At 39.1% G+C, this 242,023-nt stretch overlaps 2 long non-coding RNA genes across 2 annotated transcripts; both read right to left on the bottom strand.

Moving 5' to 3' along the window:
• Nucleotides 1-12,992: 12,992 nt before the first annotated feature.
• Nucleotides 12,993-158,903, bottom strand: LOC129468155 (uncharacterized). The gene is made up of 3 exons (XR_008652546.2): nucleotides 158,663-158,903; nucleotides 147,918-148,018; nucleotides 12,993-17,252 (listed from the first exon to the last, which is right to left on the bottom strand). It is a non-coding gene; the product is annotated as an uncharacterized lncRNA (long non-coding RNA).
• A 40,993-nt stretch (nucleotides 158,904-199,896) lies between these two features.
• Nucleotides 199,897-240,848, bottom strand: LOC129467844 (uncharacterized). The gene is made up of 6 exons (XR_008652491.2): nucleotides 240,706-240,848; nucleotides 237,650-237,777; nucleotides 236,249-236,433; nucleotides 235,413-235,566; nucleotides 214,202-214,283; nucleotides 199,897-201,164 (listed from the first exon to the last, which is right to left on the bottom strand). It is a non-coding gene; the product is annotated as an uncharacterized lncRNA (long non-coding RNA).
• Nucleotides 240,849-242,023: the final 1,175 nt, after the last annotated feature.

The raw sequence follows: 242,023 nt of genomic DNA, 5'->3' as shown, positions 1-242,023 counted from the left end.
TGGACCTATGTTTCATACCCTGCCTTCTCCTCTTTGCCCCCCTCTCCACTTTCTTGAAGAGAAGAACCCCTGAAATTCATCTCCAGGACAAGGCAAGATGATGGTTGCTCTCATTGGCCCAGCACTGAGATTTTATATGGCTTCAATCCACTGGAATTTGTAGGCAAATATTACCCTTTTGTCTTTGGCAAACCCAACCGCACATTGCATATTCACAAAGCCAGACTGAGACACGGAGAATTGGGAACTCCTCCTCCTCCTACCACCTCCATCTTCCTCAGCTCCTTCTCTGCCTATCCTGTTCTTTCTCCTGAGCGCACCCCGGCAGTGCCAGCAGTGCGGCGTCTTCAGCATGCCAGGAGCATGTCTGGCTCCTTGGTGCTCCTTCCGGAGTCCTGTGGAAGCTTATGCAGGGTTTGAATATTATCTGGGAAGTCATTTGTTTAGCTTCGCCCCCACTCTGTGTAGAATGGAAAGAAAAGAAGGTCAGAGAAAGGACCTCAGAAGCCCTTTGAGTACATTTATAGACATGAATGAAAGGAGAAAAATATAGATCTATAAATCTAACCGAAGTTGGAAAAATCCCAGGCAAAAAAACACTGAGTGCTGATAGCTCACTTTAATCTGAGGAGAAAAAAGGAAAGGAGAGCAAAAGGAGGGAGGAAGGGGAAAATGAATGAAGAAACCAGCATTTACTGACTTCTGTGTCTCTCACCCAATGGTTGGTGTTTTGAGACCGGAACAAGAGACAGACTTTGTTTTCAGTTTAGATTCATCACTAAATGATGTGTGACTTTTGGCAAGTCATTTTCCTCTCTAGGCTTTGTTTTACATTCCAAAAATGTTGGGGTAGATATCTCTAAACTCCCATCTAGGCTGATGCATGTAGAGATACAGAATCTTTAGAGACCAATGCTTCCTCCTGCAATAACTCAGTGAAAAAGAGCAGTCCCCAATACCTCGTGATTGCACACAAAGGCAGCTGGAGTCCCATGATGAATGCTTGCTCTGGGGCTCAGTGCTGGCTGATGGGGTTGCCTCTTGTGTTTTCATTCTAGCATGATATTCTTTCTTCTTATTCAGGACAAAGATCTGGCTAGGTGTTGATGACCAGTAGACTAGGAAGGCCACCATATGTTATTGGCAGATCTGAGCCATCAGCTAGGATAAGGAAGGACTAAGTCAGTGAAGAGGAGATCAGGTAGGAGAAGAGGCAGAGAGGGAGAATAAGGAGACACGAGTGTGAGGTGGCAGAGGAGGATAGTTGCGGAGTTGTGTTTGTGTGGAAGGTCTTCAGCCAAGTATTTTGGTAAGACCAGCTTGCTTTATTTCGGGAGATGAATATTTAGCTGAGTGCAATGGACTAAGGTAATAATAACTATTAAGGGGCTTGAATTCTTGTCTTGGTTCTTGCACTAACTGACACATACCTTTCCCTTTCTCTGCTCATCTACAAAATAAAGACAGTGCATGGGCTTTTCAATGATCTTCCTCCACAATAGCATCTCGCTTACTTGCCCTGGCACCCTGGAGAAAACCTAGGACCACTTAATTTGCCCAGGTCACTTTGCCGCGCCAATTTTAAAGCCTGTCAGCTTTTCTACAGATCCAAGTGATTGTCGAGAAAGAGTGTTCAGCTGCCTTCTCTAGGGCCTCCACTCTTCAGGGGGATGTGGGTGCTATGCTGAGCTGCCTGGCACCCCCTCATCTCTCCTCCTTGGACTCTCCTCTGCCACATCTGCATCCATTTGACCACTATCTGGAGAATACCTGTTGAGGTTGTTGTCAAGGTGATTCCTGAACCAGCTGGTAATTTAACTAGGTGTTCTTTGGAGCTCCCCTTAATTCTGAGAACAAGACTTAAATCATTTCTAGAATCAGAAGGAAGAGATATAGAAGAGAGAGCACGACATGGCTTCTGAATTTTTTTTAAATTATGCTTGTCTTCTCTTTCTTTTCTTCTTTTTTGTTTTTTTGTAAAACTGGGCAATGTGTTGTGCAGAACATTTTAGTTGTGGGGCTTCAGAAAGCAAGCAAGCAAAAAGATAGAAAAAGAGAAAGAAAAGAAAGAGAAGGAGGGAGAAAAGGAAGAAAAGTTAAAGGAAGAAAGAAATGAAAGAAGGCAAGAAAGAAAGGAAGAAGGAAGGGAGAAAGGGAGGGAGGAAGAAAGGGAGAAAAAAGGAACAGTAAATTGTAGCAAAGGATGTAGGGAGGCTGAACAGAAGAGGCATAAAGGGGAGAAAGGGGACAAAAGAGAGGAGAGAAAGAGAAAAAAGAAGAGAAGAGAGTGAAAAAAGGAAATCAAAGAGACAAATGTGGACGGGTTTCCAGGCAGCTGCAGTCCTGCCCGCCCCCGTACGAGGCGATGACTTCCTCCAAGGAAGAACTTGTGCAACTGTGGAGCTGATCAGGCCGCCCGGGCTGCCTTTCAGCTCACAGTCACTGCTGTCTCTGAAGGATGCTGGAAGTGGAAAACTTCACACTTGCTCCCTTGCCAGTGCTGTATCAGGAGAAATAGGCAGTTGGAGAACACTGTTGGGTTGATGGTTTTCTGACCTCTTGTGCTGCCCCATGGCTTGTCTGTGCATCCAAACTTCTCAGCAAGCATGGAGATACTGCAGGGGCAGAAGGATGCAAGTGGGCACTCCAAACCCACACTTCACATTTCTGTAAAGAGTCCAAAAAGACTAAGCAAGGCAATGAAATGAAGTAGAGAAAATTTTGAGAAGAAAGATAGCAAAGCTCTGTGCAAACTTCTTTCAGAATCATCTTGATTAATTCTGTTAAAATTACTTTAAGGGGCCTTTAAAAAAAAAATTAAAGGAGTTTTCTTCAGCACCACAAAATCCCAGATGCAAATCCTACTATATTTTATTCTGAGCAGGTCATTTAATCTTTCAGAGTCTCAGTCTTCTTACTTCAACTGTGGGATAACACTACCAGTCTTGTAGAAATTGTTGCAAGAATGAGAGACTTAGGTTTTCTTGACTAAAACAGATCTGTTTCTGGAGGGTCTGGTTGCTTCTTGGTGTGCTGTTTGGCATTTGGCTGGTGCTCAGCGACTGTCGGTTCTAAGCTTTTTAAGCTTCTGATTCCACTTCTTTCTTCATTTTACCATTCAATGAAGTTCACCAAAGCATATGCATTACTAGAAAATAATAATTTATTTTGAAAAGCAAACAAAAAAAGGTTTTATGTGGCAAATACATTCAGAAGGAAGTAGAGATAATTAGCCACCACAGAGGCTCCATGACATTCATTCACTTGCAAAGAAGTTGGTGACATCTCAATGGCATCTATTTTCTGCCGACTCTCTGTGTACTTAGCTTTGGTGTTAGCTCCACTGAAGTGCATTGCTTTCACCTGGAGGGATGCTTTTCATCCACATCCAGACTACCTACAGCATTGCCATTTATAGCCTTCTATGTATTAATACTTTTCCTCATCAAGTTGAACCCCTAGAACTAGTTTCCTTAGTGTGTCGTTTTTATTCTCGTCTGCACAATTTTTGTTTTCTCCCCTGAAACTTTGGAAAGTATTTTTGTATTCTTCTATTTCCTGTCGTTTCTTACTAATTTTTCTAAGGAGAATCAGCTGTTCATGCCATCTGGCCACAGGATTCTCAAGAATTAGAGAAGAGTTTTTAGTGATAAGAAATGTCATCATTACTTGCTTCAGGTATGCAGGCAGGAGTCAGGAGATTTAGAGAGGTCTCATGCTTCATCCTGTTGGATTAAGCTGTGGTTTAATACAGGAGCATTGTTTGGAGGTGGTGTTGTACAATCACCCACAGAGATGTAGACACGCTCACACACAAATATACATACGCATACGGGCAGAGAATATACAGCAGAATAGGAATGTGGGAGGTCAGCCCTCTAATTCCACTTCTGTCACTAACTTGCAGTGTGACACTAGAATGATGACATCATCCTATAAAGCAGATCATGTGTTCCAATTTTATAGATGAGAGTACCGAGGTGCAGGGTTGTTATTTTTTGCTCTGAATACCACATTTCTATTATATAGACCAGCAAATATTCAAGTTTAGTTTTCCTAGTTCCTGAACTAAATGTTCAAAGTTTAGATCTGAAGGGAGAATCATCACATGGCTCTGTCTTTAACTCAGTGCCTATACTCTTGTGACTCCTTTGGGCCATACTCTCTGGTCCTTCTGCTAAGTACGTGGTCCTCAAGAAAGAGAAGCCTGACGTACCTATTCCACTTATAACTCCATCTGTAGGTACTCAACTCACCTTTTACATTTATTTAGGGCCAACTCCATGCCAGACATAATTGAGACACTTGAGATAAAGAAGAAAAAGAGACACAATTATCTCATATTATGAATGTACACTGTAGTGGGAGTTTGGGGAAAACAGAATATAAACAAATCATTAAAGGAGATAAATTCAGATGATAATATCAAGAATATAAATGGAGAGATGTGATTCACAATAATATTGGGGACGCTATCTTAGATGGCCTGCTTAAGAAAAACCTCTCAAAAAGATAGCAACAGCTGGATGCTGTGGCTCACACCTGTAATCCCAGCATTTGGGGAGGCTGAGGCAGGTGTATCATTTGAGGTCAGGAGTTCGAGACCAGCCTGGCCAACAGGATGAAACCCCGTCTTTACTAAAAATACAAAAATTGGCTGGGCATGGTGGTGCATGCCTGTAACCCCAGCTACTAGGGAAGCTGAGGCAGGAGAATTGCTTGAACCCAGGAGGGGGAGGTTGCAGTGAGCCAGGATAGTACCATTGCACTCTGTCTTAAAAAAAAAAAAAAAAAGATATAGCAACTAAGCTGTGAGCTGGAGGATGAGAAGCAATGACTATGAGAAGAATCTGGGAACTCCGGTCCAGGAAGTGAGAACAGCAGGAGCCAAGGCTCTGAGGTGGGAATAAACTTTGCCTGTTCAGAGAAAGAGTATCCAAGGTTGCTGGACCTTCACAAGTAAGAGAGAGGTGATAAAATGAGGCTTGGGGAGGTCACACTGGCCTTTAGAGATAGTATAGGGGAAGGCTTAGATTTTTATTTTAGATTTAGTCAGATGATAGAAGATTATTGAACCTGGGAAATGAATAATTTGATTTTTGTTTTTGAGATAACACTCTGAAACAGAAGGATAGGCTGGGCGCGGTGGCTCACATCTGTAATCCCAGCACTTTGGGAGGCCGAAGTGGACAGATCACTTGAGGTCAAGAGTTTGAGACCAGCCTGGGCAACATGGTGAAAACCCATCTCTAGTAAAAATACAAAAATTAGCTGGGCGTAGTGGCATGCGCCTATAATCCCAGCTACTCCGGAGGCTGAGGAAGGAGAATTTCTTGAACCTGGGAGGTGGAGGTTTCAGCGAGCCAAGATCATGCCATTGCACTCCAGCCCAGGCAACAGATTGAGACTCCATCTCATAAATAAATAAATAAATAAAATGAAACAGAAGGATAATTTAGGAGGTCATTGCAATGGAATAGATGAGAAATGCTGGCAGCTCTGGCTGAGGGGTGGCAGGGGACACTGGAAAGGCTGCAGGGTGGAGCTCAGACACACTGTATGAGGTATTCCAGTGGACTGGACGTGGGAGACGGCCTGTCCTTCTTGTAACAATTGCAATGAACTAGTTTACAAAAATATAGTAAAGATATAAGGAGTAAGTTCTAGTATTTAATAGTGTAGTAGGAAAATTATAGTTCACAATGATTTATTGTATATTTCAAAATAGTTAGAAGAGAAGGACTGTGATGTTTCCAACACAAAGGAATAATACATGTTTGAGGTGATGTATATCCTAATTACCCTGGTTTGGCCATTACACATGGTATACAGGTATCAAAATACCACATGTACCCCCAAATATGTATAAGTATTATGTATCAATAAAAAATCAAAAAATAAAATGATCAGAAGAAAATGGGCAACTAAAAGATGGCCTGAAGGAGGAGAAGGCTGAAGAAAAGTGCAAAAGAGACTGAGAGAGAGCAGATCTAGAGGTGGAGGACACCAGGAGAGGCTGTGGTCAAGGAAGAAAAGAGGATAAAGAGAATGGCCAACAGGATGGAAGGGCACTGGATGACCCAGTAAGGAAGTCAAAATGAGAAAGAATAAGTGGAATGAAGTAGTAGGGATGAAGATAGAATTACCATGCCCTGTTGAGTGAATGTGTGGTGAAGAAGTGTCCCCAGAGAATATGGAAACCTTGAGAAGTGTGGCTAGAAAAAGGAAGGGGGCAGTGTATGGTAACCAGAGGAGAACACGAAAGCCTGCCAGAAGGACCCAGTGCAATGTTTGAGCAAAGTTCCTGGGGAGGTGGCAGAGTGGAGATTCCAGCTGAGAGCAATGGCAGAAGGACTGCCTTCTGACACTGAGAAAGACCTACGCCCTGTCGACCCTGGAGTCTTTTGACCCTGTTCCTCTCAGGAAACTTTGTTCTCTTTCTGACATCTTAGCTCCTCTTCACTCCCTTCCTCCTGCTCACCTCCTTTGTCATCAAACTCTGTTGTTTGAAGTGATTGCTCAGGGCTAGGTGTGAGAAAGGAAGCACATGGATTGAATAAGTTTGCACTGGAGTGTCATTGAATAGAGGCCTCCTCATACTTCCTGGGGTGTTCAAATTTTAAGAGAGCATAAGTAAACCCAGGCTACATTCTAATAAGTAAAGGGTTCTTTAGACAATAAAAAATCTGGGGGTGGTAGACTGATTTTGAGTGATTTATAACCTGAGGCTATCTAGCGATCTATCTTAAAATCACCCCCAAGGGACATCCACTTTGCTTAACTGTGTCTGAGCCCAGGCCTATCCTTTTCAAAGCTGCTTTTAAAGATTTCTTAATTATAAATTGTGAGTGTCTTTAACACTGGAAAAACCCCACCTAATATAATATGTATTTTATCAAGTGCTCTAGAGGTTTTAGACATTGTTGGGGGTGGGAGTAGGGAGGGAGGGTCCGAAAGCAGTACTGGGAGGCTGAACTTGAAAAACAGGAGGATTCAATTAGGAAAAAAGCCTCCCTATAACCCCCCTGGGACTATGCTGCCTCATTCCTGCAGGAGATTCCATCTTTGAAATGTCTTCTCTACAAAACTCCCTCCCCAACCCCCCTTGAAATTTCACAGCTGTGATACAGAGGGACTTTGAAGGGCAGAAAGACAAGGGGGATTTTTTTCTTGCTTCATGGTTATATTTAACAGCTAGTTTCCAAATGGTATTAATAAACATTTAAACTTCAAAAACTTAACCTGACATTTCTACATCCTTTTTATTGTTGCTATGTTTTTGTCTTATGAAATGTCTTACACAAATGATTTCTTATAGAACACATACTACAAAAGGGTTCACATGCTTCTGGATTCAGAAAGATGTCTGTTTGTTTTTTGTTAAAGTCTCTATAGGTGCCCCAGAAATATTGGGGTGGTGATTATTATTCTAGGGACAGGCATCTAAGGATATGAGTCCAAAGACTGGATTGAAACTCCAAGAACAGTACATGGGAGCACAAGAAGTGAAAATCCATATATTCTATTGGCAAAAGAGCCAAAGAGGGCAGTGGTACAGTGAGCACTAGCTTACAACCTTTCATTTGAATCCCAGTTATACTACAGGCCACCTGTGTGATCTTGAGTAAGCCACTTAATCATTCTGCCTCAGTTTTCTCATCTATACGATGAGCATAATTATGCTTTTCTTCAGAGAGCATTGAGATTTAAATTAAATGATAATGTATTTAAATAACTTGCACATAGGTGTTGTTCAATAATAATAATTGTGAATGATTTAGCAAGAGTATTCACAGTTACAGGAAGAGAAAGCAGAAGAGCAAGGAGTTGGTGGGTAAAGGGCAGTTGAGTGACAGGTGGAGGCACATGGGTCAGTGTCTAGGCAATTCAGCAGCCCCAGAAGTTATCTAGGAAGTGTGGGATTTAATACCAGCAAACTTAAGCATAGGGGATGGAGTGGAGAAAGAAACCAGCAGTGAAGACTGAGAGCACCTCAGATTTCTGGAAAGCCCCTGTCTGGAAACCTCTGTCCTGCCTGAAAGGCTATGGGAGGACAGATCCAGGGGTGAGTAGCTTTAGTCTTGTGGCTGGGCAGAAGCTGGACATGCTGGCTCTGCTGCTTGCCTGATCTGGGGTGCCAGACTCTCTACCAGGAACTCCTTTGTGGATAATGTCATCTAAATGAAATTGTGGATCATGGTGACCTCCACTCCATGTGACAATGGGAGCTGGCCTGGGGACGAAGGATAACATTGCATTGAGTAGCGTGGGTCCATTCCTTATCTTCCTGAGGACAAGCAGAGCGAGGGAGCCACTTTGGAAACACTCACGTGTCTAGATGATCATCCTAAGGAACACGACCATCACCTTCTACTGGGGGTAAAGGAAGTGAGGTTTTCGTTTTCAGGATGCCATTCCTCAGAAATCTTCATATCTGCTCTTTTGTTCCATAGCAGTGGGTGATTTAGTTCTGAGAGACAGGTGCAAAGAAGGAGCACAGAGAGTGTGGGCTAGAATTTGGCCTCTGCCACCTACTACCTGTGTGATTAGAGGGAGTTTTCTCCTTTCTGGATCTCTGCTTCCTTATATGTTAGAATAGACCTGCTAATCTCCAACTTATAGGATTGGCAAAGGGGTTGCACTGGAAATCATACACACACACTATTACACGTATGATATTATATAATAGTGTATGTACATTATGACAAGTTTAAGACAATAACTAGCAAGTAGTAATAGGATAGGGCTTTGCTTTGGTAGCTCTTAAGGTTATTGTGGTTGACCAGTGTAGATCCATAAGCTCGTGGGCCTGACTGTCCCTCTGCCTGGGTAAGAGATCCTCTAAGTAAGTGGCTCTGTTCTATTAAGGACCTCAGTGTTCAGGGACACAGACAGGTGAAGGGACATGAGGAGGTCACAGACACTTCATTTTTCTAAAACTGAGCTTTAATCATTCTATTGTCCTGATAAAAACCTTTCACTTGCTCCTGATCACGTTCTGAATAAATTTCCACCTTCTCCTCAGAGTCTACAATGATAAGTCGGATGGGTTCTTGCTCAGTTCTAGCCTAGACCACAGGGAAGCCAGCCTTGATGGGTTAAGCACTCTTTCAAATGTAAACTTTTTATTGCCCTTGGCCCAGCACTATGCTTGTTTGTTTCAGGGCTGTTAGCTCAGTAGATTGTGAACCTTCCAGGATAGAGAGGTCATTGCATTTCATCTCTGCATGTCCCAAACCTAATAGCTAGCCTGGAAAATATTTGTCCAATAGATAAATGATGGAATAACTTGGTTTTCAGCCCATAGCATACTTCTCATAGTGTGATCCTCAGACCACCTGCAGCAACACATCCTTGGGGAGCTTGTTAAAACTGGGAAGTTCTGAGCCTCACCCCAGACTTACAGCTTCTCTTAGGTAGGGCTCTGATACCTGCATTGCTAACAGACTCCTTGTTTCATTATAGTCACACTGATGGTGAGAATCATGACTGTAGCAGATAGAAGCAGACAAAGGCTGCAGAGGCAAACACTTGCAAGGAGCTGCAAACCTGATGGGTGAATGCGAGGAGAGTGGGCAGAGTCAGAACCATCTCACTGCAGAAGTTTTGAACTGATGGTCATAATAGTCTAATAGATAGTCATAATAACAACACCACATCATCAAGAAAAGTTTAAACCTGCAGTCAATAATCTCTCTCTAGGGAAAAAGTAGTTACGTATAAATCCTTTTAGGAAGATTTCCACCCAAACCTGGAAAAGCTAGAATTGTAAAAGCTGAAAAATGAAAAATGAATTATTTGGAACATTAACTTCCACCAAAAAAAAAGCTTACAGGTGAATTTAATAGGTAATAACTAAAATACAGCATAGATACTAAGTTTATTTTAAAGATTTTGTTTTTTGCCATTGTCACTTTCACAAATTGACCTCATCAATGGAGCTGATATGGTTTGGCTGTGTCCCCACCCAAATCTCATCTTGAGTTGTAATCACCATAATCCTCACCGGTCCTGGGAGGGACCTGATGGGAGATAATTGAATCATGGGGGAAGTTTCCCCCATGTTGTTCTCCTGATAGTGAGTGAGTTCTCACAAGATCTGATGGTTTTATATGCATCTGGCATTTTTCCTGCTGGCACTCATTCTCTCGCCTGAAGTCCTGTGAAGAGGTGCCTTCTGATATGATTGTAAGTTTCCTGAGGCCTTCCCAGCCATGTGGAACTGTGAGTCAATTAAACCTCTTTCCTTTATAAATTACCTATTCTATGGTTTTTCTTCATAGCAGCGTGAGAATGAACTAATGCAGGAGCCAAACAGAGGAAGAGTCCAGGAGAACTAAGCAACCTATGGATAGGAGTGCTTAGCTTACAATACACAGTACCATGAACAGACTCTGCAGGGAACTCAGAGGCTACAAGTTCCGGGTTCATATCTCACCTTCAGCTCTTCCTTATTCTGGGCCCCTGAGTATCTCTTGCACTCTAAAATGGCAAATGATATTTAAATTATGCAGTTTTATGAGAAGTATGTTTAGTAGTAGGTAAATGCCAGGTGCTTTACCTATATTATTATTATTAAAAAACGATTATTTCCTACATGACAAAACTGAGATTTGAAGAGCATAACGATTTTCTCATGGATGCTAGCCAGCAAGTGTTGGAGTTCAACTTTGATTCCAGGTTTGTTTCCCTAATGTACGTACCAATGCCCAGTGCCTAGTAGGATATTAATGAATTTAAATTCTTCCTTTCCCATTGCTAACAGGATTCTAAAGTATATTAAAAAAAAAATGCTTGGAGCATCTCAGCAGTCTTTCAAACCATGTTTTCGGCTATACCACAGAAACAGCTAGCATCTCTCTTTCTCTCCCAGATTCTCTCCATCTGGAAATATTATACAAGTCTTTTTCAGGGCACAGGTGACTGCCATGGTGGGAAGGGCCAGCTGCTGAAAGAGTGACCTCAAAGGTGACCAGGATCAAAGTGGACATGGGCTTTGTAGATCAAAGGCATTGCCTCCTCCGTGGAGTGGCCCAGAGAGCCAAGATCCGGGCAATCCGCAAGCCCAGGCTGTGGGATCGTCATGCTCCCGTCGGTTCATTTCCTAATTAGGCAGCCAAGTGCATCAGCTGAGACTTCTGGGTGGTCTGAGTGTGGCTCTCCAATTGCTAACCATTGCTGGTGCTCTAGCAGGGAGGTCCTTAGGCATGGAGAATGGCGGTCGGGCCCAGCCTCAGAGAGAAAGGTCTTACCATTCAGATGAGACAGTTAGTTCCCAGCCATGCAGTCATTATGATTTTAGAGACTTCTGTTGTTCTTAGAAGCCTGCTTTAAATTAGCTGTTAGTTTTATAATTCGGGCTTAAAGAGGTGTTCAGATCCCTAAGCCACTTTCACCTCATAGTGCTGGTTTGCTGGCCTTAATAGAGAGCATATTTTTGAAAGGTCTATACTGGCAGAACCATAGGATGACTCCCACACCAGAGCAGCATAAATGATAATTAAAGCTTCCGGTTACTGAGAACTTACGAACAGGATTTTACATGTCACTCTAATCCTCACAAAACTCCTGCTGGTGGGTATGATTATCTTCATTTTATAGACAATAAAACCAAGGCTCAGAAAGACAAAATCACTTTTACAAGAACACATAGCTCAGAAGGTGAGGTATTAAATCAGTCGTTTGGATCCCAAGCTTGTGTCTATTATCTTGTGCCACAATAATAAAGCATGGCAAACTACCACAAACCCTCAGTGGCAATTAACACTCAATATTTATTTTTGCTCACTAGTCTACAGGGGAGGTGGGAAGTTCTGCTGATTTGGACCAGGCTCCACTGACTGGGACTCAGCTCATTCCTGTGTCTTTGGCCAGCTGCTGGGTTGGCTGGGGTCAGGGTTATCCTGGATGATTTCTGCTTGGATGACTCCTCCCTGTGCCACGTGGCTCTCAGCCTCCCACATGCCAGCCTGGGTTTGTTCTCTGGGAATGGCAGGGGTCCATGCACAAGAGCTTAGGCATATAGCCCTGGGTTTGGAATTGCCACTGTGTTATGTCTATCTCATTCTGTTGGCCAACACAAGGTGTAGATTCAAGCACAGAGAAATAGATTCCATTTGTAGTTGGGAGGTGCTCTAATGTCACACTTGCAAAGATGTTTGAATATAGATAGGGCATTGATTGGGGCCCTTAACGAAATCATTTTATTACAAAAGCTGTGATATTTTCACTATACCAGTGCGCCACACATGTAGAATATTGGAGAGTTGTGTACATTCATTTCTTGTAAAGAAGCTAGAATTTCAATAATGCCTTTCTTTTGGTTTAAGTAGCACATATATCTAAGTTCAAAGATGTAAAATAAAATTCTGATCTAATTAATTTAAATTATAATTGACACCTAATGAGAAATGGAAGAAAATAAAGTGTACTATTCCCTAGTCATGGTGTTTTAGAATTACAGAACGAGACCTCTCAGCTCACAGAAGCACTGCAATGGTTTCTCACTGATTTTAACAGAAAATGCGAAGTCTTCTGTTTAGTACTTTAGAATGTTACCCATCTCGCCCTTGTCTTCTCTCCTATCCTATCTCATAGCAGGTCCACCCTTCCCCTCAGCTTCCTTCCTCCAGCCATAAAAAGTGGTTTGTTTTCCCCCATATTGCCTCAATCTCTCATGGTCTCTATGTTTGTGCACATGTTGTTCCTTTTGTTTGAGATGTCCTTCTTCTTGTCTTTCTTGGCTAACTCCTACTCCTCCTTTATAGCTTGAGGGCACCCTTCCCTGAGCATGACACCTGAGTTTGAGCTGCCTCACCCATCACAGCATTCTTTACACTGTGCTGCCGTGCACCTGCTTGAACCCTCTAGATGGTGAGTTCCCTGGGGGCATGGATGACTTTCCTGTCTATATTCCCAGTGCCTCCCCAGTCACAGTCAGTGACAAGTAGTTATTTGTCAAATAAATGGAAAAGTGATCCACATACCTTGAATATTATTTATTTATTTATTTTTATTATACTTTAAGTTTTAGGGTACATGTGCACAACGTGCAGGTTTGTTACATATATATACATGTGCCATGTTGGTGTGCTACACCCATTAACTCGTCATTTAACTTTAGGTATAACACCGCATGTTCTCACTCATAGATGGGAATTAAACAGTGAGAACACATGGACACAGGAAGGGGAACATCACACACCGGGGCCTGTTGTGGGGTGGGGAGGGGGAAGGGATAGCATTAGGAGATATACCTAATATTATTTTTTTTTGAGGAAATAACTTTTATAAATAAATGGTTTTAATTTCACAACTTCTCGTGTAATTTATGCAATAAAAATGATATTTTTACCTTGTTATTTTCCTAAATCGTTCTTTAATGTCACGGGTTTTACGGGCCTTTCTTGGGCCCTTTACACTTGTTCAGTTGGCTGGTTAGCCATCAAGGCCGAATGGAGACACCTATTCAGGAAACAAAGCCTCAGCCATTCTGTGGGACATCTTTATGAGCCGTTCCCAGAGTCGCCTTCCAGCCCCAGCTTCATCCTCCTTGTCCCATCTCCCGGGTCTTTCTGAACACTCGGATATTGGCCTTTCATTCCAGAACAGACAGCACTGAACAGGGCATGTAGTTTAAAAAATGAGGGTGAGTACTGGCATTTCAATAAATAGTTCCATCCTGGAGGGTTTACTGATAAAGTGGTGTGGCATGAAGGATGTCAAGACTACAAGGAAGAAAAATCAAGTGAATCAGTACTGAATTTTCAAGTAATTCATGTATATGTCTATGTAGATTTATGCACACATATTGTCTAAGTATAGCATGTATATATGCATGTTCACATGTCTGTGTATTTAACATATAAATATATATTGAAATGTGTGCATTTATTACTCTAGCTCTTTATACATATGCATATATGTATATCTCTGTATATATGCATGCATCTGAACACGTGCATCTCTGTATACATATGTGTATATTTGATTTGTGTATTACATACATGTCATGCATTATGCATGCACAGCTCTGATTACCTTTCTACATAAAGACATAGCAAGGCTCATTCAAATGTATGCATGCACACAAATATATTCATAAATATGTAACACTTTATATGTAAATGTAGTGATCTCTGTGTATATATGTGTGATGTAGCCATTTCTGATTATTTATATGAGCAAGTATGCATAAATGTTTTTCTACATATGCAGAAATAGAGACATAAGCACTTGCATGTAGCCTTATCAAGCCTTAGATTTAAAATATATAACGTGGATATTTTTGTAGAGGGAACATAATAAGGAGCAAATTTGAGACATCTTTTTTTATTTTCAAGCATGTCTGGGAAAGTCTTTGCATATAGTAGGCAACCATGAATATCCCTGTTGATTATCTCTTTCAAAATGAACAGGATTTGTGAAGGTAATCTAGTTGCTCAAATAAGCAAACTGAAAATTCCATTGGGTCTCTGAAGACTTGGGTCCCATCCTGCTCTGCCACTGACCACGGTGTACTTGTTAATTTACGTTGCTTTTGCTTGGGTTCTGTTTCTTCCTCTGTAACATGAGAATACTGTATGAAGCAGTTCTCAGATTCTTTGTCAGTGGTAGCATGCTTTGCCTTTTTATTTTTGGCAGTCCTTAACTGGACACCCAGACTCAGCTCTGCAACATTTTCAGAACTACAGTTGCATGGACAATGAGAGAAGAACTCCGAAGATTAATTTATTTTGAAGACTCCTATTTGAGATTAGTGATTTCTTGAACAACTTCTCCTCTTCCCACATACACTGATCTCTTCAACTGCAATTCACGAGGTTCACGATGAAGAGAAGACTTAAAAGAATCAACCACAGACATTCACTAACCCCCCATTATTGCCCAAGTCTGTGCTGTTGGAGGGGATGCAAATGCAAAGTCAGAAGCACAGAAGGGAATTCCATTCCCATATTGTCCATTACTAGCTCCTTCCTTTTGAAAGTCACTTGTCTTTTCCCCATATGTAAGAGAAAGATAATAGTACTGCTCTACCTACCCCAAGTCTTGTTACTAGAATCAAATGAGATCACATAAGCTTGGTAAAATGCAAAGTGATTTTGCTTAAATGATAAAGAAAACTCAATTGACGTCTACTGTTTAGATTTCTCAAATGTACCAGTGAGGCAAGGCAAACACTTGAGCAGTCACTAATACAGCAATAAATCTCACACACATGTGACTCCACTAGCAATCTTCTAAGGTAGGGCAGAGGCATTGGAGGTGAGAGAACTTGGTAGAAACCGTGGTCTGGTAAGGCTTCCCAAGGAAGCGGGGGTTGATCTGAGCTTTGAGACATGGAAACTTCTATCCATAGTGAAGAGATGTTACAATAACCCCAAAGAGAGGAACCCCCAGGCACAGGGACAGACTGTTCATGCAGACATCTAGAATGAGTTTATCAGACATGCCACTGCAGGAGCCTCTGGCAGGTGCTGGGCTAGACCAGGAGATGTTAATGTTGGGTCCATGAGTCTCCCAAGAAATCTGTGGCTGGAATTCAGTCATTTGTAACCACGGATGAAAAAAAATTCCATCTTTGTTTTCACTAGCCTCCAACTGAAATTCAGCATGCCCTTTAATTTGGAATGTACGCAACAAACCAGAATTGCATTTGCAGTACTTGTAAAATCAATAGCTATCACATATTTTATATTCTGTTACAGTTGTTGTAGAGATCTCAAAATATTATTTACATTCATCACAACTTCAAAATTATATTTATTAAATCACTGTTAGATTTTTAAAAATGTAATGTGTTAAAGAAACACACATAGTACTATGTCATACCTTTATTTTAATATACATAACAGTAATCCAATAGAATTTATTTCCTTTAAAATTCCTGGATTTTTTTTTATACATTTAAAATATTCTCAGAATGGCTTCATAGGCTTTGCCACACTGTCAAAGGAGATCCTGGAATAGAAAAGCTAAGAAACCCTGGGTAGCATAAAGGAGAGATATTATCCAAGGTGGCTGAGGATGAGTGGACCCATGAGACCAACTTATGTTCAGATTGTGAAGCTGGAGCTGGGTGTTATGTAACAGACGTAAGGAGACAGGTGAAAATGTTGTGGGAAGAGTAGTCAGGGTAGCAGAAGTCAGAAGTTAGAATTGGGAATGGGTGGGAAAGAGATGAGTATCACCATCAATTTAGATTTGCACTTGTTCAGGATGAGGTTACTGGCAGTGAACACACGGATTAGAAAAGCTTAAAGGGCTTTATAATATTTTAGTAGCCATGATATCAATATTGATAGCCAACTTAACTGAGCATTTATGTACCAGGCACTAATGTTCAGAATCTCACATAGGTAAACTCAGTGAACTCTAATGACTCCATATAGCTCATGTTTAAGAAAATGAAGCTCAAAGAGGTTAATTAACTTGGCCACAGTCAAGCAAATGGTAAAGCTAGGGTTTATACCTGGGGAGTTTAAATACACTGAGAGTGATTACAAATTAAGAAAGTTTCCTCCAATGCTGATCCTTTAGGTAGGCGAAAGACAGAGGCATTCCTAGAAGGCTGGAGCCCATTTCTAATGGCAGTAAGGTCCTCCAACCTGACTTCCCAACTTCAGATGTTAATACCAATGAAAGTGCTGGAAGCCATGTCTTGATTAATCCCTTACAAAGGGAAAGAAGTTGGAACCAAATGTGGGGTTCCTAAAGGTAACCACATTGCCACTTGTGGGTAGCAGTGCCGGCAGAGCCTCTGGGCTAATTTGTTCTATGTGTTTTAAAGTCTTTCCTTGCCAGGGCCACTTTCTACCATCGTATTGACTACATTCCTGAGTCACTGTAAGGTGGATCTCAGAGCAGCCCAGGTGACTTAGAGAGTTCTTATTGGAATTGACCAACAAGAAGCCTCATTAAAGCTGGGGGTAAGGTGAGAGCTGAGGTTCTGTGGGTAACAGAAATTGGAGGTCAATTACCTTGTAATTATTTTTGAAACAAACATAACAGCAACAACAAAATAACATTGGGATTAGGTCACATATTTCAAAGTCAGCACAGTCACCTCATCTCATCTGTTTTCCACTTGAAGTTTAAGAGACTGACCTGGTGAGAAGGACGCTACTGAGATCTCACCAACCCTTGTTACCTCCAAAAGTAAGTATATGGTAGACTTTATCCTTAGAAGGCTTTTCCACATACGAATCCATCTTTCTGTCATGTAGCATCCTCTTCAGCACTTGTGTTGGCATCTGAGAAAATAATTTAAATAATTTAAAAATACGAGTCCTTACAAATATCCCCTCTCCCTGCCAACACATACATGTCGTCACAAACACATACTTCTTAGTTATTAGTATTGTATTATTCTGTTCTCAAGCTGCTAATAAAGACATATCTGAGACCAGGTAATTTATAAACAAAAATAGGTTTAATGTACTCACAGTTCCACGTGGCTTGGGAGGCCTCACAATCATGGCAGAAGGTGAAAGCAGTTCTTACATGGTGGCAGGCAAGAAAGAATAAAAGCCAAGCGAAAGGGGCAACCTCTTATAAAACCAACAGGCCTCATGAGACTTATTCACTACCCCGAGAACAGTATGGGGGAAACTGCCCCCATGATTCAATTATCTCCCACCAGCTCCCTCTCACAGCACATGGGAATTATGGGAGTTAAAATTCAAAATGAGATTTGGGTGGGGACACAGCCAAACCATATCATTCTGACCCTAGCCCCTCCCAAAACTCGTGTTCTCACATTTCTAATCCAATCATGACTTCCCAACAGTCCCCTGAAGTCTTAATTTACTTCAGCATTAACTCAAAAGTCCACAGTCCAAAGTCTCACCTGAGACAAAGCAAGTCCCTCCTGCCTATGAGCTTGTAAAATCAAAAGCATATTAGTTACTTCCTAGATACAATGGGGGTACAGGCATTTGATAAACACGCCCATTTCAAACGGGAGAAATTGGCCAGAGTGAAGGGCTAAAGGTCCCACACAAGTCTGAAATCCAGTAGGGCAGTCAAATCTTAAAGCTCCAAAATGATCTCCTTTGACTCCATGTCTCACATCCAAGTCACAATATTGCAAGAGGTGAGTTCCCATGGTCTTGAGCAGCTCTGCCCCTATAGCTTTGCAGGGTACAGCATCCATCTTAGCTGCTTTCATGGGCTGGCATTGAGTGTTTGCAGCTTTTCCAGGTGCACAGTGCAAGCTGTCAATGGATCTACCATTCTGGGGTCTAGAGGATGGTGGCCCTCTTCTCACAGCTCCATTAGGCAGTGCCCCAGTGGGGATGCTGTGTGGGGTCTCCAATCCCACATTTCCCTTCTGCACTGCTCTAGCAGAGGTTCTCCATGAGGGCTCTTCCCCTGCAGCAAACTTCTGCCTGGGCATTCAGGCATTTCTGTACAACCTCTGAAATTTAGGTGGAGGTTCTCAAACCTCAATTCTTGACTTCTGTGCACCCACAGGCTCAACACCACATGGTAGCTGCCAAGGCTTGGGGCTTGCACCATCTGAAGCCACAGCCTGAGCTATACTTTGGCTCCTTGTAGCCATGGCTAGAGTGGCTGGGACACAGGACACCAAATCCCTAGGCTGCACACAGCAGGTGGGCCCTAGGCCCTGCCTACAAAACAATTTTTTCCTCCTAGGACTCTGGGCCTGTGATGGGAAGGGCTGCTGTGAGGAAGACCTCTGACATGCCCTGGAGACATTTTCCCCATTGTCTTGGCGATTAACATTTAGCTCCTCATTACTTATGCAAATTTCTGCAGCCAGCTTGAATTTCTCCTCAGAAAATGGGTTTTTCTTTCTATTACATTGTTAGGCTGCAAAATTTCCAAACTTTTATGCTCTGTTTCCCTTTTAAAAAAATGCTTTTTAACAGCACTCATGTCACCTCTTGAATGCTTTGCTGCTTAGAAATTTCTTCTGCCAGATGCCCTAAATCATCTCCCTCAAGTTCAAAGTTCCACAGATCTTTAGGGCAGGAGCAAAATGCCACCAGTCTGTTTGCTAAAAGATAGCAAGAGTCACCATTTCTCCCATTCCCAACAAGTTCCTCATCTCCATCGAAGCCCACCTCAGCCTGGATTTCACTGTCCGTATCATTATCAGCATTTTGGTTAAAGCCATTCAACAAGTCTCTAGGAAGTTCTAAAGTTCCCAACATTTTCCTGTCTTCTTCTGAGCCCTCCAAGTCTCTAGGAAGTTCCAAACTTTCCCACATTTTTCTATCTTCTTTTCTGAGCCCTCCAAACCGTCTCAACCTCTACCTGTTACCCAGTTCCAAAGTTGCTACCACATCTTTGGGTATTTTTACAGCAGTGCCCCACTCTACCAGTACCAATTTACTGTGTTAGTCTGTCACACGCTGCTAATAAGGACATACCTGAGACTGGGTAATGTATAAAGAAAAAGAGGTTTAATTGAATTACAGTCCCATGTGGCTGGGAAGGCCTCACAATCATGGCGGAAGGCAAAAGGTACATCTTACATGGGGACTAGCAAGAGAGGATGAAAGCCAAGCAAAAGGGGAAACCCCTTATAAGACCAACAGATCACTTGAGACCTATTCACCACCACAAGAACAATATGAGGGAACCGCCCCTACGATTCAATTATCTCCACCAGGTCCCTCCCACAACATGTGGGAATTATGGGAGCTACAATTCAAGATGATATTTGGGTGGGGACACAGCCAAACCATATCAAATACTGTAGTTATTTTAGGTCTTACTTCATCAAACACAAAAGTCTAACAACATTAGTTAAATTTTTGTGTAATTTAGTCTCAAAAATTATTGTCTTTTGGTTTCTCAACTTGGGCTTAATTTTGGGAGACATTATACTTTGTTATCATTACTCCTCTTCTCTAATGGCATAGAATATGGGTTATATTGGGTTCTTTTTCTCTGGCCATGTTCTCTGTCATTTCATTTAATCTTCATAATGGCAATATGGGTAGAAATTCTTGTCCAGTTTTACAGATGAGGAAAATGGAATTCAAAAAGACTAAGAGACTTGCATGAGAGCATACTTTCAAGTAAGTGTGAAAGCTAGGCTTCGAATTCTGCTTAATTTATCTCAAGGCCTATAAGGCTTACACTACTATACCCTATCTATCTCTCACATAATTTACCACATTATTTTGTAATGTTTACTCATTTGCACCTCCCACAAGTTTTTAGTATCCTACTATGCAGAGAATATAACGTATTTACCTTTGAGTTCCTTGTGTCTAACAGAATGCTTTATTAAGAACATTTAGTGAATAAATGAATGAATAAATTAATACTAGTAAGTATGACCAGTTTATTCTGCTGAATGACGTACATATTAAAACAATTAGAAACCTATTACCGTCTTAGATCCATTTGCCCAAATAAGGCATGTAGGGCTGCATATATGGCTAGCTGGAACCATAGGCAATGATGGGGTAGTTGGAGTCTGTTATTCTCTGTCTTGAGGCAAGCCAGGTGATTCATCACATGGGGTGGGAAAGGATTCTTGGAAAAGGGATCTGAGAGGAAGTTAGGGTCAAAGAGAGGATGTGGAAGTTGAACCATGGTTCACACAAGAACCGGGAACAAATCCAAAGGAAAAGGAGTTCCAAAAGAAAAGAATTGATTTCTCTCTCCTTAGAATTCCATTCCATTGTATGAGCAATGTTTGGAGAAAGGACAGAAGAGAGAAAGGGAAACAGAAAGACAATATTTTCCTAAGTTGTTCTTTGTTAGGCACTGTAATGGAGTGGAATGAGACCTGGATATGGCGTCAGAGAGACTGGGGCTCAAGAACTGTGCTCTGACATTTATTAGCTGTGGGCAAATAACTTAACATGTTTAAATCTTCATTTCTCATCTGTAAAATATGGTTGATACTATCCAACTTAAAAATCACAGTGCAAATTAAATGAGATAATCGTTATGAAAATGTCTAGCATGGTGTCAGCCACGTATTAAATGTTCCGAGAGTGTTTACATAGATGACTAAGAAAAGCTTTAGTCTTCCTAAATATTTTCCAGGAAAGACTATCATGATGGGAACTGTTGGACAGGCAAGTCAGTAAATAGCAAGAAGGACTTGACCTTCTGTGTCTCCGGGATCCCACAGTTGCATAGACTTGGTGAGAGACTAATACGAAACAAATGTGTACTAGAAATATATTTTCTAAGCAAGCTCTCTTCCTCAGGAGCTGGGGAAGAGATTAAATCCTTTTCTGCCTGCATTCAACATGGATCTCCTGAATGGTGGTTGGCTGCCAAGCACTGTCTTGGACCTGGACAGGCAAAGATGCAAAGACAGTGCTCCAGTTCTCTAGGGAATTGTGGTCTGTGGAGTCAGAAAGATATTTAGTGAGTGTTTTTCTATGTTGGGGAGGGCTGCTGTATTGATTAAATTATGCATTCAGACACAAGTCACAGTTTTTGAGCTCCTTCATTGTGGTTATTTTTACACACATTTTCCAATTTAATTCTCACTAAAATGCCTCATGTTGTCATATCCATCTCTGCATTAGATGACAGGATGAAAACACAGAAACTAGGCATTGATTTTACGTTATTAAATTATAGGAGAAATGATCCAATTTAAAAATCAATGTTTTATATGTAAAGGGCAATCATGAAAAATATCCACACAAAATATTGGAAAATATTAATATAATTATTCAGTTTATTTAGAGAAATGAGTAAGTTTTTCCTAACTGCTCTCCCTGCAAACCCCAAAATGAAAAAAACAAAGTTGGAGGCAAATACTTCATACTGGATTGATACTAGGGGATGAATGTGAACCTCAACAATAACACTTCAGTAAGTGGTATTTTACATTAAGTAGTTTTTCTTTTGAAAATATCTATTCTGACTTGACACCATGTTTAAACTGATTCCATATTCAATACCTCTCTTTATACACCATAACTTCCTCACTTTTGACATCTTTATTTTGATTTTTTTTATTTTTTTTTTATTATTATACTTTAATTTTTAGGGTACATGTGCACAATGTGCAGGTTTGTTACATATGTATACATGTGCCATGTTGGTGTGCTGCACCCATTAACTCGTCATTTAGCATTAGGTATATCTCCTAATGCTATCCCTCCCCCCTCCTCCTACCCCACAACAGTCCCCAGTGTGTGATGTTCCCCTTCCTGTGTCCATGTGTTCTCTTTGTTCAATTCCCACCTATGAGTGAGAACATGTGGTGTTTTGTTTTTTGTCCTTGCGATAGTTTGCTGAAAATGATGGTTTCCAGCTTCATCCATGTCCCTACAAAGGACATGAACTCATCATTTTTTATGGCTGCATAGTATTCCATGGTGTATATGTGCCACATTTTCTTAATCCAGTCTATCATTGTTGGACATTTGGGTTGGTTCCAAGTCTTTGCTATTGTGAATAGTGCCACAATAAACATATGTGTGCATGTGTCTTTACAGCAGCATGATTTATAATCCTTTGGGTATATACCCAGTAAGGGGATGGCTGGGTCAAATGGTATTTCTAGTTCTAGATCCCTGAGGAATCGCCACACCGACTTCCACAATGATTGAACTAGTTTACAGTCCCACCAATAGTGTAAAAGTGTTCCTATTTCTCCACATCCTCTCCAGAACCTGTTGTTTCCTGACTTTTTAATGATCGCCATTCTAACTGGTGTGAGATGGTATCTCATTGTGGTTTTGATTTGCATTTCTCTGATGGCCAGTGATGATGAGCATTTTTTCATGTGTTTTTTGGCTGCATAAATGTCTTCTTTTGAGAAGTGCCTGTTCATATCCTTTGCCCACTTTTTGATGGGGTTGTTTTTTTCTTGTAAATTTGTTTGAGTTCATTGTAGATTCTGGATATTAGCCCTTTGTCAGATGAGTAGGTTGCAAAAATTTTCTCCTACTCTGTAGGTTGCCTGTTTACTCTGATGGTGGTTATTTTAAGCATGTATTCAGGATGACAAATGTTCTAGTTTTTAAGATCTTTTACGATGAGGATCATTTCATTGTTGTTGTCTTGATGTATAGTGACATTGCCAGTTAAAAAAATGGGGTCTTACAACCTTCCTTTCAAATCTTTGCAGATTTTTAAAATATTGTATGCCCATTTCTAATATTGCCGAAGAGTTATCTAAAGTCAGCACAATTTAATTTCCTTTATTAGTAATCCTAGTCTAGAAACTGTTTTCTGGAAAAAAGAAACTTCTTTATACTTGAAGTTTGCTAACTTCAATCAAAATATGCTTTTTTTTCTGTTTTTTTTCCTGTAATACCATGTATATTAGTTTTTGCAGTAATACTACAGTAAACTCCAACAATATCGCACAACAACCAAAAGCATTGCTATCTGATGAGCTCATAGGTTTCTGACTTTCCTGAGAGTCAGCTGAACTCTGCTGTTCATCTCCCTGCTCATCTCCCACCTCCAGGCTGGGCCCTGTGCTTCATGTGTCCTCATTCCGGAGTGCAGGGTGAAGTAGCCTTGATACCTGGGGTATGTCTTTCTCACCAAAGAGTTAGAAGTTCAAAACGGTGAATAAAAACATGTGATGCTTCTGTAGACTTTGGAATGGAATAGGTTACTATCATTTCTGCCCATATTCAAGGCAAATGCTATGATAAGCTTCAAAGTCAGCAGGAGAGGGGACACATTCCTAGCCTATGGTGGTGGGTGGGAGTGTGGTGGGACGGGAGCCAGTCTTCCTTTAGCTCAGTGAGCCTTTTATTATATATTTAGATTCCCCCCACAATGTGCTCTGTTATCTTTTTCAGACCACAGTTAACAAGACGTTGAATCTTTAGAGACTATTTTTTATACCTTCCTTTTTATTCCTGAATTTTTTTATATTTATCTTTTTATTTCCCTTCTCTGCCATTTTCAGGATTGAAGAAGTACAAACTAGATGATTAAACAGACAAAATTAAGAGATAGAAGTATTGACATGTAGGAAGCAAATTTATCATTATTTTTCCAATGGAAAATTATCAACCTAGAAATCCAAAAAAGGTCAACTGAAATTGTTTTATAAAGCTTTGGTAATTGTAAATTTCCTGGCCACAAAATATTTACAAATTAATAACTTTCACATATGACAATAATAATTACATAGTAAATGTGAAAAAAATCCTGATTATAACAATATTAAAGATAGGACATAATTTGATACTAGCTTAAATACACATATTTACAACCTATATGAACAAAATTATAAAACTCTTTAGAGAGATACAAAACAAAATTTAAATACATTGTATTGAATGGAAAAAAATCTCAATACCATGAAGGTGCCAGTTATGCCTAATTTAATCTTCATATTCAATGTAATGGCATCATAAATTTTAGTGAAATAGCAAAAGAAATTTCAATTCCTCCCAAAGAATAAGCTAATTAAAGTGCTCAGAACATTTTTGGAAAAGTAAGCATAATGAAGGAAGATTTGCTCCATCAAATATGTACACTTAAGGTAATGCCATTACAATGAAAAGACCTTGACGCTGAGATGGAAATTCGTCAACTCAGTGAAACAAAAAAAAAAACCATAATTCTTATATCTGCATGTGTGTGATGAGACTGAATGAGTCATAAAGGTGATACTTAAAATAATGAGAAATCTTGCTTAGTCAGTAAATATTTTTAGGGCAAATAACTTGGGGGAGGCGTGGAAAAAGAATAGGTTCTTGTCCTTGACTCACTTCTAATATATATAATAAATTCAAAATTTAATTAAGTTTATTAAAAAAAAATTCTATAAACCCACTAGAAGAAAATATTGGAAACGTTGTTATAATCAAGGTTTGGAAGAGATTTCTAAATTTCCTATGAAACCCAGAAAGTATAAAAACAAGGTATCATAGATTTGAGTATATTGAAATTTCAAACTTCTGAATGACAGAAAACACCATAATTGTAGTTAAAGTAAAAGAGTTTTGATAAAATCTTAGTCACATATATGACATCATGTGTAAAAGCTGTTATAAAATGATAAGAAAAAAGGAAATTGACATTGCAATTAAAAAAGATGAAGGATTTCAGTTGGCAATTTATAAAAGAAGAAAATACAAATGGCCACTAACATTTAAAGACACTCAATTTCATTAACATATTTTTAAAAAGTTACAGCTTTAATAGAAAATAAACTGGCATAAACATGTTGGGGAACAAACATGCCAGACATAGTTGTCACAGAGACCAAAGGCCTTATGGCCTGAAAGCCTAAAATACTTACTGTCTGGCCCTTTATAACAGTTTGCTTAGGTTTTCCCCTAGAAGAAAACCTAGGCAATACTATTCAGGACATACGCATGGGCAAAGACTGCACGACTACAACACAAAAAGCAATGGCAACAAAAGCCAAAATTGACAAATGGGATCTAATTAAACTAAAGAGCTTCTGCATAGCAAAAGAAACTACCATCACAGTGAACAGGCGACCTATAGAATGGGAAAAATTTTTGCAATCTATTCATCTGACAAAGGGCTAATATCCAGAATCTACAAAGAACTTAAACAAATTTACGAGAAAAAAACAATCAACCCCATCAAAAAGTGGGTAAAGGATATGAACAGACACTTCTCAAAAGAAGACATTTATGCAGCCAACACACATATGAAAAAAAGCTCATCATCACTGGTCATTAGAGAAATGCAAATCAAAACCACAATGAGATACCATCTCATGCCAGTTAGAATGGCGATCATTAAAAAGTCAGGAAACAACAGATGCTGGAGAGGACGTGGAGAAATAGGAATACTTTTACACTGTTGGTGGGAGTGTAAATTAGTTCAACCATTGTGGAAGACAGTGTGGCAATTTGTCAAGGATCTAGAACTAGAAATACCATTTGACCCAGGAATCTCATTACTAGGTATATACCCAAAGGATTATAAATCATTCTACTATAAAGACACATGTAGGTGTATGTTTATTGTGGCACTGTTCACAATAGCAAAGACTTGGAGCCAACCCATCAATGCCCATCAATGATAGACTGGATAAAGAAAATGGGCACATATGTACCATGGAATACTATGCAGCCATAAAAATGGATGAGTTCATGTCCTTTGCAGAAACATGGATGATGCTGGCAACCATTATTCTCAGCAAACGAACACAAGAACATAAAAGCAAACACTGCATGTTCTCATTCATAAGTGGGAGCTGAACAATGAGAACACATGGACACAGGAAGGGGAACATCACACACCGGGGCCTGTTAGGGGGTGGGGGGCTAGGGGAAGGAAAGCATTAGCAAAAATACCTAATGTAGATGATGGGTTGATGGGTGCAGCAAACCACCATGGCACGTGTATAACTATGTAACAAAACTGCATGTTCTGCACATGTATCCCACAACTTAAAGTATAATAAAAAAACTTTTTTTAAATGTGTATTTTTTTTTTTTTTAACCAATACTTGAGTCCCTCCACTTAACCGACAATATAGCAGACTATTCTTGAGTAGGATGGTACTCTTCTCTTCCACCAGCCAAACTGACATTTACCAATTTAGTCATGTTTGTTCCCCAACCTATTTATACCGTTTACTTTTTTTTTTTTTCAGAGTCGCACTCTGTCACCTGGGCTGGAGTGCAATGGAGTGATCTTGGCTCACTGCAACCTCTGCCTCCTGGGTTCAAGAGATTCTCCTTCCTCAGCCTCCCAAGTAGCTGGGACTACAGGTGCCTGTAACCATGTCCAGCTAATTTTTTGTATTTTTAGTGGGGACGGGTTTTCACCATGTTGGCCAGGCTGGTCTCCAACTCCTGACCTCGTGATTTGCCTGCTTTCGCCTCCCAAAGTGCTGGGATTACAGGAGTGAGCCACCGCGCCCAGTCTACTTTCTATTTCAATTATTTAATTTAATTCAATATATTTAAAACAAGTGAACGCAAAATACAGACCATGCTGCTGTGAAGTTGAATGCTTTGGAGTTTCTGAATGTGTGAATAAATTAAAAAAAATATTGAACTAGACATGTGAAAGACAACTATAAAAATGTAGAATAGAATAAAAGAAAGCATTTAGATCCTGAAGTATTCTGCAAAAAGATCACTCCACAAGTGCTTTGAAGTTCCTGTATTCTGTAAAGAAATTAAAATTGAAAATGACAGAGAATTAATTACAATTCTTTTCTAGGCCACAAGGAAAATAGTAATTGGACAAAAGTTTTGAAAGGTCCTTGAGCTACATCTAAAGACTGGCCTACCGCAAGTTTAACAGCAAGTGTGTGAAGGCTTAGCTGGTGGGAAAAACTTCATGGTGTCTATATATGTCATACTAGAAAGAATGTTTTGGTCTAATTAACCTATTCAAACATTTACAAAAAATTGGAGTCATTTTTCAGTTGAGAAATCTTTTTTTTTTCTTGCGATGGAGTCTTACTCTGTCGCACAGGCTGTATGTAGTGCAGTGGCACAATCTCAGTTCACTGCAACCTCCGCCTCCTGGGTTCAAGCTATTCTCCTGCCTCGGCCTCCAGAGTAGCTGGGATTAGAGGCACATGCCACCATGACCAGCTAATTTTTGTCTTTTTAGTGGAGATGGGGTTTCACCATGTTGGCCAGGCTGGTCTTGAACTCCTGACCTCAAGTGATGCACCTGCCTCGGCCTCCCAAAGTGTTGGGATTGCAGGCGTGAGCCACCACATCTGGCTGAGAAATCTTGATGAAAGAAAAACTCTACAACTAGATAAAACAGGTTTAAATTACAAATTATCATCTACAAGAAGAATGGCATACCAAATAGAGCAAAAAACCCCAGGAAACCAAAATTCCAAAGAAAAATATTTCATACCAAAAATAGGTTAAAACTCACAAGTTGTCATTTCTTGATTTTAGTAAATTAAAGAATCCTACCTCTTTTAAAATTTAACATTAAATCATGTATCATTATCAGTTCACTGATGCTGTAAAAATCAGCCAAGAGGGATTCAGAACTGTTAAAAGAATGTTTTTTGTTTACTTACATAGATTTATACATTAAACTTACCTGAATAACTTCCTATCTCAATTATGCTGAACCTAAAAAGGAAGATGTAGAGGCCATGTTTTCGCCAGTTTCTGCAGTTCTAGAATGCTCAATGAAATGCTACTCAAAAGAGATTTTTGTTGTTTTAGAAAACATAGGAAACATGTCATGGCTGTAAGCCCAGCAGTTTGGGAGGCCGAGGCAGGCGGATCACAAGGTCAGGAGTTTGAGACCAGCCTGGCCAACATAGTGAAACCCTGTCTCAACTAAAAATACATCCTCGTTTATTTGATGTGGTGTGGTGGCATGCGCCTGTAGTCCCAGCTACTCAGGAGGCTAAGGCAGGAGAATCGCTTGAACCGGGGAGGCAGAGGTTGCAGTGAGCCAAAATCTCACCACTGCACTCCAGTTTGGGCAACAGAGCAAGACTTCTTATCAAAAAAGAAAAAAAGACAATAAAACATAGGAAACATGAATATGTGTCTTGAAAAATCATTTAAAGTTATCAACTTTGCTGATATTTTTTACAATGCAGCATTGGCATGGAATGCATTTTCTAGTATGTCTGTAACTATGACTTCAGAAAACTGTGGTCTGAAGTTGACTCTGCTGCAGAAAACCCTGAACTATGAGAAAAAATAAAGGACATAATTTGTTAACTGACCTTAAACCAAATGGATTATTTATAGCCTGTTTCCACCTCCAGAATATAAGAGCTCCAAAAGACAGAATTTTATGTGTCTCCTTCACTCTGGTGTCTAGATTCATTTTTAGTCCATTGTTAGTATCAAATAAATATTTGTTCAATAACTGAGAAAGAGATTAAAATATCTGATGTCTGAGGTCCTGGCAGTAATATTATTCTATGGGATTATTGTTGTATACTAGGAAGAGCATACTGTGGAATTGGAATAGGAATTCCTACTCTGTACTTTCTTGTTGTGTGATCTTGGTTATTTTGCCCGTGGACTTCAACTTTCTCATCTATTAAACAAGAATTAGACATTTTAGGCTTGTTGATTAGATTAATTGAAATAATATGTGTAATTTAACTAGTATATAGAAAGTTATTAATAAATGGTAGAGATGGTGACCATCATGATGATGATGGCAGTGGTGGTAGTGGTGCTGGTGCGGGTGTAGGAATCTAAACATTCACTGAGTATCTTTGGAGAGCAGGGTACTTTTCTAGTCTTCAGACAGCACTTCCATGCTCAGAAAAGGCCACACTCTCAGAGAGGAATTGCTCAGCCCAGAAACAGTTCTTCAGTGGGTCACATTGCAGAAGCACTCCTTTGGCGAGCCTAACAAAGGGGTCATTATTCTCATCCACAGACAGCGCCAAGAAGGTGCTGGGTGGTCTAGAATACAGGAGACAGATAATGTAATGACTCCATTCATCAAAAGTTGAGCATGCACACCAGCTGCCCGCCAGCTGGAAAATGAGGCTCCTCTCCCTTCTGAGGATAATTTACTTCTGCTGGAGAGACTCCGCAATACCCTTTACCTTAAGGGACCAACTGAATTCCAATAGTATCATGTAACATCGTGCTGACCCAGCAATGGGACTCAAAGGGAAAGCAAAATAAAACAACCAAATCAAGGGAAAATAGCAGTTACTCCTCATGTTAGAAAAAAAAAAGAACAAACAAGTAACACTGCCCCTTGTATAAATTTGATATATTTTTATTGTGTGGATACTTGATAGTCTATAAATGAAATTCTATTTCTTTGCTTTGGCTATTAGGAAATATAATGTTAAATTTTGGTCCTCATCTAACCAGAGTACAAGAGACTAGTGCATGCATTTCTTTATGGAGGACTTCTACTACTTTTAGTGTTTTCCCACGTTTAAACTTTAATATAGCCCATAACCCACAATTATTAACTTCAAATTTTTATTTTGGATTTAATGAGACCATGATTTAACACCTAATGTGTCATAAAACCAATAGCTATGTCCCTCAATTGAGCTTAAAAACAATATCTTCTTCTTATGTTTTTTCTGCAAGTTGAAAACTTGAGTTTTTTTTCATTCAATTTATTAAATGTTTTCTAAATTCCAATCAATGGCAAGCATATTGTAGGTGAATTATCACAGGTAATCTTCATGACAACTCCTTATGTGGGCTCTATTTTTTTTTTTACATATTCAGATGATGTTCCTGAGACTTAGAGATGTTAAGTAATTAGTCAACTTCCCATAGTTTGAAACTGATGGATCCAGAAGTTGAACCAGGGTCTGTCTGAAACCAGAGTCTAAGTCCTGAAACATTTTGTCGAATAACTCCTGTTTCTGCCTAAACTTATTTGTTATTTAGTGATGGGCAAAGCTGAATAGGTTTGTGCATAATCAGATTCCAGGTAAAACACATCTGGAGTTTGTGAGGCTTTATGAGCTAGCCAATGTTAGTTGTTGATTTGAAAAGAAAGCTTTAACTCCTCCTTCTGAAAGAACATGTGCCAGCTCACACATAAAAAACACAAAGCAGTTCAGGAATTGGGTGTTGCAGTCCCCAAGGTAAAATAAAAACTACAATAGAACATGAAGAAGCAATGTCATGGAAATAATGAAGGCTTTTTGGCATGGTTTTCTTGCAAGGAGGAAATGATTCATGAGACAGAAATAAGGAAGTGGAAGAAACGAGATTTCACTCTTGGAAAGTAATAGAGGATGAAAACGACCTGTGAGGGGGAAAAAGTTAAATGCAAAAGCTCTGAGCTTAGAATTGTAGAAAGAAAGAAACTCTGAAGAGTAACTTTTAGGATATGTTAACTCTGTTTGTATCTGATTCTTTCTCCAGGAGTAGGCTCCTTTCTGCTCATAATATTTTATGATCTAGGAAGAAAGATTCCCTACACCCCAACATGGAAATAACACCATTAATTAGGAGAAATTCAATCTTTCAGGAAAGGAATCATCTGTTTTAGTTAGTTTCCATAAACATGGATATCTGACCACTGTTTTTGCCACAGCATAGCCAGGTTTTTATATAAACTCATAATAAGTCATTAATGTCTTATTATTTCCAATACTTTCCTGTGGGACATCTCTAACCACCAGCCCACAGGAATGATGCCCTCCTGGAGGCCATTAGGACTGTTTCTGTATGTCTGCTGCTGATATTTTGGAGGCTGGTCATCCCCTTGTGAGTTGGTCCAGTCTTTGCATCACTTCCATTTTTCTACTTGATCCATGACACCTCCAAATAACCCTGGTGCTAATCACAGGAAACCAGTTACCGAATCCCTTTGACCTTATTCCAATGGCAAGCAGTCAACGAAAAGAAATCAATGGTGCTTGCATCCCTTAGGTAATACTATCACACTGACACTAAAAGGGTTTCTCACCAAACTGAAAGAGCTTTGAAGAAGAAGGATTTTTATTTAATTGGAAAATATTTTTAATAGTAGAAACTGAGATTGAGGTCATGGAATTAAGAAAAGAGGGTTTGCTTGAAAAATGGCAGATTGGCCAAGACATCCGTTAAGAAAAATGCGACCAATTTGTGAGGCAAAAATCCTAGTGTGAGATAGATTAACATGTAGTACATTTTAAAATAATGATCAGGCTACAAATTATGGGAGACCCATTAAGGGTAGGAAGTGAGAGAGAGACAGAGAGTGAGAATAAAGAGGAGCAGGAGGAATAAAAAGGAGGAGGAGAACATCCCAGAGAAAGTCAGAGAGCTCAGTTTCCTAAGCAATTAGAAAAGGAGGGTGCCTGTGTATGACTCTAGCCAGCTAGAGTGTTATCTGCCAACCAGTCTATAACTACATCTGTTTATCCATTTAACAAACTGATCATGGACCAGTATGCTTAAAGACAGGGCCACCAGTGCTGACCTTACTACCTTTCTACAGGCCAATTAATATGAAGATATTTAGTTACTAGTATGTCTCACCTATCTGCATTCTACAGAGCAGTCAAGTGTCAAAGGGGAAGCCGCAATAGCCATAGAGACATTGAGCATCAAAAGTCAGAATAAACTACTAATTAGATACGGAGATGGCAGAACAAGCATTTATGGCAAGTATTGGTAAGGCAAGTAATGGGTCCAAAAAGAATTGTCCCAGCCTTCCACAGGCTTGTCTATCCCCCTACATAGCTGTTTCGTGAACTTGATGACTACCCACTTTCCCTTCAATGTGCATAAGAGTCATCTGAGGATCCTGTTGACAAACAGATTTTATATCATACAAGAATCAGTAGCATTCCTATACACCAAAACCAGCCAACTTGACAGCCAAATGAAGAATGCGATCCCATTCACAATTGCCACAAAAAATAAGATATTTGAGAATACAGCTAACAGGGAGGTGAAATATATCTACAATGAGAATTACAAAATGCTGCTCACAGAAATCAGAGATGACACAAATGGAAAAACATTCCATGTTCATGAATAGGAAGAATCAATATCATTAATGTGGCCATACTGCCCAAGGCAACGTACAGATTCAGTGTTATTCCTACCAAACTACCAATGACGTTCTTCACAGAACTAGAAGAAACTATTTTAAAATTCACATGGAACCAAAAGAGAGCCCAAATAGCCAAGGCAATCCTAAGCAAAAAAAAAAAAAAAATAAAATAAAAATAAATAATAAAATAAAACAAAATAAAATAAAAGTCCAAGGCTGGAGGTATCATGCTACCTGACTTCAAACTATACTACAGGACTACAGTAACCAAAATAGAATTGGTACTAGTACAAAAACAGATACATAGACCAATGGAACAGAATAGAGAGCCCAGAAATTATGCCACACCACACACGTATAACCATCTGATCTTTGACAAAGTTGACAAAAACAAGCAATGGGGAAAGGACTCCCTATTCAATAAATAGTGCTGAGAAAACTGGCTAGCCATACGCAGAAGACTGAAACTGAACTCCCTCCTTACACAATACACAAAAATCAACTCAAGATAGATTTAAGACTAAAATGTAAAACCCAAAACTATGAAAGCCCTGTAAGATAACCTAGGAAACATCATTCTGGACATAGGAACTGTCAAAGATTTCATGATGAAGATACCAAAAGCAATCACAACAAAAGTAAAAATTGACAAATGGGATCTAATTAAACTCTTTAAACTCTTTAAGCTTCTGCCCAAGAAAAGAAACTATCAGCTATCTGTACCAACCTACTGAACAGGAGAAAATATTTGAAAACTATGCATCTGACAAAGGTCTAATATCCAGCATCTATAAGAAACTTAAAAGAAATTTACAAGAAAAAAAAACCCCATTAAAAAGTGGGCAAAGGACATTAACAAACACTTTTCTAAAGAAGCCATACATGTGACCAACGAGCATACAATAAAAAGCTTAGCTTCACTGATCATTAGAGAAATACAAATAAAACCCCCAAAGATACACTCTCTCACATCAGTCAGAATGGATGCTATCAAAAAGTAGAAAAATAACAGATCCCGGCAAGGTTGTGGAGAAAAGGGGACGCTTATACATGGTTGGTGGGAGTGTACATTAGTTCAACCATTGTGGGAAAGCACTGTGGTGATTCCTTAAAAAGCTGAAAACAGAAACACCATTTGACCCAGTAATACCATTACTGGGTATATACCCAAAGAAATATAAGTCATTGTGCCATAAAGACACACACACACACACACACACACACACACACACACGTTCATTGCAGCACTATTTACAATAGCAAAGATATGTAATCAACCTAAATACCCATCAATGGTAGACTGGATAAAGAAAATGTGGTACATATACACCATAGAATACTATGCAGCCATAAAAAAATGAGATCATGTCCTTTACAGGAACATGGAAGATCTGGAGGCCATTATCCTTAGCAAACTAATGCAGGAACAGAAAGCTGAATACCACATGTTCTCACTTATAATTGGAGCTAAATGATGAGAACACATGGACACAAAGAGGGGAACAACAGACTCTGAGGCCTCCTTGAGGATGGAGGATGAGAGAAGCGAGGGGATCAGAAAAATAACTATTGGGTACTAGAATTAGTACCCAGGTGACAAAATAATTGGTACACCAAACCCTCATGACATGAGTTTACCTGTATAACAAACATTTACATGTACCCCTGAAATTAAAAGTTTAAAAAAATACAGTTTCTAAACAAGTAGGTCTGCTGCAAGCCCTGAGAGTCTGCATTTCTAACAACTGATGTCAATTGTGCTGGTCCAGGGTACACTGAAAAGCAAGGTGCCAAAATAGGGCAAGGTCTTGCTCACTTCCATATCACTTGCATTAAGTAAATATTCGTTTAGTTTCTGAATTATAATGGGCAGCAATCTTTCCTCTCGATGATCTGTTGAAACTGACCTAATTGTTGCACAGAACTGATGTTTATGGTTTCTTTGAATAAACGTAGAAATTGATCCTCCCTGTCTTAAAACTTGAGAAAGTTACATTTGTTTTATCTGAGTTCCTTTCTCACAAAACAAACCATCAGGCTTCCCAGATAGAATTAAGGAGCTGAGACTTACCAGATCACTGCACCTGGACAATGAGATGCCAGACCCCTCATCCATTATGACTGCCTGACTGATCACCTGCCTCCTCTTAACCAACTCCTCATCTTGACCTCTCCCCAGTTCCTGTTTTTTTAATATATGGTTTATACATGGTTACATTTCTTTCCTCGATATAGAAACCCCTGATTTTAGGCAGTCAGGGAGATGAATTTGAGACTGATCTCTCATCTCCTGGGCTGCAGCACCTGATTAAAGCCTTCTTCCCTGACAATAGTTGCCTCAGTGATGGGCTTTCTGTGCTGTGAGCACCAGGACCTAGACTGAACCCCTGGCCTTTCACTCACACTGTCATTTCAATCATGTAGCTGCAAATGTGTAAGCAGAGCATGAAGAAGTAGTTAAGTACAGATTGGACAGATAAATCAGGCACAATCATAGTTTGTAAGGATAACCAATGTCAACAAGAATTGTCTAGCTCTGGTTGTAGGGACATTTTCAGATTATACTATTTGTGATGACCACATGAGCAGCTAAGTGGAGTTTGTTACTGGCATTCACATGGCTGTGGCTTAGCGTTGACCATCCATTTAGTATAACTGAAAAGTAAAGCATAAAACTCTGGTCTTTTAGGAAATGTACTTTGTGGTAGTAGGACCAGGATGTATTCCAGTCCTACACAGTACATTTAAGCCAAACAGACCAGTCCTTGCACAATGCTAGTTAGTTGGCAGTCAGTAAACAGCAGACCTAGGAACTTCCCTGGAGTCTTTTCACCTCTGTTTCATCTGATCCTTCCCACAGAACAAAGAAGAGGACCATGGAACCCAGGAAAAGTTTTCTACAAGACATGTTTCCTATTCTAAACTCTGAAGGGTAAGTGGGAATTAGCTCAGTCACACAGACAGTGGGAAAAAGCATTCCTAGCTGACAGAACAGTATATACACAAAGGAATGTGGGGATCTGCACGCAGCTCGGTGTGGCCAGAGTGTAGATTATGGGATAGAATGAGGGAGGCATGAGGTGAGACTGAGAAGCACACAGAAGACTGACAGTGAAAAAACACAAACTTCCCTATGAAAGGATGACTGTTCCTTTGGAATGCTCTCATTTTCAAGGTGGCACCTGAAGTATGAGGTTCAATGGCACTTCTCCAAGGGTTGCCTGTGAGCCTATAACATATTTTCCCTCATTGGCTCCGATGGACTCCCTGGAAGACCACAGTGAGATGCGTGCTGAGAGTCCCTTGACCACTTTTCACCTTATGGCTTTCTGTCTTCCTTTCACAAGGAATGTAGAAAAACAGGGACAACTTACAAATTGGGTATTTCTGTCTTAGCAAAATGGAATTTGAAGATGGGAGGTTTTAAGGCTCCAGAATATCTCACATTTTCTGAACTATTTCTGATATTGAATGCTGAACAGTTGTTAAAGCTGAGTTTCTCATACGTATGATAAACATATATATAAACACACATATTTATATACATATATATCTTTATCACATAAAACAAGAATTTTTATTTAGTGTTGTTGATTTTGTTGCTTTTTTCCTTAACAGACTTTGAGTCTAATTTGAAACTTTCTCAACATGAGTGGTAAGTTGAAAATAAAGAGAGAATGTGACCTGAGTAACAAGAATTTTAACACAAGGAAATTATGTAGTTTATTTTATTTATTCAACCAAAATTAGACAATTTCTAGCTATTTACATTAACCCTTTAGTAACATCTGTGGAATGTCTGTGAAAGCAATGTAATTAATTCTACATGTGCACATGTGCATTTGAAAAAGTGTTCTATATAACATCTGTTTTCATTCATATGCCTGGTGCATTATTGCATCATGATGTATTCTTTGTGATATTATTTTAGAAATCTATTACCACAGATCACCAGAAGATCTCTTGTCCTGTCATCTTTGGGATAATGAACACTCTCCATATGTGTAAATCTGTCAGGCCATGCCTTACCTAAAGTGGTAGTTATTAATTTACAAATCAAAGAAATCAATCTTACCTTTTCCAATCAGTGACTGTTTTATTGCAGAAATATAGAAAGGGTCATTAGCCTGAACTATAAAGCATCTCATCAAAAAGCCTATCCATAGAGAGCAAGTTAATCTTTCTCACTTGTTTAAAAAGAGTTTTTTAAAATCAAGACATTCCAAGGTAGGTTCAATATTTGGAAAGATAATTGACAAAATAGACTAGCATCAAATTCACTTTGAAATTCAGTGTGAATTATTTTTTGTTGTAATTTTTCACACTTGCCTGACTAACATCCTCTACAATGTTTAACTTGAGCTCTCATTGGTCTATACCTATTGAAGAATGTTCTTCAGCAAGATGTCAAAATAGGCTTAGTTTTATTTTATAGGTGGATTCTCAAGAAACAGAAATGATGGATATGAGATATTCCCTAGAAAGGAGTGGGGCACTGCTGGATAGTTGCTCAATTGTGTTGGATAATGTCACAAGCCTCTCACTCTCTGTTGCCTGAACCCATTAAATGAGCATTTATTAGATATGTGTTCTGTGACAAGCACTGTCAAACGTTTTGAAGAGAGTTATTTTTACTTCCCACTCCTAGAACCTCAAGGTAGTGGTAAAAAAAATGCCCAAAGAGAGGTGATCAACCATCAAAAATATCTGAGATTTCAGACTCTGTGTTCCAGATGCTTCAGGCCAGAATACTCACTGCCGAAATAGGCAGTGACAGAGAGGGCCAGAGGGTAGCTCAGCACACCCAGAGACCTCAAAAAGAAGAAGAAATCAAAGTATTAGTATATTGTAAAGCAAAAATGGAAAATGTGGGTTTTGGATTAAATTTGAAAAGAATACAATTGTCAGTGCCCCAAGAAAATTATTTCTGAATGGTTAATACGTTCAGTATTAATCAGCTCAAATTAAAAATTCATAAAAATGGAACAATTAAATTACATTTTTTTCTGTAATGAAATACTAACCTTTTGATTTTAAGCTAGTTTTCTTCAGATATATGTTATTAAAATTTTTGTTTTTGCCAAATTTAGATAGTTCGTAGTTTATTAAGTGCTATTTTGTGCATCTAAAATTTGAAAATAAACACATTCTCTGTAAAATAGAATGTTTATAGACTTAAAAAAATCTGCTCCTTTGTCTTTCATATCTTTTTTTCATGTTAAATGATTTTTTGGTAGGAAAAAGTGGGATCACATGCTATTAGGTTCAATTTTGCTCAGAAAGGAATCTGTTTTCATCCTTCATTAAGTTACATCAAAAAGGAAATGCCTAATCATTGCTGAGTCCTTCTACTGAATATGCAAAGTTGAGAAGGTGCTTGTGGTGCTGATTGCATGATATCTTTATTAGGCTGGTAACAACCAGAATGTCCTCTAAGGCAGGACTTTGGAGTAAAATGGTGTGTGGTTGGACTCTTGCTTGTAACTATTTAGGACTTTAAACCTCTTTTCTGTCTATCTCACATATCATTTTGCAAGTCTTCTTGGAATTATTTAATTCACAGTATTTTGATAACTTCAAAGCTGATAACATGAAATTAGAGCTATCTGCTTGTGTTCAGAAATTGATTCTCATCAAATAATATGAAATTATGTTATCTGAAAGCATTTACCCTATTAAGTGACAGACAAATGAGAAGTAAGGAGACTTAGTACACTGTTTGCGTATTGATGACACTGGCCACAAACATCCCACTCTTTACAAGCAGTAACAGGGAAAGGAGTCTTTTGAAAAAACAATTTTGGCCAGGAGCGGTGGCTCACGCCTGTAATCCCAGAACTTTGGGAGGCCGAGGCGGGCAGATCACGAGGTTGGGAGATCGAGACCATCCTGGCTAACACGGTGAAACCCCGTCTCTACCAAAAAATAGAAAAAATTAGCTGGCCATGGTGGTGGGCACCTGTAGTGCCAGCTACTCGGGAGGCTGAGGCAGGAAAATGGCATGAACCCGGGAGGTGGAGCTTGCAGTGAGCCAAGATTGCGCCACTGCACTCCAGCCTGGGCGACAGAGCGAGATTCCATCTCAAAAACAAAAAAAGGAAAAAAAAAGAAAAAACAATTCGATGCCTCATGTGACACAAGAGAGAGGACAAAGATCAATGGATAAACGATAAGTCAAGTCAAGTCTAGTCTAGATTGAAAAAGCCACTTTCCAACATTAATATCTGAGCAGTAGTGCATGGGGTATTTTGAAGGTAGTGATATCACCATCAGTGGAGGTGTGCAAGAAGAAGCTTAGTAACTCCTCAGCAAGGCCATTTCTGGAAAGAAACCCTTATGTTGTCAGTAGCTTAAATGGCCTTTCACACCCCTTATAAATTTGTCTGAAGTAGTAATTTGATGTCTGACTTCTTCTGCTCATTCCTTTTCTAAGCTTCTGCTCCACATTCCAAAGTAGCAGACAAATTAAGTTCTCAGAATCTTTTAGATTCTTGCTGGTAGGTTAATTAGGATGCATAGATGGGCTCTTAATTGTTTTTTTTATTTCTACACTGGCTCATGTGATTTTTATTTATCCAGTGTCTACTATGGCAGTAGAATAGTGAGTGCCAGTGTGTTGTGAAAATACAAGAGTGAGCAAAAGCATGTTCAATGAACAACAGTAAATCCTGACTTCATACTGTTTCACAGCTCCATTTATTCTAGTTTACATTTTGAGCCAGAAAATAATTTTCTTTGAACACTTACCACATGTATTCATACCTCTATCATCCACTTTAGATCCTACTTTCATGGAAAAAACATAACCCTTCCACACTGATTCCTGGCTGATGTTTCCAGCTGCTAGGTCAGCTCCCACTCCATTGCAGTACTGGAAATGAAGTCAGCCTACAGAGGAAACTAATTGTGTTCCCGTGCTGGAACAATATCTGTATATACTGGAAAAAGTAAAGACAAAGCTCACTTCACAATTCCAGCTCCATCCCTGCTTGGTGATACCACCTTGAGAAAAAATGGCTTAACCTCTCTAAGATAGCACATTTGGTGATAAGATAGGAATGCAAATACTGATTGGAAAAGGTAAGATTTATCTCTTTGATTTGTAAATTAATTAACTACCATTTTAGGAAGGCATGGCCTGACAGATTTACACATATGGAGAGTGTTCCAGGAATCAGAAACCATGTGTAACTGGCACCATAGCTGAAATATGTCATGTTTAAAATACAAGAAGCTCAGGGCTTTGGAGTATACTGCACACAAACTTAATAGTCAATATTGCTCTGATGAGTTTGGCAAAATGGGAAAACTATTGAGATGATGGAAACAAAAAGAATAATCTACCATAGATAAGTTCTTACTATGGTCAAGGGTTACTTATAGGAAAATAAACTTCTCCAGGCTGTACAAAGTTAGGCAGTCACTGCGCCTTGTGGAGCCCAATCTCTTCTCACATCTGTATGGTGAAAGACTTGAGTTCAATGCTGCTATGGTTTCGTCCAGCTCAGAGTCTATGTGAACTCTCAAGAGTGGCTTAGAATAAGTAACTGGAGGATGCACAAGACAAAATTACTAGAAGCTTCGGGTAAATCAATGTTTCTTCTGCCACCTTGTCAATAGCTAACAGTCAGACAGCTAGTCCCACTGAGGGAGTGGTAAATCCCAACCAATTTTGGTGAGAGGGCAATGCTGGTGCATACACCCATGAGTGTGTCTTGGAGCAGGGGCAGACAGAGGTCTTTCTGGAAATATCAGTGATAACACCAGAAAAAGCAGCATTGCAGCCTAGACATTCTGGCCCCACACAAACCTTAGAGAAGATCCCTTATCTAGGAAATATTAATTAGCATGGAAGAGGAATCCACCCATACATCCAACTGGATGGCCATCAGGGACGTGGTACCTGCTGATCACAAAACTCATGGAACTTTGAACAGAGGCAGAACCAGGACCATTAGCAAACTCAAGACTAGTTGTTATTGTTGTGGTTTTGTTGTATTTTTTTCTTTCAAGGCGTGTAAGTCTTAATACTTCAAACCTTTCCTGGAGACACATGGGAATACTCACAGATTTACACTCTACTTTTCTACTTTAGGGAGAAAAAAAACAGAAGAAACATAAACTAAAACTGTGCAGTTTGTATTTTAAAAAAGACTAGACATTGAAATCTTGCCAAATACCTCTCCATTCAGCAACCACTGAGAGAGTGTGGCGCTACCATTTATCTGCTCTGTAAGCTTGGGGAAATGACTCGGTACCTCTCAGTTTCCTCCCTCATCTGTTAAAAACAAAATACAAAAATGGTGATGCAATGCAAGAAATCCTTTTAGTTCATATTCTTCCAGCTTCTCTGTGGCTCCATCAATTATCCTGCACTCTGTTTTTTTTCCTCCTGGGTTGCATGTGTGCCCTTAGACATGGACAGCACATGAACACACTTGCTTCTGCAGGGTGCTGATACTTTCTAGGTGACTGAGGCTCATGGAGTGGAAAGAGTGACTGTAGAGGTGACATATCATTAAACCAAGTCACACTGCCTGCTATTTATCTGCCTGAAGGGAAGTTTCCTTTAGTTCGGGGACACTGGGACTCTATCTAGGGTAAAGGGAAGACAAACACACAATACTGTGATGTCCTTGGGAAAATGTCATTGAAATGGGTCAGCCTTTCTATTTCAGAGCTGTGCTCATCTGAAAACATTAAAGAATGTTAAAAATAAGTACACAGTGTGCTCTCAGCTGCTCCAGCCAAGCCAGCTTGTCTTTGAGAAGGGCTCTGGATATTAACAATAGGCTTATAGACATGCCAGCCTCCTATGACTTCTCTGGGGACTAATGTGGGCATTTGGAGAAGTTCCTGCATCACTGTCCCACAAACTCTTGTCAATGAGGTAGAAGACTCACTGTCCCACAAACTCTTTGTCAATGAGGTAGAAATTACTTGGGCAATATTAATCTCTTGGGGTGGGGTGGGTATGTAAGCAGACTTAATGATTTCAATGTTTTCTAAATGTGTACTCTGATTCTAAACACTGAATTCCTACATTTTGTCTACAAAAAACAAACAACTTTCAACATCAAATTTATTTCTGTTTCTCAATCTTTCCTCTGTGTCTTTATGCTAAGATCTCCTACCCAAGCCTGTAGTCTCCATAGATTCAGGGCTAGAAATATTTAAGGGCTTCCTAGAAGACAGAACAGTAGCTTTAGAGCCAGGCAAACTTGGTGATGATTCCCAGTTTTGCTGCCAATGAGCTGTGTAAGTTATATTGTATTCCACTTTTCCTCTTTGTCTCTGTTTCTCTATCCAGACAAAGTAGAACTAACGGATAACTCATAAATGTACTGCGAGCATTAGGGATGCTTAACCTAAATTACCTAAAATAGTGCTTGCTACAGTACAGATACTATTAAATGTCATTTGTGAATATTATCATTATTGCTACTATTATTATTATCACTCTTACGTGACTCAATAGTCTTGCCCTAAATGTTCTCTAAAGCAATAATAACCTGTCCCTGAGCTATGAGATAAACGTTTGTCTGAAATTACACCTGGATTTTTGAGTATTGTTTGGCAACTAAACTCAGTTTTTGTACTGTCTCTGATCTTTGGCCAGAGGTCCACTTGATTGTCTTAGATTTTTACATTTTACCTGCCACAGTACTCACCAGAAAATGCTGTACTCAGGCTTAGCTGAAATGCCTACCTCTGGTGCAACACTCTTTGCCTTGTGTGTTTGAATGGCTGTGCTTCTGGGTCTCTAAGCAAGGAGCTCCTTGAGGACAAGGGCTTCTCTGATTCATGTCTTCTTCTTCGGGCCTAGAGCAGGGTGAGGCATGTGATCACACGGTTCCGTTTGCCTGATTCTTTGGGAGACTGTGTTGATCCTGGCTGTTGCCATTTCCTTTGGAGCTTTGTAGCTAGATTGGGCTTCCTGTCCTCCTGGTCCCCCATCCCACTGGAGGGTGGAGTTTCAGGAGGCAGCTCCCCTTCTCTGCCCCATGCGCTTCCCCCTGGCTGGGGTCCCACGGTGAGATCTCTTCCCAGGAGTCAGTTCACAGCTCAGTCACGTCTTGCTTAGGGGAAGACAATGAAACTTGACCTGAGAAGGCTTGGAGTGATTACTACAATCATCATAATTTATATATAAGGGGACTTAGAAAGAAGGAAAGGAAGAAATTAAGGAAGGAGGGTGAACAGGAAGTACAAGAGGCAAAGAGGAAGGAAGAAAGTAAGACAGAAAATTTTTTTAAGGCTCTGCTTTGTGATGAGCCTGGGCCAGATACTTTCACAAAACCCCTAAGAGCTATCTTTTTCATTTCTATTTTAATATAGACAAGAATATAACCCAGGATTAATAACTCCCTAAAGTCGTATATATAGGAAGAGGTAGTTAAATCATTGGAAGATGTTAAAATGTATCTCAGAGTCCCAAAAAGTGTAGTAGAAAATGATTTAAAAACACCCATCAACCAAACACTGCATTGCTGAGCACATGTACCATTTTAGCCTGTAGATTTTAACTCTAGAAAAACTCTCCTTTAAATTTTACAGGAGATATTGAAGGATACAGGAATACAGAACTGGTTATAAGGCTTAGTAGGAGTGATCAGACTGGGTGCTTTTCTAAGTACAGTATAAGGCTCTGATTGTACACAATTCTGCAAGTTCTATTTTCTCCCAGTTTTGATGTTTTAAGAATTCTTTGCCTCTAGAGGGGCATAGCCTGTTTGCTGCCTGCTGAAGTCATTGGGATTTCTCTCCTTCACTCTGTGTGTATGGACACTGGGGTTACATCTTTAAATGACAGCCGAAATCCATAACACACGTCTTTTCACATTTTAGTCCAAAAAATGACTTTGCTGCCTTGGCAGCCAACAAAGTAGCCTGAAATGAACATAAATCAAGAATCACTGGGCATCTTTAATTGTAAAACTTGCCAAGATTTCAATGTTTTATGCACGTTGGTCACTATTTTTGAAGCAATAACTAATTTCTCATTGTAAACAGAATGCAAAACTAGTAGCTTCCCGGCTTTTAGAAATGCTTAGGGCATAGTGATAATTTCAAAGTCAGTAATTACTCGGTGAATAAATGAGCCACACAGTTCTGCATCCTTGGCCCTCCATGTGCAATTGCCCTGGCATGGTCAGTCTCACTTACTACATTGTCTCTTCTCAGGCAATAATTTACTGTAACTACATTAGTTCGAAAAATATTTAGACAGAAAAACACAATAAGCGATTCATTTTGTCCTTCAATCTTCTGCTAAAGAGCACAGATTCTCCAAATCACCAGGCAATATGGAAAAGGCAAGGTCTGTGTACATAGAGTGGCCCATAAAAAATAGAATTTTGAACAGTGGTATCCTGGTAAATATTTAACATTTGCCTCTCTTAAAAAGTATATCTAAATTTGCTGATATAAAGTATATGCAGCATACAATTTACAAGTAACTAATAATAATACACAAAACATTTTGCTGCAAATTCCAAATAGGCAATTGCTTCTCATTGAATGCTTTTGCTGGTTTTTGCCAAACTCCTGTATCCCTAGACAAAATATGGATTCAATTGACAGACAAATATAGTTCCAACAAGAATGTTAGTTGATATTTTCATTTATCTTAACAAGAAATATCAAAGTAAAACAACAAAGATGCATGTCTGGACTTCACCCATTTGTCAATAATGTGAGCAACTTTTTTGCTGAATTGAATTATTGTTCTCAAATGCTTGAAAAATATTTACTCATAGTACTCACAATGCTTATTCGTAGTGTTTCAGATATAGACATGTCACACATTTAAGTTTAATCTACACGAACATTTTTTCCATAATTTTATTAAGCCCGGATAATCAGCAAAACAATAAATCAAGCCCTATATTGTAGTATTTGCAAAATTTCATGGTATAAATATAAACTCAATGGCTGATTTCGATCTACCAACATGACTGTGCTGAATGCTGAGTTGGGAGGAAACTGTTAATAGCACACCATTTTATGATATTTCCAACATCAAGTTACAGCCTCAACCTTAACAATGTAAATAATGGTAAGATGTAGTAAAGTAACTAGAAAGTGACAATTTTTGAGTGTTTATTCCTTTATTTTTAATATAATTTAATTATAAATTTATGTAATTTAATTTTTAGTAATGACTGTGTTTAATGATCAGTTTGCAAAATCCCTAAACATTTAAAAATTGGTCCTTCCAAGCTGGTAAAAACCATTTCCAGAACACCAATGACATTGGAATTGTGGGAAAAAATAAATTGATGATTTAGTGTACAGTTATGCATTGCTTAATAATGTTCTGAGATGTTCTCAGATGTTCAGAGATGTTCTGAAAAATGCATCCTTAGATAATTTCATCCTTGTGTGAACATCAGAGTGTACTTGCACAAAACAAATGAATTGCAAAAAACCTAATAAATTGCACACAAAAATGAAAGACAGTATTAACATAATAAAAAACTATAGACTGGGAGACAATATTTGCAAATCACATATCTGAGAGTGATATACAATAACACACACACACACACAAACACCTGTATATATCTCAAAACTCGATAACAAAAAGACAACCCAATTTAAAGTGGTAAGAGTTTGATCATTTATTTATGTTCAACATATTTGGATGGCAAATAAGCATCTCAAAAATGCTCAATATCTTTAGTTATTAAGGAAATGCAAATTAAAATCACAAGCTACTACTATACATTCATAAGAACGTCTAAAAATTAAAATGGCTGACTATACCAAGTACTGGCAAAGCTGTGGAACAACTAGAACTTTCATATACTGCTTGTGAGAATGTAAAGTAGTGTGTATACTCTGGGACTCCCATTGACTGTTTCTGAAATAAACATTCACTTACCATATGTCCCAGCCATTTTGCTCCTAGGTATTTTCCCAAGAAAAATGAAAGCATATGTCCATGCAAAGATTTATACAAAATACAAACATTAATCACAACATTAGTTGCAATAGACAAAAACTGGAAACAACCTGAAGGTTTACCAAGAAGTGAATGGGTAAACAAATAGTGCTATATCCATAAGATGTAATGCTATTTAGTGGTAACAAGGAATGAACACAACCACACAGATGAATCTCAAAATAATTACAGCTGGTGAAAGAAGCCAGATAAACATGCTATAGTCACACACCGGGTAACAACGTTTCAGTAGATGACGGACCACATGTACGAATGACAGTGGTCCCGCAAGATTATATGGAGCTGAGAAATTCCCATCACCTAGTGCCTTCCTAATGTGTGAGCGCAATGCCTTGTTCACATGTTTGTGGTGATGCTGGTGTGAACAAATCCACTGTGCTGCTAGTTATATAAAAGTATAACATAATTATGTACAATATATAATACTTGATAATTAATGACTATGTTACTGGTTTTATCACTATTTTAGAGTATACTCCTTCTACTTGTATATTTTACAAAGTTAACTGTAAAACAGCCTCAGTCAGGTCCTAGAGGCAGTATCTGGAAGAAGGCATTGTTCACATAGGAGATGACAGCTCCATGTGTGTTTTCCCTGGAAGACCTCCCAGGCAGACAAGATGTGGAGGTTGAAGACAGTGATATTGATGATCATGACCCTGGGTAAGCCTAGACTAATTGTGTTTGTGTATTTATTTTCAACAAAAAAGTTTAAAAAGTAAAACAATAAAAAATAAAAGCATTTAAAAATAGAAAAATGTGTTTAGAATAAGAATATAAAGAAAATACTTTGTACAGCTGTACTATATGTTTGTGTCTTAAGCTAAGTGTTATTACAAAAGAATCAAAAAGTTAAAAAAATTGAAAATTTATAAATAAGTTACATTAAACTAAGGTGAATGTATAATTGAAGAAGGAAAAATACATTTTATAAATGTTATGTAGCCTAAAGCCTACTGTGTTTATAAAGTCTAGAGTAGTTCAGTAATGTCCTAGGCCTTGTCATTTGCTCACCACTTACTGACACAGCAACTTCCAGGCTGCAAGCTCCATTCGTGGTAAGTGCCCTATACACGTGTACCCTTTTTTATCTTCTATGCCATATTTTTACTGGGCCTTTTCTATGTTTAGATACATAAATACTTACCATTGTGTTACAGTTGCCTACAGTATTCAGTACAACCTGCCCCACAAATTTGTAGTCTTAGGAGCAGTAGGCCATACCATTTAGCGTAGGTGTGTAGTAGGCTACACCATCTAGGTTTGTGTGAGTACACTATAATGTCTACTCAAGGATGAAGTTGCCTAAGGAAGCAATTCTCAGAACATATCCCCATTTTTAAGCAATGCCTGACTGTATTTGTGTATCTAAACATAGAAAAGACACAGTAAAAAAAAGCACAGCAGTATAATTTGATGGGACCACCATCTTACATGCAGTCCATCCTTCACTAAAACATTATTATACAGCACATGACTGTATATGAATCCATTTTTATTATGTCCTAGAAAATGCAAACTAATCTGCAGTGATAGAAAACCGATAAATGGGCTGGGCGTGGTGGCTCACACCTGTAATCCCAACACTTTGGGAGGCCGAGGTGGGCAGATCACCTGAGGTCAGGAGTTCGAGACCAGCCTGGCCAACATGGTGAAACCTCATCTCTACTAAAAATACAAAAATTAACCGGGCGTGGTGGCAGGTGCCTGTAATCCCAGCTACTTGAGAGGCTGAGGCAGGAGAATCGCTTGAACCTGGGAGGCGGAGGTTGCAGTGAGCCGAGATGGTGCCACTGCACTCCAGCCTGGGGAACAAGAGCAAGACTTCGTCTCAAAAAAAAAAAAAAAAACAAAAAAAACCAAAATAACAGAAAAGAAAGAAAACAGACCTATTTGAACAAATAAATTCATGGGAAGCCTTATTTTTTTTTTAATTTTTATTTATCTATTTAATTAATTTATTTATTTTTGAGACGGAGAGTTTCATTCTTGTTGCCCAGGCTGGAGTGCAAGGGTGCGATCTTGGCTCACTGTAACCTCTGCCTCTTGGGTTCAAGTGATTCTCCTATCTCAGCCTCCGGAGTAGCTGGGATTACAGGCATGCGCCACTACGCCCAGTTAATTTTGTATTTTTAGTAGAGACAGGGTTTCTCCATGTTGGTCTGGCTGTTCTCAAACTCCTGACCTCAGGAGATCCGCACGCCTCAGCCTCCCAAAGTGCTGGGATTACAGGCATGAGCCACCTTTCCAGGCCAGGAAACCTTATTTCTTATTGTAAAGCACTATGCGTTCGCTAGCTACCAGTGCATCATTTGCTTGGACAAGGGCCTCTGGCTTTTGTTTCTTTGTAGCCCCAAGTATAGGCCTAACCCATAGGGCCAGGCACTGGGCAATGTCTGTAGTGAGGATGATGGCATTGTGATGACACACTGCACCAATATATATTAAGTGAAAGAGTGCCCAATGTGTTCCTTGTAATTACCATCGACAGGGACCATCTCAGATCTGAGCAGTTTAAGCCCTCTGGGCCTTGGCACAATGTGCAGCCTAGATTAATTAGTTAATGTTCATAAGACACTTTGAAGATGGAAAACCTTGTAGGAGTGCAAAGCCCAGGTATTAAGGTGATAATTATATACATTGGAGCTTCAAATTCAGCAATCATTGTTGGAAAGGGTAAACCAGTTGCTGATTTATAGCACCACAGTGTCCTGGACCTGCAAAACCTCTTGAAAGGTGTCAAGAGCAGCTCTGGCATGTGCTCTGGGGCATAAAGTTGCTCTTGGAAGCAGGTGGGCATGTATCCCTTCTGTCATCCCATCGGAAATTGTTCAGCACTGTTACCTGACTGCAAGGTGGGTCATTCAATTTTCAATAAATACATGCTGAGAACTTGCTCTGTGGGGAAGACCTATTCAAATTCATATCAAGTAAAACTCAAAGTCATTCCTCCTCCCTCAGACTACAGAGCTTAGGGGTGACATAGAGGTGATTTCACATCCCAGCTCTGGCAATTGTACTGAGTGTGACTTGGAGAAAGTTATGTCGCCAATGTAAGCCCAGGATCTTCATGTTTAAAACAAGTAAACTTTGAAGATAATAATATCAGCCTTTCAGAGTTGAATCTGCAAAATATCTGGTAAGAAACTGAGATATCCTGGGTGCTCAGTAAATGGTAACTGTTGTTATTGTGTTGCCAAACTGTGCCCCTGATAACCAAAAAGCAGTTCTCTTGTGCTCATATCCATTGATGTGGGTTTTAGTTGCATTTGCTAGTTATACATTTTTTAGGACAATTTCTTCTTTTACCTCCAGGGATCCCTCACCCTGTGTCCCCTGATATCAGTGGTCTTTATTAGAGGAAGGAAAAGGAATTCTGTTAATGTTTTCATCTGCTAGCTGCAGTTCTCAAGACACTCAGTAACTCATTGTCAATGACCTAGTTACTGACAACCAATTCTTCATTTATGGAATATGCCACTTTTGGAACGAATTTGATGACCCTGAACCAGAGCCCTGAGGACTCTGAACACAGAAGTGTGATCGAAGTGCTGCTAAACCCTGGCACAGCCACCTGGCCTTAGGGAAGGCAGTTAAAGGCACATATTTTAAAGGCCACCAAGTGTTTCTCTTCTTGGTCCTAGAAGAACATTCCCAGAGTGCCCTTCATCAAGTTGTGCCTAATAAATATCAAATGCAGGAGCTGAAGCTGTGGATGCCATTCTCCTCCCACCCACATTCCTCAAGACCCTCTCCCTTGGTGGCCCCACTAGGAGCCCCAAGCCCCACCTTTACTGCCAAACTCCACTTCAAAAGCTGAGGATTGAGTCCTCCGCTGGTGCATCAGGGGAAGCCTTTTGAAGATGCAAGGGTTGTGAGTCACTGATAATCATCATGATTCATCCGCCAACTTCAGAGACCAGGTTCTCTTTAATACTCATTATCCCTTCAATAGGCCAAGTTCGGCCAATAGTTAATTTGCAAATTGTGGGACTCAGTAAAATGAGACTCTAAAGGCAGGGTAATTAATAAATTATTTTTATAGAGAGGTTTACTTCATTCAATTTTCCATATTTGTTACTCATACGAGACAATCTTTCTAGTTTTCACCTCCCACAGGGCTAATGAGAGTTGATACTCATCTCTCCTTCCACTATTCTCCCTTCACCCTATTCTGTGAGGCTCTGAGGCATTAAACAAACACTTTACACTGCCAGGTCACTGTAGTCAGAGTGTGTAGCTCAAAGACGGCCTTCAACAGGCACTTGCTTATTACAAGACACTTCACTGGTGCTCTCTTTCTGTGCCCTTGAATCAGGCCTCACCACTCAACAGGAGACCAATCAAAATGAGTCCTAAAAACCATTCACAGTAACTTCCTGGCCTCTCTGAAGTCACTCCACCCTCTGTTCCTCTCTTGTGGTTCTGATGTTTGTTTCCTTACCTCTTGGCCTTCTTGGTTTTGGTGTACAATTCAGTGAGTTACGGATTGAATTGTGTTCCCTTTCAAAAAGACATATCGAAGCCCTAACTCCTAGTATCTCCAAATGTGATCTATTTAGAAATAGGGTTGTTGCAGGTATAATTAGTTCATGAGTTCATGCCATAGTAGGACGGGCTCTGTACCCAATATGACTGCTGTCTTCATAAGAAAACGTCCATGTGAAGACATCCATGTTAGAGACACACAGGGAGAATGCCACGTGAGCACTGGAGGACAAGCATGATGCAGCTACAAGCCAAGGGATGCCAGACGTTTCCAGCAAACCACCAGAATCTAGGAAGAGGTGAGGAAGGGTCCCCCACAGGTTTCAGAGGGAGCATGGTCCATAGATACCATGCTTTTAGACTTCCAGCCTCCAGAACTGTAAGAGACTAGATTTTTGTTGTTTGAAGCTATCTGATTTGTGGTACTTAGTTACAGCAGTTCTACCCTCCTTACACACAGGGCTGAGGCAGAAATGCTATTTCCTAAGGCAGGGCCTGAGGCAAGGCCAGTGCTGGGTAACCCAACCTGAAGTCCAGGAAGCACTTACAATTCTCCCTCTTCACTAGAGGTGCGTCTTGCAACATGGTGTCTTAGTGTGGGTGTTAACTGTTGATTCCATTGACAGAAAAATCTGTCTCCTGTGTATAAACATCTGGATGACTTAACACGTATCTGAGGCCCCGTTCTATGAACCACCGGCAAACAAGGACCCCAGCCTCCCAAGACTGAAGAGTATAGGTCATGCCAACAGCATTCTTCCCAGAACTCTAGCAGTAGGACTTACAGAATAACATCCTGGGCAGAGATGATTCGGCCATGAAATAGACTAAAAAGTGGAATCATTGAAATTAGTCATTGTGTGGCCTAGAGTAGTCAAGAGGGGCTCCCCCAAAGAAGGCACAGTGCCAACTATTGTGAGATGAGGAGCTTTGGAAGAGCTAGTGATGAAGATGGAGAATATCCCAGGCATGGGGGCCACATGAATAAAAGCATGGTGACAGAAATAGAATGGCAGATGCTGTTCAGTGAGGAAGCTCAGCTGGTTAGAGTAGTGTGGTCTGTAGAGAATAGGGGAGAATCAAGTGTTGAAGGTTAATCCATTTACTCTAACCCTAGCTTGGCTGACTGCTTAATCATGGGTTTTCCTTCCTTCCTTCCCTTCTCCCTCCATCCTCACTCCCTCCTTCCCTCCCACCCTCCCTGTCTCCCTCCTTCTCTCCTTCCCTTTCTTCCTTTCTTCCTTCCTTTCTCCTTGTTTAATTCGCCCTCTCTTCTTTTTTCTTTTTCCTTGATATTCAATGCAAATGCACTGATTGCCTGATTTCCATACCCTCTGGTAGGCTCCGGATGAAGGCACACAGCACTGCTGCTATGTTAGAAGAGCAAGCAGACACAATTAGAGCGCACTACGCTAAACGCTATCACAGAACACAAGACTGGAAACACAAACATTGAGGCAATGCTTGACAAATATCCAGCATACATCAATAGCATTTATTGATGGGAAAGTATGGTCCAAGGGTCACATCATCTCATTTGATCATTTCAATAACCCGATGAAGTATCTATTATTGTGCCTAACTTACGGATGAAGAGACTGAGGCTTAGAAAAGTGAAGAAACATCTCGAATCACACAGCAAGTGGGTGGCTGACACAGGGCTCAAGCTTCATTTTACTAAACTTTCACTTGTGTTCTTTGTACTACATGATGTTGGTTATGTACTCTTAAGCTGGAATGACAAATTGGTCACCTGGATTTTTCTTACTGCCTTCAGTTGCTTCTTGACCATGGAGTTTCATCATACCACACTTTTTGGTAATAGGGGCTTGGGATACGGCCTGTCCTCTCTAAAGACCTGTCTTTCCTTCTTTCCACAGGAAGAACTTGCTGCCCTGGGGATGGACAAATTCGACAGGGTAGAGCAAAACAGGAGAGCCTTGGCTGACAAAAGGAGACACACCAGCTAAGGGTGATGTCGGCTAGCTGCAAATACACGCTAATCTAATCTGGCTGTTCTAGATGAATCTCAGGAATGTGGGAGGCTAGCATGTCAGATAGGCAATTATTGGCCGGACACAGGATTGCATAATGCGATGATGACTGGGGCTTCCTGCTTCAGCTTGAATGTGGCGAGCTTGCCAGAGAGGATTTATCTTCCCAAGAGAAACATGCCAACTTTGAGAGGATATGAAGTAACTGTTATTATGGGAAAAAAGACAGGCTTAATTTGAAAATAGTCAGGGTCTCTTTCAGTTGTACTCTGGATCGCTTTCCTTTGCTTTTTTTTTTTTTTTTTTCCTTTTCTGCTCTTCTGTCTCTGTCACTAGGTCTCTCTCTCTGAATTTCTGTGTCCTCATTACCTTTCATTTTGCTTTTATTTTTACTTAAATCCTTGCTTTTTGTTCAAATCTTTACATCAGTTTAATGTTAGAGAAAAGTGCCTTGTTTTCCTATTAAAAAGAAAATGCTGATTAGAACCAGTGTCTGTGGTGGTTTTGTATGGGAGGGGTCTTTTAGACTGAAGATTAAGTAGAAGAGATTCCTCTATTTAATATGCAACAACCTGGAACATTTTTTTTTTTTTTTGATAACCAAACAAGCAAATTGCCCACATACTTCCTCTTTCTACACAAAGACCCACATCACATTCTTGCAACTGGCTTTGCCTTAACTGCTTCACAAGAAAAACCCTGGCTATCATTTGGCCTCCTTTGAGACACTGGCTCTGAACTCCTCAGGGTGGCCAGTAAATGGCTTCAGAGAGAAAAATGACGTACATAAACAAAACAGAATATAGGAACATCAGAAAGGTCTTTTCTAGATATTTCTGTGTACTTTCTTTTTTCTTCTAAGATGAGAATATGACATCCAGAATGCATGGCATTGGAAGCCAATGCTTGCAACTCTCAGTCTAGTTTTTCACTAATACACTGTACTGTGTTTCCTCTCTTCTTATTCAGTATTCTTGTATGAACATAAAAATGTAATGTTGGAGCTAAAATGTCACAAAGTCACAAAATGTAAGTGTCCAAAAACCTGAGATTATTTATATTTATAGTGAACTCCTCCATAAATATTTATTATTTTGCAAGATGGCCCTGCACCGTAAAGAAAATGTGGTGTTGTTTAAGAAGACAGAAAATTATGTAACAACACTTAGACACTGTTTGAAATTGAATTAAAATTCTCATGTAAACTCTTCTTGGAACTTAAAGGGATAAATCCACATTAACTTTCTAGAAAATACACCTGGTTCACTTAAATTCATATTGAATAATGAACCACTTATTGAATATTGTTTGCCAGACTCAATGGTAGGCATTGGAAGCAAAATGATTCATATCTTACACATTCTTAGGATGTTTTATTGTCTTATTTTACATATATGAAAATCAAGTTCAGAGAGGTCAAGCAACTGGCCCCAAGCCACACAGTTGGCAAGTTGGTAGGTCGGCATGAAGCTGGGATGGAAACAGGTCTGTCTGACCTCCAAGTCTGTTCTCTCTGTACTGTATTCTCTCTCTATTATGTGCCAGGAGCTCTTCCAGGTGCAGATGAATACAAAAGCTAATTTCACTTTGGTAAAATCACCCTTTCCTCCTATGCCCTCTATGGAACTTTGACAATTTGAAAGAAATGCAGGGTAAATTTTACATGACCACAGCATAATTAACAAAGACACCAGGTTTATTATTAAACAATCATAACTACTAAGTTAAAAGTCCTGATTTTCCTTCCAAATAACATCTATTCCTCTACTACTCCCTGTGACAACTGTCAAATAAAGGCTTAAAACGTAGAAACAATACTTTAAAAGATGAGTTCTGTATAGCAAAGGTATGTCAACCTCTTCCTTAAATCTATTTAGCATTCAACACTTGCAGTAAGACTTATACTTTTTTTCAGTATGTTCTTATAATATTACGGAGATACATAAATGCCTTGAGTATTAAGTTAAGGCTAATCACACGTCATCATGCTTTATTTTATCAGTAAAACATCTACATTGTAAACATTGTCTGCCCCCATCTTGCTGCAGACTCTTGCAGTTGGAATCATCTTTTATTGCAGAGTTCCTGAGCCAATCCTGAGCTGGAAGAGAAAGTATCTTAGAATTTCTACCCTGAAGATGAGGTGTGAAGGTGGCCTGAAATGTGTCCTGCTGACATTCACTGTGTCACTTCCCTACCTAGGTTGAGCCTTGGTACCATGTAGCCCCCAATCTACCTACTCCACTGCCACAGCTATACCATCCTGCCTCTTCCGCCTTCCTTCTCATCCACCTCCTTCCCTTCCTCCGTCTTCTTCCATCACTTCACACCAACTCAATTGTGACCAGTCTTTAAACTCATCCCTTTTAGATAGAATAGATATTAATTTTCTAGATGAGAAAATCGTGACTTAGAGAATTTAGATAACACACCTGAGATCATAAGGCGGGTTCCTGGGTTTGAATTCTGCCCATATGAAAAATGACATGGGCAGAATTCAAACCCAGGGGCCTGCCTGCCTGCAAAGTCTGAAGTGTTAGTCATTATCTTAACGCTAAGTCATTTCTAATCCTTTAGGACCCAGCAGCCTTCAGATGGGCACCTTTACCATCATCCTCCCCCACCCATCTGGGGCTGACATGTCCTGAAACCACATCTTTTGTGAGTTGGGCATTGGTCATCCCCTGCTGGGGTGACTGTCATGACCAGCTTGGCCTCCTTACCCACCATCCTACTCTATTTAGGCTTTCTCACGCTTCATTTTCTGTCCTTAGAACCCAGTTCTAGCTTTCATGGCTAATGTCCCAGAATGTTTTGAACCTGAACATCTCAGAGTTAAGACAGTCTCTGCCAACATTCTCTATATTAAAATAATACTAACCATGCATTCCTTATTATGCTAAATATCTTGCCCCATAACACATCACTTCACTGAGAAGTTGCCTTCTTGTGTTGATCCCTGCTGCCACTGGCCATTTCAGATAACTCCACTCACCAAAGACCAACTTACCTGTCAGCCCTTGAAGGTAACTGCAGACACCTGGTGGTGCCCAAGACCTACTGAAAAAAATTATTTTTTCTGGTTCCTGATGTGCTTTCATCCCAAATCCAGTTCCACCTGAGTCTGGGATCTTGCTCTGAAACTGCTACTGACCCCTTTGGATTGGTTTCTGTACACTAAGCCCTTACGATATCCAGAACTGCTGGCATTGGAAGCCAATGCTTGCAATCCTAGTGTAGTTTTCCACTAATACTCTGTGCTTTCTCTCTTCCTATTAAAGTATTTTTGATGAATACAAAAATGTCATTTTGTAGCAAAAATGTTAAAAGGTCACAAAACATAAAAGTGTCCAAAAACCTGAGAATATTTATGTTTATAGTGAACTCCTCGATAAATATTTATTATTTTCTAAGATGACCCTGCACCAAAAATAAAATGTGGTGTTATTTAAGACAGAAAAATGTGTAACAACACTTAGACGCTGGTTGAAATTGAATTAAAATTCTCATTGAAACCCTTCTTGGAACTTAAAGTGTTCAGCATTAATTTTTTAGAAGATTTACCTTACCCTCATCAATAGGCTCTTGGAAACTGAGACTTTAAGCTCAACCACTTACACTGAAACCAGTTTTCCCATGGGTTAATTGATGTAAATAAGAATTAAATTTCTATGGTTTATTTCTGGTCACAAAAACATCACCGACTTCTAAATAAAGGCCAACACATATCTATATTAAACATGAAAATAAATGTGAGCTATGCATATGTTTAAGAAAGATAAACAAAAACAAGTAAGAGAATTATTTACCCACTAATTTCAGTTTAGGGTCATGAGTGGCCAGAACCTGTCCTGGAAACAGGGCTCAGGATGGAAAGCAGCCCTGGACGGGACACCCTCCCATTGCGGGGCATACTCACACACACCCCCACACGCACTCACATTAGGACCATGTAGACACACCAATCCCCACCTCAGGTGCACACCTTTGGGATGTGGAGGGAAACCGAAGCACCCGGAGAAAACCCATGCAGACGTGGGAGAACATGCAGACTCCACAGACACAGTGGTCCTGATGAGGAATTGATTTTTTTTCTCATCAATATTATAATAAACAAAATGACGTTATTCAAGGACCTGCTGTACTTGGTCTTTTCAGAGTTGGCAATGCCCCTCTCTCTTGTTGCTCAGTGCCTCTCATATGGCTGGGACAGCCTCTGTGCCCGGCATTGGCTGTGTTGCTGCCAGGACAGCCTGCCTAACCCAGCCCAGTCCCCTCATGGAGAGGGGAATTTAGACGGTTTGTTTTTCTATAACAGGAAAAATAGAAAACGTCTTGTTTCTGCTACCAAGCAGCAAACACCTCTCAGACCTCTTACCTATCCTTGCATCAAATTATCTGAGCTTCTAATAAACCAGAGCATCTGAATTCCTAAACCCCCATAAAACAAAACAATTGTACAAAAAGGACAGGAGTTGAAAGAAATAGATGGGACCTGATGAAGTCATGTGTCTTTCCCAGTCCCCTCCTACTCTGTTGGTTTTCAAATAGTTCTTTTCACTTGTTCACTCTGTATGGTGGAAGATATAAAAGCCTTCCTTGATGCCACAGAGAAAGGCTGGCTCTGAAAATCCCAGATCCGAAACCTGATTGGCAGCTATGGAAAAGTCCAGCACTCTCTAGGACAGCAGGCGAGTGCCTCATCGTGAGGCCTGGCTGGGTGACGAGGCCAGTCCTGGGGTCTTTGCTCTGACAACACTTTGCTAAGCTGTTCTTGGCAAATCTCTTAACTTCTCTGGGTGCTCTCAGAATTCTTATTTATGCAATGAAATAACTTCCAGGATCATGATGTGAAGGAAAAGGTGGAATATTGGGCTGCATTTGTGGTGCTCTGCCAGTGCAGGTGTGGAGTGTGTGAGCATCCTAGGAGTGCATCCAGGTAGTTAGGAGGGAGAGGACAACACATAGTCTCCTAGGTGCAGGCGACGGGGGAAATCCGGTGGACACCTGTGAAGCTAAGTTCCAGGACTTTCTGGGGGCTGTGGAGAGGAAGGGGACCTTCTCCAGAGGGGCCATGTTGATTGACTCATTCTTCTCTGACTCCTCAGAAGCCAGTTCATTGCAGTAGAGGGGCTGTCCTGCGAGTCATATGCTTCTCCTCCTTGCCTTAACTACAGGAATTCCAAGATGTTTACAGAAACTTCAAGGAGTGAACCAAGTTATTAAAAGAGTAGCAATTAGGGTGGCCCATCCCAGCAATTTAGTTTCCTGTCTAAGGAAGCATGAAGGGGGAGGGGTTTCCAGGGAGGGGAGAGGGAGGGAGCATTCTTGTCTCCTGATTGGACTGCCCCAGGATTTCCATTTCTGAACACAGAAACAGAAGGAGGGAAGAAAGGTTGCCAGATGCCAGCTCCTAGCTCCCTGGAGGAGTTACTCGCTGCCACAGATGCTCCAGCAGCTGGTTGGGCCCCTCCTCAAAGTGTCTCTCCTGCTTCCTTCTTTTGGGGGATTCTGGCTCAGCTTTGAAAGCCTTTTGGCATCTTTTGCCTGCCTCCAAAAATTAAGCCGTGTTGGAAGCTGCCTGATAAATCACTCTTTGCACCGTGGCTGCCGTGGGGCTTGCAGAGAGTGGCTGCCTAGTGATTTACCGCAGCTGTCTGAGAGGGCTTTTCCAAGCAGCCAGCGTAGACCAGGGAGTCATCTCTGGCAAAAGGAGCATTTTGTCTAGCTCAAATGGACACAACAGAGAGGAAGTGGGATTGCTTTGTTCAAAACTTGTTGGTCATCCATTCCTCAAGCCAGCCGGAATCTACAAGTTCATTTCTTCCATGCAACTTGAGCTCAAGAAACGAGGTCCAGAAAAGTGGTTTTTCATGACAGGCCTGCTGGAGCCTTTCCTAGGGGAAGGAGAACTTTCTGGTTCCGAACTGCAGTTACACAATGCTGGGCAGGCCCTCTGATTTGTGGTCATAGTTTCCCAGAACCCCAAGGGACCCATCCAGGAAAACGCCCATGTCCCCTCGCTTGCCTTGTCATCTGCTCCCTCCCAAGGGGATTTCATTTCCTTGACTGTGTTCCATAGTGGCTGTTGAAAGTCAGGTGCCCTGGACGCAGCTTGCACAGGAACCACGTGGTGTGAGGACCTGAGCCTTGTGCATATGTGGCTTTTGCTTCTAGTTCTGGCTTGACAGTGTGACAAGTTAATTAACCTCTTTCACCTCTAAATCTTCATCTCCATTATGCGAATAATAAGCTCTTCCTTGAGAAATTGTTGTTTCGACAAAGCCTCATATAGTTAGCACAAAGTAGATGGAAGAGTAGATCCAAATAAAATATTTTTAAACAATATTTTGTTGCTTGTTTTCTGTTCTTGTTTTTGTGGTGGTTTTTTTTTCTTTTTTCTTTTTTTTGTCTTTTTCCCTACAAACAGATTTTCAGCCTACCCTTTAAATAGGAACCCAAAAGGAATGCTTCAAAAATATGGGAGTTATAATTTAGTACACACTTGCAAAAGATTTGAGTAGATAGTTTCAGCTACATAAAACTCATAATGTAAGGGTTAATGGAGATGCTATTAGCAGTAGTACTTTAGGACAGGACATAGATCATTAAAAAAAATAAGTGGGTTTTTCATGTGGAGAGAACATAAGTTTTTATTTCTGGGGTAAAAATTCTCCTTAGGAATGTGTAATGCTAAAAGGTAAATGACAGGCTATCTGAAAGAGGAGAAAAACATGTGTTTACTTTTGCCTCCCAACAATAGAGTATCTCTCTCCCTTCTGAGAAAAATAGGAATTAATTTTCTTTAAAAAATGCACTGCATTTATTCTGAAATACAGATCTTCTACCTCCCACTCCACATTTTCTTGCAATTCCTTGTTCATGTTGCTACTCCAAGGGCAAAGGAGCAAAGCACAGTTTTATTAACAAGAAGTGCAAATTGTTCCTTTGTTTTCCTTTTTCCATGGGTCTGTGATTTGGTAAAGAGCAACATTAAGTGTGCCTAATTTCACGCCAAATCTAAAATCTCATCCCAGGGATTCATCTGAGATACTTATGCCTCTTGATACTGCTTAGAAATTTTGCGTGAAAGAAGGGGAAAGAGGTAAAGCTATTTATTATTATTATTTTTGAAGTTGTCTATCTTTCCAGACAATAGCAGACTGAGGTTCTTCCATCTGTGTCCCACACCCTCATACACCCACACCCCACCCCTCACCCCAAACACACATACTTCTTGTCCATTCCCTAGGTAAGCTGACATCCTCTGTTTTCCCCTTTCCTCTGGGAAGAGTTCTCATACTGTAGTGTCTATATGAATCACATTAGGATATTGCCAAAATGCAGAACCTGATCAGTAGGTCTGGGGAAAGGGCTGAGATTCTAAGTGTCTAACAAACGCCCAGCTTAGGCCAGTGTGGATGGTCCATGGACCACACTTTGAGTATCAAAAGCACAGGGGACAGGGCACTAGAATTCAAGAGACAAACCTATTCTTTGGATTTTGTTACAAACAGCCTGTGTGACTCTGAGGAATCCTTTCTTATGTGTAGGTTCTGGCTTGCCCATTTAGAAATTGAGGGAACTGAACCAGCTAACTTCTAAAACCTTTCTGATGTTGCTATTTGTTTTACTCGATTTTAGATTCTTACAACTTCTAGTCCATACAACAGCTCCATCCAAGAAAAAAGAACAAAACAAACCTCAAGTTTATGAGGTAAAAACATACGTTAAGGGAAGCAAAGAACAGAGAGACTCCTTTCTCCAATACTGGAAGTCCTGCCTACAGCATGGTTACATTCAAAGCACTCATTTCCCAAAATAAGGCATATGAATGGCCAACATCACTAATCAGCAGAGAAATGCAAATTATAACCATGATAAAATATTACCTGTTAGAATGGCTTTCATCAAAAAGACCAAAAACAACCAGTGTTGGTGGGGATGTGGAGAAAACAGGACCCTTATATATGGTTGGTAAGAATGTCAATCAGTACAGCCATTGTGGAAAACAGAATGGAATTTCCTCAAAAAGCTAAATATACAACTATCATGTGACCCAGCAATTCCCTTTTTGGGTATACATCCAAATAAAATAAAATCAGTATGTTTGAGAGATATTTACACTCCCATGTTCATTGTAGCACTATTCACAGTAGCCAAAATACGGAATCAACCTCAGTGTCCATCAGTGGATGAATATGGAATGGGCAAGTTTCCCTGCCCCCCTCACACGGCATGTGGCTCGCTTCTTCAGTGCCTCGCGGCTCAAACCTCTAGAGGAGCATACAGAAGGGCAGGCTTTGGGGATCCGACCCCACGGCAGCGTCTAGGGGCGAATTTCATAGCTCCCAGTGGGTGTGCGTTACAGGGTGCTCTTTTAGTTTCGCTCTTTGTTTTGCAATCTGTAGGCGGCTTGTGTTAACCAGCTCAATTAGACCCTCTACCTTGTTACAAGGACAGAGGGCTTTCTGTATCCTGAGTTCTTGCCTTGGTGTACTGGAAGAATTAGATCATACGTGGGCTTGGAGAATGAGTGCAAGGTTTTATTGAGTGGAGGTAGCTCTCAGTAGATGGGGAACTCAGGAGGGGATGGAGTGGGAAGGTTTTCCCCTGGAGTCGGGCGCTCAGCGGCCTAGGCTCTCCTCTGAGTGCCCCAGCCAAACTGCGTCGTTCTGCTGGTCGGTGGCCTGCCGGGATGCTGGTGCCTGTCGGTGTGTGTGTTCCTCTGGACGTCCAGCTGCCTGCCTACTCCTCTGCTGATGTGCTTCTCTCCATATCCAGTAGCTTGCGTGTCTGGCTGCTAGGGTCTCGGGGTTTTATAGGCACAGGATGGGGGCATGGCAGGCCAGGATGGTCTTGGGAAATGCAACATTTGGGTAGGAAACGCCTGTCCTTACCCCGGTCCCTGAGGGTGAAGCCCTAGCCAAGGACCACGCCCTCCTCTATCCAGCACTTCCCTTCCCCACTTCCACATTATTTAAAGGGACCATGTTCTTCCCTTCCCAGCACTTCCTTATCAAATAGATAAAGAAAATATGGTGTGTGTGGGCCGGGCACGGTGGCTCATGCCTGTAATCCCAGCACTTTGGGAGGCTGAGGCGGGCGGATCACGAGGTCAGGAGATCAAGACCATCCTGGCTAACACGGTGAAACCCCGTCTCTACTAAAAAATACAAAAAAATTAGCCGGGCGTGGTAGCAGGCGCCTGTAGTCCCAGCTACTTGGGAGGCTGAGGCAGGAGAATGGCGTGAACCCGGGAGGCGGAGCTTGCAGTGAGCCAAGATCAGGCCACTGTACTCCAGCTGGGGCAACAGAGCAAGACTCCGTCTCAAAAAAAAAAAAAATTGAATGAATGAATGAATTCGGTGAAAGAATGCATATAAAATAAAGGAAAATATGGAAGAGTTAATGTGAAGTGGAAGGTATGAAAGAAGAAAGCCAAAGAAAAAAGAAAAAAAAAAAACCTAAGCATTAGTAAAAACAACAGCATAATAAAATTACCTTTTCATATTTATGAACATACTTGCATTCATGCATGTACTCTGAAAAATGTCAATAATGAATGGAAACCCTCAGGCATGTAATAGGTGTTCTGTAAAAGTCACTTGCTTTACCCTTCATTTCCATGTGATCTTGGATTTGCAAAAGAGTGACTTAATGGTAATACTGGCACTGGAATACCTGTCTCTGCATTCTCTCTGTATTGTTACCACTGAGGTGTGGGGCCTTAGGCAAGTAACTTCCATCCCCTGGGCTTTCACTTTTTATTCTCAAAGTAGAGCTAATGGCACTGACCTTGGCACCCACTCAGGTTTTCTTGCGAAACAACCAGGATGGTACCGCCCTCCTCTCCCTCTGTTACTCTTCTCTTAGATTCCTGATCCACTTTCTACCGCCTGCTGTGCTTACAAATGCAAATGGTTACTTCACATTCAAGGGAATGTGCATCAATATGCAATGACACCATCTGCCTGATCTGTCTGTGAAGCATCTTCACAGTCCGAGCAGGGACTGTGTCTAATCTTTGAATTGCCGACGACGCTTAGCCAAGGACCTGGTTCAGGGTGGGGGCCCACAAATGTGTGCTAAATAAAAGTGTTTTGCACAGTATAAAAAGCTCTATGCATGTGCAGCCCAGATGTCATTTGGAGTCATCTTACTTGTCTGGGGTTTAGGTGAATTTGGCTCAAACACCCAGTCTCATAACTTGTATGAGTCCAGACTCCTGACGACAATTCTGAGAATTCCAGTCTTTCTTCTTATATTCACCTTTATTTCTCCAGTATTACACTTACCTCCTTGGATCTGTGTCCCCAAACTGGGTCCAATATTCTACCCCTTAAATAATTTTCATTAAAAAAAATTCACTTGAACTAATCCTATTCTGTGTCCAGCCAATGTTTCTCAGGAGTCAGTGTCTCATCACCTCGTGTGGCTTTTGAAATCTTTGCCGGCACCACCTCTCCCACTGGACAGCCTTCCAATCCCAGTGTTCTCAGCATTTGACATTCTGACTGTATCTTTCTCCCAGGAAGTGTCTACCTCTCGCCAGGCCCTTGTGCCTCCCTACCAATCTAGAAATTCCAGCTAATAAATTTTTCTTAAGCCCCCATGCAAGTACATCAAATCATTATGATGCTCTTTTCACAGTTGTATAGTAACCTTAACAGCGTTCCAAACACTGCTTTAGATATAGTAGGTATGTTACAACAATTAGTCCTTATGGATGCAGGGAGATTTGCATAAATAATACATACCTGACATGCTACATTAAGTGCAATCACAGAGGCAAATGAAGTACTATCTATCTAAAGCCAACAAGCACTAACCCTTGGGAGCAACACTTATCAGTGAACTCATTAATGTATTTAATATCGACTTATTAAGCATCTGTTAGGAGCTTTGATTTCTGTGCTGTAGGCTGGCCATCTCAAAGTGAGTTCACCTTCTGTTACGAGAAAGGACAAGCAGTTAAATACCTGGAATACAGGTTAGAGATGGTCAGAATCATTGGAGAGATGGAGATGCTTAATATCATAAAATGCAACTGGGCTCATACACAGAGAAATTCCATTTCATGGACAGTTTTATGTTTACGTTATAGGAGATGGATGGCATTTAGGAAAACTTCTTAAAAGGATATCTACTGGTAGCAGCATTTTAAGCAGAGGAAACTTTAAAAAGATAATAATAACTACATGTTATGTTCCTGTGAAGGATGCTATCCATATCACCTTCCAATTCTAACAGCAATTTCACTAGGTCCACCTTATAGAACCCACTTAACAGATAAGAAAACTGAGGCTTCTAGAAGTGAATTGTATGCCAGATGACCCCACTACTTAACTGGTAGAGACAAAGTTGGACTGGAGTCTGATTACCATAAATGATTATTGTCCTGTTCTCTTGCAAACTCTGTGTACAACTGTCAAGCACAAGCCGGCCCTGAGTTTCCCAGAAGAACTCTGGAGTCTTAGCTTTTGGGAGCAGGCAACAAAAAGAGAGCTTTTCTTGAGTTTTTTCAAAGACTTTCTACTTAGACTTGTCAAAGAGTCAATTTATATAAAACCTAAGTATCTCCTCTCAATTTTACTTTCACACCAACACAATAGGCAACAGAACTTTCTACTGTAGTCTAAATAGCTTTGTCAGCCCACAGGCTTTTAAGCCAAATTTGCACTTCTAGAAGCAATTTCCTCAGGCTTGGTCTGAGTGGAGGGAGACAGCTAAATGCTCTACCTTTTCTTATCTGACAAATTGTCCTATAAAAAGAAAAAGAGAAATCCTAATAATGGGTGATCCATCTGTATTTTTGACTATATTCTCAACTTTCTGGGGAGTTGTTAGTGTCTTTTCTCCTCCCCAACTTTTTTCCTACTGTGCATTTAAATTCAGCATGAATCCTATGCAGATTTAATGGTATTCCTGGGTGTGCCTGGGCTGAAACCATGTTAAAGCAAATCAGTGTTGATGGGTGTATATTTCACGAATAGCACAGATGACGTTGTGTATCCTTGAAACATTCACTTATACTTTGAAGAACTAATTTCTCCTTCTGTAGCAGACACATAACCATACTTCCCTTAGAAGACTGTTTTGTGGAAAGGGATACTGCATATAAAATATATAGTGCAATAGGCACCAGGTAGATACTCAAAAATTGGTAGTTAGTATTTTAATTTCTATCTTTGCAACTTTAAAGTATTAACAGCACTAGTAATGCATTCTATGGTCTACTTGTGGTGTTCAGAGGCTACCACATAAATATGTTGTCTGATCTATTCACAGCCTGCTGGTAATGGCAGTAAGGAGAGGGGTTAGGCTATTATTTACTGAGTACTGCTAGATAAGATGTTATATTAATTAACTTCACATTAAGTTCATGAAGTACCTGTTGTAATCTCCGTTTCACTGATAACTGTGAACTCCCTGAGTTCAAGGCTTATGTTTTGTGCTCCCTGCTCCTGGTACAAAACAGGCATTCAGTAAATATGTGCAGAATGTTTATGTCCGTTTTCTCCAGTGATCTGTGAGCTCCAAAGCATGGACCACATCTTCTCTAGCACAGAAACTGGCATGTGTTAGGCACATTATTAAAAGACAAAACACACTTCAGTGCCAGAAATGTGCTGGTTCCTGAGCACAGATTTTTAATGTTAATCTTTGCATGTCTAGGGAAGACCAAAATGGAACAGACTGAGACTCAGAGAGCCTATCTTCTACTCCTGGTTCTGCCAGTGACAAGGTACCTTTCCCTTTCAGGAGGCTCAGACTCTGTAGATGTCAGACTGAAAACTCCCTAAGAATTCCTTCCAATTTTAGTCCTGTGGCACTAAATATTAAAGTTCTATAAGAATTAATAAGAATGAGTAATAAGGAATTAGTAAGAATTAAAGTGTGATCTTCATGTGATCCAGTATGGCTTCAGTCGTATCTGACCTCTGCCTATCTTCACACACAACGGGCAACCTCTGCCTCCAAAAGTCTGCATGGGCTGCACCCTCTACCTAAATGCTCTTTCACCAGACACCAACATGGCTTGTTCCTCAGCCTCTTCAAGGTGAGCTCAACTCACCCTATTTTAAATTGCAACTTCCATTTACACTCACGGTTCCCCTCCCCATGATGTATTTTCCTCCACAACTTTCTCTTTTCTAACAAACTTTTGGTTGACTTTAGTGTTTTATCATCGAATTCCTCTTGATAGTATGGAAGCTCCATGGCAACAGGATTTTTTTTTTCTGTTTTGTTTATTTCTGTATTTCCAATTGCTTGAATAGTGATTGAAATGTGGTCATACCTCAATAATTTTTTCAGCAAATAATTGAATCTACATGTGATCTTGCTGCAAATTGAGTTCAAAATAAACGAAGACATGTTTTAGGGAAGAAGTACTTGAACTCTTCTGTGGGTTACAGAATCACATTAAAATGAATGGGTAGAACACAGATACTTATTCAACTGGATGTTCATATACTTCCTGTATGAACAAAGCTTTGCCTAAATTACTTTTTAAAAAATCATCAAAATAAATGTATTAGGAAGATATTCTTCTTTCTCTTTTCTGGATAAAGAAATTAAGTTTTCAAATCACACATGGGGCTCTGGTGTTAAGACTCCAGCTCTGTTTGAATCCCATCGTATCTGTCTGACTACAAAGCATATGCTCTTTTGTGTTACACAGTGTAACTGTCAAAAAACGTAATGTCAGAAAAACTTCAGTTTTCAGAAGAGCCCTCTCACACTTTGTGTGGAGGTGGTCTGAATGGTATAAAACACCCTCTTTTTAAGAGTCACAGGCTGGGATAATAGATATGACTGCTGCTCACGTGGTGACCTTAGACAGCCCTTTTCTCCTCTACAAAGTGAGAAGGTAGAGTTAGATGACTGCCAAGGTCTTCTCCAGCCCCAACATGAGGACCTTACTGAGCTCTTCTTGACTCAAGTATCCATTGGCAAATGCAAACTTGCCTAAGGCTCAAGGACTCTTCAGTTTCAGAGTGTGAGTGAAGAGGAAAAACACACCCTGACAGACAAAGAATGAGCTGCTTCTGTCCCAGCACTGATGAACTCCATCACAGTCACTCAACTGGGGGTGCTGGCATCCTCATCTCAAGCCAGTTTCCCGAAAGTCAAAACTTGGAGATCATCCCACACCGAAGGCATTTTTTAAGGGGCTGACGAAGCAACAGGGCTGTTCTTCAAAAAAGGGGATGGCCTACGTCTGGAAATTACTTCCTTCTTTCAGTAGAAGGTTGCCATGATGGTTAATCAACTGTAAGGTCTTAGGAAAATTAATCAGTAGATCCAAGTTGGGCAATATGCCTTGCTTTATGAAATTGATCATGATAGAATGGGAAAACCATGGGATTTACAGTCAAATACAAGTTGTTATCCTGGCTTCTTGTCATCTTATGAGCTGTGTAACCTTAGGACAAGTTAATAGACTCCTCAGATACTTCATCTATACATTTTTACAATATATAACGATATTTACCCTGCATGATTTAAAGATAAAATATGTAAAATTAATACATATAAAGCTCTTGACAAAATTTGGTTCAATGAATATTAGGGCATGTTGAGAAACAGTGAATCTGTAGGGATTTTATATGGCAATAATTGTCCATGTGGACACGTCTACCTATCTCTTTTTCACTTTTTCTGCATGACCTCTAACCTTCAGCCTCCTTAGAATTTGTGGAGTTGGAAACTGAGCTAGCCCAACGTACCACTGGGGTGAGAGTAAGCTGGAGCTCCAGTTCTGAAATGTCCCTCTGGAATGGGTGGGGCCCTATGGAGAAGAATGACCTTGAGCTGCAAATCTACAGAATGGGACAGGGCAGGGGTCCTATGATTACATATCTGAGATGCCAACAGAAGAGGAGGAGGAAAAATAAGCTGAATGCCAAGGGAACAAAACAAGGATGAGGCTGGAAAGACACGAGAGAGTGAGAAAGTTACAGTCACAGATAACTCTCCAGTGTGCTCGTAATTCTCATGGTGTTATTTTATAACCTCCTTTTCAAGGTTTTCATGGCTGAGTCAGACCCTCCCCTAATATTCAGTGACTTCTTTCTTCCCAAGTCCCCTGTGTTCCCTGCCCTCTGAAACTCAGCCTCTTTCATCAGAGAAGTACATGGTCTGACTCTGTAACTTCATCACTTGAAGTAGTAAGGACTATTTTAGCTCCTTGTCCTGATGGGAACCCGGTGTGGCTTTTCCATGGGGAACAAAGCTTCTAGCAAAAGTTGTCCTTTGGGAAATACTTTAACCTAGAATGTTTTTATCTTGCTATATTTAGAGTGAATACAAGCAGATGTATTCTTATCTTAGGTAAGTTGGGTAAGACATGAGCAGGACCTTAATTTGATGTGGATCATTTTTTTCTTTTGATTGTATCTGATCTACATGCCTGTGGGTACCGTTGAGTTCAGATTTGCATGGGCTGGGTGGGTTCCTCTATTGTTTTTCTGTTGTTCTCTGTGGAGCTCTAAATTTTTAAAGGCATGTCTTAGAGGTAATATGTGGCAAAGATCTCCAAGTCCCCCTACTCCAGTTCAACTGGAGGAGTTCACTTATATCCATTCTGTATGATAGCCTTCCATATACAATTTCCTTGAGAAAAAGGTTTAAAAATCATTGCCCTAAATGGATTCTAGATAGTACTCTCCAGTATAACTTTCTGTGGTAATGGAAATGTTCTATTCTAGCTAATAGGGTAGCCACTAGTCACATTTAGCTATTGAACACTTGAAATACAGCTAAAGTAAATGAGGAAATAATATTTAATTGTATTTATTTATTTATTGAGAAGGAGTCTCACTCTTTAGCCCAGGATGGAGTGCAGTGGCACTATCTCGGCTCACTGCAACCTGTGCCTCCCTGGTTCAAGCAATTCTCCTGCCTCAGCCTCCCGAATAGCTGGGATTACAGGTGCCTGCCACCATGGCTGGCTAATTTTGTATTTTTAGTAGAGACAGGGTTCCACCATGCTGGCCAGGTTGGTCTCGATCTCCTGACCTCAGGTGATCCGCCTGCCTCAGCCTCCCAAAGTGCTGGGATTACAGGCATGAGCCACTGCGCCCGGCCAATTGTATTTAGTTTTAATTAATTTAGATTAAAATGGTCCCCTGTGGCTAGTGACTACTGTATTGGGTAGCCTATTTCTAAGAAATGTTGATGGATTTTGCTTTGATTCTGTGAGCAGTCACTGGAGTGTCCTAAAGCGAGGAGGTGTGAAACAACATGGTGTTTACTGTTCGGGGAAGAAATGCAACTATCTCAGTAGGACGGGACCATAGGATGATTGTGGATCACAAGGTAGTTGTGGACAGAGTGGTAAAGATGAAAGTCAGATTATAGTGGGTAAAGGGATGAATTTTTACAGAGGAAACAGAGGTAATTAAGTCACCTTTTCAAGTAAAAATATAGCAGGTTATATGTTTCAAACATAATCATAACCATGCTTCCCATCCCACATGTTCTTCTTAAGATGTAACTGTGACTCTTTTCCCACTGAGGAGGTGGGGTTTGTGCTCCCTATCCTTGAATTGAGACAGGTTGCTGACTGAAGTGGAGTGACATCAAGTGACTTCTGAGGATAGATCACAAAATGCCATACAGTTTCCACATGGCTTCCCTGGGACATTTGTCCTTGAAATCTAACTGTCATGCAGAGAGGAAGTCCAGACCTTCCTGTGCAGAGAGACAACATGCAGAGGTAACATGCAGAAATTCCAGCTAACAGCTATGCTGAGGTCCCAGCCCACAGGCGGCCTCAATCCATAGCCATGCGCGGCAGGAGATGGTTCCAGGTGATTCTAGTCCTCCAGCCACAGAGTCAACCCTCCTCCCTCTATCCCTCCCCTAACAATTCAAATCTTTCCAGCCAAAGTACCAGACGTTGCAAAGCAAAGACAAAACCTCTCCACTCTGTCTTGTCTGAATTCCTTACCCACTGAATCCAGGAGCATAATGAAATTGTGTGTGTATGTGTGTGTGTGTCTGTTTGTGTGTGTGTGCGCACGCTGAGGCCACTGCATTTTGGGATTATCTGTTACACAGCTGTGGTAACTAGAGCTTTAATGTACTTAGAATAATCGAGGGAAGGTAATTCTAAGCCATGTCTTCTTTTTGGCAGAAGGCAGTCTAACTCATCCTGAAAATCTTCCCATTACTCTGAGTTCCAAGCAAGGAAGAATGACAAGGTAACAGAGGGAAGAATGAGAGTGAACGTTCTTGGGCTTGGAGAAAGTAGGTAGTCACTGGTCCCTCTGCAATGAAAAGGGATTCTTCCTTCTCTCAGGCGGGTGGGAGGGAAGAGAGCAAGCAGGAAGGCATGGGGGAAAGAAGAGAAAACTCCTTTGGGAAGGTGGTACAGCCAGGGATGGAGAACTCACGCTTTGCATGATACAAAACTTGGTTAGAATCTTGACTGGCAGGGGCTGAGTCATCTAAAATCTCTGGGCTTTAGTTCTCTCATCTTTAAAACTTGTATAGTAAAATATATATATATATATGTATGTATATATATATATATCACATTATGTATTGTGATACATACATGTGAAAGTGCTTTATACATTACAAAGGGTCATACACAAATAGTTCTCAATATACTTAGAAGAGCAAGACCTGGTACTTATGAATATTGCAGAATGAATATGTCAACTACTATTGATACACAGAATAGCGCCTTTTCTTAGTTTACCAACTCTTACAATAAATCAGTACCTCCCATATCTTAGAATTAAATAAGTAGCTACAGATAGGGATTTGACTCATCTTATTTTTTTCTTTAAAAGCTATGAACAATCATCTGTCAAGGAATTAGTTTTAAAAATTCAGAACGAATTATAGAGAATTGAAGTCAACTAAGATGTCTGACTCAATTGTTCATACAAGTGATAAAGTGGAAACAAAACAGTTGGAGTGGGCTTGTTCTTTGTGTGGTGTAATTCACCAAATTCTGGAGTTAGTTAAATTGCAAGAATAGAAATGTGAGATTTGTGCTTATATTTTTTGTTTTGTTTTTTGCAAAGCAAAACAAATCTGTGTATTTATGATATTGTATTTCTGAACTGGGGGGGGCTTCAATCTTTTATTTCCACTTATTTTCTATACACGCCTTTGAAACCAGTTTGGTTTTGTATATTGTATACAAAGGCAGAGAAGGGCGGCCCGCTTTCCTTCCTCGCCTCCTCCCACCCAGCCTCTACATAAGTGTGAGCTAGTCACTACCATACATGTGGGTGGTAACTCTGTTCTTGGTTCAGGGAGAAAAAGAAGCACAGGCAAATAAGAGAGGCTTTTTAGCAAGTTGTGGGACTTGAAATCTTGCATCTGTAATAATCCAGGGAAAATGTTAACAAAGTCAATGATGGTTGACATATAATAGAGACAATCATACTTGGTTATTGCTACATGGTGTTTTGCACAGAGAAGGCACCTATTGCAAACTCTGTAGCCATTTTGTGAAAGGCTTAATTTCTAACTCTGAACGCCAAGCAATACCTGGAGTGGCAATGGTTTTTTGTTTTTTAAATAATTTTTTGCTTTCCTTATGCTTGCTCTTCAGAATTTCTGCAATGATTTTAGAAATCAGAGCATTTAAAAATGCGTATCATGGACGGTAAAGAAAAAACACCTGATAATAAATATTTTCAAAGCATTTTTAAAACTATATGTTTTCATAATTGCTGATAGTCTTGTAATACATATAATTTTATGAGGTGTCAATAGGGGAAAAAAGGAAATCTAACTCAGTTTGGATGTTTGATCTATTCCCTTTGAACTTCGCTTGCTCAACATTTATTTATTTATTTATTTATTTATTTATTTATTTATTTAATTTTATTTTGAGACTGAGTCTTGCTCTGTCACCCAGGCTGGAGTGCAGTGGTCTGATCTCGGCTCACTTCAAGCTCCACCTCCCGGGTTCACACCATTGTCCTGCCTCAGCCTCCCCAGTAGTTGGGACTACAGGCGTCCGCCACCACGCCCGGCTAATTTTTATATTTTTAGTAGAGACGAGGTTTCACCGTGTTAGCCAGGATGGTCTCAATTTCCTGATCTCGTGATCCACCCACCTCAGCCTCCCAAAGTGCTGTAATTACAGGTGTGAGCCACCACGCCTGGCCTCAACTTTTATTTTAATATCTACAAGCATTGTCCTATGAGGTACTCTTTTACTTACTACCATTAAATTCATTTTGTAGCTCTATTCCCTACTATTCAAGCCTACAAGTTCATTGGTGACTACTTTTTGCCACCACGAAGAGACAAGGTAATAATCAAAGGGCTGCAGCATTCTCAGATGTCATCTATGTTTATAGATATTGGAGTGGACTAAGTCATTTAGCAATGCAGGAAGTACTGAGGGTCTCAGACTCAGACAATAATATCCCTATTTCTCGAAGGGGCTTTCTTCTGCCTTCTGTCTTGGCATGAGAAAATAAAAATGTTGTCATTGGCCCTGGAATCTTTATGAACATATTTCCTGAGAAGTATCAGGGATATTGAGTAGAGTCAAATACTACGTGTTAGTGTCTGTGCATGTGTTCAGTAGATGTATTGACTAGGTATGAGGATGAACCGACACTTAAGTATCTTTAAGAATTGTGGCCGGACGTGGTGGCTCACACCTGTAATCCTAGCATTTTGGGAAGCTGAGGTGGGCAGATCACCTGAGGTCAGGAGTTTGGGACCAGCCTGACAACATGGAGAAACCCCATCTCCATTAAAAATACAAAAAATATAAAATTAGCAGGGTGTGGTGGCACAAGCCTGTAATCCCAGCTACTCAGGAAGCTGAGGCAGGAGAATCACTTGAACATGGGAGGCAGAGGTTGTGGTGAGCCGAGATTGCGCCATTACACTCCAGCCCGGGCAACAAGAGCAAAACTCCATCTCAAAAAAAAAAAAAAAAAAATTATATTTACTGAGCATCTATTATACTCCTGAGTCTACTACATTCATTATCCCTTGAATTTCTTAAAACTGATTTTAAAGTGGAACATATCCTGTTGTGCTAATAAGGAAACCAAGCTTCAAGGAGACTACATAATTTGTCTTGGTTTAAATAGATAATAATTAATAGAGCTAGGAATCTTAAGTCTGTCTGATTGATCTCCATATATAAATAAAAATCAAATTGAGTAATCTTTGCACATTAATACTATGGTGAACTACAAATATTTATAGTGCATCAGGCAGAATACTAGCTTTCCAAATATGCCCACAATCTGATCCCTGTGAATACGTTACAGTCTACGGCAAAGGAGACTTTGCAGATGTGATTAAGGTTATAGATTTTCAGATGGGGAAATGATCCAGGTGGACCCAACCTTATCACACGAGACCTTGAAAGCACAGTGCTTTTTCAGTTTGAGGTCAGAGAATGCAACAGAAGTCAGAGAGATTTTAAGTGTGAGGGAGACTTGGCCCACCATTGCTGAAAGGGTACCCTATGGAGAGCATGAGAAGGTAGACAGCTTCTAATAGCAAAGATGGGCTCCCAGCTGACAGCCAGCCGGGAAATGGGACCTCCAGGGCTACAGTTGCACAAACTCAGTTCAGCCAGCAATCTGAAGGGCTTGGAAGTAGACTACTTTCCAGAGCTTCCAGAAAGGAGTACAGTCCTGCTGGCACCTTTGTTTTGGCCTTGTGAGATTCTAAGCAGAAGACCCAGCTAAGCCATGCTGCACCCAGACTTGTGCCATACAGAACTGTGGGATAATAAATAGTTGTTGTTTTAAACTGCTGCATTTGTGGTAATGTGTTATGGCAACAATAGAAAATTAATACATGAAGTCTGAGATTTGAGTGAGTGTGTTTGCGTGTGCGCGTGTGTGTGTGTGTGTGTATCCACTACATTTTTACATTTAAATGCAGTCAATGAAATATCTGTAGAGTCTTTTCTCATTTCCTCCTAGTAATACAATTCTAAGATTCCATTTTACCTTTATGTAATTTTAGCTCAAAAGGCCCAAAGGCTGTAATTACTGAGGAGGGATAATAAGGTATCTAATATATGCTACCTAAAGAAAATTGGACATGTTAATTTTCATGGAGAATCTCCAGTGAATTTCCCAAGAAATTTCATTTTCTAGCACCTTTCAGCCCATAGCAATTTGCATTTTGGGAATTTGTAGCTGGAACAATCAAGAGTGTGATGGTTCCACAATCATTTTTCAATGAAAAGTTCATCACTGCCTCACCTGCAGTGGGATGCAAGGAACCCAAGACAGCCTGTCTCTCTGGAAAAGTAACTGTCCAGTTCTGGGATTAAATGATAACCTTGGCTTCATTGACTACTTCTGGCCATGTGGGAGCTACTTCCCCTCTCCCTTTGTTCTTTCGCCCATGCAGTCTTGTACTGAAGATATTCGTGCAACTTTACCTCTTCTAAATCATATGCTTCTTGGTAGCAGAAAGTGTCACTCCCACTTGTGTATAGCCTGCAAGAGCCTAGAATCTGGCCTTTTGGTAAATGCAAGTCAACTTATATAAAATATTGAATGCTTTGCCCACTCTCTTACTATATGCCTTTGGCTTTGCTAGTCTCTAGGGATGCATTGATGAATCTGAGATATGTTTTCTGCTGTCAAGGCTGTCTCAGGTAAATGGGGGCACAGATGCAAAAACAAAAGTTTATGACCCAATGGGACAAGTATTATAACTTGTGAAAATGCAGAGTGTTTAAAGCACAGAGAGAATCACTACTTACTAGAGGGAGAAGGGACTGTCATCTAAGGATTTGCAGCAGAAACAAAATTCAAGCCTCACTTCGTATCTTAAAGGATGAAGAAGTAGGAGCCACGAAGGATAAATGGACATAGCCTGAGTAGTTTGGTGAACATAGGGAAGTGGTAGGAGATGAACAGCTTTTGGGGCATGAGACTTTATGCTGAGAACCATAGCATGGGAGAGATAGGGCCATATCTACACATGAAAATCTAGATGGAAGGAACCAGGTGGCTGTGCAGGAAAGATCCAAGGGAAGCCAGAGGGGACATGAGAACCACTGGGGAGCTGCTGCCATATTATAAGGGGAGAGATGGAAGCTAAATACAGGTTGGTGACTGCAAAGCCAAAACAGAGTATTTGTGGCCAAGCATGGTGGCTCACGCCTGTAATCCTAGCACTTTGGGAGGCCAAGGCAGGCGAATCATGAGGTCAGGAGTTCGAAACCAGCCTGGCCGATATGGTGAAACCCTGCCTCTACAAAAATGCAAAAACTAGCCGGGCGTGGTGGAATGTGCCTATAATCCCAGCTACTCGGGAGGCTGAGGCAGAAGAATCGCTTGAACCCAGAGGCAGAGGTTGCAGTGAGCTGAGATGGCGCCACTGCACTCCAGCCTGGGCGACAGAGTGAGACTGTCTCAAAAAAAAAAAAAAAAAAAAAAAAAAGGAGAGAAGGACGAATAGGTGGAGCACAGAGGATTTTTTTGGCAGTGAAATTACTCTGTATGATGCTGTAGTGGCAGATATATGTCATAGTACATTTGTGAAAACCCACTGAATACATACCACCAAGAGTGACCCCTAATGCAAACTACAAACTTCGGATGATAATGATGTGCCAGTGTAGGCTCATCAGTTGAAACAAATGTACTATCTGTTGCTGGATGCTGACAGTGGGGAAGGCTGTGCAAGAGTGTGGACAATGGGTATACAGGAACACTATGTTCTGCTCAGTTTTGCTGTGAACCTGAAACTGTGCTGAAGAATAAAATCTATTTGTACAAAAGCAGGGAGGGGCAGATGACCCCAAATTTGTAACTCTAGGAAGTTGCTACTATTCCTGGGGTTATAAGAAGAAAGTGGAGATGGTTAGGATAATGGTACCCAGAGCCCACAATCACTGTGCAGCCGAGGAACAGTGTGACTGCCATCACCCCTGCTAGAACACTGCAGAAGCCCACGTGGTCATGGAAGTCCCCTGCTCTGAGCCCACCAGCACCTTGCTGTTGTTAGGATCGTTCTGTGAGGTCAGGCATCCAGGGACTTCATCCAGGGACTGCTGTGCCTCCAGCCCCTGTGAATGCCTTCACCGCCAAAGATGTGGCTGGCAAGCAAACAGAAGGAATCTAAACACAGCGTGACCTCTCCCAGCCTTCCAATCTGCCGGCAGCGCCCCCGCTTGGCAGGAGCTAATGGAAAGCCAGCTGGAACTGGAACCCGGAATTGTAATTTGCAGACTTTCAGCTCTCCGCAGAGGAGAATTTTGAAGGATTGCAATGGGGCTGAAAGTGCACAATCAGTAAGGTCATCTAAAGAAAGATTGTGAAGATCTCCCCCTTTTTATTTCCATTATTCTTATCCCTTCCAGACTCAGACTAAAAAATAATCAAAAAAAAAAAAAAAAAAGATTGGGGTAGCCACCACTGCCTGAGGGCCCACTATGCCTGCTGCCTTTTAAGTATTTTGCATTCATTATCTCAAATTTTTATAAGAAGGTAGACTTTGTTTTTACTTTTAAATCTTCATTAAAAGGGAAACGGTGACTGCAAGAAATTAAGTCACTTCACCAAGGTCAAAGTGCTCTTAAGTAGAAAATGGGGTAGGTCATCTGTCTTTCATCTGACATCAGGTTCTGTGCTGTTTTCATAACTTTCATAGCTCCAACCTAATCAGACATGGAATCTCATCTTTTTTAAAAAATTTCTTAATGTTGTCACAAGAGTAGCTCCTGTTAAAAGATGTAAACAAGACTAGCAAAATCAAAGCCACAGAACAGTAGTCCTGGGTGCAGTTATTCGGCTATCCACTCCCTTTTTCCCTGGAAACATTAACTTAATCTCACTATTTTTTCTCCCACCAAATATCGAGAGAATAGGTGATTAAAAACCTATTTCAAATAAATGAGAATGAGTTAACCCAGATTCGGTTGATTGCTATTAGCAGTTACCTTTACTTCGTTTTCTACCTTAGTCCATCCACACACCCAAGGCCAAATGTCTGAAATTCCCTACACGCACAAAACGATGGGCCCGTTGCTGTGCTGGGGTTCTTGCCCTTCACTACAGGAAACACGGGTAGGTCTTCTCAATTAAATAGATGCATATGACACTGAAGGTACAGCGAGGGACATTGGATGTGTTGGAAAATCTTGTAGTTCTATGTAAGAGGGCTCACTCAGCACATGAGTCAAAGACTTGCTGAGGGTGTATGAGGAAATTTTGCCACTAAATAGCAAAGGTCACTCTGCAAAATCCTGCAGGGGCTGGCATTTTTGGTTTCATGTATTTGTATGGTATGAGAAGAAGAAGGAATGAGTAGGGTGTGTGAATGGTTCTTTATAGTGGGCTATTGTGACTGTTTTAGAAGGAGGCTAAGAATGAAAGAAATGTATATAATGCATTAGCTAAGGCCCTGATTAAAATGGGTGGAATATTTGTGTTTCGTGTGGGTGAGAGAGGCATGGGCCTTTTTTCTTTTATTTACCACTCAACCAGTGTCACTGCGAGACCTGAGAACTTCAGACTTCTATTTCCTTTCAACCCTAATGTCCCTATCTGGCAATGGCAATATATATATTATGTTTGCTCTATTTAATTCATGCAACATTACTGATCTCTTTCTATCCAATTTATGCAATGTTATTATGTCTCTTTCTCATTATAAACTACTGTGGAGTTATAAAGTTGGATAAAGCAACTTGTCTGTCCTCAAAGAGCTTATACCCTAGTAATGGAGAAAAAGAGGGATGGCCCAAAAGTTATGTTGCAAAATAAAACAATGAAAGTGCCACAAAAGACAGGAGGAGGAATGAAACCATCAGGTACTAAGAACTTTCATGCATCAGACACTTTTACAGGTTGTCTCATTTAAACCTTACGGCATCCATTAATGTAAATAGTGTCGTATCCTTTTCACAGAAGAGGAAAATGGGGTTCAAATAAGCAAAGTAACTTGTCCAGAGTTGCATAGCGAGGAGCTACTGGAGCTAGGTTTCAGGGTAGGTCTTCTGACCTCCACATCCAGAGTCATACTGCTTCCAACATAGTGCTCCAAGATGAAATAAATGACTCAAATCTCACCGAGAAGGAGGAGGCAGGGGTTGAAAGTGGGAAAAGGAAAACACTGGAATTCAACCCATTTGAGACAAGATTTGAGAGATATGGAGGCTAGAGAATGAGAGGCGGGATGTTCCAAGAAGAAGCAGCAGCAATGTGAGTAAAGAAACAGATTTTAAAGGACTCATGCAGAAGGCCTATTTAAAAGGAGCACAGGGTCCCGTTTGAAAGAACCAGCAATGTGAAGACCAAAGTCCAAAGAGTAAGAACCAAGGACCGGCCCAGAACAAAGAAGAGGGCAGCAGTGGGAAGAAGCGAGGGATAGAATCCATTTGAGGCTGCCTAGAGAAATTCTACAAGCCAAAGGGTCGCGATGAACTACATCTATTCACATTTATTCTCATGTTTTCTGTGTGGTGGCCATTTATATTTCTCTTCTATTTTTGTCATATTAAGTCCATAGTTTTGGAAATTGAGAGTTCAAAAGATAAACAAATGCCCAACTTGTTTTGTCCATGGAATGTAATTTAAAAATCTACCTCCCTGGGCCATCCGTCTACTGATTGTGTTGAATACGGCAGGTGAGAGGAATTATAATGGTATCCCCTCACCTCAAATTTTATCTGTGATGAGATTCGGACCAAGAGTTTAGCCCCAAACAATACAGAGCCTTAATAGTAGAGCTATTTGGGATCCCAGGCCTTCTAACACCGGATCTAATATACTTTGAGGTTCCCACATGGTTTTTCATTATAAAAACAAAGGCATATATAGTCATGTGTCCCTTAATGACTGGGAAATGTCTAAGAATGGCATCCTTTGGTGATTTCATTATTGTGCAAACATCATAAAGTGTACTTACACAAACCTAGGTGGTATAGCCCACTACACACATAGGCTGTATGGTATAGCCTATTGTTGCTAGGCTACAAGCCTGTATAGCAGGTTACTGTGCTGAATAGTGTATGTAATTGTAATGCAATGGTAAGTATAAGTATTTGTGTATCTAAACATATGTTAATATAAAAAAAGTACTGAAAAGATATCATATTATGATTTTATGGCACCACTGTCATGTTATCTATGAGGTTCATTTTGACCAAAATGTCATTATGCAGCATATGACTATAGCTTATTTCCATCCGAAAATGAGCACTGCTTTTCTTTGTTTATAGTGCTCTATTTTGGGGGATATTCAGGTGCCTTTCCAGAGCAGATAGAGACAATCAAAGCAAGAGCAGCTTTCTGCATTATAGACGTGCCCTCTGAGGCCTTTGTTTTAGCTGCTGTGATCCAACAACAGACAGAGATTGTGTGCCCATAGCTGGCTGTGTGTGACAGGGATTGTTCTGTCTCCGGGTGAGAGCAAGGCTTCCGTGAGCTGCCAGTTGGCAGTCCTGACAGCTGCCTATAGCAAAAACATCAGGGATAACATGTGGGGAAATTACTGATTCATCTCCCATGAGCAAATCTCTGCACAGACAACACCAGAAACATTACTGCAAATTGCCCTTTATAATTCTTCACTTTATAATCAAATGTAGGCTTTTAGACATTTTCTGCCAATGAACACCTCGTGTAACACATTACTTTGGGTGGGGGAGATAGATGGAGGCACAGCCCCCATAGCAGCTGACATAATATGGTATCCAGAGGCACAGGATTGCAGTTTATGTGAAAGGCAACTTCATAAAAAGTATCATAAGCTTGATGTTCATTAAACCTTCCAGATTATCATACATACAGATGGAGTGTTTGCCTTTGAAATGATTTTCTAGGAAAGCCACTGCTAAAATATTTCCACATTCCTCTTCTGTGCATACACCATGTCAGAGTCCTGCTGGGACCACTGCAGCATAATCATTTGCTGCACTATGTGGCCCTAGACTGGCAGTTCCAGTGGCCTCCTCTGGACTAGCCAACTGCTTGTCTCTCAAGCCTTGCCCCTGATGACTCTTTGCTTTTCTCAAAAGCCATATCCACTCCAGAGGGCTTAGGATTACTGTGAATTTCCTTATTGGTGAGGAGCAAGATGGCTCTAGGGTTCTAGATGTGTTTTTCAAGTAGGAATTCCAGCATTTTTTTTTTTTTTTTTTGAGACGGAGTCTCGCTCTGTCTCCCAGGCTGGAGTGCAGTGGCGCGATCTCGGCTCACTGCAAGCTCCGCCTCCCGGGTTCGCGCCATTCTCCTGCCTCAGCCTCTCCGAGTAGCTGGGACTACAGGCGCCCGCCACCATGCCCGGCTAGTTTTTTGTATTGTTAGTAGAGACGGGGTTTCCAGCATTTATTTACTCATCCATTGAGTCAATCAATTATGCATTCACAAGTATTTTTCATACACTTCTGCTACAGTTTGAATGTCAACACAAAAACTCACGCTGAAATGTAATTGCCATTGTAATATCAAGTAGTGGGGCCTTTAAGAAGTGAGTGAGCTATGAGGACTCTCTCCTCATCTCCCAGGAATAGATTAATGCCCTCAGCTCGGGAGTGGGTTAGTTATCTAGGGAGTGAACTTTCTTTTTTTTAGGAGGATTGAGTCTCATTCTGTCACCCAGGCTGCAATGCAGTGGCGTGATCTCAGTTCACTGCAACTTCTGCCTCCTGGGTTCAAGAGATTCTCCTGATTCTCCTGCCTCAGCCTCCCAAGTAGCTGGTATTACAGGCGCCCACCAACATGCCAGGCTAATTTTTGTATTTTTAGTAGAGATGGAGTTTCACCCTGTTGGCCAGGCTGATCTCCAACTCTTGACCTCAGATGATCCACCCACCTTTGCCTCCCAAGGGAAAGAACTTCTGCTAGAGGGATAAAGTTTGGTCGCCTTCCTCTCCCGCTGTCTTGCATGTTCACTTTTGCCTTTTGTCCTTCCACCGTGAGATGGGTTCCCTAAATGCCAGTGCCATGCTCTTGGACTTTTCAGCCTCCCGAATTTTGAGTGATAATTGCTTTTCTTTATAAATTACCCTGTCTGTGGTATTCTGTTATAGCAACAGAACACAGACTGAAGTAACTTCCATGCAGCAGGTGCTGTGCCTGGTGCCACTCAGGCACTAGAGACACATGAGGAGCCCACACCAGACAAGTTCTCTGCTCTGATTACATTAGAGGAGGGGGTAGAAGTTTTTGGACAAATAATTACTCAAAGGATTCTGTAAGTTCAAACTGTGGTAAATGACATGAAAAAGAGGCAGGTTCTGAGGGAGATCAACATCTAGATGGAAAAGGAGAGAGGGCCACTTCAAGGACAGGATGATAAATCCAAGAAGGCTGAATAGGTCTTAGCCAAAGGAAGAGTCTGGGAGGGAACCACAGCAGAGAAAACGAAGAGAGTGAAAGCTGGGGATGGGGTCTTGAAATACTCATCACGCTGAAGAAGGCTGGAGTAAAATGAATGAGTAGCAGTCAAGAAGAAGAGTTTTCTGGAGGATGCTTTGGGGCTTGGCTATCCCTGACTAACAGGGCTTGGTATCATGTTAAATGCTCTTGGATTTTATCAGAAGTGTGAAATTCTTAATCAGAGAAGTGGTGTAATTACATTAGTGTTTTAAGAAGAGTTTTCCCTGATTGTAGTGTGGGTGGAGACTGTGCTGGGATGTAGAAGGGCAAGTTGGGCACAAGATATCACTCAGGGGGCTGCCATGAACGTCTAGACAGGAAATGAAAAGCTTTGACTAGGGCACAGGCAATGGAATGGAGGGAATTGGATGCATTTGAGATGTATTTTGGACTTAGAAATGTTAGGACTTCGTGATGAATGTGAGTAGGGAATGGCAGGATATTTCAAGGATTTCAGTATCATCATTCCATTCTCTACATCATAGCCCTAAGTGATGGGTAATATTATTAAACACATTTTTATAGATAGCTAAAGTGCACTTGAAGGTGATGGTCTGAAGCCTTTTGTGACATGAATCCAACTATTTTCAGGACAATTTTCCTAACAACTCCTATGTAACATCCAGAACATCCCAAACACCTTAAGCTCCTGCGACATCCACTTATTACTTATTATCAAAGCTAAACCTATGTTTGCTTATTTTCTCATTGTGACCCTCAGGGATGCCATTCTTTTCTATGCTTCATTCTCTCCCCATTCAGATTAAACGCCTTATCCCTTTTTATTGCATATATCTGTGTATAATACAAGAGTTAGCAGCATGGACTCTGGTCTCAGACTTGATTTCAATCCTGGCTCTCACATTAAGACTTAGGGCAAGTAACTTAGCCCCTTTTATCTCCAGTTACATTACTGATATAATGGGAATATTAATAGGGTATATCTCTGGAAAAGAGTTTGCAGGTTCCTCAAAAAATTAAAAATTGAGCTACCATATGATCCAGAAATCCCACTGTTGGGTATATACCCAAAAGAAAGGAAATCAGTATATCAAAGAGGTACCTGCAGTCTTAGGTTTATTGCAGCGCTGTTTACAATAGACAAGATGTGGAAGCCACCTAAGTGTCCATCAACAGATAAATGGATAAAGAAAATGTGGTACATATACACAATGGAGTACTATTCAGCCATACAAAAGATCCAGTAATTTCCAACAACATGGATAGAAGTGGAGATCATTATGTCACAGAAAGACAAATATTGCATGTTGTCACTTATTTTTGGGATCCAAAAATCAAAACAATTGAACTCATGGACATACAGAGTAGAAGGATGGTTACCAGAGGCTGGGGGGCTGGGTGAAGGTGGGAATAGTTAATGGGTACAAAAATAGTTAAAATGAATAATGAATAAGGCCTACTATTTGATAGTACAGCAGGGTGACAACAATCTATAATAACTTGAATGTACATTTGAAAATAAGGGTGTAATTAAATTGTTTGTAACTCAGGGGATAAATGCTTGAGGAGATGGATACCCCATTCTCCATGAGGTACTTATTTCATATTGCATGCCTGTATCAAAACATCTTATGTACTCCATAAATATATACACCTACTATGTATCCACAAAAACTAAAAAGAAAAAAAAGTGTATATCTCATGTGATTGTTCTGAGGATCAAATAAGATAGTATAGGTCAATTGTTTAGTGTGGTGCCTGGCACATAGTAAACACTCAATGAATATTAGCCATCATCATCATCGAGTCATTATAATCATTTTTGTAAATAATATTTGCTCGTCTTTTTTCGTACATGACTAGATTGAACATTCGTCATGAAAATGCTTGGGCATTCATTTTGGTATCCCTGACACCTAACACAATGTCTAGAACAGCATAGGTACTCAGAATACATTTTTGAATGAATAAAAAAATAAGGACACAAAATGCTATATACTTAAGAAAGGACCAGTTATTCTTTTTTAATCCAAATATTTCAAAAATTATATAACCTAAAATTACCAGGGAGGTGAACATACATCTCCTATTCTGAAAAGCCACTGCGTATGGGAAACAGGAAATCTCATTGCATTTCTACTTTTTTTTTTTTTTTTTTTGAGACGGAGTCTCACTCTTGTTGCCCAGGCTGGAGTGCAATAGCTTGATCTCGGCTCACTGCAACCTCCGCCTCCCAAGTTCATGCGATTCTCCTGCCTCAGCCTCCTGAGTAGCTGGGATTATAGGCGTCTGCCACCACGCCCAGCTAATTTTTTGTATTTTTGTAGAAACGGGGTTTCACCATGTTGGCCAGGCTGGTCTTGAACTCCTGACCTCAGGTGATTCATCCGTCTCAGCCTCCAAAAGTGCTGGGATTACAGGCGTGAGCCACCACGCCCGGCCCTCATTTCTACTTTTAGAATGGAACTCTTGATTTCTCTTTGTGCACTGAAAAGCAGTTGCTTGGGAGGCTGTAATCTAGCGATGGGTGTCGGGGGGACGGGGCAAGTAGATAGACTGTCTTAAAAATGAAGATAAACTGTCTGTGGCATTCTCCACAAATGCAAATAAGGAAAAAGAGACTATCCTGCCATAAACATTACACTGTATGGCAAGGTCATGAACAATGGTTTTACTTATCTTTCAACAAAAGGCTATGCTTAAAAGAACATTATACTACCTGTTGAAAGTACATGTTTATCCAAACATCATTGGACAATGTCCAATTAATAAATAGGTATTTTTGCATGTTCAGCATAAGAGAATATTATGTTTTGTCATTTCAACCTCCTTGTTTCTAAACAGAATAGGTCCTAGCAAGGGGAGGGGGCTTTTGTTTTGCCAGATAATGTGGTGGCTAGATAGGCCAGTTTCCAGATAACATTGGAACAGAGCAGAATTGCATGACCTATCATATAGGACAGAAGGATTGGGACTGTCATACTGTGTCTGGAATTGGTGGGTTCTTGGTCTCACTGACTTCAACAATGAAGCCGCGGACCCTCGTGGTGAGTGTTACAGTTCTTAAACGTGGCGCATCTAAAATTTGTTCCTTCTGAGGTTCAGACGTGTTCAGAGTTTCTTGTTTCTGGTGGGTTTGTGCTCTCGCTGGCTTCAGGAGTGAAGCTACAGACCTTCACGGTGAGTGTTACAGCTCTTAAGGTGGCGCCTCTGCAGTTGTTCATTCCACCCAGTGGGTTTGTGGTCTCCTTGGCCTCAGGAGTGAAGCTACAGACCTTCAGGATGAGTGTTAGAGCTCCTAAAGGCAGTGCGGACCCAAAGATTGAGCAGCAGCAAGATTTATTGCAAAGACCGAAAACAGAAAGCTTCCACAGCGTGGAAGGAGATCAGAGCAGGTTGCCACTGCTGGCTCAGGCAGCCTGCTTTTATTCCCTTATCTGGCCCCACCCACTTCCTGCTGATTGGTCCATTTTACAAAGAGCTGATTGGTCTGTTTTACAGAAAGCTGATTGGTCTGTTTTGATAGGGTGCTGATTGGTGTGTTTACAATCCCTGAGCTAGACACAAAAGTTCTCCAAGTCCCCACTAGATTAGCTAGACACAGAGCACTGATTGGTGCATTTACAATCCCTGACCTAAACACAAAAGTTCTCCAAGTCCCCAGTAGATTAGCTAGACACAGAGCACTGATTGGTGCATTTACAAACCTTGAGCTAGACACAGAGTGCTTACTGGTGTATTTACAAACCTTGAGCTAGACACAGAGTGCTGATTGGTGTATTTACAATCCTCTAGCTAGACATAAGTTTTCCAAGTCCCCACCAGATTAGCTAGATACAGAGTGCTGATTGGTGCATCCACAAACCCCAAGCTAGACACAGAGTGCTGATTGGTGTGTTTACAATCCCTTAGCTAGACATGAAGGTTTCTCCAAGTCCCCACCAGATTAGCTAGATACAGAGTGCTGATTGGTGCATTTACAAACCTTGAGCTAGACACAGGGTGCTGATTGGTGTGTATACAGTCCTCCAGCTAGACATAAAAGTTCTCCAAGTCCCCGCTAAACTCAGGAGCCCAGCTGGTTTCACCTAGTGGATCCTGGATGGGAGCTGCCCGCCAGTCCCATGTGGTGCGCGCACTCCTCAGCCCTTGGGTGGTCAATGGGACCGGGCGCCTGGAGCAGGGAGCAGCGCTCGTCAGGGAGGCTCAGGCCCCATGGGAGCCCACCGTGTGGGGCTCAGGCATGGCGGGCCGCAGGACCAGAGCCCTGCCCCGTGGGGATGTGGCTGAGGCCCAGCAAGAATTCGAGCGGCGTGGGTGGGCCGGCAGTGCTGGGGGACCCGGTGCACCCTCCACAGCTCCTGGCCCGGGTGCTAAACCCCTCACTGCCTGGGCTGGCGACACTGGCCGGCTGCTCCGAGTGCAGGGCCTGCTGAGCCGCACCAACCCAGAACTCGTGCTGGCCGGCCAGCGCTGTGCACAGCCCTGGTTCCTGCCCACACCTCTCCCTCCACACCTCCCTGCAAGCAGAGAGCTGGCTCTGGCCTCAGCTAGCCCAGAGAGGGGCTCCCACAGTTCAGCAGTGGGCCGAAGGGCTCCTCAAGCCCGGCCAGAGTGGGCACCAAGGCCGAGGAGGCATGGAGAGCGAGTGAGGGTTGCCAGCATGCTGTCACCTCTCAATATGAAGACTAAAGATAGAATAAAGAGAGCAGGCAAGGCAGGGAGAGGCTCTGGAGAAGGAAGAGAGAGAATCACCATTCAGCCCCCACTATGGAAAATTTGTGGCACCACAGCAAAGTCTAAGGAAGATTTCAATTTGTTGTTGGCTGGGCCAACATAAACCCTCTGCTGGCTCTATGCAATCTCTAGTAAATTATATATTGCTCATGAGTGCTTTTGTGTGAATGGATTATTTTAGGATAAAGCAACTAACTGAAGGAAACTGGAAAAGACAGTTATTTTTTTCTCTTTTGAGAAAGTAGTAAGACACATTTTTAAATGAGAGGAAACAAGAGATTACAGGGTTTAATGCTTCCCAAGCAAAGAAAACTCTATGGGTTTCTCTATAAGGAGAAAGAAATGAGAAAGAGAAAAGAGGAGATAAAACAAGAGAGAAAAACTATATATGTGCACATTAATCATCATCACTTTTATTCTCCTTAAGATCAGTTTTTTAATCAAGCTATCTGTACTGGTAGATTACATAGGGAAAGAAAAATCCGCATGCAAAATCAGTGAGAAATGATGAAAGAACATTGACCATCACACTGGTCTGGAACCTAGGATCCTCTCCTTTGGTGCTGGACTAACTGTAAAGGAGTTGGTTACTAAAAGAAAAAAAAAAATTCTAATGGATATTGTTGTTAAAAGCAAAGTTATATTAAGATACTCTGATGATATAACAATGAAGCCTTAGTGAGAATCCTGCGAGTTCCTGGATATAGGGCTAATCGTCCCATTTCTTACCCACTGGAATCCATTTTTACTGATGGGTTCATTTTTATTCTCTTGCAAATTGCTCGATGAATATTTTAAATATCCTGCCTGGGTATCTTGTTTTTAAAGCTTATTTTATGTCAAGGTGCAATTTCTCAAGTTACTTGGGATTTGGGCCCCTTCTTACTTTCCCTTATAGTCACATCTTTTTTAGCCCCAAGGGTTTTGACATTAAAGTGACATCTAACACTCAGCAAATTAGGGTTGTCTAGTTTCACTATTAATGGTGCCTACCTCTTATGCTTCTCAAAATAGACAACACACACACATATACTCATTCATGAATCAGATAATAAAGGATGCAAGTAGAGAAAATGCTCACCATTTGACCCCTACGTCTTTGAAGTAGTTAGAACATTTTACTTGCAAGTGACAGAAACCCAGTTCAAGCTGCCAAACCAAAACCAAACCGAAAAAAAAAATAGACTTTTGAACTACCAAGGTAGGCAAGACTGCATACAAATCAGGTTCTTCCCTGTGGCAACGCCATCTCCATAGGGGCTATTTGGAAACATATGAGGGTGCTTTGTTTATCACAACTGGGTGGGGGGTGGCATTCAGGGCATCTGCCAAGGATGTGCAGGTGGGGCAGTGGGCAAAACATCCCACCAAAGGAGGATTTTAAAAAAATTTACCCAGAATGACAGCTGTCCCTTTGAGAAATCTGAAGCAGGTGATGAAAGCATTTCACCAAGAATCTCTCTTGGTTCTGCTTTGCTTATGTGGTGATGGCTGTATTCCCAGGTGGGGTTATTGAAGGTGTTGGCAAAATAGCTACCTACAGCCTCAGGCTACCCTTTTAGCGATGTCCACAGAACAACAGTTCCTGTTTCCCATTTGCTTTAGTAGGGAATCCTGATTCCATTGAGTAGGATTGGTCCTACTTGAGCAATTTATAAACCTGGAGAGTGGAGGGATTCAGGGCTGTGGCTGGCCAGACTTGGGACACACATCTTTCTGTAGAGTCCGGGGGTAGGGGTCAGGCTTACCCAACACACAAGCCTGAGAGGGATGGAGGAAGCTCCCAGAGAGGTGAAGGGATGTTAGCAGAGAGGGGAACAGATAGCGGATGGACAAAAACAAAACACGTCCATTGTCTTTATGGTCTAATTTCCTGAACATCTCTTCAGTCACCCCACATTTCAGGATTCCCTAATATACCAGACCCATATACCTCAAGTTTTTGTACTAGATTGCTCTCTTGTCCTCAGATGCCTTTCCTCATCTCTTTTTGTTTGTCAAACTTCTACTTACGCCTCAGGACTGAAATATCACCTCTTCTGTGGAGCTTCCTTTTTAGCTGTCCCTACTAAACTCGTACCTCCCTCCTCTGTGCACGCATAGCATTTTGTCCATGAAAAGAAGGAATTGAATTAATTAGCAAGGATAAGAAGCTGAACAATCCACATCCTTTTTGGAAATGGAAAGCAGATGATGCTGGATTAGATAAGATCAAACAACATCAAATAAACAAATGTTTATTGAGTGTGTACTATGCACAAGGCTTTCCAAGCAGAACTTTGCTGATTGTGTGTGTGTGTGTGTGTGTGTGTGAACGTGTGCTTGCAGATGCTTAGAATCACAGGCTTTTATGATCTGGGTTTCTTAAACCTTATCTGGTCCAACCACTTCCTTATTCAGATCAGGTAACTGAGGCTGAAGTGGGTTTCTTTCTAGCTCTAAAAAGTATATGATCTGAGTCATTAAAAGGAAGGAAAGGTTGGCCCAATTCTAGGCCAAAAAACCACAGCTATGTAGCTTAAACTTCCTGTTTTAAATGCCATGCCAGGATAAAATTCTTGTCTACATGGTAACAACCACTCCAGAGAGAGAATCAAAATCAACACCAACCTCTTTCTTTCTCCTGCCCCTTTCTGTCTCTCAATTTCTCTCTTTCTCTCTCACTTCTCTTTCTCCCTTTATTTCTCTGTTGCCTCTCTTTAGGAGACATAGGAAACCAAGAGGACTGAGTGGCAGGGCCAAGGCATTGGGACCATGATTCATACTTGTTTTTCTATCTTGCTGATGTGTTTATAGAAGTACACTATTTATGACTCAGTACATAGTGAAGAGACATAACAAATTTTTCTGGGAATTCAAAATATGCAAACAGAATATGTATCAAATGCATGAGAATTATGGGGACATATGTTTTAAAACAAAGGGATAAAGGTGCCTACTCTTTGCGACAAAGTCTCTTCCATGTTTATGACAATGTCTGCATAGCCATTCTCTTTCGAAGAAACCAGAATTGGCTAGAAATAGAGTTGCATGAACCCTGTCATATTCAAAATGGAAAGTAGATATTTATTTGGATTCCTGCCAGGGATACTCAGGCACAAACACGTAGAAATATTTCCATAAAATATGGTTTATGAAAAAATGCCCAGGCCCATCCTTCCCACTGCCATTGCCCCTGTTGCCTGCAATCCCAACTCTGCATTCAGGCTCTCTCCAGGTTTTACCCCACTAATCACTCTTCCACCTGCTTCCTGGTGCCTTTAGGTCTTTTTTTCAACATATTATATCCAGGTTCAAAAATGGTCTTATAAAATGTCATCCTGCCTCCCCAGCCTAGCATCAGGGTTTTCTTCCTTGACTCAGACCATCCATACACTGTTCAAGCATGTTTGATGTATATGTAGCATGTGTGTGGCACTGCTCCAGGGATCAGGTCACTAAACTGAACAAGAATGGGCATATATTCCAGTGGAAGTACCTAACAATAAACAAGTAAACAGGCAAGTGAAGAAAATGAAATTAGGTAATGTGATAAGAAGTGCCCAGGGGCAGTGTAACAACCTGAGGATATCTGGCAAAGGTCACTCTCAGGAAGTGATATTGAGACCTGACTAATAGAAAGGAGGTAATTTCTGGGGACATCTGAGCATGATTTCTCCAAGCAGAAGGAGAAGCAAAGGCAAATTTCCAGAGTTGTGGAAGAATTAAATATGTTTGAAGAATAAAAATGTAAAAAAAGGTGATATGGTGGAGGGCAGTTAGTAAGCTAAAGAGGTAAGCAAGAAGTCTAATCATGACATATCTTAAAACCACAGAAAAAGGAAGTGTTGGTTTTATTGGAGGACCATAGAAAGTTATGATCCACTTTTCAATCTGAGAAGAACATGATTGCCATTTTTAAAGAGTTTACTTTGGCCTTTCTGTGGACAATAAACTGAATGGTATCCTCACATTCACATATTCACACCATGGTGTAATTCTCTCTCCTTGAGAGTTGACTGGACCTACTGACTCACTTCTAATGAACTGAAAACAGCAAATAAATGAGATATCTCTTCTGATATTGGGTTGTGAAAAGACTTTGGCTTTCATCTCTCTATTTTTCTTTTTTTTTTTTTATTATACTTTAGGTTTTAAGGTACATGTGCACAGTGTGCAGGTTTGTTACATATGTATCCATGTGCCATGTTGATTTCCTGCACCCATTAACTCGTCATTTAGCATTAGGTATATCTCCTAATGCTGTCCCTCCCTCCTCCCCCAACCCCACAATAGTCCCCGGAGTGTGATGTTCCCCTTCCTGTGTCCATGAGTTCTCACTGTTCTTTTTCTTATTCTCTTTTCCTCTCCTGGTCTTTCTCTTCCTTTGCTCTGTCATACATGCACATATGGCAGGTTTCATGTTGTGAGCTGCCCTATGGAAAGGCTCACCTAACAAAGAAAAAAATGTCCTTTCCTAACAGCCGTCTACAATCACTGCCCACAGCCATGTGAGTGAGCTTGGAAGTTTTATTAGTTGGCTCGGGCTGCCATAACAAAATATCACACACTGAATAGCTTAAACAACAGAAATTTATGTTCTCTGGAGACTAGAAGTCCAAGGTCAAGGTGTTGCCAGGGTTAGTTTCTCCTGGGGCCTCTCTCCTTGGCTTACAGACATCTGCTTCTTACTGTGTGCTCACATGGCCTTTCCTCAGTGCATGTGAGCCTCTCCTGTCTTTCCCTCTTCTTATAAAGGCACCAGTCATAGTGAATTAGGACCCCACCCTGTGGCCTCATTTGACCTTAATTACCTCTTTAAATGCCCTATCTCTAAATACAGTAACATTCTGAATTATTATAGGTTAGGGCTTTAACATACGCATTTTGGGGACACAATTTGTCCCATATCAAAAGCAGATCCTCCCTTAATTGAGCCTGAAGATAACTACCATTACAGTGACACTTCAATTTCTAGCCTTGTGAGAGACCCGGAATCAGAGCTGCTCCACCAAGCCATGTCTAGTTACTACCCCACAGAAATATGTGAGATAGAAATTAGGTATTGTTTAAGCAGCTAAGTTTGGAGGTAATGTTTTACACAGAGGTAGATAACTAATAACAGATATTGGTATCAGGAGTGGGATGCACTTTAAAAATATCTAAATATGTGAAGTTGGCTTCAGAAACAGGCAGAAGGTAGAGACTGAAAGGATTTTGAAGAACATGTTACAGAAATCCTAAATTGCTTGCACTAACAGATTGTTAGTGCAAATATAGACTTTGAAGATGTTTCCAGTGAGGGTTCAAAAGGAAAAGAGGAACATGTTATTAAAAACTAGAGGAAAGGCAATCCTTGTTTCTTTGTTATATAGTGGCAGAAAGCTTAGTAACACTGTCACCTGAAGTTATGTGGAAAGCAGATGTTTGTAATGAACTTTTTGATTTAGCTAATAAGCTTTCCAAACAAAGTGTTCAAGGTATTGCCTGATTTTATTTTGCTATTTAAAGTAAAAGGTGAGAGGAGAGAGATAAATTGAGGAAATAACTATTAAACTTAAAGGAGCCCTGACTGGATGGTTTAAAAATTATTAGCTTTTTCAGACACCAAAAGATGCCAAAATTAATACACAGCTTCCAAGCAAAGTTCAGAACCACAGCACTGCCAGGAAAATGTAATCTACAGGTAAGGCTAAAGGTGAGACTGTCAGGCTTATCATTAGGATGTCTGAAAGATCAAGTGTGGCACCTCAAAGTATCCATCACATAAAAAGCCATTTGAAGAGATCGAGGTTGCACATCACAGAGCCTCTCAACTTGACACAGGGCAGGCGGGCTGCAAAATTGGGGCTTAGCCTGAGAGGGTTCTTGGCTTTGCCCAGGAAAGAATTCATGGGTGAGTTGGTGGTGTTAGACAGCAACTTTTACAGAAGCAGCTGTGCACAGCAGCAGTGGAGGTACTAATCCTAGCAGAGCAGGGCTACCACATAGGTAGTATGACTAGAGTAGCAGCTCAGAGGCAGTTCTGCAATCATATTTATACCCACTTTTAAGTATATGCAAATTAAGGACAGAGTATGCAGAAATTTCTAGTAAAAGGGTGGTAACTTCTGGGTCATTGGGTCGTTGCCATGGAAAGGAGCAGTAACTTCCAGGTGTTGCCATGGCAATGGTAAACTGAAATGGCACTGGTGGGCATGTCTTACAGAGAGCTGCTTTTGCCTCTTCCCTGTTTTAGCTAGTCCTCAATCTGGTCCAGTATCTGAGCCCTGCCTCCAGAGTTGAGTACCACCTCCTACCTCAAATTGAGCTACAGGGTCTCTAGGAAGCCTAAGGGCATTGCGCCCCAGCCATCTCACCAAGAGCCCAAGATAGGAAAAAAAATATGGATCTTAATAAGATTTGTGGGTGTGGCTTTTGTCTAATGAAGAAAATATCAATGATATTTGCAGGATGCCAATTGTTTTCGATAAAACATTATAAATACTGTCAGCTTGAACTGAAAGGATATTGCCAGTACAAAATCAAAAAGTGTTTCTTGGATTCCCCATTAGTTTCCTGGCAGGAAGCAGGCTGATAAAACTACTTTGTTTCAAGTATGTGCTAACTTTGGCCAAAAAGGAAGGGTGGCTGGGAACAGGGAGGTTAAGAGTCCAGAGAATAGAGATGAAAGCCATAGATAATCATTCCCAGAGATTGAGAGTTAATTAACAAACTATGACCATTTGCCCGATTAGATATCATAATTCCTCCTCTGTATTACCTGTTTTTCCCCTTTGTGAAAAGAGGGTTTATGGTGGCTATTCCTTGTTCATTTCACCATTATCTGTTGGCTGTGTGGGGACAGATAACCTTATAGACTGAGAAGAACTGTACTTGAAGAGATGTACTTACTGAACAATACCTGAAGGAGTCTCAGACATAAATGAACCTGACCCAAATGATGAGATTCTAGACTCTGAGCTAGTGCTGCAATGGAGTAAGTGTTTAGGGCACCTTGAGAGGCAATATTTTGCATTTGGGAGGGACACGAATCACTGAGAGGCAGAGAGCAGTCTTCTGCAGGCAGCCTCTAAGATGGTTCCCAATGATTCATACCTCCTGGCTTTTATGCCCTTGTGTAATCTCATCCTGTTGAATAAGGACAGGATCTAGTGCCTTACTTGTTGTAAATGGAATATAGTGAAAGTAATGGATGTCATTTAGTAAAAAAAGATTGTGAGTTCTGTGTTGCTTTCTCTTTCTCTTTCAATATAAATCTCTCTCCCTTCCACCAAAAACTCTAAGGGCAGGGAGAAGCAAGTTGCCACACTGTAGCTAGCTCTAAGGAGAGGTCCACTGGGCAAGGAAGTGATGTCTCCAACCACCTACTGTCAGAGAGAAACTGAGCCTTCCCACAGCTGTTGAGAGAGTCGAAAGTGCATCCTTCCCTATTTGAGATTTGGGACGGCTGCAGCCCTGGAGAATATCTTGATTGCAGTCTTTTGAGAGATGCTGGGTCATAAGTGCTTAATTAAGGCAGGACCGGATGCCTTTTTTTTTTGTTTGAGACAGGGTCTCGCTCTGTCACCCAGGCTGGAGTGCAGTGGCGCGATCTCAGCTCACTGCAAGCTCTGCCTCCCAGGTTCACGCCATTCTCCTGCCTCAGCCTCCCAAGTAACTGGGACTACAGGCACCCGCCACCATGCCCGGCTAATTTTTTTTTTTTTTGTATTTTTAGTAGAGATGGGGTTTGACCATGTTAGCCAGGATGGTCTCGATCTCCTGACCTCCTGATCCGCCCGATTGGCCTCCCTAAGTGATGGGATTACAGGTGTCAGCCTCTGCACCTCCGCACCCGGCCCAGGGCTGGATTCTTGATCTATGGAATTTATGAGATATTAAGTGCTTAAGTCTGTACATTGTTAAGTAATTTGTTATACAGCAACAGATAACTAATGTAGACTGTAACAAGAATAGGAGTGGAAGCCGAAAGACCTGTTAGGAGGCTGTAATTCACCCACCATCAAACATTCCAAACGTATGTGTCGAATCAGTTATGGAACAACGTAAGATGTTCTCTAGGCTCTGCTCTTTTTCTCAAACAGTCTGTTTGATGTGAATAACTCTTTTGCCCAGTTTTGTGTAATACACACTCTACAAAATTTAGGTCTCATGATTCATCTTCCGCTAGCCTTTTTCAACTTCCATATAAAATAATTGAGATATTCAACCTCTACAATACCATAAATCAAGGTATTTCTATATATTCAGTTGTACTTGTGTCTATATCCTGCCAAATTTTGAGCCCCTAACATCTGGCACCCTGTCTTACCCAATTTTGTATCCTCTCAACACGTGTAACAGAGCCAATTACAGAACAAGTATTTCTGTTACAATTTTGGTAATTTTAACATCTGTGTAATCTCCAGTGATGTCCCCTCTTACATTACTGATATTGCTAATAAATGTTGTCTCATTTTCTCTTTATTAATGTAGCTGAAATTTTATAGATTTTATCAATCTTTTAATGCCAAAATACTTTGGTTTATTGTTATTTTTTCTCTTGCTTATACATTTCTATTTCATTGGGTTCCACTATTTTTTCTTTTTTTTCCCCTCATTATTTGAGAATAACTTGCTCTTTTTTTTCTGTACTCTTAAGGTGAAGCTTAGAACATTGGTTTTAGATCTTTTTTATCATATAATATAAACACTTTAAGCTATTAATTTCCTCTAAGCATTGTGAAAAGTCCAACTCCAGGCTAAAACCCTACATATGATTCTTCGGGCCTGAACACTGGCAATTGCAAAGGCTTCAACTGACACACCTCACAGGGAACAGTTACCATCCCCACAGCAGTCTTGGTACACAGTCAGTGCACTGCAGTTTCTGAGGACAGTTGCAGTCCAGAACTCAAGCCCTCTGGGCCCAGTCATACTCATACACATCGTGGTATTCCTAGCCCAGGTGCCTCCATTCAGAAACCTTCTGACCATGGGGTTTCAGCTGAGATGCTTTTAGTCACCTGTACTGAGACTTATCAGGGGGACTTGACTAAGTTTTCTGAGGACAGTTGCAGTCCAGGACTCAAGCCCCCTGGGCCCAGTCATACTCATACACATAGTGGTATTATCTTAGCCCAGGTGCCTCCATTCAGAAACCTTCTTACCATGGGGTTTCAGCTGAGATGCTTTTAGTCACCTGTACTGAGACTTATCAGGGAGACTTGACTAAGACATTTTTTCCCCCGATTCAGTCTTTTACAGTACTAATTTTTCTTCCTATCCTTCTCCTCATATCCCAGGTCTATAGAATGGCAGGGAACTTTTGTTCAGAGCTCCTTGGCATTGAGACAATTTCCCTTGCCTGCATTTCATGTCACCTGACCCTTGCCTAATGCCATTCCAAAGGGCAAAATGGAACAGTGGGGACCTAGCACCTCCTTAAATTTTGGCCCCTTGCTTATATTATAATACATCACAGTAAGAGTGAAACTGCCTTTATTGTCACATAAAACTCATGTTTATGGTTTCTTCTGAATAAACATAGAAATTGACCCTCCTAATCTTAAAACTTGAGAAATTTACATTTGACTTATCTGGGTTCCTTTCTTAGGAAACCAACCATAAGCCCTGCCAAGTAGTATCAAGGAGCTGAAACTCATCAGATCACGGCATCTGGACAATGAGACGTCAGACCCCTCACCCATCATTACTGCCTAACTAACCACCTGTTGTCTGTTTACCAACTCCCCTTTATTTACGTCCCTAATTCCTGTTTTCCCACACATAGTTACATTTATTCCCTGTTATATATGCCCCTAATTTTAGTTGGGTGAGGATACAGATTTGAGACTAATCTCCCATTCTCTTTGGTGCAGCACCTAAATAAAGCCTTCTTCTCTGGCAATACTCAGTGTCTCAGTGATTGGCTTTCTATGCAGCAAGTGGGAGGACCTAGACCGAACACCAGGCATTTCAGTAAGAAGTACCCAAAGGCTTGATGACTCCTTCATTTGGACTCATTGTCCTAACTGACCTCCTAAACATCTGGCAGGTTTGACACACTGCTTCAGCTGAATTCACGATTTTTAAGTTTTGTGTTTTTACTATCATTTAGTTCAAAACATATTCTAATCTCTCTGATTTTTAGGTCTTACTTTTTTTTAAAGGAAATATGATAATCTTTGCTTATCTGCTTTAAATATTTGCCCCAGTTGATATTACTGAATTTTAGTATATTTGTTTTCTGATGTCCACCAAATTTTAATTGTCTTTTACCTCTCTTTCTGCATTAGATTTAGTATTAATAGTATTTCATTACATCTCTACTATTGGAGATAAAATATTTTTCTCATATATTAGAGCTTGCTCTAAGATTTACAAAGCATGGTTAAATTATCACTCTCTATCTTCAGAGACTTCTATAAACTTAACAGACAATGCAAGGACCTTACAACAATAAGTTTCCATTTTCTTTGTCCATCTTTTGTGCTACTTTCTCCACAAATTTTATTTTTATATATTCTATGAGTCCAATGATGTAATAAATTTTGCTTCAAGTAGTCCAGTCTTTCATATGAAAGTCTTTAAAGGAGAAAACAAAACATATATTTACCATTTTTTTGCACTCTTCTTTCCACTGTATAGATTCAAAGTTCTAACTGAGACACTTTTCCTTCATCATCATGAAGAACTCCTTTTAACATTTCTTGTAACATTCACACTGCTTTTGACAATTCTTTCAGGTTTATTTATCAGAAGAAGTCTTTATTTCAACCTTTCTTTCTTTTTTTTTTTTTTTCGAGATGGAATCTTGCTCTGTCACCTAGGCTGGAATACAGTGGCGCAGTCTTGGCTTACTGCAACCTCCACCTCCCAGGTTCAAATGATTCTCCTGCCTCAGCCTCCCGAGTAGTTGGAACTACAGGCACGTGCCATTGTGCCTGGCTAACTTTTTGTATTTTTAGTAGAGATGGGATTTCACTGTGTTAGCCAGGATGGTCTTGATCTCCTGACCTCATGATCCGCCTGCCTTGGCCTCCCAAAGTGCTGAGGTTACAGCCGTGAGCCACTGCACCTGGACACAACCTTTCTTTGAAAGATATTTTCACTGAGTATAACAAAATTTCATGTTAACTTAATTTTTCCCTTCTCTTTTCCCCTTCTTTGCTTCTTCTTTCTCCTTCTTCCACTTCTTTCAGCATTGAAAAAATGCAACTCCATTGTGTCCTTTCTTTCACCTTTCTCTTTCTTTCTTTCCTTCCTTCCTTCTTTTTCTTCTTTCCTTCCTTTCTCTTTCTTTCTTTTTTTCTTCTTTTTCTTGTCTTTCTCTCTCTTTTCTTTCTTTCTCTCTTCTTTCTTTTCTTATTCTCTCTCTCCCCCTTCCTTCCTTCTTCTTTCTTTCTTTTTTTTTAACTGACAAGGCATCTGTAGAATATCTTAAACTCATTTCCCTGTATGCAAAGTGTGTTTTTCTCTCTGGCTGCTTTTTAAGACTTTTTCTTCATCACCAATTTGTAAAATTCTAATTACTATATGCCTTTATGTGATTTTATTTGGGGTTATACTATTTAGTATTTGTTGAATTTCTTGGGTCTCTGACTTTATAATTTTCATCAAATCTGGAAAAATTCTGCCCATTATTTCTTCAGATTTTCTTCCTAATCCCCCTTCCTTAGCTGGGATGACGGTTAACACATTAGATTGATTTTTACTCTCATACAGGTTATAATGGCAAAATTACTTTATTTAAGTGTTTTTTCTTTCTGTGATTCCAGTCGAAGAATACTTTCAATTTTCTGTATTTAGTTCAGTCACTTTCATCTACATTGACTGATATTCTATTAATTCCAGAGAGTTGTTTTTTTTTCAAAAGTTCAGATAATTTTGTTTCATCTTGAGAATTTCCATTTGGTTCTGTCTGAAGCCTCACTATGATTATGCTTAATTTTCATCCATAAGCATATTTATAAGAGCTGCTTTAAAACCTTTGTGTGCTAATGCCATCTTCTCTTCTATTTTCACGTATTTGGTCATATTTTTCTGCTTTGTTTTGTATCTAATAACTTTATTGCTAAATATTTAAAAATTGCTGTATTTTTTGTCTTCCTTTCAAGAGTGTTAAAGTTTATCTGGTAAGATCATTTAGTGACACGTAGATCAAATGGATTCTGTTGAAACTTGGTTAGACTATTTTTTTCATCAGGCAGGTCGAGAGACTCTTTACTATGGGGCAAGTTTAGCCAAGTAATAAATTACAAACCTTTTGTGGTCTTTAGCAAATATCTTTGGTGTTGAAATGGTTGCTCCACTCTGGCTATCTGAATTCCAGTCTTTCAGTTATTTTCACTGGGTTTGTTGTTTTCATCAAGAAGTTGAGCTGGAAACATACATTTGAGAATCCTTCTAACCTGGGTTTATAATCATGTAAACCAGTTTTAAATGTTTTTACTGTATCCCATTTGTGAAAACTGTTAGTGTAAACATCTATTTTCTAATCATTAAAATGGGAATGATACTAACAATAGCTGAATTTTTTTTTTTTACCATTTACAATGTGTCAGTTTCTGTTCTAAGTGCTTTACATACATTCACTCATTCAATATTTACAGTGATTTTAAGAGTGTGTTAGTTTCTGGGGGCCACTATAAAATTAGCACAAACTGGGTGGCTTATAAACAGGAGTTTATTCTCTCTTCATTCTGGAGGCCAGAAGACGAAAATCAAGGTGTCGACAGGGGCATGCTCCCTCAGCAGGCACTCGGGGAGAGCTCATCCCTTGCCTCTTCTAACTTTTGCTAGCTGTCAGCATTCTTTGACACATGACCCTATGACCACCTCACTCTAATCTCTGCCTCTGTGATCACAATGCCTCCTCCTCTCTTCTTGTCTGTCTCAAATCTCTCTCAGCAATTCTCTTATAAGGACACTTCAGCATCTGGGTTTTTATCTCAAGATTCAGCTCCCCTTTCAATGGAGTTAGTTCCCATCATATATCACTGAGACCGGCACTCTTACATATGCCATTGTTGGCAGCACTGCTGGCTATTGTACCTTTCACAATGCTCTGTAATTGTTGGTGCCTCTCTCCTGGTACCAAACTCAACTGCAGTGCGGAGGACTGGATACCAACCCAACTATTTGCTACTTGGGTCAGTTTTATCTGTTACTTAAGACTCTCCAATCTTGAGATAAAAACCAGGATTTTATCGCAAGATTCTTAATTACATTAGCAAAGACCCTTTTTCCAAATAATGTAACATCCATAGATTCCAGGAATTTGATATGGACATATATTTTTGGGGGTTCGTGGAGGCACCATTCAACCTGCCACAGTGAGTAAACTACTAGTGTTATTAGCCCTTCTTTTCCAAGATCATACAGCCAGGATTCCAACCAGAAAGCCTGGTTTCAGAGTCCCTGAACTTAAACTCTTCATGATGTTGGCTATGTTATAGACCCATTGTCAGGGTTAAAGCTCATTCTATAAAGCACCAAACATTGTGCCTGACACATAGTGGAGCCACAAAACTTGTAACTCTTATTGTTATGAATACATATTTTATTGGTCAAAGTTAGGATGACTATTTGATTACAGTGTGGTATTCAGTTTGCGCGGTGGAATTCCTAATCAAGTTCAGACTGATCAGTAAGCCGAAGTCCTTGCTTACTTCAGTGAATCCTCCAGTCAACACAACTTCCAATTAAAGATTTATTTCTCACTATTAAATTAAGACCCCTGTGCTGAGAGAACAGAAATTTAAAGCCAGAGATACAGGATAGCCTCTGGGACGGCATGAAAAGAATTCTAACTTAGGGCTTCCTTGCTTACTTTTTGGAGACACAGATGAGCTGGCACAATAAATATTTAATATGACATGATGTTAGTTTATACCAATTAGGAGTTGCAGGGTCAAATAGCAAGGAGTGAGTGACTAGCTCTCCTCTAGACCAATGTGAGTTAAAATAGTTATGCCTTTAGCGTCCTTATTTTATAGGGTTTAGAAACCTTGGGGAAAGAACATTTAAAGTAAACATTTACAGCTATTATCTTTGCAGCTCTACACTGAGCATTCTCAAGCGATGCTACACACACACACACACACACACACACACACACACACCCCTAAAGGACAGGCTGTTCTATATCTGGCTGCTTTTGGAAAATGTTTCCCCTTGGCTATGTCAGTGCTCTATGAGGTATTGCTCACTGTAGATATGCATTAGCTATTTATTTCTTGGCCTATTCAATTTGTTGGAATATGGAGGGACTTGAAAACTTTAGAAACTCTATCCATCTGTGCAATTTGTGTCTATTATTTTCCAAACGGTGGTACTTGCTACCTCAGTACCACAAACATCTGTAGGCTAGGGACCAGCAGCTCCCCTTTCAATGGAGTTAGTTCCCATCATATATCACTGAGACTGGCACTCTTATCTATGCCACTGTTGGCAGCACTGCTGGCTATTGTACCTTTCACAATGCTCTGTAATTGTTGGTGCCTCTCTCCTGGTACCAAACTCAACTGCAGTGCAGAGGACTGGATACCAACCCAACTATTTGCTACTTGGGTCAGTTTTATCTGTTACTTAAGACTCTCCAATCTTTATCCATAACTTAGCAATACTACTAACAATATCGGCTCTGTCGAATTCATACAGCTGTTGGAAGGGTTATGAGAAAATAATTTACTTTATAAACTGTAAAGCTCTGTGTAGTGAATTATTACGTTATTTGCTTGAGAAAGACATTGAATTAACGAAATTCCTTTGTTCTGACAAGTTTTCCTTGCAAACAAACAAATAAACCAAAAGAAACAAAAAATAGAAACAATAAAAACCAGAAGACAAAAAAATCAGTATACTCCCAAAAAATAGAAAATGCCACAAAAATAATCTAATCACCCAATAAAACTGCATGAAGGAATGTCTCTTTTCCTGGTCTTTCTATCCTTATGTTTATAATTCCTTTAACAGATGAGCACACTTTACTCTTTACTTTCTAATTATTTACCTTTCCTAGGGATTCTTACTTTACTAAACTGCCATATTCTCTGAAAAAGGTGGCCTTTGGCCTACATTCAGACTGAAATATAAGAATAGGTTTTCAAGGTAATGGAGAGGACAAAGTTTGTTGGTTTAACTCAGGGATTGACAAAATAATCCATGCGCTAAAAGTGTTTTTACATATTTTTAAATAGTTGAAAAAAATCTAAGGAATAATAACATTTTGTGATACTTGAATGTTATATGAAATTTGAATTTCGGTGCCAATAAATGAAGGTCTGTTGTAACACACCCACACACTTTCATTTGCCTTTGTCTATGGCTGCCTTCAGGCCACAGGGCAAAGTTAGCAGTTGTGAGAGATACTCTACGTCCTTGAATGACTGGGTAAAACTAAGGGAACGGGGATGCATTGAACACTAGCAGTGTTAACACTAGGGAACATACCTGAGTCACGTGGATATGTAGCTACAGGGCATATGTTTTGTTTTCTCCTTTAAAGACTTTCATATGAAAGACTGGACTACTTGAAGCAAAATTTATTACATCATTGGACTCACAGAATATATAAAAATAAAATTTGTGGAGAAAGTAGCACAAAAGATGGACAAAGAAAATGGAAACTTATTGTTGTAAGGTCCTTGCATTGTCTGTTAAGTTTATAGAAGTCTCTGAAGATAGAGAGTGATAATTTAACCATGCTTTGTAAATCTTAGAGCAAGCTCTAATATATGAGAAAAATATTTTATCTCCAATAGCATTAATAGTATTTCATTACATCTCTACCATTTTTTTGCACTCTTCTTTCCAGAAGATACTTGGGTGCTTCAAAGCTGGGCAAACTCATTTCTTTTCTCCCTTCAGCCCATATATTGATCATTTATATAGTTCTAAGCTGGTAATAGTGAGTAAGACATGGATGCTGTCCTCAAGAAGCTCATATCCATTAGCAGGAAAAGACAAGAAATCAGAACTTTTAAAAGATTCCACCCAGGCTGTGAAGAGGTAGAGGCAGAAAGGAGTTTGTGTGGCCACATTCCCAGCTCAGGCAAATCGAGGTCAACCCAGTGGCCACTGTGGCAGCCTGTCTACCTGCCTGTGTACTTATACCTTCCTCTGCCCTGCTTTTTCCCAGCGCACCTTCCTCTAGACACTAGGTTTGGCTCCATTATCGAGGCCAATGACTTCTAGAGCTATTTTTTGTGCATTAGGGACAATGTGTGAAAGAAACATCTGGGGAAGGCCACCCCACTTTCTTACAGATGGGAGCTCCCTCCTTCTGAATTTGGAGGCGACTTCCTGGAGTCGTCTCCCATCCGTGGAGTTCTTGCAGAAGCTGGTTTCAAAGTGGCTGTTGGAGATACCACAACAGGCAGCCCTGTGACCGGAAGCGCTCCTCCTTGTGTGCACCTGTATTTGTGGTCCTGGAGGAGACCACCTCGGGAGTATCTTCTGCCTCTTCCTCAGAAGCTTTTCTTTTCTTTTTTTTTTTTTTTGAGACGGAGTCTTGCTGTGTCGCCCAGGCTAGAGTGCAGTGGCGCAATCTTAGCTCACTGCAAGCTCCGCCTCCCGGGTTCACGCCATTCTCCTGCCTCAGCCTCCCGAGTAGCTACAGGCGCCCGCTAACACGCCCGGCTAATTTTTTGTATTTTTAGTAGAAACGGGGTTTCACCGAGTTAGCCAAGATGGTCTCGATCTCCTGACCTTGTGATCCGCCCGTCTCGGCCTCCCAAAGTGCTGGGATTACAGGCGTGAGCCACCGCGCCCGGCCCCTCAGAAGCTTTTCTATCAGCCTGTCCCATGAGGTTTCCATCCTCAGTCTTCGTGCCCCAGGGGAGTCAATTGTCAGCTGCTTCCCTGCTACTCTACATGAAGATGCCACGGAACTTAGACACAGGCAGGATAAGGGAGGTGAGGCTCTTGTCTCAGACACAATATGGGAGGCACCAAAAACTCAATAATCAACACAAGTAAGATTTGAATGCAAAATTTAAAAAATCAAAATCAATGCAAATATCCATAATGAATAGAAGGTGGGATCAATAACAGTGCTGGGCAAAGCTGTGTTTGAGTTTGAGGCAAAAGTTGAGATGCAGAAAAAGGAAGAGTTAAGTTCCAGCTGAAAACTTTCTTCTTTAAATTATTAATTCTGGGGAAATCCACAGATGGAGAAGTCATTCTTGAAGCTGTGACCGTGTGGAGTTTCAGAAAGAGCACTCAAATTTGAATGAGATAACAGGGTTCATAGTTTTGGCCCTGTCATGCCTTACCGTGTGACTTTAGAAGTCACAACCATTCCCAGGGCCTCAGTTTCCCCATTGCAAATGAAAGAGGATGGGTGAAATGATTTAGATTTACTTTAGCTATGGGATGTTCTGTGTGTACATCTTTCTATAATGTACTAGCATGCAAGACTCATGTGGGTCCTCCTCCTGGATCCAGCCAAGGTGTGATGATGGATATTGCACAACCTTCTCCAAAACAGCGCTCTTGTTTGTGGAGTCTGGAAACTGCCTGGAAGTCATTTCAGTGACTTCGACATGAGCTCACCAATTCCAGACAAGCAGTTTCTGTAAGCGTGTAGTCTGCATTGACTGTGAGGTGCTGGTAGAGGGATTAGCCATTGAGCAGCTGAAAGGTTGACCAAAGTTTCCCAACGGGGATCATCACTCCACTAAAATATTAAAGGCATTGTGTACAAAATACTTGCAACATCCTGTTACCGTCCGAAATCCACACCCTACACCCAGCTGGCAAGCCTTAGCCCATTGAAAGAAGTGGGTTTAAAGACAGATTCTGGATTTTATGACTGGCATATGTTGAAACAGGATACAATAGCCTTCAATGAGCTTTCTAGGGGCTTACTAAGTTTTAATCACAGATAAAAATACTCAATGGGGCAAATACAGACAAATACAGACAAATGATACCTTTTTTTTTTTACCTAAGAACATTAAATTTACTATATGAAAATTATATTTTCAGATCTACCTTCCTCTTCTGAATTCAAGTTTCTCAAGAGCAAAAAATGAATGTAACTAATTTCTGTAATCTAGTTGCTTATCACAATGCCTGGTATGAAATTATACATATATTATCCGAGATGCATTTAAACTCATGTAATCACAGAGGAAGGACCTTGGAAACCAAATGGTTTACGCAATATCTATATTATAAACCAGGAACCAGAAGCTGAGTTTTCAAAGCAATTTAGCGGAAGAAATGAAGCTTAAGAACAACGTATTTTGCTTTTTACTTCTAAGTCCTGACGTGAGTAAACAGACAATAAAAATCACCTGGCCCTAGATGGAAAATTTCCTTCATCTGGAGACTGAACTGAAGATGGGTATACCTTTTGAAATATTCAGAAATATACAGGCTGGGAATACTTTGCTTTTAAATTAAATATGCATGATCTTCTAGAAAAACAAATAAACCCACATGTTTAGACAGACAAATAAGCAAGGGAGAGTCCCAATACACTTCCATGCATTAGGGTGACCTTAGGCAAGTGATCAAACCTCCCTGGGTCTGCTACTTATTCAACAAAATGGGAAGCATCATCCTCAGTAATTTATAACTCTGAGATTGCACATTTATAAAATTTAGTATGAAGTGGCTCTAAGGGTCAGCAAGTAATATGGTTCATTTTGAAATATGAATCCTTAGGAGGGAGAAAATGAGCAATGTGTCAAAATGCTTAATGTTTTCTCATTCTAAAGGCTTCTGACCTCTTGAAGCTGTCTTCCAGGCCCAACAGGAGGAGGGAGTGAGAGGCCATAGGAGTTTGAGGCTGCTGCATTAGCCGCACAGTGTTGGGGGCGGGTGGAGCGGGCAGCATACCTTTCTGCCTTTGTCTTCTAATCTTCCAATCTCTCCATTCCTGGTTTGGGCAATTCATAATTTTAATTTTACCTTATCTTTCCTCTCCTTTTGGGCGGATAGCTTCAACTTTGGAATAGTAAATGGTAAACTTTGCTTTTAGATCTTGCTTCCAAACTCAGATCTGTCACTTCCTGTGTAACCCTGGGAAGATCATCTACATTATTTGAACCTTGGTTTTGTTATTCATAAACTGGAGAAATTCTGTACTTTAGTAAAGATTAATGATTTAATTTTGTGTTAAAGTGTCTAACCCATAGTGGACGATTAATGAATACTAACTTAATGTTAAAAGCATTCCTCCTTCCTATTAAAAGAGTTTTCAGTTTAGGATTATCACTCGGGTTTGGGTTTGTTTACTTGAAAATGGCTTTTTGTCTCTCCCATTCTTAAGTATGTACATTTATTCAACTCAATCCTTATTTTTCTTGACTTTCAGCCTGTATAATTATTGGTTAATTTCAAAGGAGTTACTTTGCTGGATACATCCTTGAATGAGAGGTATGCAGAAGATTTGGCTGATGCCAACTTTTTTCTACTTGTTGCTTATAATTAGGGATCTATTAGGGATGCTTGCTTGGAAGGCAACGTTGCGTGGGTGTGTTTTATCTTGTAGGTAATAGAAAAATAGCTGCAAAAAAATCAAATGGATTTACAAGATGTAGGAAACAGTAGTAACTATGATTAATCTTTGAAAAAGTATCAGAAAAGCTTTGAAATAGCTGCAGGGAAAAGGAAACTACAAAAAGTTGCATTGTGGCTTTGTAAAAGAACCAATTAGCATACCTTGAAATGAAAACTATAAGAAGGATAATTTTAAAATCGAACACTGATTTGATATAGTGAGAAGTGAATTTAAAGATAGATCAGAAGTTTTCCAGAATGAAGCATATAAAGATAAAAAATGCAAAATATGGAGGAGAGAAAAGAAATATAGAGATGGTTTAAGGTTTGTTCAGAATTTGAGAAAAAGAGAATAGAAGGAAGAGACACTATTTGAAGAAAAATTGAGCATTTTCCCAAAGCAAGAGGAAACATGACCTGCAGATTTCAGAAGCCAGGAATATTTTACACAGTTAAACAAACAAAAAGGTGCAACATAGTGAAACAGCAAACATAAAGCCAGAAAAATATACTGAATCAGTGAGATAAAAGACAGGTTGTACTGAAAGCATAAGAGAAAAAAAATTATGTCATTAGAGAGGACAATACCTTGTGAAAATATATTTTAAGAATAAAAATGAGAAAATATACATTTTTAGAAAAACAAATATTGAAAAAGTTTACAACCAGGTTTTCAATAATAAAAATTCCCAAGGATTTTATTTATTTATTTTTTAATTTTTTTGAGATGGAGACTCACTCTGTCACCCAGGCTGGAGTGCAGTGGTGTGATCTGCTCACTGCAACCTCTGCCTCCCAGGTTCAAGTGATTCTCCTGCCTCAGCCTCCTGAGAAGCTAGCATTACAGGTGCCCACCACCAGGCCCGGCTAATTTTAGTATTTTTAGTAGAGACAGGGTTTCACCATGTTGGCCAGGCTGTTCTCGAACTGGAACCTCAGGTGGTCCACTCACCTTGGCCTCCCAAAGTGCTGGGATTACAGGTGTGAGCTACCTCCCCTGGCCCCAAGGATTTATTTTAAACAACTTGTTACTAAATGAAAGACTCGAGATGCAGGAAGGAAGGAAGAAAGATCAAAAAGAGTCATGAATGACTGGGTAAAACTAAGCGAACGGGATGCATTGAACACTAGCAGTGTTAACACTAGGGAACATACCTGAGTCACGTGGGTATGTAGCACCCAAGTATCTTAGCTACAGGACGTATGTACGGATCTGCAGCAACCTTAATTCTTGCTTTCTCAGAAGAAAGAATTTGACTGAGGGGCAAAAGGCAGAGGGAGAAACGGAGGCAAGTTTTAGAGCAGGAGTGAAAGTTTATTAAAAAGCTTTAGAGGCCAGGCGCAGTGGTTCACACCTGTAATCCCAGCACTTTGAGAGGCCGAGGCGGGCGGATCACGAGGTCAGGAGATAGAGACCATCCTGGCTAACACAGTGAAATCTGGACTCTACTAAAAATAAAAAAAATTAGCCAGGCGCGGTGGTGGGCGCCTGTAGTCCCAGCTACTCGGGAGGCTGAGGCAGGAGAATGGTGTGAACCTGGGAGGTGGAGCTTGCAAGTGAGCCGAGATTGCACCACTGCACTCCAGCCTGGGTGAGAGAGCAAGACACTATCTCAAAAAAAAAAAAAAAAAAAAAAAGCTTTAGAGCAGGAAGGAAAGGGAGTAAAGTACAGTTGGAAGAGGGGCCAAGTGGGCAACTTGAGAGATTCAAGTATGGGTTTTGACCTTTGACTTAGGGTTTTATGGGTTAGCATATTTCCAGGGCTTTGCATCTTTTGTCCCCAATTCTCCCCTTGGGGTGGGCTGTCTGCATGCCCAGTGGCCTGCCAACACTTGGGGAGGGAAGCATGCACACAGTGTTGAATGAAGCTGTGCACATGCTCACTTCTGGTTGGTAGTTTTTTCCCTTACTAGAGTCATGTTTATATACCAGTTAAACTCGGCCATTTTGCCTCTTAGTGCGCATGCTTGAGCCCACTGGCCCAACTCCTCAGATTTTATTGGGAAGCTGCTGATCACCAGTTTCAGGTGCTTTCTATTTACTGGGAGACGGCCTTTCCCTGGTGCTGGCTGCTACCAATTATTATTTTAGAGAAGCAGGTTAACAACTGCCTGACCATCACCTGATGGCCGCCTGACATCCCTGGTTTGCGGGGGGTGGCTCTCTCCTGCCCTGCTCATGTCTACCTGACTACCTATTATAACAATAGTATGTGTAATTAGTTATTATTTTTTTAAAGTAGCATTAAAATACAAAATGTACAATCATTTATAAGTTTTCAGGGAAATAAATGTAGTTAAACAGTTTTAAAGAACTTGCATTATCTAGAAGATCCGTAGGTATTAATTATCTCTACATGAATCTAAGTGGAGTTGGTATGCCTGCTGTAAGTTCAAAGGAAATTCCACTAAAAGAATGGAAACAGTGTAAAACTGTGTCTTAGAGAGCTTCCTTTTGCTACCAACTTTTCCAGGTCCACTCTTCCCTGATCTGCACCCTGCTTGGTGCCTTGAGAGAGTGATCTTTGTGGACTGCATAAAGGGGCACCTTTGCCCTCTGGCCTCTGACTGGATTCAGCCAAAGGAGAGCGCCAGCAGGAGAGTAGAGGGAGGGAAGAGAATGAGGAGGTGGAGGCTGGACATGAGAGGCTGCCTCCCTGTGTGGTTGGAATGGGCGGGCTGCTTCTCTGAGTGAAGGTTTCAGCTCCTGCCAGGCAGCCCTCTCTACTCAGCCTTCTCTGTCTTTGTGTTCTAGTAATTGTTCTTTTCTCTCATCCCTTCAGGCTGGGGGGTTGAAACTGGGCCCCCCTCTTCCCAGGTTTTTTGGTTTCCCTTAATTCTGTCCACTGGTTTTTAAATAGCCCCTCTACTGAAGTCACATCACATTAAGCCATTTTGAATTATGTCAACTGTTAATTGTTCAGAAATACAAACTTTATAGTAGAGGAAAAATACGTTAATAAGAAAGATCCAAAAATAGGCAAGAAGCAAAAGAAAAGAAAAACATAGGCCAAGTTTGAATAAAGAGAAATTTTTAAATTTTGAAGGTTAAGAAAAATTTAAAAATTACAATATAATAAATTTAAATCCATATAAATGAACATTCTAGTTAAAAGAGAAAGATTATCACAATAAATTTGCTTTAAAATGTTTCATAGACACGTACAAAAGGTATAGAGAAAAGTTGCATGTGAAAGAACAGGAAAATATGACACGTCCTATTTAGTGATGAAGAGAAAGCTAGTGTATCTATATTATAGATATAGAATCTTTTGATCTATAGACAGATCAAAAGATTTTAAGGCGGTAAGAAGCCTTACTAATTGTAATAAAGGTTACTTAATGACAAAATAGGCTGAGCACAGTGGCTCATGACTGTAATCCCAGCACTTTGGGAGGCTGAGGCGGGCCTATCACCTGAGGTCAGGAGTTTGAAACCAGCCTGGCCAACATGGTGAAACCTCGTCTCTGCTAAAAATACAAAAATTAGCCAGGCATGTTGGCAAGTGCCTGTAGTCCCAGGTACTTGGGAAGGCAAGGCAGGAGAATCGCTTGAACCTGGGTTGCGGAGATTGCAGTGAGCCAAAGTCGCACCATGGCACTCCAGCCTGGGCAACAGAGCCAGACTTCTTCTCAAAAATAATAATAATAATGAGAAAATATTAAAAGTTAGAAACCTATGTTTAATTCATATTACTAAATATTACTAAATTGTCACTTCAAAATATATAAAACAATATACACATAACTTCATGTAAAATAGATAAATCAATGTCAATAGATAATAAGCATATGATTAGAAATTTTAACACTTCCTTTTTGGTAACTGATAGAAAAAGCGGGGGAAAATCAGTAATGATATAACATATTTATATAATATTTGATTAATATGAAAGAGTTATTGTCATGATTTCTTAATGCACAAATGCCAAACACCATATTTAATAATTATTATTAAGCATTCTTTTAAATCACACATATACTAGGCAATAAAATAAGCCTCAGCAAATTTCAGTATTAAATCATGCAAAGTATGTTCTCTTTTCACAATAAATTTAGAAATTGAGATTTAGATAACACTCAGTCAAAGGAAGATTATAAGACATGTTCAAGAATATTTTTAATTAAGCAAAAATAGAACACAATATAAAAATAAGAAAATGTGAGAATGTAGCTAAATCTGTACTTAGAGGGAAATTTATCTCCTTAAATATGTATATTGGAAAAGAAGAAGTGCTAAAACTTAGTGAGTTAAACATAAATATCAAGAATTTAGAAAATAACAAATGTTGGTTAGGCTGTGGAGAAACTGGAATCTTTATATGCCACTGGTATGAATGTAAAAGGAACCGTAAAAAACAGTTTTAAGGTTCTTTAAATGGTTAAACATGGAGTTATTACGTGAAACATGGAGTTATTATGTGAAACATGGAGTTGTTATGTTAAACATGGAGTTATTATGTGATCTAGCAATTCCACTGCTAGGTATTTTCCCAAGAAAAATAAAAACATATGCCCATAGCAAGACTTATACATGAGCGTTCATAGCAACTTTATTTCTACTAGCAAAAAATTGAAAACAATACAAATGCCCATAATGGGTGAACGGATAAATAGAATGTGGATATTGATACAATGGAATTGTATTTAGAAATGAAAAGAAATAAATTAGTGACACGTGCTACAACATGAATAAACCTTGAAAACATTTTGTTAAAGGAAAGAAGCCAGTCACAAAAGACCACATATTGTATGATTCCATTTATGTGAAATATATAGATTAGGTAAATCTACAAAGACAGAAAGCAGATTAGTAGTTGCCTAGGGGTGTGGGGAGGGGGAATGGGAGGTGACAGCAGATGGTGCAGTATTTCTCTGAGAGTAATTAAAATGTTCTAAAATTACTGTGCCAATAGATGCACAACTCTTGTGAATATACTACCAGCCATCGCATTGAACATTTCAAATGGATAAATTATATGATGTATAAATTTTATCTCAAGAAAGCTGTTAAAAGAAATAATTTAAAGAACCACAAAATAAATCTAAAGATAGTAGAAGGGAGGAATAATAAATGAACATGCAGAAATTAAGGCAATTGAAAGCAAGCATACCCTAGCAATCCTTCTTAACCTGAGCTCCACAAGGCAATGAAGCCTGAATGTCCTATGGCAAAGGTCAGCAAACTTTTATACACACACACACACACACACACACACACACACGTATATGTGTGTGTGTGTATATACATATATATACATATATATACACACACACATATACTTTAAGTTCTGGGATATATGGGCAGAACGTGCAGGTTTGTTACACAGGTATACACATGCCGCGGTGGTTTGCTGCACCCATCAACCCATCATCTATATTAGGTATTTCTCCTAATGCTATCCCTCCCCTGGGTCCATGTGTTCTAATTGTTCAACTCCCACTTAGGAGTGAGAACATGTGGTGTATGGTTTTCTGTTCCCGTGTTAGTTTGCTGATAATGATGGTTTCCAGCTTCATCCATGTCCATGCAAAGGACATGAACTCATCCTTTTTTACGGCTGCATAGTATTCCATGGTGTATATGTGTCACATTTTCTTTATGCAGTCTATCATTGATGGGCATTTGGGTTGTTTCCAAGTCTTTGCTATTGTGAACACTGCTGCAATAAACATACCTGTGCATGTGTCTTTATAGTAGAATGATTTATAATCCTTTGGGTATATACCCAGTGATGGGATTGCTGAGTCAAATAGTATTTCTGGTTCTAGATCCTTGAGGAATCGCCACACTGTCTTCCACAATGGTTGAACTAATTTACACTCCCACCAACAGTGCAAAAGTGTTCTTATTTCTCTACATCCTCTCCAGCATCTGTTGTTTCCTGACTTTTTAATCATCGCCATTCTAACTGGCGTGAGATGGTATCTCATTGGGGTTTTGATTTGCATTTCTCTAATGACCAGTGATGATGAGCTTTTTTTCATATATTTGTTGGCCACATAAATGTCTTCTTTTGAGAAATGTCTATTCATATCCTTCGCTCACTTTTTGATGAGGTTGTTTTTTTTTCTTGTAAATGTGTTTAAGTTCCTTGTATATTCTGAATATTAGATTTGTCAGATGGATAGATTGCAAAATTTTTCTCCCATTCTGTAGGTTGCCTGTTCACTCTGATGATAGTTTCTTTTGCTGGGCAGAAGCTCGTTAGTTTAATTAGATCCCGTTTGTCAATTTTGGCTTTTGTTGCTATAGCTTTTGGTGTTTTAGTCATGAAGTCTTTGCCCAAGCCTATGTCCTGAATGGTATTGCCTAGGTTTTCTTCTAGGCGAAAACCTACCAAACTTTTATTGTAAAGGGCCAGACAGTAAGTATTTTAGGCTTTCAGGCCATAAGGCTTTTGGTCTCTGTTACAACCATGCAACTCTGCCCTTGCAGTGTGAAAATGCTGTGGAAACCATATAGGCAGTGTGTAAATGAGCATGGCTGTGTTTCAATAAATCTTTATTTTTTCCCTAATTTTTAAGCTGCTGTATTTGAAATCCTGTGTTAGCCAAACAAAATACAACCCAGGTCCCTGTTTGCGACCTCTGACTTTTGCTGGATTTTATATTAGGGAATCTTGCATTTGAGTGTGGAGTCTTATGTTTCCAATAAATCTCTATTTACAAAACAGATGATGAGCCAGATGTCCAAGCCAGGGGCCTTTGTGTGCTGACCTCTTTCCTAAGGCATCTGCCGTACGTGATGAGTTAACTTTTTTTCCCTGTACGCCTGGAGTGTTACAAGCTCTGTACCATCCTTGGGAGAACTGAGAAAAGGGCTACTCACATCATGTTCTGTAGGAGTTAATTCTCTTATGGATTTCAAATTGAGAAAGGTTGTGCTGATAACCTTTGTTATTTGAAAACAAAACTAAACAAAAATATTAAAGTTTAAAATCTTCTCAGAGGCTGATTAAGAAAAAAGGAAGTACAAATTATCAAAGTCGTAAATAAAAAGAGAACGTCACTACAGAGCCTGTAGACACTGAAAAGTTAATAAGATGGTACTCCAAACAACTTTATGCCAATGCATTTAAATATGTCTTTTTAATATTGACGTGTATGTGGGGTGAGGGACTTGCCAAAAGTGTGCATGAAAAATAGAAAACCTAAATAGGTTTATATCATTAAACAAATTAAATTAATGGTTAAAAACCCCCAAAAGAAAAGTTGAAGCTCAGTTGGCTTTACATTCAAGTAACATGGAAATTAAATGTAAACTTCTAGGGACCAGAAAAAGAGGAATCACTCCTTAGTTAATTTTATCAGGAAAGCATAACCATAATACATAACCTAATGAGAACATTAGAAGAAAGTAAATTTACTGCAAACCTCACTCATGAATTGAGATGAAAAATTGTTAACAAATCAGCAAGCTGAATTTGACATCAAATAAATTTAAAAAGATGCGAATTATGATCACATTGGGTTTAACACAAGAATGCAAAGTGTTTTGAAAGGTAGCAAGTCAGTAAATCTAATTTACTATATTAATAAATAATGAAGAACTATATAATCATCTTGAGGCAGTAAAATGTATTAGATAAAATTTAATATTTATTCAAGATTTATAAAAAAAAATCTTCTCGCTGGGCGTGGTGGCTCACTCCTGTAATCCCAGCACTTTGGGAGGCTGAGGCGGGTGGATCACGAGGTCAGGAGATCGAGACCATCCTGGCTAACACAATGTAACACCGTCTCTACTAAATATACAAAAAATTAGCCAGGCGTGGTGGTGGGTGCCTGTAGTCCCAGCTACTCGGGAGGCTGAGGCGGGAGAATGGCGTGAACCCGGGAGGCGGGGCTTGCAGTGAGCCGAGATGGCGCCACTGCACTCCAGCCTGGGCGACAGAGCGAGACTCCATCTCAAAATAAATAAATAAATAAATAAATAAATAAATCTTCTAACAAATTAGAAGATAAGTTCCTTAGCATGATGAAGAATATCACCTGCACGTTACAAGAATGCTCATAGTGGCGATTTTGTTTTTGTTTTTGTTGTTTGTTTTTTATAACAGCCCCAAACAAGACACAGTCCAGCCAGATTGTGGTATGTGCTTAAAATAAAATTCTATACAGTAATGAAAATGATTATCTTACAACTCTACAAAATAAAATGTGTGAAAATTACCAAATAAATGCTGAATAAACCAAGCAGTTTACAAAAGCATACATATAATATAATTCCATTTATATGGGGCTACAAAGCCATACCATTTAGCCATGTCCACATAAGTGATAAATCTCTAAAGAGACAAGCAAAGGGTCTCCATAAACTAGGAACGTGATTATGTCCTGAAGGAGGACCGGAAGAGACCCATAGCGTGAAGTGTTTTGGCAACGTTTACTTCTTGGCTTGGGTGGTGGTTAACATTGTCTTTGTTATGTTCTTTATTTAGTCTTTATGTGCTTTTTCTGTATAAATTACGTTTAAAATAATACAATTAAAAATCAGGCTGAAGGAACACCTAATGCAGACAGCTGAAATGGTTATTTTGTATCCGGGGGAAGCAAATGACCTGAAAGCTGACATCAAGAACCTGTGGATGGCAGAGTGGAGGGATAAGTCATGTGTTCTTCTATAATACCATCAAGATGCTGGAACAATCCCTAGACTGCTACTTTTGGATTTCTGGGTAAGTGAAGAGGTATTTTTACGTAAAAAGAAAGGCCCTTAGGTCAAAGTCGCTCTTAGTTGGCTTTTCTGTTACTCATAAAGTCTTAATTGTTGCTGTTCGTGGGCTCTTCAGTTACATCCTGATTTTCAATGAACATGCTTGGAAAGTTGTGAAAAGCATAACTGTGAACTATTGGCTAATATGGCCCAGGCTTAGGTACTCCCAGTTAAGAGGAAACAGATTCTTGAAGAGGTGCAGTTCAAAAATCCAAACACCTCAGTAAGTTCAGAGCCAGATGGCACTTCGCACATACCTCGACTGCAGTTATAGCATGATTCTCTCCCCAGTCCTGCAGTCCTATGCTGTAAGTCAGGGATCCTGTTTACTCACGTATTCATTATCTGAAACCTATTTATTGAATGCATAGTAAGTTCTAGATATTGTTCCAGATATGCCTGATAAAAAGATTGTAAACTCTAGAGTTGTTCCTATCCACTGTGAATGATACATTTGTAAAAGTACAATATGTATATGCAATTACAAATATGACCAATGTCAAGACAAATGGCACTATAAAGATGTAACATTTTAATGATGCTCACTGTGTTCCCTCTGAAAGTTTTAGCTTCATTGTTGGTAGATATTATCATTATTCTCATTAGTCAGATGAAGCAAACCAAAACCTATTGAAGGCAAACACTTTGCAGGAGGTTAAAAGAGCTAGAATCTGTAGAAGCTGTAGAATCTGTAGAATCTGTGTGAAACACACAGCAGTGAGCTTTGATAATGCCTAGTTGCTAAACCTAACCACACTAAGGCAATTAGGGACTTAGGTAATTCCCTCCCCCTTCTCTTCCCTCCCCTCCTCTCCCCTCCCCTTCCCTCCCCTTCCTTCCCTTCCCTCTTTTTTTTCCTTCCTTCCTTCCTTCCTTCCTTCCTTCCTTCCTTCCTTCCTTTCCTTCCTTCCTCCCTCCCTTGCATTTAGCATATAGCATATATATACCAACTGAATGAATGAATTTTACACTCCGATTCAGTTAAAATCATTCCCTTAGGAATGGAAATGATTTGTAGACTAGTGTAAAATATTTAAGACTCGTGGCTTAAAGCTGTGTTTCATGCTTCTCCAAGGATGCACTCACCAATGGACAAATTCATGATAGAGTATGTTAGTTCTAAAAAAAACATTCAGATTATGAGTTCTTTTTACTGTTATACTTATGACTGTATTTCAAGTCACCCAGTCCAGTGCTAACCTCAGTTGTAATTTATGTCTTTGCCATTGACAATGTGGCTGTACAAGCCAACATTAAAGTGTACATTTGGAAGCACAAAGCTGATTAGAGATGTACAGTACGTGAAAGCCCATGACATATTTAAGTCTCTTGCCCTGTAAGAAGGTACAGTAGATGAAACTACTTTTACAGAGTATCACTAAACCAAATCACATCATTTTATAGTTTCTCGGTTTCCTCATTCAGGTTCCAAAAGAAATTAAGCATCAGTGTCCTAGGCATTAATTCAGGAGTGTTAATCAATTGGAGAGCTTGGTTACATACTTCTTGCCCCCCAGTTTCTGATTCAGGAAGTTTGTGATGGAACCTAAGCATCTGCATTTTCATCAAGTTCCAGGTGATGTCATGCTGCTGGGTACCGGGCTATACTTTGAGAACCATCACCGTAAGGCACACATTGCATGGGAAGAATTAACTTCTATGCATTTGGTACTAAATGGATGTGTAATACTTGGGAGAACTGGGAAAACAGTCACTCAAGTCATTTTCTATGTGTTGTGGTTCAGGCGAGATATCCTGATTCTGAAAGGTTTCATGACTAGCCAAGGACCTCCTTCTGTTCTCCGGACTTAGATATCCAACTATCTGTCCAGCATGGCTATTTGAGTTTATAAAAGACTTCTCAAAAACAATATAAGCAAATGTTCCAGTACATCTCATATATATTTTGTTCATTTGCTCAGGCCCCAAACCTTGAAGTTAAACTTAATTTTGTTCTCTCAACTCCATGTTAAATTGATGAGCACATCCTGTCAAATACACCTGAATCTGCCTACTTCTCTTAATTGATCTCTCTGCTTTGACCCAGTAGTCTATTATATTCTGCTGTCCAAAATCCCCTGTGGCTTTCTTGCCATCTCACTCAGAAGAAAATGCCACATCTTGACTGTGACTCACAGGGGCTCCTCTCCTGGTTTGTCCCTCTCCAGCCTGCTGACTTGCTTTCTGTTCCTTGAACACCCCGCTACGCTCCTGCCTTGGGAGTCTGTGTACTTCCTGGAATGCACTTCCCCTGCCTGTCATTCTAGCTCCCTCCCTCTGCATATCTCCTTAGCTTACTCCCTCACAGCCTTCACATGACTATGCCAATAACGTTTCCTGACCTGACTATATAAAACACCAAAGTCCTTGCACGTCTTTCCCTTACCCCAACGCCACTTATTTTATTTTTTATTTTTATAAAGAAAAGGTCTTACTATGTTGCCCAGGCTGGTCTTGAACTCCTGGCCTCAAGCGACCCTCCTGCCTTGGCCTCCCAAAGTGCTGGGATTGCAGGTACGAGCCACCATACAGCATTCTTTTTCAATCTCTGCTTTATTGTTTCTGCATATACCATCACTGGCCATCCTATATTTTTATTTGCTTATTATTTGTCTCCTGCCACTAAAATAAACTTTTCCTAGGAGCAGATTTTTTTTTTTCCTTTTAACAGCCTTAGTTTTAACACCCAGTACTATTCCGGGCATGTAGTAGGTTCTTAATATTTTTAAGTAGATGAATTTTAAAGATTGAAATACCAAAATTCACTGAAGAGAAGGCAATAGCTCAAAGACTTCACTGGAGTCAGGGTTGGGAAACAGGGGCAGAGGCCACCTTCTTAAAAGCCCAAGATGGCGGTTCTTAAAGCCCACACCAGGTTTGGGGCTCCTCTGCCTTCAAGAAAGAAGTGTGACCTCTGCTTGAACTGAGAGAACTTGAGCTTAAAATAACTGTGAGTCACGGCCTTCCCTGAACCTTCTTCCTTCCTGCAAGGCCTGAGGTTGTTCCCATAGCCGTTCCCTGGAGGACATTAGCAATGTGGCATATATTTGAGGGTCCCTGGGAAGACAAGAGCTTGCATTCCTAAGAATGTGAGAGGAGCCCAACCCCAGGGCCTATTCATGTGACTGGAGGAAGTGGCCTGGCTGATATTTCAAGAAGGAATGGGTCATGGGAGTCATGTCACTGCTCGGGTTTGTCTTCTGCTGACATTGGGACATTGCTGGCAAGAAGCAGGACTTGCATGATTCACACTGTCAGCTGAAGGTCCGAATCCTGCCAAAACACCATCTCCCATCCTAGTGTTGCTTGTCACCTCCAGTCATTTATGCATACCTTCTTTAATGATTTATTTCACCCTCTCTATCTACGAAACGCTATGCTAGATGAGTGCTCCTAACAAACTATGCGCAATACTGACATAACACTTGACTTCAAAGGCTTTTAAAAAGATGGGAACAGTCCCACTGACAGGTGACATTTGGAATTTTCACTATGATGTAGAATAAAAGGAAAGTAGAAGCTGACAGAAGGACGAGAGGTCCCAGAGACTCCAATCTGACTCTCACACCTCTTGCTTTACAGTTGAGGAAACTGAAGCTCAGGGATTGTTCCTTTTTGTGTCCTTGAAGGGTGAGCTGATGATCAGTCCACAGTGCCTCTGTGCCCTGATGTAAGGATGTATTGTTTGCATAGTTCAACTCAAGAAATAGTGTTTCCTTTGCAGTTCTCAAATTCAATAATGCCTAATTTACAATAATTATCTGCTACAGACCATCAATGAATGTAAGCATATATGGCAGACAAAAGTTGATGTTTGCAATTTCATAACAGGTATATTTATAGATATCTGTTATAAACAGTGTTATTCATAGACCCTCAGAAAGGCCTAACAATCAAGGCTGGGGGGCGAGGGGCAGGATAGTTCTGCTGAATTTCCTAGAGGCCCCCAGCATCTCAGGATACAGACTATTTCTTCTTCCAAGGCAATGTCCTGTCCGTACATTCTCATGTACACAGAGATGGAGAGGCTCAGTACAGAAAGTCCATTTCATCAGCGGGTAAGTGAGAGGAGTCCTCCAGTATACACTCATGTTCTCGCTTTCCTCTTTTCCCTACAAACCCTATATATACTGTGTGTCTTTTCTTAAAGAAGGCAATGTGTGAATAAGGAAATCTCAGCCTTCAAAAATGCCAAGGGCTTCTGTGACATACTTTGTTACAGAAGAGCAAAATCCTTCTTTATTTCTTTCCTTTCTTCTCTGAGTTTCTCCAGATGAGAGGTGGGGTCTCACACCTCTCTGTCCCTCTGTTAACAGGTAGAGCAGATGTTACAGAGCTATTGCTCAACGCATTTGAACTGAACTGGCTCATTATTTACTTATATTGTGAACCCCTTGAAGATATTTGGAGGTTTATATCATTCATCTTCAAATCTCAACCATTTATGCTGTGGCCTGACATATATCTCTCTCAAACAATACTTACTGAGAAGTTCAGCCTGGTTGGGAGTGAGGAACCAAATAGTAGAATGCTACCTGTGCCGAAAATATGTATGGTAGGTTGCAAAGGTTGGCCAAAAATTTCCTCCTCTTTGTATCCATGTCCTTTGCAAGGTGAGTTTGCAGCAGCTCCCTTAAAGCAGTGACACAATTTTCTATCCCTTGGGGTTGTTCTGCTCTTATGACTTTCTCTAGACAATAGAATGCAGCAATGTCATACTGTGATCTTTATGAGACGTTTAGGCATGAGAAGTTAGAGATTGTCATGCAAGCTGTTACAGCATTTATTAACATTACAGCAATAGATTGGCCACTAAGATGGGAAATAAGGCCTAATTTATGTGTTAAGTTAATAGATTAGGAGGGTCACCTGGGACTTTGTGTTGCGAAGAATTCTGAGGCCACACCAGTGATGCTGGCCATGGATGTATGAGGGTATGGAGAAGGAATGGTAGCATTATGCTACTCAATGTCCATCAGTGTCCTATTTCTGATAGCACTGGATTAAGCCCTGGGGCAATATAGGCATGGAGTACATGGTTCTCATCATCAAGGATATAGAAGCCCATGTTAAAGAAGCCCTTATTTGCACTAGAACAGGCAGTTGTATGAGAACTTTGCTCTCAGGAATTAGAATTCTCTGACAGATACTTAATGAATACATGCCATACAATCTTCATGTTATACTTAAACTTGTATTAAGTCATTTAAGCTGAGGTATCCTAACTGAGGAAATGTGCACCACTGAGGGTACTCAAACACCTTCCGAGGATGTGAGGGCAAGGATAGATTTCAGCTGATCAATGTTTAGATCCATGACACCCATAGGTGCTCCTTCCTAAAACTGACCTGCCTAGGAGGACACCTGGGGTCTACCTGTTCTCTTATCCCACACGCCTTTGATAATTGTCCTTCGACTGCAATCAAAATATGCCCATTCTGAATCTTTGCATGGTGCATTGGTCCAAAGTGTAAAAATGTTCCAAAAAAAGAATATTATAATATAAGTGGAACATGCATCTCTCTGAAGGAAGCATCCTTCTAGGACAAAGCAAAGACAGTATCCATAAAAAAATACCAGGCTTATTGAATCCAGGTAACAGACTCCCAGCAAGGCCCAACAGCTTCCCCTCTCTTTCTCATCACTGTCTCTCTATGTCTCTTTCTCTTTGTTAGAATAAGAATTCAGAAGTATATTATGATAGCAATGGATATCAATATATTTATTTTAATTTTTTAAATGGGGTCAAATTTCTTTTTCAATTGGCTTTATGGTGGGCATCTTCCATATACTAAAATTAAATTACAGATGTAAGAGTTTTATTAAAATAGGTTTATATGTACATAATCTATATTAACATAACTATGTACTTAAATAATATACACACAGAAGTATACCATTTACAACTATTTGTATTTGTGAAGAATATTTTAGATGCCAATTTAAAAAGCATGAAAATATATGTAGTCGGCAGCCTCCGAGTACTCCCAAATGATGTTTGTCTCTTGGTATTTACACCTTTAGATAATTTCCTTACACAGTGAATCAGAGCTGGTTGTGTGACCAGGAGTGTGTGATAGAGATGACAGTGTGTGACTTTTGAGGCCAGCTCATTAGAGACATCGTGGCCTCCTCTTTGCTCTCTTGGGCCATTTGATAATATTAATACTAGCAGCTAGCATTTTCAGAGCTCTTACACCATGCGAGAAATGTGCTAAGTTGCTCCCAGGGGAGTTTTGGAAGGTATAAGAGCATAAATCCAAATTATACCCGTACTGCATTTAAAGTAGGAAGAGACACATCAGGACAAAATAAAGGGTGAGCCCCCTAGGAAAAAGCAAACTCTGTGTTTGCAAAGCAGATTGAGAAGCCTCCTTGAAAGGGAAGAAGGGAGAAGATTAATTTGTTCCAATAACAACCAACATGAAAGTAAGGAAAGCCCAGCGACAGAGGGACTAGTCCATTGTATCAGGGGCCCTGAATCTGTGATTGGTGAGAGAGAAGACCCCAAAATGAGCCATATCTTGATGACCGTCCCTCTGTATTTTGGGGGCTAACTGTCAATGTCTCAATTACAAATTACACACTGCATTTTCTAACATCTTGTCATCCTAGGCTTGGATTTCTTTATGTCAATTGCAATTGTAAAAATTTGTTGAAAAGAATCCAATTTGACAGAGTATGTGCAGAGAGAACCACTACTCTTTCTGTAAGGCCCCAGGCTCCTCACTCTCTTCAACTCAATGTTAGGCTATGATGTGGGCTCTGCATTCAAATAAAGTCTGAACCAAATTTTAGGTAGTAGAATGGGATACTAAGTTTCACCCTAGAGAATCAATTAATTGTTAATAAAAGAAACATTGACACAAGTTACTCAGAAAGCTTTTGGTCTAGCACGGTGGCTCATGCCTGTAATCCTGGCACTTTGGGAGGCCGAGGCGGGTGCATTGCCTGAGGTCAGGAGTTTGAGACCAGCCTGGCCAACATGGTGAAACCCTGTCTCTACTAAAAATACAAAAAATTAGCTGGGTGTGGCGGTGCATGCCTGTAGTCCCAGCTACTCGTGGGGCTGAAGCAGGAGAACTGCTTGAACCTGGGAGGCGGAGATTGCAGCAAGCCTAGGTTGCATCATTGCACTCCAGTCTGGGCAAGAAAGTAAGACTCTGTCAGGAAAAAAAAAAAAAAAAAAAAAAAAAAAGGATGCCTTTAAGTTCCTTTATTGAACAACCTAGTTCAGGACAGAATCAAAGAGGGTATTGGACTGGATGATGTCTTTGCATTTTTGTGCCATATGATGTGTTCATATCTTTGTAGAACACAAAACAAGCTATCAAAGGTAAAGTTACTGATTTTATCGTAATTTTTATTAACATTTCTAATTAAATTTGCTTTACCATTATCAGACAATTTTCACACTAGACGCATTTCTCTCATTTCATGAGTCAGAAAGCATCCTCCCATTTTATGAATATGGAACCATGGCTCAGAGGCAGGGTCCATGGTAACACAGATTGTCTGTCCACTGCATAATTCCAGGTAATGCCCTTCACATACTAATGATTCATGTGCCCAAAGTTACCCAGATAACTAGTGGCAAGAATAACATTTGAACCCATCTTAATCTCTAATCAAAGCCTTTCTTTTTTTTCCCTGAGGCAGATATTCTTCTGCTGTTTTTCTTTATCTCACAGTGTAGACTTTTTTTTCTTTGAGACAGGGTCTCATTCTGTTGTCCAGGCTGGAGGGCAGTGTCATGACCATAGCTCACAGCGGCCATGAACTCCAGGACTCAAGTGGTCCTCCTGCCTCAGCCTCCCGAGTAACTGGGGCTATAGGCACACACCATGATAATGGGCTAGGCTAATTTTTAAAAAATGTTTTTTTGTAGATACTGGTTCTTGCCTTGTTGCCCAGGCTGGTCTCAAACTCCTTAAATGATCCTTCCATTTCTACTATCCAAAGTGCCGGGATTATAGGTATGAACCACCATGCTCAACCCCCACAATGTGGATTTTAATAAAAAAGGATGTGAAACAGGATTCAAAGAGAAACAACAGGGCTTTCAAAAAATGGAACTCTTCCTGAGCTTTTTGATAGAACAAAGGAGAGTTAATGAGAAGGTGAAAGTGAGGGAAGGGTTGTGTGGGGTGGAAAGGAGCTGCAGGGTTATTTGAGCTTGAATGGAGAATTTAATATTTACAAGTTTGGGGACCGAAGAAAGCTATTGGTGTTAGTGGGGAAGAATTTTTCTGAGACAGCTGCAAAAGCCGTTGAAGCCATTTGAGATTTGGAATCTCTTTGTCTAATGTCAGATTTTGCCTCGACATTTGTTTTAGGTCATCCCTGGTGAAAAAGGACCCCACACATGTGCAGCAAAGAATGAGAGGACTAAATACTACAGCCAGCGAGGTGACATCTGTGCCTGGCATTTAAAGGGGGTCAAGGAGGGGTTTCGGGTCCTTGCTGCAAATGCCATCAGGCAGCTCCAGTTAGATTTGCCTTTTCTGCCAAGGCCAAGAGTCCCTTCCTTCTGCAGGTCGATGGAGGTTGGGGAGCCTGACCCTCAGGACCTTCAGGCTCCATATACCTACCTCAGTTGGTGGAGTTGCAAGTCTGGACTCATTGGTAACACATTTATAGCGGAAATGCAAGTTCAGTCTTGTAGAACATGTGGCAACCTTTTGTGTGAATCAACACCCCTCACATTAGGAGGATTAAGTACGAAGACTTTTCACGTGCAGGAGGACACTCGTTATTCTAGAAGTTCCTTGGTTTTTTTCAAAGGATTTTTGTGTTTTTCTCTAGCCAGTCCCCACCCTCAGGTCTCCTTACACATTTTGACATTTACAGTAAACAGGGATTAGCCTCAGCTAACCAAGGGTGTCTAGCAGATGGTTTTAATGAGCTGTGTCTTAAAGGGAAAGGATTTAAGAGTGGCATGAAGGCTATTTACATGGAGTGGAGTGGACTGCACATGACCCGGACTCAGAACTGATGCTACTATCTCTACCACTTCCTGCCTCATGGCTTCTGCAAAAAAAATAGAAATAACTATAGCTTCCATTTATTGATCACTTATTATCTTCCACATACCTACATGGTTTCCTTATCTGCCATCTGTAGGAATCCATGTGATAGGTATGGTTATGTCTACTTCACAGAGGAAGAAATCAGGCTGAGAGTCATTCACTGATACCAATGATTGTGCTCCTAACCACTATTCTATACCATTTGCCAAAAATTATGGAATAAAAATCATGGTAAAAGATTCAGAAAGCAACACTCAGAAATTATATAAAGAAGTTTGATAATTTTAAGAGGACCCAAAGGCTCTGTAGTAATTGGACAACTGATAATCCACTTAATAAGGCCCAGGGGAGGGATGGACACAGACCAGGCATTGCCATCATTATCTGAGCTGACACTCATAGAACAAGTACTGAATTACATGCTTTGTATGTACAAATTCAATCCTTGACAACAATCTTACAGAGTGGATCCTATCATCACCCTGATTTTATGGTGAACTTTGGAGAAGTTAAACATTGCTCAAGGTCATGATGCTAGTAAATGACTGATTCCATATCTAAATCTAGGATTCTGGACAGAGACCATGTTTGTAACTATTATGCTGTGTACAGAGAGAGGAAGGAGAGTGTTGACCTCAGGGCATGGAGTTTCTGTCTTGAGAACTCACTGAGGGCTGTGCGAATGATTTACATGTAATTTACATGCAACGAAGGTTAGCATGTTTTCAAGAGTGCATAGGAGTTTTTTGCATGAAACAGAAGAATTCATTCAGAACCACTATACAGATTCCATAAGCACAGAATAGCGTAAGGAGTTCAAGTTCTAGTGGTCGTGATTCTTATGTATACCAACAGAGGAGGGGGATGGCTGTACCAAAAAGAGAATGGAATCCACAGTGGACTGAATGGTGGCCCCAAAGATATCAGGCCTTAAACCTTGGAACCTCTCAATGTTACCTTATATGTTACAGTTCTCCAGATGTGATTCAATGAAAGATTTTACAATAAAGAGATTATCACAGATTGTCAAGTGGGTCTTAAATACCATCACAAGTCACCTTATACACAGAGAGGTAGAGGGAAAATAGACACACAGAGGGGAAGACTACGTGAAGATGGAGGCAAAAATCAGCGTGATGCAGCTGCAAGCCAAGGAATGCTGGCAGCCACCAGAAGCTGGAAGAGGTGAGGAACAGATAGGTGCTTTCCAGAGCATTGGAAGGAGCTTGGACTTGCTGATATCTTGATTACAGCCCATTATTACTAATTTTGATCTTTTGGCCTTGAGAACTAACAATGAGAGAATAAATGTTTGTTAATTTAAACCACTAAGTGATGACTTAATACAGCAGCCACAGAAAATGAATGCAGGCTCTTAGCTTGTGGCCATAGAGCGGTAATGTTGAAGCTATAGGAAACTGCTCTCCTGTGGATAAGCCTCATCCCTCCTTACTCATTCAGCTCACACACTAGCTGCCACAGAGGCACATGTACAGACTTCCAGGCCCATGCCAGCCATCACTCTGTTGCCTTAACCTACCTCAGATGCATCAGCATCCCATTCAAAATCTACAGCCTTTGAATCTTGACTTTGTTTCTCCTTCAGTATAAATCAATGTTAATTAATCAATTCAGTGTTCTTCAGTGAACCAATAGCACACATAAATACTGGGAGGATGTATTTTAAGGAATTAGCTCGTAAGATTATGGAGGCTGTCAAGTCTAAAATCTGCAGGGAGAGCTGGCAGTTCAGAGACCTAGGGAAGAGCTGATGTTGCAGTTCAAGTCTGAAGACCATCTGCTGGCAGAATTTCTTCTTGTTCACAGAAGATCCATCTTCATCTATTAAGGCCTTCAATTGATTGGATGGGCCCCTCTCCCATATTATGAAGAGCAATCTGCTTTACTCAAAGTCTACCCATTTAAATGTTAGCCTCCTCCCAAATCACTCTCATAAAAACATCCAGAATAATATTTAACCAAATATCTAGGTACCGTGGCCCAGCTAAGTTGATACATGAGATAAACCCTCATAATTTCTTACCTTTTCTCATTGGACTTGAGGGTTTAACTTCATTTCTTCAACTCAGCTGTCAACCCTCAGTACCGCCTAAGGACTCTGGCTAACTTTACCCATTGAAATCTCTTCTCCTGGTTTCCCTGGATAAGATCCCCTGGTCAAGCCAATGACTGGCCTGCTCAGTGGTCTAGCTTTAGGATAATTTTTTGCAACACTGATGGCAAGCCCTAGGCCCAAGGATATGGAGAAGACTCACAGGTCTTAATGAATAAAGAGCAAGTTCAACAGCATTTCCTGGTCATCAAGTCACCTGCAGAAATGGATAGGCACAATTGTGTTCTAAGAATACTTTTCACCCATCTCTATGCTGAGCATGGAAGATGAGGCTTCAATGAATGTCCCCGAGCCTTCATTTGTAAAGAATCCATCTGAATCCAGCAACCACCTCAGGAATAATGAGTATCTTATGTTTTAGGAAAGTCCTACTTATGGTAGAATAAACCAAGTCATAGAAGCAATTCTTCACTTCCCATTTCGGGGGGCGTCTGTGTGTGAATATCCACATCTTGTGCAGTTTATACTTCATGGAGTCTGTATAAGATTCAGGATTCTGCATATCAGTATGACAGTATTGGCCTTGCCTTACTTGATTAAGGATTATTTCATTTTTCCAGTGAAATTTGTACCCTTAATACAGGTTCAAAACTATAACCAAGTGGTTGCTTTTTGATGAATTTCAAACCAATGTTTTCTATATTTCAAATCTCCAATAGAAGAAAACATAATACAGTGCAGGGAGATACAGACTTGGAGGCAAAAGACTTGGCCTTTAACCCTGGCATGTACATTTAGAGCTATATATGGATAGGGATGTTGCTTAACCTTTCTAGCAGGACCAACTTAACCATGAGGCACAGCAAGCACAGTGCCAGCTTTCAAGGGTCCAGAAGAATGTTTTAATTTATTTTAAGGAAGAAGAAGAAAAAAATGAACTTCTAATAATTCGTGTAATGAATTATAAAAAATAATTATATTATAGATTATTATAAACTTATAATTTATAGATTATTATAAACTTATAATTTATAGATTATAAACTTATAATAATTTATAGATTATTATAAGATTGATATAGATTATAAGTCTATAATATCAATTTTATATTATCTATTATTTTATATTATCTTGATAATATAAGATTGACAATGTTGATTAATATTATATCACAGGATTAAATGACTCCATAGGTATGTGGCCCTAATCTAATAGAATTGGTGCCCTTTTAAGAAGAGTAAGGGTCACCAAGGGTGTGGAAGCACAGAAAAAAGATATAGATCTTATAATATTAATATTTTTGTCTTTATGTCTACACAGTGTAAAATCAAATTTCATGGAGAAAAAGGACCACACAGGCAAATGTACCCTAGTGTCCAAGAAAGTTGTAATGCAGCTCTGCTCTCTGGCCCTCAGTTTTCTTATCTGTAAATAGGGGCTGAATATGAATAGCAGATCCTATGACAGAATTCTAGGACTCATAGGCATTTGTAAGATATTGATAGAGTCTGCAAATTCTTTTTGATATTCTATAAATCCCAACACTTAGGGTAAACATATCTGTTGAATGGATTCCTTATGTTGAAAGCACATTAATTTTGAAATAACAGACCTGGTTCAAATCACGGGGGTCGGTTGTTCATTTGCTGTGTGAATTTCAACACACTCTCAGTACTGAGACTTAGGTTCTTTACCTGTAATATGTAAAATGTGAAAACAAGTATTTTCGGGTTTTTTTTTGATGATTAAAAGTAGCAGAAGCAGAGTACATAGCACAGGTACCTTAACACTTTGTAGAAGTTCAATAAACGATACTACTATAATCAATTTTTTTTGCTGTAGGTTTGATATTTATCAGCTGAAAAAGCCGATAAACTTAACACTTTGTAGAAGTTCAATAAACAATACTACTATAATCAATTTTTATTGTTGTAGGTTTGATATTTATCAGCTGAAAAAGCTATCTTATAGTGAACATCCAATTTAGCAAATTACTGAATAATAAAGGTTGAGGAAAGGGATGAAAATAATTAATAATTTGAGAGGCAACTTTTAAAAATGTTCCTATAAGCATTCCTCTTCATTGTCTTAAGTGGGGTAGTTTGGTGACTAAAGTTATTCATCGATTTGGTCACTAGATCAAATAAAGTAGAAATGCTGGGACTGGCTTAGAAAAGTATGATTAAGGAAGAGGTAGGAAAGCTAAGGGAATGGATTGTGACATCAGATCTGTTATGGACTGAATTGTGTTCCTCCCCTAAAATTCAGATGTTGAAGCCCTAATGCTCAATGTGACTACATGTGGAGACAGAGCCTAGAATGAGGTAGTGGAAGTTTAATGACATCATAGGGACTGGGCTCTAATCTGATAGAACTGGTGGTCTTGTAAGAAGAGGAAGAGACACCAAGGGTATGGGAGCACAGAAAAAAGGCCACATGAGTACACAGTGAGAAGATAGGTATCTGAAAGCCTGGGAGAGAGACCTCAGAAGAAACCAACCCTGCTGGCACCTTGATCTTGGACTTCCAGCCTCCAGAACCGTGAGAAGTAAATATCAGTTTTTTAAGCCATCTGGTCTGTGGCATTTGGTGATGACAGCTCAGGCTGGCAAATACAGGACCAGAGACTCCAGCACCTGACTATGCCCCTGCATCATGGCGGTACAGAATGTAGGAATGAAGGAGGGAGCACCAGCACCCATGAGAAGCTTGGTGGGTCATCCTCTCCAGATGAAGGTTCATAGCAGGAGATGCAGAGATGGTTCTGGGCTCTTTGGTGTGATATTGATGATGCAGGAATAGCAGAGCAGCCTGGAGGATGGCAGGAGACCACAGGAACTTGGGGGGGGGGGATTAAAACTCTCACAATGGGCAGCAAAGCTGGGGAGGCCACAGGATCATGGTGGCAGGCAGGACTCTGGGGATGGGACGTCAACTGTGGTATTCCCAGAAGATTCCCTTCACTCTATCAACTCTCCAGAATCTGGTTGCCCTAGCAGTTCTTGGATGCTTTTTTGATCTGGCATTTTTGTTTTGCACAGTAGGAATGTTGGTCTGTCACTTATAGTATTGCTGGAAGTGGAAGTCAGGAGACAAATGTTTCTAAATATCTGAATCAAAAAGGAAAAAAAATAGAAGGGGAACCTAGGAATGAACAGGTTGGGTATTAAGAAACTATAGGAACTCGAATGGCTTTTCTGCATGATAGTGCATAGTTCTCTGTACACCTTAATCCAAATTCCTGAGAGCCATATCTTTTGACCAGTTTCATGAAATAGATAGCTTTTAATAATGAGGGTGTGTGGTGTAATGGAATCAGCAAGAGCTTTTGCACAAAGGTAGTCTAAGTTCTCATCCCTGTACCAACCAGCTAGGTAACATTAGGGACTTCTCTTGACATTGCTGAGCCACAGGTTTCCCTCTTTCATAGTGCTTGCTCTATTAAGCTTTATGTCCCAAAGCAGGATCCATAGCTCCTGATGTATGTTACATAGTTGATACATACAATTTTTCTCAATTCTGCTCAAGGGTTTCAGTGCCCTCTGCGGCCACTCATTGACGTGAGCTTCCTCATACTTTTTCCTTTCTGCTGTTACGTTTCTCAAGGGAACAGGCAGTTCTGATATTTCTTCTCCTTGTGTTACGACTGAATATTATTTATTATTGAGATTTATAAGCCAAACCCTTTTGCAATAAAGTCACTTCAGGGCACACACACAAGGTTAAAAGCTTTAGGTCAAATACACAGAACTATAAAAATAAACAGCTCAAGAACACAGTAGAAATATTATTTAAAGGAAAGTGGTGACTGCAACATAGTGGCCCTTTCAGTGAAAGTCATTTGAAAAGATACAAAGATGAATGACTCTCAGGAAGCTTTCCAGTTGTTTAATTAAGGAATTGGAAAAACTCACCCACCCCTCAGAATTTGCTTCAAAATTTCAGTTAAGCCAAATAGGGCAGACAGCCAGATCTTACTCAATGCAAATGTTCATTAATGTTTCTCAGAATAGAGACAAGAAAGAAGATTCACACACCCAGAAATCCAGGAGCAAACTTTCCTCAGCTATTCCAGAAAAGTTAGTGTCCTAGTTTCAGTGTCATCTGAAAAGTAACTGAGCTGAGAAGTCTGTGGAATCTTTCTTGGCCTCTCAGATAGTTCAGACCACTCTCTTCTACGCACCTTCTGCTCCCTACATAGACCTTCTCACAAAATTTAAAAGACTTGATTTGATTTTCTGTTTACATATCTATGTCCTTCACGAGCTCTGAGCTTCCTACAGAAGAGTCTTGCCTGTATTGTTTCTCTATGCACAGTTCTTGGCAATTGTCGTCCTCCATAAATATTTATTACACAAATGAAACAATGAAGACTGGATATGGACACTTTTCCACCAGAGACACTTTTTGTGGAGTTAAAATTATTAGGTAGGATGTCTGTGTTTCAACAACCTGTGAAGCTTTGAAAACAGGAACTAGCTCAGGAGGGCTGAGGCCAAACTGTGGTTGTTTGCATTTTAGCTCAACCAAGTGTCAGTGCTCCATTTGCAAGAGTTGAAAGAGTGCAGAGCTGCACCTAAGAATGATCCAGAAATAGCCCATAAGAAACCAGGTGCCCAGAATCATCACATTATTTTGGGACCCAAGCCCTATGGTACCCTGGGTTTCAGCTTTCCCACCTTCCACTGATTAATCTGTAAGTTCCAGGATACTCATTCAACAAAAGATCATTCATGGGTCCTTGCAGGGTGGAGAGACTGTAAAAGTGTAAAAGTGTCCCTCTCTGGAGGGAAGCAGGGCCCCTTCCCTTCAAAATCAGAGTGGTTAACAGCATACCTTTTGCGGCCCACTGCCTGAGTTTCAGCTTTAGATTTCCTAGCTGATGATCTTGGGCAAGCCACTCTGTGCCTCAGTTTCTGCATATATGAAACAGGAGTACTTTTATTATCCCTCACAGGCTTGTTATAGACATTAAATAAATTAATATGTGCAAAGCACTTAGATCATTGCGTAGTGCATAAGTGCTTTATAAATATTTGCTTTTATTATTATGTCTGAACCTATTTTCTAATAGTTTTCTTCTCATTATTATGATAGTATAGCAATAATACTATAATTGTAAAGCTACCATACTTTTTAGAATCTCCTTTGGTCAGCTGCTATGTAATCAATATGCTATATATTGATTAATGATGTTGGTGTCATTATTTCTATTTTGCAGGTAAGGAAAAGTCTCAGTATAAAAAGGTAAGCTACCTAAGGCCACAGTAAGAGGAGAAATGGACTGTGAGCTCAAGCCTTTCTAATGCAAGTCTTTCTGCCATAATTCACTGCTTCTCTACTTTCTCATATTTTCTTCCACATCTCTAGTGATTTGTCACTGCACTCATCAGTGTTAATTTTTAGCTGATGATAGGCCTAAACCCATTCCTTGACCTATCAGCTGCTCCAAGGCTCTGACAGAGCTACCTAGGCCCTTCTTGTAAACTCCTCACTGGCCCTGCCCAGAGTCATAAGAGAAAGGCCTGCGTAAATTTTTCTACAAGAGAGTATATTACAACAAAACGTGTGCTCTTGAAAAACATTAGAGCAAAAGTTGGGGTAGTATGCTATAGTATGAATGAACTACAGCAGACAGACTGCAGTGCATCATGAAGTGTCAACACACCTGGGCTCCAGTTTAGCCATGATATCGACCAACTTGGCATAAACAGTTGACAGTTGCTTTTCCTTCTTGGGTCTTGGTGTCTTCATATGTAAAATGAGGAAATTGGATTTATGAGATGCAAGTACTTGCAGCTGTAACATTTAAGACATTGTTGTCACTTCATCCCTTTATTCTAGAATGGTACTGTCCAATAGAATTTTCTATAAGGATGGCTATGTTCACTCTCCAATACAGTACCCAATAGCCTCGTGGAGCTCTTGAGAAACTGAAGTGTGGTTAGCACAACTAAGGACTGAAGTTTTAATTTTGTTGAGTTTTAATTAATTAAAATTTAAATAGCCACATGGAGTTAGTTCTACCATAAGGAATAGCACAGTAGTCTAGACATTTGTTGAAATTGAAGAGTATTCTCTATTCAAGACATTGATTTAAGCATGAGTCATAGGAATATTAAAAAAATAAAGAACTCTCTACTCAAGGATGATGAAGTCTATGACAGAGAAGTTAAATGCAGAATCATGGAAGTTTGTGTTCATCCGAGTGCTCTTTCTGCTCTCACTTCACCTCTAAAACTCCTCTCCAGAATCCAAGATTTATTTTACCTGTTTCATCGAGAGAGTTGTTTTCTTCCTGTCATTCCAAAGCACATTGTTTGGCCATTAATTAATTTGTGCATGCACTCATTTTTTCCACTAGTCTAGCAGGTCTCATTAAGGTAGGGATTTTTGAATGATTTCTATACTGCTATAGTTGTAGCATCTAGAAAAGCACTGGCATTTAGTAGGAGCTTATTATTTTGTTAGATTAATGAATTAATTCAATACATTGCACTGAAAATTTACTGTAGGCTAGGCATTGTACAGGCAGTAGGGACATAGAAGTTAAGAAAGACATATATGGAGCTTCCACATGGAGCATGGGAGAATCCAAGAAATCAAGTGTTACTAAGTGTTATCCTGCTAGCAAATCCTAAGACCCATCCTCCTGCTTCAGAGAGGGATATGGACATGTTAACAGCTGCTGTTATCATACGGATAAATGCAAGGTACTCTGTGAGCACAGTGGGGTGTCTAGAATATTTTGCATGTTGCAAATGTTATATTGAATTTGAGATTACTTCTTTACATATACGCTTTCCTTAGACATTGAGCTATGGGAAGCCAGGACTATTGCTAGTCTTCTTTGTGACCCTAGCAACTGCCACAATGCATGTCACCAAATAGGGTGATTGATATCTATTTGTTGATTGTGTTAGCGATATAATAAAAAAAACCTAACATATGAATACTAAAGATGTGGATGAGTTTTTTGAAACTTTAGAGAATAAGATGCTACTTTTGGTATGGGGGAATGTAACTGGTTGATTGGTGGCCCCAAAATGATACATCTACATCTTAATCCCTGGAACCTGTGAACATTACCTTATGTGGTAAACAGATAAATGTTCCTTATTTAGAAAGAGAGTCTTTGGAGATGTAATTAAGTTAGAGATCTTGCAAGGAGGAGCTTATCCTGGATTATCCAGGTGGGCTGTAAATGCAATAAGATATATTTTGTAAATGTCCTATAGAGGAGAAGACATGCATACAGATGAGGTGGACGCAATGTGACCAAAGAGTCAGAGACTGGAGAAATGGAGCCAGGCAATGGTCAACTTTATGTGTCAACTTGGCTGGGCCATACTGCCCAGCTATTTGGTCATACAGTTTTGGAATGTTTCCTTGTGGGTGATTTTTTTTGGATGAGATTAACATTTAGATCAGTGGATATCAAATAAAGCTGATTCCCTCCATAATTGTGGAATCAGTTTAGATCAATGGATATCAAATAAAGCAGATTCCCTCCATAATTGTGGGTGAGCCTCATTTAATCAGCTCAATCCTTACTAGAACAAAAGACTGACCTCTCCTGAGCAAGAGGAAACTTTGCCAGTATGTTGCTTTCAGACTGGAATTGTAATTCTTTGTTGGGTCTCCAGCCTGCTGGTCTATCCTGAAGATTTTGGACTTACCAGCATCTATAATCATGAAGCCAATTCCTTAAAATAAATATCTCTACATTTTTTTCTGTGTGTCTTTCTGCCTATCTATCATCTATCTATCTATCTATCTATCTATCTATCTATCTATCTATATCTATCTCATCTTCAATACACTCTTCTTATCTATCTGTCTATCTATCTGTCTGTCTATCTATCAACACAGGTTGAAGAACCTGGGTTTGAACTACGTAGATGCATAAGTGTACTTATATGCAGATTTTTTTCAATAAATAGAACAATTTTTGGAGGTTTGTAACAATGTGAAAAAGTTTATGGACAAATTGCATAGCCTAAAAGTATCAAAAAAGTTAAGCAAAAGTTAGGTATGTCATGAATGCATAAAATACATATAGATAACTAGTTTATCTATTTGTTAATTCACTATTTATGTTGTCAGTAAGGCTTCCATTCAACATAGGCTTTTACCAGTTAAGTTTTAGGGCAGTCAAAAAGTTATCTGAGGATTTTCAACTGTGGGAAGGGTCAGAGCCTCTAACCCCTGGTTGTTCAAGGGCCATTGGTATATATACACACATTCTATTGGTTCTGCTTCTCTGGAGAAGCCTTACTAACACAGGCCACAAGCCAGAAGAATGTAGTCAACAAGAAACTAGAAGAGGCAAGAAAGAGAATCTTCCCTAGAGCCTTTAGAGGGAACACAACCCTCCTAACACCTAAATTTGGGCTTCTGGCCTTCAGAAGTGGGAGAAAATACATTTATCAACTTTTAAGTTTGTGATAATTATACAGTTGCCACAGAAGACTAACACAGAAAGGTAAGGGGTGAACAAGAAGAATAGATAGCACTTGAACCTTCTTTGTAGATTAGGGAGAGCTGTACATAGCATCTGGCTGTAGGGTGGTGCAGGGATTCAAAGGGGAGCCAATAGTGCATGTAGAGGCTGAGCAGAACATGCATGGCTTGTGGAGTGTGATGAGCCACCTCTAGGCACAGAATTCATGAAGGCTGGGAGTGGAAGATGAGTGTGGAAAAGACATTTTGGAAATATTGTGGTGAAGACTGAATGTATGTAAATATTTACAGATTTTGTATTTTTTTCTTTTCTAAAAGACTGAAAATTTATTAGGTATTTTTGTCAAAAAAGGGCATGATCAGAATCTTTCTTTATGAAATTGATTCAGTTATATATTAGGTTGATTGGCTAGGTAGTGCCTGGTGGGAGGAAGGCCAAGGGCTTCTTACAGTTGTGTGGGACAAGTTCCATAAGATCCACATTGTGAGGGCATTATCCTGTATTTACATGGGATGATACAGTCAAAACTGGATCTGTGGCATTTCCTCCTATTTCAAAAGACAGCCATTTTTATAGAACAGTAAGACATTCGTATAATTGTTTAAAGCCTTAATATTTCCAAATATATGTTATCTCCCATTCTGCTCATATCTTGAATCATAAATGTATCTATCTTCTTCTTCTTCTTTTTTTTTTTAATATAGACAAGTTCTCACTCCTGGGCTGGAGTATAGTGGCACAGTCATAGCTCACTGCAGCCTTGAACTCCTGGGCTCTCCCGCCTCAGACTCCCAAATAGGACTACAGGTGCACACCACCACACCCAGCTAATTTTTAAATTTTTTTTGTAGAGAAGTGGTCATTGCCAGACTCATCTTAAATTGCCCAGACTCATCTTAAATTCCTGGCTTCAAGCCATCCTCTTGCCTTGACCTCTCAAAGTGCTGGGATTACAGGCGTGAGCCACTGCGCCTGACTCTTTCTTCCTTTTTTAATTGAAAATACTTAGGCCATTGATGGTTAGCTATAATTTTTGATATTATAGACTTTAACAATGTCAGGCTGGAATTTCATCCAAGATGCGTGTTTGGTGCTTTTCCTTTTTTTGGCTGGAAGACTAATAATGACATACTAGTTACCATTTACTGTGTATAAGCTCATTCTCTGGTGCTTATAACAGAATAACTGAAACTGGGTAATGTTTAAAAAAAAAAGAGTTCACTCTTAAAGTTTTGGAGGCTGAAAAGTCTAAGGTCAAGGGGCCTCATCTGTTGAGGGCCTTCTTGCTGATGGGGACTCTAGAAAGTCCCCAGGCAGCACAGGGTATCATGTGGTGAGGGGGCTGAGTATGCTATCTCAGGTCTCTCTTCCTTTTCTCATAAAGCCACCAGTTCTTCTCTCATGATAATCCATTAATCCACTAACCCATTAATCCCTTAATCCATGAGTGGATTAATCCCTCATGAGAGCATAGCCTTCCTGATCCAATCACCTCTTAAAGTCCCCACCTCTCAATACTGCCACATTGGAGATTAAGTTTCCAACACATGAAATTTGGAGGCCGCCTTCCTTCAAAAAGGACAGATCTTGAGTTTTTCCCATGAGTTCAATACTGCATGTAATAATCTGCATATATTAGCATATTCAAATACTTCTGATATTTATGCAGTATGTACTACTCTTAATTTTATTTTACAAATGAAAGGACTTATGCTAAGAGATAAGTTATCTCGTTCAAGGTCACACAGCAAGCAAGTGGTGGAGGTAGAATAAGGACACAGGTTATCTGGGGATAAACAATGCCTCTCTGACCTGAAGGACAGTGAGTTCCTAATTGTAATTGTTAGCCAGATTAACAATCCATGAGCAGATCAGATTTTTCAGAAGTCAAATAGCTCCATACTTTGCGTTTAAAAGTGGAAACATTTCCCAGAAAGCCACTGAATTCCATGGAGAATTTATTTTACGCAGTTTGGGCCTGAAATTCAGAAGTGAAAAAGAATGCCATGGAATTCAACACAGACCTTTTATCTGGGGCTTGCCTCTTATACTTGTTGCTATTTATCTCACCTCTTATCAGCAGACATTGAAGATTAGAGAGCATGAAATTGCTTTTGAAATAATTACCTGATCCTGTTATCTTAAAAGACTTGCAGACTGCGAGACATTTTTTGCTGAGCAGTAGTTGGTGGAATCATCAGCCTCAACATTACTAAGTGTTATCCTGCATCAAGGAATTTATCCATTTCTTCCATATTTTCTAGTTTATTTGCATAGAGGTGTTTATAGTATTCTTTTATGGTAGTTTGTATTTCTGTGGGATCGGTGGTGATATCCCCCTTATCATTTTTTATTGCATCTATTTGATTCTTCTCTCTACAACCATCTGATCTTTGACAAACCTGACAAAAACAAGAAATGGGGAAAGGATTCCCTATTTGATCAATGGCGCTGGGAAAACTGTCTAGCCATATGTAGAAAGCTGAAATTGGATCCCTTCCTTACACCTTATACAAAAATTAATTCAAGATTGATTAAAGACTTAAATGTTAGACCTGATACTAAGTGTTATCCTGCTAGCATTCCTAAGACCCAAACAGCAGTCTCTAATCCTCTGCTGAAATGTTGGTCATGACAAGAAATTAACTTGAAACTTGAAGCCCTTTGCCTAACAATTGTTGTGTGGGCTGCGGAGTCATTTGGGGGGTGAACCTGAAGTGGATCAAATGTCTCTATGAGTCTCTGGCTGTGGATTAAACAACCAATTCTTTCTCCAACTGAAAACCAATGTGAGGTTGAAATCAACATCCTCTATATACCCACCAAGTATATACCATGGTCCTCAACTTGGGGAAGTAATGGGTTGGAAAGCATTATTACTGAGTGATCTGAGGTGCATTTTCAAACAACACATGACACCATAACCCCCATCACCAGCCCCCAGCCCCCAGTTCCCTTCACCAAAAAGCCTAACATTGTAACCATGTATATATATTTTTTTTTCATTTTTTTTTTTTTTTTTGAGATGGAGTCTCGCTCTGTCGCCCAGGCTGGAGTGCAGTGGCACAATCTCGGCTCACTGCAAGCTCCGCCTCCCGGGTTCACGCCATTCTCCGGCCTCAGCCTCTCTGAGTAGCTGGGACTACAGGCGCCCGCCACCACGCCCGGCTAATTTTTTGTATTTTTAGTAGAGACGGGGTTTCACTGTGATCTCAATCTCCTGACCTCATGATCCGCCCCTGGCTAATTTTTTGTATATTTTTTGTAGAGTTGGGGCTTCATCGTGTTAGCCAGGATGGTCTTAATCTCCTGACCTCGTGATCCACCCTCCTCGGCCTCCCAAAGTGCTGGGATTACAGGCGTGAGCCACCACGCCCGGCCAACCATATATATTTTAACATATATCACTGTTTGATTTCTTGGATTCTCCCATCCTCCATGTGGAAAACAACCAATCCAGAACAAAAACCTAACCCCAAAGCTAGGAAATGAATGAAAGAAGCAGACATCATCCTTTGCCTCTTCTTCTCCGTCTCCTCCTTCTTCCTGTTCCCTCTACTTCAACTTTTTATTCTGAAGTAATCATAGAGTCACAGGAAATTGCAAAAGTATTAGTGTGGTCCTGGGTGTACCCTTCACCCAGTTTCTCCTAGTGGCAATAACTTGTACTTATGACAATAGAACACCAAAATCAGGAAGCTGGGAAATTGACATTGATATTTATACAATCCATCAATCTTTTTCACGTTTCACCAGTTTTATAAGAACGGATTTTCCTCCATGTGCGCACATGTGTGTCTCATTCTAAGCACTTTATCACACATGCAGATTCCTATAATAAAGATACCACAAAAATCTCCTACCTGTTATCTCTATATTCACACCGAACAGTCCGTCCTCCTGATCCCAACCTCTGACAACCACTCATCAGTTAGCTCTTTCCATAATTTCATCATTTAAGAGTATTACGGAAACAGAATCCTAAAATAAGCAACCTTTTGAAATTGGATAGTTTTCATTAGGCACAATGACACAATGATAGCCATGCAAGTTGTTGGATGTGTCAATAGTTTATTCCTTTCTAATGCTGACAAGTATTCTATGGTATGAATGTACCATAGCTCATTCACCCATTTACCCATTGAAGAACATTTGAGTTGTTTCTGGGTTTTACCTATTACAAATACATTTGCTATGGACATCCATGCACAGGTTATTTTTTGTTTTTTTGTTTCTCTTGGGGGTAGTATTTTTTTCAACAATTTTGTTTCTTCTATGTTAACTGGTCTGTTCATATCTTATGTATTTTGGAAGGTCAATTTTGGGGATTTATATCTTCCTAGAAAATTATCTGGTGTATATCCATTTTTCCAAATTTATTTTCATAGGGTTGAAATAGATTTGTCTCATAACTTTTCTAAATTTCTGTGTTTATTCTGCAATCTCATTTTATGTACTTGTATTTTTTTATTTAATTCAGTTAGCTAATGGCTTTTTACATCTTACTATAATTTTAAAAAATCATGAATTTATTCGTATATTCTACAATTTTTCTATTTTCTTATTTTCTATTTCTATTTTCATTTTTTTCTATTGATTTCTTCAGGTTCATTATTGTTCTAACATCTTGAGTGGAATATTTTTGATATATTTATATTCAGCCATTCTCATTAATTAAAATAAATTTTTAAGGTGATGAATCTTCCTCCAGTCACAGTTTAGTTAAATCTATATAGGTCTGATATCCAGTACTGTTATCATTACCATTTCCAAAATACTTTACAATTTCAGATTTAATTTCCTCTTTCACTTAAGAATTGCTTGAGAAAAGTTTTACAAGTTCTAGGTGGAAAGGCTGTCCTCCCTTTTCACCAAGTTTGTTATTGTATTGTTGTATCATTATCAGAGAAGCTGCTTTATATAATTTTTACTTATCTACAGGTTTTTATGTAGGCATGATTTTTCACTTTTCTGGGATAAGTACCCAGGAGTGTGATTGCTGGGTTATATGGCAAGCTTATATTTAGTTTTTTTAAGGAACTGCCAAACTATTTTCTGGAGTTGCTGTACCATTTTATACTCCCACCAGAAATGCATCCCGCTGCCATGTTCTCATCAGCATTTGGTATTTCAGCTGTTTTAGTAACACAGTTAAAAGAAAAAAAAAAAAAAACTATACAAGTTACACCTCCACCAACTGCCCAAATGATCTCCTTGGTATTCTTTTGCATTAATCTTTATCTATATTATTAATCTGAATCTAAATTCTCCCTTAACAACCAAGCCCAGCTGTAGTGATGTCAGCCTTCTTAATCTATTAACAGTGAGACATAAATGGTGGTTATCAGCCCTTCCAATACTTGCTTAAGACAATTGGAAACTATATATTTTGGGGAAAGTTGAAAACTGTATTTTCTGACATTGATTTCTGGAGTAATCATCTTATAATCCTTACCCCATTCCTCAGGTGGGGAGGTTGAGGCCCCCGGTAGCCTGTGTAGGACTGGCTGATGATGGAAAAATAGAAAACTGGGAGGTCGGGTGATGTAATACGGTTCCACAGGAATTGTGACAAATTTTGAACAGCAGGGATCCCATTTACTAAACTACAGATAGGAAGTCATGGTTCCTTTTTCAAGCGATGAAATATTTCAAACATAGAAAAATACATAAAATAATATAACAGGCACCCACTTATGCACAGGGCCACCAGAAGCTCACGTCTTTGTGCAAGTAGAGAAAGGCTTTCTGTCTTTCACACCACAGCAGGGTACATGGCTGGGCAATCCTTGACTGAGCTAGGCACCCACGAGGGAGCTCAACCTTGACAGCCGTAAGTGGAGGTAACCACTGCTGAGTTAAACGGTGGTGAACATGCTGCTGCGTTTGCTTTGGAATTTGATTTTAGTGCCCAAACCTAAGAACTATGGCCTAAGCCTGACCACTCGACTCCTAACCTCCTCCTTTGCACAGGTAACCCATCCTCATATTTGCTATGTATCATTCCCAGAAATACTACTGGCCCCTGTATTTAAATTTTATACAAATAATCTCAAAGTGTAGATTTTTATCACGAAACAACTTGTTTTTTCATTTATTCTACTTATGAAATTTCATTTGTATATAGAAAAGTAAAGTAAGGATAATAAGAATAGTTAACTCTTACAGGTTTCTTACCGTATGTTGGGTGCAGTTTTAAGCCCTTTGTACGTATTACTGCATCTAATCCCATCTTTGGATGTTTTAACTGATCTGTCTGTTATTCTAAGTGTGTATATGTGTGTATGTATGTGCCTTATTTCTCACTGAGTGCTACTTTTATGTGAGAATGCATGATATTTCATCACTTCTAAAAAATCTGCAGCCATTATCTCTTTAAATATTGCTTCCCCATCACTTCCCCATTCCCCACCATTCTTGTTTTTTTTTTTTTTTTTTTTTTTTTGAGACAGAGTCTCACTCTATTGCCCACGCTGGAGTGCAGTGGCGTGATCTCGGCTCACTGCAACCTCTGCCTCCCGGGTTCAGGCGATTCTCCTGCCTCAGCCTCCTGAGTAGCTGGGATTACAGGCATGCACCACCACGCCTGGCTAACTTTTGTATTTTAGTAGAGACAGGGTTTCACCATGTTGGCCAGGCTGGTCTTGAATTCCTAACCTCATGATCCGCCCACCTCAGCCTCCCAAAATTTTGGGATTACAGGCACGAACCACGGCGCCTAGCTTCCCCACCATTCTTTCTTTTTTTTTTTCCTTTTTAAGATGGAGTATCACTCTGTCTCCCAGGCTGGAGTGCAGTGGCACGATCTTGGCTGACTGCAACCTCCACCTCCCAGGTTCAAGTGATTCTCCTGCCTCAGCTTCCCCAATAACTGGAATTACAAGCGCGCATCACCACACCAGGCTAATTTTTGTATTTTTATCAGAGACAAGGTTTCACCATGTTGGCCAGGCTGGTCTCGAGCTCCTAACCTCAAGTGAGCTGCCTGCCTCGGCGTCCCAAAGTGCTATAATTACAAGCATGAGCCACCATGCCAACCCCCACCATTCTTTCTATTGTATTCTCCTAGTAGATGATGCATTTTGGACCTTCTCATTCCATCCTCCCTCAATGATCTCTTTGTAATGATCTTATCCTTATCATTACTTGCTTTATTGCACGGTTCCTTATTCTGATAAGTCTAATCTATGTTTCATCTGTCTGGTAAGTTTTTAAATTCAAGGATGATATTTTTTATTCCCATTCTCTCTGTCAAATCTGCCTGTTTTCATGTGTCTCTTATTTCTTTTATTGTGTTGATTTCCTGACTTTGTCTTTAATCATTTGTCTTTAAGTTTTCTGTTGTACTGACTAATGCCCTAGGTTTTAACGATGCTCGTGTTTGTATCTACTATATTGTGCCCAGGATGCATTGTTTCCTCATGCATTTTGTAATTTTTAATTGTGAGCTCAAAGTAGAGAGGCCTCCCTCTTCCCAGTCCTCTGAGCCCTGTGGGAAAACCTAAATAGCCTGTGTTGTTGAGGTACCTCTAAAGCCTTTTATATTTATTTCTGCCTGGTGAATCAGGTGGTATAAATTTAGAATCTAAACTCTTGTGAGGTGCCAGCAGAGATCAATGAGCTTTCCTGCTAATTTCTTTTTTTTTTTTTTTTTTGAGACAGAGTCTCGCTTAGTTGCCCAGGCTGGAGTGCAGTGGCGTGATCTCAGCTCACTGCAAGCTCTGCCTCCCGGGTTCACGCCATTCTCCTGCCTCAGACTCCTGAGTAGCTAGGAGGTTTCCTGCTAATTTTTAGGCAGAAGGGAGATTGATTTTATGACTCACTTTCAGTGAGGCTGTGATATTTGAGGTCACTAGCAGTGGTCTCATTTGCAACTCTTAGCTTATTTGGTCCAAAGTCTCATCTTTAAGGCTTCTATAGGTTCTAACACTCAAGATCCTATGTTTTTGGGTATAGTAAACCCACTCTACCTCAGCTGCAACATGTGTTTACATGTTTCCAGCTGTAATTTTCAAGTCTTTATTAATTCAAAGATATATTTTATCATATCTTTTTAAGCTTTTATTAGGAAAGATGATTTTTTAATTACCTTAATCTGCCATCTTGTCAACATTGGAATTCTTAAAACAAGTTTAAATGTTTTATGTATCGCCTTAGTATCCTGAGAAAATGCAGTTAGAAAAAAAGGCAGACGTCAAAGATAATTTATATAGGTGACACCCAGGCTAGTAATAGAATTACAACACCCCATTTCTACCTTCCAGGTTTACAAGTAAAGCAGGCAGCCAGTATTTTTTTTTTTTTTGCAGCCAGTATTTTGTAGGATCAATTTGAGTGAGAGAAGTCTCTGTAAAAATAACATATTTGATAGAATTTTTATCTTGGGCAGAATTACAAACAGATACTAGGAGTGTTGGAGATGAGCAAAAAGTCAGTGAAATGCAAAGCAGAATGTTAAAGAAATAAGAGAAATATTAATATCATGGGCAACTTAGGAAAGGGCCATCCAGGCAGAAAAGCCATGAAGCAAGGCCAGGCCAAGAAAAGGTGCTTCTCTCGGCCACATTAGCTAATGAGTCTCACTAATACCCAGTATTGTTTTTGCAGAGTTGGTTTTGTGTGAGTAGATAATCTGCATCCCACCCCATTTTTCTACAGAGCATGGACTGTGTTATTAACAAAGACTTTGCTCATTTTATAAACTTTCAAATAAGAAAAAGCCTGTTTAGTTATTCTTTTTTTTGGGGGGGGTAGGGGATGGAGTTGCCCAGGCTGGAGTGCAATGATGTGATCTCAGCTCACTGCAGCCTCCACCTCCTGGGTTCAATCGATTCTCCTGCCTCAGCCTCCCAAGTAACTGGGATTACAGGCACCCACCACCATGCCTGGCTAATTTTTTTTTTTTTTTTTTTTTTTGTATTTTTAGTAGACATGGGGTTTCACCATGTTGGCCAGGGTGGTCTTGGACTCCTGGTCTCAGGTGATCTACTCCCCTTGGCCTCCCAAAGTGCTGAGATTATAGGTGTGAGCCACCCTGCCCAGCCTAGTTATTCTTAAAAATATAAATCTAGACCAGTGGGACCCTGACTAATCAAGATCATCAGTATTCTGCTTTTTAGGGCTGAACACATCAGTTTACAAAATCCACTTACTGAACACTTTCTTTTTTTTTTTTGAGACAGAGTCTTGCTCTGTCGCCCAGGCTGGAGTGCAGTGGCGCGATCTCAGCTCACTGCAAGCTCCACCTCCTGGGTTCATGCCATTCTCCTGCCTCAGCCTCCTGAGTAGCTGGGACTACAGGCACCCACCACTACGCCCAGCTATTTTTTTGTATTTTTAGTAGAGACGGAGTTTCACCGCGTTAGCCAGGATGGTCTCGATCTCCTGACCTCGTGATCCACCTGCCTCGGCCTCCCAAAGTGCTGGGATTACAGGCGTGAGCCACTGCGCCCAGCCCTGAACACTTTTCTTAAAAAAATTAATAATGGCCAGGCACGGTGGCTTACCCCTTTAATCCCAGCACTTTGGGAGGCTGAGGTGGGCAGATCATGAGGTCAGATTGAGACCATCCTGGCTAACACTATGAAACCCCAACTCTACTAAAAATACAAAAAAATTAGCCACGCGTGGTGGCGGGCACCTGTAGTCTCAGCTACTTGGGAGGCTGAGGCAGGAGAATGGCATGAACCCAGGAGGCAGAGCTTGCGGTGAGCCAAGATCACACCACTGCACACCAGCCTGGGCAACAGAGCGAGACTCAGTCTCAAAAAAAAATTAATAATAAAAGTAGTTTTACCTGGGTGTATTAATTTTCTATTGCAGCTGTAACAAACTACTACAAACTCAGTGGCACAAAATCCCACAAATTTATTATCTTACCATGTTGTTGGTCAGAAAAGCAACACAGGTCTCATGTGATAAAATTAAGGTATCAGCAAGTTTGTTCCTTTCTGGAAGTTCTAGAAAAGAATCTGTTTTCCTGTTCATTTAGGTTGTTGGCAGGTTTTAGTTCCTTGTGGTTACTGGCTCTCAGCTGAAAGTTGTTTCCAGCTTCTAGAGGCTTCCCATATGCCTTGGCTTGTGGCCTCCTTCTTTCATCTTCAAAGCCAGCAAGGGCATGATGAATTTCTTTCATACTTCATTTCTCTCATGTCTGTTCTTCTGCCACAGCCACTCTCTGGCTAACTCTTCTGCCTTTCTTTTCTGCCTCTAAGGGCCCATGTGACTAGATTGGCCCATCTAGGTAATACAGGATAATCTCCGTATTTTAAGACCTGCAACCTTAATTCAATTTGCAAAGCTCCTTTTGTGATGTAATGTCACATACTCTAAGGATCCAGGGATTAGTGCATGGGCATCATTGGGGGCCATTATTCTGCCTACCATAATGGCACATTCTAGTGAGGAGAAATGTTATAAAGCATACCATCAATTATACTATCAATTTATCAAAAGAAATTGAATCAATTTTTAAACTTTTTTTCCAGTTGTTTACCTAAGATTCACCAGTATCCTTATTAGCCACATTTTAAGGGTACATGTTTCATAGAAACTTCTACATATTCGTAGCCAGAAGGATAAGAAACAAAGAGATTAAAATAACCTGTAATCTAAGAGTGAAACATAAAAACATGGTGGGCTAGTCACATTTGCGGCTTAGTACTATGTTCCCTGAGCCAGTATGATTCATCCAAGCAATGAAAGATGGATTATTTTGGATCAATCATGGTTATTCCATGGAATTTTCAGAATTGGATGACAAATGGTAGCTGTCTCTTTAACCTTGGCTGCAATTATTGGTATATGGTCCTGACCTTGTCATGTCTCAGTGTTCTTTCTCATGGAGGACTCCCGTAGAATGACCCAACGAACAGGTGGAAGCCAAGATGAGGGATACAGAGAGGAGAGAGGAGACGGGAGAAGGGAGACAGGAAAGAGAAAGCTAGAACACTAGCAAGATTCCTTATGAATCTTTGGATGCAATTGACCCTGAAGCAAATTTCAACCCTCCCTTTCCATGGTATGGTTAAATGGATCTATTTATCTATGCATTATCTATCATCTATCTCCCTGTCAATCATCTATCATTTATATTAACTTTATTTGGGGTGTATTGTTTGAACACAAGGGGATCCTGACTAATATGCAGACTATGTGATTGAACCCTTGAGTCTTACAGTTGGAGAGGGAAAGGATGTGAACATGCTCCACTCTGATATTAGAGGAGTCATTCCTGCTGTCCTCCAAAAGTCACTATGTGCTCCTCTATCTCCTTAACTGTCTGGGAATTTAGCCCCCTTCAATATTTTAATTTTACTTTCTCATGATGAATGAGCTTCCTTTGGGAGGAAAAAAATTACAAAAGTCTGTTTTCCTCCTAGCGTATTTTGTTTTTGAATTTTTGAATGTCAAATTTTTATTTGATTCGGAAATAAAAGACTAGGAAAGTTTATGCACAGTGACAAGCCTATGGCATCAGTTTCATGAACAGAGTGGCACCTATACGTTCTTACTGAGGGAAGAGAAAATCAGGATAAGAAAGAAGGACTTGAGTGAGTCACAGATATGCTTTGCTGTCCTGGGCGAGCTATTTAAATTCCCTAATCTGCAGCCTGCACACAAATTTAGGGAAATACTAATCAAACTTATTTTGCAAAGTTGTCATGGGGATTGTATACTTTGTATCTAAAGATGCTGAATATTAGAAACTGAATAAATGGAAGCTATTGAAATGTGACATGAATAGAAATGTTTAGGACCCCTTTTGGAGAAATATCTCTTTACTAAAGGAGGCATTATGTTAAAATTTTGTCTTGGAAACCAGGTCAAAGAACCTAGCTATAGTCTTTCCCCTACTGCCTGAGATTTCAAACCATATTTATTTTTCAAAAAGAGTGAACTGGAAATACATTGAGAACCCTGAAGGCACATGCTGGCTTATTTCTTTGAAGTACTTAATTTGCAACTCTTCTACAAACTGCTTCTAAACTTCCATGTAATAAAGCCTATGAACCCTATATCCACTAATTAGCTGGTTTGGTTAGGATTGAAGGGTTTTCTGATCTTATCTATATACGATCCAGTCAAAATCTCCAAAGAACATTGAGAATCATCATGACACATATATTTTAGCTTTCTGTTTTCCACTGAAGCACAGAATTTTTGAAGGCACCACAATTAATAATCAGGTGTATATGATTTGTTGGAAAATAAACAAGAGTTTAGAAAAAATAATCCATTTATTAGCAGGCATTGTAAACCAATAAAAAGAAAACCTGTTTTATTATTATATTTTTTGGTCAGTTACTTTTCAGAATTCCCTGACCCTGAGTTATGACTCTGCCGTCGAGGGTGAATGCTCAAAGCATTCTATACTCCTGTCTCAGAGTTTCACAAATGACATCCTTCTCTTGGAAATACATGATACATAAAGTGAAAATATACGCATTTAAAAAGTTGTTTTGTTTTGTTTACCCCATCACTTTCCAAATTATGGAAAAAGTTTATGACAAATTTTCACATTTTCCAGAAGTATAGTATCACTGAATTCGCTTTAGGGAAGTTTAGGCTAGACAGCATGATTTTTACTATGCATATGTTAGAGTTAAAAGTAATAGAGTATCATTATCCCAGGTATGTTAGAAATATAAGCCACATAGAGAATACAATGAGGTTGATTCTAGAAAAAGAACATATTTATTTTGGGATTTGGAAAATAGAGATAATCAAATAACAAAAATATCCTGGGCTCATGATCCTGCATGTATTTTTACAAGATACATCACCTCTCATAGAATAGGACTATGTAGGAAAGCATCATTATGATTTAGTGAAAATCCAGAATTTCAGGCCATCATTAATATAATGTAATGTTATTACTTGCACTTTTTGGAATCACAGTGCAAATAAGAGCAACATTGGGGAAACATTTTTTTTTACCTAAGCTAGCAATATGAAAACATAATAACCTGAATGCTGGGGAAACTGTAGCAAAACCTAACACACACATTTCTAGGGGCATTGTGAAGTTTGTTCAACCATGTTGGAAAGCAAGAGCACAGGAGCATCATGGCCACAATAGAAATGTATATTACACTCTATTTATTATGTTTAGATATAAAATTTCATTTTAAGAAAATATTCCAAAAATAGTAGGCAGATAATTTCTTGCAATGAGTGGAGGGGAAAAGGCTAGACTTAATTTTTGAAGACCCAGGTTTAAGTTCTGTTTCTTTTACTTGACCTCTGGAAACCTATTTCTTCATTATTTGGCTTGTTTTCCCAGAATATTTACCAAATGGCAAAAAAAAAAAAAAATTGAAAAAGTGAAGTAGCAATAGTCAGAGAAGGATTAATTAACAAATTATTCTTCAGCTTCTAAGTTACAACACAACTCTGTGTAATCATGAAAATTGTTTTAGAAGTGTTCAGTAGTGAAAGCAGAAGAAAAGTATCTCTTCATGATGATTACAAAAGCCAAAGAAAAGACAAGCATTTTGGAATAGAAAAATGTGTCATAGCAGCGTTTTTAAAGATTTATGTATTATTAATTTTCTTTAATATCCTTTCTGATATTTTTATATGAAAATGCTAAAATAAAAGTATGATTTGAGTATAAATTTAACAATGTAATTGAATGGGCAAATATTGAGAAGTCTCTGTAAATATATGAGTTGTTAAAATCCTGGCTGACATGAGTACACACAGAGAGGGCATCTGAACTCTTGTGATTTGAAAGGGTATGAATCTCATGTGCTCTAGTTTTTATAAGTTTATATATTTTTCTTTATTTTTATATTTATATTTTAATATATTTTTATAAGCAACATCATAATTTTCTTAATTACCACATTTTTAAATTTAAGAATTTCTGGATTCATTCATTTGACGAACATTAATGAATTAGAACTTGCTAACTGAATTAGGACATACTAAGTGTCAGATAATAACAGAACAAAAGGAGAAAAAGCCATAGTATCTACCATAAGGAAGTTCAACTGTGTTACTTAATATAGATTTTAATGAATATTAATGAGTAAAATGAACCATTTTCTTCCATGGAAAGGATCACAGTAACAAATAGTATGACAAAGTTCTTATTGGTGTAGTTTGTAATATGAACCATAGATAGGCGATGTAGGAATATGGGCTGAGTTGAAGAAAGGAAACATAGTTCTTTCCTTTGCCTTGTTACTTCTTAGCAGTTTGACCATGTAACTTCCTTCATTTCTGCATTAATTTTCTCATTCATTCATCCCCAGTTACTCTATTTCTCAGATATTGTGGAGTGTGTCTGTCATATGTGAAGCACAATGCTAGGTAGTGAGAGTACATAACTGAGAGATCCTATCTTCAAGAACCTCATCTTCTATTAAGGAAGATGGAAAAGTTTAAAGACAAAGTTATAGCAGGGGTATGAAAGTTTGATGCAAATACAGAAACAACTAAGTAGCTTCAACGTCCTTAAAATGGTGATATCTACATCCAGATATCATGAGGATAAAAAAGATGATGAAATCAATAGGTCTGTGACACATTCACTGTCTCTGTGCAAATGCAATGAAACCTCTAAAATCTCCACCAGTAGTTGGAAAGCCCATTGACAACTGGACCCCAACCTATTTGTCCTATCTAGGATCTTTTCAATCTTTGCCCTATTGCTTCAGAAACTTTAAACTATTCACCATTTTTCTAAATATGGTACAATTTCTCACACCTCTGTACCTGGCACTAGTTGCTTTCCCTGCTTGGAAAGATTTTCCTTCTATTTCTAACATGAGCCCTCCTGACTCTCTGGTTCATTCCCTTTCTTATGACTTACTCTTCATGTTGCAGACACAGTGAAAATTACATTGCAAAATCTTCTCAAACTCCCAATGCAGTTAATTACTACTTTCTTTCAGCACCCTTACTGCTTTTTTCCCTACTTATAGTAAAAAACTGATCAAAGCCACCTGTCTGTCCTCTTCATCAACTCCCTGAGGCTAGGGACTTCACCTTTCCCATTTCCTTACTGCCAGCACCTAGCAACATGTCTTAGTAAATATTGGTTATAAAAATTAATGCAACTACAGAGAACACACTAGCCAATGAAAAAACTAAGTGAATGAATGAGTGATCAAATTAATGAGTCAGTAAATTACTGAATAGTGATTGAGGAAATGAGGAAATGATTGAGTGGCAAATTATGGTATAATTATTTAATTTATGAATACACTCATTATTTAGTAAGTGAATAAATAAGTGTATGACTTACCTAAAGAGTTCATAGCAGTTTTTCTTTCCAGATCAGAGAAATTCAGGATTTTAATTGACATAAACTTTTTCCCTCCAACAGCTGTGTCTCCGGTCATCATACTGCAAGTAGAGTTTTTGCGAAAGGTATTAAGAATAGCTCACCATTTAACTATTCCAGACAATTTGCAATTGCAGTCTGTGACAAAGCCACAGTTTTAACAATATTTCACAATCCTCATTTTATGACTGTGATTTTATAATGTAAACATCACCCTCTGTGAAATTCTGTTTTATTTTTTTAAATTATTTTTCCAGATATTAGTAACAGAGAAATGACTTATATACTATACGTTGGCTAATAAATTATATTCCTTCACAGTAAGTAAGTTCTAGGTGACTTCGATTTATGAAGACAACATTGACTTAGAAGAAAAATATTTTTGTTAATTTGATAAAATGTATCAAAATTGTTCTGTAGTACTTCATTTGCATTAGCAAAGCTATGAACTTAGCTTGAGACATGGTGTGGCATTTGTGTATGGCCACAAGGAGACACTGTGTTTTGTCTTCGCAGTACAAAACTGCACACAATCTTGTTTGTGAAAATTGTGCCCAGGAATAATTATTTAGGATTTTTTGTTTGTTTTTGTTTTGTGACGGAGTCTCACTCTGTTGCTCAGACTAGAGTGCAGTGGTGCTATCTTGGCTCACTGCAACCTCTGCTTCTCCTCAACCTCCACCTCCCAGGCTCCAGTAATTCTCCTGCCTCAGCCTCCCAAGTAGCTGAGATTACAGTTGTGCACCACCATGCCTGGCTGATATATATATATATATTTTGTATTTTAGTAGAGATGGGGTTTCACCATGTTGGCCAGGCTGGCCTCAAACTCCTGACCTCAAATAATCCACTCACCTCAGCATCCCAAAATTATTTAGTATTTTGAACATCCTTTCCTGTGCAGCCAGAGGTTTCTAATGATAATTGTTAAATAAACAGATCATTAGGTTAAGATTAAGACTGTCAGTACGGGCTTAGTCTGCTAAATTAATAGTGTTTGATGGAATGGGACCCGTGCCTTCTGCAGTGGTTAGCAAATATTGAATTTGTAAGATTCCATCATTACCTTGTTTTTCATGTTACTGAGTAATAAAGTGAGGCCTAAGTGAATATATGGTTTACTAAATTGATTTCAGACATTAGAGAAAATGCAAAATAATAAAATAAACGTTCTTTAACATGAAAAAAAGTGAGCTCAGTCACTCTGTGTCCTTTTAGTGTCCTTCTTAAAGATTTAGCTTTTCTAGACCCTTTTAAAAGAATACAACTTTTAACACTAAAAAGTATGTTCTTTAAAAAAACTTTTGGAACATATAAATGAATTACAAACTTTTCCAAAATTTTGGCTGATTTCCTTAGGATTAATTCCCAAAAAAGAAAATATGTAAGTCTAAATTGTGAATACTTTAAAGTACTTTTTATTGATTTTCAATTGCTGTATAGAAAGAACCTGAATATATACTAAGTACTAAAATGTCTCTTCCTCCTGTAGAAGTACCTTGTCTCTTACGTTTAGTAATGGAAACAAATGTGATGAATTGCTAAAGGCCTTTTTCCATGATGGCACTCTATTCATAGAAGTTTATATGGCATTTCAAAAGCTCTAGTCTAAATAAATATTGACATGATAATTTTGGAATCAACTCTTCCCAAGAAGCAGTCATGTAGAAGAGAATATGGATTTTTTTCTTACCCTCCAGAGTATGGAAGTGATCCCCTAAAGAGGACATTCCTGGAATGCTAGACAAACTCAATGTAAGGAACCACATCCTAATGTTTTTGGACTAACCACCTATGCAATGAGCTGACTGCTAGAATTACGTCAGGAGTGTTGTGTCCCTGGAAATGTCCAGAGAGAGGTTGGATGACCAATGCTTGGGAAGATTTTTAAAGGTACTCTAGGTCCAGTTGGGTAATCCAACTAGACATAATGTAAAGCTGCTTCATGCTGGTGCCATGCTGTCAACCTCGTATCCAGCACATGCAAGCAATTAAACAATTGGAAATTATTACATTTCCAAAGAGATGGTAAACTAAATTTTAATCCATTATTTCAAACTTCTGCTTCATTAATGCCCTTTGAACGAACTACTAAAAGTAACAGAACAGTAGTTTGGGAGTTTTCTTTTGTTTTTGTTTTTGATAGCTTGAGTTTATCTGCTTCCTCCTTGGGCATCTTCCCTACTTCATATTGGACATGCCAATGTCTCAAAAGAGACAGAAGGAGAAGAAGAAAACACCTACCTAAATTCAATAATGGATTAGGAATTGGGATGCAAAGGCAAAATGATTTGAGAACTTAAGGAAGTTTGACAGAGACAAGGCAAGGTATCTAAGACATTTTAACAAAGCCGTGGCACACTTACTGATCTTGGAATTGAACTCTACCATCCATCCTGTCCCTTCCCATACCAGCACACCAGTCCCCATTTCTGTTGCCTTTTCCCTCTATTCTTCTCCCTTATAATTTGCCCAAGCTGGGAAATGTGGCTCTCATATGACCACATGAAAAATTCTCAAAGGAATGTTGATATTTACTTTAACGATAAGAACTTGATTAGAAGAAAGAGGCAATTAAGAAATACTGTTCTCTTTGAACAAATTCAAGAAATATTTTGAGACACAAAGGGGCTGAGGCATTTCTGTGTATCCTTATGAGAAAAAATCAATAGAAATCGAGTATGATAGATTTTGAATACGCCCCTCAGGACATAGGAAGGTTTACATGGATATTGCAGCGTATTGGAAATGGACTACATGTTCTGTGACTAAGCTGGGGGAAGTAGGTCAATCCATTAGATATTACAATTACATGATGCAATAGGAAAAGCACAGCTCTTGAATTTTAGCTGCTATAATCCCAGCTAGGACTCAACAACCCGCAGTTGTTCTACAATTACAATAATCTTTCAGGTGGACTTCATAAATGAACTGAAGAAATTCTTTTGAAAATAACTTTTAAAAGGGAGAACATTTCCCCCACACACATTTTCTAGTCTGCTTGGCCGTCCCCTCTGGGCTCAGTAAAAGAAACTCATGCAGTGCAAGTATGTTTAGCAATTGGGCCTGTTCCCAGGTTGTGAGACGTTTAGCAAAAATCCAGAGTTATTATTAGATCTAAATGGAGGCTTTTGTCAAAAGGCCTCTTGAATTGTTAGGAAATCAGAGTGCAAATTGATAATGACACACAACACATCTCTGCCCTGGCAGCTCCCTGAAGGCTGCTGAGATACCCCAGAAAGAAGTTCCATAGCCTCATGCCAACAGCATGTTGCCCAATACTTGTCCTTCTCCTAAGTCAGCCTGACAACTGCATTCTTCTCTTTTTAATAAGAGGCAAAACGAGATGGATTAAAGAGGATGTTTGAACTGAGACTATTAATTTCCTTGCAGTGTGTTTTCAAGTCAGATTCCTTTAGAAGAGTTTTTTGTGGTTTCATAAAATTACAACTTTGGCTATTCGGCTGCCTTTTCCAAAGCACAAATTTGGCATCTAAAGAAAATGTACTGCATATGAAGAAAGGAAAGGAATGACTATGTGGTTATCTTAAATATACTCATTTTATATAATAGCTCCTTTATGCAAAGAAACAATTACAGTATTAACTACTTATTAATTTAAAAATCATAAAACATAGTCTTTCTAAAATGTATACATTTTCTTTGATATATATTTAATTAATAAAAAAAGTATTTTCTTTAGCAATATTTAAATGCTTAAATTTGCTTTTTTTCTGTCAGGTTTAAAAATATAAATTTCTCTTCTTTTTCTAAGGCTATTACAATATTTTTAATGTTTCAGGGATTAGATGAGACCACTTCCCGAGCAAAGTGCATGTGTGATATCTTCAGGAAAATTGCAGAATGAATTGCTCCACCTCCTTGTCTTAATACTCCTGGCCCCATTAGCTTCCTTTGGATGTGCCCTATGGCCATGCACGTGGGAACAGGGCTCACTAAATGGCAAAGTAATTTCAGATTCTTTGTTGGTCCCACTTCTGTGGTCCAAGCACAGTACCTCCCACATGGCAGGAAGTCTATTTTATGTAATGAATCATTAAACATAATCCTTGGAAAAGGGGAGATCCTTACTTTTCACTGCTCTGCAGGTTTGACAAGCTTTCAGTTAGTTTGAACTGATAGAAAACTGAACCCAATTTACTTGCCAATGAAGAAAGATGACTTGGATATGTGGAGTCACATCAAACGTTTGGGGATGAACTTCGGGCACATAAGGACACAGTGAGATTTTAAAGGGTGCTAGCTGTCCACAAACCTCAGCTGTAGTCCCAGTGCTATGTATGGTTGATCCATTACTTTCCTCCACTGGGCTTTTTCTGCTCTTACTGAGATCAATGGTTCTCAAACATCACTATGCATCAGAACCACCACTGGAGATTTTTAAAACACCTATTCCCTGGTCCTTCCTCAGACTAATTAATTCAGAATATCCAATGGGTGTGGCCTGTGTATTTAATTTTAATTTAATTTTATTTTAAATGCCAGGGTACATGTGCAGGATGTAGAGGTTTGTTACATAGGTAAATATGTGCCATGATGGTTTATTGCACCTATCAACCCATCACCCAGGTATTAAGCCTGGCATAGATTAGCTAATTTTTCTGATATTGTCCTCTCACGCCGTCTTCCACGGACAGACCCCAGTGTGTGTTGTCCCCTCCCTGTGTCCATGCGTTCTCATTGTTCGGCTTCCTTTTATAAGTGAGCACATGTGGTTTTTGGTTTTCTGTTCCTGCATTAGTTTGCTGAAAATAATGGCTTCCAGCTTCATCCATGTCCCTGCAAAGGACATAATCTCTTTCCTTTTTGTGACTGCATAGTATTCTATGGTGTGTATGTACCACATTTTCTTTATCTAGTCTATCACTGATGGGCATTTGAGTGGGTTGTCTTTGCTACTGCAAATAGTCCAGCTGTATATTTTTATAAAGTTCTCCAGGCGATTCCAAAGTGAAGTTAGAAGTAAACCTGAAGTTCATCCTCAAACATCTGATGTGACTCCAGATATCCAAGTTGTTTTTCTTCATTGGTAACTAAATTGGATTCAGTTTTCTATCAGTTCAAACTAATTAAAAGGTTTGGCTCACACATAGAATTGTCTTCACCTGGTATGCTACCAACTTAGGGTCATACCAAACTGCTCCAGACTTTAATGTGATATGATTGACTTGGGATCTTGTAAAAATGAAGCTTCTGACTCATTAGGTCTGTTCTTTCTGCTGTGATACTGAGCAACAGACCTGTGTGGCTATAGCCACTCAAGGTGGATGTCCTACTTCAGCTTGGTACTAAATCTCTCCTTGTGTCTTAAGGACAGGTTGGGACATAAGAGCTCTTGAAGGCTCAAGACTCCCAGAATAAAGCAGCATCGGCAGGCCATCTTCGGGAATGGTAACGGATGGGAAAGAAGGGCACCCACTCACTTGATTTCTGTGCTCCTTATATTTTTGATGCTTATCGAAGCTGACATTGCTTCCCAAAGGCCAAGGAAGGAAAGACAAAACAGATCATTTTCATCTGCCTCATATTCCCTTAGCTATTTCCCAGGCTGACTGAGAACAATTTGCATCCTGTCCAGGCCTCATAATTTCTGGTTGTTAAAGAAAGACACATGGGTATTGCCAAAGCGTCAGGAGACCTTTACTCAGTGTAGTGTGACTTGAAGGATGTGGGAAATGTGGGAGGGTGGATTACTTTGATTTTTCTTCCTGTGGTCCACACTGGAAGTTTCCTATGAAAGAGCGAGAAACATTGAGCTTGCATTCTCTTTCAATTTAATTTTGGATTCAAAGCATGTATATGTATTAAATACAGTGACTATGAGGTATTCTCTCTGTGTCATATTCTTGGTTAGATGCTGGGGACAGTGACTTTAAGGAGTCATAGATTTTGTCTTCAAGGGGCTCCTAATTGTGGGTAGGGAAAGCCACACAGCTAAGTGTTTTCCTGAAGAATAAGGTGCAATAAGAACACACAAAAAAAGGCAATTAACTCTTTTGCTTGTATGGTAAAAAAGATAACAGGGGCAGTATGTCAGGGAAACTTTAAAAAATAAAAGAATTCCTCAAAATAGAAACAGGAGAAAAGCTTTCTAAGTAGGAATATAGCATGCCTCAAGTCAAGGAAGCAAAACACTATTTTAAGCTTTATTATAGCACTAGAATTAAATTTAGTCATATCTAACCTGAAATATAAACATTTTTTTCACTCATATAGATTTTCTAATCTTTAGGGCACCACCTAATCAATATTTACCAATAATCTGCGTGATGACATGGTATTCCAGAAAGGCCAAGGCAAAATTGGAAAAGAAAATGAACCCCTAAAGCATGAAGGTAAACTTTAGCTCAACTTGAATCAAATGTAGCAAAGATGAGGAAGACAGTACCTGTAATACAGGTGAGGTTTATTTTGTGACTTACTTGAGGCTAGGCATGAGGTTTGGCTCACATACAGAATTATATTCCCCTGGGAGTACTACCAGTTTAGGACCATATCAAACAAATGCTTGGCGGGGTTCTTGTGGATTGTGTGGGCAATGGAAACATGAGGTTATAAATTCTAAGAGGAGATATTTGCCTGCCTCCACCTAGAGTCAAAGTTGATACAGTTCAGTGTCCTTCTATGTTCCCTTAGAGTTTGTTGGTTTTTTTCTTCAATTTTAACCATTCCCTGAGGACATTGCTCTTTTGGAGTCTTGACTTTATATAGAGGTCCATGGTGGTTTAACCTTTACTCATATGGTATTAACTGATATGCCAGGGCAGTAGTTGTTTCCAGTGGTTTGTTTCTGTTTCTCATTATTTTTGGCCTCTTGCAATATCCTTTATTATTTTCAGACACACGCACGCACACACACACACCCACACAGGCACATACGCTCTTTCAAAATATTCTATATATTCTTTCAAAATAGTTTATTCAGCTTTTTAGTTAATGTCTTAGTTTATGTTACTATCTAACAAACGACCCCCAAAACTTGGTAGCTTAAATTAACAGCAATAGTAGATTATGGAGATGATCTTGTCTTGTACAAGTGACTTTTACTGATTTTTAAATGTCTAGATTATTATATTGACAAAAATAAGATTTAAACAATTTAGTATGAACAGAGGCATGATGGATTTCCATCAATGAATTGCGCTTGTGCTTAACGAGAACTTAATGGTTCCTGATTCCCTCCTGGCTCACTGCTGATCAGTGGGCCCACCTGGTGCACAGATGGGATGTGGAGGAAAAGGTAGGATTTAGTCAAAAATAGAGAAGTGCTTAAGGTAGAGAGCAAAATGCTGGCCTTGGCTTCATTAGCATAAGTAATCTGGCAACTAAGTGTGTAATGAATTCAAAATCTGGAGATAATATTGGAGGGGGGTGGCAGGGTCCAAACTGAAACAGAACTGGATTGTGGAGAGTGTATGAAGGAAGTAAGACAGGCCAGCATTCAGTGAGAGTTGGAAGTAAGTTTGAGTCTTGCCTTAGCAAATAGCCACCTCCACGATCTCAAATAAATCACGTTTTAAAAAAGATTTGCAAAGATGAAGGGCAGAATTAAAAAAAAAAAAAAAGAAAAAGAAAGTCACAACTGGACACACCCTTGTAGAAATTAGATGGAAATTTTCAACGCTGGAATAAAAGATTTTAAAAGCACCATAGGAATGAAAAGTAACAGACACTGGATTTCTCGTTAGCAATACAAGATACAAGAACACAGTAGAGGGCCAGGTGCGGTGGCTCATGCCTGTGATCCCAGCACTTTGGGAAGCTGAGGCGGGAGGAACTATCTTGAGTTCAGGAGTTTGAGACCAGCCTGGCAACAGGGTGAAACCCCAACTCTACTAAAAATACAAAAATTAGCTGGGCATGGTGGTGCATGCCTGTAGTCCCAGCTACTCAGGAGGCTGAGGCAGGAAAATTGCTTGAACCCGGGAGGCAGAGGTTGCAGTGAGCTGAGATCGCACCACTGGACTCCAGCCTGGGCAACACAGCAAGACTCCATCCCCCCCCCCCCCCCACAAAAAAAGAACACAATAGAGCAATAGCTTAATAAATTCAGAGGATAGTTTTTCAACAGAGAACACTATAGCTCAAAAGTGGTGGAAAGTTTTGGCTTCCTGCCCACCAACCATTTCTTCTCTGCCTATTTGTAAGCACATTTCCAGTTTTTAAGGCATTTCTTGAGAGAAATATGCTAAGGAGGGAGCCTTCCACAGTCCTGGAGGATGAATCATTATTAGTCTAAATCAATCATGACAAAATCTCTTCTCTTTGGTATTGATTATTTGAAGTGTGGGATTATAATGCAATTCTAGCCAAGACGTCTTCAGGGGCTTCTGGAAAACATTTCTGTTTTCCTGATAAAGAAGATAGAGCTATTCAGGAAGGTCTTTTTTTCTCCTTACACCTCTTCGTCCTGCCTCAAACTCAGTTCTTTGAGGATTATTATGTTTGGATCCGTGTCATCCAACTTATGACCAGGAGGTCATAAGCCAACATACTGTGGATGGCTAAGTAGAATAATGGAAAGAGCCTGGGTCATTGATAACATTGTTTAGCTACTGAACAAAGCCTGGTACCACCTACCTCCAGATTTCCTGTTATTTGAGATAATTAAGAATCTTTATTACCTAAGCCATTTTGGGGTATGGAATGCATCATAAATGATACATGGACCAAATTATGTATCAGGCATAAAAATATTTTTCTTTTCAGGTAGGGAAGAGGTCAACCATTTTTTTATTATTCATTTCTTTGTAGGGCTTTACCTGAGGATTATTTCAGTAAAGTAAGGAGGCAACCAGGAAAGGAAACAGAATCTGCCCAGAAGGAGCATAAGGGGCTGTGCTGGGATGATCGCATAGAGCCCGAAAGCAACAAACCAGATGGCAAAAGAGGAGAAAGGATGCAAAGTGCAGATCAGGGAGAAAGGTAGAGAGGGAGGTTTTCAGGAAAAAAAAATGTGGTGGACGTAATGGATAGAAAGTATGATCGAGAGTTTGGATGACAGTAAATATATCCTAATATGTTATGGGGAAATAATGCTGGAAGAAAAAAGGCAAGTAGAAACCCTGCATGTGTGAGTAATGAGTGGCAGGAAGGTACGGGATAAATAAGAAAGGCCTGGTACAAACATGAAGTAGATTATATTGTTGCATGCTAAGTAAGGTGAATTAAAGAAAGAAAAACTACTTAATCTTACCAAGTAGGAATATTCACTTTTGGGGATTCTGTACATCTTGGAATTGGATCTATCGATGCTTAACAATGAATAATGTTTATATAATTTTAAAAATTAAATATAAATAAATCTAGTATAATCATGTAAGTGTAAATGTGTAGAGTTAATCTTTGGACAAAAACCAGAAGTTTTGGTTGTGGTTATACGACCATATATAAAAATCACCACTAATGGAAAAGGATAGCTGATATAAAGAAGGAATTTACAGTTGGGTAAGAAAATTCAGCAATGTAAAGGGACCAGTATACTTAATTCACAATCTGGTAATAGTAATTAAATATTGATCAGAACTGGTGAAATAAGAAAATTTTTAAATATAAAATAATATAAATATAAAAAATGTATAAATATAAAATAATATAAATATAAAAATCATACTTATAACTAAAAATAATAATATAATACTAAATATTTTGAGATTCGACAAGGGAGAAAAGTGTAAATGAGTGAAATCCATCTTTCACATTGATATATTTTACATAATCTCCTTGTCTTCCTATTTGCCTGCAAATCCCACCTCAGACTGTCACCTGCTCTATGAAACATTTCCAGCCACCTGATATTCTCATCAGGTTACAGTAGATAATAACTGCATGCTCCTCCGTACAATTCTTTTCTTTTTTCTTTTTTTTTTTTTTTTGGAAACGGAGTCTTGCTCTGTTGCCCAGGCTAGAGTGCAGTGGCACGATCTCAGCTCACTGCAAGCTCCGCCTCCCAGGTTCACACCATTCTCCTGCTTCAGCCTCCCGAGTAGCTGGGACTACAGGTGCCCGCCACCACGCCTGGCTAATATTTTTTGTATTTTTAGTAGAGACGGGGTTTCACTGTGTTAACCAGGATGGTCTCGATCTCCTGATCTCGTGATCCGCCCACCTCGGCCTCCCAAAGTTCTGGGATTACAGGCGTGAGCCACCGCGCCCAGCCACAATTCTGTCATGCATCCATCCAGCCAACAATACATTTTGGGGGTTGTATTAGGCTGTTCTTACATTGCTATAAGGAAATACTTGAGACTGGGTAATTTATAAAAAAGATAGATTTGATTGGCTCACGATTGTTCAGGCCTTACCAGAAGCATGGTGGAGCATCTGCTTGGCTTCTGAGGTGGCCTCAGAAAGCTTTCAATCATGGCAGAAACTGAAGGGGGAGCTACCCCTTCGCATGGCAAAAACAGGGGCAAGAGAGAGACAGAAAGCGGAGGGGATGTGCCTTTTTAAAATGAGCAGATCTCTGGAGAACTCACACAGAAGATAGCACCAACTCATGAGCAATCCGCCCCCATGATCCAAACACCTCCCACCAGGCCCCACCTCCAGCTTTGGGGATTACTATTCAACATGAGATTCGGACAGGGACAAATATCCAATCTATATCAAGGGTCTTGAGGGTTTATTCTGTCGTAGGCTCTGTTTTAAATGCTAAATAGAAACTGTAAAAAAGCAAGCCATACCTGAGTGCTCTTCACATGGGCTCCGGCCGCACAGGAGCCCATGGAGGGTGGGGGGGAGGCTTCGGCATGGCGGGCTGCAGGTCCCGAGCCCTGCCCCGTGGGAAGGCAGCTAAGGCCCGGCGAGAAATTGAGCACAGCAGCTGTTGGCCCAGGTGCTAAGTTCCTCACTGCCCGGGGCCAGATTGAGCGCAGCAGCTGTTGGCCCAGGTGCTAAGCTCCTCACTGCCCGGGGCCAGTGGGGCCGGCCGGCAGCTCTGAGTGCTGGGTCCGCCGAGGCCACGCCCACCCGGAACTTGCGCTGTTCCACAGGCGCCGCGCGCAGTCCCGGTTCCCGCCCGCGCATCTGCCTCAGCACCTCCCCGCAAGCTGAGGGAGCCGGCTCCGGCCCTGGCCAGGCCAGAAAGGGGTTCCCACAGTGCAGCGGCGGGCTGAAGGGCTCCTCAAGTGCCGCCAAAGTGGGAGTCCAGGCAGAGGAGGCACCGAGAGCGAGTGAGGACTGCCAGCACGCTGTCACCTCTCAATAGTAAGGAGTTTGTCTTTCTTAGAAGAGAACAGAGCAGCCACTCAGGGAGCAAACCTCAATGAGATTTGTTTGTGAATAGATCAGGGGTGAGCAAACTGCAGCCTGTGGGCCAAGTCCAGCCTCCTACCTGCTTTTATAGATACACTTTGACTAGAACACAGCCACACTCCTTTGTTTGCTTATTATCTATGGCTGCTTTCATACTATCATGGCAGAGTAGTTGCACCAGAGATGGTGTGGGCTGCAAAGCCTAAAATATGTAGTATTTTGCCATTTATAAAAAAATAGTTGTTGGGTCCTGGAATAGATCAATCTATAAACAATGCAGAGGACTGTTCCTGCTTTTGTGCTTGCACTTTCTGTACTAAGATCATCGGTGTCCTTATTTCTCTCTCCCATTATTAGACTGGGAGCTCCTTTAGGACAGGGACAAACCATATTCAGTTCATTTTGGTTTTTCTAACTTCTAATACAATATTGCTACAATGATCCATGGGTTGATTAAGTCCATTTTGCTCATTCAGCTTATGAATTATCTAGTCCAGCTGCTAATTTAACTGATTTGGAAATTTAAACCAAAGGAGGTTGAGTGACCTTCTTTAAAGCCCCAGCAACTGAGTATCTACATTGGATCTCAAACCTAGGTCTCTTGACTCTTAATCCTGCTGTCTTTGTTCTTACTGTAACTCAGCTGTTCAAATTAGTTTAAAAATAAGCAATAATGTGAACATTAGTAGAACCAAGACAGTGGAGATATGTATCTACTTATAGAGTCATTCTTTTACAGGCATGATGACTCATTTATGTGGAAAATGTGCCCAGGAGCTATGTCTAAATCTGTGTTCTAGTCATCTCTATAGAGCAGAAGTTTGTGCATTATCTTAGGAAGGCAGGCTTAATGAATCTCCCTAGAAAGCTTTGGAGATTCTGTGAGGAGTCCTCCATGGAGGTCAGAGATATAGAAAGCTCCGTATTGCTATTCCATATGCCTGTTCACCCTTCCTATTAGGAGGCTGCAAATATAATTAGAAGACAAGCACCACAGATGCTGCAGTTTACAATATCCAGAAGAAACTGCCGAAATGGGTAAGACATGAAAGGATAATTTTGCTTATACAAAATAGCAGACTGCAAACTAAAACCAAGAAAAACAAACAGGCAGATGGGAAGAGTGGAGAAGGCACTGGCGCAGCTGTGAGCAGGATTTAGACACCCAGATGCAACATAATTTGGGGGGAGGGGTGGGAGAGGAAGAGCATCTGAAAGAAAATTAGAATCACAAAAGATGCTGAAGAATATGAGTTTCTCATCTCTCCACCTGCAGGTTAAACTTTTTCACCACTTCCTAATACAGTGGTTGCTGAAAGTCATTTCCTGGGAGATGGAAGAACAGGACTCTAGGACAGAAAAGATAAATAGACGTCATTCTTAGCAAAGAAGGCAGTAGCAGTAAAATCAACAGCTATGATTGTGATAGAAGAAGAAAAACATAACCGTTACCCAGAAGAGGGTGGATAGTAGTGTTTAGTTTTATTATTAGCAGCACTATTTACATAGCAGCACATGTGCATGCCTGCCTGTCCAGATAGAGCTATGGGCTTGGGGTGGGGCAAGAGAGAGTCATTGCTTATAGAGTTTCTACTAGGCAGTAGCCACTATGATGGAAACTACACATATCATCTTCATTAATCCCCCGCTTTCCCACAACAGCAACAAATTAAAAAAAAAATCAATGATGTATTGTTTTTACTGTTTGGGAGGATTAGGAAACTAAAGGACCAAGGGGTAGCAGCCAGGATTTAAATTTAGATCTTTATGATGCGCTAGAGGGTATTCCTCAACCACTTAAGTACAAACACAAAGCAAAGTCATCAGGAAAAACATTTCTGTTATGTAGAATCAAACGTAACACCAAAAGGGAGCAGCAATATGTTCTTTAGCAAATTGTGACTCAGAAAAGAAGAAGCTTCTGTCGGCTAAGGGAGATTCAGCAACTGGGTGCTTAGCTCTGCCATGCCACGAGAGCACCTCTTCGCTTCTCTAAAAGTACTTAAAAAAAAACTGGCTGTTTATGCATTTTTATTCTCACTATGTTGTGAGCCCCTGCAGGACAGAAATTGGACATTACTCATCCATATATGCCCAGAACCCAGTAAAAAGCCTAGCCCTGCCTAGAGCTACTGCGTGGCTGGACTCTAGGAGTCCCCAGTTACACTGGTGTTAATGTGAGTGATGGAGGCAGGGCTGTGCTCCACAGGAGGCCCACAGAGAGCAGGTGTTCCCTAAATGATGACAGAGGGATGGGCTTGTTTCAGCCAGCCAGCTTCTAAGAAGTTTCCAGTGAGAACGAACTGCTCCTTCCCCTACATTTTCAGGGCATTCTATTTAGTATGCACCTTTGCCCCTTCCTCCACCCACCACATTCTCATCACAGTTCTGTGTGTCAGGATGATGTTTATCCCTAAGGCTATTTATGGGCATGACTGAATTTTATCTTAGCTTCCTTGAAGTGGCCTGGTCAAGTGAAATGAGTCTGTATTTTAAACAAAATAGTGTACTTCTTTCTAAAACAAGATTTTTTAATCTATAAAATATAGCTCATAAAACCCTTTTCACACACAATCTATGCTAAGTAATATCCTTTTCTTTATTGTCTATTTCATTCCTCCCTCCTGGTGAGCACACCATGACAGATTTCCTTGAATGAGTGTATCAACTGTTTCCCAGTGGCAATAGGGCCGCTCTGCCTGTTACTGCAAAAAATGAGGTAGAGTTCCCATATCTTGGAGGATATATCTCTTCATGGGAAGAGAAAAATCATAGCTCTGCATTCCAGCTCATGGGCTGTTTGCACCAGCTATTTTGGGGAAGGGGAAAGCCAGTCTCACAACACTTTCCCCAGAGAAAAGATGCTGATCTCAACGTTAACCATTAGGAAACATCATTAAAGCAGATGAGAAATGGGCTGCGGACATTTTTATGAGCCCAAAATACTCCACTTGGAGGTTTTACGGAGACCGCAGGAAGCCAGAGAGACAATGACATCTGTACCCTTTTTGTGGAGTCTGCTGAGCTGAGGAACAATCTTTGTGCTCCATAGAGTGTGTTTTTGCAAGTGTAAATTACCATTGGGGGCCATGTCAAAGTAAGCCTTTTTCAGAGACTTGCGCACCTGTTGGAGATAGAATGCTCTAGGCCAAGTAGTTGTAGGCTCACTGTCCATATCCATCCAGAATTGCAAAGAAAATACTTCCTTTTGATTCCAGGACAGTCTTGGAACTAGTCTTTAGAGAAGGCTATTCTGCTTAAATCTGCATGGTTGCAACATTACAACAGTAATCTCTATATATTGGTTTTCTTATTTTTTCATATGACAAAACAAAGCTCAGAAAGGTTGAGAAACTTGCACACACACACAACTAGTAAGTAAAGGAATCAGAATTTGACTCTGCGTGTTCTTCCTTATGGCACCACCTCCTTATCCAAGCCCAAAGATGTAGATTTAAGGCAGGGACAGGAAAGAGGGTGTGCATACAGACGTGGCCCCAAATGCCGTCTCTCAGGTCTTTATTTAGGACAAGCTCAGCAGAGATATTTTTTCTCTGTAAATCGGGAATTGTGTTTTTAAGGCATTAAACCACACAGTGAAAATAGGAGAGAGGTGAGCAAAGTCCTCGCAGGTTGCTTTCTGCCTTCCGTAATGCAGTTGTGTGTTTTCCTGGGAGCCCTAGAAGAGGGATGGGGAAGATGGTCCAGAATAGTCCTGAATTGTAGAGCTTTCCTATTTATACTGACATCTCGTGGTAGTGCTGTGTGACTGCAATCTGCATTGTCTTGGGAGCCAAGCATTCAACTTTACCAATATTCATTTTACTCGTTCGTGAATTAATTGAACCAGAAGTTACTAAGCAGTTGGTATTTGCCAGACACTGTGCTAGACACTAGAGAATACTATGACATGCTCACAGAAAGATCCTGGGAAAGACCAAATTGGAAACTCTTAAAGGAGCTCAATGCTTATCAAAGCGTTAAGAACAACAACTAAGTGAATGTAGGTGAGAGAGTTGGCCAGGTACTTAGTAATGGTGGTACTATGTCCTCTGCATTTATCATCCCATTGAATCTTCATAATGATCCTCACTGGTGAGTATTCTCATTCAGATTTCAGATGGAAAGAAACTAAAACTATAAGAGGTTATTTAAATCACCCTAGTTTAAATACCTCCTAAGCAGTGAAGTTAGTATTTGAACTCTGATTTTTCAGATCTCAAAGCCAGAACTATACTTCTCTGTGAACAAACAGCAAGAAGAGATTAATTCCAATGGTCACGTGTCATTTGGAAAGGGCTTAAGTTTATTTGCATGAGATTTAGCCCATGACAATCATGGGGTGTCAGACTTCCTAGATGTCTACTGGTTAAATGAAACTAGTTCTGTTCAATTTAATTTAATTTACCACCAAAACCCTACTGCTAACATCATTGTGCATGTTTCAGTTGGTCGTCTTCTATAAACTCATAAATACATGAATATATAAACAAAAAAGGGAATCATACTGTATATGCTGTTTATAACTTGCTTATTTTGTCTAATTTATTAGCTTCCTATTGCTAAACACCAACTTATCACAAATTTAGCTGAAAACAACTCCCATTTATCTCGTAGTTCTGCAGGTCAGATGTCCAGGCAGGCTCGATTGGATTCTCTGCTTAGGATCTCACAAGGACAAAGTCAAGATAATGTGCCCAGCTGGGCTCTTATCTGGAGGCCCTGGGGAAGAATCTGCTTCCAAGCTCATGCTGGTCTTGGGCAGACTTGAGTTTTTTGTCACTGCAAAACCGAGGACCTTTTTCATTCTTGCTGGGTGCTGGTCACGGACCAATTTTGCTCCTAGAGGATCCACTCAGGTCCTTGACAGTGACCCTCTATTTCAGCAATGGACAGCCTCCTCCATGTCAAATCTCTCTGCACTTCTAATCTCTGGAACCTTCTCTTCTACTATTATCTGGGAAAATTCCTATTTTCAAAGGGCTCTTACCATTAGGTTAGGTCTACCAAGATGACCTCCCCTATCTTAAGATCAACTGATAAGTAACCATAATAACATCTGCAAAATCCCTTTTGCTGTGTAATGCCACTGGGGCAAAAGTCATGGGGCATTTTAGAATTCTGGCTACCACATTTAACAAACATGTTTTCAAAATATCTTTATTGACAGTCTACTTTGTGTTTGAGTCTAGGCTCTAGAGCTATGATAGTGAACAGAATACATAAAAACTCTGCATTCATGTAGCTGACATCTAGTGTCCTGGAAAGAGATTTTCTATATTGAGGAATATGCCTATATAACTTTTCATTTTTATAGATATGTAATCCCACTGTATAAATATACCATAATTTAAATAAGTACTTCCAGCTATTAAATAATTTAGATTCTTTTCAATTTTTGCATTTGTAAACAACATGGCAATAGAATTCTTTTGCACTATTTTCAGATAGATGCCTGGAAATGGAATTTATAGGTCAAAATGTATTATTTTGACACATGATATTAAACTGTTTCCTGGAAAGCCTTGACAATCAGCATTCCTGCCACCATTGTTTTTTCTTTTTGTCTTTGCAAATATTTCTAGTGAGATTGAATTTTTTACCTATATATTATGTACATATATAAGTATATGGTATATTTATAATGCTTTTTATGCCTTTCCTAGACACATTTTTTGATGTTTTTTTCACTAGGATTTGTTTTTCTTATTATATCATTTTACTACAGTTATTTAAAGTATTAACTTTGCTGTTATGTATTACTAAAGATTTTATGCCAGTTCATTGTCTTTCAATTACATTTATGGCATCTTTTGATATAACATTTTTGTAATCCAATTTATTCATATTTTCTTTTAAGAGTTGGTAAATAACTGGATTCATAGTTGGTAAAGCTTTTTCATTCCTTTATATAAGAATGCAGATATATGTTTGTATACACGTATATATATTTTAAACTTTTATTTTAGTATAGGAATATTTAACTTGGTAATAAATTAGGGACTACACATTATTTTTCAGAAGTGTAACCAGATACTCTGCCATTACTTCGTGAATAAACCAAACGTCTCAACATGCCCTCAATGTTTATAAATACTTTTTTCTCTTTCTTAACTTTCTATATATTTTCACTGCTTGGGTTCCCTTGGATGATCCCACAAGAATTTTATTGTTATAACTTTAGGATGTTTTAATATGATAATCCCAGTCTTTTTTCATTACTCTTCTTAAAAATACCCTGGTCAATCTCACACTTTATCCTTCCAAATGTGCCATAAAAATAATTTTAATTCAAATCCAGACTTGTTAGTGTTCAATCTGAACATGAGAACAATATGGAAAGGCAATATCAGCTTTGGAAGCCTGTGAATTAACTTCATATGTCCCTAAGTCCTTCTCCTAGCCCATCCATGCTCCATTTCATGATTACCTGAGAGCCTCTGTGATACCTCACTCTCTCCTTTGCTTCCTAATCGACCTCCTGCAATCACTAACCTACACAAGCTGATGACACCCACCATTCTTAAATATGTCAATTGTCTTCTTCCAGACCACTACTGGGTTAATCCTGAGTGTCGTCTTTTCGCCTAATCTGTTTAGTGACCTGCATATCAGCTTGCTGGCTTCAGGCATGTCCAAGTCATTCTCCACAGGCACGGTCACAATGGCTGTCTAAAGGCTCACTGGTCATGCCTCTGCCATGCATTTGACCTCTTTTCAACTGTCCTCATCACTGATGACAGGAAGTAGAAGCTCTTTGATCTAAACACTCTTCACATTTTGGTCCTTACCTATCTTTCCAAGTTCACCTCCCTTCAGACTCTGTTTTACAATTTAATTCCATCTGCCTATACCTCTGTCCCCATACAGGCTATTTCGCACCTCACCTTCACATATTTCTAGATGGTTTCCCTTCACTGATACGTTCTTCCTCATTGCTCTGGTTTCCCCTGCTCAGGCGCTAACACCTGCATCTCCTTAAAGACTGCTGACTTTGTCTCCTTTGAGAAGTATTCTGTGATATCCTCCAGTTCCTCATGTCCAGCCCCAATTTCCCAAACATATGATGAGCAAGTTGATGATTTTTCTCTGTATTCTTACATTGGGATCACCACAACTCCATAGAATTGATGATTTCTTATTTAGGTGCTTGTTTTTGATAAATACAAGTTACATGACATCTCAAGTTATATATCTGTGATGTATAAGTTTATAGCTCCTATCAGTTATGGAAGAACCTAATAAACCTATTTATACATTTTACTACTTTACAATCTACTCTTCAACTCTTTAACAGCAATTTAAGTTTCTGTAACACTCCCACCAAAATTCGTCATCTTTATCCACCCTTTCCTCCAGTCTGACCTCTTCTAATTTTTCACCCTCTCTTGTGATCATGACCCTTAAAAACAATTTGATCTCCGCTTTAGAGGAAAAATGATCCTTTGTTTTAGAATATTTGTCTTATTGTTTAAGCATGGATAATGTGGATTTTGTAAAGCCTTCCTCTCTTATTGCTAAATTTAGAATCTCAAAACTAAAAGGAGCAGGGAATTTTATTTTTCCAGGCTAGAGAATGTCTTTGTTACCAAGTTCACATGTATTAATACCTCCTGAAATCCAGTGACTGCAGTTCCTGGGAGACAAGAAGGAACTTTCATTGAAAATGCTCTGCCTGGCTCTGTAGAACTCTCTGAAACGAACCTCACTTGTTATCCAGGCCACACTGGTTGCTATGGAAACCAACATGTTAGATCAGCAAAAACTAAGACAAAGATTTGGAAGAAGTCACTGATGCTGCAGCCTCTTTACCTTCTTTTCAGCATCTCTCATTCTCTTTCTACAGGCTTGTATATATGCGTGTGTGTGTGTGTGTGTGTGTGTGTGTGTGTGTTTGTATGCATGTATATGTGTGTATCTCTGAATGAGTGCTGGATGTCAAAACCTGCATGTTCCCTTTTCACTGAGCATATATACTTTTACACCCTTCTCAGATTTGGGACAACCCGGACTGTCTTTACTATTGTTGGGGCTTCTTCAAATAGGTGGTCCAGCTTATAGGTCCACAAAAAGAGCTTTGCCTTTCCTATTAATATCTAAATGGTCTCCAGAGAAGAAACGGTTATGTAAGGAGAAATAACCCACCATCAGTCCTGAGGACCAAGCCACATTCCACAGAAAAGAAAATAAAAACCTGCGGTCAGTGTTTTGCTAATGTCTCTGCTGTTAATCCAGAGCGGGAGTCCAGAGCCAGGGAAAACATTTCATTCAGACCTTGGAGGCTCTTGTAAAGGTCCCTGTTTCAGCTTGGTCAGGGAATTACCCACCCAGCGGCGCAGTGGGAAATGTTTCCGACATTCGAAATTCCAGCTGCGTGTTGCAGTTGCTTTGAGCTCTAGTTTGGAATAACGTATGGTTGGCTTATGCTCATGTCGGCTTTTTCATTCACTAGGGTGCTGAGATGGCAGAGATCTAAGTCGCTGAATGCCCTTAGCTTTATCTACCCTGGACCAGGAGAGAGATATGGCAGCTCCTGGTTACTCAGGCATTTGAGGCAGTGTGTGGATGTGAATGAAGCCTGGAGTTCAAACCCCTTAGGGTTTGAACACTGAGTTCTGAGCACTGATCTGTGACACATACTGTCCTGGGTGTTTCAAACAGATTATCTGAAACTCATTTCATTCTCACATCAAACTTGCATGCCACATATTATCCAAGTTTTATAGATACAGGAACTGAGGATCAAAGAGGCTAAGTAAAATGACCAAGATCATGTACCTATTAAGAGGCTGGTGTGAGATTTGACCTCAGGCCTGCTGGGTATCAGAGCCTATTTTGAGTTTTGTTCCCCCTACAATTGTTCCCATTATAATATACTGTTAGAAGGACACACATACACACACACACACACACACACACTGCCCTATAGTTGCACACTGCAATACTTGCCTAGCTATCTATATATACAAATGATTTCAGAGGCACCATTAGAGAAAGTGTTAATGACTCCATGAAGGGCTGTCTTTCCCACTGGGAGAATTGAGTGCCCAATTTAGGATGAGTCATGGGAAGAAAATTAACACTTGATTCCTTTTCTCCTTCTCTCCCTTCTTCCCTCTGTCCCTCATAATAATTCAACAAATATTTTTCGAATATTTATTCTGTTTCAGCCTCTGTACTTAGCATACAGCTGAAGACATAATCTCCTAGTTTTGGGCTTATGTTTTCATTTTCCTTTTGGCAGTTTATTTGTGGGCATGTGAGTGTGTGCTATGAATGTGTGAACAGTTCTTAATGTAGTAAAATTCTTCAATCTGTCATTTATTTAACACCTTTTATCTTATTTTAAAGAGCTTCCTACCTCATATAGCAATGCCCCTTACTGACTGTGTTCATAAAGTCTTAAAGTTTTGTCACTCATATTCTAAGACTTGATTTCACGTGAAGTTGATTTTTGGATAGTGCAAAGTAGGGATCCAGTTTTTGTTTGTTGGTTTTTTTTTTCAATTAATAAGCAAACTTATAGCCTCATTTATTGAATAGTTCTCATCCTTCACTGACCTGTGAAACCTTGTACAACGTGTCTATTTTAAGGGCCCTTTAGATCACATTGAATGCTCATTTTTTCTCAATGTTCTTGATATTTATAAGACCAAATGTGAAATTGTGTATTTCCATTAGTATTTCTTTTTTGATACCTGAGTCCGTTGGTAGTGGATTCCAAATATGTGTTGTGTTAAATATATATTTGTTGTTAATTGATTTCTAAACTGTATTTTGATGAGAAATACTGGTAAATATGATACTATTATTTTAAAACTTGTTGAGAATTACTTCATGCTTTGCAAAATGACAAACTGATGTAAAACTTTCACATTTGCTTGAAAATTATGCCTGCTTTGCAATTGTTGGAACCCTATTTCAATAACTGAAGGCTCTATACCTGTTAGAGTGACACTGAGTAGCATTTAAATTATGGTGTTGTGTAGAAAGTTTGGCACCAGTTCTCCTGGCCTTGCTTTCCCATTACAAGTAATTTGGCAAACTTATTTATGAGTTTGTTAATTAACAGTTAAAAATGTTCAGGATAAAAGCGTAGGTGACTACTATAGACTACAATCAACCTATATACAAATTGCAATTGTAAGGGCTTATGCAACTTCTTGAAGTTAAATTTAAGTGTTATATATACATTGCTATAATCCTAAGTATATTTGCATCTTCTATTGTGCAACATAACATGCCAGCTGCACCATACTTGCTTTTTAACTTTATTATAACTATAACACAAAGTAAACTGCACAAAGCTGAATGCATTTTTACTTTATTTATTTTATTTTATTTTATTTTTTGAGACAGACTCTCAGTCTGTTGCCCAGGCTGGAGTGCAGTGGCACAGTATTGGCTGACTGCAACCTCCACCTCCTGGGTTCAAGTGATTCTCCTGCCTCAGCCTCCCAAGGAGCTGGGATTACAGGTGCCCCCCACCACGCCCAGCTAATTTTTGTTTTTGTACTTTTAGTAGAGATGGGGTTTCATCATGTTGGCCAGGCTGGTCTCAAACTTCTGACCTTAGGTGATATGCCCTCCTTGGCCTCCCAAAGTGCTGGGATTACAGGCATGAGCCCCCATGCCCAGTCCCATTTTTACTTTATTGCATTTGTTTCTTCGCCTGTAGCAAACATATCCATGTAACCATCACTCAAAAAATATAAAAGATTACATGGATCCCCAAAGTCTCCCTCTTGCCTCCTTCCAGGCATTACCCCACTCTAATAGGAAAGACTTGTGTGATCCTGATGATCATAGATTCATTTGTCTGCTCTTGAACTTATAAATGGAAATAAACAGTACTTTAATTCAACATATTGTTTATAAGAGTAATAATTATTATTACTAGAGTTCATTCTTTTATATATAGTGGCACTAACATATGTCAATTCATGAATTCATTGTAATATGACTGACATTTGTGTCATTTCTGGTTTTGGGTGTTTATGAATGATGCTCCTGTGCATTCTTGTGTGGTCTTTTGGTGCAGATAACCATAAATTGTTGTTAATTATGTACTGAGGAGTACAATAGCAGATTATTTTATATGAAAGTGTTCAGTATTAGTAGGTACTGCCAAACAGTTTCCCAGAGTGATTGCACCAATTTACGCTCTCAGGAGCATGAATGCAATTATATATTCCCACTACCAACAGGCATTGTCCTCCCTCTTCTTCAAATTTTAGGCATTTAAGTGAATATGTGGTACTCCTTCATTTGAGATTTAATTTTCATTTTACTAATGACTAGTGACGTTGAAAACATTTTCACATACTTACTAGCCTTGGCATATCTCCTTTTATTAATTGTCCATTAAAACTTCATTGAATTGTTCATTTAAAATTTTGCATTTTTTTCTACTTGACTTCTAGATACTATTTGCTTATTCAGAATATGAGTCCTTTGTTGAATACATATTTTGCAATGTATTTTTCTTTGTTGGTTTGCCTTCTTGGTTTATATATTGTGACTTTTGATAGGCCAAATTGGATTTCAGTGAAGTCCAGTTTATAATCTTTTCATGTTTCTACTGATTGTGGTCTCTTATAAAAAGTATTCCATTTACTCCAAAATCGATTCTCTATTATCATCTAGATACTTTATTGTTTTTCTTTTCACATTGAGATGTACAATCCATCTGAAACTTATTTTTATGTAGAAAGTAAAATACAAGATATATTTTATTTCATGTGGATATGCAATTGACTGAGCTCCTATTAGTGAAGAGAAAATCTTTTCCTCCATCACAATTCAGTTGTTTCTTGTCATAAATTGGTTATTGTACCAACAGGTTAGGCTGCTTCTGGGCTCTACCTTCTGTTTCATTGTTCTATTTATCAGTTATTATGCCAATACTACATTAATTATGAAAGTTTTATAAAATTGTTAGTATCTGTTATTATATCCAGTTTGATCTTTATGTTCAAGAATAATTGTATTCTTGACCTCTCATTTTGATACAAAATTTAGAATAAGCTTGTCAATTTTCACAAAGTGTCTGCTGGGATTTTGTTTAGAATTATGTTCCATTTGTAGGCCAACAACAGGTGTTCAATATACCATCTTCAGTGATACAATATTCAAATTGTATTTTCCATTCTTGGAGCTGATACATTGAAATTATTCTGTTATTGACCTTGTAGTCACCAAACTTGTTACATTTAATTATTGCCCCTAATAAATTGTCTAATAATATTTTTTATTTTCATGTACACATTCATGCATCAGTGAATAATAAAAATATATTTCATTCCTATATTTATGTCTTTTGTATCTGATGATTGCTGTGTAGACGTGACTAAGCTCCAGTTTGATTTTGATGAGAAAATCTTGTATTCCATCTTTCACAATCTCTTTACTAGATATGGAGATGTAAAATTGAGAATGAACTGTCCTTTAACAAAACCACAAAGGTAAAAGAGGCATGGTAAACTCAGGATTCTATTTAAAGTAATTTTTAATTATACCTGTTTGGTAGAGTCATAACTCTAGACTCATAAATCATAATTCTATAGAACTGCACTTGAAATCTAAAATATAGCTAATGGAAGAAAGTACACTTTCAGTATATTAATATGCCAAAACAGTGTATTAATATGGCAAAAGACATCAATGGAAAATTTGCTTTGGTCATTTTCTAAGGATTATTTAATAACATCTGAACATGTTTTTGATAGAATGATAAATATAAAACAACATGCATATGTGTGAATGTCTGTATACTATCTGATAATTTACTAATTATGGTAAGCAAAACATGTAGAGCTATAAATAAGAAATATTGAATTTTGCTATGGTTATTTTAAGATTGGACATTTACAGGTGGTTTTTAGTTTATGTTTTCCTATTATACTGTATTTTCTAAATGTTATTTCTAGTTTTAGTAGTATAGATCGAATAGGTTTGTCTTTGAGGAATGTAGCTTGTCATGCTGTCTGCAGATACTCCTAATTTGTATTCTAGTGGATTTGTTTGTGTGTTTAACAGCTTACTGTGTTAGCAGGCATTGGCATCTAAGTCTATTTCATGATTTTAACTAAAATGATTGTAGTGATTCACTATTAAATATGGAGGAGGCTGGTATTGGTTTAAGATAGGAATTTCCACAAAATCTGGATTAGAGTTTTTGATCTCATTTCTGCTACTTTCTGTTTCCAAAAAAGATTGTCAATTGAAATTATATTTTATTCAGATCCCATACAATATTAAAAATCAGATTCATTTTTTCTTTTATAAACACTATAACCACATCATTGAAACAAAAACTGCAGTTAATTACAAGTTAAAAAAAAAGAAGAAACCAGTAAAACCAACACTCATAATCTCCCCAGAGATAACCGGTATCTCTAAAAACTTTTTCCTCTAAATACAATCAGTATATCCACATGTGTATTTGGTTACACGAAATAATTTTTCACTAAACATTTGTAAACAACTTTTCATGTCAATGAATATTTATGTATGTTGACTCTTTAAATGGCTATTTCTTTGTATAGTTGTACCATGAAAATTAACAAATCTCAAAAAGCAGTGGAGTAAGATTTTGTGATTCTAGGCAGAGGATAAGAAAAATAAAATGCTTCCCTCTCTTTCCTGTAGAGTAGATGAGTATGATTTTCTGGTCATTGTTTAGTCAAGCTATGTCAAATAGGGTCAATGCAAAGGATGAGGGTGCATGGCATGGTGGACTTGCCTCTATTTTTTTTTTTACCTGAGAGTTTCTATTTGGCCTTGGCACTCTAGTTCCAACTTCTGCAATGTTGGCTTTTGGAGCTGATGACAGTGCTTGATTTGGGCTCAGATTAGGTATGTAGGTGTGAATGAACATTTTTCTGAAGGTGTAGTTTATGTGTAAAAAATATATAAGCATATATTTTTACAGAGAGAGTCATATACAAACATATGGACATGAAGCATTTGTTAAGGGAAAAAATATTTCTGAAATCTAGTAAAACATAGACGAATGCTTCTAGATTCTAATCGAAAGAATATTTCCATGGAAACTTTGTTTTTTGTTTTTTTTAATTATTATTATACTTTAAGTTTTAGAGTACATGTGCACAATGTGCAGGTTTGTTACATATGTATCCATGTGCCATGTTGTGCTGCACCCATTAACTCGTCATTTAGCATTAGGTATATCTCCTAATGCTGTCCCTCCCCCATAACCCCACCCCACAACAGTCCCTGGAGTGTGATGTTCCCCTTCCTGTGTCCATGTGTTCTCATTGTTCAATTCCCACCTATGAGTGAGAACAGGCGGTGTTTGGTTTTTTGTCCTTGCGATAGTTTACTGAGAATGATGGTTTCCAGTTTCATCCATGTCCCTACAAAGGACATGAACTCATTATTTTTTATGGCTGCATAGTATTCCATGGTATATATGTGCCACATTTTCTTAATCCAGTCTATCGTTGTTGGACATTTGAGTTGGTTCCAAGTCTTTGCTATTGTGAATAGTGCCACAATAAGCATACCTGTGCATGTGTCTTTATAGCAGCATGATTTATAGTCCTTTGGGTATATACCCAGTAATGGGATGGCTGGGTCAAATGGCATTTCTAGTTCTAGATCCCTGAGGAATTGCCACACTGACTTCCACAATGGTTGATCTAGTTTACAGTCCCACCAACGGTGTAAAAGTGTTCCTATTTCTCCACATCCTCTCCAGCACCTGTTGTTTCCTGACTTTTTAATGGTGGCCATTCTAACTGGTGTGAGATGGTATCTCATTGTGGTTTTGATTTGCATTTCTCTGATGGCCATTGATGATGAGCATTTTTTCATGTGTTTTTTGGCTGCATAAATGTCTTCTTTTGAGAAGTGTCTGTTCATGTCCTTCACCCACTGTTTGATGGGGTTGTTTGTTTTTTTCTTGTAAATTTGTTTGAGTTCCCTGTAGATTCTGGATATTAGCCCTTTGTCAGATGAGTAGGTTGCGAAAATTTTCTCCCATTTTGTACGTTGCCTGTTCACTCTGATGGTAGTTTCTTTTGCTGTGCAGAAGCTCTTTAGTTTAATTAGATCTTCCATGGGAACTTTGAAAACAGTGATTAAGAAACTGTTATATAGGTATCATGTAAATATAAAATATTCAGTTTAGAAAAATTTGTTGTTTTTGAAATACTGAAGATGAGGCTGGGTGTCTTATGCTTGCAATTTCAGCACTATGGGAGGCCAAGGAGGGTGGATCACCTGAGATAAGGAGTTCGAGACCAGCCTGGCCAACATGGTAAAACCCCATCTCTACTAAAAATACAGAAATTAGCCAGGCATGGTGGTACATGCCTGTAATCCCAGATACTCAGGAGGCTGAGGCAGGAGAATCGCTTGAACCCAGGAGGTGGAGGTTGCAGTGAGCCAAGATCACACCACTGCACTCCAGCCTGGGCCCCTGCGCGAGATCCATTTCCAAAAAAAAAAGAAATACTAAGGATGAATAGTTTAAAAACAGTTTTTACTGTGCATTTATTTTTTCATTTGTATTCTCCATTTAATGCCTTATACATGTAGTCAGGTTAAAAATGGTAATGATGTTGTATTAGTTTGTTCTCACGCTGCTAATAAAGACATACCTGAGACTGAGTAATTTATAAAGAAAAGAGGTTTAAATGGCTCACAGTTTTCCATGGCTGGGGAGGCCTCAGGGAACTTGCAATCATGGTGAAATGGGAAGCAAACACATCCTTCTTCACATGGAGGCAGGAGAGAGAATGGAAGTTGAGTGAAGGGGGAAGTCTCTTATAAAACTATAAGATCTTGTGAGAATTAGAACAGTACAGGGGAAACCATCTCATGATTCAATTATCTCTACCTGGTCCTGCCCTTGGACCAGGTAGATTGATTGTTTGCCCTGACCTTGAGTATTATTACAATTCAAGGTGAGATTTTGTGTGCAGACACAACCAAACCATATCAAATGTTGATGAGTCTTCACTCATTGCCAGCAATTATAGAGAATAAAAACAAATGGCATTGGCTCATTGTAGGCATTGATATTATTTTTCCTTCCTGCTCAAAGAAAGGACAGTTTAGTTCCTTCTGTTTTTTAATCCAGCGTGGCCTAGTATTCTGGATCCTAAGGAATGCAGTCCTTCATGCTTTTCTATGAATTTCTCTAGGATATTCACAGAACATCTCACTTTCCTATGGGGACCCATCTGGGATATCACCTACACACATGCTATATTCTTATACCTCATGGTTGCGGCAGCAGTCATAGCAGCAGCAAATCTTTATTGAAAGCCAGATATTTTGGCTCTTGCCAGAACATTATATTCCTTTCTTCAGAAATAACTGTACAAGATAAGAGAAAAAGTCTTCTATATAATCTGATCAGTTAAAGCATTGTTTTCATGCTTTAATTAGGGCAATGAGTCCAATGGATACTAGGAGTAGAATGAGTGAAATACCCTAGTTTGGCGTTTATGCTATAGTTAGGCATATCGTATCACATTAAAATTATACAATGACCCTATAGGTAAGTGATCTTACAACCATTTTTATGGATTCAAAGACAGAGGCCCGGAGACATTATGCACCTTGTCAATGTTTGGACAGTTTTATGCAGCAGTGTGAGGATTTTAAATCAAGTCTCTGAGACACTAAAGCCATGTTTTCTTCCAGTACATTTTATGATCTCCAAAAATTATAAGAGGCAATGATAGTTCCAGAGGCCACATTCATTGTGGGCATCAGTGATGTTTTTCGAGTTCACTGATCATGTGGTTTCAGTGTGAAGGGGGCATATCAATTACATATAAGTGTGGTTTGCACAAGGGTCAAGGTTATTAATAGCCTCATCAATAAAGTGAATGAATTTAATTTTACTTAATCCAATATGACTCAATTCAATTCAAGCTAAAATTACTTTTTGAGCACCAATTAGATAGTCAATTATCTGCTGGGTCCCTGTGCTGAGGACAGAAAAAGTAAAGGCCTGAATTTTGCCCTTCAGAATGTCATAGTACAGCTAGTGATACAATTAACAATCATGGAATGATCCACCCACAATTTCGTGTTAACATATATCCACTGCTGTCATGTGAGCTGATGACAGCAGCAGACGTATAGAATTTGAATCAGACATGTCAGGTACTGGATGTATACTCTGACACCTCCTACCGTAATAACTGGAGAATTCTCTCATGTATACAATAGGGATTAAAACATTTTTCAAGAGATTATTCTGAAGATCAAAATCAATGCTACTTTAGAAGTTCATTTTGATTGCATCTGAGTCCTGAAGCTTGGGCTCTGTCGGAGACTTCAATTAAATGTGAGGGTCTTCTTCTCCAGATAACTGATTTTTTTAACTTCTATTTTAGAATCAAGAGGTGATGCGAAGGTTTGTTACATAGGTATAGTGTGTGATGTTGAGGTTTGAAGTAGGGGTATTGATTTAATCAAGACATTTAGTTAAAGGCTAAGACTTCTTGAGAGAATAAAATGAACCAAGACCTTGATTTCTGAGGTTGAAAAGCAGAAAGTGAGCATGCTGCACTGGATTTATCCTGTGTAACTCATAAGTCCTTGTAAAGGAACCATCATACCTGGCGAAGTGGGTAGATGATTAGGGAAATACATCGTGATCCAGCTGTCTTCGTGACTGAAACTGAACGAACTGTGCAACTTGGAGTTGAAGCAGTTTTAGTCTAGGACACTTCTGACTGTGTGTGTATCATGGGAAGAGAAAATGCTTTCTCCCTCACCTTGAGGAGACTTAATGACTTGGATTATTTAGGGCTTGTGCACTCCATCTGTCAGCAGGAACAGGTGGCTCAGGAACTCCGGTGGCATAAGCGGCAGGAAGAGAAACTCAGAACTAGATACTCATGGTGAGACAGATTTGTATGTATTTTTACTGCATTATTATTATTGGTGTTATTTCCACTGGACGTCAGGCTCCACCATTAGCTGAGATTGCGGCAGCCTCATGCTGGCCATGAAGCGACACCACAGTCCATACGAGGTGTGTCACCTGGACGCCAGCTCTCCAGGCCAGAGAATCTAGAAAGCAGGTAACACTCTTGGGGTCAGAGGTTGGCCTCCCTGAGACCCATGAAAATACTGGGGTGAGGAACTCTGTGAAAAATTTGGGAATTTGGCTAGAAAATGTGTAGTGTCTTAGAAAAAAAAATTTAGTGGAATTAGAAGAATGGACGAGAAACAAGTTGAAAAGTGAAATAGTTTGAGAGTTTATGCTATAGGTCAAGCATTAAAATTGCACAGTGACCTATAGGTTAGAGGTATTATAACCATTTTTATAGATTCAAAGACAGAGCAAAATTTCTATACTTTTCATAGGGTTTCTTAATTCAGTATTTTCAGGGATCTCAGGGAGATGAATCTGTGACCGTGACAAGGATGTCGTCTGCTTGCTTTAGGGCTTTATTTGCACTCAGAGGCTAGAGAAACCTGAGATATACCTGGAGACTTAGCATACATTACCTAGCCCTGACTTAATAATGTTAGGAATTACTGTTATTTTGAACCTAGATGGAATACATTCCTTAAGAGGATTTACTTGGGTAGCAAAAATGATACTGAGCCATGATAATATTTTCTCTGTCAGAAGTGAGTTTGGTGACTACCAGATTTTTTCTTAGCTTATTGATTGTTTGCGGAAGACATTGTTGTCAGAAATTAACAGTTTTGCATATTTATACATGAAGGACACCTGCCACAGGCAGACGATCATCCTAGCATGGCTGGAGCCCTCGGTCAGCAGAAATAGGTGGCTTAAAAGTGCATTGAAGCCACATAACTTAGGGTTGCTTGAAATCTGACCCCTGAGAAACCCCACTCAGAGGGTGCTTGAAACTTATCAGAACAAATGTTCTCACATGTGTTGGTGAACATGCAGAGGGTCACAACCCAGGACTTGTAGGAAGTGAGGGATGACTATCCTTTATTGTTTGTTTACTATCTGCATACACCAGGGTCTGGGTGAAGCATCTTCCATGTGCTATATTTGCCCTGATTCTACCTCTTTAAGCCAGCTGGACTCACCTGTGCACCAGGCTGTTACCAGCAGATAAAGAGGAGACATGTGCTGACAAGCTGTTCTGTATCAACAGGCTGTTCTCCCTCTTTCTCTCTTTCATTTTCCCTTCTCTCCTCTCCTTCTCTCCCTCTCCCTCTTTCTATCTTTTACTCCCCCCGCGCCCCGTGTCTCCCTCCCCTAATCTATCTTCTCAGTTTGTATCTCTGTTTAGTGCTTTACTCCTAGTTTTGATGTTCCCTTCTGGGCTCTCTTCTGTCCCTCATATGATTTAGTTATTTGGTCTTAGTGTGATACTAAGATTCGCCAAAATCCAGAGCATTATCTCTTCTTGCTCTTTCATCTCAAAGATGCTCCAAGACAATAATTTGTCCTGAGGTTGATTATGGAGTCCAAGCCATGACTTGAACTGAGGGCTCATACAGACTTACGATACACCATGAGCGGTTAAAATTCATGTCACCAAGTGCAATGCCAAAAGTTCCCTGGAAGGTACAGTTGGTTTGCTATTTCAGGATTGCTGCTGTTGGAGTTGGTGGGGGGGAGTGGATAGTTTTCTTTCCTCATAAGTGAAAATGAGTTATTTGTGGAAGCAAGGGAGTCTTAGCAGTCAGAATATCCCACATGCCATTCCTATCCCACCTTGGAAATCCACTCAAGGAGACTCACACACAGACTGGATGCTCTGGTTACCAGGACACTGTGTGAATTGTATCTCTGCCCTCATATTACAGAAGAGGCTGAGTCCCGAGGTGGGGTCAGTGGTAGAATTGTTGTTGGCCACCTGAGGACTGACTGCTCTGTGCCTGTTACTATAATCCTGTGAGCCTTCTTGTTTCTGGCCTTTGAGATGTTACAGAATGGGAAAAAGCCCACTAAAGTTCCAGGCTCATTATGATGATTTTTAATGTCTTAACTGGAAATAGGCCTTACTAATAAAGGTGTCCTCAAAAATAATATTAGTTAATTACTATTCAATTTATAAAATAGATTTTTTTTTCACACGTACCAAGTACCAAGTATGAGGTTTGGGCTATGTGGTGATCTTAAAAATTTTACATGGTCATGGAAGAAAACAGAGAGTAGATAAATATGAAAATTAATGACAAAAGATGAGGATAAACAGTTCTCAGTGCTTTGAAGTATACCCCAGAGTGCTATGATAGGGAGTTCCAAGGGTTGATACTCTACTGGGGAAGAATAGAGTAGTTCTTTCTTAAAATGTGAAAATGAAGCCAAGCCTGAGAACAATGATTGAGCTCAAATCGTGCTAAACTGAGATATTCACCCTCCCAATGCTGTACATGCCCCACAGAGCACAATCAACCATGGTGTAGGACCCGACTCCTTGATGTAAGCTGAATTCGCTCCAGCCAACTGCATTTGGTAAACAAGTCTCATGTCCTAATTCTCAAATGGAGACTGTAAATGGCTCTGCTACCTGTCTCATAATTGTTGTAGTGAGCAAATATGATACTCTTTATCAAATCCATTGACATATTTAATGAGGTATGCCAGTGTTGATTATTACAGGGGATAGGAAGAATATATTTGAGTATCAACTGTGTGCAAATGATCTATATTCTACAAGGTTTCATATAGGTTCATGTTCATGTTCAGTAATCCTAGACCCACTGTGCAGGTCTGGTGTTATTTCCATTTGAAACATAAGCCAAAAGCTAACACCAGGAAGAAAACTAGGAAATCTGACTCAAACTTTGAGTTAATTTTTTTTTTTTTTTTTTTTTTTTTTTTTTTTTGAGACGGAGTTTCGCTCTGTCGCCCAGGCTGGAGTGCAGTGGCGCCATCTCGGCTCACTGCAAGCTCCGCCTCCCGGGTTCCCGCCATTCTCCTGCCTCAGCCTCTCCAAGTAGCTGGGACTACAGGCGCCCGCCACCACGCCCGGCTAATTTTTGTTTGTATTTTTAGTAGAGACGGGGTTTCACCGTGGTCTCGATCTGCTGATCTTGTGATCCGCCCGCCTCGGCCTCCCAAAGTGCTGGGATTACAAGCGTGAGCCACCGCGCCCGGCCTTTGAGTTAATTTTTATATTCTCTATTTGAATGCCACTAATTCACAGATTACATGAAAACTATCAGCAACAGCAGCTTCTAGAGTATAACCCTACATTTATCTCTCTTTCTTTTTTTTTTTGTTGAGATGGAATCTCGCTGTCACCCAGGCTGGAGTGCAAAGTGTGATCTCCACCCACTGCAAACTTCGCCTCCCAAATCAAGTGATTCTTCTGCCTCAGCCTCTGGAGTAGCTGAGACTACCGACGTGTGTCGCCACACCCGGCTAAATTTTTGTATTTTTCCTAGAGGCAGGGTTTCACCGTGTTAGCCAGGATGGTCTCGATCTCCTGACCTCATGATCCGCCAGCCTCAGCCTCCCAAAGTGCTGGGATTACAGGCATGAGCCATCGCCACTGCACCCAGCTCATTTGTCTCATTTTTAATGTCTGGGGAGGACAGAGGTACTCAGTCTGGGACACTTGCAGAGTAACAGTTGCAGGTTGCATATCCTCTTAGCATTCTAGGAACAGGATGCTGCTGAGCTCTAAAGCTGAGGTAAGCCTCCAGCATCTGTAAATAACAGTCTGAAATATTTCTATTGACATTTTTATTTTGCTCTCACACTTTTTAGATTTTTTAACTGGAATTATGAAAATTTTCAAATCATGTGAATATGATTAGACACAGTTAAGCACTCATACTTAAACCAGAAGTGAAGAGTATGGTAGGATCTAGGCCCATCCTCTTTTCACTCATGTTTGTAAGAACCCCAAACTTTATGGCCCAAAGACACTTGTTCTCTTTCTGTCTGGTAGTGATGTTTCCCATGCTCTAGCTGCATGTGGTCTGGTCTGCAATGGGGCATAGGTGTTGACTTCAGGGATTTGCCTGGGTCTTAGTTTTGCTGCAGCATTTGCTGTCAGCACTGTCCCTAAGCCCTGGGAGTATTGGTGGATGTTTGCATAAGCCTTGCTCTGCATCCTGCTTGCTGAGTCTGTGTTGAAGCATAGCTCTGTCTCTGGCATTTTCTCTGCAATATCAGATTTTCTGTGATCTGGAGCAGGAGGAGGGACATTTAAAATATTCCTTTTGGAGAGAAGCATCACCTTAGATTGTGTGTTTAGCATCTGAACATGTGGACCCCAGAATACTTCCTGTGTTGTATTGTTAAATATCAACTGAGCAGGAGCAGCTCAAGAGTAGTTCGAGGGGCATTATTGTTTATCACTTCATGTCTGGTGTCATCTGGGCTGCATTAGCAGCAGTTGGAACACCCCCAAACAATGACTCCATCCTGTGGGTCTCTGGCTACCTTGAGGCCGGATGTGACTGCATTATTTGTCTTACATGGTGCAGATGCAAACAAGGCAGCTGTGATCTGTAAAATTTCAGATGATGGATATTTGCCCTGCCTGCGTGCACGAGTTACAAGTGAAGAATAATTAGAGTAATAGCTCCATAGCTACACGCTGAATGTAAATAGGGTGACCACAGCCTTGGGTGTGAAGTTTGGGCCTTGTTCTTACAGATCACAGCCAAGGATGCTAAGGGACAGGTGGGCCTTCAGTACGCCTGGGAGACACCTGAGTCACAAAAAGCACTTCTCCCTCAACCTCATAGTTCAAGTGAGGAGAAGAAATGACTGTTCTGCTTGCCCTCTATCCACACTAGCAAAAACCACCAAACCAGTCAAAACTCCCTGAAACTGTCTGGTGTCTGCTCAATGGTCGACCACTTTCATTTACACCTCACTAATCTCAAACTTACTCTTTCCTCCTGCATGAAAAATTTAGCTGCTATCAGCAGGAAATATGATGAGCCCTCACAGGGAACATGCAGCTTTGTCTCAAAATGAAAAGTCAGTTTACTCTCAGCTTTTTCTGTTCGTGGCAGAAAGGGCTCTGGTTCATTTGCTGCTCAAATATAGACCCTTGAACTACTGTAAGATCCTTGCATACAGACAAGGGACTGAATTGATTCATATATCATTATTTTCATCAAATATAAATAATAAGTCCTGCTAATTAGAACATTCTCCTTCCAGACTGAGCACACTCTCATTTCCCCAGAAAAGGCAAACATCTGAAAGATTTTTAAATGACTTTATCCTTTGAATCTCTAGCCACAGAGAGGAAATGGAAAATAAATATATCATGCTTACTGCTTCAGAGTATGGTTAGCTTGTCTAGAGCTGCATTTAATTAGATTGTCAGCTGTACCTCTGTGTCACTCTGAGTCTGCAAGCACATTTCCAAAGAGATATATGCTATATATATATTTTTCTAATTTCAGGATTCATCTCTTCCTTTTTCTCTTTCATCTTGATCAGAAAGGTTATATGAATTGGGGGGAAAGCATTAATTTTGAAATTGTCAAACTTTGGTTCAAATCTCAGCTCCCAAATTTACCATGGGAAGATGAAATCATCTTATCCTCTATACATAGTTTCATCTACTATAATATATATATTACTCTAAATATAGTACTAGTATTAGTGTGTGTATATATATACATATATATGTATACTTTCTTAAGTGTTCTGAAAACTATCAAATGAGATAAAATATTGAAGAACCAACTGCAAGGAAGTGATAGTATATATTTATTCGTTCCATTTTCCATTTCTTCCAAGGCACCTCCTAGTGGAGATGCCATCTGAAGCTGGATCTCAATTTTGATTTGAAATACCCATATTTTGCTATTTTAAAAAAAATTCAACCCTCCACACCCCTTCTTACTTCTCAATCTTTACTCTCTGTACAGTTCTGAAGATTACCCAGTCTTCCAGCTTCTAGGCACTCCCCATCCTTTGCAGACTGTGTACCCCAACCAAATCAGCCTTTCTAAAGCAGCACATTTTACACTTATCTCTAGCTTCAAATTGGTTATGGCTGAATTGCCTACATAGGCAATTTTTGAAGGTTGCCATTCATTTATGCTTGCATTCATTGATCCAATAAAGAACTGGACATTGAGCATCATCATAAGACCACACATTTAATGGGGAAACAGAAAGAAAGCAATTGCGAATAATGTGAGGAATTCTAGACTAACAAGGCTGTAGTCTCTTCTAAACTGTATATCCTCAGCTTTAGAAATTTAGGTTTGCTTTACTTGACTTCTGTGTATTTCTTCTCAATGGTGAAAACTTTGGATTAATATTTGAGGATCATGCTGAGTTGATGACAAGCAGCTAGATATGGCACTTTCCAAGTATCTGTTGTGTTGGTATAATATGAATGTATACCCAAAGGTAGATGTTTTGCCTCTTTTATCTCTGAATTCTCAGATGGCACTGAACATGGTCTGCTTTTTCCAGTAAATGGATGAGTGATGAACAGAATGGGCACTAGCTTTAGAGACAGACATTGAATGAAACCTCATCTTTGTCAAGTACCAGTTGTAGGAACTGTAAATGAGACTTTGTTTCTCTTAAAAATCGGTTTTCTTAGGTGTTAGGTGAAGCTGATAAAAACTACATCAAGGATTGTTGTATTAATTAAAATAAGTTAGGTGCATAACTTGGAGCTTAGTACACAAAAGGTGCTCAAAATTTCTCAGTTCAGTTCACTTTTCTTTCCCCTTCCCTTATGAAAAATCTACTGAGGTAACACAGATAAGGCAGTTCTTACAATGCCTACAACCTCCATGCACTGTGGAAGGCTAAGCTGCTACTGTAGAGCCATGCTTCTGCATGGCAGGAGTGAGGGTAAATCAATACTTATCAAGGATCTCCCGACTCATGTCTCTGAGAGCCTTGCATACCTGAGACCTCACTGCTTAGGAACCCTGAATCAGCAGGCACATAAGTATAATTTGTCATTTAAATAGCATCTAGCCCTTTGATATTGGGTAAAAACTGCATAAACATCCATGAGTGCTGCCCTTGCTTTCTGCATCAACTCTTCACTCTCCTTTTACTCCTTCTTTTAGAATGTTAGATGAGGATATTTCCTGAACCAGGTACATAGATCTTTTTGCACATTTGTTCTGATTTTACTGAAAAGGAACTTTGCCTCAGGCTTTCCAAATAGTTGAAATTCTCAAGAACTTTAAATTCCTTTCTGCATAGACAAAAGGAAGTGACTTATTTCCCACGATATGAAACAGTGCTATATATTTACGGATTTTTGACAAGTACTTTCAAGTCACAGGGCAGTACACACACACACACAAACACACACACACACTATCTCTATCTGTATCTCTATCTCTAACTCTATCTCTGTGTCTATTTCTATCTCTGTCGTCTCTATCTCTATCTCTACTGGAGTTCCATGAGAGGATAAGAGACTGAATGTTCGGGCCACTGGAGGAAGTAATCTAACCTTTCCACCATATCTTCATTAGTAGCAAGGCACTTAGAAATTCTTTACTGAATGACTTTCTTGCAATTAAAAGCATATGTTTAAACTATAGAACCAGGAAATACATATTTTTATATGTTATGTTTTTCTTTATGGTTTCTCCCTGAGAGATTCAAATATTAAAGCCATAAATTCTCCAATAGAGACAGAATGCTAGCTGTGGCTGGAAGCAAAGGGACGACCACGTGGCTGCAGTCTGGGCTTGTCTGATGCCTGGACCATCACATTGTTCAGCCTGGTCTGTCTGATGTATGCTTGAAAGAAAAATTGGGCAAAACCAGAAGCTACAAAATAGAATTTGTGGACAGTATCCACACCAGTGTTCTTTATTGGTGTCTCAGAGAAAATATACGTTTAAAATTTCTTTTAGTATTTTAAAAAGGGGTTTTTCTTCTCAGTTTTTTTTAAGTTGATATATGATATTATATGTATTTATCACAAACAACATGATTTTCTATGGACTACATATATTGTGGAATGGTTAAACCTAGCTAACTAACACATGTATTACCTCACATGGCCATCACCTTTGTGGTGAGTCTGATTAACATTCACTCTCTCAGCATTTTCAAGAATACAATATGTAGTCATAAGCTCTAGTCACCATGCTGTACAACAGATCTCTTGAACTTAGTCTTCCTACTTGACTGTAATTTGGTGTCCTTTGACCAAGGTCTCCCCAGCCCACCCAATACATTTGTTCTTTTATGTATTCACTCTGTTGACAAGTTCAGAGCTCCTACTATGTGGCAGGCACTACTGAGCTGCAGGAGCTATAATAATGATACAATGAAGGAATAAAAGATTTCCCTTAAGAATCTGATGAGAGGCTGAAAGGTGTGTCTCCTGCTTTCACTCATTCTGTCTTTAGTCACAACAGGGATTCAGCTATGAGTTGAAAGCTGAGACACAAGCTGGAAGATGACATATAATAAAAAAGAGCCTCCTCATCACCCCCACCATAAAAAAGCATAGATTACTGAAAGAGCAAAGGTATAAATATAATGATTCATTCAATATGGAAAGAAATAAAGGCTCTAAGAGACTTTTGCATGAGAGGAAATGTGAACTTGGAGCAGAGAGAGAGATCCCCCACATCAGTTGAGGACTTAGAAGCCTCTGCCTAGCCTCCGCTCATTGCTGAGCCAACCCCAAAAGGCTGAAGCCCCATGCCTCCACTGGGTGGGGTCTGGGGCTATGTATGCCATGATTCTGTGTCTTAGCACCATGGTGAGCTCAAAATACCTGCCTAACTTCTGAGTGAGAACCTTTCACCTCACAATCTAACAAACTGTAGGTATGCTTGGTGTAAATCCACACTGGGATTAGTCTGGTCCTGAACTCTAGTCTGCTTGACTGAAGCCAAGAAACTCTGAACCTTTTGTCCCATTACCTACTCCTAAATAGCCTGTATTGGACAGATTTTGTTTTTATTTGTCCAGAACTCATAACCTCCCTTACTTGGGGAAACTCTTTTTTTTCCCTTCAAAATCACAGGATTCTGAGTAATGAGCCATATTCCTCTATAACCAAAAATTGAGCTTAACACGAACCCAGAATTGGGCTTGCCACTGACTTGGGCCAAGTGAAATTTATAGGCAGAATTTTTTCAATTTGCTTATAGAGGAGAAGGAAACTTGACTCCAGAATCAGAGAATAAGAGAATGCTCACAGATATATTTCCTGACATACGAAGAAAGCCTTTTTTAGTGCAGTGGAAAAGAATAATCAAGGAAAAACAAATATAAGAGAGAATTAGAGAAAGTCCAATTGATCCAGTCATACCCAAGATTATCACCAATTCTTGACTTGTTGGTTTTTCTGCTATAAGCCTTCTCTTTTATTTATTGTTTATGCTTATTTGAGCTCATTCTTTATCACTTGAATCTGAAACATCTGTAGAGATGAACTTGGTTCCCCAAATCTGAACAATACTGAATTTCTGTTGTTGATAGAACTTGGATAGACCACACTACTGGTTTAATCACTTTAGGTATTGCTCATTTTTATAAAACTCTTCTGCTTATACCTCATTGGTTAGAACGTAATCACATGACCAAATCTAACTGCAAAGGAAGCTGGGAAACATAGTCTTTATTACATACTTGGCTAATCACTGGGGGTCTCTTATCTAGAAATAGAGACAGAACATATTGAAGTAAATGACTACAGGTTTGACACACTCCAAGACTGATTGCCAATTTCCATTTATTTCCCCTTAAAAAACTACTAATGATTTTAAAAACTTCGTAGAAACATTGAAGAAAGATCAGATAAAGCATCAGATGTACAAACAAAATAAAGGATATGGTATCAGGCCCATGTTATGATGATTTCATTATTGCAAGATTTATAGAACATTCAAAGATCAATTAGGTCAGTACATTGACATATTAAGAGAAAATTATTATGATGATCTCAATCAAGGTAGAAAAAGAATTTGACGAAGTTCAATAGTAACTAACGGAAAAATAAACTCTCGGCAAAATAAGAGTAAATAGGAGCTAACGACTCTAACTTGATAAATCTTGGCAAAAAAGGTCTTGTCATCAACATGCTTTATGGTAAAGAATTGAAAGTTCATAATTTGAGTGCAAAAGCCACAGAATTATTGCACCATATATTTTCTATTCTGCTTTGTACTGGAGGCCAATGGCCCTTGCAGTAAAACAAGAAAAAGAAAAACAACAATGACAATAAATGTGTAGGGTTATAAAGGATTAAGCAAAAGTATCTTTATCCTCAGATGATATAATTGCATATAGAAAAAAATAAAAATATTCTACAGATAAGTTAGGCATTAGTAGGAGTTTAGCAAGGTTGCTGCTACAAAATTAATATCTAAGCAATTAATATCAAAATTAACACACAGTTTGGAAAATAAAGTTTAAAACATTACTATTTACACTGTTGAAGTAAATAAAATATCTAGAAGTTAGGCAAAAATGTGCAAGGAATACTCAACTTGTGGCTTGACTTTCCACTCTCTTAATGGGATTTTTTAGTAAACAGAATTCTGTGTCAAAAGCAATTAATTCTATCTTCCTTTCTGTATGATAAGTGGATTTCTAATCTTGTTTACAAAAGCCTTCCTTACTCATAGTCATGGAAATAGCTTCGACTATCTGAAAAAACAGAAACTAATTTGATCCTTTTTGATTGAACCACCTTTTGAATTATTTATTTAAAAATTTTAGCAGCAACGTTAATATCTCACTGATATATCCTGATATAGTTTGGCTGTGTCCCCACCCAAATCTCATCTTGAATTCCCACATGTTGTGGGAGGGACCCAGTGGGAGGTAATTGAATCATGCAGCAGGTCTTTCCTGTGCTGTTCTCATGATAGTGAATAGGTCTCATGAGATCCAGTGGTTTTTAAAAGAGGAATTTCTCTGCACAAGCTCTCTTCTCTTGTCTGCTGCCATGTGACACGTGCCTTTTACCTTCCACCATGATTGTGAGGCCTCCCCAGGCACGTGGAACTGTAAGTCCAATAAACCTTTTTTTCTTTTGTAAATTTCCCAGTCTCGGGTATGTCTTTATCAGCAGTGTGAAAATGGACTAATGCATACCCATTCCCTTATGAGCATTTAGTCTTCATTCTTTTCCTGCACATTATTACACACCACTTAGAAACCTACAATAGCTTTTTGCTATTTGTTCTCACTCTGTTTTCTCAATTCTCAAATCCATTCTTTACAAACTTACTCAAAAACAAATTATTATTACCAACCTACATCATAGCTAATGAAGATGCAGAAATAAAAGAAATAAATATTGGAAGGCACTTGCAAAAATTATCATAATTTTTTATGGTATGATTGTAAAACTGAAAAAAGTAAATAATGACATAAGGATATAAAAAAGAGTCAAGTAAGATGTCTAGATACAAAATATTCAATATGTTAAAATCTAGATCTTTCCTTTACCCAACAAATTATTAGTTGGGAAAAAATAATGGAAAGAAACAGCAATCCCTATGGCTACAAATCTCAATGGGAACCTGTTCTGGATTCTCTCTGGAATAAGAGGGTTGACTTTACCCAGTGTTCTGCTACACTCTGCAGAAAGTCCTAGAAGTACCCCTTCCTGTGTCAGGGGTCACAGTATCTGTAACCTTCTAGTTTCTACCCCTTAAGACACAAGAGAACCCTCATCTGTTCTAAGGGGCTAAGTAAAAACAGATGTCATTGATGACATCACTCTCCATTCCATCCTAAGATAAAGAATACCATTTTTTCCAAGATGTATTGCCCAGAACATCTTTTACAGACAACAAACTCAGCCTCCAACATAGAAAATATTTTAGATTTTCATCTCCAGAACTGTTTTGCTCCTTAGAATCTCAAACCTTTTGATTCCTGAGGAGAATCTTGACTTTACATTTATACAGTATGAAATCCCATTTGATGCTTGTCATTGTTGTTTTTTCTTAATTTCTTCTAACAAAGGAATTAGCTTCTCAAAAGTGGTATTGAAATCTTTCTAGCTTTTATGGTAGAAATGCTTACAATGATTAAATATTGTTTCTTTGCCCGCTAGTTTCTACCCATCAAATTTTCTAAAATTCATAAATTGTCAATCTAGCCTAGGGACTCTGCACTTCTGCTCTATCCCACTCTCCTACAGGTTTCTACCCTCCTCAAGTCTGAAGATCAATTCAGGCACTTTTATGTGTGTTTCAATTTTTTTTTTTTACTTTTATTTTAGGTTCAGCGGTACATGTGCAGGTTTGTTATACAGCGAAATTGAGTGTTGCAGGGATTTGGTGTACAGATTATTTTGTCACCAAGGTAATACGCACAGTACCAGAAAGGTAGTTTTACTATCCTCACTGTCCTCCCACTCTCCATCCTCAAGTCAGCCTCAGTATCTGTTGTTCCCGTTTTTGTGTCCGTATATACTCAATTTTTAGCTCCCACTTATAATTGAAAACGTGGTATTTGGTTTTCTGTTCCTGTGTTACTTTGCTTAGGATAATGGCCTCCAGCTCCATCCGTGTTGCTACAAAGGATATGATCTCATTCTTTTTTATGGTTGTGTAATATTCCATGGTGTATACATACCACATTTTATTTATTTATTTATTTATTTAGAGACTGAGTCTCACTCTGTCACCCAGGCTGGAGTGCAGCAGCGTGATCTCGGCTCACTGCAAACTCTGCCTCCCGGGTTCACGCCATTCTCCTGCCTCAGTCTCCCGTGTAGCTGGGACTACAGGCACCTGCCACCATGCCCGGCTTATTTTTTCTATTTTTAGTAGAGACAAGGTTTCACCGTGTTAGCCAGGATGGTCTCGATCTCTTGACCTCGTGATCCGCCCACCTTGGCCTCCCAAAGTACTGGGATTACAGGCGTGAGCCACCGTGCCTGGCCCACATTTTCTTTATTCAGTCCACCATTGACAGAAATTTAGGTTGATTTCATATACCTTTGCCATTGTAAATAGTGACTTCAGCCACATTATATAAAGCCTTACGATTGCCTTAGTTAAGTGGATAGTGCACATGTGCCTTGAATATACCATTTCACCAGCGCCTTGAAGACAACAGTGTTTCCTGTCCTTCCTGAAACAGTAAGGCTTTTGTTCTGTAGGGAAGATGGGAAATATGAATCTGGATGAGCTCTTCCACTGTTCCCACAGTGGTTACAGTTTCACTCTTCCATGTCTATAGCATGAGAAACACTTCTTACAGAACTTTCACCAATCTCTTCTGTGAGTGCCCAATACATTCCACGGGGAAGAGCCCATGAGTTGGTGAAAACTCCCTGCTAAATCTGTGGACTCCAGGGACTCTATACACTGTCACCAGCCCGTAAACCGTCTACACTAATTTGTGAATAACTATAGCTGAATTCTTCCTACTGGTGCCCGGTTTTACCTTTCCCAAGTAAGCAAGTATTCTTGTTTTGTTTCTACCTGCAAGCCAGCCTTTCTATCCTGAGATTTCAGGCTTTTTGGTTGCCTTGTGACCTCAGGTAGTTTCAAGAAAAGTCTTAAGCTTTCAGTTTGTTTGATATTTTTTCTTGTTTGGGTGGAAAAAATCCTTTTCCCAGCTCTTTACATCCCTACAATAAACCAGAAGTCCTAATAATACCTCAAAGATATTTATATTGTGTTGAAACACTATATTTTTAAAGATAAATTATGACAATTTTCTAATCCCATTGTACCCATTGTGATCTGAGTATTGGTTTCCTCTCCAAAATTCATCTCTCCCATTTTCTAAAAATATGCATAAATGCCACCCTTATCTCTCTACATAATGTTCCCAGAATATATATGAATAGAATACTTTTCTATCGTGTCGAAATTCATACATATCCTTTTCTATTTATGAAATATCCTCCCTCTACTCTGCCTGTACTCTCTTAATTCAAGACCAAGATTTTTATCTTTATATATAAAGATCCCTGTGACTAGTGTAATTAAATGCTTTTTCCCTTGTATTTACATTATCCCTGATTCTTATTTCTACAGTAGAATTTGCAATATCAAGTAAAATTAGTACTGTGCCTGATACATAACAGAGGTGAGAAAATAAATAAATGAACAAATAAATAAATAAATGAACAATAATTTTGCCTACCAGCTCATGAGTTATGGTATCTTTAGTTTCTTTATAGGCTTCCAGAATAATTTTTATTACTTATCCCTCTTCATAACAAACCTATGAACTAGTTGTTTTCCCTATTTCGTAACTTAGAAAAATAAAGCCCAATGATTATATGCATTCCATAAGTCACCCACTTCATATACAATGGAGATAAAATCTGAAATCAAGTCTATCTCATTTAAAAGACAAGACATCTGATCATTAATATTAAATTTGGTCACTACTTTTCAAAGCAGATATTCAAGTGTAAGGATTGAATGTCATCCTGACCCAATCAGCAACCTTTTATTCTCATACAATCCTTGAGTTTCAAATTTAGCCAAGACATAATTGTTACCTCTTCAAGAGATTCCAGTTTCCCAGAAGAGAGTACACCTACAGCATTTTCTTCTTACAGTCTGTATTCACAGATATATTATAAATTTAGAATGAACTCCCTTCCCCTCACAACCAGAATTTCTTGGTTTAGCATTCTGGTTAGTTTTTGTTTCAGAATAAGTAGGAAAAAGGAAACAGGAGAAAGAATTCTCATTATCTATAGCATTTTTTAAAAATAAGAAATTCAAATAGCTTTAGACTTTTTCTCATAGCAAAACATTGAAAGAAATAATTCAGAGCATGGTGTGCATGGAACTGAGAAAGTTCTATCACCTGCTCTAGAGAGGCTAAGTTGTATGGCCATCTGCAGATGTCTTGCCATGTTCAACAAGAAGCACATCGGGGCAGAACAATAACCAGTAGGGAAAAGTTATATGGAGGTAGATTTTAGCTCAAATGAGCTACCATGAGGTTAGCAGTTGTGTAGTAAAAGATAATTTACTTTAGAATCTAAAGGACACTCATTAGTTGAAAATTTTGACCAAGCTATATATGAGAAAAAGTCTATTAACGTAGATTTATAATTATTGTTTTATGTACTTGCGTTTTCAATCATATAAGAATAAAAAGGAATTTCAATGAAAAATGCAATGATACTGACATTTATACATACCTCTGCATCTATTCTGTTAATACCTTTTCCATTGCTTTTATTTCTTCATAAGGGTTTGAGTTACTCTCTGGTGTTCTTTCATTTCAGTCTGAAGGACTCTTTTTAGTATTTCTTGTAGGACAATCTACTAGTGATGATCTGTTTAAACTCTCATTTACTGAAAATGTCATGATTTCTCTTTACCTTTTAAATACGACTCTTGTCGAATATAGAATTCTTTGACAGGTTTTTTTTTCCGTTCATGATTTTGAATATATAATCTTAATGCTTTCTAGTCTCCGTGAGTTTTAATAAGAAATTAATATCACTAAAGATCCCTTGTACATGGTGAATTACTTCTCTCTTCCTGCTTTCAGGAGTCCCTTTTATGTTTCCAGTATAATGTATCTTGGTGTGGATCTATTGAGTTTATCCTTTTTGAATTTCACTGAATATTTTGGATCTGAAGATTCTTCTCTTCTACCATATTTATGAAGATATTGGCCTTTAATTCTTCAAATATTCTATCATCTTTTTCTGATAATTCTGTTATGCATAAGTTGGTATACTTAATGGTATACCAGAAATCCCTTAGACTCTGTTCATTTTTCTTCATTGTTTTTCTTTCTGGATCTCATACTGGATACTTTCAATTGACTTGTGTTCCTGTTCACTGATTTTTTTCTTCTGCCTGCTCAAATCTGGTATTGAAACTCTCTAGTAAAATTGTTGTTTCACTCGTTTTCAGCTTGACTTTTCATTTCCTTTTAAAATTTTTTGTCTTTATTGATACTCTTTATTTGGTGAAACATCATTTTCCTGATTTTGTTTAGTTCTTTGTTTATGGTTTCTTGTAGTTGTTTGAGCATACTTAAGGAAGTTGACTTAAAGTCTTTGTGTAGTAAATCCAATATCTGGGCTTCCTCAACAGTAATTTCTGTTAATTTTATTTCCTATGAATGGTCTACAGTTTCTTATTTTATTGCATGCCTCATTTATTTTGGTTGTTGTTGTTGTTGAAAACTGGACATGTTGAATATTATAATGTGGTAACTGTGAAAATCCAATTATCTCCCCTCTCCCCAGGGTTTGTTTTTGCTTGTTATAGATTGTGGTTATCTGCTTGCTTAGTAATTTTTATAAACTATTTTGGAAATACTATTCTTTGCTGTGTGTGGCAACTGAAATCTTTGTTCAATTAACTTAGTGGTTCAGGTAGTGATTACACAGAAATATCCTTAAAAGCCTGGATCCAAAAAAAAAGAAGGAAGGAAAGAAAGAAAAAATAAAACAGAAAGAGAGAAAGAAAGAAGAAAAACATTTTCTTGTCATTGCAGAATGTCTTAGCTTTCTCTTCCTGCTTAGACATAGTCTAGAAGTCAGCCAGAGGTAAAACCTTTGGGTTTTCTCATTTTTTTAAAGTATGCATCATCTTAAGCATGAACACAGCATTCTAGATTCTTCCTACAAACTGAATATTTTTGGCCAGCCAAATTTTATATGTTGAACTCTTAACCTGCAATGTGCTGGTATTAGGAAGTAGTGTCTTTGGGAGGTAATTAGGTCTTGAGGGTGGAGGCGCTATAGATAGTGTTAGAGTCCTTATAGAGAGCTTGCCTCATCATCTCTGTCTGTTCTCTGCTATGTTAGGGCAAAATGAGAGGATGGCTATCTGCAAAATAGAAGGTGACCCTCACCAGACATCAGGTCTGCATTGATATTGGACTTTACAGCCTTCATCACTGTGAGAAAGAAATTTCTGTTGTTTAGGCCACTCAGTCTATGTTATTCTGTTATAACAGCCTGAACTCACTAAGACAATTCCCCCCTATATATGGAAGTTTTTGAAACCTTTACTTCTGTGTATTTCCTCAGCCTCTTTCTTTCTAGGGATTTGCTTTTCCAACAGTTGTCCCTTTCCCCATGAGGCTGTAGTTAGTATGTTTTTAAATGCTTTTGACAGACACAATTCAGGAATCTGCTCTATTCCTAAGAAAATTTAAGAGGGATGAAACAAAGGCAAGCCCCTGAACCTATCTCCCAGGGAGCTCCTGACAGGTAAATCAACAATTCTTTAATTGAGATCATGGTCTATAGTGCACTTCACACCACCAGTAAGATGCACCAGGAACGTGGACCGCCATCCTCATGTTAGTCTCCAAAACACCACAACTCTGTTTTACAAAACTTTAACAGCTTCTTTATCTGTTAAGCACTTTTATAATGGTTGTAATTTTTTATTAGATTTCAGAATTTCAACAAAATTGAGTCTGACAGTTTTATTCCTCTTAAACATTGCATAAGTTGAGTTTTCTACTCTGCTATTTTCAGAGATGTCACTCTGAATGATCTTTTATAGAGATACTTCAGGAAATCTTCATTAAATTGGATGGATGAATTAAAACATGTTGCAATTCCCAATGGCAGCAACTTGGGAAGGAAAGAACCAAAGAGTGGAGGATGTTTGGGGTCAAGAACCTGGTAAGGCAACTCTGTATACAGAGAAAAAATGCACAGTGATGAAATACCTCATGTTATGGGCTGAATTGTGCCCTCACCTCTAAAAATGTATACATTGAAGTCCTATTCCCTAGTCCTCAGAATGTGACTATATTTGGAGTAGGATCTTTAAAGAGGTAATTAAGGTAAAATGAGTTCTTATGGGTGGGCATACATCCAGTGTAACTGGTGTCGTAATAAGAAAAGACGATTAGGACAAAGACTCACACAGAGAAAACCATGTGAAAACAGAGAGAAGTCAGTTATGTACAAGGAAAGGAGAAAGGCCCTTTGAAAAACCAATCCTGCTAACACCTTAATCTTGAACTTCAGAGTGTGACATAACGCCTCCCTGTTGTTTAAGCCACCCAGTCTATGGTACTTTGTTATGGAAGTTCTGAGAGAGGAATATACTCATCAAGCAGAATTGTTCCAAAGACATGGACTTAACCCATGTTTATCTTTGTTAATCCTTTAAGAACGCTATTTAAACAATAGTAAAAGGGCATGTGGGAAGGACTGTAAGGGCAAAGAAAATGAGAGAGTAGGAAGGCAATTTCAGAAGGTATTAGGCAAATGAAGGAAGCCACATTTTAAGCTGCCAATTAAGAAAGCCCAGAAGCAAACACATTTACATTGCATAAATCTAAGAGATCTAGGAATTAGTGTTTCCAGGTATGTCTAAAAAGGGGTAAAGATGAGACTATAAATAGGAGTGATTGTTCCTATATTTGAAAAGCATTTAGATATACATACTTTATCACACTTCCTGGATCCTGGTTACTTTTCTTCTCCCCAACCCTAGAATGTGGTTTATTTTCTATAGAAGTAAAGCACAGTCTTGTACCTGGGGGACATGAGACACAGTGGAACAATACACAGATACCAGAGAGTTAGCCAAAGATTTAAAAATGGTGGGACTTTTCACTTTTCTTTCTCTTGGACTATTAGCTATTAACCCAGACTAAGCCTTCAGGAAGATTTTAAGAGGCTTCCTGGGAATCTGAGCAACTCAACAGAAAAGAGCTAAAGTTTTTGACAATGGAGGATCCCCACAAAATAACCCAGTCAGATTATAATTTCAATCAGATTTCCTCATCTAAACCATGGTCTCCAGAAAATGAGTTTAGTGACCATTTTCTAAATTCCCCCATGGTGCTTTAGTGTATTATCAGTAATAATATTATTAGTGTATTGCTCATACAGTATATTCTAGTTTCATAGAAGAGAAGTTAATTCATTATGTAGATAGACTCCTGAGAGAATTAGGAATTAATTTTCATACAACATCCAGTTGAGAAGGCAGAGCAAGACCATGGTCAGACCACCCACCACACAACTTCCGTTCTGGTTTTCAGTGCCCTGATTTTAAACAGCAATCACCAGGAATCACCAGTCCTGAGAAATGCATCCAATACGAAATGAAGACAAAAACAACTGGTAAAAAATTAGTAACTTAGAGAAAACTGAAACTATGACTCCTTTCAGGGCAAATAAAACATTTAAAAAATGAAGTTATTATCACCAGAGAAAATTTGTTTAAATGCTGTATTCATGAAACAATGGTAGATTGTTCTTAAAAGAAACTTTTAGAGAATTAAATAAAGCTTTGGAAATTAAAAACAAGATGGCAGAAATAAAAAACTTAAAAAAAGATTAATAAGAAGAAGCAGCTAAGTAATTAGAACAAAAAGTCAAAGTAGAAAATAGGAGGTGAGGATTAGAAAAGTACAGGAGGAATAGAGATTTCTCAACATCTGAATAACAGGAGCTTCAGAAAGAGAGACTGGAAAAACAGAGGCAAGGAAATCATCTGAGGAACAAATCAAGAGGTATTTTCAGAACTGAATAATAAGAATTTTCACAGGGCCCACCATGCACCCAGAAAAACAGGTGAAAATACAGCCATAGGCTTTCCGCAATATACATCATCTGAGATTTCAGGACTGATGGCAGAGAAGATAGGATAAGCTTCCATGCAGAAAAAAGTGGGCTTCAAACATTGGTACAAAAATCAAAATGTCATTGCTTCCTCATCAATAACATTGGAAGTTAAAATAAAGTGAAAAATGTATTTGACATTTTCAAAAGTTGATTTTTACCCTAGAATTTTATATTCAGGCAAATTATCAATTAAGTATGAGTATAGAGTAAAGACATGATCAGAAATCTAATTTCTGAACAATGTTACTTGTCACATTTCAGGAAGCTATCAGAGTATGGCCCTAAACCAAAATACCAGAATTGAAAATTTAAGAGTAGAAATATTAACATATTTTGAAGCTATAAAAGAAGCTATAAAAATAATATATTAAGAGTTAAAATTGAGTATCTCCGAGAACTAAAAATAATTGTTTTCAACATTCTTTATTGAACTGTTCTACAATTTCAATTATATGCAAGTATAATTTTAATAAAAATAAAACTAGGCCAGGCACGGTGGCTCAAGCCTGTAATCCTAGCACTTTGGGAGGCCGAGGTGGGCGGATCACGAGGTCAGGAGTTCGAGACCATCCTGGCCAACACAGTGAAACCCTGTCTCTACTAAAAATACAAAAAAATTAGCAGGGCGTGGTGGCAGGCGCCTGTAGTCCCAGCTACTCAGGAGGCTGAGGCAGGAGAATGGCATGAACCCGGGAGGCAGAGCTTGCAGTGAGCCGAGATGGTGCCACTGCGCTCCAGCTTGGGGGACAGAGCCAGACTCTATCTCAAAAAAAATAAAAAAGAAATAAAATAAAAAAATAAATAAATAAATAAAACTAATTTTAAAACAGTGAGTAGGATAATATAATTAAGATACCTTGCACATATTACTGTATCTATAACTTCTACATTTTACCCAATTATCCAACTAATAATTAGGTGGAAACTTGAACAAGTCATTGTCCTTGCTAGGTTTGAGTTTACTAACTCAAGAAAAAAGAATTGACCTACATTACAATCCTTTTAAAAACCCCAAGAATTTATTAATCTACTTAATATTTACTAAGACTTCAGTGGAAAGCTATATGGATACTGTCTTTAAATATTGCTAAATTTTTACCCCCGATTTTAACTCTTTATCATAAGACTGATAATTTGGCAAGCAAATATAGCAAGCAGAATCTAAAATATATTTTCAACTTGTTATTTGATCAAATGGAATATTGAGAAAAATGTAACTTTCACATTTTCTCGCAATCTATAAAAGGTCAACATTCCTACCTTTTATATCTCTTAGTAGTAGGAAGTGCCCCCAACTTTGTAGAAAGGGTATGGCCAAGGCTATCAGCACAAAAGCATTCTCTCAAAATTTAGAAACTGAATACCATTTAAGAAGCTTGGCAATTTCACATCCATGAATCTGTTTCACAGTGCCTGGTCCACAGTGGACTTTGAGTGAATGCTAGTTTATAGAATCATAAAACCATGGCATGTAGTTTGGAGACATTTAGAAAGAAAGAAACTTCTGGAGAGCCATGGCTTCCATACTCTACTACCCAACTGAAAAAGTGTTACTCCTAAAAAAGCATGTGCCTCTGCTTTAGTGTCCTTTGCCGATGGCTGCTCCCTCTCCCTCCCAGCCCTTCACTTCTCTGAACTGGTTCTTTGTCCTTGCAAGCAAATCAAAGGGAAACTGAAATTGTTCTCAGGGATGATGGCTGGTTAGAGTTAGAAACAGGAGAGCCTGTGAGTTCGGGTAGTTTCTATGACCCCTCCTTCCCAACCACCGCGCCCCCCACCCCACACACCCCACACCCAATTCAATTAATTTCAAGTTGAAACAGATTTATTTATATTTATATTTTCCAGAATACTCTTCTGAAATTTTCTTGATTTAGGCTAATTTCTAAGTGCTTTCCTCCTTTTTATTTTAAAAGAAACTTGAGACCCTGGTCTCTATTAAAAAGGAAGAAAGCATCATTGATGTCCATCTTCCCTCCAGCTACCCTGAATTTGAGCAGACTGCATGACTCATCTTTCCTAGAAATACAACAATGAGATCATCATGTCTGTTTCCTTCCCACTCTGAGTACAGTTGAATTGGTTTCCTCTGTGTTCAGAGATAATTTTTTTTTTCTGAAAAGCCCTTTGCTTGTTAATACACAAGAATTTAATTATATATTTAGAACACAGCATGGAAGAAAATGAGCAGTGATTAATACATTCTCTTTTTTTTCGGGCAGCTCAATCTCTACTTCCAAAACTAAAATTGTATAAATCATAGAAGGAGATACATCTGCATTTTATTTTAACACCTCCTGTGATAAAGAACTCACCACTTCCACAGGAAGTTAATTCTGCTTTTAACAATTTCTTTAGATAATTTTTGCTTGCAGGGACCTAAAATCTGATGGCTTCTGACTTCAGCTTTTTAACTCTATCCCTGAAATTTACAGCCAAGGAGAATATTTCTAGCCCTTTTCCAGGTGATATATCTTCAGATATTTGCAGACAATTATCATATCACATGATCTGACCTACATAAAGTGTAAATTTCTTAGAACATGGTCTGCTTCACTTTAGATATTTGGTTGTGCTGCCAGATTAACAATCTTGCCTGAATTAACAAACAAATTCAAATAACTGATCTACATTTCTGTAAATGACTATTTCGTCAAATTGAAAATTTACTACTGCAATAGGGCCAAATATCTGGACAAATGTGTTTTGCCTGAATTGCATGGAAAGCTTGGGATTGTTGTTTATAATATAAACAGTATTTAGACCATATATATTACAAAACTATAAGCAATTCTATATTTCTATTGTTTTTATCTTATTCATAAAAAGTATTGTCTAAATCAAGTTATTGCATCAATCCATATACAATTCAAATACAAAATTCTCATTCATTGATTTTTATATTATATGTACACAAACAGAATGTAACAAAATGTATGATACTTATTTCTGTATTTCTAAGATATTAGTATTCAAATATCATTCTACCAGTACATTCTCAGATTCTCTTTGAAACTGAAGTTGAATAGAATGCCAGATTTATCTCAGGTGCAAAAATACGGTTGTCAAATAAACAAACAAAAAGAACTAACACAAAACAGAGAATTAAGAAAATATCTCAGTAGCCCAAATAGCATTCCAGTTATATACATCCACACATGAGAAAGCATAAAATGAAATGGAGTTATTAGATATTCAGTCTGGAAAGAACTTTATTATTTCTCATAAAAGCTTAGGGGCAACATTAAGTACATTTCCAAAAAAATCTTGAGAGCACAGACTCATAATTTTGAAGCTCAAATAAGACTCCAGAGGTATATAAAGAGCACTGGACTAAGAGTCAAGATACCTTGGCTCAAGGTACAACTTTGCTATTTATTAGCTGGTCCTTGACACGACCAGGTTAGCAAGGTAGAAAGATTACAAAGGTTGGCATGAAGAAGGTAGGCTTGTATGAGTGACGGTGGATGATAACAAATCTGGGGAAATGAAATGAACTACAGACAGGACACATGTGAAATGCTTCAGAGTATGCAGCTTTTCCAATCAAGGAAAGCTTCGTGCAGGAGGCCAAACAGAACCTGAACACTGCAGTATGACCTCAGGGACTCATACCACTTTCTGAAATATCTAACAAAAATCACATTACTGCTGTTGCACTCTGAATTCCTAGAACTTATGCGTGAACCATTTCACTGCATTCATTTTCCCTGTGTTATTCTTTAACTAGCCTTCTTTCTTGATCACATTTCTAGGTCTGAGATATTTTCCTTTCAGTCTTTTCTGCATAAGCCCTAATTACATAGCTAGTTGTCCAGTAATGTCTGGGAAGAGAAAAACCTTAGGTTTGTCATCTCTCAGTAGGACACCCCGGCTAAAGCCCTCTGGACACAGCAAGGATGTTGTCTTCTCTCTCTTATAATCCTGTTGTATCTTCCACACATAGCATAATCAGCTATAAAGTTTTCCAATTCTTCAAAATAATTATTACCACATTTCTCAGAGATTTCCCAAGATTTCCTCAAAATTGGGAAGGTATTGATTCAGTTCAGTATTGATTCAGCTCAGTGTTGATTCAGTCTAGTATTGATTCAACTTCACTTTTGATTTTCAGTGGATGGGTGGTCTTCACATGTACTGGACAGACCCTCATTTAAATAAGATTTAGCAGCTACAAATCCAGTTACTGCATCAATCCACGTACGATTTATCTGTAGGTGAGCTCACAGTCCAAATGTGGACTGCCAGAAGTTGGGCAAAATGGAACTTGGTTCATTCTGCTGATTGGACCACTGGGAATTGTACTGAGAATTACCAGAGCTGCATATCCTCTATTCACTCCTCCAGCTACAGTCTCCCCTTTCCACTGTGGCCCAGGAGACAAACTTACATTCTACATTACCAATTTCTTTGAACTCTTGCATTAGAGTAGCTTCAGCCAATCAGAGAACCTAGAGGGACACTGAGGGAGGGAAAAGAGAAGTCTGAGGGTTTATCCATACAACCTCTGTCCGCCTCAGGCCCATGGCTTGAAAGTAGCTACATCTCTGCCAACACTCAGATTCTATGGGGCACCCTTCTCTCAGGGCTCCAGCACTCCAGGGTTCTGTAATTTTGCTTCCTCCTCTCTCCCTTCCAGGCCTACAGGCAGTAGCTGCTTCCTGCTATTGCGAGGCTCTGGAGCTAAGATGTAGCTGTGCCTCATTGGTTCCCTTCACTCTGCTCACAACTCCATTAACAAGCCATTTATAAACACCCTTTCTCATACCTTTGAACTCTATCTACAGATACCACAATGGTAAGAAAGACTGGTGAACATTTTGGAGGCAAACACACACCTGATGTTTCTGCAATTATGTTGGATTCAGAGCAAGAATACCTAGACCCTGTTTCTGGTTCTGTCACTTACCAGCTTTGTGATCTCAGCAGAGTTAATTATTAGGTTGGTGCAAAAGTAATTGTGTTTTTTTGTCATTTTTTTAATGGCAAAAACCACAATTACTTTTGCACCAATCTAATATCCCAGAGACTCAGCTTTATCATCTGTAAAATGGGAGTAATAAACTCTCAGCTTCCTTGTATGAGTTAAATTATATAAAAACTTAATATAACTATCTGTCACTTTTTCCTGAATTCCCATGTCCTTTGGTTTCTGATAACATTTGCCAAATAACAAAGTAATATGAAAGATGTTCCTACTCTTTATTAGTCTTAGCCACTCTCCAAGTATCTTCTGGGTTTACTTCTCACTTTCTTTTCTTTCCTCTAAACCCTAAAGAATCCTGTAAGCAACAACACTGGTATACGAACCCTGACCTAGTGGGCTCGATGTCTGTGTTTGTGAGGACCACCCAGGCTGGTCGCTGCCCACTCTGGGAAAAACAGGTTTCCATATACCCTACCTTCCTTGTGCCCACCAATAAATCCTTTATTTATACTCACTTTTCTAAAATGCAATTAGTTGGTGTGGACTGAGTGCCTTTTTGACTTTAAGACTTGCCTATGTATTTTCAGAGCTTTTAGAGGACTGCCTCTTTGGGCTGTCTCCAGGTTGGGCTACCAAGGGCCATCCTTGTAAGATTGCCATACTGACTGCACTAGATTTTTCCCTTCCTATTTATTTGGAGAAATTGAGGGAAGAATATTCTTATGACTTCTCTTCACACAAACAAGGCAAGCGAAAGTGTAAACTGCAGTATATGCTGGAAGTTGTTTGATAAAAATTCCTTTTAGGACAATCCAGTTGGATGGGATGAGAGCAGGCTTTTCATCGTGAGACTGACTTGAATTGCTTTGGGACCTGAGTATCCTCAACCATTCAGAGTTCTGTTTTTCTCATTTGTAAGATGAAAATAATAACGTGTACTTTGATGAGGAAGTCACCAATAAGAGAGGACTTTGGGAGCAATAAATAAGACAATGTATGAGAAAGTAAGCTGTACCGGGTCACCTGGTAAGCACTCAGGATGTGTTTTGTTAAGTTTAAATTTTTTTTTTTTTTTGAGACGGAATTTCACTCTTGTTGCCCAGGCTGGAGTGCAATGGCATGATCTCAGCTCACCACAAACTCCACCCCCTGGGTTCACGTGATTCTCCTGCCTCAGTCTCCCAAGTAGCTGGGATTACAGGCATGCACCACCACACCCGACTAATTTTGTATTTTGAGTAGAGACGGGGTTTCTCCATGTTGGTCAGGCTGGTCTCGAACTCCCAACCTCAGGTGATCTGCCTGCTTCAGCCTCCCAAAGTGCTGAGATTACAGGCGTGAGCCACTGTGCATGGACTATATTTATTAAAAGTTCATTTTTAGCCCCTTTTCTATATTTGAACAATTTCAACCAGGTTTCTAACCAGACACTTGTTTCTTGGCAATTTGATATGTTTATTATGCATGAATAGTAACAAAATAGATAAAAATTATCAATTATTTAAAAATGAATGATTTATTCAGAATTCATGTGCAGCCAAATATGAGTTTAATGGTTATGGCCCATTTAGTAAGCCAGGTGAAGCTGTAATGATAATGAGAGTAGCAATAGCTGTTGCTTATAGAGAGCTTCCTCAGTGTCAGACATTGTTGTAAATACCACCTATATTTAACTCACAGAAACCTCATAACAAAGCTATGATATAGCTATTATTACTCCCATGACCAGATGAGAACATTGAGGCTGTGGAGAATGACTTGTCCAAGTGTTTTAGGCTAAAAAAGGGGCTGCCCCACCCAAAGATGTTCACATCCTAATCCCTTGAACCTCTGAATATGTTACTTTGCGTAGCAAAAGGGACTTTGCAGACACAATTAACTTAAGAAAATTGAGTTGGGTAGCTCCTTTTAGATTATCCAGGTGGGCCAAATATAATCACAAGAGTTCTTATAAAGAGGGAGGCAAGAAGGTCAGAGTCAGGACTGTGTGTAATGATGAAAGAGAGGTTAGAGCGATGGATGTGGGAACATGAGCCAAGGAATGTGAGCAGTCTCTAGAAGTTGGAAAAAGCAAGGAAAAATAATCTCCGCTAGAGCCTCCTGAAGGAACTAAGTCCTGGCGGCACCTCAGTTTTAGAACACTGAGGCTGAGTTTGGATTTCTGACCTCCAGAACTATTAAAAAAAAAAGTTCTATTTTAAGCTACTAAGTTTTTAGTAATTTGTTAGAACAAAAATAGGAAACTAATAAATCAAGTGGCTCACCTGAGTTTACTCAATTCGTTTAAGAGTGGGAATAGAGGGAGCTTGAATTCTCATCAAGACAATTTGATTCCAAAATCTTTACCTTTAACCACTCTACACTATAATTCATTCTAAATTTGCTAGCTAATATTTAATTAATGTGAATAAAAATGTTCATCTCACTAAGCATTTGTGATAATTACTAAAAGTCCTGAAATGTGTTGTGGTAGACTGAAAAAAATGTGGCTGCAATATTTGTAGCTCATTCCATAAAGAGATGGCATCAGTTTCCTTGCCTCTGGAAGCCGGGCTATCTCGTGACTCACTCTGGCAATAGAATGGGGGCAAAAGTGATGTTGTGTGAATTCCTTGTGGCTTCTGCACTTGTGTCTTGGAATGCCTTTGCCATCATATAAACAAGATCAGTCTAGTCTACTGGAGGATGAGAGGCCACGTTGGAGACAACCAAGGAGACCCAGCCAATAGACAGAGCCAATTGCCAGACCTGTAAATGAGAACATTTTCAACATTTCTGCTCCAGCTGAAATTCTATCTCAATGCAGACGCATGATTAAGCCCAGCAAGTTGAGCAGAATGTTTCAGCCAACCCACAGAATCATGAGAAACAATAAACGGATTTTCGATATTAGCCACTAATTTTTAGGGTGACTAGTTATAAAGCAATAGATATCTGATAAACATATAAGGTGGTTACAATATGATTTATTTTCCTCTTTTAAAGTAAGAAAATACTCAATTTCTTAAAAGCCAGTGAGCAAAAGAGCAGCAAACATTGGTTTGATGCTGACTTAAATTAATTCCTTCTCTTAACTTCAGGTCCTGGAAAATATTAATATGTTAAATATGTCTTCAAGGGTGTTAGAAATCTTATGTATTTAGTTTTTTCAATAACCAGTCAGAATCTTCATTGTATGATAAGGAAATTGCGGCACAGAGAGATTGACTCATTTGTCTGAAGGCATAGAGCTAGAAAGAAGTTGAGAAGGGTTTGTAACCTAGATCTGTCTGGCACAAAAGTGCATTTTTCCCCCTAAACTCAGCTGAAAATGTTCTTAGCAGTCCCTACAGACAATATTTTGCTCTTGTAAATGTCTTCAACTAGTTTTCATCAGTGAGTGGAAAATAGCCAGTATACGATATTCTACAACATCTCCCTTAACATTCAAATCCACTGGTAACAGTTGCCAGGCAAAATGTCTTATGCTAAAATTACCTGTCTTATGAGAAGTTAAAACAGTTTTAAAGAGTCTTCTCCTCAACATGCCTTGTATTGTTAACTTTACTCATTTTTTCCCTTTCTGAAATATAATGTGAAGAAAATTTATATCTTAAACAGAAAGCTCTGGTGTTTTAAATTGCAATTGGAGATTCAAAACAATTGGAGAAGGAAAGGTACAGTCAGTTGAGATCATCTGTTATCCTTGCAGAATCCATTTGGAAGCATACACAGAACATGGGGGAGAAAAATCCTGGTTGTTTTCTGCCATTTTCCCTGTCTCTTGTTTTTATCCTGTCACCATTTTCAATCAAACAGAGTATATGAGAACATTGGCCTTGATTCAGAAAAAGAATGGAAGAATGTCTAAAACATATGAACATCCTTCTCTCAGAAAGAGCTGTTCACAATCCATACAATGTGATAAACTGAATTATTTTGCTATAGAATCATTAATAATATTCTTTGTTTTTCTCTTAAAAGAGTACTTCCTATACACTAATTACAAAATAAAAATTAAAAGAGAGTAAGTAAGGAAAAAATTAGTTATTGTATTAATTTGTCTTCATGCTGCTGTTAAAGACATACTGGAAACCAGGAAGAAAAAGAAGGTTAATTAGACTTACAGTTCCATATGGCTGGGGAGTACTCAGAATCATGATGGGACATGAAGGGCACTTCTTACATGGTGGCGGCAAGAGAAAATGAGGAAGAAGCAAAGCAGAAACCCCAGATAAACCAATCAGATCTCATGAGACTTATTCACTATCATGAAAATAACATGGGAAAGGCTGGCCCCCATGATTCAATTACCTCCCCCTAGGTCCCACAACACATTGGAATTCTGGAAGATACAATTCAAGTCAAGATTTTGGTGGAGACACAGCCAAACCATATCATTCTGCCCCAGCTCCTCCAAATCTCATGTCCTCACATTTCAAAACCAATCATGCCTTTCCAATAGTTCCCCAAAGTTTTAACTCATTTCAGCATTAACTCGAAAGTCCATAGTCCAAAGTCTCATCTGAGATAAGGCAAATCCCTTCTGCCTATGAGCCTGTAAATAAAAAATAAGCTAATTACTTCCTAGATACAATGGGGGTACAGGTATTGGGTAAATACAGTTGTTCCAAGTGGGAGAAATTGGCCAAAACAAACGGGTTACAGGCTTCATGCATGTCTGAAATCCAGCGGGGCAGTCAAGATCTCCTTTGACTCCAGGTCTCACATCCAGGTCATGCTGATGCAAAAGGTGGGTTCCCACGGTCTTAGGCAGCTCAGCCCCTGTGGCTTTGCAGGGTACAGCCTCCCTCCCTGCTGCTTTCACAGGCCGACATTGAATGTCTGTGGCTTTTCCAGGCACATGGTGCAAGCTGTCAGTGGATCTACCCTTCTGGCCACCACTGGAGGATGGTGGCCAACATCTTACAGCTCCATTAGGCAATGCCCCAGTAGGGACTCTGTGTGGGGGCTCTGATCCCATATTTCTCTTCCACACTGCCCTAGCAGAGGTTCTCCATGAGGGTCCCACGCCTGCAGAAAACTTTTGCCTGGGCATCCGGATGTCGGAGGTTCCCAAACCTCAATTCTTGACTTTTGTGCATCTGCAGGGTCAACACCATGTGGAAGCTGCCAAGGCTTGGGGGTCCACCCTCTGAAGCCACATCCCGAGTTCTATATTGGCCCCTTTCAGCCACAGCTAGGGCATCTGGGACACAGGGTACATGTCCCTAGGCTGCACACAACACAGGGACCCTGGGCCCAGTTCACAAAATCACTTTTTCCTCCAGGGCCTCTGAGCCTGTATGGGAGGGGCTGCCGTGAAGTTCTCTGACATGGCCTGGAGACGTTTTCCCCATGGTCTTGGGATTAACATTAGGCTCCTTGCTATTTATGCAAATTTCTGCAGCTGGCTTGAATTTCCTCTCAAAAATAATGGGATTTTCTTTTCTACTGCATCATCAGGCTGCAAAGTTTCTGAACGTTTATGCTGTTTCCCTTTTAAAATTGAATGCCTTTAACAGCACCCAAGTCACCTCTTGAATGCTTTGCTGCTTAGAAATTTCTTCCACCACATATCCTAAATCATTTCTCTCAAGTTCAAAGTTCCACAAGTCTCTAGGGCAGGGACAAAATGCCACAGTCTCTTGGCTAAAACATAACAAGAGTCACCTTTGTTCCAATTCTCAACAGGTTTCTCATCTCCATCTGCAACCACCTCAGCCTGGATCATATTGTTCATATCACTATAAGCATTTTTGTCAAAGCCATTCAACAAGTCTCTGGGAGGTTCAAAACTTTCACACATTTTTCTGTCTTCTTCTGAGCCCTCAAAACTGTTCCAAGCTCTGCCTGTTAGCCAGTTCCAAAGTCGCTTCCACATTTTGGGGTATCTTTTCAGCAATACCTCACTCTACTGGTACCGATTTACTCATAGTCCAACATATAGAGCTGATTTTCCTTTATATATTAATATATTTTATTTCAGCTTTTAATATAATCTGGACACCATTTTTTACGTTGAAGAGCTAATTTTGTATCTTTAATTTTTCTTATTATGACATAAGCTTTTCAAGCTTATTATAAACTCTTTATAGAGGTCAATGTAGTTTATCATGTGGTGGTACACCTCCCCTCTGCTTGAGAACATTAAAAGATATTGAGGGGGCTTTTGGCTGTAACGGTGATTGAGGGTCCACTGGCATTTAGCACCAGGAGCTCAGGAATGCTAAACCTCTTGCAATGTGCAAGACAGTCTTGACATTTAAAAATAATTTATCTATCCAAGTACATTAATATCTCAATTGAGAATACTGAATGTGGACATTATTATGATTTTTATAACTAATCCCTTGCTAGTGAGAAGGCTAAATGGCACAGCCACTTTGAAAACAGTTTGTCCTTGTCGCACTAAAGCTAAACATAGTTTTACCATACAATAAAGCAATTTCAATTCCAGGAATTTACTCAACTGATTGAAAATTGACACACAAAACCTACATACGTCTGTTTATAGCAGTTCTTTGATAATCATCAAAAACTGAAACAACAAAGGTGTCCTTCAGTAGGAGAATAGATAAACAAATGCTTCATCTATACAACAGAGTACTATTAAGTTACAAAAAGGAATAAACTATCAAGCCACATGAAGGCATAAAGGAATCTTAAATGCACATTGCTAAGTGAAAACACCAATCTAAAAAGACTACATAATTTATGATTCTATTCATATGACATTATGGAAAAGGAAAACTATAGGAACAATAAAAAGACCAGTAATTTTCAAGGGTTGATAGGTGAAACAAAGGACTTCTTTTTTTTTTGATAGTGAACTATTGTTTACAGTAAGATAATAGTAGATAAATAACACAAAGCATTTGTAGAAACCTATTGAAATTATAGCATAGAGAGCAAACTTTAATGTGTGTCAACTAAAAAAATAATAGAAAATGAAGAATTTAAGGATGGATTGCAAACTTTGACAAAATAACCTAACTGTAGTTTAAATGTATGAAATAACCTCACTGAAGAGGGTGAGAGAAATCTGTAAGACTAAAGGCAAAAAATAACTGTATAAAAGCTTTGTATTCTAGTTGAAAAGTTGTTTCCCCCAGGAGTACAGGTTAACAATTCTGACACCATTGTACATTTCTGCCAGAATTGAATAATTAAGTAAATGGACGGAAGACAGTGCAAGCCATGTTTCCCACTGTTTCAGGGAGAGGTTAAGACAAGCAGGAAGAGAATGTTAAACTGATCTTTGTGGTAATGGAGTAGAGTTGCCAACATCAGTAAGAACTCCTGTTTAGATAAATATAAATCGTTACATATAAAAATAAAGATATGTGTGTATACATAAGGGGTGAATATACACACATTTATGTTTATGAATTGTCATGAAAGAGGACCTAGAAGCCATGACTGTCAGTAGCAATGAGGACACCTGGCGTACAGATTTTGGTTTTTGATTTGATTCTCCAGTGAAAGAAACTATGGCTCCTTGGAGAAATAAATGGCTGATTCCAGAACTTGGTCAAAAAATGCACAGGATGAGCCTGGAGCATCTTGTAGCATCAGTAAATAAGAGAGTTCTCAGAAAAAAAAAAAAAAAAAAAAAAGGAGGAGAGAGAAGAAGAGCCTACAATATTGTGGGTATATATATATTAAAAAAAAAGTCAACTGTGGCCAGTTGCGATGGCTCAAGCCTGTAATCCCAGCACTGTGGGAGGCCGAGGCTGGTGGATCACTTGAGGACAGAAGTTTCAGAACAGGCTGGCCAATATAGCAAAACCCTGTCTCTACTACAAATAAAAATAATAATTAAAAAAAACAGCTGGGCATGGTGGTGCAAGCCTGCAATCCCAGCTACTTGGGAGGCTGAGGCAGGAGAATTACTTGAGCCCGGGAGGCAGAGGTTGCAGTGAGCCAAGATTGCACCACTGCACTCCAGCCTGGGTGACAGGGCAGTACTCTGTCTCACAAAACAAAATAAAACAAAACAAACAAAAAACTAACTGAGAGAGCAACAATGGCCAAAACTCAATTTGAAAAACAAAATTAAATAGTTTGAATTATAAACCAAATTGTCTCTCCTCTCTGATTCCCAAATGTATTTCTTTTTAATTTATTATTTATATTTAACTTTTATATTTTAACATTTTTAAATCTTTATGTATATCAGTATGTACTTATGGATATATATTCATATAAGTACATATAAATAAGTGATTTAATAAGCTTAAAAAACAGAGAAGAGCGAGATTTTCCATGCAGAAAAGCCCGAAATAATTTATGTTGATCCTCTCCCTCAAGGTGGTAAAGCATAACTCCCTGCTCCTTAAGCCTGGACTTGTACTTAGTGACTTCATTTCCAACAGTACAGTATGGAAAAAAGAAAATAGAGTTACTTTAGTGAGGAATCCCGACCAACACTATTTCAGCTAAGTGAGCAAGGTCAACATCAAGAGTGAGCAGTCATGGTGATACAAGGCATCGTTCATACGATGTGATGAGAAGGACGCTTTACCTTCATGGTCTTCCTCCCCAAATCACATAACGCCAAGTCTAGTAATGAGGAAAATATCAGGTAAACCCTAATTGAAGGACATTTTACAAAATACCTGATGAGTACTGAAAACTTTCTAGGTTATCAAAAATCAGGAAATCTGAACAAACTTGGACTTAACGAATAATTATTCATCCATTTTTGGCTCATAATTGTAACTCGGGTACCATATGAGGATATGTCACTAATGGGGGAAATTGGTTGTGGGTCTCTGGGAACTTTTAGTACTATTCATGATTTTTCTGTAAATCTAAAACGATTCTTTCTCTGTCTCTCTCTCTCTCTCTCTCTATATATATATATATACACACACATATATATACACACATATATATACATATATATATATGTAACATATGTAAACTCAGGAAAGCAATATGACTTCTCTAGGTAGCATTTTGTAAATTTTGGACGATCCCTCTGTTGTTCACAATAATCGGTAAGACATTATTCGAATTTAATGGGACAAAGACAGGATTGGGTTGCCAATTGTGAAATTACCAAACACACCCCTGCCCTCAACCTTTCGCCCATTCATGTAGGTAAAACAAACAAACAAAAAAAATTATTTAGGAATAAAAACCCAACCTCATTTTACATGTAAGTACAAAGTAATGTTTTCATGGTTTTAATATGCAATATATGAAGATATTCTTTTCTGTACTGAGGGAAGATTGTAAACTATTTTGTTTGAAACTTTACTAAGACATGCTGTTCACTCTATTGGAAAATCCTGTAAACAAAGGCATCTGTGCGAATGAAATTTGAATATCTAATACAAAACAGAAGTTAGTTTGTGTTTGTAGCTATCACATATACAGTGATGCTATACTTATGCACAAATACCTAATACATTATATCTTTTATGGTGGTTATTTTTCAGTATTCATGTCTTAAAACATCTATTATTTGTCATAACTGCCTGTTACTTTTTTTTATGTTATATGAAAAATTCTACTTACTTTTTGAAAACTTGTATATAAGTAGGTAATATAACTTATCCATTATACTTCCAGATAACAAAGAAAGTATTCAACTATTTATTATAAAACGGCTTTGGATCTGATTGCATTGAATACCATTAACTTCACATAATAAACTGAACTAGGGACAGAAACTTTGACAGAGACAACCAATTGTCTACCAAAACTGTCAACTACTGTTCTATAGTATGCAGTTGTTTCTGGGAAGTGCTTGCCCAGAATGGAACAATATTGTCAAACACTTCCTGCTTCTAAGCAAGCTGATGTGACAGTTTTCAGCACTGTAATATTGCAAAATGGGTTAGCCTTCCCTACCTCCCCATGCCCTGGCTAGAAATCAGGAACTTCATAGATTTGGGCATGGATCAGTTACAAGTTAGAAAGAACCAAATCCCAGAATTAAGAAGGTGAAGACTCTCTGACCACCAAGGTACATCTATGTTGGACTCTCTAAGAGGGAAAAATTAACTTCTATTTTGATAAGTCATTGCAATTTGGAGAATTTTGCTATAACAATAATCATTACCAAACTAACACACAGAATCCATGTTTATCACTGACTAAATTGAGAAAGCCACTTACTGGGTCTTCTTTTTTTTTTCTTAATCTTTAAAAGGAAGTAAAACATAATAAAAACCTTATGGGGCTATTGTGGGATTTAAGTAAGATCATACTTAGAAAAAAAGCACTTGCACTTAGTAAGCCTAACTTAAGTTGCCTGGGGCATTGCCCTTTTTATTCCAATTTGTATATTTATTTACCTGCAATTTAACTTCTAACATCCAATAATGAAACCTAGACCTCAATTTCATTTAACTACACTAGGTTGTAACTAAGGCTCTGAAATGTATCTGTCAAATCCCCAGATTGCCAGGTCATAAGGTCTCCTTTTTTGTTCTTTCTATTAAATGTGTCATTTGAAATATAGATAGCCATCACTTTCTCTCTGAATCATGTCTCATAGAGGAGGGACTGTTGGACATTTTGCTTCACTCCTTTATCAGAAAAATATATCATTTATTTCGTGACCAAAATGGTAATTGTTACTAATGTGCATCACGTTTTCCCCAAACTGTGGAGAATTTACATCATTCATGCACTGTAGATGTAGAAAAGGTTCAAGGTTCAAATCCTGTTTAAACCTCTTGCATAAGCTCCCAAGGGGGCTTCCAGACTGCGTTTTTGCTCATGATGAAAATACAAGCATTTGTTTAAAAACTATGTAGAAGCTATGAATATGGAAATGATGAGGCTAATGCCAGTGGATGCGTCAGCCACTCAATGTTTTATTCAGAGCCATGGCTCACAGATCCAGAGACCTTGCGACACACCCTTGCCTGAAATGCCATGCTGCCTATGGGCAAGAGTCAGCAAGCACTTTCAAATAGAGTGCTTTGTTGTCAAATAATACCTATTTCAAAATTTCCCAGATGACCAATTTTGGAAGCAAACAAAGTTGCCAAAAGTTAAGAAGGAGTCTGTATAGCTGGTCAAAAATCTTTAAATTTTTCTATCTGATCACAGTAAGTATTTTCTGCACACTATGAAAACAACAATTGCACTTATTTACATTAAAGACACGGGAAGCAAATAGTTTGATTGCATATTAAGAATTTCTCAAGCACTTCAATTGATCATTTTCTCTTCATCTTAACATTGTGCAATGATGCACTGTTTCCTACAGAAATGGCTTCAAATTATTTGGGGCAAAAAATGTCTTTGAATAGTTCATCACAGTTTTGTAGGTCATCTTCCTTTCTCCCTCTTCCCAAAACATAATTGTATATGTAGGCAAAATATATGACACTTCGGGTAGCTTATGAACTCTTAACATCAGCACATGGACTCTAGCATCGGATCCACTGGCCTTCTGGGTAAAGGTCCACCTACCTGCTCAGCCTGCTTTCAAATTCTTTTATTTGCTCCTTACCTTCCCAAGCAGATCCTTCTCACTTTGCTCACCCTATGCCCCCTTCACCTCTAGGTGACCACACACCACATCAGTCTCTGAATACACTGACACGTTCATGCATCTGTGCCTTTGCACATCCCATTCTCGACCTGAAAAAGCCATCTTCTCACCATCATCTGATTCATTTGTTATTCTTCAATACATTACCACAGATTCCTTTTCTTCCATAAAACCTAGTTTTCCATGTACTTTTTCTTGCTACCTTCTCTGTGCCGTGATAGCACAGTCTGTGCACCTCTGTTCAAGCACTCATCACTCTATACCATATTCATTCTGGCTCCTTCCAGGCATGGAATGAATTCTATTAAAGTCTGTGTCCCTAATCTCCAACATATAGTGTGTTATAAATAGAGATGATCAATGAAAGTCTGTAGAATGAATGAATGAATGAATGATGGAATGGCCTCTCTTACATTTTGAAGACAGAGAAGGACTTAGGCTTAAATGTGAACAATTGAAACAAATAACAGATCCCAGTATCACCAGCAAAGCCTTGGTGTGCTTTACTGAAGAACAGCAAGTGCCAAGTTAATTTAATTGGATTATTTCAGATCAAATAAGAGGCAAGGTCAAGAGAAGAGAACAGAAGCAAGCAAAGTGTCAATGTTAGATTAAAACATAGTGGCCAATAAAATCATCAGGTGAAAAATGAATGCTAATTTTCATGGTGTTCAACCAGTCTTTATGAGATGAAAACAAGCTGCAGGCACACTTTTTTTTTTTTAAGTAAAAACAAACCTAATAAGCAGAAAGACTGAGTTGAGCCCCTAGGGGAGGAGTGGGTTGCTGTTCTCATTAGGGTGTGGAAGCTGGGTAACAGCATATATTTCTTTACAGATCTCTCTCTCTCACTAACAGAAGAGTGAAAGAGAAGACGTTAGAATATAAAGATAGAGCAGGTTTCCACAGCTATATCCTGCCCTCACCTTCATTAAGCCTCCAGCCCCTCCAGGCCTAGTGTGAACCTATTATCTTTTAGCACAGAGTTCCCATGTCAAATGCTGACGAAGAGGGTTGGCAAGCAATAAAGAGAAATCAGGAGGCCTGAATTCCAATATGTGCTGTAACTTACCTGCTTGTGGAATGCTTGGTATGTTACACTTGCTATCCCCAATTTCTTTTTCAAGCTGGGCCATCATGTCTCTCTCACTGGACTGAAAGAAGGAGAAAACAGGAAACTGGGCACTCCTGGAGAGTGCCTCTTTCCTCCTGGGCAGAGGCTGAATTCTATTAATATTTATGTTTCTAACCTCTAACATAAAGTCTGGTATATGTAGAGACGATCAGTGATAGTCTGTAGAATGTACATTTATTATATTGTATACTGCCGAGTCCATGTATGTACCCTTCATAAAAATAGGAGCTCTTTGAAGGCAGGAACCAATTTTTACTTAATTTTACTTTCTAAGATCCTGGAATATAATAGATAATAAATGCTCACTGAAATGAAAAAGGAGGTATTCAGTGAACACCCAGTATAAAAATAAATTATTTACTATGATAGTTCCTGAAGATTACAAGAAACAAAGCATGGTTTATTGATGTATAAGAAGATTGGCATCTTCCTATGTAGACAAAGAAGGCTACCTGGAAGGCATTAGCAAGCAATATGATATGGCATATCAATAAGTCCTTGTCTTAGCACAGGCTGCTCTAAAAATATCGTAAACTGGGTGTCTTAAACAACACAAATTTATTTCTTATAGTTCTGGAAGCTGGAAGGTTAAGGACAGGGTGCCAGCATTGTTAGAGTCCTGATGAGTACCCCATTTCTGGTTTATAGACACCCATCCTGTGTATGCTTATATGACAGAGAGAGGGATAGCTAGCTTTCTAGCATCTTCTTATAAGAGCACTAATCCCATTCATGATGATTCCAGTTTCATGGACTAATTATCTCCCAAAGACCCCACTTCCTAATATCCTCACATTGTGATGAGGGTTTCAACATATGAATTTCTGGAGAGAAGACACAAATATTCATATTCAGTCCATAGCAATCCTAATGATTTAGAGCAGGAGATATTTGTTAAAGTATAATAATTGGGCAAAGTGGAATTTCAGTCCTTGGTTCATACATACCTTTTCAAATACCTTTTTAGGTAAATGAAAAATATCTTCCAATGACAAAATATTTCTAAATTTATCAAATACGTTATTCTCCCACTTCATCAGGTAAATTATATGAATGTGACTTTAATCCACTGGATGGAAGTTCTTTGAATTCCAGACACAAATACAGAAGCACAGTTACTAGTTTAATTGAAACATCTGTTTTCAACTTCCTGAAAGGAACAGAAGAGTTTGCCAATGTACATACATATTTGAAGCAGGGCTTGTATTGCACACATGGATACAATATGCATTTGTAAAAATTTTCCAAGTGGTCTAATATCCCATTCAGGAAAAAGGTGATGGAAGAATGTGATACAGGAAAATGAGTTAGTCCTGCAACCCCCTTTTAGGAATTCAAGTTTCTAAGAGAGAGCAGAGATTACTGCTTAATAGTCAGTGTAAACCAGCTGCTGGCCATGTGACCAAATGTTTACCTATGGGTAATGTTTCTCCTTGAATAACCCCATTTCTCAGAAAGGAACAAAAGTCTCTAGTTCAAGTGGAGGGATAAGTTTGGATATAAGGTTCCATAGTTCCAAATTCTGGCCTATTTTCTTTTACTAATTTATTCAATGACTTTGACAAAGCACCTCATCATTTCATCATTCTGGATCTCAGGTTTTTCATCTGCAAATTAAAAATTGCTAACAGGAACTGGGTCAAGGTCTCTGGACTCTAGAGCTCTTGAAATGATAATAGTCTTTAAATCAATAAGCAGGTAGCCAATCTCCAAATAACTGAGAATGCAACCCATATTTCCTAAACAATATCCTAATTGTCTTAACAAGTTAATCACCTGGCACTTATTACAATCTCTACATTTTGGGTAGAGATTTATAGATGCAAGGACAGGGAAAAGCTAAAACTATTTTCTGACCTGAAGAAAATAAAGCAAAAGAAACACAAAATGAAAGCATCCTAAGAATTTATGTTGGATCTTAACCCTGGTCATATTAATCCACTGAGCAATAGGACAGACCAAAAAGGATCTGAGCCTAGCACCTCACCATGCCTCTCAGCATGCTATGTCACCAAGAACACTGCCAGAATTAAGTAATTAGTTAATATAGGTAACTGTGATATGATCTGGCTCTGTGTCCCCACCTAAATCTCATCTCAATTTGCAATCCCCAAACCTTGAGGGTGAGACCTGGTGGGAGGTGATTGGATTATGGGGTCGGTTTTCCCCATGTTGTTGTCATGATGAGGGAGTTCTCAGGAGGTCTGATGGTTTTAAAAGTGGCAGTTTCCCCTTCTCTTTCTTTCTCTTCTGCCACCTTGTGAAGAAGGTGCCTGCTTCCCCTTCACCTTCCACTATGATTGTAAGTTTCCTGAGGCCTCCCCAGCCATGTTGAACTGTGAGTCAATTAAATCTACTTTCTTTATAAATTACCCAGTCTCAGGTAGTATCTTTATAGCAATGTGAGAACAGATGATTACAACATGTTACTTAACTTATGTGAGCTTTAGTTTTCTTGTTTACATTAAAGGGAAAATAATGACTATTCTCCTGTTAAGTGTTAAATAAAACCCGTAAGTGAAGGATCTAGCATAGTACCTGCAGGGCATGGTAGATTAAAAATATAGTTGGTTTTACCATGCTACAGAATTGCCTTTGCAAAACAATTCCTTTTAATGAAATGTGGCCTAATATCACTCTGCTTTCTAGACCTTTATAGCTGCCTTTTCTTGCTGTGCCTACTGTTAGCAACAGGTACTTAGGTTTGCTTGAAACTTCCTAGCCATATTTTAAAAACCAAAAATCGTATCCTTAACATGGGGTCCTGAGATCTATTTCTGTGTATTTTCATTCATCTCTGGCCCCGAGGCCACTCACTTATAGGCATCTGATTTTCTCTAAGCCCTCTGATGTTGTCCAGGGAAGGACACACCTCAGGAGAGACAAATGAGGCAAGAAAATGGCAAGAGTTTTTTCTGAAAGGTCATGGAAGAAAATGTACAGACCAGTCTGTGGCATGACTGACCCACTGAGGGGAGCAGAGGTGGCACCTGGGCCGACACCTTGGAGGGAGGTAGATGCCCTGGGTGGGTACGAGGAGGTGGAGGTGAGGAAGACATAGTGGCAGTGGTCAGGCTTCATACTGCTCTTCAAAGCACTGGAAACTCACAGAGCAACCAGAAACAGATTCCTCCAAGATCTCTGTCTCTTCACAAACATTTTTGCCAAGCATTCAAAGGAACTAAAGGCTTGTGATCCAAATCAGAGGCTTATGAACTCCCTTCAATTTCTGGTAGACCTTTGAAGGAAATGGATGCAAACATATTCTGAAAAACTCCAAAGTACAGGAAAAAAAAAGAGAGTGAAAGTTATGAGGATGATTTCAACTCCACCTAACAGAAGTTTCACACAGAGCTGTCTGCAATGGGCGAGGTACACTGAGGATCTATTTAGTACAATGTAATTACTCATCAGTTTAGCCCAGAAGTTGACAATCAAATTCAAATATCACATAAAGGGTGAAACAGATTTCTAATTGGTACTTGGCAACTTTGAGTTTCTAATGTTCTTGGCTTTTTTCTAAAATGAACATATAGTAGCCAAATAGGTATTAGGAGCCTTTATTCTTTCATCTCACACTCTTTCCAGGTGATATATATATTTTCAGAGTTTCAGCAACCCACAGATGTCTTACTCCTCTGTTGTCTCTGGAATTTAGACCTGCATATCCAGTGCTTGTGGGGCATCTCCACAAGTGAGTCCCACAGGCACTGCAAACAACATATTCAAAATTAAAATGTGAAGAATTACTTAATGGGCACAGTACACATTATCTGGATAATGGTTACACTAAAGCCCAGACTTCATGACTATGTAATACATCTATGCCACAAAACTGTACTTATACTTCTTAAATTTACACAAATGAAAAATACAGAGAGAGAAAGAGAGACTAATGCTGAGAATAGCTCCTACATTTCAATTCCTTTTTAGCAGAATCAAAGGAACCAAAGACTGTATTTCCCAGACTTCTTTAAAACGACCATCACAGATGTGAAAATGGTGCAAATTTGGTAGCATGGCATTTATAGAGATACACAGGAAAGGACATTTGTCTTTCTCCCTTCTAAAGTTGTCCTCGTGTACCTCAGCTTAGAGCCAGCTTCTTTTAGGAATTTTGCAAGAACCTAATTACCTTTATTAAATCCTGTTTTGTTTTAACTAGTGTGGATCCTTTTTTTCTTCAATTAAATCCTGACCAATGCAATATTATGATAATATTTCATACTACATCTAAATCTGCTTCTTTTAATGTCTTCCTTGCCTTGCTAAATGGTACCACCAAACACAGACATCCAGCCATACAACTGGGATATTAACTTTCGAGAATCAAATCTGATTCCACCTTCCCTATGAAAACCTTTCCTTATTGATCTAGAGAAAGGATGTGACCATTCCTTGTGTGTGTGTGTGTGTGAGACAGACTTGTACCACAGTGTTATAATTTTACTAATTTGTTCTCGTGTTCCTTTTCCCATTTTACTATAATGGAGTAGATGTATTAAATGTACTTATTAAATTCCTAAATTTATTAAAATATTAAGGCTCAAAGACATATTGTTTTTATAACCTGGGGTCATAGGACCCCTGAAGATCACTGTATATTTTTGTGCATACAATGTGTTTTTTTCTCAGAAGAAATAGTCCATACATTTCACTGACTGTAGTTTTGTTAAATGAATAAAACAAATTTTAAGCATAGGAATGTAATTAATGCCGGGCTAATAGCAAGTCACATACTTCGAAGTTGCCACAAAGAGGATACATTGACATGGAAAGGTTCTGCTCACACAGATGTCCCTCATTACAGCATTGTTCATGGGCTTGTTAAATATTTGTCTCCTGATACAGAAACCGAGCTGCATGAGGGCAAAGAGTGATATACCCACTGTCTTCTGAGTATCTGGCACAAGGTGTGGCAAGTACTAAATGGTTTTGAAGGAATAAATGAACACATTCTCTGAAATACCACATGCATTCATCAATCAAGGTTTTCTTGAGAGTAATTACAAAATTTGAATTAAAAAACATCAGTGTAATAAGAGTATATTTGTGGTGGGCAGCTTCAGAGATAGTTTTCAATAATCCCAACTTTCTACTGTTCACACTCTTGAGTGTGCACGGAACATAATGAGGAGAATAACTTACTTTTAATGGCAAAGTGATGAAGTGTCACTTTTATGGTTAGGTTGTAAAAGATCGTGGTTTTCTGGTGTCCTCCCTGGCTTCTCCCACATGCTGGTTGTGATAGGGAGGATGACGTGACAAGGAACTGAGGGAAGTTTCTGTCCAACAGCCAGCAGGGAACTGAGGCCCTCAGGCTTACAGTCCTGAAGGAACCAAATCCTGCTAACAGCCACGGGGTGAGCTTGGAAGCAGGTCCTACCCCAAGTGAACCTTGAGATCACTGTGGGCCTGGCTGAGTCCTTGATTGCAGCCTTGTAAAGGAACCCAAAGCAGAGGACCCAGCTAAACCATTTCCAGATTTCTGACTTGCAGAGTCTATGTGATAATGTTTATTTTTTAAGCCACTGAACTTGGGAGTAATTTCTCCAGTAGGTAACTAATACAGTGTTTCTATATTTTGCACATAATTAAGAAATAAAAATGGGGAAAAGAATATACAGGCAAATACTATTGCCATGATAGATTGTTTTTCCTCTGACATGCTAATCGTACCATATAGATCCAGTGTTTGTGGAAGTGCATGTAACAGAAGCATGGCATAGTGGAAAGAATTGATTTTTTTTTTAGAATGAGTCTGTTTGACTTTTGGCAAATTTCCACATGAGTTCCTAGGCCTATTCCGTCTTTCACAGCTCTAAGAATTGTGGGGGAACATGATGATAATTCTTGCATCCTAGATTTATTAAAATATTAAAGCTCAAGGAGATATTGTTTTTATAACCTGGGGTCATAGGACCCCTGAAAATCATTGCATATTTTTGTGCATATGATGTGCTTTCCCTCTGAACAAATAGTTCATGCGTTTCACTAAATACTCAAGGAATTATGTATTCACATAACATATTTTAAAATACTGATTTATTCTAATCCTTTTATTTTATATGGAAACACCAATTCTTTTTTTTGTTTTGTTTTTTTTTTTTGAGACGGAGTCTTGCTCTGTCCCCCAGGCTGGAGTGCAGTGGCGCGATCTCGGCTCACTGCAAGCTCCGCCTCCCGGGTTCACGCCATTCTTCTGCCTCAGCCTCCCGAGTAGCTGGGACTACAGGTGACCGCCACCACACCTGGCTAATTTTTTGTATTTTTAGTAGAGACGGGATTTCACCGTATTAGCCAGGATGATCTCCATCTCCTGACCTCGTGATCCGCCCGCCTCGGCCTCCCAAAGTGCTGGGATTACAGGCGTGAGCCACCGCGCCCGGCCAGGAAACACCAATTCTTAAGAAGAAATAATTTATATCATACTATACAGCTAGTTAGTATCAGATATAAGGAAATGTAAGTCTTCAAATTAGTTACTGCTTCTGCCATTTCCTTAGGTTTTTGGTTTGCATGTTTTTTACTATACTCTCTCAACTTGTAAAGGTTAGAAGGCACACACAGTATCATTAATGTTATCTAATTAATCTGGTAAATAATTTTTCATTCAACCACATGTTTATTGGGCTCCTGTTATGTACCAGACACAGTTCTAGGTGCTGAGAATACATCAGGAAACAAAACTCATTTACTGTCCATGTATAGCTTAAATTATAGTGAGGGTAAGTTCATTTTCACACTGCTATAAAGAACTTCCCAAGACTGGGTAATTTATAAAGGAAAGAGGTTTGGTTGACTCACATTTCAGCATGACTGAGGAGGCCTAAGGAAACTTACAATCATGGTGGAAGATGAAGGGGAAGAAAGGCATCTTCTTCACAAGGTGGCAGGAAGAAGTGCCGAGCGAAGAGGAAAGAGCCCCTTATAGAACCATCAGATATCATGAGAAGAAATATCACGAGAACAGCAAGGGGGAGACCACCCCCATGATTCAATTACTCCGCCTGGTCTCTCCCTTGACATGTGGGAATTATGGGGACTGTGAAGATTATAATTCAAGATGAGATTTGAGTGGGGACACAAAGTCTAACCCTATCATTAACAGAAACAGAAAAATTCATAAGCAAATAGATAATTTAACTTTAGATGATACTTTGTCATTTGGGTCATCTTAAGTGTGGCTGCTTTTCTTCATGGGATAAGGGTTACGCTTTATTTCTCTGACTCTTGAAAAAAAGGAAAAGGCTTTATACCAGAAAGACTCCCTGAAATCATGCTGTTCCTTTATTTACAGTGGAAATGCCCAGTGTCCACAGTGCCCTAAAGAGAGCAGAGAAATTAGCTTTTATAGGAAATGACATTTGGAATATGAGATTTAATCCAACTGAATACAATTATCTCTTTGAACAGTGACCAATAAAAATCAATTCCATTGTGATAATATTTTTATTTGCTCTATTTTAGGGTTGTCCTTAATCACTTGCTCAGACAAAAACAAGTCTCCTGAAAAACTAAAGATTCAAACGGGTAGATATGGCCTCCTGAAAATTACCAAGAAAATAAAATTTTACAAACTGTCTACACCACTAAGGATGAATTATATCTGTTAATGCCTGTTTAAAAATAGACTGTTTGAAAGTGACTTTCTTTTTATGAAATAGTCATTGAAAATCAAGAGAGATATAGTTTTACCAGTTAAGATTTTGAAATAAAAATGGTGATAACATGAAAAATGGATTAAGGAGTTTAAAGAGTTTATATGGCAAAAATGCAAATATTTAAATTTAAGAAAATTAAGATGAGGAGAAGACATTGTGATCAAGTAGTGTAGGAAATAAGAAATTAAGTCTATAGCTGGATACTAGATTTAAAACAATGTTAAGTAAATACAAACCTGACTAATTTGTCTATGATATTAAAAGAAGGAATTATCTTTAATTTCAGTAGAAATAACATACCAATATAAATTACAGATAGTTTAATCAGATAAAAGGAAGAAATCTGATACTTAGTGCTGGAGTAATTCCCTATTATATGGCATGGAATAAAGTAATAAATTATCACAGACAACACATTTTTTTATCCCAATATTCAGTTTCCAGTACTTGAAAAGACTTGGAGACAATATCCTTTAATAGGCAGAGGATGATAATAATGGCTTGGAGAAAAGAAAATATAATACAGGAGGCTGCAGAGAAGTCATGAATAAAACCCTCATGGGGAGTATCATAATCAAGTTGAACACAATTGGAAATTCAGATAGAAAAGAAAACCTTTGTAGTAATTTTTTATGTATATTCCTTATCATTGTGCCTTCTAAGTCTATCAAAAGAAATTTCAAATCTCATATTTGTGCTGTAAGGGCTAAAAATTCAAATTGATGAAGGTATATTACATTGGTAACTTAAATGTCAAAAGCAGAATCTCCATGAGTGATATGATACTCCAAAATAGTAACTTCATGAGTATCCAGTGACAACTAAACAAAACTTTTTTCTAATACACAGTTTAGTTTCTGAAAAATAGAATGTGTATTATAATTTTACAAAACACATTTTGTATTTATATCTAAAAAAGAATTAGTCCTAGGCTATATACTTATAAATACATACTTCATTTACATTACTGCCTAGCAGGATATCTTTGATATTTGACCTTTGTTCACTAAGTGAAATCCAAAAGCTTTCCTTTTCGCATTATTTCAGGAAAATTTGTTATTTCAAGAAAATGATCAGAATCAGAATTTTAATAATTAGCTTTTCAATAATAATCTTTAGTACTGCATAAATAAAAATAAGTAAGGTTGTTATTCCTAACTCCCTAAAATAATACAGAATTTTGCTTTTTTTTAAAAGATGGAGTCTCGCTCTGTCACCCAGGCTGCAGTGCAGTGGCGTGATCTCGGCTCACTGCAAGCTCCGCCTCCCAGGTTCACGCCATTCTCCTGCCTCAGCCTCGTGAGTAGCTGGGACTACAGGCGCCCGCCACAACGCCTGGCTAATTTTTTTTGTATTCTTAGTAGAGACGGGGTTTCCCCGTGTTAGCCAGGATGGTCTCCATCTCCTGACCTCGTGATCCGCCCCCCTTGGCCTCTCAAAGTGCTGGGATTACAGGCATGAGCCACCACACTCGGCCAGAATTTTGCTTTTTTTTAAGTAAACTTTAGGAATAAAGCTAATAACCACACTGATGATTTATTACAGAAATAGATACAGTGTATAAACTAACATTATTTTACTTAAATATTATTATTATTATTATTATTATTTAGAGACAAGGTCTCTCTCTGTTGTCCAGGCTGGAGTGCAGGGCTGTGTTCATTGCTCACTGCAGCCTTAGACTTGAGCTCAAGACAATCTACTTCCTCAGCCTTGTCAGTAGCTAGGAATATAAGCACATGTCACCATGTTCTGCTAATGTGTTTATTTTTTTGTAGAGATGAGGTCTCATTATGTTGCCCAGGCTGCTCTCAAACTCCTGGCCTCAAGTGATCCTCTTGCCTTGGCCTCCCAAAGTGCAGGATGATAGGCACAAACCACTGTACGTGGCCATGGTTTTAATCGACAAATAAAAATTATTGAATATATTTATGGTGCATAACATGACGTTTTGAAATATGTATACATTGTAGAATGTCTAATTCAACCTGATTAACTTGGTATACTTGCATTATCTCCCATACTTGTCATTTTTATGTGTTGGGAACACTTAAAATCTACTCTCAGCAGTTCTCAAGTATACAATAAATTAACTAGAGTTATCATGTTGAACTTTTCCCTCCTAACTGGAACTTTGTAATACTCATGAGCCTGGTTTTTTGTTTCTCTTCCGTTTGTTGCAATGTCACCCTTGTTATTGGTCAGAGGATACAAATGTCTTCTCCTCATCATTGTGACAAGGGGAATTAAAAAAAATTCAGAAAACACTCCATTTATTATTATTTTTTAAACCTTTAAGGGGCAGAAATACTCAAAGGAGAACTGCTACTCAGCAGAATCACATCGAATGAAATCATAATTCTATGACTTCTATTAACATGTAAATAAATAACTCTTACATCTAGAGCTCCAGCTCACATTATATTCCTGGACTTGTGACTCATAAATTTTATTAAGTACAGGTATGTGTTATTTCATTTCACTCCACTTTATTGCAATTCACAGATATTGTGTGTTTTACAGATTTAAGGTTTGTGGCAAGCCTGTGTTTAGTAAGTCTATTGGAATCATTTTTCAAAGAGCATGTGCTCAGTGTATGTCCTCTTTGTACATTTTGAGAATTCCCTCAATATTTCAGACTTTATTATTATTAATATCTCTTGTAATCTGTAATAAGTGATCTTTGATATTACTATTATAATTGTTTTTGGGCACCATGAAGCATGTCCATGTAAGATATCAAATATAATTAATAAACATTGTATGTGTTCTGACTGCTCCATTGACCAGCTGTTTCCCATCTCTCTCCCTCTCCTTTGGCCTCCCTATTCCCTGAGACACAACAATATTGATATTAGGCCAATTAATAACCCTGCAATGGCCTTTAAATGTTTAAGTGAAAGGAAGAGCCAAAAATCTCTCACTTTAAATCAAAAGCTAGAAATGATTAAGCTTGGTGAGGTAGGCATGTTAAATGCTCAAATAAGTCAAAAGCTAGGCCTTTTGTGCCAAACCATTAGCCAAGTTGTGAATGCATAGGAAAAGTTTTTGAAGGAAAATAAAAGTGTTATCTACACAAATGAAAAGAAAGCCAAACAGCCTTATCGCTGATAGGACAAACGTTTTAGTGGATGGAATATTAAAGCAGCCACAACATTCCCTTAAGTCAAAGCCGAATCCACAGAAAGACCCTAATTATTTTCAATTCCATGAAGGCTGAGAGAGGTGAGGCAGCTGCAGAAGAAAAGTTGGAAGCTAGCAGAAGCTGGTTCATGATGTTTAAGGAAAGAAATCATCTTCATAACGTAAGAGTGCAAGGTGAAGTAGCAAGCGCTAATGTAGAAGCTGCAGCAAGTTATCCAGAAGATGTAGCTAAGATCATTGATGAAGGTGGCTACACTAAACAACAGATTGTCGGTGTAGATGAAACAGCCTTCTGTTGTATAAATATGCCATCTAGGACTTTCATAGCTAGAGAGAAAATGTCAATGCCTGGCTTCAGAGTCCCAAAGGACAGGCTGACTCTCTTGTTAGGAGCTAATGTAGCTGATGACTTTAAGTTGAAGGCCGTGCTCATTTACCATACAAAAAATTCTACTGCCCTTAAGAATTATGCCAACTCTCTTCTGCCTGTGCTCTATAAATAGAACAACAAAGTCTGGATGACAGCACATTTGTTTATAACATTATTTGCTCAGTATTTTAAGACCACTGTTGAGACCTACTACTAAAAAAGTTTTTCAAAAATATTCCTGCTTATTTACAAAGCACCTAGTCACCCAAGAACCCTGATGGAGATGGATAAGGAGATGAATATTGTTTTCATGCCTGTTAACACAACATCCATTCTGTAGCCCATAGATTAACAAGACATTTCAACTTTCTAGTCTTATTATTTAGGAAATATATTCATTGTGCTTTAGCTACAATAGATAGTGTTTTCTGTGATGAAAATGGGAAAAGTAAATTGAAAACCTTCTGGAAAGGATTCACCATTCTAGAAGCCATTAGGTACATTTGTGATTAATGGGGATGATGGGGGTCAAAATATCAATATCAACAGGAGTTTGGAAGAAGTTTATTTCAAACCTCATGGACGACTTTGAGGCGTTCAAGTTTTCAGTGGTGGAAGTCACTGCAGATGTATAAATAGCAAGAGAACTAGAATTTGAAGTGGAGCCTGAAGATTTCACTGAATTGCTGCAATTTCCTGAGGAAACGTAAATAGATGAAGGATTTTCTTTTTATAGATGAGCAAAGAAAGTGGTTTCTTGAGGTAAAATCTACTCCTGGTGAAGATGCTGTGAAAATTATGAAATGACAAAAAAGGATTTCGAATATTACATAAACTTAGTGGGTCCAGCAATGGCAGGTTTAGAGAGGCTTTATTCTACTTTTGAAAGAAATTTTACCATGGATACAATGCTGTTAGACAGAACTGCATATTACATAGAAATCTTTCATGAAAAGAAGAGTCAATTGATGCAGGAAACTTTATTGTTTTATTTTAAGCATTTGCCACAGCTGCCCTGACCTTCAACAACCATCACGGTAATAAGTCAGCAGCCATTAACATCAAGGCAAGACCGTCCACCAGCAACAAGACTACCACTGTCTGAAATCTCAGATGATTACAGGCATTTTTAGCAATAAAGTATTTTTAAATTAAAATGTGTGAGTTATTTTCAGACCTAATGCTATTGCACACAGAAGAGTACCGTATAGCATAAACGTAAATTCTATATATACTGGGAAACCAAAACAGAAATTTCTGTGACTTACTTGCTTGCAATCATCACTTTATATAGTGGTCTGGGCCCAAATCCACAATTTTGAGCTATGCCTATATATATATCTATTTATTTCTAATCTGTTCATAAATCCAATTAGGACATCATATTCATTATGTCTCAAACAAAGCATTTTCTTCAGTTTGGTTAAAGTTTTGAGTAACCTGCTTCTCCTCTTTTGTTTCATACTTCAAAAAATGCCATCACCTTCGATCCAGTTCCCTAAACCAGCTCCCAAGAAATTTTATTTGATTTAACCCTCTTTCTTGTTTTAATTTTCCTTAACTTTGTTGAGGTATAATTGACAAAAAGTGTACCTATTTAAGGTGTACAAAGTGATGTTTTGATATATGTATACATCGTGAAATAATCATCACAATCAAGCTAATTAGCATAACCAGAATCTCACACAGTTACCTTTTGGTGATGAGAACACTTAGGATCTACCCACGTAGGAAACTTCAAGGGTACGATACGATATTGTTAGCTATAGTCACCATTCTATAAGCACAGTGGATGTCCATTTCTTGCTCTTTACATTTGATCAAGTCACTCAGTTTTATCAGTGCCATTTATGTACCTTAACTAAATCTCTATCAAAACACCTCATTTTCCCCATTCACTTTTCCACTATCAAAGTTCAGGCTATTATTACTAATTCGAACCTTGGTCATTTTAAAACCTCCAGGATTATCACCATTCCTTCAGTTTTGCCCCTGCTGCCTCCACACAAACTGATTTTTTTTCTTGTGGCCAGAATAATGCTTTTTTTAACACAAATGTACTGTTTAACTGTACCCCTCTTTTTTAGTAAACCATTGATATCCAAATGCCTTTCAGATCAATTATATAACATGTACTCTATTCAGAGCTCTTGCACACACTGGTTGTTACCTTTCTATATGCATGCTCCTCATTTTTATTCCATTTTTTCCATGTTTCAACCAATCTGAACTTCTTTCAGTTCATCAGTTATGGCATAGTGTCTTAGTTTGAGTTTTTCCAAAAGCAGACCTTGAGACAAAGATTTACTCGCATGTTGTCTTGGTTCATCCAGTTTCTTAAAACAAATTACCATGAACTGTTTAGCTTATAAACAATAGAACTTTATTTGTCACAGTTCTGGGAGCTGGGAAGTCCAACATCAATACACCAGCAGATTTGTTGTCTGGTGGTGGCCCATTTTGTGGTTAAAAATACACAGCGACTTCTCACTGTGTCCTCACATGGTAGATAGAATGGACAAGGGAGCTATCTGAAGCCTCTTTTATAAGGACATTAATCTCAATAAGGGGAATGGTTATTTGCCCAAATCTTCACCTTCTAATACCAAGATCTTGGGGATTGAGGTTTTAGTATATACATTTTGAGGGACAAAAACATTCAGACCATCACACATACATTTTAATAGGGAGCTGATGTCAGGAATCACCAGTAAGTTAATAGGAAAATGAGACAAAGAAGGAAAGCAGTCAGTAATGGATGGATTAGTGAACATGTTACCACTGTTGGTTTTGAAAGCTTAACCTAACTGTGGAGCTCTGGGGTCCAGTGTAGAACACATGCATTTGAGTTGTCCAGTCTCAGAGGCAAGAGAGCCAGGATACCCATACACTAAATCCTGGGAGGGGGATTAGTTTCTTGGTATTTCCAGCCATTTGCACACAGGCGGAACAGATTCCAGCAACCAGAGATAGTCTCCAGGGAGAAAGATACAGGCTTGGATGCTTGAAAAAGTGTTTCAGGCCATGGAAATTGTAAGGACTTAGGGGACATTGATGGAGGATTCACATAGTCAGCTACGTAACATTTTCATGCCTCTGTGTCTTCCTAAGGCTATCCCATTTGCTTGGGTGCTATCTTGCCCATGCCTTTGATACCCAACTAATTTCTTCTCATTCTTCCTTTGTTAGTTTGGACATAAATTATTCTTTATGCTTTCTTTGGTCCCCCAAATCTGTGCTAGTCACCTCTTCTGGTGACTAGCACAGACTTGGAAAAAAAAAAAAGGTATATACCTTTTTTTCCACTATCTTGGTTAGAATTTATTACACTAACAGGTTAGTGAAGATAATGTCATAAGTAGATACACATAAACATATTGTCATAGAGTTATTGGAAGTGGACAGGTTATTTATGATTAGAAATATCCAAGAAAGCTCACTGGGAGGCACAATATTTAAATTGATCCTTGGGAATAAAAAAATAAACTTTTAACAAAGACACTGAGGTAGTTCAGGCTTATTGGTGAAATGGTAGACAGAACATTATGACTGGGATACAGGTGTCATAACAAAATGTAGAGGGAGACCCAGTTCCTAATACCAGCATGATAATGTGAGCATACAAGCCATATCAGATTTGGGCCATGTAAATATTTGATGAGAGAAATTGATGAGTACAACAGCAAAACAATGACAAAGTCACATACATGCATACACAGCAGATACCATGTATCTTCATTGTCCTAAACATGCTAAGGAAATGGTAGGTGCAGAATTGATCTTTTTAGTTTATATGACTGCTTATTATTCTTCATCAGGCAAACTGTCATGGTGTCCAAAGACTTAAAAGTGAAATGACTTTAAAGAACAAAAAGGTTTTGTTCTATACAAACACATTGGGAATCACTTACTGTAGATCTATATTAGCTCAACTGTTTTAGGCTTTCAGGAATCATAAAACATTAACACATAAAGATCTTATGGTCTCTGATTTATAAAACATGATATTTCATCATATACTTCTACACTGAATGTTTAATTGTATTTATTATGAAAAGATATGATTTTTGTATAATTAAAATCATTTGTATGTGTATAGTAGAAATTTAATTATAACAATTATATTACATAAAGAGAAATATATAAAAAAGAGACAATTAGGTATTTTGCTCAAACGAATTAAATTTTGCTACTATATGTGATACATAATTACCAGTTACTCTTAAAAGCTTTTATTGACAGTGTATGTCTCAAAATAGAATGCAGCCCAAAACTCTACCCAGATTGAAGTGTGGTTGTTTTAATACTTTGAGAGGAAAGAACCAAAAATAATGATCTCTTGCCATGTAGTAGAATTAAGTAGAACACATGTGAGTCTCAGGATGTACCTCAGAACTGAGAGAAATACAGGTTCATAAACACATGTGGGAAAGAAGTGCTTCAGCAGAAGGCTGGATGGTGGCTGGGCAGTCAGGTGAATTCAGAGGATGGCTAGGCTTCCCTGGAAATTATCAGCATTTTCTTTGTAAGGGAGCTTGAAATTCTGGGTTTTATACTTAAACTTACTGAGAAATAAGTCCCTGAAGATACATATTCAGAAAAAAATCAAGAAAGTAAAACTCACGCTCTACATTTGATTTACTTTTAATGTAGAATCTGCAGATTATTATTGGATTCTTTTATTATTATTTTATTTGTTTATAATATTTGGTCTTAGATTATTGATTTATTTTATGAATTTATTTATTTAAAATAGATAGTCTTGATTTTTCCAAGAAACATATAAAACAACTTAAATTATTAAGGCATATGAAAATTGGAAATAAGCAAGTTGTAGAAAGGGAAATTCAGAGGAAATTTAGCCAAAATAACTTCTCTAGAAGATCAGAAGTTGTTACTATAACCAAAGAGAGCTTTTAATCTTTGTGCCCAGGAAGCTAAATCAGAAAAAGAACATTCAAAGCTGTGTGATCTTCAGCAATTTAGTCAAAGTCTTTAAGAACCAGTTTTTTAAGTATGAAAATGGAGTTAATAAAACATCCGTACCACATCTGGTAGTTGTGAGGATAAAATGAGAGAATGTGTGAGTCTTGGCACGTTACATGGGAAATGCCAAAAGCTCAAATATTAGCCTATTTCTTCCTCCTTCTACTCTTTTTCCTTCTCTACTTCTCCTTGCTACTCCTCCTCTGCCTCTTTTTAGCCCATCTTCTTTTTCCTCTTCCCAACTTATTTTATTATTGAGAAAATTTAGTTTTCCTTGGGAGGCCGAGGTGGGCAGATCATGTGGTCAAAGGGATCGAGACCATCCTGGCCAACATGGTGAAATCCCCCATCTCTACTAAAAATACAAAAATTAGCTGGGGGTGGCAGCACGCACCTGTAGTCCCAGCTACTGGGGAGGTTGAGGCAGGAGAATCACTTGAACCTGGGAAGTGGAGGTTACAGTGAGCTGAGATCGTGCCACTGCACTCCATCCTGGCGACAGAGCAAGACTCCATCTCAAGATAATTAATAATAATAATGATAATAATAATAATAATTTTCCAGCAAGAAATGAAAAGAAAAAATATTCATTGAGGAAATATTTTAAATCAATTAGTATCTAGACACTAGAGATACACCAATAGTAAGGTCTCTGTTTTTATGGAGTTTATATTCTTCGTTACAACAAAAGTCATACTATTGCTTACAAAGGCTTTATGAGGAATACATAAGTTAATGGATGTGCAGGGAAAAACATAATACCTAACTGTTGTTATCATTATTAATAACATAAACCTTATCATTATTATCAATATTATACTAGCATTAGTAATTGTAATAATAGTAGTTGTAGAAGTGATCACAGTTGTCATTATAGTCGTTGTAATATATTCATTGTAATACATTCATTGTCATTATATTCATTGTAATAGTCATTTTCATCATTGTAGTGGTCTTTCTAATTTCAACCTCATGAATATTATACCAGTGTACATTTCAGGAATGACTAAAGAGTTAATTGTTGACAAACTATTTCACAAAACTCTAATAATGCTTAGACAGTAACTAACTCTAATGGAAAATTCCAAGTACTAAGCCACTGCCATATGATACTCTTGAGTTTTTACAAGTGGGCACCATTCATGATCTAAATTCTGAAGACTTCCAACAAGAAGGACATATTGGTCACCAGAATGTGTGTGTGTGTGTGTGTGTGTGTGTGTGTGTTTCCTTGACTTTGTATAACCAAGGAAAAGGCAGCTTCCTTTACTCCTTGAAAACAGTGATAAGAAGTTGGCCTACATGTGTTATTCCAATAACAGTTAATTTCTGATTATAATTATTTTTATCTTTTACTGACAGCAAATTTATTTCCCACATAATGTTGATTCTCAGTTTCCTTTTATATATGATTCCCCCAAATGTAGCTGAGACTGGTTTCTTTGGAAATATTAGTGTCACTAGTTCCCCATGCTCTGTCAAAATGAAACAAAAACAAATAGAAATGACTACTGAACAAATATTCAATATACTATACATGATATACATATTATATATCCACCCTCATGATCCAAATGCCTCCCACCAGGCCCCACCTCCAGCACTGGGGATTATAATTCAACATAAGATTTGGGTAGGGACAAATATTCAAACTATATCAACCTCTGTTCCAGATGTTCTTCCAGGCAGTTCTATGTCCTTACAACCCCAAAGTCCTTCCTTGGACATAATTCTCATTTCTTTGCTTTTCGACCTCTTCCTATTCTTCTTCCAAACTTAATGGTGGCCACCTCAATGCTATCTGAAATGAGAGTTGGGAAGGCCATTGTGTGCATTAAAGGCTGCCTCCGATTGGAGTTATTTAGTTCAACTGCAAAGACTTACTGGACTCCAGTCACTAAAAATCTCTTTCAATCTTATGTGTTGCTATTTGGAGTCTGGTAGCAGCCTGCATTTTCAATGCTGTAGGACTCTGGACCTTTGGATTTTTTCCAGTTGTCTTGGATATCTACTTGAAAGTCAGGCAATACTTGCCTGAACTCCTCTTTTTTTGTAATACTGTGCCAAATAAAGTCAATAGAATTTGACAGTCAGTCACTGTGACTTTTTCCAACTACTTTCCCTGGGATTTACAGAAATCAAGTAGTCCAAATTAAAGGCAATTACTTACCAATGTTTGTCATAGCAAAACAAATATTGCCAGTCTCCTTGCCATATATATATAATATATATGCCATATATATAATACATATGCCATATATATATACAATATATATTATATATAGGTATATATATAAAATACACATATATATATCTCAGGCAGCCTTTAAACATATAAATAAATATACACATGTATATATATGTTTGGCCAGAAGACTGCAGATATATATATATATGTATATGTATATGTATATGTAGATATACACACACACACACACACTTGCCACCCACAAACCAATCACTAAGCCAAGGCCAAGGTGTCTATCTGTATAATAGTTGAGGGTAACATATGCTGCTGAAACAAACCCCCAAACCTCAGAAGCTTAACATGATCAGTTTATTTTTCAGCCACCTAAAGTCCAATAAGTGATGGCTTTCTAATAGTAAACTAAAGACCTACCAAGGTATCTATTATTATTATTTATTTATTTTTTTTGAGACAGAGTCCAGCTCTATCGCCCAGGCTGGAGTCCAGTGGCACGATCTTGGCTCACTGCAACTTCCGCCTCCCGGGTTCACGCCATTCTCCTGCCTCAGCCACCCAGCAGCTGGGACTACAAGCACACGCTGCCTCGCCCAGCTAATTTTTGTATTTTTAGTAGAGACTGGGGTTTCACCGTGTTAGCCAGGATGGTCTCGATCTCTTGACCTTGTGATCTGCCCACCTCAGCCTCCCAAAGTGCTGGGATTAAAGGCGTGAGCCACCGCTCCCGGCCCAAGGTATCTATTATTTATGTTTTCTACCATTCCCCAGTATAATAAAGTCCTATGAATCTGCCTGTGGGCAAAGGAGAGAGACTGGGGGTCTGTTTGTAGAAAGCTTTTATAACACAGGCCTACAGGTAGTCCACATTACTTTTATCTACATTTTCATTGGTTAGATAAGTTACATGTGGTCATATGTAATTTCAAGAGAGGCTGGGAAATATCTAGCAGTGGCTTTTGGAACAAGAGGAAACATGTTTATGGAACATCTAGGCGACCTCTACCACATTTATCAAAAACAAACTAAAATGTTTAGTCTATTGAAGAAAAATAATTAGAACTTTTCAGTAAGTCTTTTAGTATGACACAGCTCATTATTCTCCTCTGTGCCTGTCTAACCTGTCCTCTTAGAAAGGAACATACTGGGTCAAATTCAGCTGGGAAGCTTTGGGGCCTTGCCTGTCATGGTGGTGAGGAAATTCATGCGAAGGCTGAAGACTGCAGGACTCAGGGTGTTTTAGAACTATTAAAGAATTTTTAAAAATTAAAATCGGCTGGGTGAAGTGGCTCACACCTGTAATCGCAGCACTTTGGGAGGCCGAGGCAGGCAGATCACGAGGTGAGGAGTTTGAGACCAGCCTGGCCCCAACATAGTAAAACCCTGTCTTTATTAAAAATACAAAAAAAAAAAAAAATTAGCTGGGCACGGCGGCAGGTGCCTGTAATCCCAGCTACTCAGGAGGCTGAGGCGAGGGAATCGCTTGAACCTGAGAAGTGGAGATCTCACCACTGCACTCCAGCCAGAGCTGGAGCTTTTTTTTTAAAAAAAAGGAAAATCATGTTGCTTACCCTATCGAGGGATTAATCAAAAGTGGCTGGAAAGAGATATAAAAATAAATTTCAAAAGTCAGATTCTGAAGATATTTAAGATCAAAACAAGATAGTTAGGATGGAAGGAAAAGCAACGCTGGAAAGAGTGGCTGAGATGTTTCCATGAAGTGAAAGTGTGTTTTCCTCAGAATTCTCTAGTTTCTGCTGGGGGTAGGAAAAGAGTTAATGAGAGCTCTGAGATGACCAGTATAATGCCAACAGAAAGTGACAGAGTTTTCTGCTCTTTTTATAAACATGAAATAAATCCTCAAAATCTAAAAGGAGAAAATGTCCTCAAGTACTAACATTGCTTTTGCTGTCACATATGTCCTGGCTTTGCAGAGGTTAAAAACATGATTGCATAGCAGCTTCCAAGCATGGAAAAAGGAGGTAATCAAATTGGACCACAGCCCAGGGAAACTGTGAGGTCTTACTGAGTACTGCGAGCCAGTGGAAAGAAGCATTTTGAAATGTAAACTGGTGGGGGTGATGGGGTTCAGATACTCTCTGAGACCAGGAACGTCACTGCTCTCCCTGGGAAGCTGCTTTAGGCACAGTGCTCCTTCCTGACTCGGGAAGACTGCTCTACTGGTCTCCTGGAAGTCATATGGGAAACAGGGCGTACCTCCTCATGTTGCATCTTTATTCTAAGCTCACCAGCTATCCGTACAAGATTTCAGAAATCCAGGCAGAGCAGAGTCACTCCCTGAACATGGGCCATGAAACAGCATAAGGAGCGGAAAGAGACTGTGATGGGAATCAGAGGACCTTAACTGAAGACCATGACAGTCAGGTCTGGCCAGTGGCCGGTCGCTTGACCACGCTGAGCTTCAGCTGTTCTGTCACTGAAATGGTTACAGGGGATTCCTCAACAGCAGGGATAGTGTTCTACCCCATGTGTCTTCATGCACAGTGTAAGTGCTTCGTAAAAGTCGATAGAATAAACAAAAAGAAAACAAAGCCAGTACATGACCATATACAACACATTTTCATCAATGCTTAAATTACCATGAAATTATTGATAAAAACTTTTAATAAAATTATCATATTCACATTCTTACTATAAGTCAGTAACTGATTAAACTTGTTCCTGAACAAGGCAGATTCCATGGGGGAAATATCTGTCTACTCGACTACTTATTCTTATCTAAGTCTTGTCTTCCCGTAAAATTACTTAAATCAGACTCACCAGCTCTAGCTGTGTGGCAGGAAATAGGTGCAAGCACTCTGAGTTGGATTCAGATCATCTAGGAATTGGAGCTTCTAGCTGAAGAGTAAATCTGTGTGCCTGCTCTTGACACGTCCTTCCCCATCTGACAAGTTTTCCTGTCTTCTTCGGTGAGCTTTGAGACAGACACCCAGTGACAGAGGAAGAGGAAGTGTGATAGATTCCACCTCCCCTTATAATCTATAGCATATCAGGTTCACAGCCATATCACCCAACAACCTGTATAACTAAAAGAACACATAGGCTCTGCTCCCAAATATTGGTGAGATAAATATATACACATGAATAAAAATATATATTAATTAGTAAAGAAATGCCAGGCAAAAGACAATGATGGCCTACAAATGTTTGGGACAAAATGTATGTGCTGTGTGTTTGGAGGCAGAGGAGAGTAGAGGACTGGGTTGTCAATAAATGCTTCTGAGATGCTTCAGACTTAATACAGGTATCGACTGATGCTTTGTGTTGGGAAAAATAATACTTGAAAATAATTCTGGGGGCCTTGAGCAAGTGAAAAAGCATAAATGAATGTATAGCACATGCAAGATGTGGTTGGTCACCAGGGGAGAAATTACATAAGGAGAAGAGTTGTTGATGAGAAAGAGCAGATCAAGTGGCATCAGAATGTCATGTTTTTGTCGGTAATAGGTAGATAGTGATTGATGGCTTTTCAGCAGAGACATAGTATGATCACATTAATGTTTTAGAGAAATTCTTTCAGTTACAGTGCTAGGAAAAGGATTGCACAGGGAAAGAATAGAAGTAGGAAATGAATATAGTTGTGGTATGTAACCTACCTAAGCTCTGGAATTTATTCTTGGACCAAAACATCCTTGGAATCCAAATGGCCAGGTCAAGAAACATGGTTAAAACATCCTTGCTCATGTTATGAAACAGCTGTCCAGTAATTCCAATGATGGACCAGAGTCATTACTGGAAGGAGCCTTAGTGGTGATGTTTAGGAAAATTCTTTGCAACCGGTCTGTTTAGCAGTGACAAGGGGCATGATACTGGGAACAAGGATGGCTGTTTGCGAAGTTGTCTAAAAAGGTGATTTTCAGGGTCTGGGAAAAGTTCCTCTAACTCTGGAGTGAATCAGCTGGGTCATGTGGTCATGCCACACCAAGCTGGTCTACTGTTGACACACAGACAGGTGCACTCAGTGCTGACTAGAATATATGTGTTTTGCCGTAGTCCTTTGGTGGGTATATAAACACAGCTTGTGCCTGCCTCTTCCTTTTCTATTTCTCATACATGGTTTTGGCTCCAGGTATCTTTTGAATGAATAAACTGGGTCAAGTGAAGGGTATATTGCTGCAATCTGTTAAAGAAAAGCAAATCCTAGTGCCAAGATCAGAAGAAAATTCTCCTGGGGAGTGAGCCAATGTCACTGTCTTTGCTTGGAGAAATGTGGCCAATAATTATATCCAAGCTGTAAAATAGAACTTTTTTCCTTCCTCCAGCTGGCAGAGGGATTTGGACCACATCTGTTAAATATTTATCAGTAGCAGATACTAGTTTATCTTAGTGTTATTTTCTTGCAGAGATCACCAGGATTTTTATCTCATTAGGCTAGAAGATATCAGTGAAACCTTATTTCTTTTATGGAGACTGGTGTGAGTTGTAGACAGGAGCTAAAGAAAGACTAACCCCCGAGCAGATGCAACTGTGCATATAGTGAGGATACTACCACTTACTTGCTATTTCAACATTTAATTTTTTTCCTTAAGCCTCTGGGGTTTGAACTGAATATTGGTAGTTTTCTCCTAAGATTTTGAGAAGGTGACTTAAATGGAAAACTTCCTGGAATAATTTATGCTTTATGATACAAGGTCATGGTATTTGTAACTCTTTATAGTCACTGCTTTTGGTGAGAGAAATGTAGTAGTGAGCCAAGCTCAACGAGTTCAACATCATGCCTGAATTGTCTGATTTTGTTATAAATTAAACATAACTGGTATGGCTCCACACTTGATTATTTAAAACCACCATGCTTATCTAACTGATTATGCTTCAAAAACTCCACCTACTTGATTTCTGGCAAGAACATCACATGCAAAAGGAACAACATTTTTCCAATCTGTCCATCTAAATGATTCATCACATTAACTTTTATTGCTGCCAAGCTTTTTCCCAACTGGGAGAATTTACTAACATGGATATGCTGAGGCATGATGGCAAAGGAAAGACCACTGTACCAGAAAGCAGAAAGGCAAAATTCTTGTTGCAGTCCGGTTAAACTCAGCCATGTGTCTCTTCTGAGCCTCAGTTTCTCTTCTCTATACAAGTAGGACAATCAGACCTGCTCTGAAGACTCCACCAGGCTCTTAGGAAGAAAAAATACATTGATGACAAACATGATGATATTGAAAACTACACTGACATTTGATAAGCACTTACTTCTCATTGCTACTGTGCTATAAACTGCAAACATTGATCATTCAAAGCTCTTAAGAAATGTATGAGGAAGGCAGCAAAAGAACTTGATCAAGTACCCATACATGGAAACCAGCTGTCAATTCCAGAGCTTTGATGAACTCAGCTACTGTAACATGTGAACAGTTTTATAAACTCTACATACACAGAACAGTATAATTACACAGTTAGAAACCTAAACAACCTTATATATTATTTTGTTAGATACATGTTTGATAGCGATGCAATTAAATATTGAATGTCTATGTAATCCAAGTCCTTAATGAATCAAGAAAATGTCCAGAAGGGTTGGGTTCAGGGAGGTAGCATTCAAGTACAGATTTTTTTTCTAAGCAAGGTGCAACAATTTGTTCAGTATTGGAAATCTCAGTTTGATTCTATTTGTGTGAATAAATACAAAGGCATGTGGAGGAATTTAAACTGCCGAACCTCTAGTTATTATAATATATGCCCCAGACAACTCCATATTTCATCTGTAAAAATGGCAGCAATGATTCTTATTCTACTGTATTGTTATGAAGGCCAGCACTTAAGAAAATGAAGTTATGTACAACAAGATTGAAATTTCTGTCTTACACATGTGGAAACAGGACCAGAGAAGTTGCTTAGGGACACAGAGTCGGTGGTAAAGCTGGGGTGCTAGTGCAGATCTCCCCATAATTGATTTCCGTGGAGATCAAGTCAGTTCAATCCAACAAACATTTATCTTGCCATTATATGACTAGCACAGAACTTATTTCTGGGTTTAAAATAGTGAATGAGACCAAGCTAGACACTGAGACATTAAGCAAGTTAAAAACAGATTGCAGTTTGACGGGGGTGAAGAGGACTGAGAAGTTTTTAAAACACTTTGACCACCATATGTCACATGTAAGGTATGAATAATAATAATGATAACGAAAACATCCAATTCACAGTGTTTGGGAGAAAGATCAGAAAGATAGAATGTGCAAAAGAAATCATGAATTTCAAAGTCATTTCACCAGTTTTTAAGTAGAGAATGTCCTTCATCCAGTTTTTAAGTAGAGAATGACCTTCATTTTCCTAGAACTCAACATTTTCTTTAGTTGCATATTTCTTGCATATAATTATATTAAAAACTGAAGGGAAACACACACACATTGCCTGCATAGTCACGTGGTGGGTTCAGAGGAACCATCAGGGAAATGAAATTATGACTCTAATAGAAGAAACTGAAAGATGGATGACCTGATATATTCAGGGGTTATCTCTAGCAAAGATGGGAATCTCATTTGGGTAGTAATTAATTATAGGTGCCTCAACATTTTCATTTGTTATGATTAACTCAGTTTAGGTGATCAATCTTGCTTGTCAGCTCCAATAGATAGGTAGAATTTCCAGTCTGAGATGGAAATTATTTTGATATTAATCAATCCTTACTTGTTCTGAGATGACAGTTTTCCCCTGTTACCAAGTCCTGAAGCTCAATTAGCAGCTTGGACATTTTATGTACTTTCTACATTGGCAAAAGGAAAACCATGTATTATTTCATAAGAATTGAACCTGTTGCAGAGACTAAAGTCAGTGTCTCTCTTCTTTGGCTATGCAAAACCAAACCAAACCAAACAAACAATAACAACAACCACACACAAAAAACAAAACAAACAAGAAAAAACCCAACAACACAAAAACCAAACCAAAACAAAAAACTGCTATAATAGTCTTGGGCCTTCTCTTTACTGCTGGCATTTTCTTTCTTGCTCATGCCCTTCCAGAAACACTGGCTTCCTTGCCCTTCTCCAATACATCAGGCATATTGCTGTCTCCAGTTCTTTGCACTGGCTGTTCCTTCTGTCTGCAATGCCCTTCCTGCACATATCCTTTATAGCCGTGCAGCCTTTTCCTTTAAGTGCTTCCTGTCCTTCCCGCCTCTGTTCCTCCTCCGCAGCCCCGATCACTTTCCCACATACTATGGTGTTTTATTTATTTTTATTTTTTTTTGGGGGGGTTATTGTAGGTCTACTGCTATCAGCATATAAGTTTGTGAATTCTGGGGCCTCTATCTTTTCTGTTCTCTGCTGAACCCCCAGAGCTGGAACAGTGCCTGCCATGTAAAAGGCACTTTCTACATAGCTTGTGAAAACATGAGTGAGTCTTCACAGTAACTATGCTTTAGCATGTCATTAAAACCAGTTTCAGTGTTGTAAGAATTAAACCTCCTATGAACATTTCTGGTATTCAGCATACCCATGACTTGCTAAAGACACAAATGAGCACTTAAATATGATTTCCAAGAGATTCTTATTCAATCTCTTGGAAGTTTCATTTTCTTAAATTTTATCGAAAATACTGGGCTGAATTAAAAATTCATAATATTCCCAAAGAAAAGAAAATCTTTGCATTTCTGGGTCAAATAATTACCCTTTAAATCAGAATTAAAAAAATAAAGTCAGTTTACTCATCAATCAATTGCACATCTCTTAGAGAACCTAAAAAGGCATTTTGCTATGCCAAGACTTGAAGAATGGGGCCACATCTATATGCTCGAGATGCTATAGTCCAGCTGCCTTGGAGCACCATTGAGCATGAAGGAGGTGGTTTGTAGCTGGGAAGTCTGGTCTTAAATACAGTTGCTGCTACAAACACTTTGAATGGTATTAGTCGGGTAACCTTTCCTCTCTAAGCCTCAGTATCTCTCCCTATTAAATGGAGCTGGAGATAGTGATAGATAGAAGAACTCTAAGTTCCCTTACAGCAGCAAAATGCTAGATTTTAAATCAAGAGATAATAGAACGAAACACATATCTGGCTTTCAATAAATACTTCTTGGCTTGAAAAACCGAAATCATTATCTCACTGTAGTGGGAACAGGCTCCTGCAGCTGGTGAAAGACAATCCTCCTTCTGCCTGCTGAAGTTGAGCAGGTCTGCTGTAACGACGAACGGATAGCATCAAGATCATTTCCGGGACAATCCTGGATGGAAGATCTAGGGGGGAAGCAAACCCACCTGGTGCTGGAGGACAAACACCCCGTTTTTGGGAGGAGGCCTCAGAGGCGCTTTGTAATGTGGCTCTGGCGCCACCTGGTGAATATTCCTAGAATTTTTCCTGTAACTCCAAGGCTACCAGCTACACACAAAACACCCTGCAAAGGATTTATCAATGCATTAAAGCTGTAGTTCAGGGAATGGGAGCAGAATAAAGAGACTATTCTGTCATAAGAACTAGGACAGAATGAAGGTCCAGAATCCCATAGTTTACATTTAAAAATAATCATTCACACAGCAGCTGAGACTAATTCTGGCCAATGTAAAACCTAATTGACCGAGCTGTTCTCTGACTAGTTGAACAAGCTCAATCATTTCAATATCATTTTTATTGGTGATTTTAGTTCACACCAAAAAAAGTTGTACAACACTTCAGGCTTGAAGCAGTGTTAGGCGCTGGCCGTGGAGACAGGGAGTCACACAGTCGCAAGGAGCTTGTATGCAGATGGGCTTTTCACCCAGTAAGTTGAACACAAACTGGAGGGCAGCATTTCTCATGTGGGAAGTACAGCGGGAATGTTACAGAAACGTGCCTGTGAAAGTAACTCACTGTGGACCAAGCAGCATTGGGCATAGTCAAAAAATCAGAAATGCCTTGGCAGTGACTTTTTGCAAGTCTTCACATTTTGATGATCGAAAGTGAAGAAGGTCATTTACGGTGGAGGGAATTGGCGTAAAAGAGCACGGAGGTCAGTTAGCTCAGGGTGACCCCCCCAACATCTGGCTAGGTGTGCAGGATACAAGAGCCAGGGCTCGAAAGTTCAGGAGGGCTCAGGCCAACCTTAACCCTGAATGAAAAGGTTGGACTTTACTGCCTGCTGGGGCGGGGGATGAAGTATTGGAAATTCATGAGGCAAAAAGCATGTGATTTCATTGGAAGGAAAAGCTAAGACTTTACAAAAAAAAAAAAAAAAAAATCTATGCTCTTTAGATTTAACTCTAGTTAAACTCTGGGAATCTCTAGTTGGGAAGAATATTGATCACACTCACACTAATACTTTCACGTTATTTATTTATTTATTTTGGTGGCAAATATGCTTCTAATGTCATCAGTCCTCCTTGGGAGATATTTGGACATCAAAAGAATAGGTATATATATGCTTAGTTAGGAGTAAGTCAAATTAAAGT

This window comes from Symphalangus syndactylus, chromosome 18 (genome assembly GCF_028878055.3).
Source record: "Symphalangus syndactylus isolate Jambi chromosome 18, NHGRI_mSymSyn1-v2.1_pri, whole genome shotgun sequence".
Classification (NCBI taxonomy): domain Eukaryota; kingdom Metazoa; phylum Chordata; class Mammalia; order Primates; family Hylobatidae; genus Symphalangus; species Symphalangus syndactylus.
The sequence above is the reverse complement of the archived record's forward strand: the minus strand, read 5'-3'. Positions and strand labels throughout refer to the sequence as shown.